This window comes from Dunckerocampus dactyliophorus, chromosome 16 (genome assembly GCF_027744805.1).
Source record: "Dunckerocampus dactyliophorus isolate RoL2022-P2 chromosome 16, RoL_Ddac_1.1, whole genome shotgun sequence".
NCBI classification, from domain to species: Eukaryota; Metazoa; Chordata; class Actinopteri; order Syngnathiformes; family Syngnathidae; genus Dunckerocampus; species Dunckerocampus dactyliophorus.
This window is the reverse complement of record NC_072834.1, coordinates 6998459-7234575: the sequence shown is the minus strand read 5'-3', so window position 1 is coordinate 7234575 and position 236117 is coordinate 6998459. Positions and strand designations below refer to the sequence as shown.

Below are 236117 nucleotides of genomic sequence, written 5' to 3'. Positions count from 1 at the left end.
ATCCATCCATTTTGTATGCCGCTAATCCTCATTAGGGTCACGGGAGTATGCTGGAGCCTATCCCAGCTGATTTTGGGCAAGAGGCGGGGTACACCCTGGACTGGTCGCCAGCCAATCGCAGGGCACATATAGACAAACAACCATTCACACTCACATTCATACCTGTGGACAATTTAGAGTCTCCAATTAACCTAACATGCATGTTTTTGGAATGTGGGAGAAAACCGGAGTACCTGAAAAAAACCCGCACGCGCACGGGGAGAACATGCAGACTCCATACATGCGAGAGATGCCCAAGCGGAGATTCGAACCCAGGTCTTCCCAATCGCCTGGCTGTGTGGCCAACCACTCGGCCACCGTACGTCCGGCTTCACTCTATCAGTTTTTCAAAAATATATTAATGAATAAATGCTGCTGTTTCGTGGTTGAATACGGTCTATTATCAGTCAAAAAATATGTATATTGAAGCAAATTTGATGTATTTTTGGCTTAAATGAAGCATTTTCAAGCGTAAAAATGGCTAAATGAGCGAAAAAACAAATACAAGGCGTTCAAAAGACACAAAGGCAATTTTTTCCCATAGGAAATATATCTCACATTCCAAAAACATGCATGTTAAGTTAAGTGGAGACTCTAGATTGTCCATAGGTATGAATGTGAGTGTGAATGATTGTTTGTCTATATGTGCCCTGCGATTGGCTGGCGACCAGTCCAGGGTGTACCCCGCTACTCTGCCGAAGTCAGCTGGGATAGGCTCCAGCATACCCCCCCCCGACCCTAATTAGGATAAGCGGCATAGAGAATGGATGGAATTCTAGCTTTACGTGCAGAAAACAATGTGAAATAATTACAAATGCCCACTGGATGGACCTTACTGTTGATGCAGCCTTCCCGTACATCCTAGCAAGATGCAATTCAATAGCATTTCCTCACAGTGTTTATCAAATTGTAGGCACACGTAACTTTCTTCAACTTCATGGAATGATAGCGTACAGGGTGAACAGACTAGTTTGTTACGTGCAATACTGTACGAAAAAAAGACAGCGTACAAAAACCAAGGCCAAAATTTTGGCGAAGATTTTCAACAAATCCTATGAAATTTGGGGCGTACGAAAACCGAGGTTTGACTGTATTAAATAAACTGTATATTTCATTTTCGTGGAGGGAAATCCCAATTCAAATAGCATCTAAATAAGTGTCAATATGTCCATGATGGACATGATATCATGGATGGTCAATATTGCACTGATAGGAGACAATGATGGTCACGTGACTGACCCAAATAGCTGTGATGGTCCAGCGCTTTTGTGAATGAAGTGTGATGTCTCTTGTCTGTCTTTATGTCCTGTCTGTCTGCGTGTGGACAACATTGCCAGACAGACATCACCGTTCAGCAGTCTCGATTGCAAAGCAAATTCTTTGTTGTTGAGTCTGCGAGACAGAAAGGTCAAATATCTGTGCAGGTGAACTCTGGAGGACTCATCATCAACACATACTAGTCTTCTGTTGTAATCAATGAAAAGCACTACAGTAACTTGTCACGACGAGCATATAAGCAAAGGTATGGATGCTATTTGTAAACACCAGCTCTGCATTGTGTCCCGCTTTGCAATCTTTGTACTATTCAGGCCGCTCAACGTGACCACACCACAAAACATTGGACCCCCGCACACTTGTTTACACCAGTCTGTCTTCATTCAGCCACAGTGACCACTGAAGACAAAATGTCATCTCACATTTTCCACCAGATTTCAGGAAACTATGCTGGGATTGTGTTTCACGGACGGATCAAATTGTTATTTTATTTATTTGTCATTTCAATTCTTTTTTTAACTATATCGAACAAGCCATCTACAAACTATGTTTATCCTTTTCTTTTGCTCATAAAAAAAATGGCAAACTGGTACGTGTTACACACAGGAAGTAAACTAATTATCAGCAAATTTGATTTTTATTTTTTCCACAGAAAACGCGTCTCATTCACCATTTCTAAATATGTGATAAAATAGGTGAAATGTACATCATACATGTATCACTGTTAATTTTTTTTTTTTTACGTTTATACCTTCATACGTCACTGGTTGTGTTTTTACATCAAGTGTTGAGATTTCGCACTTTGTTCGTCGGTCCTTGAATGCACCACAGACGTATGCCGAGATGCTAAAGTATGTTTTGCTATGGAACCACTAGCTTGGACAGCCAAACTTACTCCTCCTTACCCCTTGAACACAAGTTAAAAGGAGCTCGGAAGTCGTTACTGGAATGACAACAGGCAAGCAGTGTTGATTATTTAGACACGGCTTGATCAGGCCCGTAACCAGGGGTGGTTTGGGGGGTTCGAACGAACCCCCCCGCGGGTGACCAAAGGTCCGCTTGGTAAAAAAACAAACAAACAAACAAACAAAAAAATCTGCTATCAAGGTGTGCAATTGTAACGGAGTGTAGATGTGCTGTGATAAATGATGGCAGAAGTGTTGCAACAGCGCCTGTTGCTGGTGAATAGTGGCATGTGCAAATTGCTGCAGGAAGTGCTCAGAACTGCACTGTGCGGGATATTTGGTGATTTATTGTTTACTGTTTATATTTTGTCATATACAATGTAATGTTCATTTGGTAGTGTTCACTAATTGGAAAGAGCCAGTCTTGCACTTCTGAAGTTGAAGTGAAGTTTTATAAACTTTAATGCAGTTTGTTTGTTGAACTAACTTTGAATCATTTATGTGCAATGTAGATTATCCCGTGACCAAAGTCGACGCTCACCTGTCATTCCGCTGTAAAACTGTTGTTACAGGTAATATTCTATGTCATTGTGACTATGTTGCTTTCAATATGCTGTTTCTACTTGTTGCTACTTTGCTAATGCTAATTGTTGGGCCTCATTTAGTATTGCACGCTGTGCAGTAGCAGCCATGTTGACCACGTGAGATGTGTTCGTGGACATCATGCAAAAGAAGTTTAAATGTGTTAACTTGTCCTGTATTGTAAATTGGATTACAAAATATTTCATTGTATTAATATCAGCGCACCTGTGAGACAAATTATTATATGTGAAGATAATAATTTTAAGGGGAATCAGAAAGGGTTAGCCAACCAATATACTTACTATACAATCACAACCAATTGAAACACTTTTTGTTTTGTCAAATGGAATCCAAATTGCTGTGGAAAGTGCTCAGAACTGTTCGGAATGAGACATGATTATCCCGTGACCAAAGTCGACGTTTACCTGTCATTCCTCTGTAAAACTGTTGTTACAAGACACACTGCCAATAAAAGAAGTCCATAATCCACCTGACTGGATGTGATGCATTCAAGCGACAGCATTGTGGAGCTGCATTCCCCCACATCAAGTTGTGGACCGTCACACAATCCCGTTCACTTCCCCAACATCAGGGTCCTCCTTCAGTTGGCCTGTACCATCCCAGTAACGTCGTGTGAATGTGAGCGAAGTGCCAGTACCTTGAAGCGCCTGAACACCTACATGAGGGCCAGTATGACGCAACAGCGGCTGACCTCGCTGGCACTTCTCCACATTCACTACAAAAAGTTTATCAACCTGAAGGAAGTGGTGGACATATTTTCCACCACACATCCAAGAAAGATGATGCTGAATTTGCGATAGGTAAGGCTGAAACACATTGTAGTGATTCATATTGTGTAGGCCTGTATAGATAGCATCCACCACTGAAGCGATGGCATGCTCAGTCGCCCAGTAAACTGATTAACTTATCTAAATAGGGCAAGCTTGATGTTGGCATTTTGCCCTTAAGCTTGTAATTTGGAGGAAATAGCGTTGTCATGTCTGTCCAAAATATGCATCAGAAAACTGTTTTTTCGGGCTTCAAATACAAATTTTTCCCTGTTCGGTTGCTTCGCTCCCTCGCAAAAGGTCCATTCACACAGATTTTTTAACCCCCCCGAGAAATATCTGGTTACGGGCCTGTTGATAACGAGGCTATAGGCTACACCGTGACTCTGATTCCGTCTGTTTATGGATCATCTTACATTACCGGGGAGTACATTTTATAGTTTAATACGTGTATAAGGCATATTTAGGGCTTAAACCTGAATTTTGTCATGAGGGAACAATGGTAATTGAAGAGAGAAGGGTAGTAAATTCTGGATCTGAATCTAATCTAATAATTCCAAGAGTCGGTTTTATTGCAAATGTTGATTCAAAATGAAAGAAGGTTTAAATTTCAAGCTAGCAGACAATAGATAATTTTATGGGCGTATTAATTATTTGCGTTCATTATGCCATTCGCCGGCATAACCCCCACAAAAAGCAGAGATCTACTGGAATTGCTGAGACATGGAGAAGTAGTAGGATTAAATAAGATTTGCTTCTTCCTACCCCTTTAGTTGTGCAAGAGAAAACACTTGATGTACTTCCAGGTGCGGACTGGGACAAAAATTTGGCCCTGGACTTTTTGGTCCAGACTGTCCCACTACAATCAGCACGCAATTACAGTGCCAACTCGCCCCATTGATGTAAGACACACAAGCCCTTAATAACACCACTATACTAAACAGTAATCCTCTATATTCTGGTGGCTTGAATAAACAAATGAGAGTGAAATCATTTATCGGTGGGCTTACTGGGCTGCTGGGGTCTCTGGTGAGATCTTGTCCACACAACAAACACTGACTGAAAAAAAATGTCAAGCATACATATTCATATTGTTAATAACATCAATGTCCTACATGATGCAAACTGAACTGTGGGCACTAAAAAAGGTAATGTTGACACTTTTAAAGACTTGTCATTACAGGTAGAGATTATTACAAAATACTTAAATAAACATTTGATATCATGTAAATAAATCCATTTAAATAAACATTTGATATCACTTATTTTTTATATCAGCAATTCATTCTACACAATACATATACTTTGGGAAGATCAAATACATTGTTTTTGGTGCCTAACTGTTTCCCAACTATATTAGTGCGTGTGTGAGTGTATAAACTAGAGGAATTAAATTACATTTCTTTGTGGAAAGGCGGTTTATGAAAGTAAGTACATTTACTTGTATTCATTTACAGCGCAACCTTGACACATCCAATATGGCGGCGATGTTGATGTACGGCTTAGCGCTCGATGCGGCGTCTGTCTATGTCTATGCAATGGATGTCAATGGTCTGAAAGGTCTCAAGGGCTAACGGGCTTCAACTTGGTCTTTGCTCCGCTTGGCCCTAGTGCCTGGCATGTATCCATCCATGTATTTTCTATGCCGCTTGTTCTCACTAGGGTTGCAGGGGTATGCTGGAGTCCATCCCAGCTGACTTTACACCCTGGACTGGTCGCCAGCCAATCTCAGGGAGGAAACTGGAGTATCTCCTGTGTGGCCAACATGCTAACCACTAGGCCAATATACACATATACATGTGATATAAACGAGAAAAGCAGCACACACTGAATAGTTCAAAACATTGGAGTAGTAGTGGCAAGAATTTTCATAATTGACTCACAGCTAAATTATTGTGTAACTGTGGATGAGAGGATTCATTTTTGTCTTTTCAAAGGAACGATAATGCGACAACTACATATACCACAGAGATGACAACAACAGCATCATTGTACCTTGTCACACAGACCTGTAAAAAGGACAAGGGGTGGGCGGATCAATCCAAATATCGGTAGTAACGATACCAACAGTAGCATCACATTAGATTGCTATTTTTCAGTTCTCTTGTATGTTTATTTTCAAAAGTATCTGTGTTTGTTGTAGATATTGTTACATTTGTATTGTGCACAAACTCAGAGAATAAGTCTTGGACACAAGAGGGATTTGGGGGCATAAAGCCAAAGGATTTGAATGAAAGGCAATACGAGTTTTTGCCTTTTGTTTACTTACGGTACTTTGAACCCTCCACATCTGTCTTCGGTATGCCTCACACACTTAACACATTTTAAAATAGAAAATGTATCGGCTCTCACCACTAACAACTGATAATGTAAGATGATGGATGAACAGATGGAATGGGAGTCACGGTGTAGGAGTTTCACTTTTAATTCTCACAGCAACTACAGTGCGTTCAAGGGCTGCCGAACAAAGTGCGAAATCTGAAAGCTTGGTGAAAAAACAGTAAAGCATAACACGCTTTATCTGTATTATGCTTTGTATGTATATTATTATTTAGGGTGAATGTGTTTTCTGAGAAAAAAAAATCAAAAACCTATATTCTGAGAAGTCTTGACCAAAAATCTGCAAATTTGCAGGGCCGTGAATGCTGAATCATGAGTATGCAGTGATCCACTGTATTTAAAATAAACCGTGAAATAACATTATGGTGTATGTTTTTGCAAAGTGTTGACTGCAGAACATCTGTCACTTGAAGCTAGTTTACTTGTGAATTAAAGGATGAAAAGGACATGTAAATTAGCTGCAGTGTTCTTTCTTTGATAAAAGCAAACTTGGGTGGATGACATAAGAAGTACTACCCCGCATGTCTGGAACCACTTTTAATGAATTCAAATGTTTTACACAGAGAAACATTTGGATGCTTTGTCGCTCAGAGGCATGGGAATTAAACACTTCCCTGACAGGCAGGGAGATGTGATTCCAATTTTCCCCCAAAATAAGAAAAAACATGTAAAGATTTACAAAAAACATGAATCTTTCCTGCCAGAATGTACTTAATTCCCTCAAGTCATCAGTGCAAATTCAACATGAAGACATGAAATATGGTGCTGTTAAAAATCATACATTGATTGAGAAACATTTGTGTGGGAAATCTATCTTTTAGCAAAGGCCGGTATGGATCAAAATTTGCACAGTAATTTCAGTTTAATGCTGCATCTGAATATCCCACCAGCATTAAAATGTATTAAACGCTAATTTCAAATGCCAAATTCCTTTCATTAGCACTTGACTGTACATCATTGAGCAGAGTAGATGTTCATACAATGCTATATATTTAACGTGCAGCAAAGGAACACTTTAGCATGAATAGCTGGAAGTGACAAGACATCACTGCTGAGACAGTCAGGTGCAATCGGCAAAACATTACAGCATGTAGGAGTATTTGCAAATGTTATACTCATTATGTGCTCGAACGAAAAGAAGGAATTGACACTACTGCAAAAAAACCGCCAAGGGCTGATCTAAGCCTGAGAGAGCGATTGTCTTAGTTTTTGGTGCCATGGTGTCAGTGATTTGGTGCCAATTCCATTTCAAACGTAACCTGAATGTTGTTTTCCTGATCTTAGTGTTCCACAACACTCAAAGAATTTGATGGAAGTGTATGTGAAGAATAAAAAATGTCCAAAGCATGTTGAATGAAGACAAAAACAAGAGTACTTTGACATTGAAGCTCCTTGCAAACGCTTTATAAAAAATCTGCTGACAAAATAATCCATCGATGTGCCTTCTGGGGGGAGGGAGCGGGGGCAAGCAAACACAGTTGCAATTTACATATTCATCAGATGGATTAGCGAGCCGGTTTGAGGACCCAAAAAAACAAAACAACAAACTGCTTTCACTCACAAATTGGCAGCAAAAGCAAACACATATCGACTAGAAAATGACGTTAGCAGTAAAGAACTCAACAATGAGAGTAAAACAACATTCCAAACATATATACATCAATCACTTAACTAAAACACAAAAATACACATCGTCTGTCTCTTCCCAAATGTGCCTGTGAATGAAAATGAAATAAGGTGGTAAGCAGTGCTCATGCACACCAATGGAGGTACAATCATCAATGACAACGGTGTGGACTTAACAGCTCGCATAAATTCATGTGCAAAAGACACATAAAACATTTTGTGGCACCCTCAACAGCAGAATACTATACAAATGTGTTTCTTTAAATAAAAAAAAGGCATAGTATGGAGCTTTGTGTCTGTTTTGAATTGAAACCGTTTAAGATGCTGTTGAAACTCCTGCCATGGGTCCTTTGCTGCTTCAGTTCTACATTCATAAGCTCAACAGGGACAACGTCAACAACAAAGTATTAAAGGTAGAGCTATGGCTTCACTGACATGTTAACAACTGAAGGCAGCATGCTGGAAATGCACCTCAGCATCATGTCACCATGGCTCAAATGTGCCCCCTACCATCAGGACGGGAGCATCAAAACATCCCAATGAACCCACAATATGACTGGATGAACCCTTGACTGTAAAATATGACGTGAAGAAGATTCAAGATTCAAGAGTTTTATTGTCATAATATATAATAATTATAATAATATAATATATAATATTGTCATATTGTCAAGAAGCCCTGTTATGCAAATATTTGATTCTATTAAAGAAAACCAATTACCAATTCATTATGTTTTGTCTGATGCAGAGTGCAATGTTCACAATGGATCAGTGTTTTCATATCTCATTCGGCCATGTTTTAAATGATGGGTGCTTCAGCCTTAAATACGTCCTATTTTGCTGCAACAGAACTATGAGATCAATTTAAGAGCGGCATCTTAGGATGAGATCAATTAAGAGTGGGCCGTGTCAGGCCACTGTGATCTCTTTAATGGCTGCGGAATGAGTCTATCGCACAAGTTGCGCCACACTGAACTCAAGGAAGTGGGTAAAACCTGCTTCTGAAATGGTAACGAGCACAACGAGCACCCAGCCCTGATGTCTGTGGCTTTGTGGTGGCACACAGCACAATATGAATATACAGTTAAAGAATATATAGCCAAAAGGTCTCCAAACGCACGACACTGCCATGCATGACACTTTCCAAATAAGGAGTCTGAGGAATTAATCAGCCGAGCGCCTCTGTTGTCTTTGTGACGTACACTGGAAGAGTCTCTAAACAGTGGAAAAAAAACAACAACAAAAAAAAAACCTCGCTTTTGGTCTCCTTAACAAATGTCCCTGGTCGAGAGTCTGAGCAGCTGATGTACGAGTCCAACAGCTGGCTGCGCGGTAACTCACGTTCAGTGTCCTCACAAGGCAGAAGCGGTCATTTGTGAAACAAATAGATTGGCCTCTGAAAACCTGCAAAAAAAAAAGAAAAAAAAGAAAAAAAAAGTTGATGATGGCATCACAAATCACTGTTGGCCAAAACTGGCATCTGTTCATATCGGTATCATTTTTTCTGCCCGTAACGATATCGGCAAGTGAGTGATGATGTTGCACACCACACAGCAAAAAGCTTGCTCGCTTGCTCAGCATACCCACGGCCTGGAATGCCTTTGGATTGTAAATATACAATCTGCAATTAGTGCAAAGCTCTGCAAGGGGGAAGGAAGGCATCTTTCTTTAATACTTGTAATCTGTTTCATACTTTGCACTTTGTTCTTATACGGATGTTTGTGCCACATAGAAATGTGCAGCTTTCCAAACTGTATTGTTATTAGCATTATTTCAACTAATGTCTAGCCTGGTTTACTTGTTGATAGTAAGAGAACATGTTACTTTTGTTGACGATTGGTCATTATTTTTGTCATGACTATTTTGTAGAGACAAAATGTTTAAAATAAGGATTTACAATAATTATTGGTCTATGAGGAATTATGACATCATACCGACTTTTTCACCTTTATGTATTTTACTGTAATTGTTGTATGTGTGTTGCTGTTATGATTCCTCGATTGCACTGCACACTAATTTGCCTACGGGTATTAATAAAGAAACCTGACCTTACCTGATAAATCCGATAACATTAAAAACTGCTCAGATAACCAATAATTAAAAAAAACTATCCAATGAGGTGAGATTAGCCGAACCGTGGTGGGCTATTTTTCAAGCTCTATTTTTCTGTAATGTACTGCACACTTGTAACAATCATGGCGTCGATCCTGTGGGACTTTTTTTATCCGCCACCTGAAAATTTAATATCGCACAACGGTGAGTTGAAAGCCTAGGAAGTTGCCGGCGCTGCTAAAAAAGCGGCCACACAGCTACCACCTTTGAAGATACCGGCTTTTGTCAGCAAATGAACCACTTAGAGCAACGGCTTGCACTTCCAAGCCGCTGCTATTGCTTGGATGTACAGTATGCCTGCCAACATGATCGCCACACTCCTGCATACACTGATAGATGGAAATAAGGACACAAACTTCACTACTGATTTATGGACGTGTGATGTTAGCCCTGTTAGCTTGCTGGATAAGGACTTCAAACTAGTTTGTCTAATCCACCTTTGAGTTTCTTACTTCCAGGTCTGCACAAATTACAGTTACATCTACATTTTAAAAAATAGCAACGTGTACTGCATATTGCAGTATTTGTCTCATTTTAAACAAACAGTGTTCATTTGTGAAATGCATCCAATGCAATCACAGTAAAAGAAGCATAATGGGTTCATTACATGACATTCGTTTGAGGGTAGAGCTGCTGCCAATATCGGTATTGAAGTTCTGGAAAATATCAAATGTCGAGCATCACGACCAATTAGTTATAATACCTCTTGTAGAACTCTTGGGTGTTCCCAGGAACTCACAACTGGTGAAGCCCACTTCATTGGTGAGATAGGATGAAAACTGATCTGGCTTGAGGCGGATGCTGTGAAAATTTCTGCTAATTGTATCCTAGCAAGCAAAAAAGCAAACAATCAGTTTACTCGTGCCAGAATAAAAACACAACACATGCCTTTAAAAATAAAAATCTCGGCTCCTTACAGTCAGCTTCTTCCTCTTGACGTAGGACTGCCAAGGCTGTGGCTCCAGGATGAAGATGCCTCCAGGATGGAGATGTCTGTAGACTCTCTTGAAGAGCCTCTTCAGGCCACTGTCCCCCCAGTTTAGGTGGACCCATTTGGTGACACTCAGACACAGGATCACGTCGTACTCAGGCCGCTGAGTTACAAGGAGATTGTCGTTCTGCAGCACGTAATTGGCCTGTGGAAAAGAGGATGTGCGGTCAGAAACAGAACTCAATTAAACAAGCAGCTTAACGACACTGAAAGCAAACTATAGCTGTATCAAAGATCATTAATCATCAAAAGCACTCAGAGCAACAGTGAGAACCGGTAATTTTCTGAAAATCTGTTTGGATGGAGTTGTGTGCCTCAGCTGGGAACAAATAATGGCCAAAATGTCAAGCAACACCTATTTTTAGGGGTTGAGGAGAAAAACCTTTAAGTGCTGAAGCTACCACAAGGCGAGAAGAGAGATGAAGGACTGTCAATGACAGCTTTGTGTGTGACAAAGGTTACTTTACCTTTGTGTAAGCGGTGGTGCATTTTAGATCAATATAAACGTGGCAAGTGTGACAAGAATCGTAAAAATTACATTTTATGTTATTTTATTTGGCCATATATACTCTATCATGCACGAGAAAAACTCACGCTCATACATCACACGTTCATTTTTCTGTATCAAAGAGTGTTTAATTTCTGAATCCATATACTATTTTAAATTTGGTTGTATAGAGTTAAACATTTTGGTACCCTAAAACTGAACAGACAGCCAAATGTCAGTGTACCAAAAAACAATTTGCTATTTATGAGGGAATTTGGTACCCTTGACAAAGCCTTACAATAGAAATGCAAAACAATACTGCAGTGTTTTCAACTGAACTGTACTGTACACTACATAGGTGTAAATGGAAGCTTAGGTCATGTGACGCATCACAATGGATGGTGTCTGGTGTCTATAAATCATGCAGCGCTTCAAGATTAAGCTCTGTGCATGTGTTTTATGCCTGGTGCAGACACAAGCTGCCATCTCACCTTTATGAAGGACACGTTGGAGGGGAACTCTCCAGGGTGTGCGCTGGAGGTTTCAGTAAGAGGAGGTGCAGCAATGGGTCCCCGGGAGATCTGCAGCGACAAAGGGAAAGAGCAGCTCCCAGATTTATCACAACTTTCCTGCTCCATTTCCTCTGCTTTGCCGTCTCGCCTGTGAGCCTTGGCCTGATCCGTGCCACAAGAGTCATTTGTGCCCTCTTTCAGTGCATTCCCATTTTCCTTTCTTTCAGTGTGCTTCTTTTCACTCTCGCTTGGGATGCCGTCCTCCTGCTTGGTGTCGTTCTTGTCCTGCGTGGCTCGCCTGGCCTCTTGGGTCTGCAGCTCAGAGAGATAATGCCTGATGTTCTTGCGGGCGGCGTGCACCAGCCCGTTATCAATGTCCAAGCCCAATATGCGGGCGGGCCGCAGCATTTTGGCGATATAGAGGGTAAGATGACCCGAGTTGCAGCCTAAATCCAGCACGTGTTTACCCTCAAACCACTCTGGACGGAAGACATGAATCCGCGGGTCTTCGCTTGCACTTGGGTTGCGGTAGCCGTAGTATTTGTTGTAGTTTCCATACTGGAACTTCTTCTTCTGTTGGTCCCTCGCCTGGTTGTGTGGCTGCTGGTGCTGACGACCTCCTGGTGCAGATTTGCAGCCGCTTCTGGGTGTGTGGAAGGAGTTTTTTTGTCTCCCAGGTTTATTATTTTGCTCACCAAACGTGGACTTTGCTACAGGGGTGGATTGAGTCACAGGAGGGTCCATTTTGCCAGAGTTGCGCCTCCGCTTGCGCCTGCCTGCGTGCTGGTTAGCTCCTCCCGACAAGGAGGAAGTGGATTCATCGACAGACACGGACGTCACCTCCTCCTTGAAAATGGCTGAGTGGTCTGCAGTGTGTTCACGTGAATCCCCCTCACCGCAAGAGACACTATCTGATGCTTTCGAGACTTCTGTATTAGAACGTGAAGTTAACGCACCAGGAAATGACACCGATTCCCCAGGTTTAACCTCATTTTTCCCCGATTCGGACAAGCTCAGCTGTGTGGCTGAAACGTTACCTCCATGATGTCTGTTGCGATGCCTCCTCCTTCCACCACTCTTTAAGGGGGACACCAAAAAGCTGCTATCTCCAATGCTGCTGTTCAGATTCAGAGGATCTGTGATGTCCCTGGGGATGAGGATCTCCACGGGGTCCCGACTCTTTAAGGGCAGTGGGGAGGATTTTGGAGTCTCTGCATTCAGCGCCCTGTTCACCTCCTCATCCTGTAGGCTGTTGAGATTGAGTGGGTCAAAGATGTTCCCACCTAAGAGGAAGTTAGTGGGCAGGACAGAGTCACTTTCCGAGTTAGCCCGTCGTCTCCTCTTGCCAGAAGTTGGATGCTTGAAGCTAAAGTTTGACGTGTTGCGCCGCTTAGTTATTCTCATCTGCTGATGCTGTTTGGCGTGATGGAAGCTGTTCCTGCGATTGATGCCGGCCTCGTTCCCTTTGGATTTCAATCCAGCACTGTTTGAGTGGTTAAGAGCGTCAACAGTGCTGGAGTGTTTTGGCGAAGCAGCAGTGCCAGGGACAGGACAAGCAGCAGCCAAGTCCGGGGTGGCCGCGCTGGCAGCTTCCATGAGTACTGAAACATCGCTGCAACTTCCAGAACATTCTGACAGCTGCAGGGATGAAGCTGAAGTAACCTGTGGGCTACCAGTTTTTACAGTGTCTTCGTCAACAGACATTGCCGTGGATTTCCAGAGCCGACGCAGACATGGAAACTATCTTGCACCTAGGAGGTGGAGAACACATGAATTACAAAAAAGGTTGCATCACCTAAGGGACAGTAACAAACCTGCATTGACTAGTTCAGGTTGACTGACTATGGGAACACAAGCACCAAAAAGCATTGAGAACCTCAAATTCACTTCCTCAACAATAAATACTCACTTAAGGACTAAACCTTTACTTTTTAGTTCACCAAATTTTATACTAATAGGAATAAATTTACCTTTACATGGAATTTCAATTTCAATGATCTTAAGAAAGTAGCATTTAAGACTAAGCAGGGGTTAATAATGTGAAAAGTTCCGAGCACCAGTGCTGGACAGTTATCTTGTTAGCATGCTAGCTCCTAGCATCCGGGCCAGAGCACCCAAACGTCGAATAAACGTTCAACTCAAAAGACGTCAGACGACCACAAAAAGTGTCCACTTCGGGTTGCTGCTACCTGGAACACCTTAAAAATCCGAATGACTCTAAAGGCAGTTTTAATATCTATGAAACTGTCACATTTTCGAGCACAGTCCAGAGTGTAGTTACCATCAAAATAATACACTCACCTCGCAGTTCTCCCCGCCTCCGGCCGGACTGTCACTGGATGAGCTAACGTTAGCTAACAGCTAACTAGCATACAAGTGGAACCACATCGATGCTAACACGGCTAATAGTGATGATAATAATAATTATTAGAACAATAAACAAGGGGTATGTGCTGAGGTAGTCTGCCCTGGATATGGGCTCCAGTCCACACCACTTGCTTCTATCGATGTCCTCGGTCAACTCTTGATAGAGTCAGGCAGGTAGGTGAATAAATTATCACGGTGCTGGTACAGTCGGCATGGCGGTGCATCCGGGCTCCGGGATGTAGCTTGATGCTACTGGCTGGGGGCGGAGATGAGATAGGCGAGAATTGATGTCGAGAGGCCGGCCTGATGAGTGACGACTTCCAGCCTCTTTGATCCACATCATGGTCACCCCCGGTAATTGGACTACAGCAACCTTGACGTGGTTAATACGTATTAAATGCTGTTGTTTCTTTTCATTTCAAACTTTATATAAACATTTTTGAAAAATAACTTGTCTATTTATGTGTTAGTCACGATGTGACACTTATTGTAAGTTAGTTGAAGGTCAACTGTACTGCATCCCGCCGAAAAAGTACCAACAGTATTTTATAATCCATAATCCTACCAGTGGTTCTCAAATGGGGCTACCAATAACCCTGGGAGTACTTGTGGGGCCCACCCAGGCAGCCTACCCTTTGGGGCCCCTGCCGATCAGGGACACTGGGAATTGTTGATAATTATTATACGCACAAAAACTTCCTTTGTATGTAAGTTATTTCTATGTTCAGTTAAAATTTGTTTAAGATTGGTTTCAAAACATGGCCGACATTCTTAATGGCTTCGCAGGGACATGGGCGGGATGGAGCCATCGATTGTATCTTGAACAATATTTTCTTTTTTTTAATGACAGTATTGCAACGAGTGTACATGGATTGCATATCATCTTATCCTTTAACATTGCTTTTTTATAATAAAAAAGCTATTCCTATAATGTATAATGTTGGCCTACAGTGGTGGGGAAAAAGTGTTTTTTTGCACGTTTGGCCCACTTAAATGTTTCAGATCATCAAACAAATTTAAATATTAGTCAATGACAACACAACTGAACACAAAATGCAGTTTTTAAGTGAAACTTTTTATTATTAAGGGAGAAAAACAATCCAAACCTACATGGCCCTGTGTGAAAAAGTGATTGCCCCCTAAACCTAATAAGTGGTTGGGCCCCCCTTAGCAGCAACAACTGCAGTCAAGCGTTTGCGATAACTTGCAATGAGTCTCTTACAGCGCTGTGGAGGAATTTTGACCCACTCATCTTTGCAGAATTGTTGTAATTCAGCCACATTGGAGGGTTTTCCAGCATGAACCGCCTGTTTAAGGTCATGCCACAGCATCTCAATAGAATTCAGGTCAGGACTTTGACTTTAGGCCACTCCAGAATCTTCTGGAAAAAAAAAAAAGTAAAAGGATAGATACAGACTTAAAAATGAAAAAATAAAATATACCCCCAAAAACTATTCAATTGCAGGGATGTGAATATAATTTGTTACTTTTCAACTATGTGTGTATCTAAATAGGTCAACCTGTGTTTATGAATTCAAATTCATGTGTACAAATTCATGAGTTAGAGCAGCAGCAATGTATGACCACAATAACTGTCTGGTGAAAATGGATTTGTTGGTTTGCAAAAACAATATAATCAAAGTTGAAGGCAGTTTGAAATATTTATATAAGGCTTTAAATGGCTGCAACTCCATATAAATCTGATTTAAAAAAAATACAGTTAAGCAAATAAATAATACCTTGAATTGGAACAATTTTTTTAAGGCCCTGAAGTGCTTCTGAATTTTAAAACGAGGGCCTGCGCTCCTGTACACCGCCACTAGAGGGCGACATTGTAACACGCTGTTGCCACCTTCTACTCCACATGCAAGGTCTGGTTATCATAATACAGTAACTACTTGTAGAATGTTTTTTTTCTCAAAATTAAATATTGATTTATTATTATTGAGGCAGTTTTAAGAACACGTTTAAACAATACATGTATAAAGTAGCTGACGAGAAGCTGTAGTTGGCAAAACAGTTTATCTTCCCCGCCCTTGAGCTGACAGCTTGCTCCTAATTGGGTTCCAAATCAGTGTTGCCGTTGGCTAAATGAGCACCCCGCACTAATCTTCATAAAGCAGAGAGGGTACCTGTCTCTCACTAGTGTCACTCTCTTTTCTCATGTTAATAGGGGTGCGGCCCTCGATTCCGGGCACCATCTGCCCTTCCTCAGGGTTTGGGCCCCCAAGCGCTTCAGACATGCTCTATTGTTTGTGTGTGTCCAAGCAGAAAGTGGTGAGTACACACGCTCCTTGTGGCCCAAAAAAGGCGCTTTACATCAAAAGCACGGGCCTGCTGTTCATTAGCCTACATGCGAGAGAGGAGAGGAGGGCGGCTCGCGTGGCCTCTGTGCTGTCACGTCAGGAAGTGTGCTGATCTTTGTCAGTCCCGGTCAGGCCTTGTGTGCGCGATGTCATTCGGAGTAACCGTTGGCGGGTGAGATAGTGTATCATAACCGAGCTTTGCAAAAGTTTGATGTCTGAAAAGTATGAACAAATTGGATGAGGGAAAAGAGGGCTCCTTTGATGCCCTTTTGCAGCGCTATTGTTGTGAGGGAAAGTGATGTGACAGATCAAAATGTCATTTGCCATCTTGGGGGAGAAATTGCACAGTGCAGTGATAACCTTTGAATAGAACCATTTGAAGTGATTACCATATTATTCTGCTTAAGCCACAAAAAATTGTATTGATTGCATATACTGTGAAAACAAATTGACAGCAATGCAACAACGGAAAATCAGAAATTACACAGTGACAGTACATATTTGTTTGTGTAATCTAACCCTTCTACGCCTAAACTGCTGCACACTAAAGGGTGAAAATTTAGCAGAACACGCATCCCTACTGTGTCGCTTGCGCTATTATTTTCCTGACAAATACACCACAAGGTGGCGCTGCATTAGACCCCAAAGTTTGAACCCCATCAGTTGGATTGACTTGAAATTTCTTACACACCTCAATGCGCTCTACAAAATGCACACTGTAACTTTAGGACGTTTAGCCAATTCACCATCCAATTTGGCACACACCTTTAGCGGACTGACAAGCACGTGTGCAGAATTTGAGCAAGATTGGTTGAAAAACATGGCCGCCACCAAGCAAAATATCTTTGCAGGGACACGAGCGGAACTTAAGTAAAGGCCGTATCTCATTGACTCTTTGTCCACTCATTGTAGGCCTCCTCTTGAAATAAATGCCTGGTACTGTCTGCAGTGGAGTACATAAACACCCTTGACCGCTCTGAGAAAATACGATAGTTTAGATTGATAATTAGAGTTACCTGTAATGAGACCTGCATAGCAAAAAGTTCTATTTAACTACACAGATATTTTACACAGTGTTCAAAGTTGCATGCACATTTTTGGACTCATCAGCGAATCATAATGTGACCTTCCCGGACCGGGTCTGCCTCAGTTTCCGAGCTCCACGCTGCTGGCTGAATTGAGATTAGTTATTGAACTGGTCAAGCAAAGGGAAACAAGGCCGCTTCAGAGACATGGCGCACAATAAGCCAGCTGTCAGTGGGAGGGGCTTGCTCAGCCCGCGGTTGTCATGGCAAGGGTGTTTGTGTTGCGTCGTCCCCTCAGAGAGATGACAGGTGAGGCTGCAAGGCAGACACAGGGTTTGGTTAGGGACAAATGATGTATTCAATGCGTGAATTTTCAGCAAAACAGCTCAAGCTAATACTTAAATAACTGTCAGTCCTTTTGATGGTGATTCTAGACGTCTAATAATGACCTTTATGAGACTGTGTATGTATTTATACACATTAAAAGCCTCTTCCTAATCCACAGAGGCCCCCCATTTGCCTCTCTGCTGCTGTTTTATATTCGAAAGGTCATCCTATCCTCAGCTGAGTCGAAGTTGATGTCTTTGAGATATAAAAGAGGAAATACGATTCTGACCTTTTGTATACATTTTGTGATGTTTATTCAGGTATTGTTAATGGTAACGGTAATGGGTTGGTTTATTTCTAACAAGCTGAACAAGTTACATTAAGGAACATCACGTGTTTACACTTGCACGATTCAACATGTCTGAAAAGGAAGAATCAGAGCCTATTTAAAGAGCTTGTGACACCAAAAAAACATTTGAAAAAAACAATACAAAAATGAAAGCACCCCCCCCCCCCCCCCCCCCCCCCCCCCCCCCCCCCCCAGCGGGTATTCTAAACTGACATCTTGGTCGTGACATCACTGCCAGACTACGATCCAGAAACCAGATTGAAACACATGCTGCCATGAACTCACCGCAAAGCCAAGAAAGTGACATATTCACAACGATAACGCAATAACAGCATTCACTGATATTGTGTTGTGATAACTCTGATACAATGCACACAAAAAAATATATGTTTGTGACGCTGACAGCTGCAAAATAAAAGACCATTTAACCTTGGAATGAAACCCCATAATATTATTCTAAGATTCGTGGAAAAGATGTAGAAAAAAAATACGTATTTACTTAATGAAACTTACAGATTGACTGCAAGATGGGCTAGAAAGATGAGTGACTGCCAGTAATTCAGGTCTAGAACACTTACGGCTGACACCAGCAACCAGGTGCAAACAAGCTCAGCCGTGAACGCACGCGAAGAAGGTGACATATTCACAATAATACCAATGTTCACTAATATCGTGTTATGAGTAGTATGGTATGTTTTACTGGCTGTGCCAGCTACAACAGATAGCACATTAGCCAGCCCCCCTTGATGACATATTTTCTCAAAAGCGACCAGCGACAAATCTAGCGACTTTTTCTGGCGTCGTCGGGGAGTTTTCTGGTATGGTGAAAGAACATATTGTTCTGCATTTCGTGTTGTCACTGAGCAGTGGCGGGTGCTGCCCCGGGAATATGGGGTACCAACTAATTGAGGTGGTTCATTCCCTGTGTGACCGGTGTCATAATTTGGTTCGCATTGGCGGCAATAAGTCGGACCCGTTTCCAGTGAAGGTTGGACTCCGCCATTGTGGACAGAATTTCTAGGCGCAGCCAGGGCATTGAGGGGTTCCGCGTTTGGTGGCTGCATGATTGGGTCTCCGCTTTTTGCAGATGATGCGCTCCTGCTGGCTTCATCGAGCCGTGACATTCAACTCTCACTGGATCGGTTCGCAGCCGACTGTGAAGCGGCTGGGATGAGAATCAGCACCTCCAAGTCCGTGTCCACGCTCGGAAAAGGCTGGAGTGCCATCTCCGGTTCGGGGATGAGATCCTGCCCCAAGTGGAGGACTTTTGTAAGTACCTCAGGGTCTTGTTCACGAGTGAGGGAAGGATGGGATGCGAGATCGGCAGGCGGATTAGTGCGACGTCTGCAGTGATGCTGACTCTTCATCGGTCCGTTGTGGTGAAGAGGGAGCTGAGCCGAAAGGCAAAGCTCTCAATTTACCAGTCGATCTACGTTCCTACCCTCACCTATGGTCATGAGCTTTGGGCAGTGACCGAAAGGACAAGATCGCGGGTACAATCGTCCAAAATGAGTTTTCTCTCTAGGGTGGCTGGGCTCTCCCTTAGAGATAAGGTGAGAAGCACTGTCATCCGGGAGAAGCTCAGAGTAGAACCGCTGAGCCAGATGAGGTGGCTTGGGCATCTGGTCAGGATGCCTCCCAGGGGAGGTGTTCCGGGCACGTCCAACTGGTAGGAGGCCTCAGGACGAAGTAGCAGGGGAGAGGGAAGTCTGGGCTTCCCTGCTTAGACTGTTGCCCCGCGACCCGACCTCGGATAAGCGGAAGAAGATGGATGGATGGATGGACATCTAACACAGGAAATATGCCTTTCAATGTTTTGTTTTTTTCACGGCGGCAATAACAAGATTACCATGTGTTTTGGTGTCATGAGCACTTTAATGCTACCCAGTGAGTGATAAAAGTGGTCCTCATTTTGTGGTCGTGTAATACATTTTATTTTGTAACCACAAGGTGTTTACAGCAGTGCGGAAATAACAAAACACTTTAACACTAATCTTGATCCTATGAAAACAACATTAATAACCAGTCACTGTAGTGGTCTTATTATTGAGAAAGGTTGCTAGTGTGCTGGCTTTTATGTTTTCTTACTGTTTCATTTAATTCTTGTATTTAGTGTTTTATTACTGATTTTTCTTTGTGTGTCCTGTGGACATTGTGAATGATTTCGAAGTTAATTTAGGTATAATTTAGGTGTAAGATCCAGATTACGCCAAAACTTCGCTTACATCACAGTCCTAAAATGGAACTCGTACGTAACCTGAGGGCCACCTGTAGTTTGTTCACTTCCTCTTTCTCTGTGAGAATCCACTCTGATGAAACACACCTGAACATGCAGTACAGTATAGCCCAAATCTAAAAACTAGCCTCCAAAGTGAAGTGAAGTAACCACATTGAAGAACCAGCTTAGCTATCCATGCTTAACTGCGTTGCACAACTATTCCAATCAGGAAACAAGCTTTGTCAATAGTTACCCTGACCCATGATCAACTGAATAGACGCCCACTAACCTCAATTAAATTTCTTTTTGGGGGAGGGATGTGTGTTGGTAATCTGTGTCGTGCCAACACACACACACACACACACACACATTAAAAGTAGTGATTCTGTCTGTGGATGCAGCTGTAGCATGGATGAGCGTGACCTATTATGTTCTACATGCCAAGTTTACCAGTGAAAGGCTTAAAGAGGTTAATCTGATGTAGTAAAATGAAGAGCATTTAATACAGTACACTGTCTATAGCTTATATCAGTGGCCTTACACTAATCCTGCACATTGCTGTAGGTTGTTGTCGGGATGATTATGCAACGTATGTAACATTTTTGTGAACAGCTTATCAGTTAGGGCAGCACGGTTAGCACATCTGCCTCACAGCTGAGTGGTTGCGGGTTTGAATGTTGAATGAATTTGCATGTACTCTGGTTTCCTCCCACAGTCCAAAAACATGCACATTTCGCTAACTGTTGACTCTAAATTGTCCATATGTGTGAATTTGAGTGTGAGTGGTTGTTTGTTTACAAATCCCGGGTGGATAGACTCCAGCTCGCCCGTAACCCCGAACATGATCAGCAGTAGAAAATGAATGTGTAGTGAATAGACTGTTGCATGTGCTTAGTTTTATTGCAGATACATATTTGGACACTTTTTCTTGTGTCTACTAAACACTTGCTTGTCACACTCATATTGGCATGTCTCTGTACTGTGCATATTGTCACAGCTTAGGCCTACTATTCGTGAGAGATCAAGTGAGGCTACAGTGCAAGAAAGATGTGTGTCGGATTATACTTGTTGTTCCATATATCTAAGACCTCTGAAGACAAAACATAGCTGAGATTGTGATGAGAAGAAAATCATTTAAAATGTACAAAAATATTGATTTTTTAAAGTTTTATTTTAAATGGCTGTTGTCTATTTAAATGATTAGATTCTCCATTTGAGTGAACGCTGTCACTGATCAGCCATGTTGCTCTCCTACAAGGAGTGTCGACATTACAGGCGTTGTCAGGACAACCAGCCAGGGATCCACAGAGCCTTGATGAGGCCTCCCTCCACCTTGAGCTAGATGCTAGCGGTGAGACTGAGCAGATGATGTGCTAGTCAGCCAATCACAGGTGAGCGACAGCAAAAAGATGACATCATAGGCAAATTAAGACAAATGCGGGAAGGCTTTGGTTGCTGTGTCTGCCTGCCTCTGAATTCCTCCTGCCTTTCTACGAGGGATAGATGAATCTCTGGTTTGGATTTTCCCTTTTTGATTGTAACTACGGTAATACAAAAAATGTGCTTGATAATAAATGTATTATTGTTATTAACAAATAAACCTTTCCCTCAAGGTCAAGTACAGTGTTTGCAGTTTATCCTCGATACCTTTAGATGATCATGTACTGTACACAACAATGGGCCTGCATAGCTTATTGTATATTATTTATCCTCATAACGACATACAGTATATCAATTGTTTGTTTACTCTCAAGAAATAATTTACAAGATATTGCAAAATGCAGCCTTTTCAAGAGCAGGCAATGAAAAATACAACTTTATTCTGCATGTGTGTAATTTATACCTGCAGTCAAGTAAAAGGCTGGTAATTTGTTCTGGCTCAGCTTCTGTGATGGTGAGAGCAAAATAATAGCACACATTTAATGCATCATTTTAATTTTTATCATGTGAATGAAATCCAAAAGCATTTGCTAAGTTTATTTATGAATGGTACAACTCTTTCCATGATTTTTTATTTTATTTATGGAGGAATTCCAAAGGAACACAGTTGTAAAATGTGTTTTCACTAAAAGCTTTACATATATATATACAGCATATGTATATATATATATATATATATATATATATATATATATATATATATATATATATACATATACATACATAAATATGTACATACAAATGTACAATGACTTAACTAGCTCCCTTATGTGAGTGTGCACACATAAACATTACATCTTGTAAGTTTCCAAAAGAAAAAGGATCTTTTACGGCACCCTCCCGGGCTTCTCACTTATCAGGTTTGGTCTGTCAAACAAAAGACCAACTGTGTCTTACCCTCTGCTGGCTCCTCCCACAGACCTACTGCTGTCATTAATATTCATCCCTTCGGCCAATGGGGGCAGCAGGGCGGATGACGTCACGAGCTAGGGAACAGTGAGCAGCCAGTGAAGCATCCAGCCTGCCGAACAAGCCTGCTTTTAGGGTCAGGAACTGGTCTGACAAGAGAATGGCAATCCTGCTGCCTTTAAACTGTCACTAGGACCCGGGGCGGAAGACGATGAATCCACCAGAGGTTTTGGCTCACAGGCGAAACACGGACCGAGAGAATGTGAAGACATATTTCAGGTAATTCCCTGTCTGTGTTTGCAATATGGGGATGTTATAGAGAAGGGGAGGCAGATGAGGGAAGAGGACGGGAGGGGGGAGGCTATGAATGTGTATGTAGTAGTGCTTTGTAGCCTTTTTTTTAAACCATCTTCCACTCTGAATTGGGCCTGCTAAAGAGGCAGCTGTTCGGTCTGAAGAGAATAGATGACTGCATTAATTAAAAAGGGCTTGGCATGTTTTGTACCATCCTTTGCACCATGCATCTCATCATCACTGCATGCACCCCCTCACAAATTAAGTGATGGGGAGGTGTTTCTAATCAATAGTGGCGTTTGTGTAGGCCTTGCAGCAGCTGCAGTGGCAACACTAGTGCCAAAAAATATAAAGAAGCTTTGCTATTTTGGGCCCCAAGGCTGATGGATGCTGGAGCTGTACGTGCTGATGATTCGTATCCTCACGGATGCGCTTTTGTTATCTCTGCGGAGCATCCCTTGAGTATGATGAAGACGGGAAAATGCAATTTTTTTTGTGAATACCCTCACACAGCTGGGACGTGCCCCCGTCTCTTGGCTTTGACATGGAAGTGTGCAGCGGTTTCATGGCCGCTCCAGTGACAAGCAGATATACAACATCTGGTCACCTGACTTCTTTGGGGATGCGAGTGGGGGCGGGGGCCGGTCCTGGGAGGGCCGAGCTGCTATTTCTCAGATTCTTCCACAGCACTTTCGAGGAGGAGGGTAGGAGGTGCGGGATAGTGCTGAATGTGTGTCTTCCTCTTCACCTTCGCTGACTTCCATCCAAGCCGGGGCAGCCATCCCTGATATTTCTGAAGCGCAAGGCCTTCTGGGAGACCTGTTGTCTGGCTGACATGCAAAGAGGAGATTTTAGGGAGTCAACTCGGTGATGGAGCGGAGGGTGAGATGATAGCAGGAAGAATTGGGGGATGGGTTACAGAAGGTGCTACTCCCTGCTATCACTGGCCTGCTTATATTGCTACAGATGCTTCTTCTTCATATAACACCATCCCTCCATTCTTATTTTCTTGCTGACTTTATGTCCACTGCCACGACATATGAGGAGAGGTATTACTTGCCACATTGCCCCAATCCACCACCACACCAAGCGATGTGACTGTTGCTGGATAAACATTGTCTTCCCTCTGGGTATTGTGCTCCTCAAGCCTCATACTGTATATTCATCACACCTTCATCTTTACATATCCAGCAGCACGGGCACGTCTCTGCAGGTCCGTCTGCTCACCACCCAGCTTTACCTGCTGTATTCATCCTCTCTGTGTTGTCTCTCAAGGTTACATGCAACTCATGAAAATTTTATAGCTGAAAACAAGTAGGCGAAAGGTAACATGGCTGATTCCCTCAAAGCTTATTGTTTTCTGCCTTGCTGGAAATGTTGCTAAAACTGCACCATCCACTGTACTGTTTGTATAGCAAACAAACGTGTGGATGGGCTGAACAAAAGTTGTCATGCTTGAGATCATTTTGTTCATTCAGTGGGAGCCATGTTTCCCTACAATAACCTTCTACAAAATGTACTTCACTGTAGAGCACAGGTAGATGTTTTCCAAGGAGGGCCACATAGCGAAAAATGAAAGGATGAAAGGGCCACTTTGATATTTTTTAAAGCAACAATATGCTAAGAAGTTATTTACGCTTCAAGGAAAAACCTGCTTCTCAGCTTTGTGAAATTGGTGAAAAAGCCCATTATTAGGATGAACTTCGCTCTTTGCTCTTTTTTTTCCATTTTTGATGTTTTTTTTTTAATTTTCCAAATATTTAAACTTTCTTCCTCAATAATCTAACTACGTTTTCTTCTCCTAATATTACGTCTTTATTCCCATAATATTATAACTTTTTTCCTCAACCTACTTTTCAAAAAATGTATTTAGTTTTGTTTCGCATAATATTACGACATAAAAAAAAAGTCTTTTTACTGTAATATTTCGACTTTATGCTACTAAAATGATGGTAGTTTTTCCTCATAATATTACAAAGTTATTTTCATAAAATTTTTTCAATTTTTTTTCAAAAAACTTTTCTCATTAGATTACAACTTTTGTCTTTTAATATTTTTACATCATTCTTGTAAAGTTACTGCTGATTTTTCAATTTTTGCTGTTTTTTTTTTTTTTTTTCTTGTTAAATTATATTTTTAGAATGTACTGCAGGCCAATGAAAAAACAGCCGCGGGCTGCAGATGGCCCCCAGGCCGCACTTTGGACACCCCTTCTATAGCAACAATGTTTATCTCTTTGTTAGTTAGCAATGTGTATCCAGGATTTATTTTCACTTTGAGTTGATTTATTTTTTTTTACATTTGCCTCAACTGCTTAGTGAATAATGCATTCATTTTAATCTTAAAAAAATACAAGCCTTTGCATGAGGTGTCTATCAAGCTGAACCTTTCCAGATGCTGTTTCAAAACGGACTGTAAATGATCCTATGGGTTGTGCTCAAAAGGCTTTGGAAGACCATACGTGTAATACTGCTGTCCTCAAAGTGTTATAATCATTAGACCGGTGGTCTTCAACGTCTTTTCTTGCGAGAGCTACTTTTACGAAATGAAAATGGCCAAGAGCTACTCATTTTTGTAACATTTATTTTCATAGCTTGTTTCAACCCAAACAAAGCAAACATGCTTGTTTTACCAGAACATGAACAAAATGCTGGGAACAACAACTCACATTGTGTATTTCAGAATGCATTTCTTTCTAGTGTTGTCAGGTGGCCATGGGGGGGCTACCTGGTGGCCGCGGTCACCGTGTTGGTGACCCCTGCCTTAGACAAATGGTCAATCACTTCACGCTGATGGTGGCCAAGTTTTTCAAAACCAAAATCTACAGAGAGCACTCGAAAGTGTGTTCCGAATTTCGTGGTGTTGAACACCCTGAAGTTCCAGTGTTCTTTATGTAGAGTGCGTTGAGCTATGTGAGAAATTTCAAGTCAGTCCGACTCATGTGGGCCAACTTTGGGGCTTAATAAGAGGGCCATCGTGTGAAGTATTTGTCAGAAGAATAACAGCATAGGCGACACAGTAGGGGTGCGTGTTTTGTTCAGGAGTAGAAGAGGTAGCTGGGCTAAGTGTAGCATTGTTTGGCTTTTGCAGAGATATTCTCTCTATACTATATGACATGACTATTTGACAGTTTTTAATAGAAAATTGTACATAGTGTACTTAAGCATTACCGTAAAGTTGTCTGTTTTTTCCACCCATGTTTTTAGTTCTGAGCCTTCTTATGTTTTCCATTATGGCCGATGTAACCCAACACACGCAGCCTCTCTTACCTCGCCTTGACTAACAAAAGCAGCAGAACATCGTCTTGGCCTGCAGCCCACTTAAAGCGGACTCTGAAATATGATAGTGGGACACGTACAAGGAGGCCTCCATCTGTTGGAGTCTAAGCAAGCCTCGCCTCTGGATATCGTTTAATAAAGTTACCGTTGAGGTCTCCTGTGTCGACTGTTAACGCAGGCTGATCTTTGTGCGGGGAGCGTGTTTGTTTTAGGGTCTAACTGTCTCCAGCAGTGTTTTGTGGTAGGTGTGTCAGGGCTGCAGTGTGTGTGTGTGTGTCGTGGATTAGCATGTAGGATTGGAAGCCATCTGGCCATTTCGCCTCGCAATGGGGAGGGGGGGTAAGTGCGAGGGATGGATGGAGGGAGACACTCACACACTGACACATTGACACAGCTTCAGTCGTAATCTCCCTACTTGACTTACAATACAGTTGCTTGTCTGTTTACGTTAATGTGTTTGTTTGTTTGAGCCCTCATGATAGTCCCGAATGTATCAAAGTTAAGCTGCAAATTTGATTTTGAAAGGGGTTTCCATGGGTGGGAGGGTTCAAAATTTCAGAAAGTCACTAAAAAAGACGCTACACCCTTTACTGTAAGATGACTCAGTGGACGAAGATAGATGGCGTCTTGCAGAATATAAGGATGAAATGTTGCAGAGTAGGAAGAGGTTTAAGAGATTAGCAAATTTCACTGGGTCAGGCGTTTGTGGAGGGGTGGCTGAACTTTAATATGTCTCAAGTGGAAGAGGCCCAGAGAATGTACGATTTTAATGGCGCTCAGAAGAAGAAAAAAAATGCTTATTTGGGCTTCATCTATGTTATAAACTCACATTTGGCCCTCTTTTTGACAGCGCTGGATTTGACTTACAGTAGGTGAGAGCGTCACATGCTACATCCTCCAGCTGCAGTATTTAACTGCTCTTAATTCCAGAAAATCTGTTTTGGCCTCTGCGTGATTCAAGCGCCGCAAAATGCAGGTGAAAGGGAACATTGCACGCTGTTGCTTCGCCTCCATGGAGAATCTGTTTATTTTCTCAGCTGTATGGAGGTGCAACTATTGTGTATGCAGCTTTCTGTTAATTCACTTGTTGGCACGTATGAGAAGATCAAGATCAGGTTTGCCTCTGCAAAGCAAAGCGGGGAGATTTACGATTGAAAATGCATCAAAGCGCTTGAAACTGTTTCAAGGAAACGTGCCAGAGTGTGTTCCGGAGCATAGGGCTTTGAAATAAAGCAAGCAAAACTCAACATTAGGTACACCTTAACAATCAGTTGTGAGTGACACTGTAGCATATTTATTGTGCTTGTTAAATACAAGAATTATAATTTTGTTAAAGCAGCTTTTGTTGGATTCTCATTTGATTGTGCAGGTGTACTTATTGAAGTGGCCAGTGAGCATACTTCGGTTTAATTACTTTATTGTGAGTTGACACACACACGTACACCTAAAGCACTCGCTTTAGGGTTGTTTCCAGCAGGGGAAAGGGGTCCCAGGGGCCCTCCAAACGTCCCACAAAAACTGGTTGTTTTTTTTTCTTCAATTTAAAGTACACACTACTGTTTTAGTCTTAATTCACGTGCTGAAAACTACATCAAAATGCATAATCTTTCATAAGTGTTTCGACCGCTGCCCCTCCCTTCTCATGGAATGGATTATTCCACGTTACCGCGCGCGTGTCCGGAAGACGGGAGCAAAGCAAGCAAAAGCGAGTGGAAAACTATTTAAAAAAAAAAATCAAAACTACCGAAGGTGTCAACCTTTTTCACAGTCACAACAAACTAGACAAGAGTACAGCAGCACCGCTACTGTCAGTGTCAGCCGAGGAGATGAAGCTGAGAGTGGCACTTTTCATCACAAAGATGTGAGTATTAAAGTGGTAAACTATGTTAAATGTTGCTTAATGTTCTTATCAATTACAGAAAAAGCGTTGAGATGATTGACTTGTAGGTAATAATAATCCCCCAGGAGGATTTCAAGGACTTGATCTAGTTTGGGGGGGTATATAAACATAGCTATGTAAGTAGCAACTTAAGCTGACAAAAATTACATACATTACATTCATGGAGGGCTCAAATGACTATAGGTCTGCCTTGGGCCCCCAAATGACTAAATACGCCCCTGATTTACACTCACATTCATACCTATGGACAATGTAGAGTCTCTAATTAACCTAACATGCATGTTTTTGGAATGTGGGAGGAAGCCGGAGGACCCGGAGAAAACCCACGCACGCACCTGGAGAACATGCAAACTCCACACAGAGATGCCCAACGGAGATTCGAACCCAGATCAGATCTCCTGACTGTGAGGGTAACATGCTAACCACTGGGCCACCATGCGACCCTGTCTCCACAAAATAAATCAGATATGGTGACACCAGAGAACAATAGGAAGTTTGCAGTGATTTTTGGTCCAAAATGTTTGCTTTGTTCAGTAAGAAGTATTGCCACTTTAGCTCATTTTGTCATTTATTACAACACCTACACATCTTTCTCTTCATTCACCCTGTCAATGGCTACACCGTCTATTTGTATTTGTGCATAAATGCCTTTCCTGCTATTACCAAATAACATTATTTTAGTTTTCCATAGGTGTGCTTGTGATGCATCTACAATATTAATACATGTGTAAATATTAGATGGCGTAGCAGCACTGCATATGTGTTTACTTTGAACCCTTTCAACCGGACTCACGCTGGTGCTAGGTGTCACTTGTTGACAACTTTGGTGGCTAATTGGAAATTGTGCCACCTGCTGAGCTGGAGGATTAATATGTTTCAGAGGCACAGCCTTAACTGAATTTAATTTACTATCAAATTAATGTCGCAGTTGTCATTATAATAGTGACAGGGTTTTTCTTATTATTATTTTAATTCTAAGCAGTTTTTACCCCAGCATTTATATATTTATCATCAATGTTTTTGAATTACTTGTCTTATTCAATGTCGCCACATATTCTAACTTGTTTCTATTTATAATGAACAATTTATTCCTATTTTATCACTTTTATTACATTTTTATTTTATTCTATCCTTATATATATAATCCCTTGTTTATCGTGGTTAATTGGTTCCAGAAGTGAATTTTTAGGATTCCTTATTTATAAAGCAAATATTTGTGTAGTTAGAGCACAGACAACCTTTTTACAACCTTCTAAATATGGTTTTTAACATTAATAGAGCTCTCTAGACATGACACCCCTGTAGTCACCCTTACACTCGTCTTACCTAATGCCGTATGCATAATAGTAAAAAAGCCATTTAAAACATAATTAGGTTTCCTAGGAGAGCTGAGTGGCAGGTGGACAGGAGTGATGTCGAGGGTTCAGAGTTGAGTTTTGGGTTACGACCACAACCGTAGCCCATGTTTTATTAGGGATTTTTGTGCCTGTTGTGAGACAATTCAAACCTGCGATAAAAGCGCTCAAGTCTGGTGTGTGTGTGTGTGTGTGTGTCTCATGGAACATTACAGTAACATTACTGCCACCTAGCAGCCAGTTTAGAATACTACATATCATTCACAGCATTTTTGAATGCGCCTTCTGAATGCCTTATATTTGTGTTTTAGTTCATTTCGTATTTTTATGCTTGAAAATGCTTAACTCATTCAATCCCTGACATTTTTCCAAACGGCAACCCCTCTAGTACCCGCCATTTTAGACGATTTTGCCTGATCCTTCAAGGCAAGCAGAATATTGTGTTCTATGGCTATATAAACATGGAACATACCAAAAGAAAGATTAGACTCCTGTCTTTCATCAGAAAAAAAGTTAGTTTCTCCCTTTTTCCATTCTTTAGCAGTTTCAGGAAAATATAAGTTGCTGACCAGAAAAGGGAGAAAGTGAGCTTTTTGTGTGTTTCAAGCATAACTTTCACTTTGACACAAATATTTTTTGCTTTTGTGACAGCTCAAATATCTAAACAACCATACCACAACATAAACAATAGTTATTTATTTTTTTAACATCAAAATAACTATTTACAAATATAACACCATGAGCTATTTAAAATTTTCACATTTGGAACTGAACTACAATGTGCGTTGGAACTGAAATATGAGTGTTAAAATTTGTCATGTGTCATTTTGTGTGTGGTACGCAATATAACAGCTGTCTTTATGCAAGAGCTTCCTCTTCCTGTCATGTGTGTTTCTCCTTCCTCTCATGATGAACTTCTGCCATCTAGTGGTCGTTTTTATGGCATTAAAATTGCTCTTAAGCCTAATCCATTGGTTAGGAGTTACATCAGCACCTCCTTTAGCCTCTCACGCAAAAAAAAAAAACGTAGAAGACGTATAAATACGTTGTTGGGATCGGATATTTGGGTTTATAAAAAGGTATAACTACGTCTTTGGTATTGAATGAAAAAAATACTTCAATATGATGATTTTGTACTAATAATAGGCTGTATTCAACCACAAAACAGCATAATTTATTAATATATCAAATATAAAATAGCTGGCTCAGTCAGGAAGCAAGTTTAAATAGGCAGAGGATGTATTTTGTACTCTGTGATATGAGAAAACACCTGACAACAAAGAGCTCACATTTTTGAATTTTCCTCCACTGCTATCTACTCCAGACATGCATGTTTGTCAGCTATGACCTAATTTGATATTATGTTATGTAAAAAAAAAAAAGACCAGTAATTAGATTGTTAAAATGTTGAGTTTGAGTGTGTTATTTGCTGATGGATGTGCGGCTGCGTGGTATAGCGGCACACAGCGCTAAATATTAAATGACAGACAGTCTGGGATATCACGCCTCTCCCGCAGGTGGGTTTGGGGAAAGATGAGGTTTTGGTGTTGAATAAATTACACTGCAGGCCAGGGTGGATTAACCAGTTTTCTTTGTTTATTAAAGGGGAACGTTATCCCAAAAGCAACCAACTCAAGTACCTTAGAGGGACCAGTCAGATCAAACAAGGCCTTTCAGGACAAGGCAGCACTGTACGTTTGTCTACATGAGTTAAATGTGGGTTAAATTGAAAAATAATGTGTAAACAGCAACATAAAGTCACATGTATGTATGTGTAAGCTGGAATCGCTTCAACACGATCTCTAGGTACTCCAGAGAAACGCCTCAATCAGGTAAAACAAGATCAGACAGTGACATCTGGCTCGTGGCTAATAATAGCACCCTGCTAACTGATTAGCCATGTTTATGCACTGTGGCGCGTGCAAAGAAGCGTACAAAAGATCAGCTCAAATGCAACTTGCTACGCATTTTTCTTTGCAAAAAAAAAAAAAAAAAAAAATGTCACTCCAAGAAAAATATATCTCAGAATATTTGTCAGTGGTCAGGCTGAGTGGACATTTTAAGGAGAAGCGCATGCCGCCATCGCACCCATTTAGCGTAGCTTTCATATTGCGTAATCATGCTCTATTTGGCATATTATGATGGCGTAAAGGGCTTTTATGTCAACACAATTAAAAGATGTACGCTTTCTCCAAGGCGAGTGCAGAAGCTATGAATAGACATTGCAAGTGTTACTGAGGAATTTTCTAAGTGTTGTCCATCTATCAATGATGAGGCGTTTTCACACCATGAGCATATTTAAATCTGTCGCGTCAATCATGATGATACACTTGAATAATTTCCTTTCATCAGGATCTCCTGCAGTGTTTTCCACAGGTATACAATTGTTCTGTGGTGGCGGGCTGCTAGATGACGTCTTTGTTTAATTTGCAGAATTGGCCATGACTCAAAACTCGGTGTTTGTCTTTGGACAGGTAGAACAGAGTTTGTATATATTTTGCTTATTCGTGGGGGCGGCATGGCTCAGGTGTTAGAGCGGTCGTCTCCCAACCTGAAGGTTGCGGGTTTGATTCTCCATCCTCCCGTGATCATGTTGAAGTATCCTTGGGCAAGAAACTGAACCCCCAGTTGCTCCTGATGCTGCGTCATCAGTAGGTAAATGTGCTAACAGTGTCAAAGCGCTTTGAGTGCCTTGGAGGTGGAAAAGCGCTATACAGTACAAGTGAAAGACCATTTACCATTCGTGTAATAGCCTGTAGCTGTCCATCACGTGCAAGTAATAAACATGTTTGAAACAGTGCTAAAGCTACAGAGAGTGCGTCCTAATCATGGCCATGAAGCACCAGGCTTACAGCAGAGCCCGTCCCCTCAACCCCTCCATGCCGAGGCCATTACTGTGCCGCCACAAACTCAAGATTAGAGGCTCTTCCTGCGTTAGCCGTCCAAATTCAGCATTAATGTTTGAAAGGCGCGCTCGTCACTGCCAGATTAATATTTCATGAGGGGGAAATGTGAAAAGATCTCCAGCCATATCTGCCTGTATGAGTGTCTAAGTGTGAGGGTTATACTACAGTATAGTATAGTATCACCCGATGAATGCCAACCATTCAGTCCAACTAGGTAAGTGCCAGTCATGTGTTGATCGATACTGAAATATTGATACCTTCAACACCACATCTTTATACTCTAAAATTGATTCTCAAATCATAATATCCATACTTTGATACTTCAGTCATTTGAGGTAATGTGCATCATTAAGAGGAACACAAGTGTCAGTCAGTTGTTGAAACGATGTACGATCGTAAACGAAGCCGTGTGTGAATTGTGAATTAGTTGTCATTTTTATTGCAGTTCTTAATTAATTTTTTATTGGTTGTATGGTTTCATTATTTTACTTTTTTAATTGTTTAAAACACCATTTTCACATATTTACATGATTTTGTCCTGTTTGTTTTTTCTGTTTTGTATATTAGCGTGGCTATATTGTATATCACGCCGCAATAAACTTCACAGTAACAAAAATTACTCTGATGTGTTGTATTCTTTATTCTATGAGCTATGCTACGATATGAAATACACTATATTAAAATTTTTACAAGACACATTAGGTATATTAAGTATCAGTATCGGTATCGCCGATACCAGCCTGAATTTTACTCAGGATCAGCTCGGAAAGGAAATCAGTGGTATTGCACGTTGCTAATACAGTCCTGATCAAAATTTTAAGACCAGTTGTAAAAACTGCAAGAATTAACGTTTTACTGTTGGATCTTTTTCTAAGTAGAACTTCAAATGCAAAAATAAGAAATGGGAGGGAGACAAAAAAAATTGAGTAAGAAATGTATTGCAACCAAGTATTAACGAGAAATAGGCTGTTGATCAGCTGATCAAAAGTTTAAGACCACAGCCTTTAAAAGCCAAAATCTTTGCAAAAAAAACTCAACTGGTTTTAAAACGTTAACTGATAAGCGCTTGTTCATGCAGGGGGAGACAGTGAGCCGTATGTGTCCCAATGGAGCAGTAGTAGAAGATGGCTCGCATTTAAACATATATAGAAAACTATCCATCCATCTTCTATGCCGCTTCTCCTCATTAGGGTCGCGGGGGCAAGCTGGAGCCTATCCCAGCTGACTTCGGGTGACAGGCGGGGTACACCCTGGACTGGTCACCAGCCAATCGCAGGGCACGTATAGACAAAAAACCATTCACACTCGCATTCATACCTATGGACAATTTTAGGTCTTCCCCATCTCCAGACTGTGACTGTGCGGCCAACATAACCACGAGACCACCATGCGGCCCTATATAGAAAACTAGACACTGAACATTTGCATTGAGCAAATATGCATTTACCAAAAATGAGAATATTCACAGGCATGTGTCTTTGAAACTGTAACTGAATAGATTTTTCAAACTCTGTTGGAACTCTAGAGGTTGATTTTTTTGTTCTTAATAATTTTGGACCCTCCTTATAAGGTCTTTCAAATAAACTTGCTTCCTGGGGGACTGGGGTCTTTTGCTGTAAATTGATACCGTATTCCCTAAGAGGGTGGAAAGTGAGGAATCCCGGGCTTTATTAGGGGTGTCACGAGATACGCCGCTCATGAGATGAGATGATGCACGAGAATGGGTCAATGAGAACAAGACAGGAAAAGGTTTTATCATTCCTTTTAAGAAAAATACATGACTGGACAAACAAACTTTATTTAACCGAGTCACAAAACAAAGCAGGTGCGTTTTATTGTCCTACAAATTGACGCTAAACCATATTATTGTCAACAATGTTCTGATAATATATAATAATAGTATATCATGCCACGAGTGGTGTAAGCCACTGTTTGATCCCAAATGCAGAGAGGTGATCTCCACAGGAGTAAAAAATCCATCCAAAAAAGGTACACGGTCCAACAGAAAGAACGGGGCTAAGCCGCACAAAAAGGAGAACACAAAACGCTGCTATGAAAAAGGTCTAGCAGTGAGAAAAATACTATACAAGAAGGAACTAAGAGCGCTGTTGAAAAACCAAGCATGAGAGCCAACAAGAACTGTAGCACAAAAAGCAAGTCGCTGATGGAGATAACCAAGCAGGAAACATACTCACAGGACAGGTCATTCAACTGACCAGAAAGCTGCTTCACACACGAGGAACAACACGAGGCAAGGTTGAGCGGAGAGCGGGTGAAGTCCAGGGAACGATCTGGAAAAGATTCAGCCTGACTGCCAGGCTTAAGGAGGCCAGGTGGATAATTGATTGCAGGTGTGCACCGGTGACTCCGTCTCTGCAGGACCAGCATTGTGCTGCAACAGATAGCAGACAGACGGCAGCAGAGCAGCAACACAGCACATGACACATGATATAATAATGCAGTATTTCCTTTAATATGTGACCCTAATGAGGAGAAGCGCTATAGAAAATGGATGGATGGATGTAATCTTTCACTAAAGTTGTGGAATTGGTGTTTGTGACTTTTCTCGCAGGCAATTTGTACATTTGGAGCATTTCTTGAAATGCTGGCTTTTCAACTGTATTAAGGAGCAGAATTTTTTTGCTACGTAGCAAACACTTTCTAACCATAACCAATTTTGCGCTGTTCTGTTTTTATCCTCTTTGCCTGCCAGTGAGTGTTGACTGTTGGAACGAAGGCTGGAAAACTGGGTCGGGTATGGATGGATATGTTCGAGGTGGGCAAGTTCTTTTTAATTGCTTTTTTTTGTTGCCACCTCTTTCGAACAAATTCGACATTCCGGCTCGTTCGTGTTGATGATCTCACCTTGCTCATTTTGGTTTGAAGCCGGAATATTGCCACAACGGAGCTGTGGCATTTGGTTTTGCAATCATCTTTTCCTCTCCTTATTACCTTGTTACCTTGCACACACACTCTTCTGCTGTGTGTGTGGTAGCGGCCCTGCCTCCTCCCACAGAGACTAAATGACTTCATGCACTTGTATATGGAACGCTGTTGTTCTATGAAGCATCTAGGTGCTGAACCAAAGCACAGAGTGCCTCTTTGGAGACGAGAGACGAGGAAAACAGACACACACCTGCACATCAATATATGGAGACAGGCAAAATGATCAAGTTCATTTTAATTTATCGTGTGATTAATTCATTTCTTATTGCGAGACTTTTTTTTTTTGTAAAAGAGACATCTTGTGACACCCCTAGTTTTTATTGAGTGCTGACTTTTGTGTGTGTTTTTTATGTGTCACAAAGGAGGACATGCTTGATTCAGGATGAGGTACATAGTGATGTACATGAGAATCACTTGCACGTCATCAGAGTTGAAAGTCATTATGTTGTGTTGCTACCATTGATCAATTTTCCCTCGCTTTATAATTGGTGACCGGATAGGGAACCCTATTGATCGGGTCTCAGTTACAGTTGACGTATTAGTACAGGCACGGTGCATGACCAGTGCGCTCACAATGACGCCTTTATCAGAAGGTTAAAAGATGCCAGTGACACATGAATTGAAAGGTGAGTCACAATATAGGTATAAGTTGTTCTCGGTTTACGGTGTTTCTGTGTTATGACATTTTGTGTGGCTACAAAAATGTAATTTTGGTCCGTAACCACGATACTTAAGTAGTTCCAGCGCACGCCGACAGAAGAATACGCGCACGGCACGCAGCACAAGAATACAGTGTGTGCTTTGTGCCAGACGGATGAATACAGCATGTTCCTGTTCAGCCACACTTAGGAAAAATAACACCACTTGGTTGACTTGTTACATTTCAATACGTCTCCCAAGCGGCAGCGCACCAAAGAAAAGGAACGCCATCACCATGGACGTGAAAATGAACATCATAAAAAGATCAGAGAAGTGAGACACACATACTAATACTGGTCGCTTTTTTGGTTCCAACCGCTCGACTGGTGCGACCATCATTAAGGATAAAGTAATATTGAATGCTCGAGGGGTCATGAATTCTGTGCGCTGTTACAATGGGATCTGGGAAGAGGAGGTTATTCTTCCAGACAAGCCTGGGACAATTTTAAGAAGGTAGAAAGAAATGCAAGACACCTACAGGGACAAGAGTAAGGAAATGTTCATTCTTTATTACTTTTTCCATTTAATTCTTGTATTTGATTCATTTAATTATCGTATTTAATGTTTTTATTACTGCCCTTTGTGTTCAGTTTACAGTATGAGTGACTTAGAAGTTAATTTACATATAATTTAGGTATAAGAGCCGACTTATACTCAAACTCAACTCAACCTGAAAACCACCTGTAAAATTCTGACCTGTTGCCGTGACAGCTTCCCCGCCATGCTGCTTTAGAATGTACACATTGTGACAAGCAGGAAAAGACTCACTCATTTTATGAAACAAAGCAAAAGGAAAGCCACATGTTAACAAAAATGAATTCCAAAGTTTGGGTATCCTCCATTGCTATGCTTTCCTGTTGTAACCATCAAACCTGACCCACTTCTATCTATCATTTCATCAATCGGCCGTTGGGCACACACAGTGCCCGTTGATTCTTAATGATTTTATTAAGACATTCTTCAATTCTATGCTGACTGTGCACCAGTGCACAAAGCAAGGTCCTTAAAGACATGCTTAGATGAGGTGTGGTAGAGATCATGCTAATCCGCAAAGGTTGAATCGAGGCAACTGGGATTCTTTTTGTTCGTTGTAGACCTTTCATCCAAAAGGCTTCTTCAGTTTTGAATGGCTGGTGTTGATGCCTGTCTCATGTAGTGTATCTTTGCATCCGCTCAAGGTCTCCAGGTATTTCCTTTGAAATGTCTTTGAGGTCTGCATTGGCAAACTGTCTTGTGCACAAGGCAGCGCTGATCAAATCAGTGGGTTTCCTGCCAGCTCCACTCCCTGCAGAGCTTTGAGTTGAGATTTGACACCTTTTTGTGGTGAGAAAAGGGTTGTTTTTCTTTCACTCTTTCCGTCTTGGTGGTGACATCACAATCCCTCTCACCCTGTCCATCATCTCTTTCTGTCAAAGCTGCTCGAAAAGGCCCTTCCACTCGACTGTCTTTTCCTCACAGTCTGTGTCTGTTTTCTTGGGCATCGATGCTAGAGAAGCTCAGTCTGGATGGACTGTCCTGTCAGAATTTGGATTAGAGAGAGGAGGAAGCCACCTCACGCTCTCCCTTAGTCTAAGTTCATACATTGTGATTGTTAAAGTCATGTGGCCATCAAAGGAGTAACTCTGCTTTTTTCTTTAGCTTTCTGTGACATCTGTTCAATAAGATGGACCACCGTCATGCATTAGTAACTGTCATAACTTGTGACTAGGGATGTCCGATAATGTCATCAGACTGATATTATCATCCAGTACAGGCCTAAAAATTAGATATCAGATCATATTGGTTTTTGGTATCGCCAATATTGAGTTTGAAGCGCAAATGAGACCTCATTAAACTGTGCTTATGAGTTATTCAGGCTTTGCCCACTCGAATACCTATTTTTCCTACCTATTTTTTGGCTTGTCGTCCACAAGCAAAAGTATGTTTTTCAAAAACTGAGCTTTTGGAAAACACCAGCTTCGGTGTATGCGTGTGGATGGGGTACAATTTGCAACATAATTCTGTGTTTAAACCTCATTTAACAACAAAATATGAGATCATTGACTCACGTTAGTTTGATTCCGTGTAGCGGTAGACGTGTGTGTGCGCCTAACACGCTTTGGTGATGAAAAAAACATTCATGTTGCTGATTTTAAAGATAACGTACACATCATTGTACACCTAATATATCAGGATATTGATGTGGTTGCTTTTGTTTTTCTGATTGGCCAAAATGCGCATGACATCCATTTTTTAAAAACTCCACTCGTGTGGAGTGGGGCAAATGTGCGTTTTTTTGTTTGAACACAACCTAAAGCTTTTATGACAGACATAGTTTGACCTTGGAGCAGATTATTTCTATTCCCAGTACTTCCTACAGGAGTCGTTGTTTTGCGATCTGTATAAATTGGAGGTCAATCTAAAAGTGTCCACTGCTTGGAGCCAATTTTTCCAGATTTAAAAAATGAGTCAACAGAAAGAGGTGCACCGTTGTTTGTCTGGGTTTGTACATATCTTAGATTCCAGTTTAGATTACAGACGGGAACATTTTGTTTTGTGCATCGGAGACGGACACTTAGAATAGTTTTAGATCACCACATGTGCGACTTGGGGGATGCAGAGTGTACGCTGTCTAAGAGCTCAGGCGTGGCTTTTGTTTGCTAATGTAGGTCTCCCACCAAGGGGGCGGCCAGGCTGGCCCGCTTTTCTGGGACAGTCGTGCGGCACATCACATGATGGGCTTGGCCTCAGGGTGAGGCAGTGAAGGATTCTAACATGCTCGTGAGATGACTGCATGGACGGATGTTTGACAATCCTTAATGTCAGGTTGTCAGATGGGCGATGTTTCATACAATAACAACATTCAACTTTGTGGGAGCATCCCAGACTCCGAGCTGATGTTGCTGTAATCACATTCCTGCTGTTTGAATGCCAAAATAGGCCAAACTCAGACTACTACTGCTACAAGGATTGTTAGTGCATCAGAATACAGTGTGATCTGACTGACATGACAGTCACGTTACCCCAGTTCTGCTGCCTCAGAAAGCAGTCGAGTAGAAAAGGAACTCACAAGTTTACCACACTACCCTGACTGGACCTTTGGCACCATTTGGTATGTGTCACAACCTAGGAAACAGGAAGCGCTGTTGATCTGTTTCACATTTATTGTTCTAGAGAGAAAACATGATGTTTTATGTTGAAACCTCTCTCTGTCTCTCTTCCAGGATATTGTGAGTGCTACTAAAGATGTCTGATAGTGTCGATATTGAAGAGAAACCACCAGCCCCTCCCTTGAGAATGAACAGTAGTTCCCGAGACTCTTCATCAGTGAATCCCGCCTCTAAACCGCTTCCAATGGCTCCCGAAGAGAAAATCAAGAAGGTGCGCCTGCGCTCCATCTTCCCCGGAGGAGATAAGAGTGAGTACCCCGCGCCGCGTGTCACCTTCACGCTCCGTTTGCTGTGATTCACTTTGACTGCACTATATGTGTGAAAAGACTAGAAATGGGCTAACAGTATGTCCACAATTTTGTTTAGCAAACAAGAAGAAGGAGAAGGAGCGTCCCGAGATATCCCTTCCCTCCGACTTTGAACACACCATCCATGTTGGCTTTGATGCTGTAACAGGAGAATTCACAGTGAGTGTCTCATGTCACTTGATAAAACAGAAGCTGATGCGCATTTCGAAACATCACACTTTCATGAGGAAGTTCCATCAGGTCATCTGATAAAATATTTCAGCTGACTTCCGGTGCTCTGGTGAAAGCTCCATTCAGATATCTTATACTTGTATGAGCAAATGCTTAGTTTTGAAATGTGCATCTCTGACAAAGTTAATTCCACATCCAGAATTCTTTATTAATCTAAAGCAGGGGTGTCCAAAGTCCAACGTGGCCATTTGCAGCCCACCGCTGTTTTTTTAAATACAACTGCTGCAAAAAGTATAGAAATAAGGCTTAATTTTACGGTTTTACAAATGTTACAAGAAATCCCACTAACACGGGTAAGTATTTAATTTGAGAACTATAACAGTACGATGCGATGTAGCTAGGGATGCACCGATCCACATTTTTTTCACTTACGACCCAATCCCGATACCTGAATTGGAATATCTGCCAATACCGATACAATTCCAATACCAGAACCGATGCCGTATTTAATATCAGCAAAATATGTAGCCACAAGAATATCATCAAACGTAGCTGTCTTTACACGTGCACACACGCGAGCGCTCACCCTGGCGCATTCACAACTTACCAGTTTGTCGTACAACACAGAACTGTTGACGTGGCGCCCTAACTTCGGGGTCGCTACATTATCATTATTATTATACGGCCTATCCGTACTAAATGTTAGGCAGCGGTCTTCTCCTTGCATGTGAGAACCAAGCAAACGCACAACATCAGCATGTAGCCTGAGGACGTATTTATTGATCATGACAGCCTGCAACTATGAACATCACATCACCATTCATCCATCCATCTTCTTCCGCTTATTCGAGGTAGATTCGCGGGTGCAGCAGCTTAAGCAAAGAAGTCCAGACTTCCCTCGCTCCGGATACTTCATCCAATATTATATTCAATATTAACCTGTGTCCACCTATAGTTTTGAGGCCGGATTATATGGAAGTTGTGTGTAGAAGCTAGCCGCTGTAGCGACACAAACAGGGCACCGCCAACTTGCACTGGCGTCACGTCTTCATGCTGTATCTACGCAGTACATTTAACACGTTGTTATCACATGTTTCTAAATTGTTTCCGACTTGGGGTGAGTGAGATGTGTTTTCTGCGGGGAAACAAAACCATTTTCAGAGAAAAAAAACATTGAAATGAAAAAAATGTACAAATTCATTTTTGGGTTAGGTTTTGGGTTGGGAATGCTGAATGTGGAGATTCATTGTACTAGTATTACTAGTATAATGTACTAGTATTTCCCCATAAAACTATCAATAATAATACTAGATTTGCTCCTTCGTGTAATTTTCCAAAACACAATAATAAACACGATACATAACAAATAGTACATTGTTTTGTTTGCCATGCTCTGATCCTGTCACACTTGCTAATTTTGTGGATCTGCTTTCCACAAAGATAGAATTTTATGGTGGATAAAAAAAAGTCTTCATCCATTGCCTAAAGCTATTAAAGCTTTTTTCACACATGGCAGCCAGGAAAATAGTGATGCTTCTTACATGTGTCATGATGCACTGTTATTAGAAACTGCAAATTAAAGCCACAAAAAAAAAAAATGTAATACCATTAATATTCAGATACAACTCTGCTGTGGTATGGTACGTAATGCACTGTCCATGTGAAAACGTGTGTGTGGAGGTGGGAATCTCTGGCCACCTCACGAGTCAATACGATTACGATTAAGAGGCCTGCGATGCGATGATAAAACAATTATCGATGCATCTTTTTTTGTGATCATTTTTGTGTCATTTTTGTGATTACTCACTGTGTGCTGCTAAAACAAAGCATATTTGTAACGATCCACAATTAAAATAAACATGAAACAGATTCATTTACTTCCATTATCTTTTAATGATTGGAATGGAGTATTTCCCATTGTAGAGAACCAGCAGGAAAAGCAAAGTGCACCAATAGCAGCATGTACTGTATAAACACAACAAACTTCAGTAAGTAAACCAACATAAAAAATCTGCCATTATTCACAAATAAATAATTGACTTCTGAATTCACACTATGTAAAATCCCGAGCATAGAACCTCTGACAAAACAATATTTTTGCAAAAACAGCTTTCATACAATACATCGATTTCTGTACCAGTGGCTGTCATACAAGAATGATGCTTGCAGACGTCAGTATATTATGAATAACCAAAAAAACTAGGCTGCCCTTATTCACATTTGCAATGTCAGTGAAATAACGTTGTATCTGAGGTCCTAAGTGCACAACAAAGCACGAAAGCCCTGGTTCTCAACAACCGAATATGGCCACAAATCCTTCACAATAAAAGTTGCAATCGGCTTTGCGATTGGCTTTGCCTTTTCTGAGTTGGCTGGAAAATTAGTAAATTATCACCTTCTCGGTGGTTCTCTGGTTTGCAGCGACTTTAGCGGGCTGTTCTTCCTCCTGTTTTGGGTGGAAACATGCTATGTTTCTCATAGTTGTCGTGTTCCCAAACTATATTAAGCTTGTATGACAAAGCCTGCATATTGTCTGGATCTTGTCCAGCTCATTTTTTACCTTCAACTGCGTGAAAGCCAAAGTCCAGGCTGTGCGGGTCGGAGTTTACGCTCATCCGTTCTGGTAGCGTCTTACACTTAAGTGCACCACCATAAATTGTCCGGGCAGCACTTCCGCTTTCCGTGTTTTTGTTCAGTTTCGATTGTTGACATTTAATTAATAATCGTCAACGTCTGCATCGCGATGCATCTAAGAATCTATTATTTCCCCTATCTCTAGTGCATATATCTTACAACTTGCGCAAACTAAGCTTTAAGCACGTTTTTTTCTTAGCATATTCGTTTTAAAAAGCATGCATAAACACCTGCTTTTGCTTTGACTCCTGTGTGTCCGTGAAGGGCATCCCTGAGCAATGGGCGCGCCTCCTACAGACCTCCAACATCACCAAACTGGAGCAGAAGAAGAACCCACAGGCCGTATTGGACGTCCTCAAGTTCTATGACTCCAAAGAGACCGTCAACAACCAGAAGTACATGAGCTTCACCTCAGGAGGTATACATAGCCCCCATATGCTCTATTGAAGAAACATGTCCTTGTTTTTCATTTGATTTTAATGAGAGCATGTTTCTGTTGCAGACAAGTCAGCACATGGGTACATAGCAGCAAACACTCTGGTGAGTTGTGTTATAATTCAATAGTTTCTTCTTTAAAAGCCCATTAATTATTTTTTTTTTTAGTTCCACGCTATTTTTACTATTGATTAAGAAAGGTAGGGGGGTTGTAACACACCTTATTTTGATTATACAGTACTATAAGACATTTAGACTTCCTAAATAGAGGGAATCATATTACATTTGATTTGTGCTACAAAAGTCAGACAGGTAAGTTTGAATGTTTTGCGCATGTTTCATTGTGTTGCTCTAAGTACACGAGCTTCCCTTTAATGGGCAAATTGTGGACGTTCCACTCAAGAAACCTTTACTGTAATTCCCCCAAACTGTGCAGCCATTCCAGTCATTTTTGTGCTCAGAAACAGAGCCTGCTGTTTATTTTTCCAGTCTTACTTAACAAGATTTTGTAGTACAAACAATAGATGAGCCTCAGTGGAGGCTCAACTGCATGGAGGAGGACTCCCGCTATGCTGACCTCATTCCTGGCTTTGGCCGGAGTAATCTATGCTTTTAATGCCTTGCCCTGCACACACGCTCAGCCGGGTGAAGAAGTGCAATCCCGAGTCTGGCGAGGAGGGGATTCTCCGCCGCAGGCCAACCACACTGGGATCATGCAGGGTTTCTGCTTGGACAGTGCGAGTGAAGGGCCAGCAAGGGTGGCAGTGAGGCGAAAAGGTTGCGTGTGAGAGAGTATTTGAGGGCGTCTCAGACTGTCATAGTGATTCTGAGCCCTGCCGAGGGGGCTCTGCTATTAACTTGTGCCATCGCCTGTCTGTGACCTCAGTGTGCCCAGCAGGCTGAACTATCAACCAGTGTTGTTTTACTTTAAAAACTTACTTTTGTCTTCCATTTTACACCCGCTGCCATTGTGTGTTGTCATGCTCAATAAGACCACTTGCACACACGCAATTGTGATCAGAGCTGCCCGACGCAAAGTGGCGCCCCGGGCGAGATTTTATATGCCACCCCCTTTCATTGGCGATTTACATATGCGTACAAAAGAAATTGAATAGCATCGTTTTTACCATTTGTCAGATAACGTGTCACCCAATTTACATGCTTAAAAAAATAAATAAATAAATACAAACACAATATACATTGTGTAATAACTACAGGTATATGCAAAAAAAGATTTAGATAGACTGTAACGTTTATCTAAAATTATTTACAAAAATGACAAACACAGAATTATTGTTACCATTTGTAGTAATAATAATTGGGCATTGCTTTACATTTGAATCAATGTGAACTTTTCCATTTTAAGAGTTAATAGTAATAGCTTCTTTAAAAATATATATATATATTTATATATTATATTATATAGCATATTATATAGCATGCTGGAGTGCTTCCGGGTACCCAGCATGCATTGCAGCGCTTGTTGTAAATTGCTAGAATGACATGTTTAGCGCTACATTATGTTGTTTATCATTCCCTGTAGCATTAGTAGTTGCCTTGTGTGTGTTACTTACCTGTTGTGTATTTATCCCTTGAATCTTTTACCTTGCACTGTGACTGTAGGTAGTGTCTGCTTAGTGACCCTCCTTGTTCATTTCGTTGTTTGTTAAACTCGTCCGAGTTCAGTTCCGCTACTGCTTTGCTCGATAAAAGAGTAGCATCCTGTTCAATGAGTTGAAACCGCAAACCACAATGTTAAGGGCGACTTTGTACCCAATTTTTTGGCACCCCCTGGAGGCCACAGCAGCATTTGGACCAGCCGGGTCTGGTTGTGATACGCACTCAGCAGTAACAACACCGGCAGTATCCAGCAACATGTAGTACAATAACCGTATCACGTGTGTGTTAATTACGTCGTGAAAATGCATCATTTGATATATTATTTGTGTCATGAATGAGAGAGTCCAGATATTAGAACCAGCTCCTAGTGTGGTATACTAGAGTGCAGTACTACACCATTGTAAACTAGTCCTGTCAAACTAATCTTGAATTAATACCCCTCCAATCCCAAAGTTATTATCATTATAAAGGCAGAAATGAGAATTTAATTAGGACTGACAGAAGTGGTAGGAATATAATAATAGAAGTTGATTATGTTTGATTGAAGTTTTGGATGACAGAAAACATAACAATGTTTTTGTAAATAATCTTAGCTAGATTTGCATTTGAAGGGTTTGCTGAGATTTAGGACTTACAAGTGTAATACATTAGAAGCAAGTGTAGAATTTGATGACGTATTAATGTCATGTGATTGATGTTGACAGGCAAACGGGTATCGTTTGGACATTCGGTCATACATATTTGTGTAGATTTGGATTTTTTTTGTTAAAATGCATCTATTATCACTTGCAGACAGGACAAACAAAGTATGACCCCGCATTGTCATCATAGTACAGTTTTTAAATGTATTCATTTGCGCGTCCAAGCACAGTTAAAGTTAAAAAAATCATCAAACATTCCCCTTGAGAGACCCTCTATCACGCGTGCTCGCCTCATGTTGCGTCCGGAGCCAATCTTTTGGACCTGATGTCCGCCCCTCAGTAGCAAAACCCCTGCCCTCCCCCTCCCCCAGAAGTCCACTCACTCTTCAACACTGTGTGGGTTTGTTTTGAGTAAAATCCTCCCATTTTCAACCTTCACATTCAGAATCGACTGCTGTCATCTGGGCCTCCCGTCAGCCTTAGAACCTGCAGCGCATTATTTGACAAGGTAAATCCTCCATATTACTATTCCACATCTCTGCATTGGCTTTCAAGGTCAATTACTGGATCTCAATTACGCCCACTGCAAATACATTGTAGGAGATCTTTTATTTTCGAGGCATTTCCACTCTCTGTATTGAAATCTCCCAGGGCTAGTCTTCTGTTGAATGATGTCAAGGGTGTACTAGTTAGCATCTCCTGGTGGTGGTGGCAGGGCAGGGGCGCATGCCACAGAGGGTTGTGTTGACTTTGAAACTGCATGTATGAGCTCATGTTCTTTCCAGTCTGACTGAGAACTCTCCCTTATAACTTCATCGCCATTGACAGCATAACCGCATGGTAAAGAAAAAAACCAACATATGTCACGACTTGCAAATAGCCAGCCTCTCATCCATTGACTCAGTCCTTCTCGGAGCAGGTCACAGACCCATTAGGCCTGAACGAAAGGACTGGGTCTTTCTTTCTTGTTTAATCACCAGAACTAAGCTGCACTGCTTCATCTATGCATGACAAGACTGAAAATGGATGTTTCCATTCCATAAGAGGAAGACGATCCAAGGCAAACTGACTTTTGGATGTGGGAAACAAATCCTCAGTGTTCGGCATACTAAATATGTCTGCCTTCTGTGTCACAGTGTGGTGCAAACCCAGGATGGCTGCCGGTCATCTACGCATTGTATTTTACTGCAGTGTCGCAGCATGTTTGCTTCACTAAGCATACTCAAACACAGAACAGGGTGTTCCCTCTTAGAAAGTGCATTCTCATGGTTCTTGGCACATAGAACCAAACCCCTCTTCTCTGATAAAAGAAGTGCACCTTTTCCTTTTAGCTCGCACTCCACTGCAAACACTCTCCTCCATTGGTAGCGCAATTGTTCCTGACAGTTGTGCTGCCGCACATACGGTATGCTCATTTTCTGACCACATGTATCTCACGTTTCAGCAACCATTTTTATACAGTATTTTCAAGGGGCAATGCTGCAAAATGTGTATATAATAGTCAGTGTACAGCAATGTAGGTTTACTATCCGCACAGCCATTATTGTCTGAATATGTTCCAACACAAAGTACCAAGATAATTGTGTCTTGCCTCCAGTCAAGCATGGTAGCGTGTTGGTCTGGGGCTGCATGAGTGCTGCCGGCACTGGGGAGTTGCGGTTCATTTAGGGGAAACATGAATTCATATACTGTGACATTGTGAAGCAGAAACTGGGCCACATGGCAGTTTCCCAACATAAGGAGCCCGAGATGACCTTGCTAACGAAGGCGAAGGTGATGGAGTGGCCAACCTAATTGAGCCCCCGTGGGGCATCCTTAAGAGGAAGGAAGGTGGAGAGCAGCACAAGGTGACTGAACATCCACCAGCCAGTGTTGTCATCACAGAGGAGTGGAAGAGGATTCCAGTAGCAACCGGTGCAGCTCCAGTGAATTCCATGCCCAAGAGGATTAAGGCAATGCTAGATACCAATGGTGCTCACACTTAATATTCACAATTTGGACGTGTTTGTGCGGCTGTGTGAATAATGAGTTGAGTCATTTTCAGAGTATTGTAACTCTAAATTGCTTTCCAAGCTGTACATTGACTATTATTATATATAAATTATATCCTAATTTCACGTCCATAATAATGAGGGGTGTACTCACTTTGGTGAGATACTGTATGGTGATCTAACTAGCTTGTTAATGACTAACTTGTCATTTCCACTGAGTTTTTTAATGTTGGTGATATTCCAAAAACACGTGTTACACATGTGTCCATACTGTAGGGTGCCAAAACATCAACTTCAGAGCCCCCGATTGCTCCGCCTGTGTCAGAAGAGGAGGATGAAGAGGAGGAAGAAGAGGAGGAGGAGGAGGAAGATGATGACGACGACGACGACGAACTGCCGCCGGTCATTGCGCCTCGACCTGAGCACACCAAATCTGTGAGTAGTTTTTTTTTTTTAGCACAATAAAATGTTGCGGTGCAAATGTTATCGTCATGACTGCGACTCTCGTGCGCTCTTGCAGATCTACACGCGCTCAGTCATGGACCCCCCCAAGCCTCCCACTCCCATCAAAGAGGTTGTGACGCCACCCGAGTCGCAGGTCCAGCCCGACAACACATCGAACACAATGTATCGCAACACAGACCGCCAGAGGAAGAAGTCCAAAATGACGGATGAGGAGATCTTGGAGAGACTCAGTATGTGTCTTTATATGCATCTTTATTATATGCCTTCTTCCACTACACGTGTTTGCTAGCACTCTCTTATGTGTGTTTTGTATCACATTCACTAGCCACAGCATAAGGGAATGTACAGACATGCAAATTCCAACAGGATCTGGTACACCCGCAGAGAGAAGGCATTTGCATGAAGGCCGTGTTTATTTAATAGGTGGCCACTATTGAAAATGGCTTAAAAATGAATAAATATATAGAAATTTAGCATTTCTTTCCTTTATTATTGTGGTTGCAGTACTGCAAAATTGCAATGCATTATACTGAGAGGTATTTCTAATATTTACCGGTATGTTATAAGTGTTTTTGGGGAGGAAATGTTAAGAACACATCCTAGTGTGATGCAGTGCCCTTCTAAATGTGCAAACTACAACCAAACTACAACCAAATGAGTAAGATAAATGAGTACCCCAGTGTGCAGGAAGGTGTACCTAACGTTGTGATCGGTGAGTATGCAAACACTTTTGTGATCACTTTCAGTCACTGATGCTCTCCAAGCGATGCATTCTGAAAAAATTTCAGGCTCATTTATAAACATGAAGTGGCTGCCCTTAAAGGCAAAGTGCGGCTACTCTACACTCATGTATTTAAACCCTCTGTGCACTCTCCCTCCCACACACACACACAAACACAAATACATAAATACAAAACACGCACAATCATTATGCATGTGTTTTGTCTCTGACTCAGGGAGTATTGTGAGTGTCGGGGATCCCAAGAAGAAGTACACACGCTTTGAGAAAATAGGACAAGGGTAAGTCTGTCTATGAATGGAAACTATTGCGAGGAAGCGCCTTTGTTAAAGAGTAAATCGCGATGTCATTTTGTTTAATGGCTATAAAAATATCACTAAACCGACTGTGACAAGTGAATGAAGTAGGATTCCTTATTTATAAATGGAATATTTTTGTAGTTAGAGCATAGAAAATCAGTTTACAACCATCTAAATGGAGTTTTTAACATTATTAGAGCCCTCTAGACATGAACTAACACCCCTATAGTCACCGTCACACTCGTATTGCCCAGTATAGTAGACATAATAAGAGTAAATAACTCGTGCTCATCTGTGTTACTATAAATGTGTTCTCCTCACGGGAGCTGAGTGGCGGGCGGACAGGAAGTGATATCGGTGTTCAGAGTTGTGTTTTATCTTGGTGTGGATTACTTTTATATACCTATTTTAGTTCATTTCCTCATTTTTATGCACAAAAATGCTTAACATAAGCAAAACATATGTACATTTTGTTTTTGTTTTGTTGTAAAAACCGATACTAATATGAACCAGTATGAACCAACCTGATTTAAATGTATTTCAACATTGTGTCGTGGGCCAATAAAAAACAAGCTGCGAGCCACAAATGCCTCCCAGGTCGCACTTTGGACACTACTGCTCTCTGATGATAGGCACACTCTGCTGTTTTAAAGTATAAAATAGGCAAAGGTCTTCTATATGACGGGGGCGTTTTGCTGGTTTTAAGTACCTATTGCAGTCACTTAAAAGCTTTGAACAGATCTCGTAGGTAAGTGTGAGGCCGCCGGTTGAATACTCTGTTTCATGTGTTAATACTTTTCCTCCAAAAGTATGTTTCAAAGAATTGTAACCCCCAAAGCTTCTCGCATTTTCACTTCACTGTGGTCATCGATCATTTTATATTTAGAACTGGGCTTCATAAAAAAAACTTAAGAATGGACATCCCCATCTACCATTGTTAGCTGGCATTGTTAAGAATTCTTTGGAAAAGAGTACCAGTATATTGTATAATAGGCCCATGTGTCTCCAGTGTGGTTATTAACTAGGAAATATGACGCTGCGGCTATGTTGTAGATCATTGTTATCATGTGGCAAATGCAAATTCATTTTGCTCCGAAGCAGATTCATATGAATTAAATTGGGTCAAAGCATCTTCACATTTCCCGCTACCCTAATGACGACAAGCGGCGTAGAAAATGAATGATTGAATGAATGAACCTTCACATTTCCTGTGACGGCATCACTAAAGTATGATGATGAATTCCTGATCATTTCAATCCATATTGAAGCATATAAAAGTTTAAAATGAACTAATAAGTTATTGATGTATTTTGGCTCTTCTTTTGTTTCTAGAGCTTCTGGCACTGTGTATACCGCCATCGACATAGCAACAGGCCAAGAGGTAAAGAAAAATCATGGCCTTAACGATTCAAATGTTGCCTGTCCATTGCTTGTTGTTGTCCATTCAACCATATATTGTCCTTTTCTCCTCAGGTGGCCATCAAGCAGATGAACCTGCAGCAGCAACCCAAGAAGGAGCTGATCATCAATGAGATCTTAGTGATGAGGGAAAACAAAAACTCTAATATAGTCAACTACCTGGACAGGTCAGTTTCATGGCATCAGTTCAGTATATTTCATTGACAACATTCAAAATAGGGGGCAGCATCTTATTGCTGGTTAAGTTACATGACTGCCTGCTGCTGTTAAACTATTGCAGGCCAAACAGGTCATAATTGACTCCCCTCTTGTCACTGAAGGTCCATTTTTCTTTTATATTTGTCTTTTATAGTTACTTGGTAGGAGATGAACTCTGGGTGGTGATGGAGTATTTGGCTGGTGGTTCGTTGACAGATGTTGTGACCGAGACCTGCATGGATGAGGGCCAAATAGCAGCAGTTTGCAGAGAGGTAACATATACATTGAAAGCATTTTTTTTAACTTAGTTGCACCAGTGACTTTGTAACATTTATTCATGTTCAAAAGAAATGAAACAATTAACATTGCTATAGGGTTGTACTATAACCCTTCGTTCCAACTGAATCTTCATTATTTGTAACCCTATGTTTTCCCTTTTATGGTAGGATTGGATGAGTTTGGTGTGGATTTTGGTCCGTAAACGCGACACTCAATTGTGAACTAGTTATAGCAGAAGAATGCACACTGTGCGGCTCACACACACCCACACTAGTGTCAACACTCGGCGGTTGCGTCCATCATTAAGGCTAAAAATGTGATTGTAACGTGTACCCAGACGTTATAAGGATGACAAGGACATGGTCCATCAACAATCCAAAACAGCATCAGCCGTCATCCCCCGCACACATTGATCATATTTCAGTACATATTAGTTGGTAAGAAACTTGTATTGTTAGTCAAAAGGATTATTTTGTATATTTAAGCTTGCTTATACTTTTGCAGAGTAAAACAGAGATCCAACATTAGTAAAGCGGGACTTACACCCCGACGTACTTGCTGGCTACGTGCAAAAATGGGGAACAGACAGGCACACTGCCTGCCCGGATTTTCCAACCCGCAGACAGCACGCAAAGCCCGTAGGAAGAAAATTGGGATGCAAATTATTTTCTGCATGCACAAAGGAAAACCTTGCACTCAGCCTGGTCGCAAGGCGGAGGAGGAGTGCGTGTGTCGCAAGTTTGAAAGTACATTGTGTACATTGCTCAAGCACGGCAGCGGCTCCTCCCGTGGTGGGCGACTCCTCCAGCTGTACACTCTGGTTCTCCCGACCTCCGTGGACGCACAGCGGCTGCTCACATAGTGTACCCGACATTAATGCGCCTTGCCCGGCCACGGCAGGCGGCTTCTCCCAGCCAACACTCTGGTTTTCCCGACCTCGGTGGACTCTCGGTCGCTGCTCACATAGCTTATCTGACATTAACGTACCTTAACCGGCCACGGCGGGCGGTTCTTCCCGCAGTACACTCTGATCACGATGGCCGTAGGTGCCGTAGGAAGCCAATACGCCCATGTTGCAATCGAAGTGAGACACACGGAACATCCACAGTGAGTGAAACGTACGACAGCCTTACATGAAGCACAGCCCCTACTTCCTCTACGTGCCGGCTACAGCCAACAAATTTCCCCAAAATTGCAGCGCGTCGGTCCCGTGTAACCTCTGATCTCTGACACACAGTTTCCAAAAGTCTTCTCAGAAGTTGGAAGCTGATAGTAACTCCCATTTTTACTTGTCCCAATATTTTTGCCTCTTAGGTGTATCATGCATTGATTGAATTCCTGTTTCTCTGCAGTGTCTTCAAGCGCTGGATTTCCTCCACTCCAACCAGGTGATCCACAGAGACATAAAAAGTGACAACATCCTTTTGGGTATGGATGGATCTGTCAAGCTGAGTAAGTTATTTGTTCTTTTATCTCAGAATGATTCGATCATGCGTTCAGTTATTGAGTTTCCCCTGCGTGTCCCTCTGCAGCCGACTTTGGCTTCTGCGCCCAGATAACTCCAGAGCAGAACAAGCGCAGCACGATGGTGGGAACGCCCTACTGGATGGCACCAGAGGTGGTGACCCGAAAGGCGTACGGCCCAAAAGTGGATATCTGGTCTTTGGGAATCATGGCCATAGAAATGGTGGAGGGGGAACCCCCATACCTGAATGAGAATCCACTCAGAGTAAGAGATAAACAAGCCTCGTGAAAGATGATCAAGTATTTACATTTTCTTGTTCCAGCTTGACCAAATCTATCTATACAGGCCTTGTATCTGATAGCTACCAACGGGACACCAGAGCTCCAGAACCCGGAAAGACTGTCCTCCGTTTTCAGAGACTTTCTCAATCGCTGCCTGGAGATGGACGTGGACCGCAGGGGTTCTGCCAAGGAGCTGCTTCAGGTAATAGCGGGATGAAAAAGTCCTTAGATCTACTTTTAAGTCGAAAGAAAGACGAAGTGGACACCTTAGTCCTTTTAAAGGCAGCGGACTAGCTAACTACATAACTAAACAGTTACCTATGGACAATTTAGAGTCTCCAATTAACCTAACTGTGTTTTTGGAATGTGGGAGGAAACCGGAGTACCCGGAGAAAATTTACTGCATTTACTGCCATCTTGTGGCGGAAATAAAAACTACATCAGGAGGTCGTGTATACTCACAGTTGGTATTGCCAAAGTTTTTTGATGTGGCACTAATTAGAGGGTTGGGGTCGGGGGTAGGGACCCCACTATGCCTGACCGCTATTGGAGACTCTAGGGTTGTGTGGTGGATTTCAATAATAATAGCCTGACCCCTCTAGGTTAACGCTTGCCACTTCATCTTTGTATTTATCCTATTCTTTCCTCCTCCGTGCAGCATTCATTCCTCAAGCTGGCCAAGCCTCTGTCCAGCCTGACGCCTCTGATTGTAGCTGCCAAGGAAGCCATAAAGAACAGCAGTCGCTAGGGGGCACCCTCTGTCCTCACCCAAGGCTGGACCCCTGCCCGATGCGGGCTTCTTGTGTCTTTGCAGGCTGGGTGATGTGACGGCACAAAGCGATTGGGGGGCCAAGTGGAGCTCCGAGACTCCCCTTCACGACCCCCTTCACCCTCCCCACTCACATAAGTAGGACGGACGTCGGCCTTGCAGCCTCCCTGTGCTGCTAAAAAAGACACATTTGTGTACGTCTGCAGCACTCATGTACGTGTTGGGCAGTCCATCACTAGAGCGTGTACAAGTATGCGTGTGTGGGTGTGTGTGAGTGTCTGCGAGTATGCACATCTGTCTAGTTTCTGTGGGGGGGGGATAGTTGCTTCCAAACCAAAAAAGGAGGAAAATAAACACCCTCAAAGAAGAGCTTTTGATGGACTTTCCTCTTGTGACAGTGTTGTGCTCGAACAGGCCACGCCCACACCTGGAGTCACTGTGCTCACATGACTCTGTGTGTGTGTGTGTGTGCGTGTGCGCGCGCGTGTCTGTGTGTGTGTGTGTGTGTGTGTGTGTGTGTGTGTGTTGGTGCAGTTACAGCAGGAAAACCAGGGTTAATTTAACCTAATTATTCGTCCTGCTTCGTTTTAGAGTTGATCTTAGTCGCTTGTTTAGCGCATCAGGCCAGAATTTGGTTCCCATTTCCAACAACGCACACACAAATATTTAATATTGAATATTGCCAAAAGATTTTATTTATGGCCGTCAAAACGTTGCATTAACAGCGGTGACTAATTTATTTAATTAGTGACAAGGCGCATTCACAGACACTCCAAACATGCTGGACGTCGATGAGTAACAAGCACTAGTCGGCTCATTCAAGCAATCTTCTATATTCTACACAAAAAAGCAATTTAATTGCGTAGGATAACATTTTATTGTTACGGTACTGCGTTTGGAAATTGCACTGCTGTTCTAACTACCTGCAACTCCAGCTTCTAGCGTAGTTCAGAGGAATCGCAGAGAGGCATTGCAAAGAGGCGGGCGGATGATATCATGGTGTGTAGTATGTTTTAGCATGATTTCAATTTTCAGTTCGTTTGGAGCTGTTCATAAACATACAGTATTGTAAACATATATAATCCTGTTCTGTCATGATCTCAGTGAAAATGGGCATGTCTCTGAAATAGTTACAAATGGTTAATGACTTAATTTATATGCCGTGATTAATCTGATTAAAAATCGTAATCATTTGATACCCCTAATTGCTGTATATCGTGTTTCCTCTTTCTCTGACATTCTTCTTAAACATTAACATTGAATACTAAACCCTCCCTAACAGCATACGTCATTTATTTTAAAATACAGTGTGTACACATGACATGAGCAGCAGCATTGTTATTGTGCTTTTGAGAATTCCTTGTTAATATTCCTTAAAAATGTACATCAAAGTCATTATTACATTGGAACATGCTTTTAAAATCAAACGTCTTGTCTTTTTCAGGCTTTATATAGTTTGGTGAATATCCCTGCTAATACTGTCCGTCTGCGGATTTCATTGCATTGGTAGCTTTTCCCCATGTAACTACACCAACAAGTGTGTGTGTGTGTGTGTGTGTGTGTGTGTTGTTGTCTTCCAACCCATGACGTCCCACCTTAGAAAAAGCCTTTCGCCCTATTGGTTGTGTGCGCGTGTGTGTGAGGGCTACCTCAGTCCGCAGGCGTCCAATCCTCGACCCTGACAACAGAGGTGCAGGGTAGCTGCTCACTCCCATTTTTGTACGTCCACTGTACAGGTCCGCCAGACGAAGGAGTGATGCGACACACAGGTCATGCATGTGAATCAACCAACAACACTGTATCTCATCATTCACATAGGCTAAGATTGCTAGGATATGTATGTATGTATGTAAATATATTCACCAACCCCCACCTTTTTATGATTTTTTTGCAATTTTATGTAACTTAAAGTAATATTCAGGTTGCTTTCTGGTATGTATCAGTAAATGTTTTTGCACCCTGCAAACGGAACAAGAGAAGATCACACACACTTCAGTCTTTGGGACACTCTTCTTTATGTGGACCGATGAGTGCTGCACTGACTAACACTGTGAGAGTGTTAGTTGTTCGTGTGTTTGCGCGTGCCTGAGAGGACGCTTTGAGCAAAAAGGCGCCAGCCCCGTGGGAACTCATGTACAGGTGCAGACTGTGAGCACAAAAAGGTGAAGTTGGGGAACCAAGTGGCACTTCCCATGTGTCCTGACCGCCACCACCCCCCTTTTCTGTGGTTGCTCCTGTACATTCCTGTCCTCTGAATGTGTCAATCTGTACACGTGGTGTGAAAATTCCTCTATTAATGTGTATCAAGAGAATGGAACAAAGACAAAAAATGTTACTTTTTAAATTATTATCATTATTACTCTGACTCTTATTATTGTCTAGCTTTGTAAAACTGCTGATCCATGCGGCGTACGTCAGCAGGCTGCCCCCCCCAACCCCCACCCCCACCCTCCTCCACCTGCCCCGCCTTTGAAAAAGGACAAAATGAGCGATGGGGAAATGAGGTTTTGGATAAACTATTTTTAATTGTGGTTGAAGCAATAGACTTTTTGAACTTTGAATTGTGCATGGCTGTGTCTTGAGTGTAAAAAAAAAATATTGCAATTTGGGAACTGGACTGAAATAAAAAGAGGAAACAAGATTTGCTGTAATGCGTCACGGTTACCTGTTTAAACTACAGATGCTCCGATCGGGTTTTATGTTCCCGATTCCGATCATCCATGAGTGAGAACGGCCGATACCAATCGCATGGATTAACTGTACATTTTTCTATTATGAGTGGTATTGGCCAGCGGTGCTGTTAAGCACCGTTAGACAATTCCAAGGCCCCCTGGCAAGTAGTCATGATTAAAAAATGTCTTTTTGCCTTTATTTGTGCGAAACAATTTTTGTGCTATTTGACACAAACCTGAATTTAATTAATGTGATGCCATCATTTTCTATGCCGCTTATCCTAATTAGGGCCGCAGGGGTATGCTGGAGCCTATCCCAGCTGACTTCGGGCGAGAGGTGGTGTACTGTACGCCATGGACCGCTCGCCCGCCAATCGCAGGGGCACATATAGACATTCACACTCACATTCATACCTGTGGACAATTTAGAGTCGCCAATGAACCTAACATGCATGTTTTTGGAACGTGGGAGGAAACCGGAGTACCCGGAGAACAACCACGCACGGGGAGAACATGCAAACTCCACACAGAGATGTCCAAGCTGAGATTGGAACCCAGGTCTTCCCGATCTCCTGACTGTGTGGCCAACATGCTAACCGTGCGGCCCTTAATTTGCGTGTTTATAATACCGTTATGAATACCTTCAGATGCCTTTTGTAAATTCAGTGTCCCATGTTGCGGGGGTATCCCACTTTAATCACTATTTGAGCTGTCAAGTCTGTTTTATTTATGACTGTTACTATAACATTTAAATTGTACACTATTTACCGAGCTTTATACTATTTTGTGGTCATTTGTCATTACATAAACGCATTAAGTCTGAATTCAACAGTCATAATAAAAACAACTACTAAGAGTTGAAGCATATATTCTTCGACCCTTTGGTGACTCAGAGGAGCATTTCACTGCTCAAAGCTTGCTCTTTTGCAAAAGACAATTTTGACATTCTCATCTCAGCCTCATTTTAGTTTCTCTTTTGTCTGAAAATGTTTCTCATTCATTCATTTCTCCTACAAATGCCTTTCGGAGAAATAAAGTGAGACACGCTTGAGCTACTGAAAATCAGCTGGTGAGCTAGGAGACCCCTGTGATAGCGTCACCATCATAAGGCTGGACACACTCCTGTGTTTATGTTCATTAAACAACCACACACAAATAGTGTTTTGAGGACAAGATATAATTAGTATAATAGTATGTATCCCATAATCGTGATATCCACTTGTGGCTTTCCCGTCGGACAAAAACAAGCTCCAAACTAACTGCATTGCTTGTTTGTTTTAAAAACAAAATGTCACTGTGGTAAAAAGTCACATTTGGAGTCCGAAGACCAGACCCTAGGCGGATAACTAGCTAACGAGCTAGCTGCCGCCAATGTAAAGCACAGCCAGTGACAGCTAGGCAAAGCGTGTAAACAAAGACGCAAGATCGAACACGCTGGCATCGATTGGCGTAGCCTGTGGCAAGCTCAATACAAGACGCATCGTTTTGTTGGCATCCCTGTGTGACACAGCAGACGTAGGAGTTGCTACCGCGCGCCGATGGTTTTTGTGATCGACTTTGAAAGGCGTTCATCGGCATATGCAGATCGCATGTTTTTTATGGAAATCAGCCGATGTTGATTGGTGGTCGATGGAGCAGAGCGTCCCTATTTTAAACTGTATAGCTGCAGGATATACACTCAGGTACGCTTCATTAGGCACACCTGCAAATGTAATGACAATAAAAGCTCTGTATAAAAAATTGTAAGGTAACAATGCTTGGTTTTGAGGTATTCAATATAATTGTGGGAACAAATATTAGCTCTCAGTATGACGCAGTGCACTTGCACACCGCTGCAAACTACAAACTACAAAATTGTTAAAAATAGGAAGCAATAATTCAGTATCTATTGGATGCAGGTGTACCTAATGTTGTCTGGCGAGTGTAAATGACTTTGACTACATCATAATGTAGCCTTACTCACGTTATATTTGTGTAATACATTTGCCAGCCACATTACTATAAAAAATGTCATAAGTTACTCATGATAGACGATGTAAAGAAGGATAAAACGTGTGCAATATTGGCTACTTTACAAATCATTGTCTTTAGATGATGGCACGTTGTCGTCACATAGTTTCACAGTTGAGCTTGTTTGGCGAGCCTCACATGGCGGTGAGCTGAGAGGAGGTAACGATCCTCAGAGTGACGCTCCCCGGCATCTCGTCGGCCATGTTGCGGCCTTGTTTCCTCAGCTGGAGCCTCTGAGGATCGGCAGTGTCCTTCACTGAAGCAGACAGCATCACTTGGCCCATGAACTGGTCCTGCACTGCGTTACTGTTCCAGATCTGAGGGCAACCAAGCCAAGATGAAACTACTCAGCAAACTTGTGTGCTTGGCGAAGTATACACACTACAAAAACAGCCATACTTGAAAGAAGAATCATATTAAAACGAGACAACTTTTCTTTTTTCAAGCAAAAAATTCTGGCAATGGGGTAAGCAAAATTTGCTTGGTTTGATTTCTTATTTTTCTTGTGACTTTTAAGAATATAATGAGTCCTAGAATAAGCAGGTTGTTCTTAATCACTTAGTAGATTTAAGTAAAAATGTTCTTATTACAAGGTAAGAAGTACGGTAAGCCAAATGCTCTTATAAAATTCCTAATTTGAGATCAAATTTGCTTTTTGAGGTTAGATTTAAGCAAAATGTTTTTACATATCCTAATTTTAGGAGTGTTATGCTTGGATTTTTCTATAGACAAACAACCTTTCATAAATAAAGACAATTTTTAGAGTCTCTACTGAACCTAGCATGCCTATTGTTGGAATGAGGAATAAATCTTGGTACGCTCTATGAAATTTTCGGTGCAGCCTTCACATTGGTCCGAAATCAGCAAATCTTTAAGTAATAGTTGCTTAAAATGGGACTTTTTTTGCAGCATATATTTTCTGTGTGTGAGTCCGTTCTCAATTTTAAAAAGTTTAGAAACCAATTTTATTCTTAATTTAAGACAACTATATATTAATCTGTTGTTGAAGAATAATGCAAATAAGGTTTTTAGCTTGTTATTCATATTCATTGGTGCTCAGCGCTCATTTGCTCATCAGGTTAGGATATGGGTGTCAGACGGACGCACTGATGAAACCAAACCAAGCGGGGAGGGAGATGAGTTCACTGCTGAGCCTCAGCCCTCAAGTTAATTAGAAGTTTAAAAAGTAAATTGCTGAAAATAAAACATGTTATTCCATAAGTCTCATATGTTATTTCACTGCAAAAATGTTAAATAGGCATCAACGGTGGGGGACGATGATTAAGAGCCTGTTCATGCAACGGAGTTCTGGGCTCCTTGAAACCGTATTTTTTGAAAGCGGCTATCGGAGTGGGAATATCTGATAACCCCGCCTTGTAGTTGCCGGGCGTGGACAAGCTAAACACTACTTTCTGGGAACAAAAGGTTGTGTAATGCTTCCAAAAAGCCAACATAATATCTCATATTTCAATTGACGTGACTCCCAGTTGACATTCATGTTTTTTTGTCTTTTACTGTAATCCCTGGTGTATCACGGTTAATTGGCTCCCGACCGTGATGGGTGCATTTCCGCAAAGTACGACTCCTTATTTCTAAATCAAAGATTTTTGTGATTTATTAGTGGTTAGAAAACCTGTTTACGGCCTTGTAAATTGGTTCTACTGGCTCATAGTGAGGCATGCAAACGCCCACTGCAGTAATCAAATACATAGTGAACACTTTCTAATACAGTGTTCACAGATTTTTTATTTATTACAACGTATGAACGCTGTTACGGGCCGAGCCTGGTCCTTTAAGAAGAATTGCATTGTGGGAAGTTGAGTGTCTCTTTCTTCCCTCTTTCTTCTGTCTGAACCGCCCATTGATTTCTGTGTCCTGATTGGCTGCAGAACATTGTCAGTCAATCTCCTTCATGCCGCCCTGCCATGTTTCCTGTGTCATTGCTAGCTTGCTTGTTGTTGCTTGACCGCAACAGGAGGAATACAGCGGCAATGTGTTTTAACAAGGATAGAAAAACGCTACAGCACAGCGGAACGGCGCCAGGACAAAAAGGCACGGTCACCGGAGTGAAATACGTGTGAGTGACTTAATAATTTCTTGTGTCCGACCTGTAGGTTGATCATTAAAATTCAAACAAAGGTTTGAACTTTTTTGAGAGTGTTTAAACAAGAGAGAAATGTCTGTCTGATAAAAGTGTATAAAATGTATGGTGAGGGGTTTTACAGCCTTAAAACATAATAATTGTCAAAAAATAAAGTTGGTTACTTCGCGGATTTCACTTATTGCGGGCTTTTTTGGGAACCTATCCCCCGCGATAAACGAGGGAACACTCTAATGTAGTTGAAATGACATCTTACCTGCACAGTTATAGGCTTCCTTGGCTTCTTCCTGTAGAAAATACCACTGGTTGCAAACTCTGGTGTTAAAGTCTCCTTCTGGACGGTGGACTTCACGGAGCGGCCCTCGCAGCTGATGATCACATAAGGGTCTGCGCCTGCATGGGGAACAAAGAGCAAAACCCCATCAAGTAACACAGCTGGTGGGATGCATAGCTGTCTTAGTTTGGAATTAAAAGCAATAAACTAACTGCCTGTACTGTCCTGGTTCTGCAAGCCCTCAGCAGCATGGACGTACACGTGGCTCACGGCTTGTGGATATCCAAAAAAGGAACTCCAGCATCTTACCCTGGGTTTATCCTCGATCAGCTCCCTGGAAGCACCAAGCATTGATACTTACAAGCATCATTTAACAATCCTAACACAGAGTAACAAATGACAGTGACAGCGTACCTACAGTCCGAGTCCAAGTCGGTGAAGACCCGGATCATGTAGTCCCCCAGAGTGTGAGGCTTGAAGGTGGTGGGCAGGATGACATAGCGGCCCTGCTGCAGCATGCAACGCATGAAGACCGTGCGGGCGTTTATGTACGTGGACGTCTCCACGCACCTCTGGGTCAGGATGTCGTGTAGCCTGTACTTCCTGTTCAGTTCCACCTGTTCAAAGGAAATAGCGATTAGGTGATTGATTAGTGTCGTGTCTTTATGTTGCTCATCATTCAATGCAGTGGTGAGCAGATAAGAGAGGACAAACGGTTCACTGAGCGAGAATGAGATAAGTGTTTTTCTGCCCCCTGGTGTGTGCGCACGTATGTGCGTGCGTGTGTGCATGCAACTTCCTCTCTATAATTTTTGATATTTGTATTTTTTCCTGAAGGGTCCAAATAGATCTGGGTGGCATTCCACACACTGCTGGCTATGCTGCTACTTTAGTTATTTTATTTGTAAATACTTATATTTACGAATAAATACGTATACATTAAATTGTCTATTATTATTAGTAGTAGTAGTAGTAGTAATATTAACATATACAAATATATTTTATAGTAAAATTCTCCTATATTATATAAGAGGAATTCTTAAAAAATAAAAAAGCTCTCTCAAAACATTTCTGAACAAAATTGATTGTAATGTTAAACCAAGTTAAGTTCATATCTGATCCAATTAGCTGTAATTAATTAATATTTATTTATTTAATTGATTATTTTTTAAGATGTTCAGATGTTCACTCACTCTTATCATGGGTTTTCAAACATTAATTAATTAGTAAATCATCGCTGTTTGGTAGTTGACTGCAGTCTAGTATTAGTCAGAAAATATGTATATTTAACTTGTACGTATTTTTTTTGCCCAAATTAAGCATTTTCAAGTAAGAAATGGCGAAATGAGTGTTAAACGCCATTAAGACCACTAACTTGTGAATTCTAGTATTCTACATTGGTCACTCGATGTCAGTAATTGTTCGGTGAGACCACCACCGCTTTCATTACAGGTTTAAATTATCTCACAACAGGCACAGTAATAATAACATAATAATAATGATAGTCATAATAATAACACGGGTCAACTCTGAACCCCTGATGTCACTTCCTGTCCGCCATCGATTCTGCTCTCCTACAAGGTAAACAGTCTTAAATGGCTTATTTTCTGTAATTATACATACAGTCATGGAAAAAATTATTAGTCCACCGTTGTTTCTTCAGTTTCTTGTTCATTTTAATGCCTGATACAACGATAGGTACCTTTATTTGGACAACTATAACAATGACAACAAAAAATAACTCGTAATAGTTACATTTTTTGGCAATACAATGCTATCGCTATTCACGTAGGAACCTAAGTGATTTTGGTTATTATCAACAAAACCATGGAAGTAGATATCAGCTCTTATGAGCTATATTTGTTTTCATAATTATATGTGTCCAAACAAATGTACCTTTAGTTGTACCAGGCATTAAAATGGATCAATAAACAGAAGAAACAAGGGTGGTGGTCTAATCATTTTTCCATGACTGTACTATATTGGGCAATACGAATGTAAAGGTGAACGTATGGGTGTTATTTCATATCTATTTGGCTCTAATATTGTGAAAAAAAGTATTTAGAAGATAGTAAACAGGTTTCCAATGCCATAACAAAAATATTCTATGTATGACGAAGGAATCCTATTTTGCGGAAATTGACTTTACGTTATAAAGGAGGCATTACTGTACTATTATTATAAGCTTGTTCGTTTTTTTTCCTGTTCCATTCAAATCTGGATGATATTTAACTTCCATTTGTCAATTGATATTATATGGCGATGGCAGACCTTCACTCATTGATTACACAGGTAACTTATGTCCTAATTGGCTGTTATGTAAAGACCAAAAAGTGTTATTTAACAAAATCCGCAAGCAGTGCCTTCATCCACAAGTAATTCATGACCAGTTGTATTGCTGACATGCACATTCTCATTAAAACATCACTCACCATTTTTTCCCACCATCTGCATTGTATCACATGAAGGAGGGGGATATTAACATGATGAGATAATAAGGGTTGCAGTTCCAGCTGGCCATGTGCTGCTTCTGAACATGACATGTTGATTGTGGCACTAGCTTGAAAAGCTGTCCAGAAAAGTGTCAGCATGATAAGAGCATAAAAAATGTGGGTTTGACCATTGCCAGATGTCACGTCAACTGCATTACATGAAACAGTTCGGTACAAACATGCGGAAAGCTAAACATGAGTGTGAAAATATAACGCTATAAAATGCTGCATCCTTAGATGGTGCATGTATAGTAGCTGGTGTCTGTTTTGCCTTTTCAGTCCATTGGGATGAATGCTAAAATTGTCATGCAATGCCAAAGAGAACATGTGGGAATGCATGTGTTGCTGGTTATGTGTCCTGTACGGTTTCTTCAGCCTGAAGCAATCAAAGCTTGATTGACTGCGTTCTTTGGTTATGATTTAGCGTCTAGCTGAAAAGGTCACTTTTGAGCTGATAACCGAATTAGGTGTCATGAAAACTATTCTGTGTCTGCATGACAAACACCAAAAATGTGAAGAAAAGTCCTTGCTTCCTTCCCAAAATAATAGTCTTTTGGCTCATGTCCACACATCCCAGACTATTCCCATTTCCCTCTTTGTGATCCCAACGGTGCACCCATGACCTTTAAGTCATTTGTGTGGCCAAAATCTGAATTCTTATACAAGTTAAGCGGTGGGTGAATCGATCCAAATATCCATAGTAACGATACTAAGGTTAGTATCAGTGTTGGACTCATAGACATATATAGAGACCGCATCGAGCGCTGAGCCGTCACGTCAACGTCGCCGCCGTCCTCTCGCTTATACATTCACACACTCACTAATATACTTGGGAAACAGTTAGGCTTATTTTCTCTTATGTCGACTATATTGAGTAAGACGAATGTAAAGGTGACTGATTCTATGGATGTTATTTCATGTCTAGAGGGCTCTAATAATGTTCAAAGATAGTAAACAGGTTTTTTGCCATAACTACAAAAATATTCAATTTAGAAATACGGAATGCTACTTCGCTAAAATTCACTTATCACAGGCTGGTCTGGAACCAGTTAACCGCAGTTAATTAACGCTCCACAAATGTGCAGTTTTTGGTCTTGGTCAAAAAAATGATTATTTTTAATTTTTATAATTTTTTGAAATGACAGAATGATAAGGAAACACATTTTATTCAGTCTAAATCAGTAATAATTGATAAATACATGACAATACAGGTAAAATGTACAGCCATTTAAAAAAAAAAAAAGCCCATCATTTGTACATGTTTGTCTTGATATCCATCCATTTTTTATACCGCTTCTCCTCATTAGGGTCGCAGGGGCATGCTGGAGCCTATCCCAGCTGACTTCGGGCGACAGGCGGGGTATTTTCTCGTCAAGCATTTAGATTTTGCACTTTGTTTTGCAGTCCTTGAATGCACAATAGTTGCTGTGAGATTTCACCTGTTTATCAATCAGCTTACATAATCATTCATTAGTGGTGCATATCTATACATTTTGATTGTGAAATGTGTTTCATACTGTAAGTGTGTGAGGCATATTGAAGAGACAAGGGGAGCATTCTGGAGCTGAAACTAATCTAATAATTACAACGCTTGTTGCAAATGTTGATCTAAAATCGGAGGAGAAGGTCAGCTTCAAGCTAGCGGGAGGGTTTTGGAGGGGGAGGAGCGAGCCGTGTGTCGAAATTAGGCATTTTTATGGGTGTATCAATTACTTGCAGATTTTCGCCACTATTGTACAAAACTACTGCATTGTGCTCAACAGTGTTTACCTGCTACTTTTACTGACCCTTCACCTCTGCTATATCAGCCGTCTTGGATCAGGAATGCTATTTTTCTTTGTTTACAAGGGAAAAAAAATATTTCAACATCGCAGAGTTTTTTTTCTCTCACATTCTTGTGGTCAAATGTAATACCCAGGCAAATTATTAACTTTTTTTCTTACCTTGAAGACGCTGAAGCCAATTGTGAGATTTTCCCCTTGTCCGATTTTCCTGTGGATCTTCATATCTCGCTGTTGTAAGGAGATGAGGACCTCATCGGTCTCCTTTGTGACATCAAACATGTACTAGACAGAATTTTGAAAGGAAGTCAACGACATGCATGGTAATAGTGTGAAGTTACAAATGTGACAAAGAGCTCTCAGTCTGAAGCAGTGCCAACCACAGGAATAAATACTTCCCATCTCACAGGTGTCAAGGTGTACTGTTGTTCAGTAGTACCTGTGGGTTCTGCAGGAAGGTCTGCTTATGGTTAGCGCAGCCGCCACAGCGGTTCAAGAGAGGCTCCGCTTGCTTGGTCCAGCTCCCAAAGTGCATGACCTCATGCCAGGTCTTATGGAAGCTCATCACGGACGTATTGATGAGACGGCACACGTCGGCATCTGTAAAATACTTGCACCAGTCTGTGAAAGACATCCTGTGGACGTCCAGTCAGAAAATGATTAGAGTACAGCAGTTTCTAATGGATTGTTTTGGATGCGTCGTGTGTGATCTCTCACCAGAACTCGCCATCATCCTCTACTGTGATGCCAAGGTTGCCCCTTTCTGTGTCGCCAACCTTTGACCATTCCTCAGAACTGACAGAATGATAAGTGAGATTATTGCACAGTGGATATGGAAAGTCAAAGAGACACACTCTAAGATGAATACAGTGTTCCCTCGCTACATCGCTGTTCACCTTTTGCTGTTTCGCTGAAGCGCAATTAAGCGTATTTTTTTTAACGATGTATGAACGCGCATTGTGTTCTGCTTCCTTGCGGTGTATTCGAGCGATCTATCGGTGCTCTATTGTATGTGTCTGTTATTGCATTTACTACAGCTACCAGTAGAGGGTGTTGTATGCTAATGTTGAAGGTGTGCAGCTCCACCTCGTCTCAGTATGTGTTATGTGCCAGCACGATTAGGATTCCACACTATACAATAGCCAGCTAGATATAGAGCCACAGCAGTCCTTATTGGCTATGGGAGAACCTGCACATTGTGTTCTGTGTCTTGATTGGCTGTAGACCATTGTCAATCAGTCTCCTTTGTGGCGTTTCCTGTTGTGGTCAAGAGTCGCTACCAAAGTTGGAACAAATTACACACAACCAAGGTGCCACTATATTGTGCTTTTTTGTTTTCTTTTTTGTATTTTTTTGTGACGTTACCACAGAAGGGCACCAGTGATGGCAAAGAAGAAAAGTTCGCAAGCAAACATAGAACAGGAAATGGAACTTTTTGCAACATATGAAAGGGCCTGTCTGCTCAGTCATAGCAGTCATACTGGATTGACACATCTATGTAAACAGCATGTAGTTGTAATGGCTAATGAGTGGCATGAAAAAAACCATGGAAGCTTGCTAACAAATGCCACATTTTTGCCACACTGAAAATGTGGATTGTTTCTATTTCACAAGTGCCTCTCAAGAGAGCAGTTGATTTGTCGAGTGGTATGCTTGGGCTCATGCTGAGAGATGGATTTCCTTTCCTCACCTGTCACTCCAGGCTCCATTCCACTCAGTCTTTCCCCAGGGATTCCTCATGCGGATCATAGGGATGGTTTCGTTCTTGAAGTAGGCTATCAACCCGTGACCCAGGCGCACCCTCTTCACCGCCGTCACAGAGTACGCATGACCTTTCACCAGCCCGTTAGCCATCTTGAACTCAATTTCGTGAGCTTGTGCCTAAGGAAAAGGCAAACATCTCACATTTTGTGAAGCCACTTTGTCTTCATTTCAGATCACGCCACGGCAAGGACACAGCACAGACCTTAATGGAGCAACTTATGATGCCACCTCGGTCGTACACCTTCAGTAGGTCTTCAAAGAGATGGTCTAGCTTCTTCTGGTCCTTGTAGTAAGCCTCTGCCTCCAGGTTGATGGCCTCAGACACAGCGCCACTGAAATCCACCACAGCGTCTCCAGTGTTGCCCCCCTCCAGTGACTCATAGCAGCCAGAGAGCCTGAATTAGGATGCAGAGGACAGCTTCCTACTACGATACTGCATTTTCACAATCAGTCACATTTTTTTAATGAAACATTTGTTACAGTAGTCTATTTATACGTCATAATTTTGCAATTGAATCGCTCTTCTGCATTAGATAAAATAATAATTATCAGTGGAAATATTGTAATTTATTTATTTATATATTTTCTTATTTGAATCATTATGATTAAAAATAATACAAATACTACTATAGAAATAATAAAAATAACGATGTCATGTCAGTAATTACAGTGTATTATAACAAGCTATTTAAATTAATATTATTGTAATATTATTATCATTGTAATTGCGATTTAACATTTGGTATCAGGTTTTTTTATTGATTATTATTATTATTATTTTACATGTACTTCTTATATCTGTTTGATATTTAATACGGGGGTGATTCAGCCTATTTCTCTATAATAGATACTAATTGATAATATTAGTAGTAGTAGCACCTTAAAAATATTATAGCAATTTATATTTAATAATAATAATAATAATACATTGCATTATTATTTGTAAATTATTCATATTAATGATCATTTTTTACATTTAAAATAATACTAATACTATAATCATAATAACAATAATGACATAACAATAATGTGGAATTATAATAAGCATTTTAAATGCGTATCATTACTATTCTTGTCATCATTATTATTATTTATATTTACTTTTATATTGGGCCGCACGGTGGCCTAGTGGTTAGCATGTTGGGTTTGAATCTCCGTTGGGCATCTCTGTGTGGAGTTTGCTTGTTGCTTGTTAGGCTAATTGGCCACTCTAAATTGCCCATCGGTATGAATGTGAGCGTGAATGGTTGTTTGTCTATATGTGGCCTGCGATTGGCTGGCGACCAGTCCAGGGTGTACCCCGCCTCTCACGCAAAGTCAGCTGGGATAGGCTCCAGCATACCCTCGCGTCCGAGTAAGGATAAGCGGCATAGAAGATGGTTGGATGGCTACTTTTAGGTTTATTTTAGATTCAATACAGAATGGTGATTCAGCATATTCTAAAGAAAGAAAAACAACACCGATCTCCTTAGGCACTAAAAAAGGCACACACACACACACACTCTGCACACAGTAAATTACAATAGTTTTAAATACAATTAGAATATGTTGAATTTTAACTGATGTACTCACTTGGCGTAGGCTTTCTCCAGCAGAGCACTCCAATATTCGTTGTTGTCTTTGGAGTGGCAGTAGATGAGTTCTCCATTGATTGTAGGAAGGCGGTCATCCACCACCACATCCACCCACTCACCAAACACCCAAAACTGAAAGTGAAAGATTCCGGCGTAGTCCTCTGGGTGTTTGGAGTCCCACTCCTGCTCCTTCCAGTCTGGAATTACCTGGAAACACCATCGAAACCTTTTGATTGCACAAATATTTTGAAATTGTAAGCACTTTCATTTAAAGTCTGGTACTTTATTAGAGCAAGGAAGCCTGCTTTGAGTTAGTTAATACTCAGGGACAGTCGGAGTTGTGCCTAAATACGACAAAGAAACTTGAGATTTGCTTGAATGAGTGACACCGCCTCAGGTGAGTTCCTGCTGTCAGGTAAGTTGTGTGTATCTTAACACGCCCATCATCTCACCAATAAATCCAGTAAGCTCACCTTCTTCCACAGGTTAGGCTTCAGGGCCAGACATGAGCAGGCGGCCACAAACCAGCAGTTCCCCACTGAGCCTTGGTTCAAGTCATGCGAGCTGACACCCTCCACAAACAGGTGAGGATCAGAGCTGATCTCCTGTAGCACCATAGTAACATTATTACATTACATGACATAAGTGACACGCAAACATCTTCATCATCTTCCACTGTAATTCCCTCTTGAATCACATGTGAGAGCATGAGAGATGCTGTCTAAGTCCCCATATTCACCACCGTTCTAAATAAATGTAGAATATTTAATTATATATTTGCTCTAAATACATTTAAAAAGTAACTATTTTCATTATATAATAAAATATCATATATATTATATAATTCTGCAATTTATAAAATAATCTAAAATATACGTAACAAATGTATTAGACCACCACCCGATATAAGGTTTGTTCTGGGCAAAATCCAAAATTCTAAATATCTTTTCGGGTTTCTGTAATGGTTAATAGACCAGTGAGTTATTAGGTCTTAACTGAAATGATATTTTTGATGTTAAAATATAATTACTATCATTATTGAATTATTTTTTAATTGTCAAATTTACAGTTTTACGCACAAAAAATGGATCACACATAACTCATAATTTCATGTTTAAGGTGTCAAATTATACTTTAAGTTTGCTATTTTCCAAATAAATAACAATGCAATTTTTTACGTTTAAATGAATAGTTTGTGAAAAATTTCTAAAATTTTTAAAATGAAAAAACTGCTAAAAATGTATTTTAAAAAAATTAAATTTCTCTAAATCTGCTATATATATATATATATATATATATATTACATACGATGGAGCATTAGCGCCACATTGAAAAAAAAATCTGAAATTTTGAGAATAAAGTTGTAAATTTACGAGAATAAAGTTCTACATTTCAGAGAAAAAATGTATAGTATTACCTTTGCCTAAGGCCAAAGGTCACACAGTTCCCCATTTTTATAGCTGTCTCAGGCAATGCCTGTTATGACGGAGTATTAACATAATCTTGAGATTTTAAATTAAGTTGTAAATTTATGACTTTATTGTCATAAAAACTCATACTATTACAAGAATAAAGTCATACATTTAGAAGAAAAAACTTGTGACTTTATGTTACAGGCATTGCCTGAGATAGCTATGAAAAGGGGGGCTTATGTGACCATTGGCCTCGGGCATGTGGAGTGGGCAGGGTAAGGTAGTAGGTGGAAGTGAGAAGGGCTAGCCGTGCTAATCTGTTTGTGCTAAACTGCTCTGTTTTGCCCCCACGTTATAAATAAAATCTCGCCTGAAGCAAGAGGGAAGTTTCCTTCCTTCCTGAAGAGCTATGCTCTATTTTCCCTGTGACACGTATGACACCATGACACGTAATATTATGACTTTTTTCTTGTAAATTTACGACTTTGTTCTCAAAATACTGTATTTATTATATTTGTAATTTCTTGTGTTTCGAAAAGGTGTCTATGAATAAAATACAGTATATTATTGGTAGTAGTAGTAGTAGTTGTAGTAGTAGTGTCTTTATCATTATTATTGTCATCATAATTTATCATCATCATCATAAATTCGATGACGTCTCCTAGTGGTTATGAGCAGTATTAGTGACCACATCAAAGCCACAGTATGTGATTGTATGTATGTATGTATGTATGTACTTTATTTATCCCACAGCGGGGAAATTTACTTGTTACAGCAGCAAGACAAGTAAAGAGAACAGTGTAAAGAAAGCATAGTGTCTACAACATGGTTCAGGTGGTGCAGGTGTTGTAGAGCCTGACAGCGGTCGGTATGAAGGACCTGCGGAACCTCTCCTTCTTACACCGTGGGTCTAACAGTCTGGTGCTGAAGGAGCTGCCCAGGGAAACAACAGTGTCATGTAGCGGGTGAGAGGTGTTGTTCATGATGGATGTCAGCTTAGCCAACAATTGGATGCTAAGTGCTATGATCTTCTGGCAAGCCACGCTATTATTGCTGCCTTATTACATTTGGGTCCATGATTGTGCTTTAGAGCTCCTTATAAAAAAAAAAAAGTCTGCTACGGTATTTTACAACAGCTAAGTATCCCAAATTAGTCACTTATTTTGTTATTTGTTTTTATTGCAATTGCGAAAGTGATGATATTGCCAAAGAATACAAAAGCTGGCACACAAAAGCTTCGCAATTAGAGCAATCTCATCAAACGAGATAAGAAGCTTTGGTGCCGCTGCCTGCTCCACATTAATTTAGCTTCCTTCAGTGAAAAATGTGTTTATCTTGCTCTTTGTTTACAATGTGGAGTGGCGCACATTCTGTCTGTGAGCCTTTAAAAATGATTTGTATTGTCAGATACATGAGTTGTCCATTTGATCAAATTGTGAACTCTGGATTACTCCTTATTGACTTCCGGAAATCTCCTAACGCAAAGTGCCACAAATACAGCCACTCGTTCACTCACCCCAGGACGTTTCCATTGTACAATACCAGGTGGTGCTTTCCGAAAATACAGGGATGAATCTGTGGCTGGAAACTCTGAATCCTCAAAGAGTTTTTTACTCTTGATGCAGTCCTTCTTGAGCTCAGCGTAATGCTGGTTCTTGTAGGGGGTCGCAGAGGAGAACATGGTCCACTGCTAGAAGACTCGCAACTGCAAAGATGGGCGATGGACACGTTTGCGTTTATTTGGAATGCATTTCCACGTGAGTTTCTCACTTTTTTTTGGAAAATTCCTTCCAGTAAATCTTTCAGGAGGGTCTAGCTCTGGAAAGTAAGAGTCATCACATGTGTATTACATTTCTACTATGAAGATGTGCACTCAAATAGCAAGAAGCATTAACAAGAAGTGGTGACCAGCAGTCCAAAAGTGTACATAGATCAGGGGTGTCTAAAGTGCAGCCCGGGGGCCATTAAGGGTTGTTTTTTTATTGGCCTGCAGCTCATTCTAAAAATATGATTTAACAAGAGCAAAAATAGAAACCTCAGCTCTAATTTTACAAGAATTTAGTTGGAATTTTATGAAAATAACGTAAAAATAAAGCCATTTTAGTAGCATTATGTTGAAATATTAAAGAAAAAAGATGTTATTTTTTAAAGTCGGAACGTTACAAAAACAAAGCATTGAATAAAATTGTAATTTTTGGAAAATTAGGTTGCGGAAAAAGTTATGTTACGACAAAAAAGTCCAAATATTATAGGAATAAAGTCATTATTCCAAGAAAAAAAAATTACAAGAAGAAAGTTTAAATAGTTGGAAAATTAGGAAAAAAAAACAGCACTGGAAAGCAGTGTAATGGAAAAGACAGTTGTAATTTTACAAGAATAAAGTCAGAATATGAAGAGAAAAAAGTTGTAATTTTATGAGAATAATGTGACATTATGAGGAAAAATAATGTCATTTTAGTGGCATAAAGTTGACATATGAAAGAAAAAAGATGTTATTTTTGTCAAGTCGTAATATTATCAGAAAGAAAACATCAAATGAAGTTGTAATTTTTGGAAAATTAGTTTGCAGAAAAAGTTATAATGTTATGAACATGAAGTCAAAGTATTCATAATTCCCCTAAAAAATATTCCAAGATAAAAGTTGAAATAGTTAATAAAAATATATAAATAAAAAAATTCAAAACATTTTAACAAACAACAACAGCATAAATGTAAAAAAAGCTTTAATTTTACGATAATACACTCATAATATTAGGAGGGAACTAATGTCATTTTAAAGAAAAAACAACTTTATTTCTATTTATATATTGAGAGAAACAAAGAAACAAAGAATACATTTTTGAATAATTAGGTTGGGGAAAAAGTCATAACATTACCGGAATAAAGACCAAATATTATGTGAGTAAAGCCATAATTACAAGAAAAAAAATATATTAGAAGAAAGTGTAATAATTGGAAATGAAAAAAAACCCAGCAAAAATGGGGAAGAGGGGGACAAGAACCAAAGTTCATACCAATAATAGGCTTTTTCACTTATATCACAAAGCCAAAATGCAGTTGTTTTGTTTTTTAAATATACCCTTGCGTCCTTTCATTCGTCACTTTTTCATGTGGCCCTCGCTGGGAAACGTTTGAACACCCCTTGACTTAAATCATGTAGCACGTGGCTAAAAGCAGCTGTGTCCTTATAGGGATGAAGATATTTAAACGTTGAGTCCTTCACTATGAATTTACGAGCCAAAAAGAAAAGCACAAAAGTAATCCGATACTAAACATCGAACGACAAAATATGCTTGCATTTAATCAACAGGCTCTCTGTTTGGATATATTTCACATCGAGTGGGCACACTCTTGCAACGATAGGTACACACCTGCACTATCAAGATCAATTCCAAGAGGCTAAAGGCTGAAAGAATAGGTTAAAACAGGCCTTACCTTTCTCACAGGGACGTATATCTTCTTGCTCCACAATGAGGAAGCTCTTGAGTGTTTTTACCTGCCTGTGTTTCCCCTCCCACACGGCGGCACTGCATTGTTGAAGCCACACCCTGCCTGTTTTCCAAACTATATCCTCCTCCTCTTATACGTAGCCTTCCTCTCATATTGTTTTAATCTACAGCATTTATGGGAAACCACTCACTCAGACGACCCAGATGATAATGGTTTCATAATGGACACAATCCCAGGGGAGGGGGAGGGGGGCACTTGTGTGGCACAGGACACCGTGTGTGTTTGCGTGCCAAGTGTGTGTGTTATCGCGTTTGGAGTTCCAGGGTAGTGTGATCATGCAGGTTATTTTTGAGAAGGTGTTCACAGAGGGCCGTAAATGCATCATTGTTGTTCTGTGCACGTGTAAAAGTGATAGAAACAGATTTCCAAAAACGCATTCTCAACTACTTCTTTAGGTACACGTGAAACATTAAATATGTTGTTCGAATTTTACCCTTAAGATGTCATTTATCCCTAACGACAAAAAAATGTCTGCTTCTCGAAAACAAATGTAAAATGCTTAAATTATAATTAGGGCTGTCAAAAATAACACGTAAACGGCGGTACCTAATTTATTTAATTGATTACGTTACATTTTTTTTGTGTAATTAACGCTTGCGCACCAGAGGAAGCACACCCCTCTGTTATGACGGCAGACGGAAGCACAGTGGAGCGTCCCTACACAGTCACACACAGTCTGACGCTCTTTTATAACTTCATTATGACCTGAACACATCAACAGCATATGCTGTACTGTTTGTATGTCCAACTCACTCACGTCTCTAGTCCGTTCATCTTGGGAACGACACTTCCTCATTCTCATTACAAGAATGCGAGATGCATTCAGGGACACTCCAAACATCACAAAAACGTGTGTGTGTGTCAGTAAACAGGAAGATAAAGAAAAGCATGAAATGGATATTCTTATCACTCACTTCGGAACTCTTAATTTGGATGTACAATTTGGTACATTTAAGTATGCTGGAAAATACACTGAAAACAACTACATTTACGTTAAATTACGTGATTCTTTGAACGCAACCCCACATTGCTCATAATAACACTGTTTAAAGTGTGATACTAATGTTCTGCTACTATTAAAGAGACTAGTGTTAGACAAATGTGTAGACTTGTGTGGTATCTTTTAGCTTGATTGACATATTCAGTTCATTTGGAGCTGTTAAAACATGCAAATATATATAATCCTGTCCTGTCATTTACCTTTTTGTTAATTACTGTAAAAAAATGGGCATATTTAAGACATGGTTGCTAATGGTGATTAATCATGATTAATTAATTTAAAAACTGTGATTAAAATGATTACTTTTTAAAATCATTTGACAGTTCTAATAATAATATGCTTGTACTGTATAGAAAATACATTTGCCCTGAGATTGGTCAGTGATTTGGTGCAAGATTGACTTTTATTCATTGTTACAGTGGAACCTTGGTTAGCGTCATGAAGTCGTTTCCTGCTTTTATGAAGTAGCAAGCTAATAGGATTTTGGTGATGAAGAACATCGTTCCGCTTAATGCTGGGGACAATTAAGTAAAGACTTTGGCTTCTCAAAACAATATGTTTTCAAAAGATGAATCCACAAAATGCTCGGCGTTATATTTTTCTCCCGTCGTGTCCGTCGTGTTCCGTATTCCGGCGCACTGTCACCTGTGCATTCATGTGCATGTGATGAAGACACCCACGGTAATGCCACGTTTCTTCCGCGACGGAGCACGTGTGTGTTGCACGGCGGAAGAAGATGCAAGTGTCTTCATCACATGCACATGAATGCAGAGGTGACAGTGCGCCGGAATACGGAACACGACGGACACGACGGGAGAAAAATATAACGCCGAGCATTTTGTGGATTCATCTTTTGAAAACATATTGTTTTGCGCCGGAATACGGCGGGATGATTTTTTTTTAGAAGACATTTTTGTGATGCAAATGTATTACTCTTTTGAACACATATTGTTGTGAGAAGCCAAACTCTTTACTTAAATGTCCAGAAGCGGATCTATGTTCTTCATCACCAAAATCCGACCAGAACTGGACTAAGGAGACCAAGTGGGGGGTAAGTCACTGTTGCTGGACTACACTGATGGAGATCTCATACAACTTCATGTCAAAAAATCCGAACTATCCCTTTAACATCAAAAATATACACCAAAATTTGGCCTCATTTTGCATACATTTTCCGGTTAGCGTACAATATGGCGCATGTCCCCGTGTGTTATTAACACACTGCTTTAGTCCAACTGTGTTCTTAATCTGTTTCCATCACAAAATGTCCTTGTTAGCATCCTATTGGCTTGCTACTATATAAAAATGGGATACGGAAGTCAGCCCCGTCGTCCGTCTATGACGTCATCAGACGTTGACTCAAAAATGTGAGCACAAAACACTTTTCTATACTTTTGCAGTTAGAGTTTTACAGGCATAAAACAATTCTCAATGCACACTAAAGATGAATGAAAGGGATAATAAACCCATACCAGTGTAGTCTCGGTACTGGATCCATTTTTCAGTTCAGATAGATACCAAAATTTGTAGTATCGCCCACGTCTAATGACTTACTTAAGTAAAGGCAACGCTCACTCACCTATGATGTGGTGTCCTTGTTGCGTTGTATCAATACCTCCTGAAGGATTTACAACACATCCAGCTTTTGCGGCCAAAAGTCAGTTCCATTAAGGAAAACAAGCAGCAGTGCAGGTTGTAAACTGTGCAAACCTCCTAAAGCCAATGCAGGGATTAGGCCACAGTTAAAACTGGTCTGACTGGTCAGCAGTGGGCTGCAGCAATCATGCTAAAAAGGCTGCAGAGAAGAAAGAGGAGGTTAAACTGAAACTGAACACCAGCCAGCGATTTACACTGGAGGCGAAACAAGCCAAAACCTGTTGGTGTTTGATTTGTATGACTCCCTTAAAGCATCAGTGTGCTGAGTATGGAATCAGCTGAAGCTTTTATACAGACACTGGGTTGTTGTGCAGCACCTAGAAAGAGGCCAGAGGTCAGTCAGAGTTAAATGCTAGTGAATAAACAGGAGTAACAAGCCATGCACATGAAATCAACAGTAGTAAACCAGACACACTGGCAGGAAGTCTGCTTTCAGGTCCAAAGTTTGGAAGGAGAACAAGAAGCTCTTTGACTTTCTGAGACAAAAAAAAAAAACACAAGAGCTTCTTTTCGGGCATAATCGTCAACCGTGAAGGCTAAGGAGGGGGCAAGAGGAGAAGAATGTTTCCACGCAGCCAAAAGAAATACGGCAAATCTGTTCAGGAGATGAATGGACTGGCTCGAGAAGAAAACATCTAAATTAAAAGTCAAGCTCATGGATCACTTCTGAGCTGAGAAAGAGACGGATGTCATATTTCACATGCAAAGTTCATGAGAAAAAGATGCAGGAGAAAGAGAAGAGACAGCTTATAAATATACATACTCCACCCTTGTGGTAGTTTCATTGTAGTAATAATTGTTTCTGTGATGGACACACTGTCCATGGCACTGATGCCTCACAGTAAGAAGGCGGTGGGTTTGAATCTAACCCGTAAATCTCAGCCCAAACAAGATTATTCTTATTCTCATGTGCTGCACTACCATCCATCCATCCATTTCCGACGCCGCTTGTCCTCACTAGGGTCGCGGGGGTATGCTGGAGCCTATCCCAGCTGACTTCGGGCAAGAGGCGGGGTACACCCTGGACTGGTCACCAGCCAATCAAACAACCTTTCACGCTCACATTCATTTGTAGCCAGTCATAAAATAAATACATACATGCAATTAAAACAGCATTAGTATCAGTAATATTATTATTAATTATACATTGTTATTATTATGAATTAAATATTATATTTGTCTTCACAAACACAGTCAGAAATGCGAGGTAGAGGTAGCATAACGTGGTCTAGGATACATTTTTGCAAACTAACACTTAATTTTGCAACCCTCATGGAGTCTAAATGAGGTAGAAATGTTAGTTGCAAATTAGCAACAAAATGAGAAAGCCCTCTTTCAACAATAATCATATCGTTGAATGAATACCTTCATTCAAAATGGAGCATTATTATCGTTTTTGACACAGCTTTGGTATTGGATTGTGCAGCTGTACCTAATGAAGTGGCCAAGGATCCCAATCTAAATGCAAAACATCCCACACTGATAAGAATCATGATTACACTTCTGATATTTGTATAAGAAAAGTCATGAAAGAGCAAACACGTTCCCCAATTAGTCTCCTGTGTTTAAATGTGATGGAAAACAGGCCGATCAGTCAAATATGTGTCACACAAGGTCACAGACAGTCCCGCCAATGTTTGTGAAACATGAAAACCATTTGTCTCTGGGGCAGACGCCAGGAGACTTTTCACCTTACTTGTATACAATGCTTCTTTCATCTCACGGAAGTGGGCTTCGCCTGCGAAGCACACAATAACACTAATGCAGAAAACACATCACTTGTAATGTTCCACACATTCTTCTTTCCATCCACCACCAGTAAGACACTGATTGTTTTAAACACCGGACAGTGACTGATAAGACTTTTTTTTACAGCTTCTGTTTCCCTTAAATGATTTTGGGCACAGGGACAATTTAGGAGTCTGTTTTTAGATGGACTCAAGTGTTTATCTTTTCTTGTTAAACTGAGACGTGACCCCCAACAAGGACACCACCACCACACACATGCGCACACGTTTCCATACTTCTTACCACCAGCAGATGGCAGCAGATTACCATCGTAGACTTTAGTGGCGGCACACTTCCTAAAACAAAATAAAAATAAAATAAGGTTATTATGAGGAATGTAAAGCATCACATTACAAACATTACAAACAATAACATTGGTGCAGTTTGCAAATACTGTCAAGCTACCAGACTCACTCCTCCTCACGCGCAGAATAGGCGCTATGCGTAGGGCCCCATGATCCACGGGGACCCCATTTTGCACAAGGGGGTGCATTCTCTGCAAATGCACTAAGGATGAGCCTCGCAATTCATCCCCCCACCTGGCAGTCCCTGGTGGTGGTGGTTCGACCCAAAACCCAGACACTTTTTGAAAATTCTGCTAATTTGTGATTTTGCACTTGTATTACTCCAAAACATGCATCTAACTTGAAGTTCAAGTCAAATAGTATAAAAATTAGATTTTTTTTCAAAGAATTTGTCATGTTGGGGTGGGGAGGGTGGTTACAAAATAAACCTGCTTACGGCCCCAATTTGGCCGGGGGCAACCCGGAGATCTACATACAGTCGTCCCTTTTTTTCCACAGTTAGTTGGTTCCAGACACGACCGTGATAAGTGAATACCCGCGTAGTGGGATTCAATATTAATAAACAAAATATTTTTATAGTTACAGCATAGAAAACCTGTTCATGACTTTCCAAATACGGGTTTTAGACATGAAATAACAGCCCAATAGTCACTTTTACACTCCTAGTATTCTTTGTTTACATCACATTGAGCAGGCTACTACAGGATCACTGCAGGGACATAACAGACAGTCACCGCTGGCATAGCAAGCTACCGAGCTAATTAGGTAGCCTCGCCAATTTACTTATTCTAACAAAGTGTTTCAAATGGAGTGGGGAAGAAGGACAAAGGTGCCAAAAACATACCACTTCCACACAAAATGAGAGAAGAACCTTTTTTTATCACTCGATCTTAACCGTGGCGTGTCGGCTTGGCATGCAGTGTGAAAGGTAATGTAATCTAACGTCATGTCTCATGACATTACTGATGCCTAGTGACCAGAATACTACATAAAACTTGTCTTTCAATATTTTTTCACTAATAGTAGGGATAGTCAACCACAAAACAGCGATCATTTACCGTATTTATTTATTTTTTTAACCGATAGAGTGACGGAGCGATATTCAAACTGCAATATTGGGAGGGACGACTGTATAGCACACAGTGGGACTGTTGCTGCAAATACGTGTGCTTTACATCGATAATTTTACGTTACAACGATAATATTGCTCTTTATTGATTGACACTCTTAGCATTGATGTGTGTATTTCATGTTGTGGTTGGCTTTTTACAAGACTGCATCATGCCAACATACAGCAGATAGTGCAGATAGTTGTATTTATGTAATTAAGAGCTCATAGACACTGACGTGAGTGGGCACTTCATCGTATCGTAGCCATACAGCATTGCTTTCTTGCAGGATTTTAATTACTATTTTGCTAAGGACTAATTTAAACGTTACAACACCGTTATCGTTACAGGCAGTGAAATGTGGAGTGTTACTATGCACTGATATCCATATCAACAATCTGGATGTTGCTTCAGTTGCACTGTTCACTACTGTCTACTACACAGGAAGCTAAAAAGATAGTAAACTAGAGTTGTGGTTGCAGACACTGCTCCCTAGCGTTTTGGTAGAGATTTACAAGCCGTGAGCTCAGCCATCGGCCATAATCATGGAACATCTCTAAAGCTGAGGTCACAACCGGTTTTACGGGCTCCTACGGCCGGTCTACGTGCAAAAAGACAAAACGCACGGAGTGCACGTGTGTGATGTGCTGATTTTCAAGCTGTAGACTGGTCGCAGAGGTTCTCTGTCATGTCAAACTCACCCTACGGACGCTTACGTTTTTTTTCAGGCTGCAAGACAAACTTACGCACTTCGTACATCTTTGTGCGTTCATTTTGTCCGTCCCACATGTGTGTCGAGCTCTTAGTCCTTCAGGGGTACCACAACTATGTTTGCCATGAACAAAAAAAAACAAACCCCACAGTGTTTTGGGGAATGCCAAAAATCATACATCCAAAAAAAATGGTACGACCAATTGTGACCTCGGCTTAAAGGGCACACACTGCAAAGCTAAATACAAATTATTTTACGTATTTGTAGATAGGAAGGAAATAGTTTCCCTGGTAAGAAAAATAATTAATTCTACCAATTCCATTACTTTTTTGGGAAAGTAACTAGTATCTATAATTACTTCTTTTAAAAAGTAATTTGCAACACTACGATTCCCTTTTTAGAAAATATGGATATCCATGACTCCACTGTAGATTTTAACAGTACTACCATTAATAGTTGCCTCTAATTAGGCCAGCCTGTGATCCAGAATAGTTTCTAGTTATTTCTAAACCCAGATTTCTGGTTGCCATGGTAATGAAATAGCCTTTTGACCTCAATATGTACAAAACGCCATTTCAAACACAATTTTTTTTCATTTAGTATGGATTGATAGTGATTCATACATATTTTGGAATCAGCACTGGGAATTTAACATAAGATTTGATGTGCTTCTTGTCTTTGAATAAATGAAAAACACACAGGTGAAGTAAAACTGTTTTAATTGCAAAAAAGATACCAGTTAATACATTGAATGGAGCACTGAAACAAGCCACTGTGACATAGCAAAATACCACTAAAAATATTGTAAATTCCAGAGGAAAAAAAAAAAGTTATTCAAGGGGAAAAAGGCATAGGTGGAATATAAAAAGGGGGCAGGAAGGAGGGTATTTACACTGATCAAGTGTCTCTACAAAACAAAGTGTGTTTGGAGGGTTCGTTTAAGAAAACACGATGTTACAAAGTGGTTAAAAAAAGCGCATACCTTGCATTTCTTATTTTTAAAGCAAAAATAGTAGTCAAAAAAGGCACCACTGTAGCCATCTAATATGGTGGTGGCCAGTTTACACAAGACACATTGTTGTATATGCTGAAGAAACAAAACGGTAGGAAAACCAACATATGGACCTATACAGAACTCTTGCAGAAAATGGTGGGCGAAGACTTGCGCGACAGCGCCCTCTTTTGGACAGAAAGTTGCAATGACAACACGAGCAGTTTAGCGATGGCGATGGAGCTTGTCGACAGTTTGGACACACTTCTCATGACAAATTGCAAGGACATTTCTTCACTATCCTTCCATCTAAATGCATAGATGCTCAATTGAAAAGAAAATATGCCACACAAGCAGCACGAATTGTGGTCACGCATTGTAATTGCGGTACGTGCTAACATTCAAAGTGCCTGCAGCCGTTTGTGCTTCAGTGTCATCCAATTAGAAGAGGCTCAGGCTTCGTTGCCTGCAAAACCTGAGAACTCTTCAGTAGAATATATTTAAAAAAAAAAAAACATTCCCACTGTAATACAGTATTTTTAATAAGAGCTGCACAGGGAGCATTGGAAAAAGTATACAAAAAAATTAAAGACCCCTTACAAATAAAATTAAACTTTATAAAATATTAAAAGCCAGGCAAGCCACAGAAGGTACATACTTCAGGTGTTCCTTCTATGGAATATTTTCACAATTAAAGTCCCTTTTCAATAAATCCTGCAAAGCATTGCAACCTTAGTTATTTATTTCTTATTATTTATTCATCTGTGGTTTGTTAAATTGTAAAAATGTGACTAAAACACTGCCGTGTACTGATTGGCCTAATTAAGAGTTGAACTTTGGTCAGTCTTATGCACCGTTAGGTCCTTCAAAAATCAGCTTTTTTTTATATGCACCTAAAGCCCTAAAATGATGTATCATGCACTGCTTTATGTACAACACTGAGGGTATATGATGTAACAACCATGTATAGCCTGCTACTGTATATATGGAGTCAAAGAGGAATCAGCTGTAAAGATTGTTATGACGACGTTACGGAAGCACAGCAATGGCAACCGGAAAAACCAGAGAAGGATGTGAGAACTATGCACAGTATTTACAGCAAGTTAGGAAGGATTCATCTGAAAAAAGGGGATACCTTTCGGACCAGGGACACGACAGATAAAGTCGTAAAAACGTTTAGCCAGATTTGTCTGCTAAAATCACCCATTTGCTGCTTGGAATTGTGTACTTGGAGTGCAAAGAGTGCATCCAGTAAATAGTTTTTTTTAACAGTGCATCATCAGTTAAACATTTGTGCCATTGTGTGATGAGTTTGGTGATAAATTGGCTTTCTAAAAAAGAAAAAGAAATGGTGTGTGTTCTCAACCAGCAAATGGCATCAGTGCATTGCCTCGACCACAAGGTGGCGCTCTTACAGGATGCGCACAGGTCTTTATTAAAAAAAAAAAAAAAAAAAACAACAACAGAAAAGGGCTTAATGCTGCTGGAGAAGAGTCTACATGGACTCCCCGATGGAATCGTCGTCATCCAGAGATAAGGGCAGGTAGAGGTCCTGGAAACGAATTCAAATGATGCATTCAGTGTCCAAACGAAGGCATTAAGAGGATGTTTCGAGGGTGTGTTGGTACCTTTTGTTTGTTGTTGGGCCCAGGACTGGTGGGAGTGGAAATGGGGGAGTGTTTGGAGATGGGGGTGGACATCTGGCTGCTGGAGCCTGTCCCATTGGCTGCGGACGAGAGGAGGAAGACGGCAAAAAGACATCAGTAAGGGCGGGACATAATACGGATATGACAATATATTATATTAGTTATTTCTTCCAGTACAGCATGGAAATGGCAGCACTGACTAAGGAAGTGCAGATTCACACTTGTATAATAGGATGTACTGCAAATGCATTCTTCCTGTATACTGTCAATACAGTATCTAAATGACCACAGCAAACATGGCATCTTACAATGTCTTAACAATAGGAAGGCCTACTGAATAAACTGACCATTAAACCATGAATTATTCAGATTTCAGAAGTAAAAATCAAAAAGCACTGTGCTGATATTTACATAGCGGTATATTGCTATATTTAAAGCGGCGGCCTTCTCGTCACTTCAGAGATCCTGTAGCCTGGGTATAAGCGTTGCGCAAATGTGATGTAAACAATGATAGCAGGACTGTTTGAGTGTACGTCCGTATGTCAGACTGGCCTGAACATATCAATTAAGTGACAAACGTCACAGTGAAGATGGATGATAGGCTGCTGTTCAACTTTTTTGTTAATGCCATGCGCGATCGATCCACATTACACGTTGGAGATACAAGGAACTTTCCCAATACCAACGGTCTGTTATGTCGTCATATTGCTTATGGTGTCTACTACATTGACTGGCGACCAGTCCAGGATGTACCCCCGCCCCTCGGCCGAAGTCAGCTGGGATAGGCTCCAGCACACCCGCGATCCTAGTCGCATAGAAGATGGATGTCTACAATATTCGCAATACGAGTGTAACGGTGACTATAGGGGTGTTATTTAATGTTTACAGGGCTCTATTAAGGTTAAACATTTAGGTTTTCAAAAACGTAGTTATACGTTTTTATAAATGTGAACCTCCAATCCCAACGATTTTTTTTGTTTTATAAAACACGCGAGAGGCGGAAAAGGCGGTGCTGAGGCAACTCCTTACCAGTGGATGGAGCGTGAGAGCAATTTTAAATGCCATAAAAATGGCAAAAGTGCATTTGGTAAAAGCTTGGTAGGGATCACGAGAGGAAGGAGAAACAAAATAGTTCATGGGGTTATATACAGTATTTTTAAAATTGTTATTTTGATGTTAAAAACTGTGTTGTGTTGTCACAAAAGCAAAACATTTCTGTCAAAGTGAAAGTTATGCTTCAAATGCATCTTTTCACAAAAAGGCTTTTTTCCCTCCCTTTTCTAGTCGGCAACTGTCCTGAAACTTACCTGCGTTCTACTGCTGATTACTAAAGAACGGAAAAAGGTAGAAAAACTTTTTTTTCCCCCTTCCACTGATGAAAGATTCTAATCATCTACATTTAAAGGTTTCATAATGGCGACAGTTTCTATTACTGTATTGACCCAAATATAAGATGCCCTTTCCAGTTTTAGATTTATACAGTAGATTTATACAGTACTTGCAAGCCAACAGGTGGCACCAAATGCCTTCTCCCCAAGCGAGCAGAGTTTTTCTTCCTGTCGCACACATGCACGCACAATGGTGATCACGTGAAACTATAATTATACTCCAAAATGTATTTTTTGTTCATATTTTTGGGTGTCCGGAACAGAATAATTGGATTTACATTGTTTTGTATGGGGGAAAACGACCTCGGTTTTTTCAACGTTTCGGTTTTCGTCGAACCTTCCGAAACACTTAACGCAATCAGAGGTACCACTGTATTCAGATTTGTCTTATATTCAGGTCAGTATGGTATTCCCTGTGTGAGAAAAGAAAGTTTCATATCTGATCATACATTAGAATGCTTCATTTTACTTTAAAGGATCTTTTGGATGCACTTTTCTATATTGTGAGCCACCAAACAAAATCAACTGTTGCAAAAGAGGCCTCGCTGCAGAAAAAAAAATACAAACATTCCAAGTGAAACCGTTAAATCGGGGTAGTCGTCGGGTCCTCTTGTGCCACGCTAGGATTCACATTCATGTTTACATCTAAAAAGAGCAGCAGAAGAGTTTGTAAGTGGTTAAAAGGAAGCCCTTTTTTTGTGTCTACATGTGCTAAAAAGAGCCAGGTGGCCACTAGAGTCTTTTAAACACAACTTGGACAAAGCTTCATTGTTAATACTGCATGCAAGCTTCATTTAACCACTGTTATACACACTAAAAGTGTCATTAAGAAGACGACCTCCCTCAAACCACTTATGTCTGCTGCAATTCAGTCTAAAAATCCCCAAAAAGTATCCCACACTGTCTAGCTTTGGATTTCTTAGGATTCTTTAATATTCCATGGAAAATTTAATCCGGCATGGGGGATATTTGAGACACTGTCTCACACTCCGCCAAACCAATATTTTTAGTCTTTTTACTGGGGAAAACTACAGTGTCTATGTAGTAATCATATTTTTACATGCACACGCCAACTACAGGTAATGTTAAACAGCTGGCCGGCCATCTGCATGACACTCCCATTCAACGCCGATCAATAAAGCAATCAAGTCAGCTAAAGGAGTGAACCCCCCCAAACATCTTCATTTCAAGTCACCCGCCCCCCCACTTCAACATCGCCTCCATTGTGTGCACGTGGGGGATCGAACACACACACCTGCTTTGTGGCTTTTGACAGCAAAGAAGGGAAGATGAAATTTGCGGCATGTTGGGGAAAATGCCAGAAATGAACACATGATTGCATTTTCAGGTGTTCATTTTCTGGCAACAGTTTCCTCTGGTGGTTTTCCTCCAAATAAAAAGATTCCAGCCGTCATCTCCTCTTGCCGCTTGGATATTATGAAATGTTTAAATACCTCAGTCAAACAGCAAGAGGTTGTTTACACTCTTGTTTTAATGATGGAATGTGATTTTAGTAATATCTCCTATTCTTCTCAATGACACAAAGACAAGGAGGTATTGTGTTGAGATTGAATTCAGTGGTGTTTCTCACCTTCTTTATCCAAGTGCTGGGACCCGCAACTTTCCCTGGCCCCGTGGCGGGTTATTTAGCAGACGGACTCAATTTTTAAAAAATGCACGGACAGCGAGTCAGCAACGTGTAGGGTGCTTTGTTTGGGCACTCGATTTCACGGGCCGATACAGTACAGGGCAAATGGATTAGGTTGATACAAGCAATATTGCACAGATACCAAAACCGTGTACAAAAACGGAGGCGGAACTTTGCGGAAAATGTTCATCCGAAAACTGCCATACACCTTTAATATACAGACTTTAACAAAACAGATTACAATCTGACTACTTTCCAGCCAGTCGCTAAAAATAATCTGCTTTGCAACAGCTTTATTTTGTCATAATGACCTTAAAATCATCCAAATAAACTAAATCCAATCCAAAGCAAATTAAATGGCATTTATTTGCAAATGCTTTAACATGTTTAACACGTGAGAGGCACTGAAAAAAAAAAAAGCCAAAAGAATAAAACAATAACAGCGCAGAATGGTGAAACACAAGTCAACATCAACAGGAGTAACATAAGCTAACTGCGAAAGACCAAATGCCAAACGGCTTCCTAACTTGACGACGTTGACTATGGAGGCATCCATGTGACCTTTACGAGGATGTGGACTCCAGAACAGAAGCACGACATTATGTTGGGATGTCACCGAATCTAAGGAGCTAATAGTGTCACTCTTCCCTCACGTTCTTACCGAGTTCATTACCCAGGCTACAAATGGCCTAGTTTTCATTTCCATCAGGACCCTTTGTGTTATTTTCTATAACATTTTCTGCATTTGATGATTATGAAATATATATTTATAAAATAATAGTTTATTGTGGTTAATTGGTTCTACACCTGACCGTGATAAGTGAATTTCTGCAAAAGCAGTATTCCTTATTTATAGGGGTGTCACAAGATCTTGCCAGATTAAAACATGACAAGATTTCTCGTTCAGAGAAAAAAAAAAAAAAAAAAAAAAAAAAAAAAAAAAAAAAACTTGCGGGCACTAGACCTGGGATGATAATAAATCACAATTAATGAAAATTAACTCATTTTGCCAGCATTCAAATATTACCATGTGCATGTGTGTCTGTTTTCCTTGTCTCCCGCCTCCAAACAGAATGGAAGAGAGTTCACTCTGTGCATTGGTTTCGGCACCTTGGCGCGTTTGTTCCATAGAACAACGGCATCGACGGAGTGAGCCATTTTGTCAGTCAAACAGTCTCTGTCACGGTGGGTGGAGGCGGGGGCCGCGAGCTTACATACAGAGTGCAACGTACTTGAAATGAAATCACTAGACTGCAATGTATTGTCATACGTTTTCCTTGTACTTTTCTTAAAAAAGTACAAATCCCGTAGACTCAATCTCGTTAGCGTCTTGTGACACCCCTACTTATTTCTCAAATATTTTCATAGACAACCTGTTTATGAGCTTCTAAATACATTTTTTTTTAATTAGAGCACTCTATACATGAACTTACACCCTTATATTTTTGAAAAACGCGACGAGTAAAGCTGCAAAATTTGAACCTCAAAGTGGTGAGGAATGGACGGTACTACCACTTAACTCTCCATAAACCACCACAATCTATCCCATCAGACTGAATCATCAAGCTTGAGAAAATCCACACAGTCACAAAGTAAAAAGACAAACTAATAAAAAAAAATAGAAACATTGTAAATAAATACATTAAAAAAAATAATAGAAGTAACTTGGAATATTACAAAGAAAAAAGCTTACTTGATTCTGCAGGAGACTTGCAGCGTTGGAAGGATAGAGGACTCTTGATTGAACCACGGTGTACTACTTTATGACTCTTCATCACTCTGCACTCTGCAAAACACAAGCACACGTTCATGAAACGCAAGCTAAATATTTCAATGACTTGACTGGCAGTTCTGCAACATCTGCCATCTACGCAATGCTTTTTTTTTTTGCCTGAAGAAGCAGAAAATGCTTCAAATAAGTTGCGTGACCCAACAGAAGAAAATGACCTTGCACGATTAAATCCAACACAGCTTTTCAGGGTATTTTTGAAATGGGAGTTTAAAAATGTTAATATGATATTGCCCAGGGCTACTGGCTGCACACTCCATTGATGGTTGCCTGGCAACCTCATAGTGTGGACCATGAAGCATGACCGGCGCTGATCATGCTTTTGTTTAGCAACATGCAGACAAAGAATGACTCCCGTATGTCACAAAGAGGTGATTAAAAGACGTCAGAATTGTCACTTTGACACTGTAGGAAAACTCAACCAAAAAACCCTTCTTCTCTAGCTGCTAATTATAATATCTATACTCCTTCAATCTCACAGGGACCCTAGCATGTCTCTCCTCCATCGTAACCTTCCTATTTACCCGAGGCACCATTTTTGATACAGCACTTGCATTGGAGCCCTACCAATATTTGGAGGTGATTTGCTTAGAAAAACAAGAAAAAGAAAAAAGGGAGTTTAGGGACTAAGAGGATTGGTTTAACATTTCTCTGCAGTATCAGCAGCGACACATCAGCTGGCCTAAACCTGTCGCTGTGCAGATTAATGGTTTTTCTTCTACCTTGTTTCTTATTCCTGCTGGCGCCTGCAGATAACAGACTCCCTTCTGTCTAGCTCCTTATTGGCCTCCTTCTGACACCTCATCTTTTCCTTACATTCACAAGCAAAGAGCTCCATAGGCAATAATGATCCTATTTAGAGGGAAAAAATTAGAAAAGATGCAGGGCAGTTATACACCACTGCAAACTACAATGCTAAACATATTTTTTAATATACCTCTGATAGCGCCAATCCAAAGTGAGCATTATACTTTGTTACATGTAGTTGTGCAATAAAAATTGTTTAAACACAATTATAGTACCGTTTTCATCCAGAGAGAAGTCGTCTTGTGCGTAGCGGAATTTCTCAGGTCCACATGCAATAAAGACATCATCATCTCCAAAGAAATCTTGAAGGCAAGTGACCTGTGAGGTTCAAAGACAAAAACACACAAATAAAGCAAAGGGGAACAACAACAATGCCAGTGCATGTCCAAAACATTACAGTAATATTTTTTGTGTGACTAATTTAATGGGAAGGTTAGCAATATTTAAAGTTTGACCGCATCCAACACATTTTTTAAAATTTAAAACAGTACTTCAGTTAACTTTTTAAAAAGTGCAAGATAAATGGAATGAAAAAAAATGTTGCCTGCAGGCTAAAAACACAAAATATGACATTTGTATACAATCTGATTATACTGCAGCGTTTTTTTTTTTATATTAACATTTGACAATTGAGTTTATTCCTCAAAATTTTAATATGTTCCACTTCCCATTTATTTACAATCGACATGTTCAACATTCAACAAGTCCTGAAAATTTTGCAACCTTAGTGGGCATCCCCCCCCGACACATCGGTCTCCTGTGACTGTGATAATTGAGCCATTTGAACTCTACCTGATAAGTGGCAGAGCAAATGTGTTACATAACAGGAAAAAGAATCCAAGCAATCCCTTTCATGGAGGTGCTCATAAATTAACTGCATGTCTGTGTTTAGTACATTGCTATTGGAATATAAACACAATCGCCAGAACAAGAGTTGTGTAGTTTTCCTGGTATGTAGCCCACTTCGGCCGCCATCCGGCCTCATAAAAACACCACTGGAACCAACAAACGCTACAGAACTTCAATTTGTAGACTCAACAAATCCACATAATGGACATGTGGCATGATGAATGACACCGTAGTGTCATATTTGGGGATGGGGTAGATGCATCAGGGCACATATGGCGATACACATCCGAACTATGAGCTGCAGATACTTTGGGAAGGTCCCACCCCAGCAGCTGTCTTGGCCAACACGTTACAAGTGTGTAGTGGTGACTTAGTGGCGTGGCATCCAACAGCTGTAACCACCTCTCTACAGCTGATAGTGCACATCAGAACGGCCTCCACCAACCAGAATAAAAGCCTGGTTGATCCACTTAACTGGTGCTTTGACTCCAGGGATTAAATGTTAATTAGCTAGCTAGGCTAATTTAATGGGTAAGGTGTTGACAAGAAGAGCAACAGACCTTTTACCATAAAATAGAAGCACGCGTTTTCCTCCAGAGTGCAGCCACTGGAGGAGAAATGTGCTGAAATGGGCCTGAAGGGAAGGATGGATTGTTTTAATAGCTTTAAGAGCGGAGCTGATTAAAGAGATCAAATGGTTATCCTAAAGGCTGCCACCTTAAGCTCTCAGCAGGACTATGCTGGAGAGATAAAGGCTGTGTCCTCTGTGTCTCGGACCCATTTATTTCTTCTTTTAACATTTGTGTTCTTACCTTTTATGAAGTACATGCAGCCTTTCCTTCTCCAGGAAAAGTTCTGATACTTTTTTTTGTAAAAGTCTGATCACCCGCAGGTGAGTTTGGGTGTATAGTGTTCTATCTTGGCAGTCAAATTCATTCATTCAGCAGAGCATAAAAATATATTTAATGTATTTGACTAGTGTTGGCAGGAAAAAAAAAAAAAACGCTGACTTTTACTGTGTGGAAGCACCTCCTTCCAGCTCATGCACGACCCCACCCCTTCAGGTTGCAGCGGAACTGCAAGTGCCTCGTGTATGTATTGTATTGTCTGATTAGCACGAATAATGACATCACACTTGCATTAAAGACATTACACAGGCTGAAGAAACTCATGGTGTATAATAAATGTTTCTGCAACATTATACAAGTATTACTGGCGACTTGCTGATAAACAGTAGGGGGGCTTGCGCACTAAAGCGAGAAGTCATGTTGACGGTGGCCTCACCCTAGGTTTCTTCCCAGCATTTGATCAGGAAATCTGCAGGTTCAGCATTTTTTACTTTAAAAAAAATATATTTAAAATGAGTGGAATCGTACATCCATCCGTCTTCTGTGCCGCTTATCCTCACCCTGGACTGGTCGCCAGTCAATCGCAGAGCACATATAGACAAGCATTCACACTCACATTCATACCTATGGACAATTTAGAGATGGCAATTAACTGCAAGGTGGCCTAGTGGTTAGCATGTTGGCCACACGGTCAGATCTGTCAGATCTTGTTTCGAATCCCCGTTGGGCATTTCTGTGTGGCGTTTCCATTTTCTCCCCATGCATGCATGGGTTTTGTCTGGGTACTCCGGCTTCCTCCCACATTCAACAAACATGCATGCTAGGTTAATTGGAATCAAAGGACAAATATTAATATTTAGTTATTAGTTTTTTGTATGAGGCTGTGCCTCATCTGACTCTCCTGACTGCAAGTCACTGGATACGACCGACAATTAACATAATCCACTGGTTGTCAAAAAAACAAGGTGCACAGCCAAAAAGAAAGTCCTCCTGAAAAGTACAAAGAAAAAAAAAGGTATGGATGTGTGAAAAATATCCACATCTTCATTTAAATTGAAATCATTTACAGTATCATTGTCCTCTTCTGTTAATTCATCCATTGTGTTCTTTTAGACTCCAAGCTAAAGTAATTGAGTGGCTCAACACCACCTCTGCTGTTTGCAGCCAACTACTGCACTCCATTTTGCCTCAATTGTTTACACACAAATGACCAATCAATTCCTCACACAGTCCTTTGTAATGCCCATCCCCAACTATGACTCAATCATTCTATATATACAGTGGTACCTTGGTTAATGTCTGCCCCAGTTAGCGTGTTTTTTTTGGTTAACATCCAAAAGTTTTGCTAAAATTTTGCCTTGGCTTGCATTCGCCCGCTTGATTAGCATCCAGATACCGTTTGGTTTGTTTATGCTACCATCTAGGATCAAGCGACCAAGACGAAATCCCTTGATGCATTGTGGGCCGTGGCCGGAAGCACATTGTTCCCGCATGGATATGCACTGTCACCACCTCTTCCCTCATCTGTGAAGCAGTCGTGGCATTATTCAGTCCCACGTGATGCTACACAATTACCCCTAGCTTCAGCATTGTTTGCACATGGGTTGCGGTGGTTTTATGGATTTTACATTAGGCAAATTTAACAGCATTGTTTTCTTGGTGAACAGTGTTCTGTTATGTGGTTGTGGTATATGTGAATGTTTTTTTTTTTGTTTTTGTCCAAGGGTAAAATGTTCACTTCTCTCTTTCATGTCATCTTTGTAGCATTGTTTTTTTTTTAAATGTTAAACTGTGCATGTTAAAAAGCCTTTAACAGACCTCTCTGCATAGATTTGTGGCATGAGTGCAGAAACAGTTGACCTCCAAGCATAATCTCCTCTCCTCCCCCTCCATCTTTGCAAAACTAGGTAAAGTGTACAGTTGTCATTGGTAATTATGCTTGCATTATTGTGTGCATGTAAAACTATAACTATTGTCTATAAAATGCGTTGTGTGTTAACATTTGTTTGTCTGGAACGGATTAACTGGATTTACATTATTTTCTATGGGAAAATTTGCTTTGGTTAGAGTCCGTTTTGGTTTGAGTTGGACCTTCTGGAACTGATTGACGCTAACCAAGGCACCACTGTATTATAATATTAAAAGTTTAAAACAATTTCCTCCAAACATAGCATAGACAAGAAATACCTGGCAATTAAAATCAATCAGGAATGTGGATTAATTTGTCATCTTACCAAGACAGCCTAGATAATTCTATGCGTCAAACTTTGTGGGAACACCTTTGGGATGAACTAGAATAGAGATAGCCAGTCGGCAGGCCCTCTATTGCACTTCCTGTAGGTGTGTCAAACCTCAAAAAGTACTAAAAAGTAAGTTCAGGAGGAAGAAGATGACTCAGTAAAGAGCATCTACAAAGCCTAAAATAACCTGCGTTTATCTGCATGACAACATTGAAGCATTCTAAAGCAAAGCACTCAGACTAATCCCATTTGCCACCAGAGATCATAAACTGTAAGCTGCACATTATCTGTCCAGTTGCCGTGCAGATTGCCCTTACAATTCATCTTATATATAAATGCTCATATAAATAATGTATCCGCTGTGCGTAGGCCTGGCAGCCGGCTACAGTTGCTGCAATTGTTATGGAAAACATTTCTGCTTGCTCTCAAAATGTCAAGAGTCGCTTTGAAACATGACATGGGAAACCGGCTTGGAAAGTATCTTCTGTCCACGTGGAAAAAGGTCAAATAAACCTGACAACAGTGCGGAGGTGAGGGACATATGAGAACATGTGACGCCACTCAACACTGTCAGTATAGCTTCAGTCGGGTTTTTTGTAATCTATTCATTTTAAACAACGTAACTTGTGTGCAGATTTGATAGTATGCGAATGAATGTGTATGGACTGAGAAGGAGGGAGTCTTAACTGGCTCCTTACAGACTCCAACCAGAATCCGCTCCACACTCTTGTGCCATCCAGCCCATCCCCTAATCTCTGCCTCACCAGCTGTCGGGACCACATGACCTCCCGAAAATCACGACTGAATTATTCAGCCCAACTGACCAGTGACTCAGACTGCCTAAATGGGGGTCAATTTGTAGCCAAGTGAGAAGAAAAAGAGATGCATTTCCTGCATTTAGAGTTAGAAAGCATGTTTCCCCAATCATCCCTCTGACACCATAAATTGTAAAGTTACAGTATGTGCCCATTAGATTGCCCATCTGCAGGACATTTAGACAGTGATGTGCGGCCTGGGGAGGCAGGTGAGGCAGAGCCCCCAAAAACAAAACAATAAAATATTAATATTTGTCCACTGAACTATTATAAATGTATTTTGCGTATTACTCCAAATCCTTTAAAAATGTTCTTTAAACTGCTTTTTTGGAATTTTGCCCATCATCCACAATCCTTATGAGAGACATGAACACACATTTTTTTCCTGTGCGTTCTAAAGATATAAAAACAGCTAAAAAGAGGCAACTAAGAATGCACGTAACGGGACGAACCTATTCCGCCGCCTTCTGGGAAAAAAAACCTCCAAAACCGCCAACAACGCTCCATTTACAGAATGTAACGTGTATTAATCAAACTTATTGTTATTAACATTGTTGCTCCTAAGAACTACATTACTGGCATATTGACACCTCTACGCACCACATCGACTAGCTACTGAGTTCACAACACACTCGCCTGCAATTCGTCAACGCCGCACTCACAATGCCTTAGAACACGGAAGCGTTATCTAAAAAGGGTGCTTGTCAGAGACAGGAAAAGCGAGCATTTGTTCCCCTCGTCCCCCTTTGCTAGCACTAGCTAGCGGAAAATCAAATGCATTCAATATATTTTATGCTCTGCTGAATTAATGAATTTGACTGCCAAGATGGAGGATTATACAGGTATACCCGAACTCACCAGAAGGTGATCAGACTTTTACAACAAAGTATTTCCTGGAGAAGGAAAGGCTGCATGTACTTCAATTACAAAAGACAAATTTGTTTGTGCTTGTAAAAATAAATAAATAAAATGGGTTTAAGAAGTAACTGACATTTAGAATTTTTTTTTTTTTTTTTTTTTTTTAAACCAAAAATTCTAAACCAAACCCATTTTTTTTTTCTTTTTTTTCTTTTCTCCCAAATTTTTTTTAAAATGTCAAATTGCTCCTGGAAATCTGACGCGGCAAGTATGATTTTTTTTTCCTCCTCCATGTTTACCTTAGAGAGTGTTGAGTAGCATCCTGTCTGTTCACTGGTCTGTCAATGAAACTCCCGCTGATTATCGCGCACATGACGACCAGTGATGGAAAGTAGAACAGTTTTCAACTTTTTCTGGGATCGCGTCGCAAGCCAGCGTGTGCACAATGACGTGCACAAAATTTAACATGCACGACTTTTGTGTCGCTTGGTTGGTGACCTGCGATAAATCGCTCTGTTGCGTCGGTTCCATTGAAAATGAATGGACTAGAGGCGACGTCACCGTGTTTAGAGCCCATTAGCGCTGTAATGCTCATTTCAAACTTTATTGTAAAGTTCAGCAGGGGGTACAATCATCACACACCCAGCTCGCTATCTGTCATGGGTCTCCCTTAAAACATTCCCCCCGTAACCTGTAGATTGCAATCCTATTGTAATGGATGTTACCTTTGTACTTTGCTACGAGTTCTTTCTTGACGTCAATAGTGTTTCTCACCTTCTTTATCAAACTTCTGCCACTTTTCCTGAAGCTGCCCTCAACAAACAAACAAAAACAAAGCACAGATTCCTCCAACACTCAGAAATATGCAGTAAACTTGAACGCCTCATCAACAAAGAGTGCACTTAGTAGGAGGAAGAAAAGAGACATATGGCGTTCATCGTTCTGTGTGCGTTCTATGAGCAAAACCCAACCGCACACACGATTAAAAAGGATTCCCTGGCCGGAATCTGCCGATTGTGTCCCAACTGTAAAAGAACCACCAGATTCACCAACATGAGGATACTTTGGTTGGGCACTGCCACTGCAGAATGATACTTGGGAAAACTGACCAGTTTGTTAGGCGCACTGTTTGGCAATACGATAACCAAGCTATTTTTTGGCAAGAATTTACAAAAAATGTGTCCAAAAATTGAGATAGCATTGTAATAACGTCATGGGCACTGAGTACTCAGTGACATAAGTTTATTTTGCAACATCCAAATGACAAAAACAGAAAAAGTTGCAAACAGACCGTCATTCAATTTCTTATTTAGCCCATCTGTCATTGCTCGGCAAAGTTTCATGGAAATCTGCTCTGTGTTTGCACCACCCTTACGACAACAACAACAACAAAAAAAAACATTAAGAAAATAGGGGAATAAAACTGTCTAAAAATGAAATTATCCCCTCCTGTACAAACCTCTGTGGCCTGTATGTGACCTTGGCGCACCAGCATGCAGCATCAGCAAGTTAACCAATCAGCGCCCATTTGAAGCGGCGGATGAGTGAGTCAGGCAGCGATATATCTGCACAGTCATGGGGGCCAGCTGGTGTCTGATCTTTTCAGTCCCTCCCCTCCCTAACATCTAGGAAGCAGGGCTCATTAAATTGTGCTTTTCTCCCCCCCTCAGGTCACATTCACCAGTTGATGCCATAACATGAGGATACATGAGGACCACGCCCCATACAAGCCTACATTGAATTGTGGGTGAAATGAAATGAGCAAAGACTGCAGGTAAGACCCAATGCAAAGAACAAAAAGGCACACTCAGCGTATTCCGCCCTTTGTCACAAGCCGAATCCATCTTGGCAGAGCTTATCGCCATGACAACAGCTTCTGCAGCATGGCCAAGAGCAGGTAGTCTTCCCCCCCATCCCCTGCCCTTACCAGATGTATTTAGCCATTAAGAAGACATGAACACATGTACCCATCTTGCCTTGCAAATCATTTCTTATAATTAACTTTAAAAACAAATGGAAATCTTTTGTTCTCCTGCAATAAGCGTGTGACCTTCCACCTTGTGTGTCGCTTCCCTCACGCCTCCATTGCTGCTCTTCACCGGCTCTTATGTAAAATCATTTGCAGGAAAAAAAAAAAAAAAAAAGGTCTGTATTCAAAGCAGGGTCACACTGATGGACACTCACTTGAAGACGACCTCACAAATACCATTTGGCATTTATTAAATAAAAGCCATCCTTTGATGCATTTAAGCACTAGACGCAAAAGCAGACAAAGATGATTTAATACAAAAGGTCTGCAGGCAATTAGATAAAGATTGATTAGTGTACTTGTTAAAGGCAAATAATAAAAATACATACTTTGAGGCAATGGGGAATAATTAAACCTCCCCCCATCAGTTTAAAGGAGAGAAAAAAAAAAAAAAGTGATCGCCATTGGCTCTAACGGTGGAAAATTACTCCTGAATCCATCGGCCCCACCCGTCTGGATGAAGTGAAAAGCAGCAGTGTTTGAGGAGAAAATGGGAGCAATTTCCTCAAAGTGAGGACGACAGGGTGTCTTTCACGTCTGCACAGCATTTTAGGAAAAAGAAAAATCAATTAACTACCGATATCAAAACTGTAACCTTGTGTCCGACGCAAAAAGGTCATCCTTTAAAAACCGAGCTCACACCCAATGATGGAATGCGCGTGTTAAAAATAGATTTGTTTGTTTTTTAAGCCAAAATTCAGCATCGATTGTAAACTTTCACACCCACTACACAGGATGTGGTACCCAGCTGGGCTCTCTTTGTGCCTGGGATGTGGTCTCCTAGCAACCAGACCGAGCAGCGATCGCTATGCAATGGTAGGAGGAGAAGGACGATCGGCAGAGAGTCAGGGAGGGGCAGGCACTGCATCAATAACGCTTCTCTACCAGACCACCTCAAACACACCGCTGCTACAATCTAGCGCCGCACACAAAATGAGAAATTGTGCAAGCTCTGCATTAAAATGAGCCTGCAGCCAGCCATCTCATCACAGCAATGGATTCAATAGGTATTCATTCATTCCTCCAATGAGGAGCACACAATATACTCTTACTAGGCTACATAGTTCAACATCCCTTTAAAACAAATCTTAAAACATATGCATACACACGAAAGTATGCATAGTGCAGAAATGCACAATATCGTATAAGGATTGCAGTAACATAACGCACATCTGTTCTGCTGCAACCTAAACACCTGGGGGCTCACAGAGGGCACCCCTGGGAGAATACATTCAAATCAAATTCCTCCATCTATCATTAGACAACGTCCCCGCCCCACTCCCACCCCCCACCCCACCCGGCAAGCCACCATTTTACACAGAAAGCGAGCGAGCACAACCAAGGAAGCTGTGATGGACCATCTGTCTTTAATAATATCAGAAAGATGAAGATTAGTGCATGTATTCCTTCAAAAGAAACATGTTCATAACATGCGCTTTGTTTCTTTCTGGTGATAATTTGATGATCAATGCAATGGAACGTTGATAGGATTAGACCAACGTTTTTTGGGCAACAGAAGGCCTGTAAAAAAATAAATACACCGGAAGGGTCACCGTTTTACACTGGTTAATTTATTTTTACACTTATACATTAAAATACGTATTTATTTTATCACCCGTGGTTACCTAGTTTTTACTAGGGCTGTCAAAAATAGCGCATTAATAGTGGTAACAAATTGAGTTCATGAATTATGAAATTATGAATTATTTTTTGCGTAATTAACGCGTAGGCATCCTGGCAAGCCACGCCTCTCTGACGACAGACGAAGGCACATTGTAGCGTCCCCAGACAGTCACAAAAGAGTCTGATGCTCTTTTCAAACTTTATTCTGACCTGAACACAACAGCAACGCAATTTCAACACCATAAATGTATCTCCAACTCACAAACACGTTTCTAGTCCGTTCATCCTGGGAACAACACTTCACTAGACGACCGCCATACTGTATGCGTTCTTGGGCACTCCGAACGTCACAACAAAGTCTTTATTGTGCATGAATGTGTAATCTAAATACAAACAAAAACGATAAGTGGATATTCTTATCACTCACTTTGTAACTCTTAATAAGGAAGTCCAATTTGCTGCATTTAAATATGCTTGGAAATCCCAGAACACACACTTAAAGCGTGAATTCAGCTTAAATGACGTGGTGTCTTTGAACGCAACCATTCTTTGCTCATAACACGGTTAAAGTACATAATCTATCCTGTCATTTATCTTTCTTTCAATAAAATACAGTAAAAATGGGCATATTTCAGACAATTTAGTTGCAAATGGTGATTAATCATTCATTTGAAAAACTATTAATCTGATTAAAAACTGTAATCATTTAACAGCCCTAGCTTTAATCACATGTATGACAATTAAGAATGTTGCTTAAAACATTTCCTGTATTCTACAGTTGCATTTTACGACTGGTTTACAGTTGGAACAGGTTCTTTCTCAAGGGAAAATTTGAATGAAAACAAACTTGAGGTTGATCGACGTCCTTGATGGAGTTCAACCTTTCGCTGTAGTGCGGTGTGTTAGGCTTCAGAGAAGGAAGTGTGGGAAGCCTTTGAGGTCGTTCTAACACGCCAATGTGCATCCACCCATTAAGATCAAACGGTAGCATACAAAATCAAAAATGCATCAACAGTCAGTGGTTTCAGCGGTCGTGACCATCAAAGTAGTTATGTAAGGTAGAGGACAAAGTATGTTTGTGATCCATGACACAGAAGGTCCAAGCTGTACAATGACCATTAGCTTTCATTGTCGTTCGTCTGTGGTCACCTGCCTTATGGTTCGGATCATTACTGTCATTTTGGTCTCTGTAGGCCACTGGTAGTTCTGACTGAGAAGGTATAAAGTCCTGGGAACTTCCATCCGCTCTGCAAAAAGCAGGGCTCCAGAATAAATGGTCGCATTTTGCGACAAAAATATGAGACATTGCGACTGAAGTTTATCTACTGTACTCGCGCATATGCAACCAGATAAAGGTACGTGTTCCGTATTGACCAGGGACGTCCCTTATTAATGTGAGACTGAAAAATCTGTTGAAATGTGTCGTTCATTGACGACAGCTTGTCACAGTCTAAGCCTATCGATGCCAGCGTGTGATCGCTCACGTTTGACTTGTATTGAAGTTTGACTATTCTACCATCGTTGTTTACACAGTTTGCCTGGCTCCACTGTCTCTCTGTGGGCAGCTAGCTAGCTACAGTTATCCACCTTGTCTCTGGTCCACAGACTCCAAATGTGACTTTTTTTGTTTTTTAACCACAGCGACGTTTTCTCTTTAAAACAAGCAATGAGGTTTGTTCAGGAAATTATGATGGCTGTCACGTTCATGGTATATGTGCCAACTTACTTTTTTTTTTTTTTTTTAAGTGTCACTTAACCTGGCTCTCGTTACCATTATAATAATAATAATAATAATAATAATAATAATAATAATAATGTTAGTTGTGTGTCCAAGTTGTTCAACATAAACACATAGTGTGTCCAGCTTTAAAACAGTGACGCTATCACGGGATCTTAACAGGTAGCTCCTGAACTACAAGTAGCTTGCCACTGATCAGTTGAGTAGCTCACCAAAGAATATTTGCTTTGACTCTTAGTATTTACCGTAACTGTTAAATTCAGACATTATGCCTGTATCTAATGACAAATGACCACAAAGTGGCATAAAGACAATGAGCAGACTGTTTTGAGTGGAGATGTGCTTTGTAAATAAAGTAAAATTGGGTTGGTTGGCCCTGCCAACAAGGTGACACTTATTTTTCCAGAAGCTGGCAACTTTCAGTTAATTTGCCGATTTTATTTTATTGAATATTTTTTGTTGACATACTTCAGGACACACTTCAGCCCAGTAGTATTTGACAGTAATGCGCAGACGAGCAGGTTTGCCAACCCACATCAACTTCCTAAACTGGAAGTTTTAAAAAAAAATCATATTGGTATATTTCTTAGCTACCTTTTGAGTGTTAAGTTGCTGTGTGATGATTTTAGCATTCCAAGACGACACCGTGAGTCAGACTGTTGTATTGAGTAATAACCTCCTGCAGTTTCTGACGGGTTGACAAGCTCTGCTTAGAGTTCCCTTAAAGCTTGCGATTGGCTCCTACCAAAGAGAGCTACCGTTTCCTCACTGACTAGCAAGCGGCACAGCATTTAAAGGATTAATCGTACCATAAATTCCCGAGTATAAGCCGTTACTTTCCATCTCAAACTTTGAACCCTGCAGCTTATACACCGGTGCAACCAATATGTAGCTAAGAACTACATTTCCCATGGTGCTTGGTGTGGTCATGTTCTAATCTTGTGACATCTCCTATACTTCAGAACTACTTCTAATCGTTTAAATATGTCATTTGGAACACACCATTACTAAGATACTCCATAAGGGCAAAAAAAAGTTCAGGAAACAACCAAAACACACTGAGTATGGTGGCTCCTCGGCGTGTTTTGCCAACCCTGCTGTCGCTGTCGTTGCACACACTTGAGTGAGCAACATCAATCACAGTTTATACTATAACCAAATGTAAAAAAACTGTTGGATTTGGAATTATTCAATAAACATAAATATACCGCCAAGATTGCAATGTATGTTATGATGAATGAAACAAAAGAAAATGTAACATTAAAAGCCGAGAAGTACCTGGATCCAGGAGAATCCACGCAGGGATCCACGCGCTATGATGACTCAAAGGTGGCCACAAAGGTGCCACTGTACCGTGGTTCTTATGAAGTCCAGAGGATAAACACAGCAGAAATAATGGGTAATAAAGCAATTTCACAAGTGACCCTATGTAAACCTTACGTACGGTAATGTACTTAGCTCCACAGGCGTACATGTCATATCCGCTGACGTAATTAAACAGAAATACAGATACATTAAATATACTGTAGATATAAAATACAAAACATAAAAATGCTGTGTTCTCTTGGAGATGAATAAAGTATCCATCTCAATTTCACAAGTGACCCTACGTAAACGGCTATGATGCTGCTTTCAGGTTAAGGCAATGGATTTGAGGTTAAGCGGCATAGAAGATGGATGGCAATGGATTTGGCTGTCAAGACAAGGAGACATGGCTGCTTAGAGTAGGACTACTGCCACTGAAGGACACAGCTCACCGAAAGAGAGAGAGCCGACGTTTTAACGGAATTAGGATGCTGTTCAATTCTGATACGGATTCACAGAGCGTTGGATTGTTCACCCACTAATAGGGAACGTGAGCTGGGATTAGACCGTCGTGACACAGGTTAGTTTCACCCTGTTGATGTGATGTGTGAAACTTTTTTTTGTTGTGGTTTTAAAATCTGTGTAACGTCTTTCTGTGCACCAAATTTTTACATTTTTCTATATTTCTGAGATATGAGCATGGTTGCTGTGTGATAAGTTTAATGTTGGCAAGATGACACCGTGAGTCAAACGGTTATATTGAGTGATGACCTCCTGCAATTTCCAATGGGTTGACAAGCTCCTCAGTTTATTCATAGCTAATGATTGGCTCCTGTCAAAAAGCTGCCTGGTCCTCATGGACTTGTGCGCGCCACAATATGCCATCTTATGACATGGATATGGGCGGCTTATACATCGGAAATTACGGTACTTCTGAAGTAAAGGAGACGTCACGAGATTACAACATGGCCATAAGTTAGTCGCCACGCTGTATAAGCCGCAGGGTTCAAAGTGTAAGAAAAAAGTCGCGGCTTATACACCAGAAATTACAGTAAGTAAGACTCGCTCAAGAAGTAGTTATAGCTCGTCTGCGTGTGCCTGTGCAGCCATACTGAGGATGAATATCGCTTATTAGTTAACTTTTTGGACTTCATTATGTCTCCAAAGCGTCAGTGTGCCAAAGAAAAGTAAAGCCATCACCATGGACGTGAAAATGATCATGAAAAGTCAACACGCCCACCAATGTAATCACGTGAGCAGCAAAACCACAAAGGTAGGCACAGCAATAACATACCTGCTTCCCATCCAGCGTGTAGATTCTTTTTACCACTCCGCTTTCCAGCTTAATGGCCTCCGTGATGTCTGTGAGCACCTGCTCGAAGGAGTGCGCCGTCTTCTTGTTGAGCAGGATGCGCACGGCCTTGCGTGGTTTGACACCGCTGCGCATCACTGTCACCAGTTTGGGTCGCACAAAGTCCTTGCTCTCTCGGGGCTCGCTGGCGGCTTTGGCGGCCAGCGACTGAATGTTCTTCTGACTGGCAGAGGCCTTCACATTCACCGACCAGTTGGGGTTGACGTTCTTCGTGTAGTCGACCTTCTTGAAGAGGTTCTCTGAAGCACAAACGTAGCTCTCCCCTGAGATGGAAGCGAGTATTAGGTTAGTGTGTTGTGAGCACATTGTGGACACCGGAGAGTCCCAGTGGTGTCCTCTCTCCAACACACACAGCCGATGATTAAATCTTTAGATCTAATTTGAAAGTTCCAGGGGGGGTTCCAAACCTTATTTTGGTCGAGAGAATTTCAAGGGCACGATTGTTTTCAAGAAAAGACCATTCAAGGGTACAAAATTTCTCATTACACTTGTTAAATTTTGTTTTCTTGTGCTCATGCTTGCATTTCTTTACATGAAAAAAAAAGGTTAAAAATATCAAGTATCTCCCATGCGCCCACAACATAAATGCCGACAAATATTTGTCTGCACAAAACTATAACGGCCACAACATTAGGTACAACTGCACAGTGGAATGTAGCGTTATTAAACAGTATTTTAGGACTGTATCTTGCCGTGTTTGTGTGAGATATGGTTACCCTTTTCAGCTTCACGAGACAAAATAAGAGTACCTCCTCACAATATGCAGTGCCAATCGACACCACTGCAAACTACAACAAAACATGTTAAACCTAAACTGAGCGTTATCTTTCGTAAAGGCAGAATTTATGATACGGTTCTTGGATTTCAGCTCATTAAATTGTTGCAGCCAGCAAGCATTGCAAGCCATTCAACTGCCATCTTGCAAATCTGCTTGACAAAACATTCGGTATATCCTCAACATAATCTCCCATTTTCAGTTAGTAACCATCATTCTTCTACAGCTTGGTGAAAGAAAAAAAAAAACGGGGGGGCCGGTGGAAACAAAAGGCAGCAAGAAAGAGAGGGACAAAAAAAAAAAAGGGACTCCAGAAGGCAACAATTAGTCCAAATGTGGGGAGATTACAGCAAAGACAAAAACCAGGATTACACAGTACTCGGGAAATTGAGCAATTAATTATACCCCACAAGAAACCCCTTCTTAAGTGTACTCGCCACACACTGCATATACGTACAGTCAAGACCAAGATTATTCATAACCTGGCAACATGAGTTTCATTATTTTTCACATAAAAAAAAAAAAATCATCCAATGTTCTAAATGTATAGTTGTTTTTTTTAACTGCTCTAGATCAGGGGCTGTCAAAGTGTGTGGCACGGCGAGCCGAAACTAGGATACTAGATTACAGTTAGGGTCCTCCCTACTCCTTGAAAAATTATTTTGTGCAGTTTACGGTTCACCCCGACTGTTTACTTGCTCACTGTAACAACTACAAGTCTATTCATTTTGCCTTTGCCATAACCAAAGTTGTTTTTCTGTGTTTTTCCTCAAGCTGCTGCACCTCCCACTGAAGTCTTCTGACGTTGAAAACTGCTTATGCAAGATATGAGCAGGATCCTTAGGATTTAGAATGGTAAAAAATATGTCCTTTTGTCAACATTATCATTCATATGCATAATTGGCAAAATGTAAAAAAAAAAAAAGATATTTAAATTATTTTTTTAATTAATATTTCAAACAAAAATTAAATTTCCAGCCAAAGATGCCCAATAAAAAAATTCTTAAAGATCTTTGCAGGTTTGGAGAACATGTGTTACGCTGATCATTTTTAAACTACCTTGTCTTGTGTAAAAAAAAAAACAAACACACAAAACAATTTAACGAAGTCTGATTGTTTAAACAAAAAGGGAAAAAGAAGGACTGCAAGACTTAAACAGCTATGCCATTAAAAGTAGGCAAGAATTTACATTTGCAGCCTTTTAACCTCATCATTGCCTCAATGTGGCAAATACTTCTTTGCCCAGACAGGCTAATATGCGATTATCCTGTCAAGCGGCGGCTTCATTTAATGCTTCATATAATGGATCGCAACTTATTATTGACTACTTTTCAACATCACAAGACATTCGGTGATGTAACTGATAACCTCTGGAATTTTCAATGTTTTTTTTTTTTTTTAAATCTTCTCTCCAGGGGGAGGAGTTTAAAAAATTAAAATTAAAAAAAAAAAAAGGCTTACCCTCCTCAAGTTCATCAAGGGCTGAGACCCTGCTTGAGCCATCAATGGTGAAGATAAAGCGGACGCCCTGAGGCAGGTTGATGTGGTCAGACAACGAGCGAGTCAGGTCGGCCAGCAGAGAATCGAAGGTGCGAAATCGGTCGTTGGCCACAGCGTACACGATGCCCTTGAAGTAGCGGTCCCCATTGCGGTAGAAACGCACCTTTTTGGCCTTCTTCTCGTTGGACAGGGCTTGCAGGGTGCGTGTACGGTAGAAGCTGCAGTGGGCGCTGTGGGTCGGGCTGGGGAGTCCATTCATGCGGCCGCTCCGCGGGGTGCGAGCCGCCTTGTCTCGCTCGTCAAAGTGCCCAAAATCTAGCTCCATGGTGACCGAGTGGTGATGCTTGTGACAGATGAGTGGCGAAGGAGGAAGACGCTCCACAAGGTCTACAAACACAGGGAACACTTGCTATTGGTAGCAACCCATGAAAATAACACTTAAATCTGATTTAGTGTGCATACAATGGTTTAAACCAATTGTGGTAATAAAACAGCAAATGTTAGCTAACTCTCCATTCATACTTCTGTGTTACTTCGGCACAACACACCTCTTCCTCCAGAGTTCCCCTAGTGGCGAGGATGAACACAGCAACCTTGACCATTTATAAAGTTAAACCCATTTCCAGCACGAGTTGACAACATTTAGTAAAACAAAAAACGTTTAGATCGAAATTTACAGAAAAAAAGCACACCACTTTCAAAGACAGGCTAACAAAGCGGAAAAGAACGAGGGTCTCCGATATTTTTTTGGCGTGGTATTCAAGAGAAGACTTACGGCTAAGGACGTCCGATAATATCGGCCCACCGACGTTATCACACTATTCTGTCAGGGTTAATTGACTGCATACAAACGTAGCCATTGAGCACGTCGCGCCTCGCTACATTATGCCTATTGTCGATAAAACCTTACACGGATACATCAAGAAGTAAATGGGTCAGTTTATCTCATACCTACTGTTACTGACTACTATTCTCTAACCTGTGCTGATATCTGATTGATATCTGCCTCGGCCTATATTCAAGGCTGCAATATTGGAATCGGAAGTAAAAAAGTTCTACCGGGACACCCCAAAGAAACACTATGAAGTCCATCTCGCCAGGATGTATGGGAAGTCCGGATCAACAATAAGCTCCATCTACTCGTCATTTATAATTATTTCACATCTTTTTCTGGATGTAAAACTATATTATTCTCTATAAAATACAAGTTTAATATTTTTCAGTGTCTGGAACGACTTAACTGGATTTACTCCAAGGTTTTTGTCGGACGTTTTGGAACATATTAATGACGAAAACAGAGGTTCCACTGTACCTAGCCTCTGGTCTATCTAAATGGGTGCTTGTCTAATGCTTGTCCTGTGTTTGACCACCATTTTGAATTAAACAACTCTGTAGAGGTGGACAGTGTGTGCTATCAGTGGACGTCCCAAACAGAGAGGCATGCATTTAAATGAGAATCAATGCACCCAGCCCTCTTCAGGCTTTATGCAAATGATTGTCCAAACAATAACCAAGCTGTGTTTTGAGGACCATCTACATGTCTTTCAGGCTTGAACAGTTACATTAAAGCAAGGTACCTTTTCCACTCAACATCAAGTATGCTTGAAGCACTTTCAAGCAGGAATGACCGGTAGAAATGAATCCAAAGCCAATAAGCACTACATTAACACTGTGTTTCCTCAAGGTTAGCAGGTCTGTTAGTGTCTTTATTCATGCTTGAATGATGCTGGTGCCAGCAACTCATACAGTGGTTTGTACAGACCAATCTCAGGTTTTTATTTCAAATTGGGGGGGTGAAAAAAATGCCTGTCTCCTAGGGGAAGCATGACAAAATAATTGAGAACCACTGGTCTAGCTCAACCTTTGATTAATTCAGCCAAGGTTGTCCAAAGTGTGGCTCCGGGGCCATTATTGGCCCGCAGGTAAAAAAACAAAAAAACAAAAACAGCAGAACTTAAAAACAAAAACACGAAAGAGTAAAAGATACGAACTGTAACGAGAAAAAATTTAAATATTAGCACTAATCTCTTAGTATACTTGGTTAATGTCTTTCTTTTGTTAATGACATAGCTTCTGAAATGTTTATTGTTTAGTCTAATATACACTCCTGGATGTTTGAATTACAGTCCAGATTAAAGTGTCTATTAATACTAATTCAGTTAATAATAATAAACTTTGGCACCCACAACACAAAGCTGACATGCAGGCTGCTTTACCTTTAAATACAGAACATAACTTCTTAGCATATTTTAGCATAGCATATCTAAATGGGTTGGTTTTAGCTTGGTTGAAAAATGAAAACTATCAAAATGGCCCCTGCTTCCTTACACGTTTCAGTATGCGGCGCTCAGTGGAAAATGTTTGGATACCCTTGGAGGTCTGGATTTTCACTTTTGCTTTGAGATAATCTACTGTACTACTGACTTTTAGGTCACCACTCAAAATGACTTCCAAAATGCAACCAAAAAGGCTTCCAACGTCACATTTGTCAGCTTTAACGCGACTTCACTAGTTTGGGGTCATCGAGTTCATACACGATAGCAAAGAAAGAGCATTGTTTCAAATGGGCCAAAAATTATAGCCAAGATTTAAAAAAAAAAAAAAAAAATCACATGTCAATTGAAACTCAAATTTATTGTGTCTTAAGCAAAGACGCACCCCTTGCAGTGATGATCACAGCCACATAAAGACTGCTTGGTTTTATGAGCGGCATGCTGACAGGGGTGGGACCAGGGGTGCTCCTCAGCTGACAAAGAGCAGGTTTCAAGCCCATCTGCTGCTCAAATAGGCAGAGCCAACAGAGAAGTGACCCTTCTCCTGCAGAGCGTTAACTGGAAGGATGGTCCATTGTCTAGTTGAGGGTTACTGCATTTAGTGTGACATCACTACCATGCTGCATGCTTCCTGGAGGAGCACCTCCATAAAAGTCCTAAAATCAATTGAAACAATCCTCATTCATTCACACCTTGTCAGAAGATAATATGATAATATATGCCAATGGTTTGCTGACAGGATCACCAGACATACATCATTTTTGGCTCAGGATGTGTGACACTGCCCCAACGCAAAACAGTAAGTTTTACAAACAGGATTACAAAAAGGTGACGTTGAATTAATGACACTTCTTGTTAAGGAGGGAAAGGCACATGGCATCAGATGACGCAATTTTTTCTTTCATTTCTATGTCTACTAACCAACTCAATCGCACACGCGCGCGCGTCAAAATGAGTGCAGTCGTCTCCTGTAAAGTCTGGAAACTATTCTAAACAAATTCCAGGTGCCTAATTTCAAATTAAGTGCGCCCATAATCACACCCAAAAGTGGACTCACCTGCGTGGCTGCTTGCACCAGTGAAGAGAGCGGATATGTGCAGGGGGAGTGCGTAAGGGAGTATGTCAGAGTGCGTGCGCGTGTATGTGTGTGCGTGTCGATGCTGCTGCAGGAAAAGCTCCACGCCGCTTCTCTGCTCCCTTTGTCTGCCAGTCGCTGCCTGCCTGCCTCACCGGGGCAGCCGCCGGGTCCTAAAACCGGACATTCCAGCCACGCCCACTTTGGACCATGAAATGAGTGCCAGAAAAAAGTGGGTCATTAGCTTCACACGTTGTATGAAACACATTTGAGACAATTAAGATTGGGCGGGTGATGTTTACTGTAATGACGTCTCATTCTATGACTTTAGGACAACTACTTTCATTCAATTACATTCATTACAGATTTAATTGATTGACTGTGTGGAATTGATTACTGATTAAAAGCATCTTGAATCAGCTGACACTAAATGGAGTGCACTACTTGCCTACAACTAGAAGAGTTGCTGTTGGTTCAGTTTCATCTGAAGAAGAAAGCAATGTCAGCTCATAATTCAAAGGCACGGTGAGGCAGTAAGATCGACACGGATACCACATTCCTGTTTTGCTGTGAGTCATTTCTTGAATTCAGTAGCGTTTCTCAACTTCTTTAAATGTGGGCACTTGCAACTTTGTTTGGCTCCATTTCGGGTTATTTTGCAGCCGTGATCAGAGAGACTTGAGGTGAGAAACACTACTGAATTCAAGAAATGACTCATAGCAAAATATGGTGGCGGTGACTGTGTTAATCTCACTCTCTCATGTCTTCAATGGAAGTAAAGGTGATGTTAAATGTTCATTTATCCCTTTCATTCATAATTTATATGTATTTATATACATTTTGAATAGTTTTCTGCATGTAAAACAATAAAAATGTGTTTTGTGTTGATGCAGCTTGTAGAAACGCTTTCTCTAGCCTGCTAGCCTCCAGCACTGGCCTGACGACCAGGTTAAAGGCCACACCGTGACTCCTATTTCATCTGTCGATGGATCATCTTTTGTGGTGAGTACCTGTATATTTCATACTTGAAATGTGTTTAATAAGTGTGTGAGAGTGTTTTTGTTTTTTTGCCATTCACTGGTAATCCTATCAAACAGGTACAAACAGTCACACTGGAGCCCAATAATAAGGGTCAATTTTGTATTGGGTCAATTTGAATTAAATACTTTCTTGGCCTCGGGCTTTTTGATTTATTTTATAGCAGCAAATTAATGTCTCTTTTGTGTTCTTTATATTCAGTTCAGCTTTATGTGTCAGTGTTATTAGAACACATTATTACAGGATATTTGAGTATGTTTGCTGCATGAGACGCATATTCAGCCACTTCAGTACGAAGAACTGTCTTGTGTATTTGTTTAGCAAAAAGCTCAACAGCACGATCCAGGTGAAGACAAGGTGTGATGCGGGACTGGCCACACGATACTCCCGACCGGCCATCAACATCCGAGGAGAAAACACAAACGTAAGAAAAGTTACTCAAATGTCGGTATGCAAATGTCTGAGGTATCTTGAGGTTGGTCATTACTTTGTGACCTTGAACCTCATCTTTGGTATACTGATGTCCGTACTTTAATTAAAAAAAATAAGTCTAAGATCAGGCTACCAATCATGAACTACAGGACGAGTTTCTTATCATTGAGTGATCCACTGGCGTAAATAAGACAAAAAAGCCATTTTTAAAGCTCCTCTTCGTCGCCTGTTCCTCCGAGCTTCACTTTTCAACTCAGCTGTCATCACATTGTGCTGCCTCTCCTTAGCATGTCACACATAGCTCTAATGCACTGTGATCGTCGCCCTCAGTGCTGCCCCGCCCGACCGCCTTCAGTGTGACAGAGGGGCAGGCAACACAAGAATATCAATACAAGATGGAGGAGGGCTGAGGGCGCGGAGCTTTGTCACGAGCAGTACCTCTGGCCATAAGTAAACATGAAGGACACAGAGGAGCCGAATGTGCTCTAATTTCCTGCTCTACTATAAAATATTTGTTTTAAATAGAGCGCAGGAAAGACTTCCTTAGTTTATCACACAATGCATTTACATGCATTCATTCTAGACTAGCATCTAGAGGAAAATACTGATATGTCATGCAGTGAATACCAAGTCTTTCTTTTCTTCAAGTTTAAAGTGCCACAGCAGTCTGAAGGCTTTTTCAATTTGCGGGAAGTTTACTGATCACAGATGAATCAAGAAAAAACAAAATGTGAACCATTTAAAGCTGCACAATGAGGAATTGAAGGGGCTGTGCTGTATGAAAACGTTGTTGTATTTCTGCTCACGACCGCACAACATAAAGCAACAGGTCATAAAATTCTAATCATCCCCAAGAGGTGAAGAACATGATGTCAGAATCTGATGCTCGTCCCAGCTGGCCGACAAAAGTTGTAAAGTGATACTTATAATGGAAGCATTCAGAATTCCATTTGAATATCCAACCACATGAACCAATTTGTGGATAGAAACCCAAATTGACACACAGCCAGCTTCCCTCAGTGTGTGTGTGTAGGACGTGATGACTTGAAGTGTGGTAGCTAACCCAGCAGCAGGAGAGGACAGCGATAACTTCAGCGCTGCATGCTTGACTGCATGATAAGCATAAGTGGCTCACAGCTGGTGTCTGCAGAGAGGGGTGGGGTCAGCCGGAGATGGCCGGGGCTGGGGGTTGCAACCATGGCGACGGATGGAGGAGGAAGTAAACAGATGTCCACAAGCTGGCAAGACAGGCCGAGGGTGGTGAGGCCACCAAGAGCCAGTTGGACATCCAGGAACACAAGCAGGGCTTCACATGTTGGACACTGGATGCTCGTCTAATAAGCGTGTTTGAACGCGTTAGCTGTGTATGATAAGCATGGTGGCACCACACCAATACATCTCAATCATCACCATGATCCTAATTGCCGGTCCCTTCTTGTTTGCTCCAAGCCGACTTCATGAAATGCTGCGACATTGAGGATGATGCACTGGGAAAGCTTCCATCTCAGCAGTCCCAACGCATTTATCATCATCTCCCTTAAAGCCTGTTTCAGCGTTCTTGCAGACTCAACGGCAGTCTCGAGGAAACAGACCAAAGCGTTGCCGCCTGTTTGAATCCTGCAGCTCACTGCCACGAACTGGCACGAAAAAGGGGAGGAACGAGATGGCGGTGTCGTTGCATCCATCAACACTCGGTGTCAGCGCGACCTTGAGGAAAGCTCTCAAAAGCCAGCTGTTGGGAGGTTCACTTACATGCCGGCACTCGCTTGAAACATACAAAAACAAGTTGCATACTTTAAAAAAGGTGTTTTGTGTAGTGGCACCTCACAGTTTATTGAAAGGAGAAATGACCACATTTGGTTTGGTCAAGTAGTTCTGCCACAACTCTTCTTACTAACACACTTAAACCTAAAAACCCCAAAACCAACCTAAAACATCTACCAAGGCCGTACGACCCTAATTTCCAACAGCACCTTTAAAGACGCCCACTTCCTGTGTATGCTTTAATTTTTTGGTCTTTTAGCTTTGTGTGTATGTATTATTGTTACATTCCACGTTTTTCTGGTTTTCAGAGGTCCTTGCTTCGGCTGCTATTGATTGACAGAGATGCTCTCACTTGAACTTCTTCTGGTTTTTGGACATTTGTTGCGTCTTGTATGCCCAGGTGTTTCCCTGCCATCCAACCTGGCCCTAGGTTTTTCTTTGTTTTATCACGGTAAGTTGTTACACACCATTGCATGTGGTTTCTGCTCCCTCCTTTGTTGGCTTTGCTGTACTTTGTGTGACTCTCATGAAAAATATAGAACTACAACTGCTTTTCAGCCTCACACCTCTGCACCTGGGGTCCAGACCTACACAGCACATAACATATTAGACTATTTTCCAACAATTCTAATGAAGTCTCAGGTGTCCCACAATAGTGTATTTGAAGCATGCTGGAATTCAAACAGTCAGACGGTAACGTGCCGATTTGTATGTCTGTTTAACGCTGTCCATGGTGTATGCCTCCAAGAAGCACCATATTTGCAGAGTGGGACAGGAAGACACAAATGTTTGCAACACTAGCATAACTACCTGTATGTAAACTACAGTGCTAAGATTACAGTCACATATTAACAGCAACACAATGCTAGGTTAGCCTATGTGCTGAAGAAAAACAAAATCATCAAACTTACAGGTCCAACGTTCGTAGCTCACTGAAGGACAGTTGGTGGAGCTTTATTTTAAAATGTGTAGTGAAGCCTGCTTTTTGACAGAGCTGCCCTCCGTGAAGTGGTGGGTGTACACACAGGGTGTACTCATTGAGCTAGGGGCTGCTCATAATGTCCATGAGGAGCGAGGTTCTTCTTTCATGGTGTCATGAATTTTAAAAGTGAGCGTTTGAGTGCTTCTTGTCTCAACAGTGGAGCAAACAAGTGAGGGAGATGGTCGATTATAAACAGGCACATATAACTGACTGACAGGCACATATAACTAAAATAGTGGTTTAAAAAGCAGCATTATTAAATACTATACTGTATGTCCTTGCCCACTGGCAATGAAAAGATAAGATTACAGAAAATGGCTGTGATACAGCTTGGTTCATAATATCAGGTAAGAGATGCTCAGGTTGGGTTTGCACTGTAAGGACAGCAGTAAATAAAGCCTCATCGGTTACCATGGGAGCTCATTCACAGCCAGCCTTGAGAGGATTATTGAGAGCCTAATCATCGGCAGGAAAAGCAGGAAAAGATGGAGGCAACAAAAGGATGAGGTCATACGATGAGTAGTTTGTCAGGAAGCTTCCTGCATGATAACCTTGGGCAGCATCATTCACACTCTTGCTGAATCACAAGAGTGTGTCACCCTCTTTTTTTTTTTTTTTTTTTTTTACATTGTTTTCCTTTCCCAGAATGCTTAGTGAATCACCCTGACTGTGTTAGCATGCGGGAGGCTTTTAAAACATGGCGGATGAGAGCTATAACAGGAGGATTGTAGAGGGTAGTGGAGACTTAAGCAGAGGATCACAAAAAAAAGTAAATCATGACCAGACTTTTCTCTGTCTGCTCTTTTAAATCACCATGTGGGGAGTCACTACTGTGCCATCGCAAGAAGCTTTGTCTGCCTGGAGGATTTTCTAATGAGGGGCTTTTTGGAGGAGGATGACAGGCCACTTTGCCTGTCCTGTCGACGAGGAGGAGTATTTCAAGGAAATGAGCAATGTGCTCGCTCTCTATGGATATGCCTAATACTACACCACCACCCCCTCCTCTGATGCCCTGCTGGCATACTGGCAGCACCATTAAGACGTACTAGTCCAAAACTCTCATTATGTCAAAGATACTGAAACGCTCTAATTTAGGCTCCAAAATGAGAGGGGGTGAAATGAAACCAAACTGTGCCAAAAGCATGTTGTGCTCATGACTAAAAACACCTTCATTGGTGGAGCAAATGCTTTGTATTGGTATGAGCAATAACATTAGGATCACCCGCTAAATCTAATGCAGAGTAAATGTTCAGCTTTTAAAAAGACACTTAAAAATGAATGATCATAGACAACCACACACACATTTTTCAGTGGACAGTGGATCTATACTGCTATACAAGTTGTACACTGACTACTCTAAAGTGTATCCCAGTTTCATTTCTACATTTTCTTTTGAGTAGTTGTAATAAAATGGTCGCTGCATTGCGAGAGCTGAACTTTTGTGAGATACTGCATTTTATTGGTGCTGCACCTGAAGCAATCAAGATAAATATTATAGGAAAAAACCCACTGTCACAAGGGTTAGGTTTATATTCTAAAGGTAACACGACAACAGTGATACTAAAGAAAAATACAATTGACTGTCGTCATGTTAAAAAAAGAAAAGTTGTATAATACTCATATATCATGCCGACGTTTTCTGTCTGTGTTGTGTTTTGATTTGTTGACAGGATCACGCAAATACGGTGAAAAGGGATCAACACAACCTAAGTTTTATTTGTGCGCGCGATGACAACGATTGAACACTGTCATCTGCTGGAGCGTTAGCACATTACAACAACATCAAGTCTTCTCACGTGCCGTTCTTAAAGGGAAAGTTCATATTTTTCCAAACTTTCCCAAGGGCTCTGTACCCATGCCGACGATGTGAAATGTCAAATCACCTAAGACCATCGTATATTGAGATCCAATTTGAAAAACTACATGATATTTAAAAGTGAATACAGTATCTATTTTCGTCACAGTGTTATGGGTTGTCTTTGACTCCATTGGACCCTTTTAGCTCAATCTGAGCGCTAACTTTTTTTCAAAATAAAAGAAGTGACTACGATTCAGTAGATGGGTATAGCTGTTTAAGGATAATAAATTTACCATAATGAAGCATTTAAAATATTTCATACCTCGTCTAGATAATACTCTGCTCTAAAGTTAAGTTGAACATAGACAAAAAAAGCAGTCGTGTATTTTTCACACAACTCTTAATTTTTAAATTCTCTTTTACCGGATGTGTTGAATCGAGCTTTCCAAGCGTGACACTCACTAAAGCAGGGGCTGTGTATTAATTGTGTGTTACGGTAGCAGACAGCACACAGGCACGGTCAACCTCTGGTTCTTGTCCCACTACTGACGGCCCCGCGGCGGTGTATGAACAGGCAATCATGTCCGTGGACGACGTGTACGTGCTGCGCCCCTTCAAGCTGATCGCTCTGCTGTGTGTCTTCTTGGCTCTGTGTCTGGACCTGGTGGCTCTGCTTAGTCCAGCCTGGGTCACCGCCGACCACTTTTCCCTGTCTTTGTGGGAGTCTTGCTCCCAGTCCGAGGCGAGGCAGCCGGACGAGGACGCTTCGTGGAGCTGCTTCTCCACCCTCACATCTGGTCAGAAACATTTTCCTATTGTTTTACTTATTTGCTTATTGTTATGTGTCATATGTGGTGTCTTTGCTACCGGGATGCAGTTTGCAGAGTATTTAGAGGCAACTATGTTGACATATTGAATAGTTCACCGTAGTTATCAAACTTTGCTTTTTCTTCAGCTAGTTAGCATCCTAAATATGCCAATGTAGCTTTAGTAAGAAGTACATTTACGTTTGTATGTGTAACTTAGTTTTCTCTCCATTATTTGCATTTTAGCTTATAGGGCAAGTTACCTGTATAATAAAACAACTTAATTATGTGAATGTTCTTTTTTGTTATTGTTATTATTGTCACTTTGTTTTACATGTTATGTGTTGCGTATAGCCAATTGTTAAATTTCATCCCCATAATAAAAAATCATAATTATGTTAAGATTTCTACAATAAAAAATATATATTTGAATTATTTTTTATAACTTTTTTTATTGTTATGCTCCAAACAGGTATAACATTGATGTTAATCAAAAGTCAAGTTGAAATCAGAATTTTTATACACTTGGTAATGAATCCTGATTTCATGTCAACTCAAGTTTCCTCCCCTTAATAGGACCCCCCCCCCCCCCCCCCCCCCCCCCAGTTATGTCAGTATTCCAAATATGGAATTATGTCTTTTCAATATCAGTAAAAAAATATCTCTTACATTTTCATGTGCCAGTTTTTGATGAAGAACGTGCCTCAATTCTGTCAATATCACGCAAAAAATGCATTTTTGCAATTCCTTGTACAAGAGGTCCACGTGTTTTTCACGCAGTGAATCCTGACATCATCAACAAAGGAGTTTTGTGTGTGGGCTTGTTGCATTGCATATTATGACACAAAAACGTCACAGTATTGCCAACAACGTACTTGAAATCACACTGTTATATGCACAAATGTATTGTGTTTATCATTTCGGTTGGTTTTATAGACCCAGGGTGTGATGACTTATCATCAGACAGTAGTTAAAAAGTCATGTCAGTGTGTCTTTTGTTATTACAGGCTTCACACACAGTAGCAGTGAGGTGTATGACAAACAAGTACAGTATGCTGATTCATGAGCAGCCAGGGCATGAATAGAATCAATGATGATATTGGACTAACAGCCAACAAGGTAGTCACCATGTGACTCATGTGAGCAGCAATATTAATATTTGTTTTTATGTCTTCTGTGGGACACAAGCCATCCTTTGTGTGTTTGCGGCCTTTTTAATCTCCCCATGCGACACACACGCACGCGCGCGCGCGGGACCCACGGGGAAGGCTTTCATAGGTTTTGTCGGGACACGTGCACGTCTCCAGCAAGGCGCGAGCCCGGCAGGTTGGATGTTGTCAAGCAGAAAGGCCACATGACTGCCGTGTTTACATTCCGTTAGGTGTCATATGGTCAACCGTGTAGCATCATCACCAAGACTTTTATTAGTCGTGTTGGACCAGGAAGGTCATTTATGGAGTTTTAATGGAATTTGAATAAAATAGAACACTGTGTCTTTAATCTGTGAGATGTTTGGTCCTCCCCCCCCACACATACACACACACGTCACAAAGAATGTAGAGGAAACAAGGCTTTGGCCCACACTCTCATGTTGTGGAATGTGTGGGGTTGAATGGGAGGTGGGTTTGTCGCTTTTGAGTGTCTGCAGATCCCGTTAAAGCAACATTGGAGGGGTGGGGTTAAAGGGCCAGTTGACCAAAAGGCAGGAGCGCGAGGTGCACACCCCACTCTTAACTCCCAAAGTCCCTGAATTTCACTTCCATCTTTGGGCTTGGTTCCTCTCTGGCAGACACAAAAGACTGAAATGCATGTCAACGATGTTGTATTATGACCTCAGAAATATGAGTTGCTGGTGAGAGGGTGTGGATCAAAATTCAAACCATGTGATGGGAAGCAAAAGTACCTCTTGAAGGATTAGCCTTCTGCTGAGTGTGCCTTATTATTCAAATGCTGTGTTATCAGGGGTGCCTTTCTCTCTGCCTGATGACAAATGAAGCTCTCTGAGAAGAATCCCGATTGTTCAGCTCGTCCAATGCAAATGTGTCTTTCGAGCTTCTCCTTTCCCCTGACAATGACAAGTGGGCTGACACACACACACACACACACACACACACAAAAGAAACAGGAGCGAGAAGGAATACTAGTCTGACTTCCGCTGCTATCTAAAACTAGACTCAATATTTTAGAAGCTTTAAGTCAGGCTGTTCCTTCCGGTAAAGTACACTTTATAGCAGTGGTTCTCAATTATTTTCTGTCAGGAGATTTTTTCTTTTTGAATCCCTGATTTGAAGTATTGATTGAGAGCCTATGGTGTTAATGTATCTGTACAAACCACTGTATGCTTAGAAGCAGTATAGACTAGCCCCTAAATGATCTAGAATGTATGTCAACACACAACCATTGTTGTAAATAGCTGGCAAGTTGCAACACAACTGAACATGTCCAAAGTGTGACTATCTAGTGTGAGCGCCATTGTTATCTAGCACTGCCTTGGGCATTGAATTCACCAGAGGGGCACAGGTTGTTGCTGGGTTGTTGCTTCCACTCTCCCATGGTGGAGCTGGTGGATGTTAGACACTTTGCGCTCCTCCACCGTCCTTCCACTTGAGGATGCCCCACATGCGCACAGTTGTGTTGAGGTCTGGAAACGTCCCTCACCTTCAGCTTCCTCAACTAGGCACTTGTCATCTTGGGGGTGTGTTTGGGATCATCATCGCATTGGAAAACTGCCTTGCATTGCACTTTTCCAAAGGAGAGAATCATGGTCTGCTTCAGAATGTCACAGTACAAGTTGGAATTCGTGTTTGCCCTCCATGAACTGCAGCTCTGCATTGCTGGTAGCACTCGTGCAGACCCAGACCACGACGCTACCGCTGCTGTGCTTGACTGTAGGCAAGACACAATTACTGTGGCGTGGAAAGGTGGTTGCCCCCTTCCTGATTTCTTATTTTTGTTTAAGAGATCTCCAAATGGAGATTCAAACCCAGATCTGTGTTATTATGATGGTGATGATGATGAGTACTATGTTATTATTACCGTGCCTGCTGCAAGATCATTTAAACCTGCAATAAAGCCTGTTGTTCCGGTGATCTAGTCTGGTGCTTGTCTCACAATTACTGACGCTAGTGACCAATGTAGAATACTAGAGTCACAATTAGAACGTGTCTTCTGCCTAATATTGGTATTTTAGTTCAGTTCATTAATTAATTTAGCCATTTTTATTCTTGAAAATGCTTCATTAATGCAAAAACTGCGTACAATTTGATTAAATATGCTTTTTTTTTTTACTGATGGGGCATGTTTAACCACACAACAGCACAATGTATTAATTATGTTTGAAAAATTGTGATAGAGTGAAGCCTTGAAATTCGAACCGCGATGCGGTGAGGGTCAACTTTATTGGGCAAAATTGTCCAATGATGTGTCGCATCGGGAAATGTAAGGATTTTTGCTTTTAATGAACAGACGTTTTATTTACTAACCCAAAAAGCGTACACTCTATGGTTTAAAAAAAAAAATGGAATTATAAAAATAATCGGGGGGGAAAAACAGAATTTGGAAAAAAAAATTCGGAATGGAATTTGTGAAGCGAGAAAACGGATTTCATAGGGCCTTATTTGTGTTTGTTAGCACGTCGGCAATGTATAATGTTGAAAAAGATGTCAGCAGGTGACAGTGTGGCTGTGCAAACACCTTCCTGTTTCCTCTTCATGATGTGCATTTGAATCATTTGACTTTATTTTAGTTTAGCTATGCAGCGGTTCACTTGTGTTTACACTTGTTTGTCTTAATATGTCGACTGTCAAGTTGTTAAAGGCTTTGGCGCTAATTAATGAACATGATATGTTATGGAAAAAAATCATTTTGAAATTGGAACAACCTGGAAGTCATCTAGCGGCTTGTGTTTAACTTCGGCGATCGCAGACATGTTTGAAGTAAAAGTTTTGTATCAGTCAGTGTGGCTGCAAAATGACTTCAGAAACCACAAACCACAAGGAGTTAGCATTATGTAATATTTATTTAAACATGGAAAAACACCAAAGAAATGATCAGAAGGCTTATTCTAAAGTCACCTCCATGACGGCCACAGTAGCGGTGCAGGTTGTGTAGATGAGCTAACGTTATTCCACGTGTGTCGTCCTGCAGACTGGCAGATCGCCACCTTGGTGCTGCTCCTGACCGGCGCCGTGGCAACCTTGGTGGCCTTCTTGGTGGGGCTCATTTCTCTGTGCCACGGGACGCAGAGAAAACACTACCGCACAGTGGCCGTGTTCCTCTTCACTGCAGGTCAGTCTCGTCTCCTTCCTGTCGGTCACATTCTTTCTTTTCTGATTATGGATCGCAAGTTGCACAAAAAGCAGAAAGGCGGCAAGTCCACCCTCACCCGAACCGCAAGCCTTTCCACGCAGACGGGCTTTGATTTGTTCCAGAGCTCATAAGAAATGAAGGCTGTTGAAGGAAAGAAGCAGCAGTGCGTTGCTTGAGCTCATTTCTTCTGTGGTGAGCAGCCCAGGGGCCCCCTTGGCCCACGGGCCAAGAAAAAGGCAGCCGCAGAATTTGCAGCAATACCGACAAAATGAAGTCACGTAAGGAAAGCAACAGCAGACAGAGAGAAATGGTGACAGCAGTGTCCGTTTTTTAAAACCTAGCATTAAAAGAAATGGTTTAGTTTTTCGACACTATTTGGGAAGGTTGGTATAATAAACACACTCAGGCTTTGTGCCTTTTTGACTTGAGCTGGTGTTGGAACACCAACCACTTACAGCCACTTGACTTGTGCCAGTTTCCATGATGGAACTCTATTATGTAAGCATGCACATGTGCAGCCGAATAAACAGCTTTTGACCCTTTTTATTACCACAATAATATATTAAATACACACTGATGGTGTGTTTAAAGACTTGTGGACGTTCTGAAACCCATAAATATTGAAGGAACTTGGCCTTCAAACACATCCATCCATCCGCTTATCCTCACTAGGGTCGTGGGGGTATGCTGGAGCCTATCCCAGCTGACTTCAGGCGAAAGGCGGGGTACATCCCAGACTGGTCGCCAGCCAATGGCAGGGCACATATAGACAAACAGTCATTCACTTTCACATTCATACCTATGGACAATTTAGAGTCGCCAATCAACCTAACATGCATGTTTTTGGAATGTGGGAGGAAACCGGAGTACCCGGAGAAAACCCACGCACGCACGGGGAGAACATGCGAACTCCACACAGAGATGCCCAACGGAGATTCCAACCCAGATCTCCTGACGGTGTGGCCGACATGCTAACCACTCGTTAGCATGTTCAAACACAATTTGTTTAAAATGTTCATTTTGCTGAAAGAAATGGAGATAAATATAGAATTACTTGGATTGGAAATACTTGGCAGTAATCCCTCATTTATTGCGGTGAATTGGTTCCACACCCGACCATGATAAGTGAATTGCGATGTAGGATTCCTTGTTTATAATGGAATGTGTTTGTAGTTATGCCATACAAAGGCTGTTTATGATCTTCTAAATAGGGTTAACATTATTAGAGCCTGATTGCATTCGTATTACCCAATATAGTAGATATAATCAGAGAAAATAAGACATTTAAGACATAAATAAAACGTGCAAAATTGGAACCACAATGTGGTGAGGGACGGCTGTGCAGTATTTTCCAGTGGTACCTCGGCTTTTGTCATTCATTTGTTCCAAAACGTCAGATGAAAATCGAAACGAACATACAAAAATATGAACAAAAACTACATTTTGTAGAGAATAATTCATAAAAACGCAGAATAATTCTAAATAACAACTGGATGGAAGTTATTGTTGATGCGGACTTCCCGTACATTCTGGCGAGATTGAACTCAATCGTGCTTCTCACCTTCTGTATCAAATTCCTGGCTTTCGCAACTTTCTTTGGTGAGTTATTTAGCGCTCAGACGCAATTTAAAAAAAAATGCACGGACAGTGAGCGAGCCATGCGTAGGGTGCTTTGTTTGGGCACTAGTGAAGTGTATCAATGTGACACGGATGTAGCGAAGGTCCAGCGGAAACATGTTTCATGCAAGGAATCGTTTTTAGTGTAAGTTTTGGGGGGATTGTGAGGGATCTTTGTCCTTTCTGGCCCTATGAAAACATGAGGCATAAAGGCCCAGTGTGTGCAGTGGACTTAATGGCTGTACCGCTGCCTGCTAGCCATTTACTGAAAAGCATGGCAAGCCACTGTTATCCTTTCCTGTGTGTAATTGCTCTAAGAGCCCGGCAAGAATAAGGACTCCTTTACAGGCGCACGGTGCACAGGCGGAGCAGGAGCGGAGCATTTTGGACCCCCGTTCAATGCCCCTTGGCAGGCTTGTGTGGTATTTATTTTCTGTGCAGAAATATGACCTCAGCTCGGTCTGGGCTGCATCGACACGGCCGCATTCTTGTGGGCCGCCGCTCCATGTGGGAGGAAGGAAAGGCGGGGAAGAAGTCACACTAAAGTCCTCCAGAGCCGCAAAGCCTTTACTGAAGGAAAATGACTCACAATGATGGAAGCTTCCGTTTGTGTCAAGGTCAAGACAGTATGTACCCTGACTGGGCTCGTCATGCAAAACATGCAAATATGTTTTTAACGGCTCTATTCCCTCCAAAATTAATAGTTTCACCCTTAATTGTTTGCTAGCAACAAGTGTGGAATGCAGATAAGGGAAATGCATTTTTTTTCTTTGTTTCCCAAATAGAAATGGATTTGATGTCGTTATCCAGGGTGATTAATCAAGCGGAGAGTAGGGATGAGTATTGGTTACATCAGGGGTGTCCAAACTTTTTCTCGTGAGGGTCACGTACGGTAAAATTAAAAGATACGGGGTCCACTTTGATATTTCACATGTTCTCATGTAGATATGCTAGCAAGTTATATATACAGTATACAGTGGAACCTTGCTTAGCGTCATTAAGTCCTTCCAGAAGGTCCAACTCTAACTGAATCCATTTTTTCCCATAAGAAATAATGTCAATCCAATCAATCTGTTCCAGACAGCCAACGCACGATTCTATAGTTTGTTTGTTTGTTTTTTTTTTTACCTTCACTGAAGTTCTTTGACGTGACTCTTCCCAAAGACACGATGTGGCTGCGAGATCAACCACCACCACCTTCCTTTTTTGCCATTAGTTATTTTTGGAATTCAGTGGTGCCACACGGTGGTCTACTGGTTAGCATGTTGGCCAACACAGTAACAGCCTGGAGATCGGGAAGACCTTGCAGTTGCAGACCTTGCGTTGCAGTGGTGTACAAATGGAATAGTGGGATTTCATCAAGTTTACCCAAATATCTGTAAAAGTCCTATTAAAATAATATACTGTTTTTAATGTACTGTATTTGTGTGTGTTTTGGCTTTGGAATGTAGAGTATTTAAAAATCTGATTTTCCCCCAGTTGTGCTGCAGGCCTGCGCTCTAGTCTTGTACCCCATCAAGTTCATCGACGGGACGGTCCTGCAGACGTACCACGAGTTCAACTGGGGCTACGGCCTCGGCTGGGGAGCCACCATCTTCATGCTGGGCGGAGGAGTCCTCTTCTGCCTGCGGACTGACATATATGAGGACGCCATGTACTGATACAGCCCTCTCCCTCACCACACACAACTATAACTCTGTACATAAACCTTTCCCGGCCCTCTTGGTTATTTTTAGTTCGGTTGTGAAGACCCAAACTAGGCCAGGGCTGTTTGAATAGACCCCCCCTCTTCGGTCAGGGTGAGCTTTCTGGATGAGCACGAGTTGCTGGACATTTCCACTGCATGGTGACCTGCACTGCTGTCCATTGTTGGACAAGCGGGACGGTCTGCTGAACATTTAAAGGCACCGGTGTGCGGCCATGTGTCATTCTTGTAGGGTTTCACAAGTAGGGGCTCGTTTTTTCATGTATTCATGGCACCACTTTCCTCAAACATATCATAATTAGTATGGCAGCTTTTATATATGCTGGATATTTATATACTGTAGGTCGTTTGTCTCACGTTATGATCATGTAAATGTGTACAAAGTGTTTCTACATGAAGGAAGTTCTTCAATTAAAAAAAAAAAAGTGTAGTTTTTACGAGTGCCGAGTTATTGTATACTGACACCAGAGGTTGACCCGCATGTAAAAAAAGCATGGGGGGGGAGGTGCCCCACCTTTTAGACTGTTTATTATTGACTGGTACACATTCCACACTGGTTGCAAATTAATCACAATAACCATTTTGTCCCGCATTTCACTTTTAAAGCATCTACATTTGTACAGCGGCACCTCGGTTTTATTCATTCGTTTCGAAAGGTCAGACAAAAACCCGCAGGGAATAACATACAGCCAACTAATCCGCTCCCAAAAAATACAATTCATAGATAATAATTGTCGTTTCACATGCAGAAAACAATACGAGATAATTCTAAATGACAAACGGGTGGAACTTACTGTTTATGCGGAATTCCTGCACGTCTTGGCGACATCAATTCCAATCGTGTTTCTCACCTTCTTGATCAGAGTGCTGGTACTTGCCCCCATGGTGGGTTATTTAGTGGTCGCACCCAATAAAAAAATGCACGTACGGTGAGTCGGTAGGGTGCTTTGTTTGGGCACTCGATTTTGCAGAACAATACAGTACAGGACAAACGGACTCGTTTGTTACGTGCAATATTGTATGAAACCGGAAGCTAAATTTTCGACGTAAACTGAATTATTTGAAAACCAGGGCATTCGACACCAAAGCTTAGTTATACAGTATTTATTGTGTTTATGTTAACTAGGCTGGATGTTAAGTGTGAAACAGAAGGCAAAGTCGCACGTTGACAGCCTGGTGAGAAGCTTTCACCCCTGCAGCAGCTGCTCGAAGAAACTCCGCAGCTGTGAAAAGTGACCACATTCTCTACAAGATTCTCACACGAGAACACACACACACACACACACACTGGGAAAATCCCAAATATCTTCATCTATGCAGTGATGCTGCATTTGAGTTTTTTTAGTGGTTTTCTTATAATAGCAACCTGAAACCTGAGCTGGTTGGAGGACTGGTGGTTGCATAACAGGCGCAGTTGCCAGGCAATCATTTGGGAATAAGGAAAATAGAAGTACAGTACACCAGCATTACCATAACTTCATGTTTAGTATTTGAATCGTGTAGAACTGCGTAAACCGCACACATCATACCGACTGCTGTCCCAAACGCGCAGGTGCAGCTCAGTGTTTTTTTTAGTATCTTTGAAAAGCTGATTTAGTTTGGTAGTTCACTTCCAATGTGAAACTCTTATATCGTCCAAATTCACTACACACGGAGTACATTTCATATCGTTTTGATGATACAGCTAATAAAACCACAAATTCAGTCATAAAATGAGAAAAATTGTCCAAAAGTTCCATATGGTAAATCTAATCTCTAATCAGCAGATGAGATGCAAAAAGACGCACCTGTACTGGTTGCTTTAATACTGGGGTGTCCAAACTTTTTCCACCGAGGGCCACATACTGAAAAATCAAAGAATTCTGAGGCCAATTTTACATTTTGTAAACCAACCCGTGTAGATATGCAAAGATGTTGTTCATATTTAAAGAAAAAAAACAGCTTGCATCTCAGCTTCGAGTTACTGTTAGTATGAACTCTTTCTCCTTACATTACACTTTTTTGCTCGTTTTTCTTCTTTTTTTTTTGGACAAATATTTCAACTTCCTTCTTGCACCTTTTTTTGGTAATATAATGTCTTTATTTTCAAAATATTTTGGATTTATTATGGTAATATTATAACTTTTACCCAACCTAATTTTCCTAAAATTGCAACCTTATTGTTTTGTTAGTTTCTCATATTTTGACTTTTTGAAAGATTTACATATTTTAGTTTTTAATATTTAAACTTTATGCTATTTCTCTCTTGATATTCTGACGTTATTTGTAATATTTTGTCTTTTATTGTCATAAAATCACTTTACTTAAAAAAAATGTTTACCCCATTTTTGCTGTTTGTTTTTTTACATTTTCTTTTTTAATTGTATTTGTGCCAAGGACTGTAAATGTCCGCCGGGCTGCATTTTGGACACCCGTGCCTTAAAATATGAAGACTTAACTGCATGACAGAATGACACAAAAGGTAACAATTTTAGATTAGAATGGAAAAATACTGTATAGATGTTGGAAAAAAATAAGATGAATGTAAATACATCTTGTAAACACACACCAATTACTATCAAGACTGCTATAGGACCATATTGCATACATTATGTGCATTTTTTTGTATTTTGAACAAAAAGGTGAAAAATCTACTATTTGTTATTATAATATAAGTATACATTTTATTTCTTAATTTCACACCACTGCAAACTACAACCGCATTAATAAACATAATGTCTAACAAAATAAGAGAATTGCTAATATGCCATGAATGTCACCCATTCATACTGTAAAATGGCACGTGATTCTCTTGTGCCCTCTATTGGTCAGTATTCATATTGCGTCGTGCTTCCGAGTGCTCCAAAAATATAAGCTAATGCTTCATTTGTTGGGTATTTTTTAAACTTTTATTTTTCAGACAGGAAGATGAAACGTGTTTTTAACAATATTTAACTGAGTAATATCAATAAGTAATCGTTCATACATTAATCGAATCTCAATGCATTTGTAGTAATACACTATTTGTCCAAAGGACTACTACTTCATTCTCGCGATACTACGACTTTTCCTCGTCATTTTAACATTTTTTCTTCATACTAATAGGCTTTCATAGCAAGAAACGTCAAGGTTTTGATTATGTACGGTACTTAGCATATATACTGTATTATTAGACCCTTAAATCGCTAACACTGTTAGTATATTTTAAAAAACATGGATAATAATTCTCATAAAACATATATGATCCGTCAGAGAGCTTTTACATAGTGGTGTATTAACCATTATAGAAATTTACAAAATGATATGCATGCACTTGTGGCATAAACCTTACATTGGGTTTTGGTCAATTACATTTATATATATATATATATATATATATATATATATATATATATATATTTTAGCTAAAATGAAGCAGAAACAGCTAATTAAAAATGTCTAGTAATGTTCTAATTGAATGTGTTTATGGTTATTTCAACACACACACACACACACACATTCATAGCAGCTGTGAGTACTTTGACCACAGCATCCGTCAATAGCACGCCACACAATCATTGCAATGTACTGTACGGTTGGCTCCAGCTATCAGCTTTCAAATAAAGAGCTCTTCTTCCACGGTGCAGTCAATCTCGGGTAGAGCAGTCCAGCCCCTGGGGACAGTAACCAGCCGTGCCCTGCAACCTTTCACCCTGCAGGGACAGATTCCAGTTACTGAGCCTGGGGGACGGAGATAAACTCCTTATGAACTCTGAGGAGGAAAATAAATACACCCAATAAATCTAACAGGCGTCAATAAACATAGATGACGTCCGGTGGGATACGTGGTGGTGTCTTTGAGCATGCCTCACTAGTTGGCGAAGCTGACCTTTGTGCATTATTACCGTAACAATCACAGGCAGGGAGTATCCTGCATTTCCACCCTGAACGGGAAAAAATATGGATGATAATGATGTTGATACAGAGCGAGACATCATGCGTGCAAACCTGAAGTGCTGCAGATCACCTTGCGGTCGTTACTAGCAGGAGCCCTCTCGTCCGCGTCAGCATGCAGCAAAGTGAAGTGAATAGTAACACCTGAGCTACACATTACCACCGCTCCTTCTATCTTCCATCAAGCGTGGCTCCACCAAAATTACACATTAACCTGAAACATGTCCCTTCTCCCTCGCTATCGTGCGGCGTTTTTTGTTTTGTTTTTTGTTTTGCAGTCTTGCAATCTTCACAGTCTCCCACATTCCACATGGATTAAGAAAAACAAGCCACGTCGTAAAACGCAGCAATGGTGCCATTGTACTTGACTGAAACCGAGTCTTGTTATAGTCTTATAATGATAAACAAGTGAAAAACAACACATGCATGCATGCGTATTGACATTTATGCACTGATAAAGTTACGGTGGGAAGCAGACATGTGGTTACATGGGCAACCTTGGTCCAAGGGCTCAAACATCCTGCATCCAGATGTACGCATTCCCAAGCTGAAAGCAGTATAAAAAACACAAAAACATCATTGTTGAGCTTTAGTACTCGTTCGTTTTTTTCCTCTTTTGAGGCAAACTCTATCATAAAACACTACCAAGATTGATTTTAAAATATGAATACCGCTAGAGATGCTCAATATCGTCTTCCTTACAATATCTCATACATTGATATTGTCCAGGAATTGTACCATTGTACCGATATCGACTGATACCGATATTGGGAGCAGCCCTTCCCCGAAACTAATGTCATTTAATGGATGAACACAAGTTGCTTCTTTTACTGTGATACTGTTAATTTGGCTACTTCGCAGATTTAATTAATAAATCATACTGTTTTGTGGTTGAATGCGGCCTATTATTAGTGAAAACATGCATATTTAAGCAAATGTTACATATTTATTTGCTTAAATTAAGCATTTGCAAGCAAAAAAGTGACTAAATGAACTAAAATACAAACATAAGGCATTCAAAAGACACATTCAAAGACATTGCTGACAGGTAGTATTCAACACTGGTCACTAGGTGTCAGTAATGTTACTGTAATGTTTGCTGAGACACACAAGCGCCAGACTTGATCACTGGAACAACAGGCCTTTATTGCAGGTTTGAATGATCTCACAACAGGCACAATAATCCATAATAAAAATCTTTCATAAAAACACGGGCAACTTTTGTGGCCCTAACCCACGAAAAGGTGAAACTCAACTGTGAACACTCACAGTCACTTCCTGTCCACCACCAACTCTGCTCCTCCAGGGAACACATTTATAGCAACACACACAAGCACAAGACTTATTTATGTCTTAAATGGCTTATTTACTTTTATTATGTCTAGTATATATCGGGTAATACGAGTGTTAAGTTCACTATAGGTGTGTTAGTTCAGGTCCCGCTCGTATTTTCGCCACAAACTGTGGTCTGACAAGCGCGTCTGTAAATTTTGAGCAAGATTGGTTCAGAAACATGGCCGCCACCAAGCAAAACGTCTTTGCAGGGACAACTAATTGGCCATAAGAATTCAGAGATTAGAATGAAATAAAGGGGGCCCTGACTGGGATCCCTGTGGGCCCCCTTCGTGAAAGAGTCTCATGGTGTTTGATTAGAAATTGCATTATTTGCATGCTGATAATCCCTGACAATGCAGATCGTCCGAGTCCTCAGTGCTCAGTCACGGATGTGTGAACTGCCTGGAAAGAAAAATGACAAAGGACTAATTGTTAACTCATCATCAGAAGCGTGTGGCGTTGCAAACTTATGGAAAACACTCCACGTAACACTTCATTTGTGTCCTTCCAATTCCTATACCTCATATGAACTCTCAGTGGCATGTTTGGAGACTCCAGGCGCTCCAGAAGCTTCCTGCCGCACAATATTTGTTCATCCTGGAGCGAACCTTGAAGCAGTTTCTGTCGTCGTTGCCAGCAGGAGGAAAAGTGTGGCTCGTGAGCAAGGTGGAAATCCGCCGCTATTGGAGAGAAAAAAGAAAAGAATGATAATTATGTTCAGGCCAGCTTGATTAGATAGATGGGTAGATTATTGGCATTATTTGTTATGGTGCTTTATGTTTTTTTCTCATTCAACACGATTATATTTTATCAGATTAATTAGATTAATTAGTTAAATCAATATTAACCTAATATATTTGTGTTTAATTGATCAAGTTGTGTGGATTCATTCTTTGGAACGTTGCTGCTCGTTACTTGATTTAGTCGACCAGCCCAGGGCGTACCCCGCCTCTCGCTCGAAGTCAGCTGGGATAGGCTCTGGCGTACCCCCGCGACCCTCGTGAGGATAAGCGGCATAGAAGATGGGTGTGCTTTATTTAGTTTAGTTTTATTTTGGATCATTTAAGAAAAAATAACAAAACTATTTTGTAATGGGAGCCTATCCCAGAATAAAATAGTCTTCTCAGCTTGTGCGACGCTGTCTTCTGTTTTGAGATGTAATCCCATTCAAAAGAAGGGTTGGGTCAGGGTTGTACTTTGGACGTTACGTTACACACCGATTCAAGCTTCCCATCAGGAGTCGCTCGAGTGTGTTCCACCTCATATTCCAGGCAGGGTCCAGGAACTTTTCCTGGAGGTTTCATCCAGTGCAGCTTGAGCGGAGCATCTGTAAAGGTCTGCAGATGCGGCTTGTCTGCACGTGCAGGCTTCACTGGGTTAAAACAAAGAGACGTACTGTATTTGAATGGGGGATTTGCAGGGGCTGCGATGGAGCACATGCACATGATAGCGAAACAAGAGCAGAAGAAAAGACGCGCGTGTGCTCTACTTCGTGCGTTACCATAGTTTTGGATTTGTATTGAAGCATACGTAGGCTTCAGGGGCCCTTCGGGAGAGGAGCCGTTTACACAGAAGTTGACATCAGTAAAATCAGGGAGAGGTTTTCCTGTGAAGTTGCATCCACTCCTAACTCCATTTTTAGTGATGTAGTCAGGGCACTCCTCCGTTTTCTCCAGGTCTATGTGCCTGTGGAGGAAAGCAGCAGCGTTTAAGTTGATGTCTACACGCGCCCAAATGGTATCAAGTACAACAATAGGTTGGTTCCATCATTACAGTAGACTGCAAAAAGAATGGAATCATGTCACAATAAAATGTAATAATAAACATATTATCAATGAATGTTTTTGTCTTGATTTGAAGTCAGGTATATAGCATTTTAATACTTTGTATATACTGTATTATGCATCAAACTTATCATCTCTGATCACCTTCGTTCTCTCTGTGTCACAAATGTTGTTTCATGTATTTTTAAATCACAACATTTCAGATTTGTTGTTGTTGTTTTAATTCACAAGTAATTAAGCCATTAGGGAAACAACCATTTGGTATTTCCTACCCTCGTTGTTGTACATGAGGTGCAAAAAATGATAATATACCTGAATTTAAGATGATGATATTTGGAAAAAATATTTTTAAGGTAAAATCAAAGACAAAAAAGGCCAAACTAATTCAAAAAAAATATATAATAGTCTTATATTAGGGTAAATTCAGTCTATAGTTTATATAGAAAAAATACTATTCACTATTTGCTTTTTGATGTTTTATGAATTTGTTATTATAATAAAATAAAATAATAAATACAATAATACATAAAATAATCCAGCATTCACGCGACCCTAATTAGGATAAGCGGCATAGAAAATGGATGGATGGATAAAAAAATACTATTCACTATTAACTTTTTTTCTGTTTGATTAATTTGTGATTATTAATCCTACAAAGTGTAAGAGTCTTATATTTGAGTCAATGCCGTATATATTGCATTTTACAAAATATTTACCATTAACTTTTTTTCTTTTCTTATTCATTTGTTATCGTAATAAAGTCATCTTTAAAAACACAATAACAGTCTTATATTTAGGTCCACATGGTACGTATGTGTAGAAATAATAGTCTTCGCTATTAACTTTACGTTTTCTTATTTTTTCATCACGTTAAAGTCATCTTCAAATAAAATTATTTACCATTGCATTTTAAGCAAAATTTAGTATTATTCATTTCTATAATTGTGGTTGTGTTAATGTAATTAGGCCATTAGGAAATGACTGGTGTAATCACTGTGCAGTAAATATATACTATAAGTGGTGGTTGGAAGGTGCGCCTATTTATGAAAGACAATGGGCCTCATTCACGAACATCTTCTTAAAAGTCTTCTTAAGAAGTGTACTTAAGAAGGTGCGGCTTGGAAACTGCGCCACATTCACAACACGTTCTTAAGTAGGGATAATCGTTCGCATCGGTGTTCTTAGGTTGATGAATGCCAACCGGGATGCCCGTGCATGTGAGGCCTAATTTGCATAGGTCACCGCCTATTATTTCCTACATAAGGTCAAAAATGTGCCGTGCGCAACAGGCAGCTGGAGGCGGAGATGGCAACGCGCAAGGGCAAGACTGAGGAGCAGCTGGACAACAAACGAAAGAAAAACTTCAATTCTACTGAAATAGAGGTGCTTTTACAAGGAGTGAGCGAACACAAGACCACCTTATTTTCACGTGTATCCACCGGTCATCAGGCCATCCATAAAGAGTCGGCATGGAGCACCATTGCAGGAAACATAAATGCCGTTTCCACGGAGAAACGCACCACCGCAGAGGTTAAAAAGAAGTGTTTTGACTTAAAATAGACTAAAAAAAAAAAAAGATTGGACTGCACCGGAGGGATCTGGAGGAAACGGGGGGTGGGTCATCAATCAGAAACCAAACCATTTCGGAAACTCTAGAAAATATTTACACAATCATGATGGAAAAATAAAGTCAAAATACATAGTTTGTGTGTGACAATTAATTTTTTCTGTGGTTACATTTGATAAGACGCTGCCTAATTAATACAGCAGCCCCGTGCTCTGGCTCAAGACGTGGCTGGGGGCGCATGTCGTTATCTGGGGGTGCTACGTGCGCAATAGGCACACCACGTTTCATTGCGATGTTATTCTGATGATCCTGCACACCTGCAAGAACAGAGAGGGAAGCCTGAAGCCTGAAGCGGGACATCAAATATTCGTGGCTTTCAGCAAATAAATCTACATGGTCCCTGTACATTCTCTCTCTGCTATTTTATTTGCACTACATTTTTTGGGATCAGGTTGCAAAATCCATCATGAGGGCGATTGCGCATTGAAAGTGCAAGCTTTGTTTGTGCGTAAGAGTCCTCCTGAGCGTTCGTAGAATTTGTTCTTAGATCTAAGAACTGTGAGTTAAGAACACGTTTCGTGAATGCCAAAAATATTCGTAAGAAGGCTTTAAGAACACATTTGTGCGTAAGAACGTTTCTTGAATGAGGCCCAATATTCTCAGTCATACTAACTGCTGAAATCCTGTTGCAAAACAGTGGGAAGCTGCAGCATCTTTACTATTGGTTAACAAATACAAGCAAGTAGAATTTACATCAGGATTAATCAACAGGAAGTGGCTACCGCTAAGGATGTAAATGGTGTACATACGTAAATAGGAAGCTGCATATCTGACTCACCAGTAATGGAGATATAGCTGTGAGCTGGTTGGAGATTTTGGGCTTTTTTTCCACTCACAGATGGTTTTCTCCATGTTATGGAACACACACCCAAAATCCTCCACTCCGTTGTCCTCTAGACCTGTAAAGAAACAGTAAAAAAAATAAAAATTGTAAACGTCTCAGCCTTTTCTGCAAGCGGAGGATCAACCTGACCTGCGCTAGGAGGATTCTGCACCACTTCTGTGTAGTTTGCGCTCCTGATCCAAGTGTTATTAGTGCAGGGTCCAGTCAGCAAAGTGTACACTCTCACCCGGACGTCCTTCATCAGATCAAACTGGTCGCTGTATGTCCTGTGGAGTGTCTTAATAACCTGAAAAAAAAAGAAACGCTCAGAGAAACATGACATGCAACAAGACCTCCATACTTTGGGGGTTGTTGGCACTCACTGTCCAACTCTGACTATATGTGTTGTAGTATTTCAACTGGTAACGTATCAGGCAGTCCTGCATATGAATGAAGCTAGCTGGGGGAGTCCATGTAATCTCCAGACAGCCAAGATGGCCAGGATCTATGATTTTAATCTCCTCAGGGGGATCGACTGCAAAAGAAAGGACATTATGTCACATGTGATGAAAGCTTTAGATGCTCACAGAAGGAACAAGCTGACCAACCTTGAATCCCATTGCACCCCATCTCCGTCATGAAGATTATGAAGAGCAGCACCTCTTTGCTTACCATCATTTTTAACCTTCACAAGCTTAAAGCGTGTCTGAAAAACACAAAAACAACATACGCTAAGGATTTAACGGGTGAACATTCCCTAAAAAGGAAAGGCACTGAGAGAAATGAAACAAATAGAGACTGGTATCTTGCAGCCCACAGGCGAAATGCTTACATGAGTGTGTTCCAAGGCGGTGTCAAGCGAGTGAATGAGATTTAAGCCTGTTGGGTGGAGTTTTTGACTTCTTGGTAAAAGGCAAGAGGAGGAGTGAATCCACATCAAAACTGCAGGAGACACTTTAAACAAAAAGAGAGCGCCTGTTATTACTAAGGGAACCTTCCCTCCATCCTTCTGTTTTCTATGCCGCTGAATCCCCACTAGTGTCACGGGGCTATGCTGGAGCCAATCCTCGCTGACTCTGGGCGAGAGGCAGGGTACACCCTGGAATGGCTGCCAGCCAATCGCAGGGCCTAAGGGAACTACTTCTAAGCAATTCCATTCATTCCATTGCTATCTAGCACTGCCTTAATCCTCTTGGGCATGGACTTCACCACTGGAATCCTCTTTCACTCCCCCATGATGACATGACTGGTGGGACCAGTGGATGTTACACAACTTGCACTCCTCCACCTTCCTTCTGCTTGAGCGTACCGGTGCTCCATTGGGTTCAGGTCTGGAGGAGACACACTTGGCCGTTCCATCACCTTTACCTTCCTCAGCAAGGCACTCGTCATCTCGGAGGTGTGCTTGGGTTCCTGATCGTGTCGGAAAACTGCCTGCAGCTCATTTCCCCAAGGGAGGGGTGATCCTCTGCTTCAGAGCGTCACAGTACATGTTGGAATAGGACTTGTTTTGGTTTAGTGTGGCGCTCCATGAACTGTGTAAGGACTAATGTGGCCCTCAAGCAACGGTCTCAAACTCGCAACCCACTTTGTGACCCCCTTTTTGACACAGTGTTAACATGCTCCCTGATCTTGAGTCCTACATGCGATAGTCAGACACTCTTTAACCGGGTTAGCAATAGCCAACACTGAACTTGTAGTGATGTTTTGGGGAATAATTGTGGCCCGGACTCTACGTCAAACGGCTCCATGGATCTTGCTTGCTTGCTGGGCCACCTTAAACTGTTCCCACGAAGCTGCCAGCATAGAATCATCCAAAAGGTCTTGGTTAAAAGAAGAACAGAGCTTAAGACAGGGGTAGGGAACCTATGGCTCGGGAGCCAGATGAGGCTCTTCTGATGGTTTCATCTGGCTCTCTGGTTTTAACACAATAAAATGTTTTCCTTGTGATTTTATGTGACAGAAATCGCAGTGTTAAAAATAACATTAAAAATATGCACTTAAATCCATCCATCCATTTTCTACCGCAAACACAGAAGTCACATTAATGGTAAGAAGTATTTTACAGTATTTATTATTGGTTAGCAATATAACAACGTTATTAAAAAGAATAAATTGTTGGTCATGCTTAATAATGCACGCATTTAGTTGTACAGTACCTCGCATAACGTAGACCTCCTTTTACGTAAATTCCACTGAACGTAAAGAATTTATGTAAAGTCTTTGCATCGTATTACGTAAGAAACTCCATGTAACGTAAAGCGTCTTTTTTTTCAATCAACTTTATTAATGCCTTACAAATTACACTAACATTGCATCAAACCATGGGCATTGAAAAATAACAGTTGGATGACAAAAACACAGAAAATAAATCACACAGAAATCGAGATTAAAGAAATAAAAACGCAACAGAAAAGTGATAAAAAAAACAAACAAAAAACAAAACAAAACAAAACACAGACTGAGCAAAGAATTTATTTTGTATGTTTTTTCGTAAGAAACAGCCGGGATTTATACAGATCATATGTACAGAGCATTCATTATTCTCACGTGCATTTGACTGACATTTTTAAAAAAAGTATATACTGTATACACAATTTTAGCTTCCTGGCAGTATCTGTCTGTTACTGTTTGTCTCTCATCAAGGCGTGATGAGCGTACGAGTCTCACGTGGCACACGAATTCGTGCACGTGATCCAGTGGACACGCTCATTGTACGCCATCACTGCCACACTGGGCACCGTTCACATGTGCAAGTACGTTCAAGCAAAGCAAGCCACGATGAGGCAACTGAATGATGATCGAGATGTAGACGCTAACGCAGAAAATCCAATCAACCAATCAAACCTTCGCCTGCTGAAGAAGTTCCACAATTTAACAGCGTGTTTTCGTCTTTGTGAGCTTCCCTGCTTTGTAAGCATTTAGTAGCATTCAATTACAGCAGTGCAGAATAACATCAAATAACATCAGAACAGCACAGAATAATATGTCAATTAAAATCCTCAATAAACATCTGTAAAATAAACAAAGTCAAATAAAATGAGCATTTCTCATGGTATTCTTTTCAATATTATTACTTTCATTTTGTAATATTTATGCACTTTACACTTGAGACACATTGTTGGGCATGTTTGGGGTCATATAACTGGATGTGTATCGCTATATAAGTCAGGTATAAGTAAAACAACACAAGAAAGTCACATTTGACCATTTATGCCTTATTCAGGGGTGTCCAACTTTCCATTGAAGCGTGTGTGTGTGTGTGTGTGTGTGTGTTTTAAATATACACTCCCCCCCCAAAATAAAGGGAACACTCAATTCACACTCAGTCAAAACTGCTGCGTTATTCAAACTGTCCACTTTGGAAGCAACACAATGGAATAGACAACAGGTGGTGTCTTTTTCCACTTTAATTTTGAGTGCGACTCCAAATCCAGACCTGCACGGGTGAATAAATGTGATTTCAGTTGCTAATTTTTGTGTGAATTTGTTGTCAGCACATTAAACTATGTAAAGACCAAAATATTCAATAAGAATATTTCACTAATTTAGATCTTGGATGTGATATTTTAGTGTTCCCTTTGAGCAGTATATTTAAAACAGCACACATCTCCGCAAATATTAGTACAGTATCGCTATTAGGTGGATGCATTCAACATTTCAACTTTTGTCTCGCAACCTTTTATTTTTTTCATTTGAGTCTGAGCCTTTCTGTCAGATGTGTTTAACTTTATTTGTAGAACACGCTGCAGGCCAATAAGCAGACATGTGCGGGGCCTGACTTTATCGACTTCCAAATATCCATTAGAAAATAAGGGCGAAATGTGAAGACTTGTGGTCTAGTTTCCGTAATTTAGTCTCAAATTGAGCGAAGATTAGTGTGGAAGGAGGCGAGAGGTCTTGGCACAAACACAAACACTTCTCATGGAAATTCCAGCACAGTGAAAATGGAATATTCACAGCCGAGGATGCTCACATGCGCACAGGCGGCCCAATTCAAGCGTCACTAAGAGTGACTCGAGAAGTGTGACGTGTCATATGATGCTTGATGCGTCAGCATGAGTCAGAACACGCAATGTACTGAACACAGTTTGATGGGCAGACGGTGTTAAAAAATGAAGAAACCAGTCAGTTCCCATCTCAGCCGAGCAGTGTTTGGTATCACACACGGTGTCAACTGTATCGGCAACACTGGGATGTGCGGGCAGAGTCGAGGTCAAAGCATGTGACACCTGAGGTAGTCTGCACATTGGTTTCATTTCTGTTTTCCTCTTCACTAACATTGCTAACAATGCTAACAATGCAACAATGAATGCATCCTTTGATTGTTGAATAAGCACATATTTAAACACTGATGAACTCAGTAAAAACACATCAATTAAAATTACAAGTTACACTAAATTACATCATGTTCATTTATTCCCATGAATTAGTGAAATAATTACAGGCAGCAGACGTCATAAGGAACAAAGTAGGACATCTAAATCCAATATTTATGTTTAAACATTTTGTAAAAATAAATAAAACGCATACTTACAAAAACGAAAGGTTCATTGCAAAAAATATAATAACATTAATTTAAAAAAATTAGTTTCTAGTGAGAAAAAGACAAAATCACACTTCAAATGGCACACGATAACAAATCAGTTTGCAAAGAGATAATTATCATTTCCATGGAAATAAATGATCAGCATTTTCTTAATGAAGTGTTTTTTTGGGAGTAGTACTTTACTTGAGTGCTTGCGGTCTGGAAGAATATTCCCTAACCTGTGTAACCTGCAATTGTGCAACTTAACTTTATTCACATAAATTCCCATGAAGAGTTTCCAACTTTGAAATGCCCCAGCTTTTGCAATCCACACCCTGCACTGGTCACATGGTCACAAGGTCACATATTTCCAAACAATCCTACGGACAATTTAGAGTTTCCATGTAACTTAACATGCATGATTTTGGGACGTGGGAGGAAGACACCCGCATTTCCTGACTGTGAGGCCAACATGCTAACCACTCGGCCGCCGTGCAGCCCATTTTCCAATCCTAATCACAAATAAATTGGATAAATCTTCTTTCAGCCGCAGCACCAAAGGTATCTTAACCACGAAAGGAAGCAAGTGAGGAAGTCAGAGCCTTTAAAAATAAAATGAAGTGACATCTGTTGGCATATTACAAAACATAGCATAAAATCACTCAGGTTGAGTCAGAACATCACAAGAGTGTGTTCAGTCACAAGCTACTGCGTAAGCCGTGTATTTCAAATGAATGACACAACTGTATCCTTATATTCATTATCTCAGAAAAACAAACGCACCCCTCACATTCCAGCGTTCTATTATGTCTTCTCAGTGGACGATACTAGGGTTGGACATCGCTCGTATTTGAACAAATCCGGTTCCGATTCCTGAATTTGGTTCCTAACGATTTTCGATTCCGATGCTTTTAAAAGGCAGGGTCATAAAGGCTTGAGTGGTTTAAATGAGGGCACTGACCAGAGGATGAAATGTATGATTTTCTACATTAATTTTTTCATGATACAAATTAGGGATGTCCGATATTGGCTTTTCCCCCCCCGATAAGCCGATATTGTCCAACTCTCAGTTTCTGATTCTGATATCAGAGTGGACTTCTTACTTTATTATGCATTATTATCACTATGTATTATTATTTATTATGTATTATTACACTACAAATTTGACGCAATTTGTTCCGTATTTATTTCTTCCTATTCTATTTTCTGATTTTTCGTATCTCTCAAGTCTTGGTTCTTTTATTTTCTGATTAAGTGATTGACTGCTGGAAATGCGAATTTCTCTTGGAGATTAATAAACTATCTATCTGTCCGTCCATCCATCCATCCATCCATCTATCTATCTATCGATATTGTCTCACTCTCAATTAACAATATCTCCTGTCATGGAATTAACACCGCCGCCACGAGTGGCTGCCTTTTAAGCAGAAAGTCAAGCGGCGAGCAAGGAAGTTGAAATTCAAGCCCTCGGTACCTTCTATTAGCACAGGAAAGGTGAATTCACTGACGAGCAAGATCAACGCGCCGGCAAGAACATGAAGACCTTCAGCTTATCTGTGCTTCACTGAGTGGCTAACAGCTAGCGTCCCAGATGCTAACATGGAGTTAGCCGACTTCAGGACAGTCAGAGCGGACAGGAACACAAGAGCCTGTGGAAAGCGCAAAGGAGGTGGGCTTGCACTGTATTGTATTGTATTGTATTGGACAAACTGTGGTGTCATCGTGGCCATGTGAACATTAAAATGTCAGCATTATCGGGGGAAAAATGCTATTGGGCACGGAGCTTCACAAGTTGTCTATAAAAGCTGGACACTGACTTATGTACTGTCGCTTGAGAAGATATAATAGATGTGTACTCACGTTTGTGAGATACTCTAACTATGAAGGGAGTTCTGTCAATTGCAGACAATATAAAAAATAGGCAGTAAAAGTAAAAAAAAATGGCAGTAAAAGTCATCCCTAAAAAGAAACAGAGCTTCAGTAAATGTTATAAGAAAAAGGAGCTAATGATCAATTCAAAACTGCATTATGGCAACAGTCATGACCGCAGTCGACCAAATAAAGAAAACAGGCAACTACAAAGAAAAAAATGCTTCAATTCACTCCGCTGACGTGCTTCAGTGTATGAGATGGCGCTTGCACCACAGCCTTGCGGGAAGACCAAATTGTGCTTTTTGGAGACTTTACAGGAATGTAGGCATCCACAGAAAAAAATACAAGCTGATTTGTGTCAAGCGCAGCCAAAGTATAAAAAGTGTAGAAAATGTAAAAATGTCATTAAAAAAAAACAGAAATGCTGTTAAACCACAGTGGGCTACATGTCATCACAGTGGATTTGTACACTAGTTTACAGAACGTTTGCAATGGCACGACTTCAACAACAAATGCGGTCGTCATGCATTTGAAAGGCAAAGTTTTATAACAGTAGAGCGCTCAAATTGGCAGATAAGTTAGCTGTGTTGAGTAGAAAGGATGTACAGTCGTCGGGACCTGATGCAAAACAACAGAGAGCTGCTTATGGGCCGGCACTTGTAGGAGCTCAATATTCACTGAGCATTGAAAGAGGGACCCACTGACTTGTCCAAACAGTCCCAGTGGGAGACATCCTCTCATATTCAGCACATAATGGCCCCACAAAGTAGGGAAAAGTCTAAAATTGTGATGGACAGGACGCGTCTGACATCATACACAGAGACTTTCACCTTCTCCTGCACTGTTTCAGTCAGGCACAAGCAGACGCCAAAAGACCCACAAGCCACAGAGTCCTCGCCCTCCGAGGTGGGTGGGGAGAGGGGTTCTCTGGTCCCTGACGAGGGTGAAGGTGTGGGTTCAGATGGGTTAAGCAGCTGACAGTTGCGTGGGCTTCATGGCGGGAAGATCCAGCAGAGCCTGCACGGTCTCGCCCACCTTCACCAGGCCGCGCTCTTCCAGGATGTGATGGGGAAGACACAGCTTGTCCTGTGGGACAGAAGACGACAAGGACATTTGGAATGTGAACCCAAAGCAACAGTGCTTGTTTTTGACCCGAAATATTCCAAAATGTGCTGCAAAATGAAGTCATTATGCTAACAAGTTGGTTGGCTGCAACTGGTCGTGATGGGAATGGTTTGGAAAATCAAGATTGCTTATTGATTTGACCCAAAAGTAAAGTACATGTTTTTGCACCAAGGTTTGAAAGATGTGCTAAAGCTGGCAGTGACGGACTTATTCGGTGCCACCTCTGACCAAACTGGGGGGCTAAGTATAATTTTATTTGTCTAAGACAGTCTTTATAGACATGCATTTGATTACCTGTGGGACTCCCATTTTTTTACAGGCATCCAAGAAGTTCTCCACATTCCTACGGCATTTAGCCATGCTGAGCTTTGGCTGGTTGGTGGAGGAAACAGAAACAGGATCACCCCAAAATGCAATGAGCATTATTATTAAGGCGATAATAAAGCTTCTTACCACTGCAGGTGATGGTACGTGGATGCTGGACACAGAGCGAGGACAAATGTGATTGGCTAAATGACAAAGGACCACTCCATCCATCAGGGCTGCTCCCACATCGTCGGGAAGCAACACCTTCAGTCTGGACTCAATGTTCTGAAAACATGTAAAGAGTGAAAGCATATTACAGACAATTTGCCAGTAATTACTGTATAATTGTACACTTTCACAATATAAGAACCGTGTCAAGAATGTGCCTACTGCTAATATTGTGTCCTTATTTCTGTACGTATGCAGCTAAATAAGCCACAAAGGTTGAATCGAGGCTACCGGACTCGTCTTGCTTGCTTGACGTTTTACCTTTAATCCAAAAGGCTTGTTCAATTCTCAGTAAGTATCGAGTCAACTAGTTATGTCTTCCCATTCACAGTCATAATGTTGTTGTTGTTGTTGCCAGGTCTGGCTAGTGAACAACCTGGATGACTGAGAATCTACACAGACGTAGCTGAATAAGATAAACACCAGTGCTTCAGCCACAAAAATAAGCGTATGGTTTAATGAATTCCCATCTGGCAGTTTGAACTGCATGTGCTTTTTGTCTGTGGAAATAGACTTTAATAAGAATATTGTGTTCAAACTGTGCCATTGTGGCGTTGTGCAGTGTAACACACAACAACAAAAAATACGCTACTGCAACACACTTGGAAAAAGTCAAATTTCCCCACCAAAACGCTTAATTTTACCATAATTTCATTTAAAAAATTTTTTAAAAACATTTTAATTGAATTGAATTACAGTGCTCTAGATTTTTTTTTGCAAAATCCTACCATAGCGATCCCTCGTTTATCACGGTTAATTGGTTGCAGACCCAACCGTGACAAGTGAATTTCCCCAAAGTAGGATTTCCTTTTTATAAATGGAATATTGTTGTTGTTACAGCATAGAAAACCTGTTTACAGCCTTGTAAATATGATTTTAACATTATTAGAGCCCTCTGGGCCCATTTAGTCACCTTTACACTTATATTACGCAATATAGTAGATCTAATCAAAGAAAATAAGCCATTTTCGACATAAGTAAAACTCGTTTCTCGTGTGTGTTGCACTAAATGTTGACAGGAAGCGGTGTCGCTTCAGAATTTAGTTTTAGCTGGATTACGGCTGCAACAGTTGCCCGCGTTTCGGGATGTAACGATGGCCGCTGTTAATGATTAACCGCGGTAATCATGATAAAGAATGATAAAGAAACAAAGAACTTTGACAAATGACATGCTGTCTTTTGGCACATGTGATATGCGTCAAAATGCCGAATATCCGTGGTCGACCAGTAATCTGTACGTTCAATTTTTTTTTACGCTCAATCAGATTTCAGCTTCTACGTGTTGCCACGTCAATCCAATCTGCCCAGGACCTTTAGAATCGATAGTGCTGGCCCATGTCACTTGAACACTATTAACAATGGGTCTGTTTCTTTAACCAATCAGATTTCAGACTCACCTCAAAGGGCCAGCTCGCAGGCCTACAGTAACGCCAGCGTTTTTCCCGTCCTCTGATCATTTGCAGAGCAAGACTATTCAACAAGACAAGTTACGCGTACAACGGAGGAGGAGGATAAATTGACATCTCTGGTGAGCAGATGTATTTTATTAAAAAGTTTTATGTTTTTGTCACGTCATTAGATAAATATTGATTCTGAACAGCTGCATATGATGTCGTAGTGTAGAGGTTTGGAGTGGTCTAAACCCTTTATCACCATCGCTACCTTTTTAAGGGGCAGGATAGCCTGGTCAAGGTAAATGGCAATATAAAGTATTATCTTTTATTTTGTTTGTTTGTTTTAACTATACTGGCCGGTTCAGTCCCCACTGAAGGCCCAGGTACCAAATGCACAACTTCAAAAATAAAACAGATAATCACTTTGCAATGAAAAATTGTTATGAGACAACCTGTCGTAAGAGTCCTATCTGCTCAATTTCCTCCCTTAAATGCTCCATTTTTCTTCTCATGGTGAAGCTGGGCTCCGTTGAGCTGAACTCTTGATGACTTCCTCGGGTGAAGGCTGGGGTATTAATAAAGGGACGTTGTTAATAGTTCCAAGTAATCACAATCATTACATAAAAGAAAAAACACTCCGCTTTATGAGAGAGTTTTTCTCTCAAACAAACACTTTCAAACAAATAGTCCTAGTGATGAACATGCTGAAGTGAAGCCCACTGCTTCACAGTTAATCAAGCATACAGAACCCGACTGTGGTTAACTGGGAGGTGCTGTACTTTATTGTGTTTCTTCAGAAACCTCATCACTTCCACAGAACTCCACCTTAGCCTGACTTCATGACGCATGCATGTGGAGGAAAACAATATATTCCCGAATAACATGTTATTTTCAAATGAGTTATAGTACAGTGGTATCTCGGTTTTTGTTAGTAATCTGCTCCAAAGGGTCAGTCTGTATGGAGATGAAAAACAAATGAAAAACAAACACCGGTCATTGTGGAGAAAGTTGCATTCATATAAAACAGACTGCGTCGCAGGTTTTCAGTTTCAGCTTCCTTGTTTTTAGCTTCAGTTGTACTTTTTTCAGTTTCAACTTTCTGGCAGTGTTTTGACCTGGAGGGTATACTTGTATTTTATTATTCAAGTCACTATTTGACAAAGCCAATACGCAGTGTATTAGTAACACGACAAGACTGGGCCACCAATATTGTTTGGGCACTCTCCTTACATTACTTTTTTTTTTTACAAGTATATCAAAATTCTACATTCCACGTTTTTTTCTCATACTAATATGACTTATTCTCTTAATATTTTCACTTTATTATCATAACATTTTCCTAAAATTTCAACTTAATTGCTTGTTTGTTTTGTTCCTTATATTACAAGTTTTTTCCTATAGCATTTTAACTTTATGCTGTTTTTTTCTGTTAATATAATGACTTTACTCCCTTCATGTTTTGTCTTTATTCTTGTAAAATGAATGCTTTTTTCCCCCCATTTTTGCCGTTGTTTTTGAAATGTTGTTTAATCGTATTTTTAGAATGTGCCGAGGGCCAGTAAAAAAAGCAGTCGTGGGCTGTAAATGGCCCCCGGGCTGCACTTTGGACACCCCTGGTCTACATCTTTATTAATATCACAAGATTCTATGTGGCAAAGGTCAAATAAAATGCACAATATTGCATGATATACAAGAGAGTGTACAAGAACGAAGGCAAAATTTCGGCTAAAATTGAAATTGAAGCCCAAATCCTACAAAAACCAAGGGGTTTGAAAACCGAGGTTTGGCTGTATTTCATTAAAAAAACAACAGTCTGACATTTTATGTAGACTGGAAGAGATGAATGAAAGTGTTTTGCATGCTTTCCTGTACAGATGACAACATAAAAGAAGTAAATGTTTGTTGTAATCGTGCACACATTCATACATCAGGTTTGCACACGTTACCTGATCTCGGCTTGAGTCCAAACACAGTCAGAGTGGTGCTAAAATCAGAGTTACGCAAGCTCTCCTGTAAACACATCATTCAGGCTCTGATTACAGTTTCAGAGTAACGAATGACAAGCTTAAAGTAGAATTTTATGACGAACACAGGATATCCCTCACACACATGCAAACACACCTCACAGTCGTCATTCCCGCTGCAGCTTTTCCGAGCACTCTGGCATTTGTACTGTCAAGACAGAGGGAAAAACATTAGTCACATGTTGGACATGAGAATATCTAACATACTAGCCTTTACCCTGTTTAATGTGGGTGGGACATAACGTCCTTTTTTCCACTTTTGTTGACATTAATTTGTCAGTTTCCTTAACTTCGCAGTGAATAATACTTGAATCATGATGACAATTTAAGTGCACGCCTCACATTTCAGTGACAATTTTTGTTAAAGAATATCTTCTCAAGGGACAATGCTATAGAAATGAATGTTAGCTATACTTTAGAGTAGTCAGTGTACAGCTTGCATAGCAGTATAGCTTTACTAGCCACTGAAAATGAACACACAGTCATTATTGTCTAAATAGCTGGCAACACAAGTGAGTACCAAGATAATGTGTTTTGCCAACAGTCAAGCATGGTGGTGGTAGTGTAGTGGTCTGGGCTGCATGAGTGCTGCCGGCACCGAGAGAAACATGAATTTCTACATGTACTGTGACATTGTGAAGAAAAGGTTCCCCCTCCCTTGGGAAAGTGGGCCACATGGCAGTTTTCCAACATGATAATGATTCCAAACAAACTTTTTTATTTAACTGAGTCACAAAACAATGCAGGTGTATTGTAATCAATATTTATTGTCCCACAAATTGACGCAAATGGGATATTATTGCAGTTTTTAGACCAAAAAACCCACTAATCTTATGATAATATCTAATAATAAGTGTTTATAATAATTATGGCTGTCAAATGATGAACAATTTTAATCAAATTAATTAGTTTTCAACTTAATTAATCATGGTTAATCACCATTTCCAACTATATCTGAAATATGCCAATTTTGCTGTATTTTATTATATTTATCTGTATTTTTTTGGACAGGATGATGAATGACAGGAAAAAATTATACATATTTGTATGTATTAACAGCTCCAAATGAACTGAAAATTTGAATCAAGCTAAAAGATAGCGCACGTCTGAAAATGTATTTGCCTAACACTAGTCTGCATTAACTGCATTAAAGAGTAGAATTTCTTTTGCAATGTATTAAACTGCAATCTCTGTGAATGCACACCATTTTTGTCTCTGTGCTAAAACCAGTTCACAGAGTGAACTCTCTCGCCTCTTGGAAGTGAAAGACAAGGAAAGCACAAACACAAACATGTGTTACCGGCACCAGACCTAGGGGAATCAGGACCAGTTGCAAAGGTTCCACAAGCTAGGCATCACCGTGTACCCAATAAAAATGTGAAACAACAAAGAAAGAGCCAAAGTTTATGTCTTCACATGACTGAGCTTGTTTATTAGTCTGCGGAGCTAACCGCTCTAGTCTCCCTACTGAGTCAGTCAGCACCATGACACACTCTATGCTGGCATAAACATATCATTACACTGAAATACCGTAAGGTACACAAAAGATAGTTTGTAAGGCTAAATTATTAACAAAAATTGTGTGAGGGTGCCTGTTTTACAGTTCTGCATGTAGTACTTCCAACCGCCTACACATGAACATGGCAATGTACAGTATGTAGGCCGGCAAAACTGTCCATTTTCGTTTGTGATTAATTCATTTATTTACCATCATTGCAAGCTGTAAACTGACTACTCTAAGTTATATTCAAGTTAAACTTCTGGTGTTGTCCCCTTGGATAACACAATCAAATGTTCACCGAAAGGTGAGATACAAGATGTAGCTTGTACTGTGGATGAGAAGCAGATAAGATAAGAAAGAGGATATATTTATAGAGATGCTTTCATCCTTTGTTCCTCAGTGGTATTATGTTGAAACAACTCCACAAATTCCCATGTAACGGTGTGGCATAAGTTTTAGGACACACATGGAAACCTACTGATGTTCATCATAAAATAGATTGCTGATGAGCTAAGAGAGAAACGAAGTACAGCAACATGTTTACTATCTATTTTATTCAGAAGAAATGTCCTGAAGCACCTTGAGATAATCTTTTCTCAGGTATTTGTTCCTCTTACGATCTTCATTTTGATTGAGAACAGGCGGGACCTCTGGCCATTTGGACTCTGAATCTAACTGATCTGACTTCAGGCTGCCATCGAAGGAGCAGGACGACGAAGGCTATGTAAGAAAAGAGGACAAGTGAGGAAGGAGACACATGCACGAGTAGGTAGCTTGCAAAAGAAAGAATTTTGTACCTGTCCACTGAGCACTGATGCACCACTGCTTCCCTCATCCAAGGAAGCACTGTGGTAGGAAGACAAGTGGTTGTGCCATCAGTCAACTGCACATGCACTTTAATATCCCGAAGCAACTGAAATAAAGCTGCCTGCCTGCGCCAGAGATCCGATTAGGAGCAAAATATACTCAACTAAAAGTTTGTCTATGCTGGCCATGCAAGAACTGGGATGTTTTCAGCTTCCAGGAATTGTGCACAGAGCCTTGTAGCCTTGAGCCCTCATGTAGCCGTGCACATGAGGTAATGGTTGTGGATGAATGGCACAACAATGGGTCTCGGGATCTTGTCCCGGATCGGCGCATATGCCATTTGAGGCAAATGGTGGTCAGTTTTTGGATCCCCTCTAATACAATTACACTTCATAGTTTAGAGTCACCTTCTATTGTGGCCAACCTAAGGCATACCAGTGCAATAATCGTGCTTATAATGTGTGTTTCTCCAAGCAGGTAGAATTAGAATAAAAACCTCAACATCGACTAAGTGAAGACAGCCACACTACAGTGGGTGTCATCAGTTAGCTGAGCACAATGTATTCAGTAGCCTAACACAACCATACGTCATCCCTGAGCCTTAAACATAAACATGTCGTACAGCAACACACCTACGAGGCTGAGGAGAAGGTCTGGCTTTGCTGCCGGAGCTCCCAGAGTGACTTAGGAATCTGCACACACGACCAAATACAAGTACACTTACATGAATGTATAACAACAACACGTTGTTACTGCTTATGCATTTCAATCATGCACAATAGTAAACAAACACGTATGTGCATGTACATGTCAGATTCAGAAGCAAATACATTTGTTAACTTTTAATTCCAATTGTAAAAAAAAAAAAAAGGCTCTTTGTCTACCTGTGAGCTCGACCTGTCACTCTGCGACGATGAATGAGACTTTCAGCTCTGCATATTAATGACCGCCGTCTAGAGGCCATTTATCACACGGCCAGCAAAGGAGAAAGGGGGAGAGATAGGGCAGAAAGAGAAGATGAAGGGCAAACGGATGTGAAGTGACGTAAAACTGATAAGAATTTGATTTGTTAGTGCTCAGCTGAGGTGAAAGAGGACAGGGAGGGAAAATGTGCATCAGTCGCGTTGCTACAGTATGCATGACAATATGTCATGCAGGAGCCACATATTGCACCTGTTCTGCTGCTCCTGCTGCAAAAGCTGAACGGCGATCTTCCTCAGATCCAGCACCTCCTTCAGCTCGTCATCCTCCTCCTCAAGGAGCTGCTCCTTGTCGGAGCTGTAACACGGCCGAAAAAGACGTTTAGACAAACAGCATTTTAGGCCTTACTTTAACTTGATATGACACTTATTCAACACCATCATCAATATGAGCACCAGCACAAACTGCAAAATCTACTAAGTACAAATACCTTCCAAATAGAGTGTTTCTCAAGTTTTGATTACCTTATTAAGTTAAATCAGAAGCAAAATACTAGAAACACATTAAAGTATAATACAGTGCAGTTCTACATCAGGTACCATCACAATAACCGCCATTTAATCACATAGTGTCAATCAAAACTTGACAAAAGACTGCACTTTTGCATAGGAGGTGTACTTAATGAAGTGCCCGCGATGTGTAAACTGCAAGTGCTCACATTAACGCCTCTCTTCAATAAGCTCCTATATCGATAGGTGCTTGGTCGACAAAAGCTTGAAGGTCAAAATGGCATTAACTGCAGTGGCTTTATGCAACCTGATGGTGATTTTTTTGTTAACTCCACCAGATGGCAGTAGCTGCATTTGAAGTATTGTGAGTAGTCAGCACCCGGCGGCGTTAGCTACCACTGCGTGTGCTTTAAAATGTTGGTTACCATTGATAAAAAAAAAAAAATCTTTCTGTGTAACATCTTTCTGTGTACCAAATATCCCATGTTACGACGTGGACACCTTATAGACCTGTGCGGCCTATATACAGGATGTACAAACCTTTTTTCTCTTTAAATTTTGTGAGTGGGGGGTATACTGTATATTCTCCATAGTCCAGAAATTATGGGATTTCAGTGAGTGCAAATTTTTTTTTGCCACTATTTTTGATAAACTCAACATTGTACAGTTACCCGTTTATATGTTTTTTATGACGTGGAAGTGATGGAACACTGCAAAAAAAAATAAGCTTTAAGTTTGGAGTGCACCTCAACTTTAAACTTTGACTCCCTTTGCAGGTTTTTCATCAGTGGGTTTCGGAGAACGTGTCATATCGCAAATTTTGGAAATAACAGCCCGTCTCCAGTTATCGCCTGCTTCCAATTAATGCCGAGTCCTCTTGCAGTTCAGGTAAATAAACATCCCAGGTGACAATACACTAGCCGGGGTTTAAATTCCGTAACAGTTTACACATTTCTTACCCTGACTCCTCTTTCCAGCTCTCTTTGTCTTTGCTTTGGTGAGATAAGTTAAGAACTTTTTCCAGTTCCTGAAACACACAATGGAAACAACTACCGTAACAACAGAACCAGTGTACTGTAGAAGAATATTATGGGATATTTTGTGCAGGTTCTTACCTTAATACACGACACATGGCAGCTCTGCTGTCCATCACACTCTGACAGAGCAGGATCCTCATCCGGGTTGGGTTCTATAAAGTCATACAGATCCTGATCTGATAGAGGGAGGAAGCATCCGCGATGATCACATTAACGATCACATGTATTTTTTTTAGGCACTTCATTCAATAATCCCCTTGTCTCGGTTATTGCATTCAAGGGGGGGGTAATCGGATACTTATTGTTGGTAACCTTTGCAAGAGTCCATTTTGGAAAGGAGTGAAAGGGCGTCGGCACGAGCTGTCTCAGACACCTGAGAATGGAGGCTGACGGTGTCGTCGTCTGAAGGCTACAGGGGGAGAGATGGTCTGTGAGCCGACATGCCATGTGAGTACGGTACAAATACTGACTGACTTAAAATGTTGGGACTAATTTGTGTATACGTTGATGGAATGTATACATTCACTGGACACAACCTTTGGTACGATCTAATGGAATTCAACACAACAGCTGTATCAAAAACTCCTTTACAAAGATAATATTTTAACTGTCAACTAGCATGTTTATTATTGTTTTCCTGTTACACACTGTTATGTGTTCCCCTTAAACCGTTCCCACAGCAACCTGTGTTAAGTAAGGAACCTTTACATTACGATCCTATTGTAACAAACACTACCTGGCTCCTTTTCTAGTTCTTTCTTGAATTCAATAGTGTTTCTCACCTTCTTTATCAACGTACTGGCACTCGCACTTGTTGTTTATCATTCTGTGCGCTGGAAGTCGTCTCTAGTGTTCCAACTCTAAAAGAACCACTATCCATTCTTCACAGAGACTGAGTCACCAACGTGTGGATGCTTTGCTTGGAAATGTTTTTTTTACAATAACCGAGACATATTTTTGGTAATAGTCGTTGAAAACTGAATCATACAAAAACCGGGACGTACGAAAATCGAGGTTCCGATGCAAAGCTTTCCTGTGATCATCCTGTAACTGTGGCAGGCCAAAGAATTGCATGTGTTTGTGTCAAAACACTCCACTGATGTATACAGTATACAGTATGAGGCCAGACATGACAGAAGAACTGAGAAATTTTTTTGTAATTCATATCGAGAATCTAAGTTGTTACTACAAAAATGACATGGAAGGCCTTTGCTGGTTCTTTTATTGAACCTCACAGTAAATAAAGTGGATGGCTGATGAATGGAAGAGCAGAATGTGCCATTAAATGTGCCGGTATGGTTAATTAATATAAAACTGAACCCATGATAAGGCAATACAGGAATAAGATATCACATCTGTTTGATGATACATAAATTCATGACGAAACATTTTAAGACATTTTTTTCACAAATTGAGCAAAATCTATGCACTACACACTAAACCTGGACAAAATTACACTTTCTCTCAAAAATTGAGCAAAAGCTATGCACTGCATTTTTGAGAGAAAGTGTAATTTTGTCCAATTTTAGCGTGTTGTACACACTAAAACTGGACAACATTACACTGTTGCTTATATCTTACTAACTGAATGACATGCTATAGAATGATAAAGGATTTCCTGGCCAGAATCTGTCTATAGTGTCCCAACTCTCAAAGAACCACTATCCATTCTTCACAGAGACTGCGTCGCCAAAGCACGCATGCTTTGTTCGGGCACTTGACGAGTTTGATATTGTATTGTATGTACTTTATTTATCCCACAGCGGGGAAATTTACTTGTTACAGCAGGTAGGTGATAGGCGTACTGCTTGGCCTTACGATAACCAAGGAAGTGTGTGAAAACTGAGACGTGTTTTTATTCAGTTGAAAATAGAATCCTCTGTGTTATAAACACCTGACAATAAACATATACTGTACATACCTACAGTATTTGACAGTGTCTGTCAATATTAGCTTATAGTAAAATCAGAATTTATGATACAGCTCTTGTTGTGGAGTTTGACAGAGTACCTAATGAATTGTCTCGGGTGTATACTGTATTTTTAACTGAATTCTACTTACTTATACTTGAAATGTATTGGAATCACACACTCTGGTATGACTCCATAGAATGTAAAACGAATGATCCACTACGAGATTCTAAGTATGTATTTACTTGACCTCTGACCTCTGTTGTAGACAGCCTCTTGTCACCATTGTCACTCCCAATTCCAGAGTCGGGCCCATGGTTTTTACTTGGATAAAAGTCTTCCATGCTGAAGACATACAGGAGAAAAATGACTCATTTGATGGAGTGGGTGGAGATATTCTATGTCATGAATTTGCAGTACTGCTTTTTTTTTTTTTTTAGAATTCTGTTGCAGTACCTGTCTGTGAGTGGCTGTGGAAGGCAACGTTTGCCAAGTGAGGGGAGGTCCAGGGTGTCTGGCTTCTTATCCAACCTGCACGCTTGGATGTTCAGGTACTTAAAAATGTGTACTTTTCCCTTGAGACAAATCTGGAACAAGATATGCAGTCATCCGTCCACTAGAAGGAGATGTGATACTAGATTGGTGTACGGTCGCTTGGACCAATGCGGACTTACCTGTGCTGGAGGAGACTGCATAGGATTGTTGTCTAGAATGATGTGCTGCAGTTGCCTGAGTTTCCTGTAGGCTGCTGGAATCTCTGTGATCTTATTGCAGGAGAAGTCAAGTCGAATGAGAGGCAGGTCAGCCAGCTCTGTAAGCACAAAGGAAAGGTCCTTTTGTTTTGTTTGTTTCACTGGGCATTTATTTAGGTACGCCGACAGCCATACCTCCCACTGTAAATCAGGTTTTCAACTCGTAATGCGTTTTGGAAGGCTGACAAGTCAACAAAGTTTGCAAAAAAAAAAGAACTGACACTCACTGTAGAATGTGTTAAAGTGCATCAAAGCAACAACAGTGAGCATTAACACACAGTCAGGAGCGATGCACTGACCTTCAGGTAGCATCTGCAGGCAATTTTTCCTAATGTTCAGTTCTCGTAAGGCTTGGAGACGCCCCACCTGAGCAGGCAGCACCTGGATCTCATTGCAGCTCACATCCTGCAGGGGGAGACAGAGTGAAACGTTAACGCAAACAAACACAGTATTCGCTTATGAAGCAGAGAGACAAAAAAAAATCTTGCTTACTAGTTCCATCAGTTCTTTGGCTTTGCCGATCTCTTCCGGGATGGACACGAGCTTATTGTTGCTCACCAGTAGAACTTTGAGGGGGAGGTTGAACAGGTGCTTGGGCAAAATGGAAATGAGATTCCGGCTGAAGAGAAACACCATACTTAGTGTATATACTCCACTTCGCCCACTTTCGGTATAAAGCAGACCATGTTTATAAACAAGATCGTAATTGTTTTGTCCAAGGTGTACAAGTGTGGCGTGAGCACCTGATGTCAAGGTAAGTCAGCATCTGCAGGTTGATGACAGCTTCCGGGATGCATTTGATACAATTGTGATAGAGATTGAGGGATTCGAGCGGGGCAAAGAGACACACTTCTGGAGGGACTTCCGAAAGACGATTCTTGGACAGATCTGCAAAGAAGAACAAAACATCCAATGGGGTAGCCGGTCAGGGCACATTTAAAAAGTGAAAATGGGAAACTTATACAGGTGGCTTCAACACTGGTGGCTTTTTGGAATGTGTGACATTTTTTTTGTCTGTTCAACCGGAAGATAAGATGGCCCCTCTTTTGAAATACAACTGGTAGATTTCTACAAAGAAGGCTGAATTTCTCAGCTGCACGACAGTTGTTTGATGTCTGCTTCATTGATCACCATTGGGAGGGACTGTATGCAGTGGATTTCTCCAGAAGCCTAGAGGGCGCCAACATTCCAACATACTAATTCCTTCTTCCTGCTTTGAGTACATAAGACGTAACACACGCACGTGTGTTGTATTAGTTATATTTGTTGTCAGCTAATAATAGCAATTTGGCAAAGTTTAGCTACTAATCGAATGTATAGCCTATCATGACCACACAGTGACGCCAAATGTCTCGCTTCTCTGAGACAAGTTATTTAATTTATGCCAAACAAAAATGCTTTTATGCAGTTTAATTCGTAATAGTGAAAAATGTAACATTTTTTGGAACAATCTCTTCTTTTAAACCACTATTTGTAACATATGCTTATTTTTAACAATATTCTCAAATTTGGCTTATTTGAAAACAAATTGTTATAAAAAAAAAAAACATCACATGACTGTGCATGTATTCATCAATTAACCCAACATGTATGTTTTTGGAATGTGGGAGGAAACCGGAGTACCCGGAGAAAACTCCACACAGAAATGCCCAAAGAATCGAACCCACATCTTCCCGATCTCCAGACTGTGACTGTGTGGCCAACATGCTAACCACTTGACCAGAGACGGGCAAACTACAGCCCGTTGTTCTTTTTAATCCGGCCCGCCGAAGATCGCCGAAGGTTTGATGTGAATGATTGCATTCATTTCATTTTGACTTGTAACGACGGCATTTCAACACCAGGTGGCGCCGTAGCCGCAGTGACTTGAGAGCGCCATTTCCATTTACCGCTCTTCTTCTACTCGCTTGCCAACGTTACCACAGATGGATCTGCAAATCTGACAGGAAAAAACGTCGGGATGCTCAAGAGAATTCAGGACAGGGTGAAAGAGGACAACCCTGAGCAGGAGGTCATTTTTAAACACTGCATAATTCACCAGGAAGCGCTGTGTAAATCCGTGTTGCAGCTTGACCACGTAATGAAGCCTGTTGTGAAACTCGTTAACTTTATTCGAGCGAGGGGACTTCACCATCGTCGGTTTATTCATTTTCTTGAAGAAACTGACGCGGATCACACGGACTTACTTTACCATTCTAATGTCCGCTGGTGAAGTTAGGGGAAAGTATGTCAACGTGTGTGGGAGCTCAAACGGGAGATGATTTGGTTTTTGGAGCTACTTGAGAATATTGACACATTTCCTGAGCTGAATGACACAGTTTCAATACAATACTTTTGTTCATGTGGAACGTGAACATACAGGTGACATCCAAATAGATCCAGACATTGCCTCTGTGGTCGTCAAAGGCCATAGACGAGATAGACAGATCAATACATTCCTCTTCAATGAGAGAGGCTTGAGCACCAGTCTAATATTACACTCGTCTTTTGCCACAGAATGGTACCGTATCAGCATTCCCTTTATTGACCCAGATGGACGTGGCATTAATGGCTTAAAGCAGGGGTGTCCAAAGTGCGGCCCTGGGGGCATTTGCAGCCCGCGGCTGTTTCTCATTGGCCTGCGGGACATTCAAAAAAAGAAAACAACAACAAAAAACAAATGCAGCAAAATGTAAAAATCAGCAATAATTTCACAAGGACTGTCAAAACATTAAGAAAAAAAAGTTGTCATCTAAAAAGTAATAATTTTACAGGATTATGAGGAAAAATCTCAAATCTCTGTTGGGCATCTCTGTGTGGAGTTTGCATGTTCTCCCGTGCGTGTGTGGGTTTTCTCCGGGTACTCCGGTTTCCTCCCACGTTCCAAAAACATGCATGTTAGGTTAATTGGCGACTCTAAATTGTCCATAGGTATGAATGTGAACGTGAATGGTTGTTTGTCTATATGTGCCCTGCGATTGGCTGGTGACCAGTCCAGGGTGTACACTGCTTCTCGCTCGAAGTCAGCTGGGATAGGCTCCAGCATGCTCCCGCGACCCTAATGAGGATAAGCGGCATAGAAGATGGATGGATGGATGGAATTCGAGTACCTCGATTACAACAAATAATTAATAATAACGCCACCAACGAGATTATGTCACCCACGCACGGACGAAGAAGGAAGCAAATGTTTGATATTGCAGAGGCGAGAGAAAGGCAACAAAAGAGAAGGAAAACAAAATGTAAAAAAACAGACAGAAAATGTGGCTAAACAGCAAGTTGAAGACCGTGGCGTGTATCCGTTGTAACGCGGCACTTACCGGTACATACCACAACAGCACATCTTATGTCTTGCATCATCTCCTCCCGAATGGAGCGGAAGATCCGTGACAAAGTCAAATTAACGTAGCGCAAATCAGTGAGGTTAAGGTTAATGTACCTTACTAAAATCACGCCGGCCATGTGGAGGGTTAGCTTTCTCTTAATCATGACTACTGTCGAATGTGTGGCAGTTTATTACGATGGTGACGTGACTTCATTCAGGGTTTATTTCATCTGCAAAAACACAGTGCCGTGAGTTAATGGAAAATAAAGCTCACTAATCAGTAGCTAATCAGTAGCTGCTTATTTCTAGCAGACAGTACCGTGTACTAGACAGGAAGTGCGTGTCTCACTCACTTACTTGAGAGCAATGTGGTCCACGACAGAAGGTGTCTTCATTTGACACTGCAAAAAAATATCTATATCTCATAAAGATCATTTGTTTTCTTTCTAGTCAGCCTGTCTAAGTTTAGGATTTATAAATACACAGCCATCAACATAATGTAATATGTAATGTAGTCTTAGGAATGTCTTAGTAAAGTCATTATTATTTCTCTCCTTTTCCAGTAAAAAGTTACAGTCTGGCATGGATAAATTTATCTACAAAAGCACCATCAGGGTAATCCATCAGACCCAAGAAAATAATTTTTTTAAAGAAATAAAATGGTTCATTACATCAAAAATGAAACCAATTGGTCGCTCATTATCTAGTGAAATGTTTTATTTATAATTTTATTTATAATTTCTCTTTAACCAAGAAAAAATCATTTTTTTCCATTTTCAGTAGAATAATCAATTACAAAAATATTCAATAGTGCCGAGCCCTAATCTTTATACTGTACAAATATTACATGTGTCCACCATAGTGTCCTAACAATCTACAGGTGTGCATCTTAAAATGTGTGTAAACGTATCGTGAGTACGGGATGTGTTACTTTATTCCTCAGCGCTGTTAAATCACTCCCTGAAAGATATTTGCATCTCTGCATCTTTCTTTCTCTTTCGCTTCCACTAATAAACACAAACATTATCTTTCTGAGCCATAGAGGACACAAGGGGACACGGCAGGGTGACGTATGTGGGGCCTACCTTTGGATACCTATTGATCGTGTACATGAGCGTGTGAGTGTGTGCGTAGCTGATCCCATCACCCACCCTATCTCTGGCTGACACGTTAATTAGAGGCGTGCGTGAGGAGCTGCACAGACGCAGATAAACATGCGGTAAAAGTCAACATCAATGCACCTCCATCCCCGAATGCATGCGGTTACTTGTAGCGACCGTGACTTTTTTAAACAATTGGCCCTGATGGAATAGGTCTAAAAATAGGCTGGCGCTTTTAGGATTGAAGAAGAAAAAGTCTATATGTCAAATGTACAACGTCGGAGAGTTATTCGTTTAACGATACACTCCAGATGAAAAGCAGGGCTTCAAAATGCAAAAAGAAGAAATGGGAGAGAAATTTGCATGAGCAACTTAATTGCAAACAACCATTAAACTGAAATAGGCTCTTCATAAACTGATCAAAATTGTGATAGTGATATGACAGCAATTACGTTGTGCTCCGCACAGCAACAAGCTTGCTAGCTCAGTATGTCTGCGGCCTGGAATTATTTCCAAGTTCGGCTTTTCGATTGTAAATATGCAATTTGCAACGAAAGCGCTGGCTATGCGAGGGGGGGAGTAAGGCGTCTTCCTTTATTACTTCTAATCTAATATGTTTTGTTCATGCTGCGTGAAGTGCTGAATTAGCCCAGTTTATACTTCCACCGACTGTAATAGGCCAGATATTTGTGCCACACAGAAATGTGCAGCTTTCCAAATTGTATCGGCACCAGCATTGTTTAAAAGGACTCTTATTTGTGCATTTATTAAGACGAACCTGTCTTACTTATTGATAGTAGGAGAACATGTTATTTTAGTTGACTATTGGTCATGATTTCTTTCATGACTTTTGTTGAGTCAAAATGTGTAAAACAAATATGGCACTTTTTCGATAGCTTACATTGCATACTGCAGTATTGGTCTTATTTTAACAGTGTTTATCTGTGTAATGCATCACGTGAGATCACAGTAAGACAAAGCATAACGTGTTCATTAATTATACAAGACGTGACCTCATATTAGTGTGTGGAAAGAGCTGCTGTCTTTATTGGCACCAGTAATTATGCACTGGACAATATCGGTATATCGGATATCGGTAAGAATGTGAATATCGAGCGTCTCTGGTTGCATGTAGAAGTGCACTGGGAACTAATATTTCTTGTGTATCTAAATAAGGTAACCAAAAAAAATCATAAACTTCTTAGTATGACAGTGCAGTGCTACATACGTACTACTGGAACTATCATTCATATTAGGGATGAGGATAAGAACTGCTTATTGCTTGCAAAAATCCATCCTCTAATGCTCTCGGCTGTCATGATCTGCGATGCTGCTCTGCTGCCGCCTGTCTGCATTCTGTTGCAGCACACTGCAGACGGGCCTGGGAGGGGTTACCTGTTCACACCTGCATCCAATTAGTGTCTGGACTACTTTAGCGAACTTTAGCGAAACCTTTGCCAGATTGTTCCCTGCTCCTCGCCTGACTCCTGCTTCCCCCTGCCTCGTGTCACCTCTCGTTCTGTGCATTCTGGTCCGCTATTGTCACTTTTTGTGAGTCCATTGCTCCCTGCTTGGCTTCTCCAGCAGCGGCGTAATTATTGTATTTTTGCTCTAAGCCGTGCCTGCTTGCTTTTCAGCAGTGAACCATTAATACATTTTTCCTGCTCAGTTTTTTCAGTAGCGTTTTTCGTTAGTTAGCATTTTTCCCCGTGGCTCGGCCCGGTTGTTTTTGGCTGAACATTCCATTTTTGTGTTTTGTATTTTTCCACTTGTGGATACCTTTTTGTTCATAAACTTTTGTTTCACGGAGTGACTCGGCTCTGCATTCTGGGATTCTGTACTACGACCTTGGGCACCCGTGACACAGGCAGCATTATTCTTGTCAGTACCACACGGGCATGGAAACAAAAGCTCAGAACATATTCTTCAATCCCTTAAGAATAATAATACAGTAGTTGAACTTACTTACTTGTTAAATTTCCCATTTTTATGAAATCCCGAATAAACATATTGTTCAATTAATACACTTCTCATCGTCATAACTGAAATTTGTAAAGGCAGATTTTGGATAGAGTTAATGTCATTGAATGTCATTACACTGTGCATGAGAAGCTAATGAAGTATCGAGTGACTGTAAGGGGTGTCCGGCTCATTTTTTTATTGTACTGCAAAAAAAATATCAGCAAAAATGGGAAAAATTGATTGAAAAGGCACAATGTCAAGTGAAAGTGAACATGCTGAAATGTTCGCACTAAAAACTAATAATGACACAATGCAGTTCTCAATGGAAAAGCTGGAGCGCAGCCGGTGTAAAGTCTTTGCATAGCAGACATAGTCAACGCTAGAAAGCAGAAGTGAGAAGACCACACGTGACAATCAGCAATCCGCAGGCATCAGCCGTTGAGAGGTGCAAGGGATCGCATATTATTGCCTTGGAAAGACCTAAGATGAGTTCAAAGGGTGTAATCGCTTTCCATTAAGAGCAAATGTTCAAGGCTTGATGCTGTAACCCAGCTGTATTTGGGCAAAACTCCCACCCAGAACCCTCACAACTGGGGATTCCTCTTTAGGTTGATGGGGGTGGAGGAAGGAGGCGTGGCCGTCTCCTGTCTCCCTCCTCCGACCTAGACCGTACGCCATCTGGGACCCACAGTGGGCCTTTTTTTCCCCAGCAGCTCCCAGCAAGGCTCCACACTGCTGCACCTTAATGCCAAGATCGGCAATCCATTCATTTGTGTTGGGGGAGCAGATGCTGTCTGATGGCTACGTGTGCTAGTGACACAGCAAACCCTAAAATAGTCCTGCTGGGCGCCCTTTCTCTCATTGCTAAAAGGACTTAACACAAGAAATATCCGTTTACTGAGGTTTCATCTACTTAAAGGGTGCCAATTATACTTATTTTACACTTTTCTGTGACGCTGCGCCTCAGTTTTCATCATTCCAGTATTCTGATCCAAAAACCGAAGCATAAAAAAACGAAGAAGAAATCATGTCAATTCAATGAATCCTCTCCAGACACCCAAAAATATTAATGAAAAATACATTTTATAGAGAATAATTATACAGTAGAAAACAAAGCAAAATACATATCAATTACATATATATATGGACATTTAACACCTTGGAGACACAACAAGCACAAAGATGAGTGGAGGGGAGGGGACGGAAGAGCCGCGTGGACCATGTTTCCTTCTAGTCCGTTACTAACAAATAGAGCTGTATGCTTGATCACTTCAACTTTACTGTGAACTTCAGCAGCAGCTACAATCATCATTACACACACTGGCCCAGATCACTATCTGTTATGTGTCTCTGTTAGACCATTCCCCCTGCAACAAGTGTGAACTAAGGAACTTACATTATAATCCTCTTGGAACCGATGCTGCCTTCATACATTGTGAACATTTCTTTCTTGAACTCAGTGGTGTTTCTCACCTTCTTTATCAAAGTTTTGGCACTTGCAATTTTTTTTGCAATCGTCCTAAAAAAAAAAATAAATAAAAAAAAGCACAGAGACCTCTAACACTCAGATTACGCAGTGCGCTTGAAAGCCTCATCATCACACGGTGCAGGATGATGAGTTGTTCATCATCCTGTGTGCGAACAACTTAACCACACACACACACAAAGATGATTAAAGCATTTCTTCAACGGAATCTATTTATACTGTCCCAACTCTAAAAAAAACACTATTCATTCTTCACGGAGACTGAGTCACCAGCGCGTGGATGCTTTGTTTGGGCACTTGACTAGTTTGTTAAGCGCACTATTTGGCCATACAATCAATTACATTGGATTCCATTTTATTCATATAGCACCAAATCACAGCAATCATTATCTCAAGGCAGTTTAAACATGAAGTAGGTCTATGACCACCAACTGAAACCCCACATGAGCAAGCATTTGGCTACAAACCCAAAGAAAAACTCCCTCTGGGGAAGAAACCTTGAACAGAACACAGTCTCTATGGGGTGGCCGTCTGTCTGGACCGCTTGGGTTAAGATAGACAGACGGAGGAGAGGGACAGTTGGTAGATCAAGTGAGAAAACTGTACAAAAAACAGAGAGGATCAACTTATCAGAAGAAAGGGGTCAGCTCTAACTATATGCTTTAGAAAAATGAGTTTTGAGTTTACTTTTAAATAAAGAGAGGGTGTATGCACCCCCGGATTGCGTCAGGGATATGGTTCCATAACAGAGGAGCCTGATAACTAAAGGTTCTACCTGCCATTCTACTAGTAAGTGTAAATTCTTGGACCGCAGTGTTCTACTGGGTTCTACTCAAAGATCTTTTACGATATGGTGGTTCCTAACTGTGTAGTGCTTTATATGTAAGAAGGAGAATTTTGCACTCAATTCTAAATTTCACAGGTAACCATAAAAGAGACAGCGTATGACAGAGTGCGAAAACCGAGACGTATTTGTAACTTCCTGAAAAACTGAATCTTATAAAACACGGAGCGTACGAAAACCGAGGTTCCATTATGTGCGGGTAAAATATAACACCTATTGTTTTGCATGTTTACCCAATTATTTGAAATGTTGGCTCAGTTAATATTTAATGCTTGCAGGGTGAAGCATATTTTGGTGCCATAGGGCAGACGTGGTGTATTGGAAACTGTATAAATTGTGAATTCACTACATTCCATTCAGATATCTAACTGTGGCATCACTAATGTGATATGGCTTTGTTTTCTGTGTTGACAAGTATGTGTTGTCTCGACAGGAACATCTAGAACCAGCCCCGGAGGCAGAAAATCACTGTGCAGGAATTCAAATTTTCAGGCTACTCTCACATGGCTGTGATGACGCCACCAGTGTAGTTAGAATGTGAGCCAACCGGTAGTTTACTTGGACTCAGATGTGTCCCGTATTGTGGGAGTCAGCCTGCGTTGTGCTCGGACAACAAACAGCATTTCCAGAGGTTGATGATTAAATGCAAGAATGTTAAGACGTATGTCTCAGCGCAGAATATCCTTCATGTGGCGTCTTGGAGAACCGAGCACATGCAGGAATGTGATAACACATGACTTAGATGGGCTTTGCAGGTCACATACAAGCAAATAAAGCATTTTTTTTTGTTATGCAAGCCGTGTAAACCAAACAGAGACATGCTTTTTAACCCGTGTTGGCCAAGTAACCATTAACCATGGTAACTTGAATGGGTATTCAGGCAGAAAAATCACATGATTCCACCAAAAAACATCTATGGGTCAGTCTCATGACTGGGGTACCAAAAGCGTGACATAGCAAGCAAAACTGAAAGATATTTTCTAACCTATCCATCCATTTTCTATGCCACTTATCCTCACTAGGGTCGCGTGTATGCTGAAGTCTATCCCAGCTGACTTCGGGCGAGAGGCGGGGTACATCCTGGACATCACATTCATACCTATGGACAATTTAGAGTCACCAATTAACCTAACATGCATGTTTTTGGAATGTGGGAGGAAACCGGAGTACCCGGAAAAAACCCACGCACGGAGAACAGGCAAACGCCCCACGGAGATGCCCAACGGAGATTCGAACCCAGATCTTCCCAATCTCCTGACTGTGTGGCCAACATGCTAACCACTATTTTCTAACCAATTTGCATATTAATTGCCAATTACCATTTTAATAATTGCATATTATTAAGTATCACGTTAACATGTATTGCTATATCATCTATATCACTATGAATACTTTAAACTTGTCTTAAATTGCCACAAACATGCTCCAAAATGGCGACGTACTTGTATCTTGCACGTAAGTTACTGCACAGAGCTAGTGGATGCACCCCATGTTAAATTCCATGCTACACTCAACACTGTTTTTCAAAGTAAAGTGACCACAACACATTGTTAGAAGTCAGCCCATTTGCACACAGTTTTCTGCAACTCAATTTTAGTTACATTGTGTGCGGACAATGCTGGTTACGTTTCGTCAAAGCACATGTTTTCGATGCAGCAAAATGCTACGGACATCACAGCAGCTGAAACATAAGTTCCACCGTTTTGTATAATCTGTTGCATCGTCTTTGTGACACACGTTTGCATGTCACGATACGGCAATGCGCAAACGGGCTGACGCTGACATCAGATCGTGTTTTATACCCAACAGACCCGAAGGAAATATTCAAGTTTCCCCTGTTTACTCAACATGTTTGTAGTATTTTTATATGGTTTTGGCTGCAAATCAATGGAGTCTGTGATGTCCCTCGAAGTAACAGCCCCCTTTATCTTCACGATGACCTGAGTTTGGTTGTAAAATAGAAGCCCTTCTTTCTTTGTGACAACAGAAGAACTCAAATGAATGCAAATCAACCACAACCTATATCGTCGAGCTTTTTATTTTTACTATTTAGAGACAGGTCCTTTGCAGTTGAGAGCAGTTGATGCTCCTGCTGTGACTTGAGAACACTGCACACAACTCAGCAGGCCTTTGTGGGTCCCCTGTGGGGTGAGCTCATGCTGGCATATGAACCTGAACATCTGCCCAGGTTCCCCCCCACACCCTCTCCAAGGTCAGGCCAGCATTCCCATGGGAAAACACACTGAGTGGAGACAAAGTGCCAGTGGCACACTGCAAACAAACACCCTTGTGTGAGTAGCCTTCTTTGCTCTCTTCACACAAGACCACTCATTAGTCAGATGACAGTCCATAATCTGTGTAGAAAGAGCAACGGCACAACAACACCTCGCCTTTTATTCAGCTCTTAAAGCTCACTGGAATACAATCCATCCTGTATAAGTTGTTGGCGGGATTGAGAAGCTGTTTCCTTTCACTGCAGCAAGTTTCACATGGAGAGATTAGTGCAATTGCATTTTAAAGTTCTAAAGTACTGTGTCGGACTCTTTAGCCACCATTAGACTTATTGTAATGCTCTGATGACCTAATGGAATTTGAATTTTACAGTGCAGACCTCCACCAAGGCCAAACTGTGAATAAAAGTAGGAACAAAATGATAGTGTCTCGTATACTTCCTGGGTCATTGTGGATTATGAACAGATGAGTGATACCATTACGATTCTGGATGGGTGGACAGTTCCATTGATGCCAATGGAGAAAATAAAGTCATGTATTTGCACCTACACCTATATGCGCCCTCTGATTGACTGGTGACTACTCCAGGTTGTAACCCACCTTTTGCCTGAAATCAGCTGGGATTGGCTTCAGCTCACCCATGACCCTAGATGGATGGAAGGGTTATACACATAGAAAAAAGCAAACAATTGCACCCTGAGGGGTACAATAGTTTCTCACTACCTTTAGTAGTACTGCATTTGTACACTTTTTACACTGCAATGCCTTTAAGTCAGTCTATTATCGGAGGACAGATACGATGTACAGTGTGCATGAGCCAGGGAAAGAACTTAATACTAGTGAGGGTCTGGATACACGTGCATATGACACAATCTCCTAACCTGCTGACTGAAAGCCTGCCAAGGAGGTAACAATTTAAAATTGAAGTGCACTCAAAACTTGCTTATTTTTTGCAGTGTTCAGGGGCATCACGATACACTCAGCTGACGAGACAAGAAAACTACAATGGCAAAATATAGGACTGCACAAACAGACTTTTTCATTTAGTCACAAAACAATGCAGGTATGTTTTGAAATTTGTCATAACTTTGCATGCATGACCTATGCATGATGCTTTTAACTGTTGAACGTTTTTCCACATTTTGAAACAAAAACTAAAAATTATATAAGTGTAAATACTGACGGCAGTTGTAGCTGTTACTGCTAATCATGTGTGTTGGTGTGTGGGTATGTCAAGATGCATGTAAAATAGATTGCAGTAGATTTGCTTTATGTTTAGCGCTGAAAGAACTACAGTTCCCATGATGCTTAGAGTGCCATTCAAGGAAATAGTGAATTAGTTGCGTCTACGTTGGACTATCACATGTTGTGATAGAAGTCATATGCAGCGACCGTGTTTTCATCTGACAAATCTTATGTGACTTTCATCAAATGTGGAATTACTGCAGCTTCTGCTTAGACATTTGTACAGCTGTTAACCTCTGATGGGGAAAAAAAAAACCAGCAGCCACATGTTGGGACGTAGTGTAGCTGGGAACACAGAGTACATGTAGGATTGCAAGGTTAATACTGTGTGTAAAGAACTTAATGTGAAGTTCCAATCCTGCCACTTCCGTATTATTATTATGGATTGCCATTCACAACAGCGATGCCATAGCTCACAGTCTGATTGGCTTCTGGCTGGCCTGTTCCCATGAGACAGCTCTTCTCTAAATGAGGAATATCGTCACGTTTTAGTCTTTCGAGATCTTGTGACACCCCTAGTGTTCAATCACCGCCACATCATAAAAAACATGTAAAAAGATAACTGTAAAATGTTAAATTCATGAAAAACAGTGGCACATAAAACATTCATTTCAGTGAAAACAATCGGGATGTTTGGACACCACCTGAATTTTAGATATCAATACATAATTCAGTTAATAAATGTTTAGTCATGTGGAGTCATTTGGGCCCTTAACTATAGCCTAGCTTCTTGCTTTGCAGCTGGTGTGTGCTGGAAGCAAAACAGAAGGCATTCAGGGCGCTTCCTGTGCGAATTAACGCGTGTGATGGTGGTGGACACAAAAGGTAACAATTCTTATTGAATTTCCAAAGTTCCTGTACTTTATCAATAGTATCTGTAGCAGAAATCGTGTGTGTATTTGGCAAACACTGCAAATCATTCTACAGGATGTAATTACAATTCAGATGAGAGTCACTCAATAAAACCACGATATTCCTGTTAGGTGTCTTTTTTTGCCCCGATATCCTGGATTACATCATCGATCAAGTAAAGACTAAACGTTATCCAAGATTCAGTTCATCATCAAGATACCTCAATAAAGTAAAAATTACAACTATGGAATTCCCGCTTCACCTACGACTAACAGTTTCAAAATACAAATAAAATAGAAGATCCTTGTTGAGATCTCTGCAGGTTCAGAGAATGTGTCATATACAGGAATTTATCATCATAATGGCACCGCATCATTCATGAACCAGGAAGTAGCCTGCTTTTTTTTTTTTTTTACAACTTGGCCTTGACAGAGGTCTGTGTTCTACTAAATGACTTTGTAGTTAGCCGATATATTGTCTGTATGGCATTGCTACAACAACAAATCGAAAGCACTTATAGCATACTGCAGTACCATGCACGTAGTCTTTCAACCAATAAACCTATACAGTCATCGTTGATCCAATCATTGCTTTTATTCCACCTCTAATTCTGGCATTGTAGGCATATTATCTATGATCCAACTCTGTGGTATCTTTAGAAAAACTATTGGAAATATGACAAGATATCAAGATGAATCCCTGGGGTGCAGACCATTAAAAAATATGTCACTGTCCTGCTATGAGATGCACATGTATTGTGTGTGGACATATGAGTGAAGAAGACAATCATTCTGAGCCCGAAGATAATGACTCAGACTCAAACAGCTCCATCCCCACTCTTAGGCTGTCTACAGGATCAGACTCCTTGAAATATAATTGAATCATTACAGACTGGTGTGTCCTTCATGTACAACAAGCAATACAATTACAGTATGGATGAGATAGGATTCTAGAACAGCAGCAAATAACAATAAGAGGTAGGAAATGACTCTGCAAAGCTCACCAAAAGCAGACTATAGTATCTTCCTCCTTCCTGCATGCTCATGTTAAGCATAAAGCACGCTTGCATGCAGAGGGGGTGAGGCTGCAAGGACCATGAACGCATCTTTTGTCTGCATGTGATCAAATGAATGCACCACAGTGAAACATATTTCTACATTTCTTAGCAATTGGTTCATTCATATAGTCTTCCAGCAAGATTGCATCGATACCTACACTGCCCACTGGCTGACTAGGGTGCGCCTGCTGCCGTCTCATTCATGCATCTCACGGGGGTGGGCTTGGAGGGGAGCTGCTGGCTTTGCCCGAAAGAACTAAGCAGTAACCAAGCCCCTTTCATCGTGATCCCTGGTCGACACCTTTATGTGCATAAATGGAGGCTGCATAACCGAACATTCAGACCATATTTTACAAATAACATGTAGCGACCCACCTGCTTGTGTTGTATCCGTGAGGTCGTAGCTCACCCCCGGGTACTCCCTCAGCTTCCTCCCGCTCAGGTTGAGAATCCCCGAGCACACGGCATCCTCCAGAGCCCTTTCCAGGCTGCGGGCCGTGTGGTGCTGCTGCTGCTGCTGTTGGTGTTGCTGGTACTGGTGCTGCTGCTGCTGCTGGTGGTGGTACTGGCTGTTCCCCGGGCTCCAGTGAGGTGAGCAATGATGGTTTTGGAGAGCCGTGACAGCTCCCACACCTCCTTGACTGGACGCCATTTTCGTTTAAAAACACAAAAAACAACAAAAAAGAGGAATTTAGAGCCAGAGTAGTAACGGCAGCCGCAGCGAACAGCGGCAATATCCTCCGCCCATGCGCGCACAGGAGGTTTGCAGTCACAGGGCAGACGCGAGGGGGTGGGCCTCCGAGGTGGAGGTGCTGATGGCGATACTGAAGGGGTGAGGATGGTGGTGGGCTTGGTGGCCATTTTAGGCATTAACCCCCCCTCAGCTCTAATGATTAATAGTCGATTCCTAACAGACAGCAGGGGCCCTTTAAGAAGTCTTATTTATGGTGCCCCAAATCCTGGAGACTGACAATACAGTACATCAAAACAAGGTACCAAATTCAGATTACTATTGTAAAAATAAAACTAAATGTATAATGCAAAATGGTCTGGAATTACATGATTCACAAGCGTCCCTGTATTTTGTGTGTCGTGTGTCTCTAACTGGTAGGGATGGGCAGACTGATCCAAATATCGTATCAATACCAAGGGTAGTATCAGTATTGTCTCAATACTAGCATGATGAGATCAATATTTTTTCAGCTGTCTTTTATGTTTATTTTCACAAATGTCTGTTTGTTGCTGTATTCTGTATTTACTCTGTGTTGGACAGAGACCAAAATTCACTTCACGGTTCGAACATGACGCCATCACTCTATATCGTTTTTTTTTAAATTAATAAATGAACTCTGTTTGTGGTTGACTACGGCCTATTATTAGTAAAAATAGATGCATATTAAGCCAATTTTACATATTCTTGACCTAATTTAAGCATTTCAAGCATAAAAATGACGAAATGAACTGAAACACAAATAGAGTTTAAGGCATTAAAGGATGTTGATAAATGGTCATCGACACTGGCCACTAGGTGTCACTAGCAACAAACGCGCCACACTTGATCGCTGTCACCTGTCAATTTATTGCAGGTTTGAATGATCTCCACATACACAATAATAACAATAATAATGATCACAATCACAATAATAACACCGGCTACTGTTGTGGCCGCGCTCCAGCTGAAATTCAACTCTGAATCCCCAACGTCACTTCCTGTCCACATGTCCGGAAGTTAGTTCACGACTCGCCGAAATCTACTGTGTTGTAGTACTGAACAATGTTGACTGAAGCCACGTCCATGCGGTTGATATAGATATCAGATATCCGTGCATAATAATGAGACACATTTCACTGTCAGTAACTGTAACAGTGTTGTAACTTACAGCGCACTTAAATTGCATCACACCGTTATTTTTAACACAGTTACTACCACGATTGATTATGTCATTGTACTGTATATAATTTTAACCTTCCCACTGGTCTGCCACATTTTAATCAGCATATTATATGAAATGTATGATTATGTCTATAGTATTTCTTCATGTGGTCTATAACTAGGAAATAAAGATGAGGAAATCCATAATTTGTTGGTGTGTTTTGTCCACCAATTGTTTTCCGCTTTGAAGCGTAATTTTTTTAAAAGTGCAATGTCGGTGGGAGGACGACGGAGAGAAATAAAGCGAAGTGAAATAGCCGCCTCATTAATGCATAGAAGACCTCAATGGTCATTACTGAACCGCAGTTGTCTGGTGTGTACCCCGCTATGTGTTAGCAAGTGGTTGTCATAGTTATCAGGTTATCGTCGCTGCCGGAATGGTGAAGCACTAACATTAAACACATTGTAAGTTGCACTTTCAGGTAAAAAGTGATATTCTTGCTGCGCGTGCATGCATTATGGTTTTAAACCGTCTATCGATGTTTGCTAGGCGTTGCTAAAGAGCACTGCACATACCGATGTGTTAGCTTGCTACTGCTCTTTCGGTTTTCTTTTTAGTTAAGACCGACATTTTGTTAGCGGTAAGTTATCTTTGTAGCACGATTGTTTTTATTTTCTCCATGTCTGTCGAGCTAAGCTAACTGTTATTGTTAGCTTAGTGACGCTAGCAAAGTGAAGCGTCTGGAAGGAGGCAGGCCCTTTTAAATGACTGTGTTTGTGCTAACAGTGGAGTTTGTTTGTTTCCGTTTCACCTTGGATATTCGTAAATTTGAGTGTTTGAAACCAGCACAGGTATGTGTCATCCATGTTTGGGCTTTTTGGAGGTACGATTATACATTGCTCTGATGTGTTTGTTTCCCTCCCACACTGTAATTTAGTACACATATGTCTCACATACCAAATGTGACAAGTGTACGCTGCAATTTAGTGGTGGGGTCTGCTAGTTAGTGTTGCGTTCATGTAATGGGTCGTTTACACAAGGGGAGATGATGATTACGGGAAAAGGTGCAGGGAAGGACAAAGGACATGGATTCAGGTGAAGGAAGCATGGAAAGATACAGGCAGCCTAGCTACGTGGAAGCATACGGGCTAGGATGCATGGGAGGACACAGGCGAGGGGACATAGAAACCTAACAGGATTTAGAGTCATTTGAATCCCAAATTGGTGCAACAGTTCACGGGGAAGGCTGTAACATGTGGGATTACATGCAATTAGGTTAATAAAGCATCAAACTTCTTGATAATACTGATTTGTGACTGCAAGAGATGAGCTGTTTGGTTAGAACGTCAGAATCTTCTCTCTTTTTGCAGTTCAAGAATGGCTGACAGGAAGGGAAGCACTGTCACCCCTGTGAAAACACTGACAAGGAAGGAAAAAGAAGTCCTCAAGAAGAAGGTAGCAATGTTGTAGTCCTGTAAAAGGCCGTTTGAAGTTGCTGTTAGTATCTGTATTCATAGATTGCATTTATGTTCCAGGAGCAAGAAAAGGCAGCAGTTGTCTTTGAAGAATTTTTAGCATCTTTTGAGCCCAGCCAGAAAAGTGGAGTGAAAACCTTTGTCCGCGGAGGCATTGTGAATGCAACAAAAGGTCAGGTGCCAAGATTGAAAACCTGTGAATTTGTTTTTTAAAGCAAATATTGTATGCCTTTTGAATGATAACTAAACAAAATATGACATCAAATTCATTCATTCATTGCGACGTAACTGGTTGAGTCACTAGGTGTCTGTAATTAACTTTAAGATGACTGACGCCTCCATGTGTTGGCAGTCGACGTAGCCTGCAGAGCCAGACATGTCTTCTGTAAAGCCAGCGTTTACTGCCATGTGCAGCATGGAACCTTCCGGACCAAAACTTGCAGAAAAGAATGCAGGATTGGAAAGAAAATAACAGAACAATCACGTTGGACGAGATGAGCGCATGCCTCACTGGACGAACATAACATTAAGTGTTTCCCACAGGACTGCAATCTATTTGTGGTAGGGGATCAGCAGTGGGCGATGTCATGTCTTTTTCAGTTCCGATATGATACCGATATTGCAGCCATAAATATTGGCCGATACGATCCAATATCATCATAAAACATACTTACTGTTATTACTTATTACATACTGTGTGTGTTTGTGTATGTATATGTACTGTGTGTATATGTATGTGTGTTGTTAACAACACACGCTGTTGTTGTGACCACGTGTGCTCTATCTGGCCGCTGCTGGATTGTAGTGCTGGGGTGGAGTCTGGAATCAACTGCTTGTATCGGAGTGCCAATGTCGGAGATTTTAAATGCAGGCAAATATAATCGGATATTAGTTTTTTGCTAATAACGGCCCAATATCCGATATTGCAGATATCCCAAAGTACTACAAATAAACTTTCTGTTGTTTTTTTTATGTCACATAGAGAACTGAGCTGCCTGTGAGTGCTTTTTAGCACTCACTGCTCGTTTGCCAAAAGACTCATTTGATTTATCATTAGTTTTCTTGAAAAAGAGTATCTAGAGGGGTCTGATTACTTGCTAAATATAGCGACAAAAGCCATGAAGTTGGCCACACCAATCCGTCCTGCTCCGCTCTTTTCTTCTCTGGCAGGCCAGGTGCGTTATAATATGTTTATGAGCGAGGATGAACAGATAACACCAATATATATTTGTGGCATGCTGCCATATTTAATATTACTGCAAAATGTGGTCTCCTTTTTCATTAACGGCTTCCCCTTAAGAGCCCTGTACTGTCTGCACACGAGTAAACAATTCTCTTCATGCAGAAGAGGAAGCAGCAGAAGTCACAAAAAGTAAACTTTATCGACCTGCCACAAAGTTTGTCCCTCCTCCTGAAGATGTCCCACCGTCGTCTGCAGAGAGCAAAAAGTCTGTAAGTGTGGGCTCAAATATATGCCATAATCACCCCCCTCCCCATTGTATTGTAAAATGTGCACGTTTCACAGATTGCTTCTCTGATTCACAGGCTTTTAAAAGGAAGGCCGAGGAAAAGAAGAAGAGTAACCTGGAGCTCTTCAAAGAGGAACTGAAGCTGTGAGTCTGCACACGTTCCTCATAGGGCTTCACTTCAATCCTTTGTTGTTTACAATACTTCTCATATGGGGCAATGTAGAATACAGGAGGAGCGTGAGGAAAGACACAAAAGGAAGCAAAATGAACCTGGTGGTGGTGGTGGAGGAGGATACGGAGGTGTGGACTCCCCATTATTAGGACGACCAAGTAAGAGGCCTATTGTGCACCATATGGACATAAGTGTTGTGACATCAGACGTACAAGAAGTGAAAATGGAAGAACACTTGGAAATCCCCCAAGCAGCCCAGTCATTTCATTTCAAATGTGTCTAAATACATTTATCCATAACATTGTAGCTTGTATTAAAAAGACCCTTGCCCCTTATTCTGTTCTCTAGCATTTTACGATGACCCAACAGTGCCAACCACCACTAACCTCTACATCAGCTGCATCAGTCCAAAGGTAGGCCACGCAGTTGGCTTTGAACAGCGTTTCAGCACACATGCACTCTGAATGTTGTTCTTCCAGATGAACGAGGAGATCCTTTGCAAAGAGTTTGGTAAGTATGGTCCGCTGGCCAGTGTGAAGATAATGTGGCCACGCACAGACGAGGAGCGCTGCAGGACGTCCAACAGAGCCTTTGTGGCTTTCATGACCCGGAAAGACGCAGAGCGAGCTTTGGCGGCACTTGATGGTATTTCTCCTTTCCTCCGTTCTTCTCATCTTCCACATGGTGATGTCCTATACTGATGGCTTAATTTGGGCTTGTAGGTAAAGTGATTATGGGCTTTGAAATGAAGCTGGGATGGGGCAAACCAGCTAGAATTCCACCTCAGCCTCTCTACACGCCGTCAGGGGTGAGGGCTGCACCACCACCCCAGTCTGGTCTTCCTTTTAACGCCCAGCCAAGGGATCGCTTCCGAAATGACTTCACCAAACCACTGGCCATGTCCAAAGTAGATCTTGACAAGGTAACATTTTGCTTTATGGGCTTTTTGCATTGGCATATTTACTATTAAATGCATATTTACAGTATTATAAAGCATCCTGTCACCAGGCACTTCATTAGGCATGCCTGCACAAGATAATGACATCTAACACAACAACTGTATAAAAAAGAAAGTTAAAAAAAAAAGTGTTAAATGTTGATGCTGTTCATGCTGTAGAGGCAAAACTGTCTTGGTCATCTCAGTGTGGACAGTTGCATTAATTAAAATGCCTGCAGCACCATATTACATAATCAGAGGGGAATATGAAGCACATATTATATGATGATAGAACTACCTAAAGTGTTCCTTTTAATTGTAATGTCGTACAGTAATAATCTGTGTTGCCCCCTCGACCCCAGAATTCCCCTACCTATGAATGCTGTCATGCTTTTTTATGTTGTGTGTATCCTGCAGTGTTTAATCTGTACAAATACTCACGTTTGTCATATTTTCACTATTTGGTTTGACTTCACAAACAGACTCTGTCCGAAGCCGTAGTCAAAGTGGTTATCCCGACCGAAAGGTACACACACTCTTCCTCCTATGACTGACCAGCTGTTAGAACACAAGTGATAGGAGCGAGGCAGGTGCTCTCACATATTTATAGAGTTCAATTATGTAAGATGGAAGTCTCAAAAACTAACCAGTCGTAGGACATACAGCAACATTCAGTCTACTGTAGGTTTTTTAGATACCGTACTGTATTTCCTCAAATAATGACCTCCGCTCAAATAGATGGTTGCCTATAACTAAGGTGTTGCCAGTAGGTGGCTTAAATAACCTTTACTTTGACTAGTAGACGTCTTGGCCATAACACACACTGCCTGCACAGCAGACATGGCATCTGTAAAGCTGAAGGTGGAGTTTAGAGAAAGTGGTGCTGAATGCAGCGTGGAGAGTTATCTTCTGGTACATAACAAAAAATTACTTCATGTCTGTTGACAAGAACATGGCGCACACAAGCAAGTAGTGTCTACAAAAGTGACAAAAAAGTGACAGAGGTTGTATTACTATATAAATACATATATTTATCACAATGCATATTATATCTAATATTTTGAAAAATGATTAAAAGTGTGTATAAACATACACTACCAGTCAAAAGTTGAGACAGACTTTTTCATTCAGTAGTATGAGGAAGTGTGTCCACACTTGACTGGTAGTGTACAATGTTAAGTGGTACGTTGTTTTTTGTTATTAATCTGTTCCAAAAGGTCAGATGAAAATCAAAATGTACGAAAACCGAGACAATGTTTTACCATAGGAAATGATGTAAATCCAGTTAATCCGTTCCAGATACCCAAAAATATTAACAAAAAATATCTTGCAGAATATATTTAGTTTTACATGAAGAAAATAATGCGAAATACAGTGGAACCTTGGTTAGTGTCATTAATTCCAGAAGGTCTGACTCTAACCGAAACGTACTCTAACCAAATCACTTTTCCCATAAGAAATAATGTCAATCCAATGAATCTGAAAGCAACAAATGTTATCACAAAGCAGCATGTTTTGATAGTTTTACAATTATAGTTTTACATTTTACAACAATTCGAAATGCATGTAAATACACACAAATGAGGAATGAAAGGGATAAATGTACATTTAAGGTTACTTTTACCTTCATTGAAGACGTGGCTCTTCCCAAAGGCATGATGTGACAGTGAGGTTAACACGGACACCACCTTTTGTATTTTGCCATGAGTTAAAATGGTAATTGTAATACTATAAAAATGTTGGGTGAACATTTTTGAGATTTGTGGCATAACTGTTAGCACAGAACTACAGAGTTAACCGCTGCGGACATCATAGATGGGTGACTGAGCTGACTTCCGTTTTTTTTTTCCACGTATTAACAAGCTAATAAGATGCTAACAAGGACATTCAATATTAATAAATGTAATATTTTCATAGTCAGATCATAGAAAACCTGTTAATGACCTTCTAAATACGTTTTTTACCATTAGTAGAGCCCTCTAGCCATGAAATCACTGTTAGGCTTGTATTAGCCAATATAATAGACATAATTGAAAATAGGCTATCTTAGACTCACACATTAGCATTGACAGCGTACTTCCCGGTGGCCATTGTCTCTTCAAAGTAATGATGCACTTCAATCACGTTATTAACAAGCAGAGAACACATACAGTGAACATTCACACAGGAGCTGCTGTCAGACACTCTCTAAAGTGCGAACCTGCTGCTAGCACTCAGTAACAGTCAACTCTAGCCAACTTTCCAGGCCCCGCTTCTTAAAAGGCACACTAAGTCAGATACTGTATTACACTTCATATCATGTCTTTTGAATGCCTTATATTTGTACTTTTGTTCATTTAGCCGTTTTATGCTTGAAAATGCTTAATTTAGGCCATCAATATGTACAATTTGCTCAAATACGCATTTTTTGTTTTACCAATAATAGACCGTATTCAACCACAAAACAGCGATGATTTATTAATGAATGAATTTTTGAAAAACCATGATAGCGTGAGGGTGCGACGTTTGAACCACAATGTAGCAAGAGATGAAAACCGAGGCAAACTTTTGGCAGAATTTTTTGACGAAAACCAAATCGTACGAAACCGAAGTGTACAATAAAACGAGATTTGACTGTTGGTATACTTTTTTAAAATCTTAATATTAATATCCCCCTAACAGAAGCCTGGTACTCTCTCTAGTTGAGTAAATAAATGATCCCCTGACACTATATAAAGAAATACAGTATTAGTTTTTTACTCTTTTGGGTTTGTGAGATAGTAACATTGATGTTTCCATCACAAGGCAGAGTCATTGAAATTTGCATTAAACATTAAAATGAAGATATTTGAGACGCCGCAATACCACTGCTGCTGGAAGGCAGTAGATTACAACATAGACACCAATGGAAGTAATGCAATGCAAAAGGCTGTTTCACGCTAGTGCTACATATCAGCTCCTTAGAAATGTCCTGGTAAGATAGCGTCAAGATTGCCCAAACCTTGACTGGTGTCTCAATACGTTTGTCCTTATAGTTTGAATTAAAAGAATGACTTGCTCTTTCAGGGATTCTTTTGACCTCTTTTACGCAGCTAAGAATATAAGAGGACGGTGCCTGGGCATGTTTTAAGAAACGGTGTGTCCTTTTAGACTGGCAAATATTTACATTCCTCGTTTTCAGACAGTAAATGCTTTGGCAAGGACTGATGCTGTTAGAGCAAAGAGCTGCGCTGCAGTTTGCACGGGTCACTAACTTGGTGTAAAGAGGTTTTAAGAGATCTCCCCCTCAACCAAACATTGGAACTGAGACAGAGAGAACATTGAGGCTTTGACATAAATAAATCCTCATCTGATGGTCTCAATTTTGCCCTTTGCCCACAGAACTGTATTGGTCCTCATCCATCGAATGATAGAGTTTGTGGTGCGTGAAGGTCCTATGTTTGAAGCCGTAATAATGAACAAAGAAAAAAGCAACCCGGATTACAGGTACAAATCACTGTTAGTATGTTTTATGTGCCACGTATCTTCCCTGAAAGCTACTTCACTTTGGTTTGGTTTTGTCTCAGGTTCCTTTTCGACAATAAGAGTCAAAATCACGTTTACTATCGCTGGAAACTATTTTCCATCCTTCAGGTATGTATGGAACAGTTCATCCCTCCTTAACAATGATTATTGTGGCTGTTCATTTCTATTGGATGCGGTCAGTTGCTGCCATCAGTAATGCTGTTATTTTACTGTCACTGCCTCTATTCGATATTAACTGCTGGGTCTGATATAGCCGTGCAGGTGTGTTGTCTACAAACACCTACTGTAACCACTGTGGTCTCTGTTCAGCCCCCATGTCAAGAAACATTGGCTTGAGTAGCCTCCTGATTTTTTTTTTTTATGAACGCCACAAGATGGCAGTAGCTGCATTTTAAAGTATGATGAGTGGTCAGCATCCAGCAGCTTTATCTACCTCTGCATGTGCTTTAAGATGTTGGTTGCTACTCAGCTGTGGGTGTGAAACTCATGCGTGGTTACAGCGAGCTCATCAGCCATATTGAATAATTAATTGGCGCTCCATTACACCCCCATACAAAATGAGTGCCTCAGGAAATGCCAGTCAAAACAAGAGGAGACTCAACTTGTTTTAAATGTGCCCCCCCCTGTGCCCTCTGCCTTTAAAAGGTAGCGGTGTGTAGGAAAGGGCAAGGAAGAAGATTGTGGTAAAATTCATATAAAGCGCCCTCTTTCCTTTTTTTGAAAACCAGATTTTATTTTAGTACTAGGCAGCAGTGTAGCGCTTTGACACGACTACTGACTGCTACTAAGCACCGGCAGCAGTGGTGAGTGCACATGTAGGGGGGTGGCCGGTTAACATTTACTTTTTGGTCAATGTGGACATTGAAGTTTGAGAAACGAGTAAAAACAAAGAGATTGTAGATTTGAAAAAAAATATTCTCAACCCAGATAGCAACATTTTATTTGTACCTTTTTTTTGGGAGCCCGACGGTCAGGGGATCTTGGAATTGTGGAAAAAAAAAAAAAAAAAAAAAAAGAAGCTATAAATACAGAATGAGATTCCAAATATCTGGAAATAACACAATTATCACCTGCATCTATTTAACGTCCCGGCTATAAATACAGCGTTGGTATGGTAGATTCTTCCTACGCTAAACTGAAAGCGTTGTGGTGTTTTGGCGAGTCTGCATATTTGACCTTCACTTCTTCAGGGAGAGCCTCTGACCAAGTGGAGGACCTCTGATTTCCGTATGTTCCGTGGAGGCTCGCTTTGGAGGCCGCCTATCCTGAACAGCTACATGCACAGGGATGAGGAGGAGGCCACGGCTCCCGAGGAGGAGGTGAAGAAAGGTCACCTCAGAGCCGAGTGAGTATGCCAAGCAGGCATGCTGTTCACATTCAGGCCTGTGCATGTAAACTTGGAGAGCGTGCTGGTTATTCTTCCGCTAAAAAAAACAAAAAACCCTCAGGCACAGGCAGAGGCTGGAGGCTCTGCTTCAGGAGCTCACTCCCAGCAGAGGAGACGTTGCCGATGCCATGCTTTTCTGTCTGGAGCGGGCCGACGCAGCGGAGGAAGTAGTGACCCACATCACTGAATCGTTCTCCTTGTCTCAGACTTCTCTCCAGAAGAAGGTGAGCTTCCCTCCATGAATGCTATGTGTTTGTGTTTATTTCCCTTGACGGACTTGTGCTCCAGCAGATCGCAAGCTTGTATCTCGTATCGGACATTTTGTACAACTCCTGTGCCAAAGTCGCTGGGGCATCGTATTATCGTAAACAGTAAGACACTCCTTCTGTTCATCTTGTTTGGTGATTTTTTTTTTTTTTCCCATCTGTAATTTGTTTTTTCCTCTTTTTGTTTTTAGTTTTGAATCAAAGCTAACACGGATATTTGGAGAACTTCATGATGCGTACAAAAACATACAAGCCAGGCTGCAAGCTGAACAGTTTAAGGTAACCACGTCTCACACAGGTGAGGGTGTTTTATCAAAAAAATAAAACATAACATTATCATTCTTTGTATAGCAAAAGGTGACGAGTTGTTGTCGAGCTTGGGAGGACTGGGCCATATACCCTCAGCCTTATCTGATCCACCTCCAAAACATCTTCCTGGGGTTTGCCAAAGCTGGAGAGGAGATAAATGAGGTGGCAGAGGTGACCACAAAATGTCCTTTCTACAGTATTTCAACAGATGTGTGCGTAGGATCCAAATGTATTTACTCTTCTTACAGGAAGCTTCCTTGGACGTTGATGGCGCTCCCCTGGACAGCACTCTCATAGACAGGCTACATTTGCACAAAGGACAAGCAGATGACCTTGACGGCTGTCCCCTGGGCTGGGACCCTCTGGATGGAGTGCCCGTTGATGACATAGACGGCGTTCCCTTGGGAAGTGCTGTCGATGACATTGATGGAATGCCATGTGAGCCAAGCCGGGCTGTTATGTATGCGTGGTGTGGTGTGTGACGCCAAGCATGTCAGTGTCCTGACCTAGCTCCCTTTTGTTCTCAGTGGATGACAGCAAAGTTCCTCTCTCCAAAGCGCCTTTGTCCAAGTGGGAGAAGACGGCAGATGATGGGGCTTTTTCTCAAGGTAACACGAGTCACAATGTCCTCAGAGTTTTTAACACCCACTTCCCTCCTTTCTCTTTCAGGCTTGCTTGAATCCAAGTGGAGTAGCGCATCAAGCAGGGACAATGACCTGAATGTCACGTAAGTGATTGCCATTGTTTGCATCTTCAGTCTGTGTGCACATTTCCAAAGACCTCACAGACTCTGTTGCCTTTTCTGTCCTCAAAAGTGTCAACTCACTGGATGAAGACAACTCAGACAGCGACAGCAGCGATGACTCCAGCAGTTCCCCCAAAATTGACAGTGCACATTTCCAAAGCTCACTCAGAAGTTTTCAGATGACTGAGAGCAAAAGAAAAAGACTGCGGGAGCTGGAAGTAAGTGTCTATATTAGCCGGATATTCCTGTTTTAAAAATCACAAGTCCATGTTTCTCTGAGGTTTACAGCTTTAGTGGGGTTAAAGTGGGACAAACACTGACAGGTGCACAGCATAGTAGAGTCATAGAATGACTGTAATGCTCCTTGCCAGTCGCATGATTAAGTCACATTTTATAAAAGGAAACAGCAGACCTCATAATAATCCAGAAAGTCAATACTAGAAATGCTCAATATTGGCTTTTTATAGATATCCAACACTGTTTGCGCAAAATTAAACAAATACTCCAATGTAAGTTATAGAAAAAGTGCTGTACTTAACATTTTGTCTCAATGAGTCATTTAAAAAAAGAATACGCCTTACTTCCCCCTTCCATAATCAGCGCTTTGCTTGTCAATTGAAGCTATTTTTGTGAGAACCTTTTTTGGGGGGTTTTTTTAGATGCCATCTGACAGGATATAACACGCAGCATTTTTATAGTAGATGCTGGAAGTGTCCAAAATTGTCTTTGGGCTCTTGACTGCGTGGGGCGGGGTGACCGGTGAGATTAGACTGCGTTTAAATAGTGTCTCCCAATCTCCATGGTTGCCATCCTTTCGTGTTGAGCTTGCACAAGATCAGCGGACATTTTAAGACCCTCGCTTACACATATTTACAATCCAAAGGCCAAACCTGGAAATAATTCTAGACCAAAGACACACTGACCTAGCGAGCTTGTTGCTGTGTGGGCGACATGATGACTCGTGCGCGGATGTCTTCAGCAGAAAAAAAAACAATATAAATGTAATGCGATATCTAATGTAATGCCAATGTTGGCCATCCCCAGTTTAAAACCCGAGGCAAAATAAGAAACAGAAATGACACGCCAATTGTCTAATGACGATGTCCACCATCATATGCTGTAGGACTTGCAAATAGAATTTTTGTGTAATAACTAGCATGAAAGGAAACCAAATATTACACACATGCACTATGAACTCTTATCAATTAATAGTGAGCGTTATCGTCTTTATAAAAGGGAGATTTTTGTATTGGATTGTGAAGATGTACAGGGTGGGTGAAAATTAACTAGGCATTGAAAATTGGCAGTAAAATCCATATTCCTATTACAAATGTATTGGAAAAACATTTTTAATTACATGGGGAAATGGAGGTACACCTTCGTATTTCAACAGCAGCCCCGGACAGACAGTTTAACTGAACCTGTTTAATCCAGTTGAAGGTTATGAAGGTCCAAGATGAGTTGGAAAGTGGCAAGAGAGAGAGGAAACCTGGAATGAGCATCCAACAGCATGTGGAGCAATACCGGAATAAACTTCTACAGAAGGTATTTGGATCATGCTGTGAAGCAAGAAAAGCAGTGGCCACTCTGTAAGATAAATATTTCTTTAATGACAAATTTTGCATTGGCCGCACTGACAAGTGTGTGCATCAGTATAATTAGGAGCACAAAAAAACAGTGTAGCTTGGTGTGATTATATATAAATATATAATGAACAAACTGGTCCCAGAGAACCAACACGAGTGAGTTTTTTTTATACCTTTTTAGACTCTTTTACTGTCTCCTGTAGGAGTTTGAAACAGATGATGAAGCAAAGCCAGAGAGATCATCATCCAAATCTAAAGAGAGATCAACGGAGGACAGAAAGGACAAAAAGAAGAGCAAAAGAAGCGAAGATGGAGACAGACAACGGAGCCGAGATTCTGATAAGCACACCCAGAAATCCAATAGCATCACTCCTTTAAAGCAAGTGCCATGAGATGTCTGGAGTGTGCAAAGAATATATTAATCATGACCGCTGTTCTTAAAGTTAATTCTATCCTCTCCCCCCCCCACCTCAGGTGTCCCAGACAGTCCAAACGGTCCCGATCTCCATCTCCAGACTGGAGGGGACGGAGGTCCAGGTCACAGTCTCCACATCGCTCCCATAAGAAGACAAAGAAGAGTAAACATTGACTCTGGACTCCAGGCCTGCGTCAGCCAGCAGGTGTCCACCACTTACAGTGCTCCGTTGTCTTGGTCCCAAACACATATCCCCTGCAAGCGTTCTGCTCTCTTTTGTATCATATTTGGACACTAATTCTATTTTTGTTTTGTTTGTTTACAAAATAACTTGATATGTGCAATGTTGAGACATTAAATCACTCAGTGATTATATGCATTTGTGTGCGAGTTCTTCTCAGGAGGTGCTAGGGCCAGGTATCAACACTGCTTAAAAATATTAAGCATTTTTATTGAGGACATCAACAGAGCGTTAAGTTGCTTACAAAAGCATTAATGTGCAATGTTACATTGTAAATCTACAGTCTTTTCTAAATAGTGAAATGTATCAAATGTAGAGCCAGTAGTGTTTCTCAAAAAAGTATATTTTAAAGATACCTGGCCCTGTTTAACAATAATAAATGTACAGATTTCCTGTATTGTCAGCAGACGAAATGTTGAGAGGCTTAAACACCTATAAAAGCGATCTAGATTTTTTTTTTTTTTTTAGGCACAAATAATTGGTTGGTGACTCAACATTTGTACAATCACCACAATTTCAAGACACGTTGAAATGTGTGACCCAGGAGATGGTGTCTTGCAAGAGTTAGAAATGATCTGTATGGATCCCCACACAGCTGTCAGTGAACACCACCTGGACACATTTGTTTCTGCTGAAACCACAATTTGCACTACGATGGCAATTACAGTGTTTTATAAATGCAACACTACACGCAGTTGCTTGGTATTGAAGATGAAATAAACTGACACCCCCTCTCACATTTCTAGTTTTGCTCTGCTCGTAAGCCCAGAGCCATAACCGTTACGCATCTGGGTGCGTGAAAATGGTCACCTGACGGGCCCAAACATATGTTTAGTATTTCTTCACATTGATGAACACCTTGATGGCTCCAGTGAAGTCAGCAGACAGCAAAACCTCAGTGTGATCTGTCTTAAGGGCACCTGCAACACAACTTTCCTTAGCATCTAAACATTCATTTTATTCCCATATTGAAGCAAACATACCTGAGGGAATCATTTCAGACTCTGTGGAGTCCAGGCTCTTGCACTCTGCTTCTGGTTTTTCTGCACAACTCTCTTGTGGGACAATGAGACCGGGGTGAGGCGCAAAAATGGCTGATGTGACCACAGCATTGTGTGCTGCCAGAAAAGAAATACAAATGTGCAATTAACTAAGTGCTGGCATTAAAATGCTGTTTTTTCTCATATGAAACATAACACAATTACCTTTAATCCCTTCCCAGAAGTCATTGCGGTCCCGCCGTACAGATGTGAACTTACTCAGGTCATGGTAAGTGCTCCAGATGTACACGTATTTATCCTCTGAGCCACTGACGATAAAAGAGTAGTCGTGGCTGCGGGACGGCAGTTGCATTATAAAGACATTTGGGTTTAAGGTAGCGTGTAAAAGACAAAACTAGTGCAGTGACTGGGGGGTCTCTAAAAGCTTAATAAGAGTCAAGAGTCCCTTGCCCACACTTTTCTACAGGCAACAAGCATGCTTTTAAACAGAGTTGTGAAAAGCTTTATTCGTGAGCTCACCTGAAGCTGGCCTTAATCTGACTGCTGCTGTTGACGTAACCCTTGTATTTCATGGATAGAGACAAGTCCCGCAGGTCGTAGAGGCGGATACGGGAATCATTTGAGGTCACCAAAATCTATGAAAGTACAACGCAATTGGTAAAATATTGCAAATTAGCAAATATCATACAAAATGGACTATTAAATGATGTTCTAACTGTAGTGTGTGGCCCCAGAGCCCGTTTATGAGCACCGAACATCAGAAAAATGTATCATCTCCCTCACACAGTCGCTTTTGAAGTCAGAGGTTTCCATGTTTTCAAGGGGGGGCCACACGGTGGCCTAGTGGTTTGCATGTTCTCCCCGTGCATGCGTGGGTTTTGTCCGGGTACTCCGGCTTCCCCCCACATTCCAAAAACATGCATGTTAGGTTAATTGGAGACTCTAAATTAGGTAAGCGTATGAATGGTTGTCTACATGTGCCCTGCGATTGACTGGTGACCAGTCCAGGGTGTACCCCGCCTCTCGCCCGAAGTCTGCTGAGATAGGCTCCAGCATACCCGCGACCCTAGTGAGGATAAGCAGCACAGAAGATGGATGGATGGATGGATGGAGGTTTTCAAGGGAAAACATCATTAAACCACCTCTGACCCAGGGGCTACATGAGTCCACCCCACATATATGCCACTTCAAGGAGGACAGCTTTGTTAAAAAAAAAAAAAAAACTAATAAAAAAACTAAAAACATCTTAAAATAAAGCCAGGGGCTTGTGGGATTGTGTCTTTCTCCAGCAAACAGGCTAACCTAGTGTGCTGTTAAAATGTAGCTCACATAGCTATGCTAGTGTTGCTACTAGTGTTGTTTGTGTCCTCCTGTCCCACGCCTTATTATTACATTGTTGGCTTGCGTAGTTTTAGTGTAACGTGGTACCTTGATTTTCGTACGCAGATGAAAACTATTAGCTAAAATATGTCTCTATTTTCGTACGTTTCGGCTATTGTACAGCCAAAAGTGCACATAACCTAGTCCATTTGCCTGCATATCATTCCACAGAATCGAGTGTCCAATCAGAGAATCCCACGCAGTGGTGACTCAGTCTTGTTGTGTTAATACGCTGCGAGTCCAACTGTGTTCGCAGCGTGTCTTTATTACAAAATGTGCTCTCCGCTCCCACCAGGAAGTCTTTGCCCCCCAGCTCTGTCGGTCCTCTTTAATGTCATCAATGCTTCACTCTGTAGTTCTTTGCTAGCTACCATTGTTATTTTTTTGGGTATCTGGAATGGATTAATTGGATTTACATTATTTCTAATTAGAAAAATTTATACAGTTTTTGACTGACCCTTCGGATCGGATTAATAGTAAAAACTGAGGTACCGCTGTATATGTAAACAGTGCATAATAGCACATCTTGGAGACACACTATCGGGGAGAGACGTGGATAAACACAGCTCATTAGCATTAAAACCACAGACACACAAAACAGGTTTCCTAAAATCATTTTTAAACTCACTAAATTCCAGCATCAAGGCTACACACTTCAAATCTGTGGGACCTCGGACACTTGAAAAATAGTAATAATATGAGAATTGTATACAGTATGTCATGTTATACTATACATGTTATACTTGTATAATTACCTTATTCTCTCCAGGTAAAATAGTAATGATATGAGAATTGTATACAGTATGTCATGTTATACTATACATGTTATACTTGTATAATTACCTTATTCTCTCCAGGTAACGGTTCAATTCCTGTGATTTTGCGTCCGACTTTATTCCTGCCTCTGGTGGATCTGACGTGTATTTGGGTATGATATTTCAAACGCTGCGGAATAGACAAAGAGCATGTTTCTTTTCATGATGTTTCCAAGGCAACCAGAAATGTTCTAAGCACAAATGTACTAATGGAAACAGTTGGGTACCTCTGTGTCATAGAAGATGCATCTTCCATCATAGGTTCCAATGACTGCATACTTCCCATTTTGACAGAAGTTGGCAGCAGTGATGAGGCGCGTTTGACCGTCCACCTCGTTCCACAGTGCCACCTTTTTGTCTGGAATGTTCCACAGCCGCAGCTTTCCATCCAGTGAGCCACTTAAAAAGTACCTGTCATCCTGGGAGGAAACAAAACTACAGAGAGTCAATAATGTGTGAATTGTGGGAATTAGTTGCTTTGGTGTCATCTTACTCTGGGATGGAAAGTGATGGCGGTGACAAAATCAATGTGCTGAAAGCAGCAGAGACACTCTCTCCTGGATATGTGCCATAATCGGACCGTTTTGTCCATGGACGACGAGAGCAGGAAGAAGTTCTAGAATGACGCAACGATTGCACCGTGTCAGGGGCATTTAAAAAGGATGATGGAAAAAGAGCGTGGATGTCACCTTTGACCAGGACAAATCCAATAGATCTGCGGTGTGGCCTTTGTACTTGCAGAAGGGGACTTGACGAAAAGGAGCATTCCTGTCTTCGGTGTCTGGGTCCTCCGGGGCACAACATGCCTAAAACAAAACCTGTTATCAGTCTGGGAACAACAGAGCCATATTTTCTAGTGACAATAAACAAGAAAACTGGAAACTCTGGTTTCATCAATAATCTTTCCAAAAGGTTGGATGGAAACTGAAACACAGAAAAAACGAAGCACTGTTTTCCATTGGAAATCATGGAAATCCAATGAGCCCCTCCCAGATACCCAGAAATAGGAACAAAAATACACGTTATAGAGAATAGTTATAGTTTTACATGCAGAAAACGTAATACACATTAATGAAGGATGACATGGATAAATGAACATGTAACATTACTTCTACTGTTTACTGGTTGGTGAACACGGTGATGGGGGGAGGAGGGGTGGGGACATAATAGCCATGCGGACGCTGTTTCACTTTAGTCTGTTACAAGCTTAACTTACCACTGAAAGCCGTATACTTCCTCACTTGAACTTTATTTCAGCAGCAGGTACAATCATCATTACACACACTGGCCCGCCTCACTATTTGAAATGTGTCTCCCTTAAACCGTTCCCCCTGCAACATGTGTTAAAGGTTTCTACCTTTACGTTACAATCATTCTGTAACAGATACTACCTTCATACTTCCCTACCAGTTTCTCATCTTCTCTATCAGAGTTCTGGCACTTGCAACTTGCTTTGACGTCACAGTGGCTTCATTTGGTGGCTTAATAAAAGTTACCAGTTATTGTAATTTTTGGCCGTACGATAACTGAGGCATATTTTTGGCAATAATTGTCATCAACAAACAAATCCTACAAAAACAGAGGTTCCACTGTAAATACAAACCAACTAACCCCAGGATCAGTGTCAGATTTGGAGGAGCATAAGCTTTCCTGAGATGGAGAAGGTGACACTCGACCTGAGCAGACAAGCGCAAACCGTCACATCTACAATTGGCATTAAAGTCATCGTCAGAGTGGCTGACAGGGATACCTTCCGTGTTGTATTTCAACCTCATGTTATTGAAATAGTCAAAGGCTGTCTTTAAGACCCAGATGCGAACCACGTTGTCTTGGCCAGCCGTTGCCAGAAGCCGACCACAGTGAGAGAACTTCATTGTCCATACGGCCCCCTGAGCACAAAACCAAACGCTGTTGTCAGACTATTTTCATTTTGAGAGAGAGGAAGTTAAGTAGGAATTGTCCTACCATGTGCTCTCCACTCAAATCCTGCACAACCTTGATTTGATCAAAGTCAAAAGGACCCTTAAAGCTGTGTGCTGCCTTAAACTTGGCAGGCCTGGTGTAAGGCATCCCCTCGTCATCACTGGAGGATGGATCGTCCTGATCTGTGTGGAAAACTTAAACGGCCACATTATGACAATGCATGTTCAGGACATTCAGTGAACAACTGATCAGTGCATCGCTATCTTTTACCTTCATCGCGAACACTTTTTACTTTGTTTACTGCTTTCTCTCCATATTCCTCAGCGAGATGCTTGGCCTTCTTCACGGACTTGCCCAGGAATTTCTTTAACTGAGTTCTGTAAATCAGGACAAATCAAGATAAACAGTGACTCACGTGATAAAAAAAAGGGCAAAGGAAAATAAAATACAGATCCTTACGTTCTCTGTTTTAGTTTTCCACCATCTGTGTCTGCCAGCTGAGCCTGAGACTTGTCATCATCATCTGATTGAGCTGCATCATTCCTGCAAAGGAACAGCCATCAACTTCCCTCCCTTTAAAAACACTTTTAGAACAGTTTTTCAGAAGAAACTTTTAAGAGTGCTCTGACTGAAACCAGGTGTTATTTCGGTGATGATCAAGAGCTTGCAGTCGCCACTGAATTGTCACTGCTGATCTTGGCCTTCGACGGCTCGCTGCTTATGAACGTTTACGAAAGTACATTTTTCAGTGTTGTATTCGATCACAAGCTTTGCTGGAAACCTCACATAAAATCTGTGTGGTAAAACAGCAAAAGGCATTGGACTTTTAGGTACTACAAAGCACATCCTGAACCACAAAATTATGCGCACTCTGTATTGAGCATTTCTATTGCCATATCTGAATTACAGAATTGCGGACGTCTGGGGTAACAACCAACACCTTACAAAAGGTATGCACACTACAAAAGAGCACTGACGACAATAAATAATGTTGGGTACAGGGAACACAGAAATGCACTATGAAAATAAGTCACAAGTTTTATGTCTCTGGTGAAATTTTAAACTGGGCAGATGACAATTAAAGCAAGAAATGACTTACTGCCACTGAATAACCAAAAATTGTTCAAAAGACCGAGTGGCCTTACTTTAAAACAGCCGAGCGTAAACAATACTCTCAAAAAATATGTGCATGGTGTGAGCGGTTTGTGGGGTGACACTGTGGAATCAATTAGATCAGGAGATCAAACAGGGCAATAAGATATATAAAAATATATTTTTGCTAGATATAAAACTTTGAGGGAAACATCAAAAGTTTTGATTGTGTAATGTATTAATCCTGCTTTAATTAGTGTAATTATGTATTCTGTAGCTATATATTGTTGAATGAATCAGGTAAGTGCATATTAAGCATTATGTAAATATTTTTTGTAGCTAGAAAAAGGTAGCTTTTGCTTCTTCCTGCTCCTTTTCGGACACATTGTGTGACTCTTCTGGGTTTTGTTTTTTTTCTTTGAAATTAGCTTAATGAAACTATTTTATAATATTATTATTGTGTTAAAAAAAATGTTTTTAAACGCTTCATTTGGTTTAAGGGATAAATCTATTGCACAGTATATTAAACACCAGAAAAGCAAACGTAATTTGAGAAGGTTCTACTTACGTGATATATTCCTTGGTTCTCCTCATGATGTGCAAAGTGAGGGGGTTGATACCAGCAGGAAGCTTCTCCTCTGCCTGTATTAGTGGGATCTCTTCTCCAGTGTCCAGGTTCTTTATCATCACGCTGGCCAGGATTTCCTGTTTTGAGGGAGTATGTTTGGCCTAGCAAATGTTGTGCAAGGAACGTGCTCAGACATGGATAAGCAGACCTGCCAACCTTGAAGAAACAAGTAAAGCAATCGTTCGCACTATTGCAGTTCGATTATCGCTCCTTCACTATATTGTGGTTTTTCAGAAATGAATTAATGGCCGCTGTTTCGTGGTAGACATGGTCAATTATTGGTCAAAACATATTGAAATACAGGTGATATGTAGTATTCTGGTCACTATGCGGCAGTAACGACACAAAACACTGAGAATTTACCATATATTACATTACCTTAATGAAGTCATTAAGTCAGCAATGGCATGTCCAACATGATAAGTTTTTGGCTTCTTACGTTTAGAAGAAATAAATTTGAGGTTAACTGGTTAGCTCGATAGCTTGCTATCACGCCAACTCGCTAGCTTGAGAGTTGGGTAATGTGTTGTAAACAAGAAATACGAGTGTAAAGGTGACAATGGGGTGTTATTTCACGTCTACAGGGCTCTAATAATGTAAAAAAAAAAAACATCTTTAGAAAGTCATAAACAGGTTTTCTATGCTGTAACTATGAAAATATTCCACTTATTAACACTGAATCCGATATCGTGAAAATTCATTTATGGCTGTCGGGTCTGGAACCAATTAACTGCTATAAATGAGGGATTACTGTACTATTACTGTACTACTTTTAAAGACAAAGCCTTCAAGACAAATACACTTTAAAGACACTTTACAGCCAAAACTTTGTGTTATTAGTTATTTACCCTTAACATTTCAGGTTGTTACATTATATCTTTTGCTGTATTTCTCCCCTTTTTTAAAATGTATTTTACTTCTACAATATGCTGTGAAATAATATAGTCACTTTTACACTCCTATTATTCTTTGTTTACACATTGCAGGCTACGGGGATCACTGCAGGAACACAAGAGACGGCCACGACTAAGCACAGCATGCTAGCGAGCCAACTAGTCAGCCTTCGATTTATTTATTGTAAAAAAAAAAAAAAAAAAAAATGGGGGGGGGTTCAAACAGAGTGGGGAAGAAGGACAAATAACAAAATGTAAACATGTAAAATGTAAAAAATGTACCACTTCCCCACAGAATGGGAGAACCTTTAACAATCTATCGTGTCGGACATGCCATGGCTGACTCCATGCAGTGTGAAGGTAATGTAATGTAATGTCATGTCTCATCAATGTTTTGTGTCATTACTAACACCTAATGACCAGAATACTATATATGACTTGTCTTTCAATATTCTTTAGTGAGGGAGTGATGTTCCAACTGCAATGTAGCGAAGGACGACTCATGTAGAGAGGCTCGAGGTGCTCAATGAAGCTTTTAAACCCGACATTACTACTTGCAAATGTTTCAAACAGCGGTGGATGTTTCAGGAAGCCGTGGCGTTGCGAAAATCCTACTTCACATGCGTGATGAGATTGGTCGTATCAAACTTCTCTGGTTCTGTGGCACCACGGGAAACTTGTGCATGACAAGTTTTGTACTCGACTGCAACATCTGTTTCGACATCACACCTACTCCTTGCTAAACACGCTAGCACAATCTGTTGTTGTGATCACGTGGGTTCTGCATGCTGAATAGAAGGTCTGCTGCTGTACGGAAGTGCTGGCGCGGACCCTGGAAGGGACTGCTTGCATTGGAGTACCAAAATCGGAGATTTTAGGTGCAGGCCGATATAATCTGATATTTCCTGATATTGGACCAATAACGGTCGTATCGATCGGGACAACCCTAGCTTGAACTAGTCAATGTCAATTGTCTGCATTGTGCATATTTTGGTTTATTTAAGAAATGTACTTGTTTATAGTTGAATGTTCAACATGTCCTATTAACGAACATTATTGTTTATAGACCTTTTGGTATATTGTGAGTAAGTCATGTGACAGACATAAATCAGAAATCAAAAAACTATGTAAAAGTGAGTGAGTGAGTAATGTTCAGTTGTCCATTCATTTGTCATTTTGTAATTGTTTTTCCATCATTTTCTGCATGTAAAACCATAATTTTTGTCTATAAAATGTGTTTGGTGTTAATTTTTGTGGGTGTCTGGAATGGATTAATTGGATTTACATAATTTTCTTTGGGAAAATTTGCTTTGGTTAGAGTCCGTTTTGGTTTGAGTTGGACCTTCTAGAACGGATTAATGACGTTAACCAAGGCACCACTGTACATGCTGGCAGATCTGAATATAATATAAACAAATTCCATAAAGACAAACACACTTACTTCGTCAGTGAGTTCTCTACCCGAATTGGAGCGTGGCCGCTGGGGGCCTGGAGTTTGTCCTTCACCCTGAGATGATACTTCTTCACCCTCATTCTCCTAAAACACACAAGACAATTTTTTTTTTTTTGGGTCAAATACACATCAATCATGTATGCGATGATTAGCACCAAAACCCGACTGACCTGAGCGGTCACCACCTTGTCCCCACTGGTGGCACTGGCCAGATCCAAGGAGTGCTGCAGCTCTCTGGTCAAACTCCTCACAGTGCTACTTGGAGACATCAGACCAGATGGTTCCAGAGGGTCGCCGCTAACTGGACTCACTCCAGATACTGTAGAAACAAAACGATTAAGTCAATGCCTGCATAGAGCATTTTGTGTTCAATCTCCAGTATAAGCACTTGAGATAAATATTATTACATGTATAGAAAATTAATTGACAGATACACAGGATCATAAAAATATTCCCCCCATTAATGCATAGTGGCCAGAAAAGTCTGTCCGTGTATGATTAACCCGGAACACTGCAGGCTGTCACTCATTTACTCAAGAACTTTGCATAACTTAGGTGTAAGTAAACAATCCCTGTACTATTGGATTTTCCTCAAGGTTGCAATCAAACACAAACATGTAACATACTACGGACAAAAAGTATTGAGACACAACTCCTCTATAAAAACATCACAGACGGGTGATGAAACTTCCGGTCGCCATTTTGTTTCGCTAACTAATAGGATGCTAACAAGGCAGGACATTTTGTGATCAAAATACATTAAGAACACAGTTGGACTCATGCAGCATATTAACAACACGCTAACCGGAAAATGCACGCAAACAGACGCAAAATTGTGGCGTAAATTGTCGACGTTAACCAAAATACATACTAACCGAAGCAGATGCCAACCAAGGTTCCACTGTATTGGTGTATTTCATGTTGCTTTTATGCCCTGCATCCTGCATGTGCATTCACAAGTTTGTGCAGTGTTTACCTTCAAGCCCACTGGGTCTGAGACACTCCTGAGACTTCTTGGAAGGGAGACCCTGCCAAGACGGAGGTGGCGGTCTAGGTGGAGGACCTCCACTGGGAGGCGGTGGTCTCGAGGGTGGAGGCTTCTTGGTGCTGGCTACAATGTCTGGTTCTACCGTGAACTGCCGTGGGGGTTTAGTAGGCCCAGATGTGTCTAAAGAGTCTGTTGGCCTGTCTGTGAACGCAACCCGCTCTAAAATGTCAGCGGGCCTCTGCTCCTGCTCCCCTTCTGCAACCGCAAGCTCCCCATCTGGCTGAATCTGTCCTATTGTGCTGGTGATGTCCGGGGGTTGAACACTTTCTTGTGTTCCAACTGAAGGTCCCGGAAGGTCAGCGGGATCGGGGACAGATAAAGAACACACTCCGTTTGACGCCACACATTCCGGTTGCTCCTCAGCTGCTGGTCTCTCAAGAGGTTGAGATTCATCAGCTGACGGCTCCACAGGAATTTCCTGAGCGTTGTCGCTCTCTTCCTTTGACTCTGCTTCCACAGTCACGTCGACATGGAGTTGATCCAACAGCTCAGCGACAGCAGCAGAACCATTTTCCTTTTGGCTCTCCTCAATGATGCTATCAATAATCTATGACAGAGTCAAAATTACATACAATCAAGTCTACTAGCAAAAAGTCAAAAATTAAAGAGATCATGTAGAAAACAACACCTGTAGGGAATCATCTTGAGTAGCATCGGCGGCAGCTCCTTCACGACACATGTCATCAGATCTTCGGGAGAGCTGTTCATAACAATAAAATTGTGAAAATACAAAATAATGGTAATTTTTTTGGTGTTACTGTTCATTTGAACTATAACTTTATGAATCAATATCAATATATTGTTCAATTAACCAGAGTCTGCTAAAGTCACCGGGTGCATGGTCAAGAAGTATTGGCATTAACCGTCGTCCTCGCCAAAAGATGACAGTAGCTGCATTTGAAGTATGAGTGGTCAGCATCCAGTTGCTGCATGCGCTTTAAAATGTTGGTTGGCTCCTCAGATGTTTGTGTGAAACTCGTGCGTGTTACACTTGCTGTACTGGTCTTTACAATGAACTCATCTGCGCCATTACTGCTGGTTGAGCAGCTTGCTCCTCAAAAGGTATTACAACATCTGTTCTGTTGCTGCCGTGTAGTGCAATATATCTATCCATCCATCCATTTTCTATGCTTTATCCTCATTAGGGTTGCAGGGGTATGCTGGAGCCTATCCAAGCTAACTTTGGACGAGGTACACCCTGGACTAGTCGCCAGCACATATAGACAAACAATCATTCACACCCACTCTCATACCTGTGGACAATTTAGAGTCGTCAATTAACCTAACATGCATGTTTTTGGATTGTGGGAAGCAACTTGAGTACCCAGAGAAAACCCACCCACGCACGCACGGGGACAACACGCAAACTCCACACAGCGATGACCAAGCGGAGATTCATATTGTCACATGTAATCACAATCAATGTCTAGGTATATTTGGTCTACCTGAATATCTCTTTATTTTAACGAGCCAAGTGCAATGATATCATTTGATATATGTACAGTATAATAATATATTAAATATGAGAAATGTTACTGTTGCATCTAAACTGACACCACCACATTTTAAGTATGCAGTTTTAAATAAACATACCTTTGGGGAAGGAATGGCAAACTTTGCAGGAGACCTACAAGGCATAGACATAGTTAACAAAAAAAAAAAAAAAAGATAACCATACCAGCCATTCCAAACGATAAGAGCATGAAAAGAAAAATGCCAAAACACTGGTCCAGCCACATTTACAACTAGTTAGCCTTTAGCTGACAATATTCCTACTCTTTGTTTTTTGACCATGTTGAATTGTGCAGGTGTAAACATATGATGTACTTTCATGTAACTTCGTCTAAATAGATATAGAGCAAATAGATTTATGTAGGAAAATTAAGTGTACAAGAACCCGCATTTTTTCCCAGATTTCAAATACAAATACCATTACCAAGTTAGCAGCGGTTTGAAACTTTTCAATGACCTTACAGTTAAGAAAATTTCAACATATTGTGTTTAATGGTTGTAGACAACTCCCCCCAATACAGTCCAGGGATCAGGTGACTTGTAACTTGCTGAAGTACCTTGCCTTGGAACATGGACAAAATAACACAATAAAAATAAATTAGGTATACATAGAAAACATGTTCCCTTACACTTTAGGAGATGGGCTGAAATGTACGTCCTCTGGAGCATCGTAGAACTCCTCCGTGTCACTTGTGTCTGACGCCATGCTAACATGAATTTAGCTCTTTCGCTAAGCTTGCCCACTTTACCGAAAAGCCTAGCTTGCAAACGAGTTAAGCGCGCTGACACATCTGTATTTTGCGCCTCTTCGACCTTAAGGCTGTTAAGAAAAGGGCTTGGTCGGCTTGAAAACACTTTCCTGTCAACGTCACATCATTACGATAGCTATAATGTGCTGACTAGCTAGCCAGATACATTGCGACTACAATTCTAGCTACCTGAGCACCACTTATAGCCAAGTGGCCTCTGTCACTTAATATTTTGTTGTGCAGGGCAAAGCATCGTCCATGAATGCAAAAGCAAAAGCAAAAATCAGCTCCCTACTAACAGTACACGTCTATTGGCAAGCTGCTCGCAGGCACTGAACACTACAGCCGTATAAACAAACCAGAATCTTAAAAAAAAAAATGTCAGCCACTACCCGGAGGGCGGGGCAGAGGCCTGAAATGCTTCTTCTTCTTTGGTTTTATTGGAAGGTTGCAAAATAGTGCATATCGCCACCTACATAGGAGCAGTGTTGCCAATTTGGCGATTTTGTCGCTAAATCTGGAGACTTTCCAAATTCCATATTTTCTCAAACGTGACTAGCAACAATTCTAGTGACTTTTTCTGGCGTCGTTGGAGATTTTTAGGATATTTTGGATGTCATTTTTTACATTATATTACATTAGATTTATTACAAATCAAAATGTTACAGCAGCAGAAAGATACAAAAAGCAAAATATACCATGTACAGAAAAGATCAACAATCTACTATACATATTAACAATATACATCCATCCATTTTCTATACCGCTTATCCTCACTAGGGTCGCGGGTCATGCTGGAGCCTATCCCAGCTGATTTCGGGCGACAGGCGGGGTACACCCTGGACTGGTCGCCAGCCAATGGCAGGGCACATATAGACAAACAATCATTCACACTCACATTTTTAGAGTCACCAATTAACCTAACATGCATGTTTTTGGAATGTGGGAGGAAACTGGGGGCCGCACGGTGGTCTAGTGGTTAGCACGTTGGCCAATACAGGAACAGCCTGGAGATTGGGAAGACCTGGGTTTGATTCTGGGCATTTCTGTGTGGAGTTTGCATGTTCTCCCCGTGTGCGCGTGGGTTTTCTCCGGGTACTCCGGCTTCCTCCCACATTCCCAAAAACATGCAGGTGAGGTTAATTGGCGACTCTAAATTGTCACATTGTGTGAATGTGAGTGTGAATGGTTGTTTGTCTATATGTGCGACCAGTCCAGGGTGTACCCCGCCTGTCGCCCGAAGTCAGCTGGGATAGGCTCCAGCATGCCCCGCGACCCTAATGAGGATGAAGCGGTATAGAAAATGGATGGATGGATGGGAGGAAACTGGACGGGGGAGAACATGCAAACTCCACACAGGGGAGAATCGAACCCAGGCCTTCCCGATCTCCAGGCTGTTACTGTTTTGGCCCTAACAATATACAATATAACCTAGCCTAACCTAGCCTAACCTAGCCAAGTAAAATGTGAGATGAAGTATCAAGTATGTAAGAAAATACAATAAAATGTGGGCACTGAAGGTATTTAACAGTAAAGTGATGTTGTAAATGAATGAATAATATTGCACATGTTGAGAGAGGTGTTGTCCATGATGGATGTTAGCTTGTCTAACATCCTCCTCTCACCCACCTCCTGTATGGAGCACAGTGGACAGTTCAAGACAGAGCTGGCGGTCCTAATCACCCTGTTGAATCTCGTCCTGTCCCTGTCAGGCTGCCTCCTTTCCAGCAGACCACAGTGTAGAAGATAACCAAAGCTACCACAGAGTCATAGAAAGTCCTGAGTAGGGCCCTGCACACTCCAAAACACCACTTCACTGCAATCTCCTGCATTGAAAAAATTACTACTTATTTAACTCCAGCCTCACTCAGACTCGGGCACTTACCTGTCAGTGTGTTAAAACATGTGATGGGAGAACACTGTGTGATAAATTAAACAAGTAGGCCAAACTGCAAGATAAGAAGTGGAAGCTGGAGGAGAGACCGGATGTAAATATTTCGCTGTCTAGACTTTGAGAGGCGCTGGCCCAGATAAAATATTTAAGTTATTTTATTTTGATGACGTGATGGCCAATTGTAAATTAACAAACCAAATCAAGTTTATTTGTAGTTCTAAACATACTTAATGTGTTTTTACTCACTTTTTTGCCTCTCTTGTGAGGTTATGTTTTTTTTCCTAGAGCATGTTACAACATCATATGCAAATGATATGCAAATCAGTTGATGATGTCATGTAGCACTGTAGGACAGTGGACAGGTTTCATACTGAGGAGTTGGCAACAGTGCATAGACGCGTTAAGTCTAATACTCAAGCTTCATAGTTCCAGCGGAGTTAATACACAAATAATCATAAAGCATCATTGGAAGTCACACTTGATTATCAAATATGTAAGTATCCTATAACAACAGGCCCTTTTTTATTGACAGGGCTAGTTGATAAATTGGGCTGGTTTGTTTTTTTGGTTCTTCATTCTCCATTGTTGAAGATGTTTCCTGTAGTCTGACTAAACAAATAGGTGGGGCAAAGCACAACAACAGCACTTCCTTGGGAAACTGTGTCAGGCCTACCTACTAAAAACTTCTAATAATCACTGACTATTCGCCTTGTGTATTATAGGTTTTGGTGCTTTGATTTGTTTGTACTTATATGTATGCATGATGCTGAATATAGAGCACTTCAACTGCTTTTCATTGTTTCCATAACAATGACGATAAAATATATTCTATTCAATTCTATCTTGAAGAGAAGGGCAAAGATTCAGACCAAGCACTTACAGATTTATCATTTTTGGCATACAATGACCCTGGTGAACAAGAGTGTCATTGAAACACAAGCGCCGGTCAGATAGGATTAAGATTATTTCAGTAGAAGATTTATATTTCATAAAAAAATCAATAACCAACGTGTGATTTGAGTGGAAGTAGTATGGACACGTGAAGTTATAGGGAGTCATCTTTTAGCTAGCAGACAGATGTTTGACGGTGTGATTTTCAAAGTAAAAGTCACCATGTGTTCCTGAGCTACAGACTATTTTATACTACATTGGAGTGACTGGACTTGGACAGCACGTTTGAGTCATAAGTGTTATTTTATCAGTTTTTGTACAACTCTAAAATTGCAAGATAAAAAGATGTAAACACAAACATTCGTCAGTAAATGGGTGAGAACGCCTCATGAGAAATACTGTATTTAGTAACGGAAGTTTTGGGCCAATAAGAAAAGGTTGCCATACTATTCAGCCAATGAAAAGTTTGGATGATTGAGCTATGCAGGCAAGTGAAAAGAGGATTGGATAAAACAAAGTAGGCGGGCACAGAGCTGTAAGTGGATTTGTGGGCTTGGAAGGAAAACAAGGACACCAGTCAGCTCTATCTCGTCGTTGAAGGTATGGAATTTAACATTTAAAGTTTACAGAATGTTGTTAACACACACGCTTTGATCGAAATATTATATTGGACATGTTACAGTCAACAAACAACAGGTTGACAGCCAGTATGTCTATTCATGGCAAACCAACCAGAGACAACTAAACCAAGTAGCAACTAACTATGCGACCAACTAACTCATGTTAAGACCCTAGTTGCTTACCTTATCGACCGTTCTAAACTATTTAAATACGATTTATAAAGTATCTACTACTAAAACCAACTGACAAGCTCACTGTCGATAGTTGTTAATGAATTTTGAGCTGGCTAATAGTAAACCTAGACGGTTAGCTTAGCTATGCTGTTAGCATTAGCATGCTTCCACTGGTGGCAACGTTCATGTTAAATGGCCAGAAAATGAGCCTTATTGTAATCCGACTTTGTTGAATAATACATCGTTGTATGGTTTTGATAGACTAGTAGACACTGTTCAGCTCAAACGACAGTATTCTTTGTACGTGAATAAGTTGGCTAACTCATTACACAGTTTCCCGTTTCGCGTGTCACACACAGCCACTTCCCTTGCATTCCTTCCTGTACGTTACAATTTTATTGCGCTACTGAAAGGTAGAAGTCATTGGATTATGTTTTGATTCACTGCAACGTATTCTAACAACATGATTCAATAAGTAACCTTTTATTTCCACTGATGATGCATATTTCATTAAGGAAATATACCAGATAGATATTTTTAGCTTCAATTAGCCTACATCTAGGTTTAAGAAAAAAAAATCACATGGCATATTTCAGTGTGTGATATCATAATAGACCTGCTTGGAAATGTAAAATTATCACAAGAGAATGAATCACCTGGATTTTAATCTGTCACACTTTTTTTGTTTTTGTTTTTATTGTTGTGTTGTGTTTATGTTCCCACTTAAATGTTAAAAGCCCTTATCTTCATTGGACTATTTGTTGGCCAAGGCCGAATATGGAGTTTGTAATGTGATATTTAGAGCACTTTTTTTTCATTTCAAAGGTGTGGCCTGGCGAGGGTATGGAGCACCCTGTGCACAGAGGGGACACAATGCCCATTGGACTTCAGGACAGGTAATGTGCAGTTTTACCATCATTAGGAAGAACATTTTATTGAGAAGAACATTTAAGTTCAGTACAGTGCCAGGCAAGCCGTGGGCAAGCGCCTTTTGATGCAGTGTAGTACAGTGTAGTTATCTGGCCTGACTTAACCTGGCAGTGTATCCTTGCATACCATCTGGGGAAAAGCTTGGCTTCCATGTGGAATCACAGGCGTTAATCAGGTAATACCTGATTAGGAGTTAGGCCGCTATATTTGAGGACCACGCTTCAGGAGCAAGGGGCCAACAATGCAACTAGAGTTTGATGAAGAGTTGGTTGTTTTGTTTTCTTATGGTGTCCTTTCCGGCCTGAATATATTGTTGCGTTTGCAAATGAGGAATCTCTTCATGAGTTCTCATCTACTCTTAAAGGTCCTTTTTATTGTACTAAGTCAATCGCAAAGGAAGGATACACCCAGGATTTGTGGCCGTATTCGGTTGTCGAGAAGCAGGGCTTTCGTGCTTTGTTGCGCACTTTGGAAGTCAGATACAACGTCCCATCACAAGGTTACTTCACCGACACTGCATTTGTGAATAAGCGCAGCCTAGTTTTTTTTTGTTTATTCATAATATACCGACGTCTGCAAGCATTGTTCTTGTATGGAGAGCCGCTGGTGCAGAAATCTGTATTGTGTATGAAAGCTTGTTTCTGACTTTGCTATACAGCAAAGATATTATTTGATCAGAGATTCTATGCTCAGAATTTTAGTTTGAATTCAGAAGTCTATTATTTATTTGTGAATAATGGCAGATTTTTTTTTATGTTGGTTACTCAGAATATGCTGGTTTGTTTATTTTATACATGCTGCTACTGGTGCACTTTACTTTTCCTGCTGGTTCTGTGCAATGGCAAATATATTGGTAGATGTAACCTTCCAATTATTAAAAGATAACGGAAATAAATTAATCTGTTTCATGTTTATTTTAATTGTGGATCATTACAAATATGCTTTGTTTTAGTAGTACACAGTGAGTAAAAAGAAATTATATCTAGAAAAAAATTGACAAACTATTGATCACAAAAAAAGATGCATCAAGATGCGTCGATAATTATTTTATCATCGCATCGCAGGCCTCTGAATCCTAACCACATCAAATCGTCAGGTGGCCAGAGATTCCCACCTCTACTAGGTTAGCCTATTCTCTGGGAAAAAAAATATCATGATTAAACTTACAGCTCTCACTTCTGTGGCTGGCTGAAGGACAATTGGCAAAGCTGTCGGCTATTATTTTAAAATGTGTAGTGAAGCCTGCTGTCCTGTCATGAGCGCCTCTTCTGCAAAGTGGCGCAAACATGTGAGGGAGATGATAGATTTTTCTTTTTTTGAAAGTCATCTTTGCATAATAGGGGACCTTTTTAAGAATTAAAAGTTATGACTGTGTCTGCGATTGGCTGGCGACTCGTACGGGGTGTACCCTGCCTCTTGCTTGAAGTCAGCTGGGATAGGCTCCAGCATACCCTTGACACTATTAGGACTCTGTTCACTTCGAGAGGCTAAAGATGATGCAATAGAAAGTATTACTGAAAGAGCCTTTGCAGTTAAAGTTGTTGTGGATCATATATTATGTTTCCTAAGTTACAGAAAATATCAGCAATATTTACTGGGTTCATTGAGTTACTGCAGCATAATGGTGTCTTTGCTAAGTACGGGCTCTTCTAAAGCAGTCTTGCAATATTTGACCTCACTTTAAAAATATTGGAACACCTGACCATTCATTACGCTCTGTGCATTTTTTTTGTCCTTTCATTCAGAAAAATATTTGTGAGGTCACGGATGTTGGACCAGAGAAAGGGCCTACTCTGTCCATGTTAATCCCAAAGGTGTTTGATGGGGTTGAGTTCAAGGCTCTTCAGTTCTTCCACACAACATTTTACAGAAAAGGGCCTTTCCCAAATGCATACCATTTGTTGTTAATATGATGGCAGTCTCGTGTTCCTTTGTTCCTTTTTCACAAACAAGTAGAATGTTGATGCTGTTGTTATACTATATGACAGACATTTTAATTTAAACACTAGTCTTCTGAGCAAAGTGTTTTTAATGTTCAATTGTTGTGCAACCTTTCAGTCAACACGATTCTAAAAGGCATTCAAAGGTTGTATGTGAAAAGTTCAGAGCTTTGTAGTATTACCGCAGCTATATTTAGTTAATAGTCAGCGTATGACTCGCAGTATGAGAGAGGGGATGACAGATGGGGCGGCAAAGTTTTTCTTGACCTGGCGACAGCGAAATATTTGTAGACCTCCAATGTGCTGCATTCAGCTATATACATTTGGTTTATTTCAAACACAACGTAGCATGTGTGAGTATCTCATATTTAATACACATTTGCTTTGTGTTCATATGGTAGTTTAGCAGCATTTTGTGTATAACAGAACAGGCCATGTGGCTGTTGCAATGGCTACGTTATGGCCCACTGGAAAAAATATATCAAGTCTAAATAAAAGATGCAATCAGCGTGCATTTGCTGATTCAATTTAAATATGAATTATTACATTTTTGTTTAGTAAATTGTTGTCACATTTCCACCTTAACATCCTTGAATTTTGTCAAGCAGATATTGTGAGTATCTGCTCATAAGTGGTTGCCAAACTTTTAAGTCTCGTACCCCTTCAGACATTTGACTTGACGACATGTATCCCTACTACTGCACACTTTAAGCACATAAACCAGTCAGTGTCTGTAAGCACACATAAAACATCTTCCTCTGAATTCAGTCTCACCTGTTTGATATATTTATTTAATTATTATGTGTTTCGATTTTTTTTGTGGAAAGGGAATCTTTACAGACGAGCATGCCCTTCGTAATTGTCTCTTCACGAATGTTCGCACATACACCAGGACATGTGCCGGGCTGGCAATATCTGTTGACTCATCCAGCTATAGCGCGCAATATTCACTGGCTCGTATGCGCTGTAGTAGCTTTTCAAAAACATCCTTCGCCATGTCATGCGCCAAGAAATTGTTTTTTGATGAAGACGTAGTCCTCATAGTTTTTCTAGCCTTAATTGCATCCAGTCAAGAGAAACAAATGACAGGCACATAGCTCGGAAAATGCACAAATTGGTCACAGCACCTCATAATAAGACCAGCTCTCATTTAGCACACAATAGAAATGAAATATTCAAGTCCAAACACTCTTAATACACAGCATAATCACGTATATAACGTATATATTTGTCCATGTAACACACAAAGAACAATGAACAACTTTGTGCTCCGTCTCCTTTCTTTTGCGGTGTCTGTTCTCCTTGCACTGTTCGGATGCTGTTCACATGATGAGGCAGTCAAGCGCACTGCGTAACTTACTTTTGCTTGTTTCTCATAATATTACTTTTAAAATAAACATATTTTTTCTTTAATTTCTATGCCACTAAAATGACATGATTTTTCCTCATATTATTCTTCTTGTAAGATTATAACTTTTTCTCGTTGGATTACAACTGTTTCTCAACATTTGACTTGGATTGTAACATTGAGTCCTAGCAAGTCAAAAGAAAGTTGTGTCGTATCATGATTCGTGGTTGCCAATACGATTGAAGGATTGGTTCAGTAACTTTTTTAGTCCAAAATTCAACCAGTGTGACTGTGAAATAAATACCTGGATACTGGACAGTGCAAGTGAAGTTTCCTAGATTCCCGTTGTTTTTTGTAAGGGAATCAGGTATAAATTAATTATGGCTATAAACAAACAAGTAAACAACAATTCATGGCAAACGTAATCACTTTTTATTTGAATAAACTTGGCAATTGTTGCTGTGATGTTTTTTGCCCGAACTTAGTTTTGGCCTCGTCTCTGCCTAAACATGCTGGCGGGGCCTGAGGCTTCTGCAGAGCTGACGTTACCTTGCGCTGCTGCTGCAAGAGGTGCCTGGACGGTCAGCCTTTTATGAAATCCCATGGCGCCTTAGTAGGTGGTTGGAGAGATTTGTTGTGTTGCCGTGGTATTTTACTTGGCCTTTACATATGCTACAAACAGCAAACGACTTATTTAGACATCTCCCTCTTTGCAAAAGCCAGTGTTTCCACAGGCTGGACCGCAATGGTGGCTTGTCCTCTCCTACTGTATACGGCATGCTACGTTTTGTTGTCTGCTGGCACGGTTATCATTAAAAGTGCTAAAAAACACATCCATATAAAGCCCGCCGTGCTTCAATCCAATGCTTTATTTCCTGATTGATTGATTACCTAAAATTATGTTAGATCGATATATATCGTCCGGTATGGCAACTTGCCGAACTCAGATCGATGTAGTTGGATCATAGGACTATAAATCGACACATTGATGTAGTGGATGAATCGTTACACCACTACTTGTATAAAGTGCACTTCGGGCACCCCTGATGTAGATGAACAGAATTGTCCCTCAGATGGATTATCAACATCATTATCAATCATTAATCACCAGTAATCGGTCGTAATTTTTATTTTCTTTTATTTGGTGGCCACATTTTCACCCTGGAACAGTTTTGTTTTAATATATTTTAAACATGCATACACAGTTCCATTGGGGTACATCTCATGTTTACAGTTTCATAATTCAACATGTCTGAAAAAGAGTAGGAAGAAGCAAAGTATTAGTCCTACTCCAGATTCTTTCTATTCCCAAAAATAGTTTTGAAATCCAAACAAATCAATGTTTGGCAAGCTTCCTGACACCAATGGTTTTACCTCATGGGTTTCAGTCTATCGACGCCTTCATTTCTGTCCACTACCTGTGCTTCCATAGCGTGGCCATAGCTGTAGTCACAACTCTTGTTAACAAGGTGGCACTGTTGCTTAGCTACAAGTGATGAACCCTGAGAGGGTGATGGGAAGGCAGGGCTCCTTCCCCCCTCCTACCATGAGACAGCCGCGTATGCAGCGAGACGAACAGTCGCGGTGGATGCAATCTATTGGCTTCTCGGCGCTGCTGCTAATGTCACAACCCCGCATGTAGCCCGCACTGCCTCCACCCGTGTATTTCTGTCGCCGCGGCCCGCTCTCCCTCCCCCTTAAATGGTGTGGGCAGGAGTGGTATGGAAGACTGCATTGGGAAGCTTCACATGGAAATGGTCTTTGCTGTTGGCATTGCTCTAGCACCATTCTGGTGACAACAACATGCCGTTGAAATGGAAAAGCGGTTCTCCTGTCAGCTGGAAATTCCCAGTGCCGGTCCTTAAGACATCCCGGTCCTCGCCGCTTTCACCTGCCTACATGTGAGTAAGAGCTCAACAGCATTTATTCTATCCTACTGTGGAGATTTATTTGGCGATGTTTGCGTATGTTTTTCACTTTTGGAGAATTGAAATTCATTTTTTAACTCTTAGCACCGTCATTCTTGGTTCCACAAATGCGATTGAACGTTGTACGCCTTGAAGAGATTAGGCTTGTCCAGCATGCTTTTGGTCCTTCTCTGGCACAGTGCTTTGCTCTTGGACAAGACATGATTTCGCCGCTTGTCTGGACACGGCAAACACCACATCTCCGACTCTTGCCCTCTGCCTCTGCCTGTGGCTGTGTTTGTTTGGAAACGGGGACTGGGCGGCTTGGGAGGAGCCTGCCTTTGTCAGGATGTCTGGCTTGCCCTGGTTTACAAGCTATTGTCATCTGCTACTGTTCTGGAGGAGGGGGAAGGGTAGGCTAGAAGGTCTTCACACTAGCTCTCGCCATCCTCTCCCTTTGGCCTTTTTTTGCATCAGCTCTCCTTTTAGTAGTCCTGTTCACCATGGCTTTAGGTTGAAAAGTGTAAAAATAAAAAGTTGTGTGCGTGGAGGGGAAAATAAAACATTTCAAGACGTAATTTCCTTGGTAATTTCATTAGATTTTTTTTGCAGAAGTGGATTTATGCAATCTTCAATTATTGTGCAGATTTACTTTGGAGCTACTTAAGAGCTTAATTTTGGTAGCTTAAAGAAATGCTGCACAGCAAGAGAATCATGCTTCTAATGGCAGTTTTTCTCTCACACATATTTTGCTAACTGTCACCAGTGGAACATCTTAAGGGATGTAAGATATGTGCCTGTTCCCTGTTGAGACTTGAGTCTTGATTACATGTTGGTGCGTTATGAATGCTTTAAAAACTTTAAGTAATAACACAATTGACTTGTCCTTTCCAATCTTTACTGTGACCCCCCACGCACACACACACACACACACACACACACACACTGTAGATGAAAGCAGGTCATGATAACCTCAGTCTTTGGAGCAGTTTGTGTAAATGGCCGTGCCCAAGCATGCCACAGTAGTTGTGGCGATGAGGCATCCGCCCTCACATCCCCACCTACATTCATCCCAGCAATCTGTGGATCAACCATCCAGCCACACAAGCAAGATTTGTAGTATGTGGTTTTATATAAATAATAATACTTTATATAAATAAATAATAAATATGTGGTTTTCTTTACATGCATAGATGTTATATTCACTTTATCACTAAACTACGCATGATGAGTGACTGTTTTTGTTGCTGATCTTTCTACAACAATCTCGATTCAGTTCGTTCAGACGTTCATTAAAATTAAAGTCTGCGAAATAATTTCAGTGGTTGTCCCATCAAAATCTTTCGCCCCATGAAAGCCCAATGACGACTCAAGCGTGCGCTTGTGAATTGGGATGGCATTTGCGTGTCTTGTCAAAGATGTTGTGCGTGCACACTGGCGATTGAAGCATGTCAAGCCTCGAGGCTCCACCTAACTCCGCCCCACCAGACCACTTACTATATTTGAAATGTTTCTATTGTAAGCTGTGTTTTTGGGCAGGTTGATATCGGGCCCCCAATTATAGGTTGCTCTGTGGTCAGGGAAACGTCCCTCTTTTGTAGGTCTTTTACTGGAGCCCTTGAGGCTTTCGTGATATTTTTAAATGCACAGGCTGCTAGGGTAAAGGTTGTATCAACAGCAGAGGTTTTGGATAAGTATAAGGTCTGTAAACATTTGATGTGTGACCAGATCAAATTGTTATAGTCTATGTTGTACAGTATATGGTAAATTGAAAGATGTGAAAGTTGCAGTAGATTTAGGCCAGGGATCACCAACGTTTCTCCTTGTGAGAGCTACTTTTACAAAATGAAAATGGCCAAGAGCTACTCATTTTTGTAACATTTATTTTCAGAGCTTATTTTAAACCCAAACAAAGCGAATATGCTTGTTTTACCAGAACATTAACAAAATGCTGGTGTCCACAACTCACATTTTGTATTTCAGAATGAATTTCTTTCTACTGTTCTTTCATTATTAACTCAAAACCTGAATGAAAAGCAGGTTTGTGGGCACCTCATGTGGTCGTGGGGGGCTACCTGGTGCCCGCGGGCACCACTTTGGTGACCCCTGATTTAGGCTATGTTCACACTGCATGGCAATTATGTTTTTGCTCGTATATGACCTGCATCTGATATTTTTTTTTTTATGTCAATGTGAACAGTACAATTTTGATTTTCTTCAAATGTGACTCAGGCTTATATACAGTAAATTCGATATGAATGCAATGCAAATGCAGTATGAAGGGTCAGGTCGACATCAAACAAAGAGACAAACAACCATTCACTTTCACATTCATACATATGGACAATTCAGAGTCATGCATGCATGTTTTTGGAACCCACGCACGGGGAGAACATGCAAACTCCACACAGAGATGCCCAACGGAGATTCGAACCCAGATCTTGAAGATGTAGCACACAGCACTTTTATTTTGAATGTTGGAAATGTGTTGCGTGCCTCTCATCTTTTTTTCACTCAGAACCTGCATGACAGCGGGCATCCTAAAACACCCGCTTACACTAAAGCGGTAAAACACATCAGTGTAAACACTCATCCAGCCTGAGTCACACACACACACTAGCATGCAAACACTAGTTTAGCACAGCACTAGCATGCTCTGCTAAACTAAGCTAACGCAGCTAGCTTCCTTTCATGCTCCGTAAGAGCAGAGTTTCCAAGTTTTTCGTCAACTTTCACCGGTGTTTTAAGCCGCCATTTTCGCATGTTTAGTTCAATAGGGGTCGGGTTAATGTTTGTGATGAGATTCCGCCACGATTGAACGGTTCGCTGCGCTTCCGTTCTGTTAATGTGGAAATCATAGAGCCCTATTAATACATGATTGTAAGTTGTTTTAGAATTGTATCAGGCAAGCAGTATGGATTATGTAGACGCGGCGGTCCCACAACTGATGCAAGCAAAGTTGTAGGGCTAGCCTCATGACCATGCTAAAGGCTAGATAAGGACTTCGATGTCATCTGTTCTTATCATTCGTTAATGGTGAGTACCTACAAATTTTACAATTTGAAATGCATTTAAGTGTGTGAAGCATATTTAGGGCTTAAAGCTGGATTGTGCCTTTACCATTTAGCTTGTTAGCATCCGGCGTGAGTGAACAATGACAATTGAAGAGAGAAGGGGAGTGTTATGGAGGTGAATCTATTTACTAGTAATTACAACAGTCACTTTTTGTTGCAAATGTTGATTACAAATCTGAGGAAAATGTCAACATCAAGCCAGCAGGAGGATTTGGAAGGAGTGGAGCGAGCCGTGTGTGAAAATTAAATCAAATATTTAAATATGTAAATAAAATAATTTTTTTATGGTGGGAATCTCAATTGTGGTCTTGTGGTGTTTTTTTTTTGCCATTCACGGGTGGTCTGAGAAAGTACTATAATCCCCACAAATACCGATCTACTGTATTTCTCACGTGGCCCTCCTGCAGCTGAGTCTTTTGATAACATGAACATTTTGGCAGTCTCCACCAGATGGCTGTTTGAGTCACTCAGTTTGTAAAAAAACGTGCTTTGTTACCAACCTAGGTTCATTTGATCCATCAATCAAACCCTATCTGTGTTCCAAAAATAATCAAAATCCCTTCGGTTTGACAGCAGACATCAGACCTCAATAAGAATTGAATAATTTTTTTTTTTTTTATCACTTTCACTTTGAATCTCACTTCCACTGAATAAATAAAATACCTTTTCATGGTTAAAAATAGTCAGATGAATACATTGTCAGCCAAGGCAGGAGATAATGAAAAAAAAAAAAACCTTCATAAAATAGTTTACGGCCGCAGAGACTGCAGTGCTTCCATATGTAAACGCGAGGCCGTCAGATGCTCTATGGCCTTAACTCGATGACTACCTATTCTTGTGCTTGAAATACTTGAAAAGCCATGAATGTTAAAAATAGCTGGGATCTGCCTGCATCACTCATTAGAATTAGAGAAATACAGTAAAACAACAGTACGAAAGTCTCCTATAATTTATGGTAGCGGTACAATGAAAAATATATTTTTTTGAGTGAGGGTGACCTGAAAAGGGCTGTGCACAGCAGAGGCCCTCATACTCTCATAGATTTGGAGCACTTTGCAAGGAAGAGTGGGCAACCATCACCAACATCTGAATGCTGTAATTAAAACAGCGGGTGCTTCAAGCAAGTATTTGTTTTAGAGCCTGTTGTACTGTACGTTATTATTTTGGTATCCTCAGCCACTAGTTCTGTCGACCAGGTGGAAGAAGCATATCGGCTTTTTTTTTGCATTTAACGTGACGTGAACATATGATGTTCCTATACACAGTACGGGTAATATAAAGAAAATCGTATTCAGTCACAGTAGTTGTCTTTTGCAAGGTATATGAAGTCCTTTCTCGTTTGTGGTCTACACAAAAGTAGGCGAAAGAGGTGTTTTGTCAGGCCCAGCATCACATTCACTCATCACACTGTATTCACAAGTCACTTGTCACCTTACTTACTGGATTGCATTCACACATTATTGTTATGCTTTTTTTTATTGAGATGTACAGAATGTCAAGAGATCTCGCATGTCAGGAAGCCTTTGTTGATATAGAACTGGCCAGAATTTTCTATAATGCTCCATGCAGTAATTCTTAAAAACAAGGCAGTGAAACACAACCCTTCCCAACCCTGTAACACACGCTGATTATTTACTGGCATTCACCTCTACACTGCTGCTCTGCACCGCTAAAATTCAGTTTTTAGTATCGCATCATTGTGAAAATCCTTTTTTGCTGGTGTTGTGGCACAGTGACAACTTAGTACACATCTGTTCCTAAAAATGTAAAATATCTCTAAGCAAGTACTATTTTGGTCCTGTTTGTCCTTTTTAGTTGTACACATCCTGTGCTGGGTTGTCTGCCTTCTGCAGCATCCTTCAGGTTGATTTAGCATTTTGTGCATGTTGACAGATTGTCTACACCACCCACACTGAAGCTTTTTTCTCCTGTTAACTATTTGTGGTGCAGGTTGGAACCTTTTACATTTGAGGTAATTACACATTTTAATAATACACAGCTCTTTACATTTTAACATGCCAGCCAGTTACAAACTCATTCAGCATACCATGGCCAAATCTAGATTTTTCTGCTGATTAACTCTGATTAATCCAAACAATGTGGCAATCATGGGTTGTTTGACCTGAGCATAGTGAACTGAACAGTAAGTAGTTGGCTGGAAATGTTAAAATAGTTGTGTTGCCTTGAGTTACAACCTTGATTTTGATGCTACAATATCAATTTGAGGCATAATTTCCAGCTTGTGTTTGTTCATCTGGTTAATATGGTTTTGTTGGGAGTTCATCAGAATTGTTTGAGGAAATGACACACTGGGCACAAGATGTTACAAATGCTCAGTAATATGATTGCTTCTTTTCCGTTTCAATCGGAGATTGTTTCTTTAAATAAATTGTGCTTTTTATTTTGGTCCTCTGTGGACTAAATGGTCCGATTTCATGATGATGATGATAGATAACATCTTCACGGTTTCAGCGCGTCCTTCGCCTACTTGCACATCATCTGCCTTGTAAAAGCCTGTTTTATACAATGAGAAGTGTGACACAAGATTCTTAACACTGCGTGGCTGTCTCCTGTTCTGCCTAACTGCCTCCAACTGCGCGGCAAACACAAACAAACAGTTGTTGTCGAAAAAACTGCAATTTCACTGAGCTTTTCTGCTCGTGTTTTGACTTATCAGTTGATCAGAAGGAAGAACTGTGCTGTTGCCTTCTAAGCAGGTGGAAGCTTGGTGAAAACAAGTGTCTTGCTGAGCTCAACTGTGTTTTGTACGCAGACTTATTAACGTTTGTTATTCATGAGGCCCTACATGTGACACCTGAAGTATGATGTCACTGTTTGAGATTCTAATAATTAGAAAAAAAAAATCCACCTCACTGCATTGAACAAGTCTGGTTTACACTGTGATGAATGTGAGGAAGTACTGCTTATGCTGCATTATCCTGCTGCCTTTGCATTGCTGTTATTCCGAGCCTGCAGTGATGTAGGATGAGTTCCTGTATGATGGAGCATATGTCTCAAATTGCTGAATGAAGGTTTTAGGGGCTATCCACACGGAAACGTTTTCAGGTCAAAAAGTGTTTTCATTGTTTCAGCCTCTCATCCACACGGAAACAGCTTTCTGGGTGCACTGAAATGATATTTTTTGAAAACGGCTTCCAGAGTGGGAAAATCGGAAAACGCCGGCTTTCCGTATAGACGAGCGATCCACTGCCGTTTTAAAACGATGACCTCGGTGACCCGTCGCCGTCACGTGACCAGAAGTGAGCTTTGACGACCAACATAATGTCTGAATATTTCGAGTGTCATGACTAACCGCAGTTGACATTCTCCCGGTATTTTCTTGTCTTCCCAAAATGACGCACATGTAAGCACGTGCATTTTTTTTCTACCCCGCCCCCAAAAAAATCTTAGGAGCGTTCCCACGCGGACAGGGCCTTAAGTTGTGTAAAACTGATTCAGTGAATCCCCACATCCAGAATAAAAGCATTGTAGATTTGAATTTGACATGACAAACACTTAAAATATATTGCACGGCCATTGTATTGATTGTGTTACATTACTGTGATGGTTCCATTTCTTTTCTATCCTTTCTGTTTCTCTAGTTTAGATGCCATATTCCATACTAACACTGACTACATTGATTTTATCACTAACCTCAATCCACAAATCATGTTATTTTAAGGAAATGTCATGCCTTATCACTGCAGTCTTGTCAGTAGACATAAGTAGTGTTTGCACACGCCCTTGAAAAACGTGAACCATTCATCAAAAGCACTTTCAATTACATTCTACCACACACGTCCCCAGGGGGGGGGTTAAGTTTTACGGACCACAGCATTGTCTGTCAGATGCTCACAACTCTGAAATAAATGATTTCATGACGTTTCTATCGGTTCACAACTGAGACTAAGACTGCAAAGCTATTCTTATAAATCTTTCAAGAGCCACTGTCATCTCGAGGAAAAGCCAAGTTGACTTTAGCTTCTTAAACTGTCAGTGGTAGAAGGATGTTTTTAAGCTTTCCACTGACATGAAGGGATTTGATAGACTGCCACTTTCATTGCCTCCTTACTCATTTCTTCATTTCCCCTGGCACTTTTTAATGGTTTCTTTAACCCTTTGGGCAGCCCATTCTTAAAACCAAGATTGGTAAATAAAGGTCATGCTCTGTCCTTGCAGTCTGACTTACAGATAGTAGGCAAATGTATTATTTGTAACTCAACTTAAAAAATGTATTTAACAGGCAAGTAGTATTCTACAATGAATGCCAGGGTCCGTAATTGTTTTCTCCTAATTGTACAAATATTACTCTTTGGGTTCACCTGCTTGCTAGAGTTTCCGTCCATCTCTTGTGGGATGCTGTAGATCCTGTCTTCTTTGTCTCATTCCGGCAGCCACCAACACTCCTTTGTGGTGTGGACAACCCACTCTCTGCTCGCTGCCTGTTCGACTTACCACCTGACAGGGTAAATGTAGCTGTACCGTGCCTGTGGTGTGTCCTTTCTGTGATTGTGACCAGCGTGCATTTAGAATTTGATGGTGTTGTCATATTCCTGATAGTTGTTAAGTGCCATCCTGTGAGAAATAAACCATTCACCTCTTTGACTTTCATTTAAATACATGGTACCTCGGTTTTTCTTAATTCCTTCCAAAAGGTCCGACCAAAATGAAACATACGGAAACCGGAGCAGTTTTTCCCATTGGAAACAATTGAATTTGTTCCAGACACCCAAAATATCAACCAAAAAATACATGTTATCAAGAATAATTGTAGTTTTACATGTAGAAAACAATGGAAAATCATTATCATTAACAATGTATTTTAAAAACAGAACGGTTTGATACGATTCGATGCAGTGTGCGAATGATACGATTCAATTCGATTCTACGGTTAATGTTTGTTGTAGACATTTATCTTACATTAGAAAGTAAAGAAGCCAATTAAATGAAAGTGGCATTCTTACAGTATTTTCAAATGTATAAAAGTCATATCTTCAAGCATGCTGTAAGGTACTGGCAAAAATAAAGTCAACAGAATAACATTTTTTTCTTGGATATTTTTGTCTATTTCTAAATTATGGAACGTTTACAGTCGTGTGTCTTAATCATATTGTTTTGCATAAAATTGGGATATTTCAATCACTTTAAGAGCTTTGCGTGAAAGAAAGAATATTGCCATTGGATTTCTTGTCCTTGTATACTGTATGTTGAGGATGTTGGTTCATTGTTAAGTATGCAGCTCTAGCCCTTTGTAGGTTGGTAAGTGGTTATCTGGTGCCATGACCTCACCTTTTAAGTCCACACACTCACCGCTGCATTAAATAGAAATGCCAAAAAACGCATTGTCCTGTTTTTTTTTTGTATGCTTCTGAAATGGCAAGAGCTTTAAATACGCTATCTTCTGCTTTTGTTCCAATATTGTATGTATTTTATCAGCCTAAATGTCCTAACAGAACAGGTTGATCTATATTGTGTGGACACATCTTGTAGAATATTTTAATAGCCTGCAGAGGCTTTCTAGTATAAAAAAAATCTTAAATACAGTTTGCACAAAGCACAGGGGAATGCACTTGCAAAATTGTCCCCATTCACTAAGAGACTGAGAATTACCTCATTGTGTAAATAGTCCCTTTCCAAAAAAAAAAAAAATGGTAGTGTGCTACATCTGACGAGCTCTGCCCACTCACAGGCCTTTTTGAAGACTGAGATTTACGGCTATGTTGAGCCAGACGTTTTTGTAAAACAATATTTTTTTTTTTATCAAAATCAGGCCAACCAATCTGAAAACGAAGGCTTTTAAAGTCTGGGATGCCTCTAACAATTCTATCATCCTATCCGATGGAGAATAACCGCAATCATTTTTCAGCCTTGTATTCACTGAAGCTGTGAATAAATCTCCACTCTGTGGTCCGTCATAAAGAATTCCTTCTGGTGTTAAACGGACTTCATCATTGCCTCCTTGCTTAAAAATATTGCCTGTGTATATATGTGCCATCTACCAGTATCATCCACATTGCTGTTTGAGACTCAATAACAGACAGATGCTTATCTTACTGATGTAATTATTGGTCTACATAACAGCGCTCCCTAGCGTCATTTTTATCAGTACAAATGAATGCACATGCTAATGTAACTGATTGCCATCTTTAAACGTTTCTTCTGAGACATAATTACAACCTTGATAAATCACTAGTGTATATCCCACTTTGAGCACGTTTTTACACATTTTAGATATGTGTGTGTGATTGTAGAATAATTTATCTTTATAATAATTTTCACTTTTGTCTCCTCTCAATAATGTCTCTAGGAACAACTTTTTAAAATTCTAATGTTTAATAGTGTTGTGCAGCCCAGTTGTGTAATTAAATTTCTTCATCTGAGAGATGATGCGTCACGCAGCTCTGCACTTTGCACTCATTAGTGTCTTGCCCAAGTCTAGACACAAAAATGTCACTCTGTGTTAAAAGAGAGCCCAATCAGGGAGCCTCTGGAGAGCAGCTCCTGAGCTAAGCAAGCCACATAGATCATTCAAACATCTTCTTTCTAGTTTGTTTTTTGTTATTGTAGCTATTTTTGGAAAGGCTTTCTGTTCACGGCCTTAAGTACCACACCGTTTATTACAACCTGCAATGCAGATGTCTTGGATGGTGCAAACAACATGGAAAAACTGTAAGACTGGTTCTGGTTTAGACACCAAACAAGAGGCCACAGGGGCCATTCAAGCCTACAGCTTCTCCATTTAAGGGCAGGAATACGCTTTGCACTTTTTCCAAATGGAAATGTTTAATTATCTAAGAATTATAAATAAGTTAAATATTTTTATTAGTCTCATTTTGTCTTTTTTCCATCATCTCTTATGTCCAAGTAGAAAGGTCAGCTAAAGGTTAGGAATCCGATTCGGTTTACAACGAACCACAAATCTCAGAGGTAATTGCTTTTTGACCTTTGATGGGGACGGGATTAAATGTTGAAGAGTTATTGGTCAAAGCCATCTCATTTACCAGAAATGCCAAATTTCACATCCTAACGTCCAGCCAGTTGTTGGTGGGACTTTCTGTGGATATACTGAACAACCTGTCAATGCCCACTTTATATTTTGCAACTTGTCGCCAATATGTACCATTTCAGGGTTGCCTTTAGTCAAGTTAATTATATTTCCCTGATGAATGATCAGGGAAGATTTAACTCGTCACAATTGTCACAGATGGTTCATAGTTTCCAAACATTCCAGTCTCAATATCAAGTGAACCACCAATGAAATAGGCTTTGAAAACTGCAGAAATGATTGCCAAAAATATATCTGTTTTTGTACACCGTCTTTGTTATTATACGGCCAAACGGTGCAACTAACAAACCGTTTGCTCACAAATCATTCCGTGGAATCAGGTGCCCAAACAATGTGTTGGTGACGCTGTAAAGCGCACTACGTGTTCTTTGGGCCAAAGAAAGTTGTTCAAGAAGACAACAAGCAAACTTCAATAAAGATGTCAACAAACATTGAATTGAAGAAAGAACTTGTAGCAAAGTACAAAGGTAGTATCTATTATAATGGGATTGTAATATAAAGGTTCCAAGTAATCGTAGGTTGCAGGGGGAACATTTTAAGGGAGAGACATTACAGAAAGCGAGCCAGTACCTAAGTGTGTGTAATGATGATTTTATCTGCTGCAAAATGTGTTCTAGTGTTAATATTTGTGGGTGTCTAAAATTGATTAACTGGATTTGCATTATTTTGTATGGGAAAAAATTGCTTCCGTTTTCCCAAGTTTCGGTTTTTGTTCGACGTTTTAGAACAGATTGATAACGAAAAGTGAGGTTCCACTGTAGGTGTGCAAGACACCAAGTAGCTAATCTTTAACCGTTCCATTTTTTGGTAACCTTCCTTCAGAGCTTGACCCAGTTCAGATCATTTGTTGGTCGATAAAAAATCCATCCATCCATCTTCTATGCCGCTTATCCTCACTAGGGTCACGGGTATGCTGGAGCCTATTCCAGCTGACTTCGGGCAAGAGGTGGGGTACACCCTGGACTGGTCTTGATAAAGAATCATTGACAATTTTTCCATTGTGTTTCCATTTATAGCATCTGCACTTATCATGTTGATTCTTTTTTCTTCTTTTTCCTTTAAAGTACAGCTATCGGCATCCGGTGGAAACACAAGCGAAATAATGGTTTACTATCCCAAACTGAACTAGACTGTGAAAGAAATGTGAAACAAATGGAAGCATATTCTCTTTTTCTTCATAGATCCCTCGTAGAGGACGACGACGCTCACATGAAAGTTGCTCTGGGCTACGGTGATATGGGCATCTGTGCTCACCTGCAGGCATCAAAGACTGGAAACACGCGATTTTTCACAAGCAACACACACAGCTCAGTGGTTCTTCAGGTGAGAATATGATTCATTTCTACCATTAAAGGGTCTTATACTATGCAACACTTGATGCTGCACGGGAATAGGTCTATTGACATAGTGAATACTTTTCTGTCATAGGGATTCGACCAGCTGAGGATAGAAGGATTGCTATGTGATGTCACATTGGTGGCTGGGGATGGCGATGAAGCTTTCCCCGTACACCGAGCCATGATGGCATCCTCCTCCGACTATTTCAAAGCCATGTTCACAGGTGGGTTTTAAAAGCCTCAGACGGCCCAGAACACTTCCTCCTCCTTGTCTTTCTGGTATAATTTGTGTGTGGGTTGTGCAGCTATGATTCATTAAATAGCTTTCTCAAGTAAAGCATTATATTTGAAGTAATTATTCATGAACACATCCATGCTTTTGTCCCATTTATGGCACTATTATTTGTTCTACCAAGAATGACCTCATGCTTATATCCTCTCAGTATTGGGAGAACCTGGTTAGAACCAGTTAGCAGTGATAACATTATTGCTGTAGTATTCTTATTAACATATTCACACCATGCTAGCAGATGAAATGATTACTTTGTACTAGGTCTGTAGTGGTATACCATAATCACGGTCTGGTGCCTATATCTATTTTAAGGTCACGGTTTGGTTCATTTTTGGGGCACAGTACGGAATAAAAAAACAGACGATTTTTAAAAAGAAACAAAAAAATCAAATGGCTCAAATAAAATGAAATATTTGGTATACAGAAATTGTGAAGGATGTGTGTGTGTGTGTGTGGGGGGGGGGGGGGGGGGGGGGCAACTCTCTTACATTTTGTGCATTTAAGATGCTAAAACGAATCCAATGTATATAATCCAGTCCAATCTTAATGTTATGAACAGGGTTCCCATGCGTCCTGGAAAACATGGAGTTTTTTAGTGTCCTGGAGAGGGTGAAGGTATCCTGGAAAAGTATAGCTTATAAGTTTATCTTCCCCCCGTCCTCATGAGCAAATGCAAACTGATTGGAGGTTATGCACATGCATGTCTGTTGTCACCTTACCTTTCATTTATTTAATTTATTACTAAGTTATCATTTTAATTATATTATGGAAGTATTTAAATTACTATTCTTTTCAACTTGCATGCCGCAAAATTCCATAAAAGTAAAAAGGCATAGTTTTGGGCAAAATTTATATTTCCTTTCCAGTTTCAGAAGTACAGATTTGGCACCGGTATCCAATTTAAAATGGAAACAATACCCATCAATAGCCATGGCTCCTGCTAACCAAAGGCTGGGCTGCACTGTTTTCATCCACTTTTAGGCACACTCACCTGTCCTGTGGAGGTGCACTACAAAACTAAATCTACACTTTCTGTCCATCACTTTTAATGTGCAGCATGTGAGAAATCAGTATGCCTCTGTACCAAACCATACCAAAAAACCCGATGACTGATACGTACCGTTACACCCCTACTTTGTACAAATTTCTTTACACATTATAGAGCCACTGGCAACAATATTTTGTGCAGCTTGCAGTGGTGTAAAACTGCACAGCATCATACTGAAAGATGCATTTAATATATTGTTTATCTTATTTAGCTGCATGATATGTACAAAAACACACCTCGGTATTGCAAAGCATTGAAACAAGATTACCTTGAAGTTATAGAAATGAGGAATGTTAAGGGAGGATGTTATAAACACAATGATGATATAGATACGAACAAAAAAATCACATTTTTTGGAATTGAATTTGTTCAAGTCGTAATGCAGTTTTCATCCTCTAAGCTAAAATATCAAATGGATACAGCTGCTCACAGACATGTCAATCAAATAAGATTATGTATTAGTTCTACCCATTGAGAAGCATTACGTTTTTCCCCTCATCTCCCTGCTTTCCCCTGATGCAGGTGGAATGAAAGAACAGGATTTAATGTGCATCAAGCTCCACGGAGTTAACCGAATAGGCCTGAAGAAGATCATCGACTTCATCTACACGGCCAAGTTGTCGCTCAACATGGAGAATCTACAAGACACACTCGAGGCAGCCAGCTTCTTACAAATCCTTCCTGTGTTGGATTTCTGCAAGGTCTTTCTAATATCTGGGGTAAGGTGACGCACATACACGCAGAGTGCATGATTACGGCACACCCATTTTCACCAATTGTACAGGATAGTACAGAGACCAGTGGTTTACGTTTGCAGTATCTATATCTAACTGGGATGAAATGACTTCATTATTCTAGTTTGAAAATAAATCAAAACATTTTTACTTGATCTGAATTCCAAAATAGCACTTTATGTTCTTGTGAAAAGTGTAGGCTGAATTTTATTTATTCCAAATAACGGATCCTAATACTTTAGCGCCAACCTTGGTTGAGGTTTAAGAAGGTCTTTTCTTCCCCATCCTTGCAGGTTTCCCTTGACAACTGTGTCGAGGTGGGCCGTATTGCGAACACGTATAACCTCACAGAGGTGGACAAATATGTCAACAATTTCATACTGAAAAACTTCCCCTCGCTTTTGGGCACTGGCGAGTTTGTCAAGCTGCCGTTTGAACGCTTAGCTTTTGTGCTGTCCAGCAACAGCTTGAAACACTGCACTGAGTTGGACCTTTTCAAGGCCGCTTGCCGCTGGCTACGCTACGAAGACAGTCGCATGGACTATGCCTCAAAGCTCATGAAGAACATCCGCTTCCCCCTCATGAACCCGCAGGAGCTCATCAATCACGTACAGACAGTTGACTTCATGCGCACTGACAACACGTGCGTCAACCTTCTCCTGGAAGCGAGCAACTACCAAATGATGCCCTACATGCAGCCAGTCATGCAGTCAGAACGGACAGCCATCCGCTCAGACAGCGCCCACCTGGTCACCCTGGGTGGCGTCCTGCGGCAACAGCTCGTTGTGAGCAAGGAGCTGCGTCTGTTTGACGAGAAAGCTCACGAATGGAAAGCGTTGGCACCTATGGACGCGCCTCGCTACCAGCATGGCATTGCGGTCATTGGCAACTTCCTCTATGTGGTGGGGGGCCAGAGCAACTATGACACCAAAGGCAAGACAGCAGTGGACACGGTGTTCCGCTACGACCCTCGCTACAACAAGTGGATGCAGGTGGCGTGCCTTAATGAGAAGCGTACCTTCTTCCACCTCAGTGCGCTCAAGGGACACCTCTATGCTGTCGGTGGAAGGAACGCGGCTGGGGAGCTTGGTGAGTTTGTTCTTTTCTCCTTGCTTTCCTCCCATCTATCAAGCAGTAACAAAGGATCTGATTAATATTGCATAAGATTAGGCTCTTGAATATGAAGGAGTTGTCTGGGAAGGAACATGTAGTTTAATAAGATCCACTGATGTGGTAATCACGTTTTGTTGTGTCAACATGTCCCTTGTTGAATTTTATACAATATGGTCATTATCATGGCTGCATGTACCATGTACCAAGAGCATTGCAGCATTTCATATTTTTGAGATTTGTTTTAACTGGACTGCTTTTGTGTCTGCATTGTGGGCTGTTGTGAGTTCATTAATAAGGGAACAATCTGTTCTCAACTAGAGATACAATACCGATAACTTATTGAGAGCTATTTTAATTTTTTTTTAGATTTAACTGTAATTTTTGCCCACCTGGAAGTAAGAGACTCAAAGGTGGATTAGACAAACTATCTGTAGATTTGTCCTAATCAAATATGGCGTCACTACTATTAAACAAAATATAACAATAACAAAAATGGAGAACAGTTCTGTTTCTAGAAATGTATTTTCATAATAATTTATTTTTGTGCAAACAAACAAAAGTGTGTAGTCTGAAGTCCTTATCCAGCCACTGCGTTGCCAGACCTAGCAAGCTAACAGGGCTAACATCACACGTCCATAAGTCAGTAGTGAAGCTTATGTCCATATTTCCAACTATCAGGACTGCAAATGGCTGGCGACCAGTCCAGGGTGTACCCCGCCTCTCGCCCGAAGTCAGCTGGGATAGGCTCCAGCATATCCCCACGACCCTAGTGAGGCTAGGCGGAATAGAAAACGGATGGATGGATGGTACATACCATGGTTCTCAGTGGTTTACTAGAGGCCAAAGCCTGTATCTTCAATGATAGTAAAGGGCTGGTAATCCAATGCGGCTAGCTTTGTGGGCGCTTCTTTCTTTATGGCATTTTCGTCTGCTTTTAAAACACCATCGTCGCTGACGTTTCAAGTAAGTATACTGTTGTATCGTCCAGCCTGACCGTAAAAGATCTGCTTCTATGAAAGCGACAGTAATAACCAAGCAGCATAGAGGTCTTATTAGTTATTATTATTAAAATTATATTTTGTTTCTTCTTTACAGTTTCATTTATTGTTGTATTTTGTGTTTTATTACTGTATTTTATGTCCTTCCGCTTATACCAAAACTAAACTTACATCACAGCCTAGGAACGGAACTCATACGTAACCCAAGGACCACCTGTAGTACTTATTTTTAGATTTGATATAATGATCTTTCGGTGACTACTGATACTCTATGAGACTATGCTAGCACATGCTAATTAGGTTTTCATAACGAATGTATGTATTATTTTATGTTAAGCCTAATTGCAGAACATAACTGGACCACCATACGGTGCTTGAATTGAGTTTTTTTTTTAACAGTAGTGAACAGAAAATGGCCACCAAGCAAGCAGTCATCTTTTGTAGGGTTATAATTAGACCAAAGAGCAGTGCCTCAACTCACTGGCTGTCCACCTCGTGGCCATTTCCTGCTTTAATGTTCCATTGGCCTTTAAGGACACGTCACAACAGCATACTAACCCCTCTGACGCTCCCACCTCAGCGAGCTGAAATGGAACCAAAAGCATGACGATGTGATGGAAGCAGATCCAGTTCTTATAATAAGATGTTCTTCTGAACCACACTTGTGGGTTTAGGCAAAGTAATTACAGCACTGGAAGGCCCAGTGACACCAATGACAGAGTGTTCATCTTGTAACTGGTTGCCACTGTAGTCTTTTAAGGTCAATGGGGGCAATGCGTTGGAATATGTCAACCTGTTTTTAATGGTCTTTTAGGCTCAAATTAGGGCGGGGCGATATGGACCAAAAGTCATATCCCGATATATTTATGTTGAATATTGATATATGATACATATCCTGAATTTTTTTTCACAAAGTGAGTTTTCACAAAGTCACAAAGTTGTTTCATTAAAATTTTTAAAAAATCTTATAGAAAAATAGCTGTTAAAATAGGCTTTTTGTTGGTTTAATGCCCGATTAATCGTGTCTAACACAGCACTAAGGGAACAATTATCTCATTGTCTCCATTTTCCAGAGGAAACGATGACGCACTGTCATTTACATGAACCGGGTTTGTAGTTTTCTTAGGTTTACCTTTCGGTGACATGTCGAATGTTGTTGGTCAGTTAAATGTGGCTTAAATGTGGACAGTCCTCGGCCCGGTGTTTGCCGCAGGTGGGGCTTGGTGAGAGGTGTAGCTTCTCCGGAGCACCGTGCTATCTGCTGCAGGTCGTAGCTTCTCTGGAGCCCGTTACTAGCTAGTCACAGCCACTCCTGGTGGGAGGCGTAGTTGCTCCGAAGCCTGGTGTGAGGCGCAAGCACTCCGAGGCCCGGTGCCGGCTGCAGATGGTGCTTAAGGCGAGGGGAAGCTGTTCCGGGGCTCGGTGTTAGCCTCTGCTTCCAAAGGCCGGTTCTAGTGGGAGATGAAGCCTGTAGTGAAGTGTAGCTTATATCGTGCTTAAAGGAAATATCAGTATTGAAAGAATATGGATATATTGCCCTGCCCTAGCTAAAATCATTTCTGTCTATGACGTTCTCTTAGTTTTTCGTTAGGCGGAATGTTCCAAGTCAGCAAGGTTCTCATCAGTCAGACCTTCTTTTTGCCTTGTGGTCTTTTCCAACAAAGCAATCTCTAAAGCTAAGCTTTGTGCTTTTTTCCCCTTCGTCTTCTCCCCTCTTCTCTTAATCCTATGAGATTATTGGGACTAATCAGACTCCGCAGAACACTAGTCGCTTTTCTATCCAATTACCGGGTTCTGTCCCCTGTGTTTTGGGCCAAATCTGAAGGTCACAAAAATACCACGGCTACCCTCACAAAGACCAGTTGTCCCTCTGCTGCCCGCTGGCTCCATTAAGATTTGAGAGGGAAAAAAACTGCAGGCTAGTAAGGTCATGCTTATCACAATGGTTTTTTTCCATCTGATAATAGGACAACATGACAGCAAAAATAATATTATAGTAAATCCCAAACATTTGTGTTTGATCTTCTAATATGTTTCTGCTTCTCCACTTAAGCGGGTACAATTACATGCACAAGTCAAGGTCACTTTCATAATGAATGATGAGTGGGCAAAGTATTCCCTCATCCCACCCACTGAGATTCCCTCTGCTGACCTCGAGGAGGGATTAGACTTGCCACAAAATCTTCTGACTAATTTCATTCATTTGCAAGGCTTTGTTGTCACTAATTTAACACAAGCATTAAAGGATACACCACTGAATTTTATTGTGATAGTACTGGTCCGTATTAAGTTTGAGAACATAAAAAGAATCGAGTGCCTTATCCTGCCGTGCTGCTAACAGTGTGTTTAGTTATGTAGATGACACATCGCCAGGTAATATGGCCAAATGACAACTTAGCTGCCTCTTGATGACGAGCGCCTCCTCATGTTGTGAAACCTGCAGTAATCCTTATTAAAATGTTCCCTGCCACCCATGCTTCCGTGTCAAATGCACTAAGGCTACCTTCACGCTGCCAAGTATGACGCCCCATATTTGTTAAAATGGTTTTTTTTGTGGTCATTCACATAACCAAAAAAATTGCGGCTTGTCAATGTACCTGCACAGTGTCCGGGAAGAGACGCAGCAACGTCGCAAGCTGCTTCAGTGACACTTATTTGAAATAATGTTCAGATGACAAGAATAACTTTGGCCTAAATCTGTGAATACCTTTTATCCATCCATTCATTTTCTATGTCGTTTGTCCTCACTAGGGTCGCGGGGGTATGCTGGAACCTATCCCAGTTGACTTACACCCTGGACTGGTCGCCAGCCAATTGCAGGGCACATATAGACAAACAACCACTCACACTCACATTCATACATATGGCCAATTTAGAGTCTCCAATTAACCTAACATGCATACTTTTGGAATGTGGGAGGAAGCCGGAGTACCCGGAGAAAACCCACAGAACCTCCACACAGAGATTCGAACCCATGTCTTCCCAATTTCTTGACTGTGTGGCCAAAATGCTAACCGCTAGGCCACCGCGCGGCCCTGTACCTTTATCCAAGTCTCGGTAAGCACGGCAAAACATGCCTTTCAGTGAAGTATAGGACGGAGACGGATTTATATCCGTTCGGATACATGTCAGATCTATATCTACACACGAAAGAGGCCTGAGTCTCTTTTGAAAAAATCAGAATTGCACTGACATGAAAAAATTGGATACAGGTCAAACGTGCAAAAAAATTGGAATTAACCTGCAGTGTGAACGTAGCCTAAATTACCAAAACACCGTTCCCTCAATCCCAGTGGGTTTTTTTTAGAATCCCTGTCAAACAAAATATCCTCTGGGACATTGACAGAAATTCTTTTACAATCTCAGAATCTCCCAATTTCCTGTTCACTCGGTGCTGACGGGGTTTTCGGATTGCATCGCCCGCATTTTAAAGCTGTGTTACGGCTCCCACGCTGAGACCCTCCAAGGCCTCATTTACTGCTGTTTGTCCTCCTTAGTTGTGTCTTGCCCTACTTTCGACTAATATGTTTTCTCCCCCGCCCCAATCTTCTTTAAGCTACTGTGGAGTGCTACAACCCAAGGACGAACGAATGGACGTATGTTGCTAAAATGAATGAGCCACACTATGGCCATGCCGGGACAGTGTATGGAGGCTACATGTATATTTCAGGTAAGTTCCCACCATGTATTGATTGACTTTACGTATAATGACATGTTTCACTGTCATGATTGCACGTGATTACTTTCAATAACACTAATGTAAAATCAGTATACAGTGGTACTTCCTTCCAAAAGGTCAGACAAAAGCTGAATAATTTTTCCTATAGGAAATTATGTAAATTCAATTAATTTGTTCCAGACACTCCAAAATATAAAAAAAAAATCCACACTTTTTTATAAAGAATAATTATAGTTGTACATAAAGAAAACAATACAAAATAATAATAAATGGAATTGACAAATGAACATTTAATTTTTACCTTTAGTGAAGACTCTCCTTGGCGAAGATGATGACGAGTGGAGAGGGAGGTTGGGAGGGGACACAATCTTTGTACTTTGTGATGAGTTTTTTTTTCTTTCTTGAAATCAATAGTGTTTCTCCCCCCTTCTTTATCAAAGTGCTGGCACTCGCAACTTTCTTGGGCCCAATGGCCACTTAGTAAAAAAAATACACGGGCAGTGAGTCAGCAACGTGTAGGGTGCTTTGTTTGGCTACTCGATTCTGCAAAACGATATAGGGTATAGGGTAGACGGACTAGTTTGTCATGCGTGATATTTTTCAATAACCGAGACAGTACACGAAAACAACTTTTTGTGAAATGTTCTTCAAAAACTAGGGAATTTGAAAACAGTTTTACTGTAGTAAGTTTATTATAGTACAGGGGTTTTCAAATTAGGAGGCGCAACAGTTTGACAACCTTATTCAAAGCTGCTAATCTAACTTTAGTCACAGTGTTGATTTTGATTGTTGATTTCTTTCATTCTACAGTGAGAGAGTGAGCATGAAAGTCCACAAAATGTGCCCCAGAAAATCTGTATTTCGGGAACCAGGGGATGCCCTATCCTTTGGTTCTCTCATGGGAGGCTCATTGTGCCACATTTTGAAAACTCCTGGGATAGTCTTCACTATTATTTTGCAAGTGAAATGACCGTTATTCATCAATATTTTCTATTCCAATTTAGTATTTAATCGTTCTTTGTTAATTTATCGATGGAGACGTTGCGTTTTTTTATTGAAATGGTGCTTTCACACTTCGCACCCTTTGGTTCATTTTAATCAAAGCCTTTTGTTTCCCCCTGTTGGTGTGGTTTCCCCAGTATACCCCAGTAGCTCATCTTGTTTTCTGTTATTTACTGTACTTGGCACGTAGTCTGATAACAGCATGGCTTCTTTTTAGTGTGCTCAAGAATTCCACTAGCTTCAAGAAACACCATATCCTCACAGATTGTCTGCATAATTCTTATCCATATTACATTCATTTGCCGTTTCACTCATTCTGCCGTACCACACGAGCCTTCTTCTTGTTTACATTTGCTCTCTTGTGCTTAAGTGCTTGACTCATTTTGGGGGGCGGTAATGGTGGAGACTGGACATTGACATCAGGTCTTAAGCTTGCTGCGCTTTGAGTGTCACCTCCTTACTTGTTCACTTCATCGGCTTGAAAAGAACAAATCCTGCGCTATGGAGATGAGTCCCAGTTTCTCGGTGTAACTAATCCTGAGCCTTTTTTTAAATACAAAGGAAGGAGGGGTGTATGGATGGGGAAATTTGGAAGTGTTTGTCGCAAAGTGGAGGATTGAAGCATGTGTGGGAGGTCACACAGAAGAGCATGTGTGTTAATCCATCCTGGCTGTGGGCACCGTGTTTTTACCACAACACAGAGTACATGATGAGCCTGACATTTTGCAGCGGTGTTTCTTTTGTGGGAGTACATTTTTGGTTCCACTCGGATTTAGTGAGATGAGTGTCAGAGAGGATCATCATTGATGTGGAATACACACTAGTAGTTTGAGCCTACCTGGATTATTATTATTATTATTATTTAGATTAGACTTATATTAACTGCCTGAATTCAAATTATTACATTTTATATTATTGTAGTTTGTTATCATCTTTAATTGTATACAGTTTATTATATTGTGCCGGTAATACAACAGTTATGCAGTTAATAGCGCAGTGGTCACAGGAGCACTAATCTGATGTTCGTAAAATGCTTCTCATTGGCTGAAGCCTGCAGGGTTTCATTGCTCACACATCCAAAGATGAATATAGACTCACCAGACACAACAGTACGTACCAGGGCTGTACAAAATGTAGAATTGAATTGAGAATGACTTCTAAATTCCAATTCGATTGTTGAATTTGAATTTGAATTTGAATTGCGGTTGCAAGCAGGAAGCAGAATTGCAATTAAAATTTGAATTGCAGGAAGTAGAACTGAAATTACATTAAATTCACGATGCATAATTAAGGTGTATGTAACTATGAAGCTTTACAGTATATGTTTAAAACATGAATTTTATAAAAAACAATGTTGAATAGACTTAATGTGCACAATATAGTAATAGTTTTTTTAAATCACAAATTAACATTGAAAACCTACTCAGATAAAACAGGTCATTTAAATTGTAAAAACTTTCAAATTGTTGGGTAGGTGGATAGAACAGCACTTTATCTAGTCCTGGGACAATAATTGCTGTATCCAAGCCTTTAAAATGCCTGTCCACAAATTTGGAGTACACTAGTGAAATCAATTGATGATAATTCTAAATAATTGAAGGCCAAAGCTGGTTGATACTCTGACTTCTCTTAAATTGCTAAACTTTCCAACCTTAAGGAGTGTGCTTAATGTTAGTGTCTGTTAGTGTCAATTAAGAGAAAAATGTATGTTAAAAGTATCTCATTCTCACGGATATGTGGTGAGAATGAATTTCTCTGAATTGCATTGAATTCAATTCCACTTCCTGTAATTCAAATTCAATTCAATTGGAGTTGATTCTTTTTCAACTTCAAATGCATCCATTGAATTGAACTGAATTCAGAATTTTGCAAAGGCCTGGTAGGTACACCTGCCAAATGAGACTGAATGTTTCTGCCATTATTGAAATGGTGGTGGTTTGCTTTGCTTTCAAACAGCTCACACTGAGGGGTACATTGGTTTCATTTTTGCCCAAAATATTAGGGGGATCTGTCAGTATTATGCAGTGCATCTTCTCATCTCATTAGATAGTGCAAGCGTACCAAAGGTAAGTGTTTGGAGCGGATCCAAGAGTCTTAAATAAAACTCACATATCTTAGATTTCAAGTAGTACTTGTGGGAAAAAAATCTTTAAAAATAATGCAGTACTTAAAATGCTCAAGGCTAAGTAAATGGCCAATTAGAGGATTTTTGTTGCACTGAGGGCCCTGCAGCACCCTCGGGTCTCGGGGGATTAGAACCGCTGTGCAAGGTGACCCACGCTGAAGTGCACTTCTGTGTCGGTCTGTCACAGCGGATCAGCACGCGTTGTGCGCCCGTGCCGCTCCGCTGTCTGAAGGTATTCTGTCAGCTGGATGAACCTGACACATGCACTCAGCCCACGGACCGTCACAGCTCAAGTGGCGTGGCATGGTTCAAGACGCGAGTAGAGAGCTGCGGCGCCTCTGGACCGCAGTGTGAGCATCCCGCAGTCCAGCGGTTTAAGCCATTTTTCACTTATAGTCATCCACATGAGTACTGCGCGATTAGAGTGATTTGGGCTAGAGTGGAGAAGCTCCTCAGGTGACCGGTGTGTTATCTAAAGTACTATTTATGGTTATTTCATGCTAAGAGTTCAATTAGTGCCAGAACACATCTTCAGTGTACTGTATGTCAGGTTACATGAGGTTAATGTTCTGCCTGTCAGCATGCCTGCAAAACGGTCTGAAGGATGGTTGTACAGTACTTTTACATATCAGCAGGAATTCTACCATTCTGCTGCAGAATATATGGCAATGTGCCTCACCAGTGAAGTGCAAGATCTTGTATGTTCTGGACTGAAGGCTCAGACATGAACCTGACAATGTGAAAGGGTGCCCTACATTTCAGGGGAATCACAGGTGAACGATGAGTTCATCTAAAGGGGAAAGATAAAAATGAATATTGTAGATTAATAGAACTTAACTAGAAATGTTTTTTTTTGTTGATGTTGGTTCACGTTGTTCCACAGGTTCTTACTCACATTTCTAACTAGAAAGGTGCACACCAGAGTGCAGACATGCTCTTGTGTCCTGCAGGTGGCAATAACATCCACTGAATTCTTTAGGTCAGTTTTTCACACAAGGTACACCTGAAAATTCAATTAAAGAAAAAAAAATCTAATTCAAAATGGAGGGGTTTTTTTTGTTGAAAATGGCTCAGCAGTTTGGTTGTTAATGTACAAACGAAATGCATCATTTTTTCCACTTGGCTAAAATAATGATGAAGCATTAATCATTTTAGTGGGATTCTTCAAAGGTAAGACACTTGAAGAAGCTTCATTTGTAGATGTTAATGAAGTTAATGAATACATGTGATGAAAATAATGCACCTTAATCAGTGCTTCTCACAGGCTTGCAATCTATTTGTGGCGGCAAATGAACTTTTATTGTAGTTTTTTTTATTCCTCCAATGTCACAAACAAGACGGAGCCACTTGAGTGACTTTGGATGGGTGAGGGGCCCACAGCAGCACTTACATGTCATTGACTGTCTCAAACAGTCTCTTTGACTAGATTTGTCACTAGTCAATTAAAAAAAAAAAAAAAAAAAAGACTATTTAGAGCAGGGGTGGGCAAACTGGCTCGCGGGCAGCATTGAGTTAACAAAATTGCCTGGGGGGGCAGACTGTATATTTGATAGTCCACCTGAGATGATTTGTCTTCATTTATCTGTAAACGTGTCATACAATCTGCCATATGTGCTTGTGTCCCTTTTTTCAGTAGCATGTTAACATCACACTACATCAAATTACAAAATTTTATTTTACAAGGGTTTTTGTTTTTTTTTAACTGAATAAGACACCCGGAATGTACATGAGTAAAGGATGTGTGATATACAATATGAACTATGAAGGATAAAACATTGGCTATTAAAGAGCATGTGAACATCCCTCCTATTTTACTTCCCAGACAGTGCAGTGGGTAGGTTAAGTTGTGTCACATATTTAACTTGTGTTTGTTTGGCACCATGGGTGCGGTAGTTGTCAGGATGGCTGCATGTGAAAAGCTACTTTAACCAGCAAAAGGCTGTCTTCGATTGACTCTGACTACTTGCAAGTCATGTTGCCAGCTTGTATGTTAAAAGTTGAAATTAAATACTTTGGAAGCACCTGGCGGGCCGGCTTCAAACGCTTGGTGGGCAGGATATGGCCCCGGGCCGTAGTTTGCCCACCCGTGATCTAAAGGGTTGTGATTACTCGGCAAATATAACGACAAAGTCGGTAAGTTAGCAACACCGATCTCTCATGCTGGATGGTTCTTTGACTCCGGCAGACCAGGTGCGTTTCAATGTTTTTATGCGCAAGGGCGAACAGGTAGCACCAAATCCATCTGTGGCGGTCCATATTTGTGGCGAGCCTTAGTCCGTGTCTTCAGCAATTGTATCAAGTACAATGTACTAGGTTACCATTTTCTGAAAGGGGGTGGGGGAAGGATAAGAATGTGTAATAATAAAGTGAACAGAGTTTAAAAGATGTGCAAAGTACAAAAAACATGCACTAAAATGCAGTGAGTTGATGTAGTTTTGGAATATGCGTTGCTGCCTCCCCTGCTGTGTCTCTATGTAGCAACTTTTTAAAAGTGTTTTTGAGAGGGCAGTTGGACGTTTTTGATTGTGTGGTATGTCAACACGCAGTGAAATAATAAATGATGTTAGTGCTTGACGGACACATACTGTATGGCCTCTCAATGTCTTGCTGATTAATGGGACATTTGGACTTCGGAGTACCCTTGATGGCGGGCACAGCTCCTTCCCAGTGTCTTAATTGTGGATTTGCTGTGTCGAGCGAGCAGTTGCATAAAGAAAGTCAGACTTGATGATGAGTGGGTGCATGTATTACAAGTCCAAAAAGGCAGGCTCCTACAGTGAAGCTCGCACGCAATCGCCGGGTAGCATCCGAAGCGAAGGACTCTGTTTCTGCTTGGCATTCACCGCAAATCTTTGCTGCTCTCGCTCCTAGTCTTCTGCCTGGGGGGGTGCGAGCGGGGCGGGGATGGGCTGGCTTCCACCCAAATGCATGCTGGGATTGTGTTCCTCTTTATTTTAAGCCTTCCCTGTAGACATGTCCTGTTTTTTTTTTCCTTTCCTCCCCACTTTGCCTCAGCTTTGTGTGTCTCGACGTCTACAGTCTGTTTGTGCACGTTTGCGTGAGCACATTGTGCCGTTCTTCTTTTGTAGTCAGTTCGCCATTGAGTGAGTATTAATGTCATTCCTATTGCAAATGCGTGGAGTTTTTTTCAAATCCTTAATGACACCGCTGAATGTGAGCATGTTTGTCATCCCCCCACACAACATGTTGGAGGATGCATGAGTTACTGATTGGTCTGATCGCATCACACTTTCCTCCCCCAGTGGTTGGCGTGCAGGCTAATTAGCCCTCTCTTCTCATTGCAGGGGGCATCACTCACGACACCTTTCAGAAGGAGCTGATGTGCTTTGACCCAGATTCTGACAAATGGACTCAGAAGGCGCCCATGACCACCGTGCGCGGCCTCCACTGCATGTGCACAGTGGGAGACCGCCTCTACGTGATCGGTGGGAACCACTTCCGGGGCACGAGCGACTACGATGATGTGCTCAGCTGTGAGTACTACTCCCCCGCCCTGGACTTGTGGACTCCTATCTCCCCCATGTTGCGGGGCCAGAGCGACGTGGGAGTGGCTGTGTTTGAGAATAAGATCTATGTGGTGGGCGGATACTCGTGGAACAATCGCTGCATGGTGGAAATAGTTCAGAAGTATGACCCCGAGAAAGATGAGTGGCACAAAGTGTTTGACTTACCCGAGTCGCTGGGCGGAATTCGAGCCTGCACGCTCACAGTGTTCCCCCCTGAAGATATCTCAGGCTCGCCGTCCAGGGAGTCGCCCCTTTCAGCACCTTGATGAGTGAAGGGGGGCGCCCTATTTTGGTCATACCCCCTCAACCCCCTTAACTCCCCAACAAACACGTATAGACATTGTTTGCACTTCTTGGGACTAAGTGTGTACTGCTACCCTCAGTCCTACAAACGTGGTTCAACCAACATACCGTACAGTCATGGCAACCGATTTACACCTTAATGTTGCACACTCGGTTTATATTTTGTCAGGAAAGTACCTTGACCTGTAAAGGGACTTTGCAAATCAACTTTTCTACCTGATGTCGCCACTAGTCATACGCCGTCGTGCGGAGCAGGGTGACTCCGGGGCAAACTCAGGGCTCGGCCCAGGCCCGTCTAAACAGCTCTCCTTCAGTTTCACTTCTTTCCTGCGATTGCTACGAAACTGTTAAAGTGGTGTTTTCTAAATTTAATAAACATGGTTTTTAAAGTACGTAGACCTTCATGGCATCATTACTGCTTGAGGACATTCCCAGTCTTCCCTGTGATTGATTCCCAGTCGCACCTGTCCGTTACGGACTTTTGTTTACTGCTGGTATAAACAATCTGCTGACTGGCGTTACCTGGAAACTGGTGCTTTCTCCCCGTGCTGGCATCATGACAGACGGCGGTGTCGCCCACAGTCTGCCCACCTGCTCTCGGCCAATTAAATCCTTAGTAGCGGCATATGGTGTCCGAGATGAGTGCTTCCCGCTGTTACTGGGAACAAAAGGTTTGTGTAATCATTAGGTGAGTTTGGTCCATAGTGTTATATCCTCATTATGCTCTCATTACAGCACATTACTGTGGTGCCTCTGATTATCCATGTATTTTTGATCACATCAGATAGGAGCAGAATATAATTATTTGCCAGCAAATAATTACACCTGTACCAGCTACAGCTCGGGAAAAATCTAAGGCACCACAAATTTTGACAGGTGGAGATCATGCCACAATACGCATGAAAGCTGCGATTAAACATTAGGATTACCATAATTTCCGGACTGCAGAGGGCGCAGGTATGTAAGCCGTACCCACCATATAAAGAGGTATATAAATAAATAAATAATATTTTATTATTATAATATATAAATAAAGAGGTGGGAAAAAAGATTTGTACATATATAGGCCACACCTGTCTATAAGCCGCAGGTGTCCACGTCATAACATGGGATGTTTAGGACACAGAAAGATGTTACACAGAAATAATTTTTTTTTGAACTTTTGATTAAATATATGTTTTTTTCCAAACAGTGCCAAGCAGTGCATCGTAATATGGCCAGTCAAAGAGTGAATGTAAGATGGCTAGTTAAACAGTAGCCTACCAGAAAAGTCATTCATCTCGTCCTCGTCGTCCTCCTGGGAACTAAAACCATTCAAGTCGTCTTGACAAGCATCACAATTGAACAGCCTCATAATTCCTTCGTCACACACTTTGTCAGTCTCTCTCTCTCTCTCTGGTTCTCTTTCCCTCTTTGTCTTTCAAAACCCGTTGGTGATAGTGGAAGGTTGGCAGTTCGAGTAGTCCAAACAGAGGCTGCAGTAATTCTTCACTTGATCAAACTTACTTAAGATGTGTCAGAGATCACTGCATGAGACTTGAAAATGTGATATTAGTCACTTGTCCACATCACTACTTCCTGAAGCTGCATTCTAAGCATCATGGGAAATGTAGTTATTAGCCACTGAACACGCTGCAGGGTTCAAAGCATGACAATATAGGCCTCAAATATTGGTTTCTGAACTCTTTAAGTGAAAACATGACAACATTTTTAAAAAAACCATTTATCATTTTCTCTAAATTCCATCTATCCATCCATTTTCTATGCCGCTTGTCCATACTTGGGTCGCAGGGGTACGCTGGAGCCTATCCCAGCTGACTTCAGGCAAGCGGTGGGGTACACCCTGGACTGGTCGCCAGCCAATCGCAGGGCACGTATAGACAAACAACCATTCACACTCTCATTCATACCTATGGACAATTTAGAGTCGCCAATTAACCTAACATGCATGTTTTTGGAATGTGGAAGGAAACCAGAGTACCCGAAAACAACCCATGTACGCACGGGGAGATCATGCACACACCACACAAAGATGCCCAAGTGGATATTCCAACCCAGATCTTCCCGGATTTTCTCTTTCTTTATAGAATAAAAAACATGTTCATTGCTTCTCAAACACATACTGTAGTAAAATCAGAGATCATCATTTAGCAGTGGTCTCTGATTTCCCGGAGCTATATTTACAGCCGTGTACAAACAGAGTTAGAATCAGTTTTTCATCCATTTAATTATAAGTCATTTCCAAGTACCAATTATAAGACAAACTCCTCTTTTTCAAGACCAGTTTTGGAAAATTACTGTATAGTATTGAGTTTGCTTCCCAGGGACTGACTGCTTTCAGCACTTAGATGAGTGAGGCGGAGGGTTGGGGGTGCATATGCACCCCATGACGCCCCACTCTTCAGATCCGTTGACAAACAAGCTTAGCAAAGTTCCACGTTTGAATGTTTATTGTTGTCGTGTGCAGTGGCGGTGCATTATAGTGTCGTTGCTAAAGACTCTGCCGTTTAGCGATTCAGTCTGAATATTTACGTCAGATGATGTCATATGGTGGCAAATTCAAATGTTTTGGCCATGGATTGTAGCTAGAACAGCACGAGAAGCATCCAAAGGTGTCTCGGAAACGTTTGCTTAAGTATGAATAACATCTTCATTGAGCCGAGCATACGAACCATCGAACGCCAGAGTAACATCATCTTAAGTATAAGCAATATTAATGAAATGGCAGAAAAAACGTGTCAGCATCCACTTAGGCTAAGCTCCGCCCACCGCCTCATCAAAACACTGGTAGCTCCTGGATTGTCCACATTGCTCTTTTTGAAATATTTGGATCACTATTCTCTTAGAATACTATTATTTTGGATCACACTATGAGGTCCTGGGCAAGGAAATTGCTGAGTCCCATAAGCCACTTACTTACCTGCAGGAGAGAGAGCGTCATGACTACGAGCAGGCCGCCTACATGAAATATGTGAGTATATAACATGGCATGGCTGCGGAAAAGTTCATTTTTTTACCCTGTTTTTGTGTAAATGTTGCGTATGGTGAGTTCCGTGGCTGGAGGCGAGGACAAGCTGTCTGCCTGCCCAACAGCCATAGAACTCTCAAAAACGGTAAGATTCCACCCAAGTAACATTTGAGAACTGCCAAGTGTCAAAGTCTATAAGCCACGTTCTCCTGCTGACTGAAAACCTGACAAAGGAGTCAGAATTTAAAGTTGAGGTGCACTCAAAATTGCGTATTTTTTGCAGCGTTGAATCGCCGCTACGTGATTTAAAAACATGTAAAAAGATGTGGCAAATAAAACCTTGCACTCACCAAAATATGTCAGTGATCACAATCGCGATGATTTGACACCACATTATTTTTAGGCATCAATATAAAGTAATTAAGCCCTATACTTTTTTCTTCTTCTTCGTCCAAACTTCCTGTGCATGGTCAATATTATCTGCGTAGCAAAAATTGTGTGTGTATTTAGCAAACAATAATAGCATCAATAATGACTTCCACCGTAAATCATTTTACAGGGTGCTATTACAATTAATATCAGAGCCACTCACTAAAACCATGATATTCCTGTCAGGTTTTTCCCAATAAATAAATTAAATCATCAACATAGAAAAGCCCAAACATAATTCAAGATTCATTTTGTCATCACTATACGTCAATAATGTAACATCTACAAGCAAGGAATTTCCCTTTCACCTCCAACTAACAATTTCAAAATATACATAGAAGATCCTCGTCACGATCTCTGCAGGTTTGGAGAGCGTGTCATATATGCCCATAAACGCCTTCCATTTTCACACAGAACCGTGAAACGGCGCAGTGGGACAGCACCTTAAATAAGGTAAGCAAAATATGAGAAACACCTCCGTGTTAGCGACGCTAGCACCTCCCAGCTTCATACTGTTCGCCGTGTGACATCGCGCTCTCACTAAGGGTGGCAAAACACAATCTTGTTTTTACTATCTCACCATCCAGACCCAGTGAGGCGTGATCCGCTGTCTCTATTCATCTTTGAGGGAGTGCGCTTTCAAAACAAACCTCTTTTATGAAGTCTGAAGACTTCATCCTCCGTGTAGTCGGGCTCCAAGGCTGCTACTCTTGAATGCTAAAGTTTGTGTAAGCCAGTGTCAATATTACATGATGGCGCTTGTGTTTTAATGAACAATGCATCCCTTTGAGACAAAGCAAAGGAAAAAAGATGACAAACGTCCTCCTTCATATTCTTCTCCTTTCATCATCTTCACTACCTGTGCTTCTTGGTGGATTGCATCACCGCTGGTGGCCTTATTTACCATGTGATAAGGTGCGTGCGCTCGCGTGTGCGTACAGTCGAGCACACATCTGGGTCGCCATGTCTTCTCCTCAAAAGGCAAGAAGTTGACCCCCATGTTGCCCAGGCTCATGCACATACAATATCGATTCAGAATATTCAAAATATGTCTATTTAAATAGTAAATGTCGTTAATGATTAAAATTAAATCATTTAAAAACAATTGAAATTTGAATTAAATTTAAGGAGGGGAATGCGCTTACAGTAACTAAAGCGTCGATCCTCACCCCACCCCCGCCCCTATTCATGATGAAACACCCCGTAGAGATGCAGAACCTCACCGTCTTCTGACTGCATGCACAATGGCGTTAATGGCTATTGATCCCAGCAGCTGGCACACGCCCAAAGTATCTAAAATAACTTCTCCTCGTTGCATAATCGTATTCATCTCATTGCTGCACTGAATCAAAAGCAAAAGGTGCTTCAGAAAGGTTTACATCTCTTTATGAAATGTCTCTAGTGAATATTCATAGGTCAAGTTTTGGTGCGCCCTGTCCCATGCGAGCGTGTCGTCCCTGATTCCCCTCTTCTTCCAGCACCAGACGTGTATGAGGGATTATGGCGGTGGTGGGAGGGGTAATTAAGGGCTTTGTTTTTCTTGAACATCTGGCCATGTCGCAGGCCTAGATTTTATTGTACGCATCGCTTGTTTACCCAAATTGCAAAGTCTGTGTTCTGCCGCCAAACTGGAGCATCTCTTTCCACAGATAATTCTTTTCATGCACCCTTGCCTATGAAAAAGATAAATAGGCAAAAGATAACTTTTGTGACATACTGTATATATACTGTATATATATATGTGTGTGTGTGTGTGTATATATATATATATGTGTGTATGTATGTATGTACAGTATGTGTAATATATATATGTGTGTGTGTGTGTGTATATATATATATATGTGTGTATGTATGTATGTACAGTATGTGTAATATATATATATATATATATATATATATATATATATATATATATATAAAATGTGTGTATATGTATATATGTATATGTGTATATATATATATATATATATATATATATATGTATATATGTATATGTATATATGTATATATGTATATATGTATGTATGTATATATGTCAATTTTTGTAAACTTCCCTTGCCATCCATCCCCAAATGTTCTCAATTTGATTTAGGTCAGGGGATGATCCAAAAGAGTGAGACAGGCATTGTGATCTGCAGCGTTGTCCTGTTGGAAAAAAACAGTCATTACCACACAGATGAGGACCTTCAGTCACGAGGGATGCCCCCCCCCCGCAACATCTCAACATTGCCAGCCGCCATTTGACGCCCCTGCACAACCTGAAGCACCCCAGATCATGATGGCTCCCCCTCCACTGTGCCTTGTGGAAAACATCTCAGGTGGGATGTCCTTGTCATGCCAGTGAAGGTTACATTTTTTCTCATCAAGGAATAAAACTTTCTTCCACCTTTCAATGTCCAATGTTTGGTGCTCTTGTGCTTTAACTTTTCATCAACTGATGAACAGCCTATTTCACGTTAATGCTTGTTTGCAATAAATTGCTTACTCATAGCATTTCTTGTCTCACTCCCATTTCTTCTTTTTGCAGTTTGAAGCTCTACTTAGAGCCTCCTTAAGATCAAACAGTGCAAAATGGAATTTCTGTTTTCGTCAAGAGTCGTTCACTTTGCCAATTTTATGCTTTAAAATGCTGGATTTAGGCTAAGAATATGTACAATTTTCTTAAATAAGCATATTTTTGGACTAATAGGCCGTAGTCAACTATGAAACGACGATAATCGCAAAATTCAAGCCACAAAGTCTCAAGTAACGACAGTAGTCCAATTTGAAATCCTAACAAAGCATTGCATAAGTTTATGTTAGGATAAATCCATTTTTTTATGGCATTTTCAATGGGCATTTTTTGTTATTTTCAAAAATGCTTTTGCCTTTCATAGCAGAGGTCTTCATAGCAGCCTGGGCTGCATCAGGAAGCGCATCCGGTGTAAAAAGTGGGGGGAAAAAAATGTATGTGTATTGTTTTGGTGCTGTTTTCTAAGGTGACTCAAAGTAGAGCCAGTGAAACACTGTGGGTACTCTGCTCAGAGATCCTTATCAAGGTTCAATACAGCTCTGGCTTCATGTCACTGCAGGTTGTTGGAAATCCGGAAGCCCTCCAAATGAATTATGTTGCACCTTTTAAAAAGAGCGCTGTTTGGAATCATTTGCATTGTTTCAAATTTCACTGTTGACGAGTATCCTTACGACAGAATATTTCTCTTTTACCGGATTCTCAATATTTTCTTCAGCGAGGACCTCACCTGGTCTCACAACACCCAACAAGTTATCAAGAAGTCCCAAAAGAGACTGTACTTCCTGAAAAGACTGAGGAAATTTGGCATGTCCACCAAAATCCTCAGTTGCTTCTATAGATGCACTATGGAAAGTGTCTTATTTATTTATTCATTCATTCATTCATTGGTATTCATGTCTCTTCTGTTCTTGTTGCTTAACTTATTGGTATTAATGTTTCTTATGTTCTTATTCATTTTCTTGTGTTTTCCTTTTGGGAGAACGAACAGAACAAGAATTTCATTGCATAGCCAAACTACCTGTTTTACTGTGCTTATGACAATAAAACTCTTGAATCTTTTTGTTTTTGCTGCCATTTTTTTCAGATTTGAGAAAAATTGGCCTTTTGTGTACATAGAAAAAGTTTCTCTCTGAGTTCAGCTCATGAAAAATCGTAGCAAAAATAAAAGCGTTGAGTTTATTATATTTATTATAGCACATCATTTAGATCCTTTTAATTGTTTATGTGGGGAAAATGCATGTTTACAAGTACAGTCTTCCCCGTTTAATAAACGCCTTACCACTAATGGATGCCAGGTACTTTCAGCATTTGAATAAATAAACGTCCCCAACCGCAATATGAGCAAATACGGTAAGTAGTGAAAACATAAACAACGTGCTGTGATTTATTGACTGCCCAGTTGATTTTTTCCCCATCAGCGCCTGGCAACAGCATCCCTCACCATTTCCCACACAACTGCTGAATGAAGTTCAATATGTAGCTGACGGCGTGACTTTCTCACCAAGATGAAATGTCCGTCCGCCATTGTGTGACGTCGCTCTAAAGCGTGAATGAGTGCCGTCTGGCCCTGAGGGGTCACGTTTGATTGTTTGCGAGTTGAAGGTCCTGACTGATACCTCTTTGCCTCCTCAGCCTCTGTGCCCTGCACAATGCCAGGTTGCCGTGGTTACTGGAATTCCTCAGCAGATGAAATGAAAAAGCACTTGACGCCTCGCTCGCTTGTGGAGTCGAGAGGAAGCCGCTTACTCGTCTGGTGAGCAGTGAATGGGGAAAGTAAAGCAAACATGTTAACTTTGGAGAAGCTGATTTGTGACCACTGCAAAGTCATCGCGTTGATTCCCCTTTAGAGCCACCCATTTCAATTTCCATTTCATTAGCGCTGATCCTCAGGTGCTCTTTACAGCCATGACCTCTAGTGGTCTTCACGGGAACAAGACAGTGCGTTGATTCACGTATGTACGGTGGAACCTTGGTTAGCGTCATTAATTCGTTCCAGAAGGTCCAACTCTTAACCAAAACGGACTTTAACGGAATCAGTCTGTCCCACAAGAAATGATGTAAATCCGATTAATTGTTCCAGTAAGCCAAAAATGTTAAAACAAACGTTTTTTTTTGTTTTTTTTTAATAGTTCTACAATTATAGTTCTATATGCAGAAAACAATTTGAAATCTATATAAATGATGAATAAAAGGGATAAATGAACAATTTAAGGTTACTTTTACGTTTCACTGAAGACGTGATTTTTAATGTGACTGAAACGGGAAGGTGGTGGTGGTTGATCTTCCTGCCACATCTTGTCTTTGGGAACAGTCACGTCTTCAGTGAAGGGAAACGTAAGCTTCAATGTTCATTTGTCCCTTTCACTCATCATTTATATATATTTCGATGTATTTAAAATTCTTTTCTGCATATAAAACTCTCATGACAAAAGTATAAAAACAAGTGTTTTGTGTTTTTGAGCATCAACCGCTGATGACATCATTGATAGGCGATGTAGCCTACACACACACGCACACATACAGTAATGCCACGCAACATGCTGACACATTTACATAAGCCCTCATCATCCGTCCATTGACACACACGTACAAGTTCATCCTTTTCATGTACACCCGCGTGCTTTGAGCAGAAGCATCCATTTCTTTCTTGAACCTATTTATTCTGCATTCGCTGCATGTTTTCTATCATTAAAAGAAGACGGGATGGCATTGAGCTTACAGGTCGACCTCATTGCCCCAAAGGACCGCGATTGGATGCTGACCTACTTAAAACATTTCATGCTCTATAAAAGCTGCAGAAAAGCATTGCTTAAAAGAAACAAACATAACTAGTAATATTATTTTCTGAGAGAAAATTAGATCTATAATAATAATTGTAATGCAATTAATTAATTATGGGTTGGTACCACTTTACAACAAGGATAATTATAATAACAAATAATACATTATGATTTTTTTTAAATTGCTTGTTAAAACTTCTTTAATAAATGAACCTCAATGTGTGATTAAATAAGAGGGGCAGTCCGCTAGCTAAACGGTGAACAAAGGTTAACAAAAAAGTTTTTTTTTTACATGTTTTTATTTATTTTGTATGCTTATTGTACGTAAATAATTGTATAATAATACATATATGGGTATGTCTATATATATATATATATATATATATATATATATATAATTATTTACAGAGTGTTTTTTTACATTATTTATAACAAATATCCATCCATCTGTCCATTTTCCTCCGCTTATCCGGGTCCAGGTGGTGGGGGCAGCAGTCTCAGGAGGGAAGTCCAGAATTCCCGGTTTCCGGCCACCTCTTCCAGTTCCACCGGGAGGACACCAAGGTGTTCCCAGTCCAGCTGAGGGACATAATCCCCCCACCGTGTCCTAGGTCTTCCCCGGGGCTTTCTCCCGGCTGGGCATGCCCGCAACACCTCACCAGGGAGGTGTCCGGGATGCATCCAGACTAGATGCCCGAATCACCTCAACTGGCTCCTCTCGATGTGAAGGAGCAGCGGCTCTACTCTGAGCCCCTCCCGGATGGCTGAGCTCCTCACCCTATCTCTTAGGGTGAGTCCCGCTACCCTACGGAGGAAACAACCCAAAGCTCATGAGGGCGAGGGTGGGAACATAGATTGATCGGAAAATTGAGAGGTTTGCCTTGCAATCCACCCTTTTCCGGATTTGGAAGTGCTGAGTCTCATCCCAGAAGCTTCACACTCAGCTGCAAACCTTCCCAGTAAACGCTGGAGGTTACAGCCCGATGAGGCCATCAGGACCACATCGTCTGCAAATAGCAGAGACGAGATCCTAACGCCCCCGAACTGGACTCCCTCG

The 236117-nt window shown here is 40.9% G+C and overlaps 10 protein-coding genes and 2 long non-coding RNA genes across 37 annotated transcripts; 6 read left to right on the top strand and 6 right to left on the bottom strand.

Annotated features, from left to right (window-relative positions):
* Positions 1–6449: 6449 nt before the first annotated feature.
* Positions 6450–14330, bottom strand: mepcea (methylphosphate capping enzyme a). The gene is made up of 5 exons (XM_054756077.1): positions 13959–14330; positions 11637–13408; positions 10585–10803; positions 10371–10494; positions 6450–8959 (listed from the first exon to the last, which is right to left on the bottom strand). The coding sequence occupies exons 2-5, from the start codon at positions 13359–13361 to the stop codon at positions 8925–8927; spliced, it is 2103 nt and encodes a 700-aa protein (XP_054612052.1). The 5' UTR covers positions 13362–13408; positions 13959–14330; the 3' UTR covers positions 6450–8924.
* Positions 14331–22675: 8345 nt separating this feature from the next.
* On the top strand, positions 22676–55929 carry LOC129169493 (serine/threonine-protein kinase PAK 3). Of its 5 annotated transcripts, none has more exons than XM_054755976.1 (16): positions 22676–22877; positions 39180–39373; positions 39492–39592; positions 42503–42656; positions 42741–42778; positions 45380–45442; positions 47202–47360; positions 47446–47620; positions 48341–48410; positions 49761–49809; positions 49902–50014; positions 50200–50317; positions 51677–51776; positions 51857–52053; positions 52135–52272; positions 52729–55925. In XM_054755976.1, the coding sequence occupies exons 2-16, from the start codon at positions 39202–39204 to the stop codon at positions 52816–52818; spliced, it is 1737 nt and encodes a 578-aa protein (XP_054611951.1). In that variant the 5' UTR covers positions 22676–22877; positions 39180–39201; the 3' UTR covers positions 52819–55925. The 5 variants fall into 5 exon arrangements, with proteins under 5 accessions (XP_054611951.1, XP_054611953.1, XP_054611952.1 ...); XM_054755977.1 differs by having other exon boundaries at positions 22677–22877; positions 48347–48410; positions 52729–55922; XM_054755978.1 differs by lacking the exon at positions 45380–45442.
* On the bottom strand, positions 55323–75369 carry LOC129169492 (calpain-5-like). 4 transcript variants are annotated; one of them, XM_054755973.1, is made up of 13 exons: positions 75009–75369; positions 70436–70624; positions 67981–68112; positions 67506–67714; positions 66136–66328; positions 65860–66050; positions 64887–64964; positions 64609–64804; positions 64332–64454; positions 60311–60513; positions 60109–60230; positions 59879–60015; positions 55323–57838 (listed from the first exon to the last, which is right to left on the bottom strand). In XM_054755973.1, exons 2-13 carry the CDS (start codon positions 70598–70600, stop codon positions 57656–57658), a joined length of 1932 nt encoding a protein of 643 aa, XP_054611948.1. In that variant the 5' UTR covers positions 70601–70624; positions 75009–75369; the 3' UTR covers positions 55323–57655. The 4 variants fall into 4 exon arrangements, with proteins under 4 accessions (XP_054611948.1, XP_054611947.1, XP_054611949.1 ...); XM_054755972.1 differs by lacking the exon at positions 75009–75369 and adding an exon at positions 72355–73989; XM_054755974.1 differs by lacking the exon at positions 75009–75369 and adding an exon at positions 70690–71195.
* Positions 69681–100358, top strand: LOC129169496 (uncharacterized). The gene is made up of 4 exons (XR_008566440.1): positions 69681–70676; positions 82921–82980; positions 94549–94652; positions 99905–100358. It is a non-coding gene; the product is annotated as an uncharacterized LOC129169496 (long non-coding RNA).
* Positions 79702–106703, bottom strand: LOC129169494 (neuronal migration protein doublecortin-like). Its single transcript, XM_054755982.1, has 7 exons — positions 106551–106703; positions 103182–103607; positions 100868–101208; positions 87484–87586; positions 86366–86458; positions 81619–81716; positions 79702–81542 (listed from the first exon to the last, which is right to left on the bottom strand). The coding sequence occupies exons 2-7, from the start codon at positions 103543–103545 to the stop codon at positions 81486–81488; spliced, it is 1056 nt and encodes a 351-aa protein (XP_054611957.1). The 5' UTR covers positions 103546–103607; positions 106551–106703; the 3' UTR covers positions 79702–81485.
* A 6218-nt stretch (positions 106704–112921) lies between these two features.
* Positions 112922–123270, top strand: LOC129169495 (transmembrane protein 47-like). The gene is made up of 3 exons (XM_054755983.1): positions 112922–113379; positions 117535–117675; positions 120793–123270. The coding sequence occupies exons 1-3, from the start codon at positions 113163–113165 to the stop codon at positions 120972–120974; spliced, it is 540 nt and encodes a 179-aa protein (XP_054611958.1). The 5' UTR covers positions 112922–113162; the 3' UTR covers positions 120975–123270.
* Positions 123271–126102: 2832 nt separating this feature from the next.
* il13ra2 (interleukin 13 receptor, alpha 2) lies at positions 126103–131466 on the bottom strand. Its single transcript, XM_054755442.1, has 9 exons — positions 131332–131466; positions 131108–131205; positions 130883–131034; positions 130650–130806; positions 130455–130575; positions 127767–127951; positions 127483–127637; positions 126786–126945; positions 126103–126667 (listed from the first exon to the last, which is right to left on the bottom strand). Exons 2-8 carry the CDS (start codon positions 131175–131177, stop codon positions 126799–126801), a joined length of 987 nt encoding a protein of 328 aa, XP_054611417.1. The 5' UTR covers positions 131178–131205; positions 131332–131466; the 3' UTR covers positions 126103–126667; positions 126786–126798.
* Positions 131467–132704: 1238 nt separating this feature from the next.
* Positions 132705–164529, bottom strand: lrch2 (leucine-rich repeats and calponin homology (CH) domain containing 2). Of its 4 annotated transcripts, XM_054754328.1 has the most exons (21): positions 163871–164525; positions 150157–150301; positions 149906–150032; positions 149713–149818; positions 149336–149472; positions 149118–149248; positions 148919–149006; positions 147064–147160; positions 146830–146927; positions 146674–146741; positions 145458–145562; positions 145169–145237; positions 144917–144976; positions 144275–144323; positions 144057–144197; positions 142074–142124; positions 141899–141962; positions 140405–140517; positions 138478–138615; positions 138319–138396; positions 132709–137985 (listed from the first exon to the last, which is right to left on the bottom strand). In XM_054754328.1, the coding sequence occupies exons 1-21, from the start codon at positions 164145–164147 to the stop codon at positions 137866–137868; spliced, it is 2262 nt and encodes a 753-aa protein (XP_054610303.1). In that variant the 5' UTR covers positions 164148–164525; the 3' UTR covers positions 132709–137865. The 4 variants fall into 4 exon arrangements, with proteins under 4 accessions (XP_054610301.1, XP_054610300.1, XP_054610303.1 ...); XM_054754326.1 differs by having other exon boundaries at positions 132705–137985; positions 138319–138615; positions 146830–146903; positions 163871–164529; XM_054754325.1 differs by having other exon boundaries at positions 132706–137985; positions 138319–138615; positions 163871–164528.
* On the top strand, positions 136377–162411 carry LOC129168727 (uncharacterized). Of its 7 annotated transcripts, none has more exons than XR_008566325.1 (12): positions 136377–136696; positions 137750–138132; positions 138197–138625; positions 138757–138849; positions 138917–139006; positions 140022–140086; positions 144119–144242; positions 146491–146602; positions 147073–147198; positions 149102–149212; positions 161298–161404; positions 162328–162411. It is a non-coding gene; the product is annotated as an uncharacterized LOC129168727 (long non-coding RNA). The 7 variants fall into 7 exon arrangements; XR_008566328.1 differs by having other exon boundaries at positions 139943–140086; XR_008566323.1 differs by having other exon boundaries at positions 138917–140086.
* A 1109-nt stretch (positions 164530–165638) lies between the features above and the next one.
* On the top strand, positions 165639–178021 carry zgc:163098 (uncharacterized protein LOC100037380 homolog). Of its 7 annotated transcripts, none has more exons than XM_054754322.1 (24): positions 165641–165833; positions 166740–166824; positions 166905–167016; positions 168190–168296; positions 168390–168457; positions 168537–168643; positions 168834–168898; positions 168965–169130; positions 169208–169407; positions 169905–169948; positions 172783–172887; positions 172968–173034; positions 174117–174271; positions 174375–174537; positions 174605–174684; positions 174771–174858; positions 174931–175059; positions 175137–175326; positions 175416–175496; positions 175558–175615; positions 175704–175851; positions 177068–177222; positions 177423–177598; positions 177694–178017. In XM_054754322.1, the coding sequence occupies exons 2-23, from the start codon at positions 166747–166749 to the stop codon at positions 177595–177597; spliced, it is 2541 nt and encodes an 846-aa protein (XP_054610297.1). In that variant the 5' UTR covers positions 165641–165833; positions 166740–166746; the 3' UTR covers position 177598; positions 177694–178017. The 7 variants fall into 7 exon arrangements, with proteins under 7 accessions (XP_054610298.1, XP_054610297.1, XP_054610296.1 ...); XM_054754321.1 differs by having other exon boundaries at positions 165643–165833; positions 168193–168296; positions 177068–177178; positions 177694–178015; XM_054754320.1 differs by having other exon boundaries at positions 165644–165850; positions 177068–177178; positions 177694–178015.
* Positions 176967–190748, bottom strand: wdr44 (WD repeat domain 44). The gene is made up of 20 exons (XM_054754316.1): positions 190250–190748; positions 189702–189735; positions 188737–188808; positions 188037–188655; positions 187231–187379; positions 187049–187144; positions 184655–184791; positions 183454–183537; positions 183265–183371; positions 183037–183188; positions 182822–182960; positions 182683–182747; positions 181761–181877; positions 181565–181687; positions 181299–181490; positions 181100–181201; positions 179396–179511; positions 179081–179208; positions 178859–178993; positions 176967–178795 (listed from the first exon to the last, which is right to left on the bottom strand). The coding sequence occupies exons 1-20, from the start codon at positions 190324–190326 to the stop codon at positions 178707–178709; spliced, it is 2733 nt and encodes a 910-aa protein (XP_054610291.1). The 5' UTR covers positions 190327–190748; the 3' UTR covers positions 176967–178706.
* Positions 190749–193682: 2934 nt separating this feature from the next.
* Positions 193683–231591, top strand: klhl13 (kelch-like family member 13). Of its 4 annotated transcripts, XM_054755314.1 has the most exons (9): positions 193683–193754; positions 194774–194844; positions 207542–207613; positions 211395–211536; positions 211642–211774; positions 213413–213609; positions 213918–214713; positions 219292–219405; positions 225847–231591. In XM_054755314.1, exons 2-9 carry the CDS (start codon positions 194792–194794, stop codon positions 226332–226334), a joined length of 1995 nt encoding a protein of 664 aa, XP_054611289.1. In that variant the 5' UTR covers positions 193683–193754; positions 194774–194791; the 3' UTR covers positions 226335–231591. The 4 variants fall into 4 exon arrangements, with proteins under 4 accessions (XP_054611289.1, XP_054611291.1, XP_054611288.1 ...); XM_054755316.1 differs by lacking the exon at positions 207542–207613 and having other exon boundaries at positions 193686–193754; XM_054755313.1 differs by lacking the exons at positions 193683–193754; positions 194774–194844 and adding an exon at positions 199741–200067.
* The last annotated feature ends 4526 nt before the right edge of the window (positions 231592–236117 follow it).

Excerpts from the sequence above, each read along its gene's own strand:
- LOC129169495 (XM_054755983.1), top strand. The coding sequence starts at position 113,163 with ATGTCCGTGGACGACGTGTACGTGCTGCGCCCCTTCAAGCTGATCGCT. Across the intron at positions 113,380-117,534 it reads CTTCTCCACCCTCACATCTG|ACTGGCAGATCGCCACCTTG; the intron begins GTCAGAAACATT and ends GTCGTCCTGCAG. Across the intron at positions 117,676-120,792 it reads CGTGTTCCTCTTCACTGCAG|TTGTGCTGCAGGCCTGCGCT; the intron begins GTCAGTCTCGTC and ends ATTTTCCCCCAG.
- LOC129169492 (XM_054755973.1), bottom strand. The coding sequence starts at position 70,600 with ATGTTCTCCTCTGCGACCCCCTACAAGAACCAGCATTACGCTGAGCTC. Across the intron at positions 68,113-70,435 it reads TACAATGGAAACGTCCTGGG|GAGATCAGCTCTGATCCTCA; the intron begins GTGAGTGAACGA and ends ATGGTGCTACAG. Across the intron at positions 66,329-67,505 it reads CTGGAGAAAGCCTACGCCAA|GCTCTCTGGCTGCTATGAGT; the intron begins GTGAGTACATCA and ends ATCCTAATTCAG.
- wdr44 (XM_054754316.1), bottom strand. The coding sequence starts at position 190,326 with ATGGCGTCAGACACAAGTGACACGGAGGAGTTCTACGATGCTCCAGAG. Across the intron at positions 181,491-181,564 it reads CCATCACTTTCCATCCCAGA|GATGACAGGTACTTTTTAAG; the intron begins GTAAGATGACAC and ends GTTTCCTCCCAG. Across the intron at positions 179,512-181,099 it reads CGTTACCTGGAGAGAATAAG|ATTTTGGTGACCTCAAATGA; the intron begins GTAATTATACAA and ends GTACTTTCATAG.
- lrch2 (XM_054754325.1), bottom strand. The coding sequence starts at position 164,147 with ATGGCGTCCAGTCAAGGAGGTGTGGGAGCTGTCACGGCTCTCCAAAAC. Across the intron at positions 141,963-142,073 it reads GCGGGAATGACGACTGTGAG|GAGAGCTTGCGTAACTCTGA; the intron begins GTGTGTTTGCAT and ends ATGTGTTTACAG. Across the intron at positions 140,518-141,898 it reads TGGACTCAAGCCGAGATCAG|CCTTCACCCGAGGAAGTCAT; the intron begins GTAACGTGTGCA and ends TTAATACCCCAG.
- LOC129169494 (XM_054755982.1), bottom strand. The coding sequence starts at position 103,545 with ATGGAGCTAGATTTTGGGCACTTTGACGAGCGAGACAAGGCGGCTCGC. Across the intron at positions 101,209-103,181 it reads CCTTGATGAACTTGAGGAGG|GGGAGAGCTACGTTTGTGCT; the intron begins GTAAGCCTTTTT and ends CTTCCATCTCAG. Across the intron at positions 86,459-87,483 it reads CTTCTCTCTGGATGAAAACG|AGTGCAGAGTGATGAAGAGT; the intron begins GTACTATAATTG and ends TGTGTTTTGCAG.
- LOC129169493 (XM_054755981.1), top strand. The coding sequence starts at position 39,202 with ATGTCTGATAGTGTCGATATTGAAGAGAAACCACCAGCCCCTCCCTTG. Across the intron at positions 47,361-47,445 it reads GACCTGAGCACACCAAATCT|ATCTACACGCGCTCAGTCAT; the intron begins GTGAGTAGTTTT and ends GCGCTCTTGCAG. Across the intron at positions 47,621-48,340 it reads GGAGATCTTGGAGAGACTCA|ACTCAGGGAGTATTGTGAGT; the intron begins GTATGTGTCTTT and ends GTTTTGTCTCTG.
- klhl13 (XM_054755313.1), top strand. The coding sequence starts at position 199,970 with ATGCCGTTGAAATGGAAAAGCGGTTCTCCTGTCAGCTGGAAATTCCCA. Across the intron at positions 207,614-211,394 it reads TCGACTTACCACCTGACAGG|ATCCCTCGTAGAGGACGACG; the intron begins GTAAATGTAGCT and ends TTTTCTTCATAG. Across the intron at positions 211,775-213,412 it reads TTTCAAAGCCATGTTCACAG|GTGGAATGAAAGAACAGGAT; the intron begins GTGGGTTTTAAA and ends CCCCTGATGCAG.
- zgc:163098 (XM_054754320.1), top strand. The coding sequence starts at position 166,747 with ATGGCTGACAGGAAGGGAAGCACTGTCACCCCTGTGAAAACACTGACA. Across the intron at positions 175,852-177,067 it reads AAAGACTGCGGGAGCTGGAA|TTGAAGGTTATGAAGGTCCA; the intron begins GTAAGTGTCTAT and ends TGTTTAATCCAG. Across the intron at positions 177,599-177,693 it reads AATAGCATCACTCCTTTAAA|GTGTCCCAGACAGTCCAAAC; the intron begins GCAAGTGCCATG and ends CCCCCACCTCAG.
- il13ra2 (XM_054755442.1), bottom strand. The coding sequence starts at position 131,177 with ATGATGGTAAGCAAAGAGGTGCTGCTCTTCATAATCTTCATGACGGAG. Across the intron at positions 127,638-127,766 it reads AATACAAATCCAAAACTATG|TGAAGCCTGCACGTGCAGAC; the intron begins GTAACGCACGAA and ends GTTTTAACCCAG. Across the intron at positions 126,946-127,482 it reads CTGATGGGAAGCTTGAATCG|CGGCGGATTTCCACCTTGCT; the intron begins GTGTGTAACGTA and ends TCTCTCCAATAG.
- mepcea (XM_054756077.1), bottom strand. The coding sequence starts at position 13,361 with ATGTCTGTTGACGAAGACACTGTAAAAACTGGTAGCCCACAGGTTACT. Across the intron at positions 10,804-11,636 it reads CCAACGTGTCCTTCATAAAG|GCCAATTACGTGCTGCAGAA; the intron begins GTGAGATGGCAG and ends TCTTTTCCACAG. Across the intron at positions 8,960-10,370 it reads ACCCAAGAGTTCTACAAGAG|GTTTTCAGAGGCCAATCTAT; the intron begins GTATTATAACTA and ends TTTTTTTTGCAG.